At 42.1% G+C, this 255,829-nt stretch overlaps 8 protein-coding genes and 1 long non-coding RNA gene across 13 annotated transcripts in view; 5 read left to right on the top strand and 4 right to left on the bottom strand.

Annotated features, from left to right (window-relative positions):
- Positions 1-3,244: 3,244 nt before the first annotated feature.
- Positions 3,245-6,920, top strand: LOC143030663 (uncharacterized). The gene is made up of 3 exons (XR_012966924.1): positions 3,245-4,021; positions 5,327-5,471; positions 6,153-6,920. It is a non-coding gene; the product is annotated as an uncharacterized LOC143030663 (long non-coding RNA).
- A 10,307-nt stretch (positions 6,921-17,227) lies between these two features.
- Positions 17,228-33,263, bottom strand: LOC143031350 (LMBR1 domain-containing protein 2 homolog). The gene is made up of 11 exons (XM_076195057.1): positions 32,148-33,263; positions 31,521-31,834; positions 30,937-31,104; positions 30,008-30,218; positions 24,811-25,002; positions 23,871-24,048; positions 23,329-23,510; positions 21,946-22,185; positions 18,575-18,776; positions 18,389-18,485; positions 17,228-17,908 (listed from the first exon to the last, which is right to left on the bottom strand). The coding sequence occupies exons 1-11, from the start codon at positions 32,319-32,321 to the stop codon at positions 17,620-17,622; spliced, it is 2,247 nt and encodes a 748-aa protein (XP_076051172.1). The 5' UTR covers positions 32,322-33,263; the 3' UTR covers positions 17,228-17,619.
- Positions 33,264-33,271: 8 nt separating this feature from the next.
- On the bottom strand, positions 33,272-39,568 carry BBIP1 (BBSome interacting protein 1). The gene is made up of 2 exons (XM_076195058.1): positions 39,432-39,568; positions 33,272-33,786 (listed from the first exon to the last, which is right to left on the bottom strand). Exon 2 carries the CDS (start codon positions 33,717-33,719, stop codon positions 33,453-33,455), a length of 267 nt encoding a protein of 88 aa, XP_076051173.1. The 5' UTR covers positions 33,720-33,786; positions 39,432-39,568; the 3' UTR covers positions 33,272-33,452.
- Positions 39,569-39,795: 227 nt separating this feature from the next.
- LOC143031349 (ubiquitin carboxyl-terminal hydrolase 24-like) lies at positions 39,796-133,756 on the top strand. 2 transcript variants are annotated; one of them, XM_076195056.1, is made up of 49 exons: positions 39,796-39,868; positions 39,999-40,274; positions 49,891-50,044; positions 50,967-51,181; positions 52,167-52,262; positions 52,670-52,939; positions 54,737-54,892; positions 57,454-57,571; positions 58,048-58,259; positions 62,221-62,430; positions 62,836-62,970; positions 68,268-68,414; positions 71,267-71,398; positions 72,000-72,188; positions 72,472-72,666; positions 74,148-74,257; positions 74,537-74,717; positions 74,974-75,105; positions 75,583-75,729; positions 76,251-76,495; positions 77,584-77,690; positions 79,881-80,071; positions 82,651-82,835; positions 85,508-85,727; positions 90,348-90,516; positions 91,746-91,895; positions 93,470-93,627; positions 94,932-95,032; positions 96,571-96,812; positions 100,009-100,268; positions 100,865-101,025; positions 102,119-102,246; positions 102,840-102,975; positions 103,572-103,713; positions 104,349-104,468; positions 104,605-105,008; positions 106,431-106,573; positions 107,447-107,588; positions 109,518-109,600; positions 110,153-110,298; positions 112,062-112,324; positions 112,498-112,663; positions 114,632-114,806; positions 115,023-115,231; positions 116,109-116,174; positions 120,078-120,204; positions 120,602-120,717; positions 123,188-123,322; positions 123,803-133,756. In XM_076195056.1, exons 2-49 carry the CDS (start codon positions 40,059-40,061, stop codon positions 123,947-123,949), a joined length of 8,052 nt encoding a protein of 2,683 aa, XP_076051171.1. In that variant the 5' UTR covers positions 39,796-39,868; positions 39,999-40,058; the 3' UTR covers positions 123,950-133,756. The 2 variants fall into 2 exon arrangements, with proteins under 2 accessions (XP_076051171.1, XP_076051170.1); XM_076195055.1 differs by having other exon boundaries at positions 79,878-80,071.
- Positions 133,757-147,672: 13,916 nt separating this feature from the next.
- Positions 147,673-165,034, top strand: LOC143031348 (DNA repair protein RAD51 homolog 3-like). 3 transcript variants are annotated; one of them, XM_076195054.1, is made up of 9 exons: positions 147,673-147,687; positions 150,971-151,138; positions 153,683-153,804; positions 156,288-156,415; positions 158,800-158,906; positions 159,771-159,867; positions 160,547-160,748; positions 162,609-162,800; positions 164,342-165,034. In XM_076195054.1, exons 2-9 carry the CDS (start codon positions 151,003-151,005, stop codon positions 164,456-164,458), a joined length of 1,101 nt encoding a protein of 366 aa, XP_076051169.1. In that variant the 5' UTR covers positions 147,673-147,687; positions 150,971-151,002; the 3' UTR covers positions 164,459-165,034. The 3 variants fall into 3 exon arrangements, with proteins under 3 accessions (XP_076051169.1, XP_076051168.1, XP_076051167.1); XM_076195053.1 differs by lacking the exon at positions 147,673-147,687 and adding an exon at positions 147,690-147,734; XM_076195052.1 differs by lacking the exon at positions 147,673-147,687 and adding an exon at positions 147,747-147,850.
- A 21,307-nt stretch (positions 165,035-186,341) lies between these two features.
- LOC143031347 (splicing factor 3B subunit 5-like) lies at positions 186,342-191,915 on the top strand. The gene is made up of 3 exons (XM_076195051.1): positions 186,342-186,454; positions 190,021-190,112; positions 190,973-191,915. Exons 2-3 carry the CDS (start codon positions 190,049-190,051, stop codon positions 191,164-191,166), a joined length of 258 nt encoding a protein of 85 aa, XP_076051166.1. The 5' UTR covers positions 186,342-186,454; positions 190,021-190,048; the 3' UTR covers positions 191,167-191,915.
- A 9,685-nt stretch (positions 191,916-201,600) lies between these two features.
- LOC143031346 (uncharacterized) lies at positions 201,601-206,527 on the bottom strand. Its single transcript, XM_076195049.1, has 2 exons — positions 205,089-206,527; positions 201,601-203,756 (listed from the first exon to the last, which is right to left on the bottom strand). Exon 2 carries the CDS (start codon positions 203,643-203,645, stop codon positions 201,615-201,617), a length of 2,031 nt encoding a protein of 676 aa, XP_076051164.1. The 5' UTR covers positions 203,646-203,756; positions 205,089-206,527; the 3' UTR covers positions 201,601-201,614.
- Positions 206,528-234,937: 28,410 nt separating this feature from the next.
- On the bottom strand, positions 234,938-249,935 carry LOC143031345 (uncharacterized). The gene is made up of 2 exons (XM_076195048.1): positions 248,300-249,935; positions 234,938-238,893 (listed from the first exon to the last, which is right to left on the bottom strand). The coding sequence occupies exon 2, from the start codon at positions 238,293-238,295 to the stop codon at positions 237,102-237,104; it is 1,194 nt and encodes a 397-aa protein (XP_076051163.1). The 5' UTR covers positions 238,296-238,893; positions 248,300-249,935; the 3' UTR covers positions 234,938-237,101.
- Positions 249,936-250,614: 679 nt separating this feature from the next.
- Positions 250,615-255,829, top strand: part of LOC143031344 (uncharacterized) — a 5,625-nt gene continuing 410 nt past the window's right edge. The window contains exons 1-2 of one of the 2 annotated variants that reach the window (XM_076195047.1): positions 250,615-250,787; positions 253,856-255,829. The exon at positions 253,856-255,829 is cut by the window's right edge and continues 410 nt beyond it. In XM_076195047.1, coding sequence (XP_076051162.1) covers positions 253,993-255,234 — 1,242 coding nt within the window. In that variant the 5' untranslated portion in view covers positions 250,615-250,787; positions 253,856-253,992 and the 3' untranslated portion in view covers positions 255,235-255,829. Of the gene's footprint in view, positions 250,788-250,812; positions 251,267-253,855 lie in introns of those variants that run through there. The other variant, XM_076195046.1, reaches the window with a different exon arrangement.

Below are 255,829 nucleotides of genomic sequence, written 5' to 3'. Positions count from 1 at the left end.
CTTATGTTTTTAGTCAAAAAGCAGTTCTAGCAATGATGATGTAGACTTCAACAGCAGTAATAGTGATGCATGTCAACTGTTCAACCAGTGTGAATGAAATGATTTAGTGAGGGACTTGGGGCTTGCAAGGGAATCAGGAATCTGCAGCAGAGCTTTTAAGCTCCAGACTTAAATCCAAGAATCTTTTTTTGCTCCTGGTGCATCATTGTCTTGGTATCGTAACTGAGAGAAAAAAAAAGTGTCTCTTAAGTTGCTGAAGAAATTGGACTTGGTTTATGGTACAGACCCATCAGGACTAATAGGAAAGTTTGGCATAAGTGACAGCCCTGATGAATGGAGACAGTTGATTCTTCAAAGAGAAGTCTTCAAGCAGTTCTTGTACATAGTGGCAATGAATATTCTTCCATCCCCGTTGGACAGTGATCATGAGGGAGACGTATGAAATCGGTAAGAAATCGTACGTACATGGACGTAAGTAAACGTTAAACCCTGACACATTGTTCAAAAGACTTGGAAACTGCTGGTACGCCTTGGAATGGAATTCGTATCACATTCATAATTATGCTTCACAGTCGACAGAGACCATCAGAGGCATCAAGCGCAGTTTGCCTGTTAAGAGGCACGGCGGTAAAGGTGATAGAGCGAGACACTTCCAGAGCAGTGGCCAATTCATTCTTATCTAATAATGATGCTTTTTCAACAGAAGACGGTATCCGTTATATGATGAAAAGAAAATAAGAAATATCGTTTCTTTATTTTGAACAAACCGTGTACGTGGTAGATAAGTTTAAAATGGTAGACAGAAGAGGAGTCATATTACCAACTGTCTTACTGCGCCTCACTCCGACACTACAGCCACTCACAATCGCTTGTCAGATATTTGTTACCTTTAGGATAGCATTAGCGGTTGTTTGTCGTCACCTCTTCCCATATGATAATTATGTTAGATGAGTTCTGGTGTTCCATCCACAGTTTAGTGTGTGATTTCAGTAACAATAGAATATCAATGATTCTTGTCGGTGCAAATATAATTACTTTCAATCTTGTCACATCTTCAAGCATTATATGCTTATTCTACACCACGTATTTTAACGGGGGGGGGGGCGGAAGGTAGGGCGTAACTCTGTCACAACTACCAACTGTTTTTTTCACTCGTCTCCCGCGAACACCTAAAACCACCAACCGATACTTTTTTGAGTGACTGTGCGCTCAGATTCTATGTTGGTGCCATTTTCATGCAGAGTGCCAATTCAGTCCAATTTATTTGTCTCGATATTTTGTAAAGTTGATTTCTTGGGGGTTTGGCATCTATAGACTTGCGATTTGCAACATTCTGCCATTAGCAGCCGTTTTTCATTTTTCCAACAAATTAAGGTCAACATTATTTTTCGGTTGGCAAATATTCACTTTTTCTATTCCTTTGGGAACTATTTCTGTTTTGAGCAAACTGACTGACGTTTATTCTTTATCTAAGATTTTTAGCCTTGCTATGGATCAAAAGGTCTCAAATCTGTAGGTTCTACCAGTGTCTAACAGGCTTTCTAACCAGTAAGCAACTATTATTGGTTCGACTGTTCTGTTTGAAGCTCATATAAGATCTGATTTCTCTACCTGTGAGGTATCGTTGCATAGTTACAGCATCGATTCAGCGTGTCCTAACAACTTAGAAGAATATTTGCAGCGAGCTCTTGCAAGGGTGTAGGTGAAATAAAACAAAATTACAGCTATTTATCAATATAAAAAGTTGGTCTGCATGGTTTTGTGTATGGTGTGGGTGTGCAGTATATACTCGCCCATCAACGTATGGATGGCGCATGAGTATGTCATCTTGATTATGTTATGTTAAACAGTTACAAATGTCAACTACCTTAGGTCGTTACGTTAAGTCATTGAAGGTGACAGTCAGTACAGATACAAATTACTCAAATCACAATTACAATCAGATTTACTGTCTAGAAAGGCCTCATCTTAAAAAAAAATGCACAACAATTCTACTCTGCATTGTAATTATAAGCAAGTTACAAGGGTCATAATGCCTAAATAGAGTTAGTGGTATTCCCGCCAAATAATCCCGCCAAAATGTAGAGCTTTGGGTCTCACAGAAGTTACTTGTGCATATATTTTAACATTGCAGATACACAGTGAATATGATAATATTTCGTAATGTTTGGAATTTGCTTACTTTAGAAATCCGCACAACCCATCAAGAACGATTTGCTCCGTCCCACTGAAATGGTTTGTTAGCAAATGGCCACTAAATCTTAGCCGTTACAATTAATATGCGGTAATTGATACACCTTATTCGCACGTGACACAGCATTTGACATATTGCCCCTCGACGTCTTTACTAATGCAAGATAACATCCGGAAAGCAATTGTATCGTGCCCACTGGGCATTATGCGGAAGCAGGCAAATTGTAACGATCAATTGTCGACATTTTGGGGAAAAGGCCCGCGATATAGGTAGTAGTGGGTGGTGGAGGGGAAGACGGTGATTCGTCAAAGTCAAAACACGAGATCTTTTCGACCAATCAACATTGACCCCTTCGGCCCTCGCCCTCCTCCCTCCCTGCCCCGGGCCTCAAATCGGAGTCATTCCCAAGGAAGATAGCAATCAGCCTAGACATGAAGACCAAATAGAAGTAAAAATGATTGTGTACAAGGTACATTAACTTAAAAACGTGAAAGTGTATTTTGATTAGTTGACGTGAAATCTACATGCAATGTGAAAGTACGAACATCTTGGGAAATCCTCCACGAAATCTAAAGCATGACTCGGGAAACGGCGTCTCTCCGCATCGTACAAGGTAAGTCTGGAAAACACGTATACACGCATCGCACACATGATAAGGCCCGTATATTATAGGCACGTTACTTCCATTAAGTTTTAGCTTGACACGTGAATCTAAACCTCTATAGCCTAAACGGAGGCTGTCGAACCTTCTAGACTAGGCAGAGCAAGGCGATCGAGCCAAGAGGTCGCGGGAGGGGATTAACACAATTAAACTCCGATGACAAGATGTCTTGTCATTTGGTCAAATAAAACAAAATCATAAAACACCAAAATGTTTGATCAAACACCAGAAAAATATGACGTCAATCCTCGCTTCGCTCGCAGCGAAGCGAGGATTGACGTCATATTTTTCTGGTGTTTGATCAAACATTTTGGTGTTTTATGATTTTTTGTTTTTGACCAAATGACAAGACATCTTGTCATCGGAGTTTAATGGGTTGAGTTATACGGGCTTGACAGCGTAGGGCATCGTATGCTTAAAACCAAATCCAGGGCACGGTACCTCTGCCACTGCATAATAAACCTTATCCCCAGGGGGGAAAGAGGCGGTTTTATTATATGCAATGGCATGCAGTTCCCCGGGCCCAGGAATCGAGCATACGGTAGATACAGACGACGCGCTGCTGCATCACAAATTTACACTTCTAGGTACAATGAAGAGGACATAGACGAGGCCAAGCGATCCTGGGGTGAGTACTAGAGATTATCTAGTTCACGGTAAGTAATGATTTGTGTTGAAGCGTTACTAAGCGAATTATTTCGTGATGAAGCGTTAGTAAGACTTATTTCGTGACGTAGCCAGAATGGAGTTTTGACGCGTAATCTGTTTTCGGTTCCTAGACCTCCCCAATCCCTCGACACGGCCGTACCAAGTTGGGAAATAAGTTTTCGTGATTGATAACAAAGGGCATTTCTTCGAATTGCTCTCCCGTAAGCACTTTAACTCTACCATTCCCACTCGTTTTCGTTTTTTCCGAACGATTTCGGCTGGATTTGGAAGACTGCCTAGTCAACGCTTTTCAAAAGGTAAATATCTTGTTTAACTATTAGTTTGAAAATTTGGTTTGCAGTATACAAATCTTGGAAATGTTCCGTATATTAAATAAATCATATTTTTCAGATATCTTAATGTAACGAGAGGTATTGCAAGTTACCGTTGAATATTTTAAACGAGCGAGAGGAAATGGACAAGTATTCCTTAGAGACGGAACTTCTACAGGATTAAAGGTTAGTAACAAATCAAATTTACGTAATTGTCTAAAGTGCTGCACATACTAATTGTTCAAAATAAGTGTGCAGTGTCTTCAGAACTGCAATAGTTTATTAAATAGTGATCTTGGTGCATTGTTGTGAATAAGTTAAGGTTGCTTAACCCATGAGTTGGGATTTTTAAAAATCGGGTCTATGGGCCCTGTATTGGTCCAGTGGACAAGCCAATCAATCTCTGGTCCAGTGGACAAGCCAATCAATCTGTGGTCCAGTGGACAAGCCAATCAATCTGTGGTCCAGTGGACAAGCCAATCAATCTGTGGTCCGGTGGACAAGCCAATCAATCTGTGGTCCGGTGGACAAGCCAATCAATCTGTGGTCCGGTGGACAAACCAATCGATCTGTGGTCCAGTGGACAAACCAATCGATCTGTGGTCCAGTGGACAAACCAATCAATCTGTGGTCCAGTAGCGGCTGGTTGGTGAGAGGAGAAATGGTGAATGTGTAGAGAGGAAGGAATAGCTGGAGGAAGTCGTAGTTGGAGGGGGAGGAAGACTTGTGGTGGTGGTGGTGTGAAGGGGAGGAGGAGGAAGAGGAAGAGTTGTGGTGTGAAGAGGAGGAGGAAGATGATTTGTGGTGGTGTGAAGACGAGGAGGAGGAGGGGGAAATTGAGGTTGGGAGGAACAAATGGTTGATGGTCCAAGGAGGAATAGAAGGTAGTGGAGAGGTGTAGTTGTTTGAGGAAGAATGAGATTGTCAGTTGATCGGGATTGAGAGTTGGTAGAATCAACAGACGAGAGGTTGAGAGAGCGAGGTGGAGATGGAAAGGTATGGGGAAGATGATTTGGTTTGGGGGCGGAAATGGGAGATGGGGGGGGGGGGAAGAGGTGATGAACCAGTAGGTTGTACTGGGTGGGGGAGGTGGTATTTACACAAGTGTTTGTGTGAACAAGCACTTGCTATGTGGGTGGCTGGCGAGTTGTACTGCTGGTCAGATCCGCTGGGGATGGAGCCTTGGCAGTTGGAAGAGCTGATCAAGGACCAGTCTCGCCATGGGAAGGATCTTCGTCTTGAGAAGTGGGAGTGGTTTCTGGCCAACTTGAAGGAAATGGGCAAGATCTTTGCTCTTCAATCCAAGGTGAGTATTGAGATTTTGGTATTTCTGGAATTGGAAACGATTATATCATGGTGTGGTGGCCATAATACAAAGCTATAGACACTTGCCGTGTTCACTTGATTCAAGGCTGAAATTTCATTCGAGGTTCTTTTTGTCTTTAGGTAACGTTTGATGACAAATCTTGTTCATATTGCCCCCTTTTTCAGCCGCCTCGTGGGACTGCTGTTGGAAAGCACTGCCCTTCCATCGCCGAGGGCTACAGTCTCTTCTCTCCAGTCAACACTACCCTGCTTTGACCTCTCCTCTGGAATCTTCATACAATCAGGACAGGACACGTCAGCATTGAGCAAGGTAGGTCGGAAAATTAATACCTGTACTCCACGCATGCCAAGGCCCGTTGTGGAAGGCTTGTTTTTAGTTCTTGTGGATTCATTCTTTGCATTCACAGCAAAGTACCGGGTAATTAGAACGATGCTACATTTAGTGTGGTTCAAGGAGCCCATTCAGAATTTGGCATAATTATGCTGTGCCAAATCAACCTTAGCCCTTCTCATTACCCATCTATATATGATTTTCTGTATAGTAAAGGAAGCTGCGTAGAAAGGGTATCACTTGTTAGGACCATGATGAAATTGCTTCCTATCCCATCCCATCAAACCCCACCCCACCCCACCAGTCTCGTGTGACCCAAAGTAGACTTGGGGAAAAAGCAGTGTCGTTGAATTTATCTAAATTGCTGTAATCCTAAAGTGATACTCGTACAATTTACTATATACAGAATATAGAAGAGCAAAATGCATACATGGGAAATAACGGGTATGAGTTATGGCTGTTTGGTAGAGTGCTTGTTAAAACTTGCCACACCCTGAACACTACTTGTGGTGCACACTGTTGCTCTTTATCACCTTGAACTTGATCAAAAATTTAGATCGGAGATAACTTGATGTACCAATAGAACTACTGGCAATGAGGATCTTCAACCTTTTCTCCCAAGTATTTCTCGTAAAATTCAAAAACTGTCATCTCTTTCAGCCACGGGGGACTGCAGTTGACCAGCACGTCTTTTCACTTGACGGACCACTGAAATGAGTTCCTCGAGCCTCCACCTTGGACTGCGTAAACATTCAAGTCTTCTCTGCTGCCAACCTTTGCTTCTGAAGTTTCCCGTAAAAATGTTTAAAAGTCTTAGCACTAAATATAGTTGCCTGTGGGTTTTCACCGAAACCCAGGGCAGGACCACGCAGTGTCTGGCACTGGTCCTAGAGCATACTCCCAAAATGCAGTAGTTCTTAACCTGGGGATACGAGACATGATAGCCAGTGCGATGGTACTGCACATTTACCATGAGAAACTAAAATGTGCATTTCTTGTATCCTACTAATCTACATTTTTAATTTGATATAAACACCTTTGTTCAGTAATTAAATGTATCTAAAAATTTCTCAGCAAGGTTTGTATCACTAATTGTTTGCATTGCAGATAGTGGATGGGGGTGAAAGAATTTTTTTAGATCAAGGGGTACGGGCAGCACAGATTGAACCACAGCCATATAACCTCTGAACTAGTATTGGCTTGTAGCAATACAAGGAGAGTAGCCACTAGTTGGTGGCGCTCCTAAGCTGGAAAGTCGGAAGTTATTGGGATATGGAGCGAGCCTTTTTGTTATTGCACAGTAGGGAGTTGATGGTATCCAGGACTTCAGATAGATCTTGTTGGTCCAAAACAAGAATTTTGTAAGTGTAAATCAGAATAGGTGTAATAAAATTTATACTGTATTGTAATAAATATCTGTAAATTTGTTTTCCATTGTACCCCTACAAGACCTTGCAAACATTTGTGCTCTACGGGTGATGCACCAATGGATTTCATGAAGAGAAATCTTCACAGGCAAGAAAGCAATGAAATTGGGTTGTAACAAAGAGTTGAACCCCAATTAATTTCTTTGGTTACAAAACTTAGTTACATTTGGAGAATTTGATCCCTAGGTTGAATACAGAATATAAAAGAAAATATGGGGTAGTTTTAAAACCTGAGGTAGATTATGAAGACTTTCGGCTCTGCCTAAGGCATAGAAAACGGACGAATACCAAAAGTAAACTGCCACAGGAGACTGGTAGGGTTTCATTTTTACATACCAAACTTGTAGAAATTGACCAGGCAATAACTGGATCGGAGTAACCTGTACACCCCAAAAGATGCGAGAATGAAGACCAGATACTAAGGAAGAGGGTTTGAATATTGAAATAGGCCTAAATTAACTTTAATCCAAATGTTGGACCAGAAATTTGCTTCCCAAAATCTGATTGGACGCTACAACTGGCATGGCGTTCTTCAGGTCGTCATACATGAAAAAAAAAAAAAAATGCATGCATACCAAGGCCTTTTCCCCCTTACAAGGGGGGTAGCCAAAAAGAAAGGCATAAAATCATTCCCCTGAATACACAATACACCCCTCCACCCTCCCTCTTATCTTAGCACCTTCTGAATGACGGGTCATCCCTGCACCTTGTCCACTGCCCTGGGTCAGAAGCAGTGTCGCAAGACACAGCACATCCACAGCAAGGCCGCTTCATTAAATCAGCGACCCCTCTCCGTCCCCCCATTGCATAAAATGAGAGGACGGGGAGAAATCCCTTCGGGCTGCGTCAAATTTTGCTCGCATACTACCTCACCCCCCATCCACCCGCCCATTCCACCTCATGCAATCGCATCATCATCCATATAAAACCATTCTCCATTCACCCATGTCTTCTGCCCTCTCCCGTCCTTCCTCAACAGACATTCCCCTCTTCCCCAAAGCCCCCTTCACCCCATCCATCCACCTCATCCTAGGACGTCCCCTCATGTTCACTCCCTCCACACCTCTCACTAGTCTTTCTTCACTCATTCTTTCCATGTGTCCAAACCATCCTAATATTCTTTCATCAACCCTATCTCCCAGCTCCTTTTCCACCCGTTCTCCTCATTTCTCACTCTATCTAGCCTAGTAACCCCCACCATACTTCTCGGACACCTCATCTCAAACATTCAAACTCCTCTTGTTACATGTTTCTGCCCCATACAGTGCTGTCACAATCACTCCTTCATACAGTCTTCTCTTAGCATCCATTCCCAAATGTCTACTCCTCATTACACTCTTTAATCCACCAAGGCATTTACTCGCTTCTCTCAATCTACATTCTACCTCCACCTTTTCCTGCCACATTTGCACCCATGTACCAGTGAGCGCTGTAACTATCGGTCGTTATAAGAAACAACTTTATGGATGGGGACAACAGGTGGTCATGGAACTGCCTAACATAAGCCTTACGGTCTCTTGCAGCGGTTAGGTGTTCCCACACAATGGAGGACCTACCCCTGCCCTGATGTTAACGGATTTTTACGGGAATTTTATTTTCACTTGACACCCGTCCCATGGGACTATAATGCCCGTCGTTGGTCACGATTGCAAAAGCAGGAACAAACTTGTTGACAACCAAATCCATTTTTTTTAGGGCGGAATCAAAATCCCTTCAAAGCTCGTTTTGGTTTTATTTAGCTACACGGTGGTGTGCATACAGTAAATTAGTGTGCAATAGCTGCGTACAGTAGCTCACAAACGTCTCCCCTATTACGGGTGACGATCTTCGCCAAAAACAATACAACTGATGATTTTGTGAGGTTGGTACTCCTGTTTGGGATGCATGTCGTCTCGAAGCTCTCCTACGTAGGTCGTCCACAGCCATGCAATTAACCGCTATACTATAGACTATTTATCAAATGTCCTCACTTGTCTTGCCGTCTTGCACCAAATCCTATACATACCACTTTATTTGGGAAAAAAAATTGTTAGTGTTTACCTATTTCTATATCGAATGTATCACTTGTCTTACCGTCTTGCATCAAATCTTATACATACCACTTTATTAATAATAATAAAAAAAATGCTATCATTTGTCGGTGTTTACTGAAATTAATATTTTTAACAATTTCTATATTACAATGAAAAACACACGGGGGGGATCTATACCTTTGTAAGCTACTGTACGTAGCGTGATACCGATATTTAATTACCAAACAGTAATTCATACTGCTATGGTTTGTCAGTGTTACGACCCTGACGGCTGTGGCGGCGTGCATGTGCTCTGTCCGTCATGAGTACAAGGAGAAATTACGGGGAAGCGTTAACAATGTATACGTCATCCCCAGTTGCAGCTGTTAGCGTCATGGACTAGAAGGTATCCAAATGGGCTCGTGCACTGAACGGACCTGCCAACGCGTAGCAGATCTAGAGCGTTTATTTTGATATAGATGTGGAATGTGGAGGGCTAACAACGACTGCCATTTGGTGCCGTCCTGTTTATTACGATTTTCCTAACACGATTACTTGTTCTACAACATTCTTGGCCACATTGTGAATATGGGCTGAAAAAAAAATCGAATGTACTACAATTCCCTCCCCCTTTGCCTGGTAATGTCTTAAGTCCGCATTATAAAGATTTTACGTGAAAATACTGCTTGCATGCATACGGTTCTTCAAATACAGATGAATATTTCCATTTCTCGGACAAGATGTTGAAAGTTCGAGACGGCAGTCCAGGCGTGAATCTGGCAGACGTAAACACGCATCTGACGGGATATGTCGGTGACAAAATGGCCAACTTTGTTCTCAGTGTAGCTGATGTCCTGGTTACTTTTGAGGAATATTTGTACGTTGTTCTAGCGGCAAGATTACAATTATACGAATGTCAAAAAGTTCTACAAGATTGCATTTCTTTGCCAAGAAAATCTGACAATATGCCTTATCACAAGTTGGTAATATCCTTCTGCTTCGGAGTACCTAAACTTTCCAATACTTGATTCGTCGGTTGTGACGCTGACCACAAGGGGAGTGACAACTGCTGGCAAAGGCAACTGCTATACATGGAAGCCGATCATAAGGAAAGACTTTGGGAGGATAGAAAAAAATAGAGAGAGAACCTGCTATACATGAAAGCCGATCACAAGGAAAAATACTTTGGAAAAAAAAAAGCAATGAGAAGGAAATGTATTTGTGGGCACTCCAACAGGTCCATTTTTTTTTCGTCCAGATGTTTAAATTGTTGGCGGGCATATTGACATGTACGTACCGTAATTCCTGCATGACACGTGATTTGGGGTTTAACGTGTTACTCGTATCTGGAGTGGCTACTGAACTGGAAACAGCATTCACGGTTCCTGTGACGATTCTGATTGAACTTTCTTTCTCTAATACCATTTGCACACGTGCACTCTGATTGTAAAATAAGTCAAAAGGTCGTAATTTGAGAAAAACGGTACATCGCAAAATAAACCTCCAAAAATGACGGGAAAAAAACCTTAGTCGTACGGACTGGCACCAGATGGAAGATTGGTTCAGTGCACTCGGCCATTTTGCGTAACAAGACTACGCCACAGTTTCGCACCGTAAGTTACCCCGCTACGAGGAACGAGGGTCGATGTCGTCCTCGTGGCTTGAGAGTTTCTGGAGGAGGAGGAGGCCTATTTCCGAACGGCAGAGATGACCGGATACGTAGTACATCACGAACAGGTCAGTCCACGTTACGTTTGATCATGGCGAGTGTTGACGTATCCCAACTGACAGCCTGACGATCACCAACTCCCCATTCTCCTCCTCCTCCTCCTCCTCTTCTTTACGGGCGCTCTTCCTACGAATCCCTTCACGGCTCTACTTTTCCAGACTCGAGCACAAGACAGGTGACTTAGACTTTAGCTACGATACTACTCTACAATGTTCTCTTCTACTCTTGGCACCCTCTTCTGCCCCGCCCCCACAGAAGGGAGAACCACTTACGGGGAATCCACGTCGGGGAAATATTCACTACAGACGAGGCGGCAAGTGACACCGAAGAAATCGAATCTTCATCCCTCGGAGGGAGGGCTCGCCGGGCTATGGCCGTAATATATGATCACTATGGCATAATCGTGTACAGCCCGGGCATATGCGTTGACTTGGCCCTTTGATACGAGTAATACTATGGCACGCTAGTTGTAGACGTAGTACGTACGGTAGAGACCAGAGCATTAGGGGGGGGGGTAATTATACGATTGATAGCACACTACTGTTGGTACTTTGTTAGGGCAGGCCGCCGCCTTGTTTATCTGGAGAGTACAGTGGTACTCTTATAGCTGCCAGACGAACAGCCATATCACAAACTGTTCCTCCGTCTCACTATTAATGTCTTTAATGCAGATGCTTCTGTCTCTCGGGAAAGCTCAAATTGAGAAATCCCCAACATTTGGTAAAAAAGAAAAATCTAGGAAATACGCCACAATATTAGAGACGGAGCTTCTGGTATCCGAAACTTCCTAAATTCTGGATCTTTCCATTTCGAATATTCGAGATTTCTTACTCTTGTCTTGTCGTCACTACGTCATTCTATTCACATCACAAAACCAGGTCTGACGATGCACTTGTTCACGTTTTTCTTTTTTCCTTGTGTCGCATGATTCCCTTCACCTGGCTGTGAGGAAAGCCCTCCAACCGAAGAGGCAGGTCACTTGGTACGAACCCCTCTTCCTCCGCATATGGTGGGAACACACCAGTAATGACAACATAATATCACCGAATCAAATAACAGTATTAATACCAATAATAATATCAACATATATATACCAACAAAAATTCATGACAACTTGTACTGATATGAATACATGATAATATGTACTGATACATATATATCATCATAGTGCAGCAGGGGACTAGCTGCCCCTTAATTAATCCGAGGTGGGATGGGGATTTCAGGGGCCGTCGTTTATGTCGGCTGAAAGACGAGGATAATACGTGCGGCAATATACGTAAATGATGTCACAGGTATATGATCATGATAAATAGTATCAATGTGTAATAATAATACATACATATACCAGGGCTTTTTCCCCCCTTACACGGGGGGTAGCCAAAAAGAAAAAGGCATAGAAACCACTCCCCTCCACCCTCTTATCTTGGCACCTCCTGGATAATGGGTCATCCCTGCATCCTGTCCACTGCCCTGGGTCAGAAGCAGTGTCGCAAGACAGCACATCCACAGCAAGGCCGCTTCATAAATTCGGCGACCCCCCCCCCCTCTCCGTCCCCCCTTGCAGAAAAGACGGGGAGAAATCCCTTCGGGCTGCGTCAATATATTTCTCACACATACTCCCTCACCCCCCATCCCCCAACCCTTTCCACCTCATGGATCACATCATTCATACACGACCCTTCTCCATTCACCAGTCTTCTGTCCTCTCCCGTCCTTCATCCACAGACATTCCTCTCTTTTGTAATGCCCCTTTCACCCCATCATTCCATCTCGTCCTAGGACGCCCCCTCATATTCACTTCCACCTCTGCCTTCCACACCTCTTTTACTAATCTTTATTCACTTATTCTTTCCATGTGTCCAAACCATCCTAATACTCTTTCATCAACCCTATCTCCCAGCTCCCTTTCCACCCCTGTTCTCCTCCTCATTTCTCACTCTATCTAGTCTAGTAACCCCCATCAAACTTCTCACGACAGTTCATCTAAAACACATTCAAACTCCTCTCTTATGTTCCATGTTTCTGCCCCATACAGTGCTGTTGGCACAATCACTCCTTCATATAACCTCCTCTTAGCATCCATTCCCAAATGTCTATTTCTCGTTACACTTTTTAATCCACCAAGACATTTACTTGCTTCTCTCAATCTACATTCTACCTCCACCCCCCACTCCTCCCTTTCCTGCCACATTCGCACCCAAGTATCTAAAACTATCCACTTCCTCCAGTCTCTCACCCTTAATGCTCACTTCCAGCCTGCTGCCACTCTCTCCCCTTGTACATCTCATCACCTTACTTTTGCCCACATTTATCTTCAGCTTCCTTCTTTCACACACCTCAAATTCTGTCACTAACATTCTCAATCCCTCCTCTGATCCTGCTACAAGCAGTGTCGTCAGCAAACAACAACTGGCTCACCTCCCACTTTTCTCCATCTTCTTTAATCATCTCCAACCCCTGACCCACTACCCTTGCATTCACCTCTCGCACCACCCCATCCATGTATAGACTGAACAGCCAGGGCAACATAACACATCCCTAATGAAGTCCCACCTTTACCTCAAACCATTAACTCTCTCCATTTCTAATCCTAACACAAGATCTACTACTCTCGTAAAAACTCTTGACTGCTCTTAACAGCTTTCCTCCTATCCCATATATCTGCACTACCTCCCACAGTGCCTTCCTGTCTACCCTGTCATAAGCCTTTTCCAGATCCATAAAAGCCCAAAAAACATCCTTACCTTTTCCTATAGCTTTCTCACATATCTGTCTTATCACAAAAATCTGATCTAAATAACCCCTACCTGTCCTAAACCCACACTGTTCCTAACCAATTACTCCCCTCTATTCCTTTCCTAATCCTCTCAATCAAGACCCTCCCATAAGCCTTCCCAACTACACTTAACAAGCTGATCCTTCTGAAACTACTACACTCACACTTGTCCCCCTTTCCCTTGTAAAACAGAACTGTACAGGCACTCCTCCAGTCCTCCGGCACTCTACCCTCTCTGAAACAAACATTAAATAACCTCACCAGCCAGTCCACCATAACTATACCTCCTTTCTTCAGACATTCTGCATGGCATCCATCCAGACCAGGTGTCTTACCTGCTCTCATCATCTTAACAGCTGCTTTCACTTCATCCTTTCCTATTTCTCCTTCATTTTCCTCACTCATCACTCTCATTTATAATAATAATTATAATAATGATGATTGTTTATCTATCTATATACCATGGGCTTTTTCCCCCTTACAAGGAAGGTAGCCATTCCACTCCCTTCCCTCCCTCTCATCTTAGCTCCTCATGGATGATGGGTCATCCCTTTATCCTGCTCACTGTCCTACCAATGCAGCAAGACACAGTACATCCACAGCAAGGCCACTTCATTTAATTGGCAACTCCCCTTTCCCTCTCACACAGACAAAAGAGAAGACGGGGAGAAATCCCTTTGAGATGTGTCAAAATATCATTCACACACAACCAGTCCATCTCTTCCTTGCATCACAGTACCATCTATACATAGAATAAATATAGAATAATGATAATATCTTTTCTTTTTTTATCCAATCAGCCATTACCTCCAAAACAAGTAACAGATGATTGGGTACCACATATCTATATCTATATATATACATACATACATATATATATATATATATATATATACACATATATAGTGTGTATAATAATAATGCAGATCAAATCTCCTCGTGACATGGGCCACAAACCTGACTTGATCCAACCACTACATCCTCCTATGCCTCAAAATCAAATTAATCCTAAGGTGTGACTAGGAGTGAGGCTGAAAGCAGAGTACAGGATCCAACATATTCAACGTTAAATACGGGAACCAATATATTTACATACATATACCAAAGGCTTTTTCCCCCTTACAAGGGAGGCAGCCAAAAACAAAGGCACATAAACCACTCACCCATTCCATCCCTAAATACACTCCACTCCCCTCCACCCTCTTCCCTTCCTCTTATCTTGACACCTCCTGGATGACAGGTCATCCCTGCACCTTGCCCACTGCCCTGGGTCGGAAGCGGTGTCGCAAGACACAGCACATCCACAGCAAGGCCGCTTCATTAATTCAGCAACCCCCCTCTCCATCCCCTCATGCAGAAAAGGAGAAGACAGGGTGAAATCCCTTTGGGCTGTGTCAATTTATTTCTCATACATACTCCCTCACCCCCCATCCCCCACCCACTCCTCATCATGCATCACAGCATCATCCATACACAACCATTCTCCATTCACCCCTATCTTCCGTCCTCTCCCGTCCTTCCTCAGCAGACATTCCCCTCTTCCCCAAAGAAAACTGCCACCGAGTCTTTCCAGTATATTTAATGTTAAATATACTGGATCCCATACACTGGTTTTAGCCTCTTTCCTACGTTGCTGTTGCAGTCGTTATTGTTTTTTACTTAAGGTGTGACTAGTACATATATCGACTCCCACGAAAGCAACGTGGCCCGTCTCCCCACGTCCCAGCAAAGAGCAACACAATAACCGACTGAAACCGTTTGGAGACGACCTAAACAAATCTGTAAAGCTAGTTGGGGTTCAGGGACGGGATGTACTCATATGCACGCTTGCACCTGCGAAGACGTACAGTTTTCTGTACGGAGTTGTTGACTCCTGGAATAGCCCACATGGTGATATAGGTCGAGCTGCAACCATAAATAAATCTAAAACTAGGTATCGTAAACGGAGAATTAAAACGCTACACTCCATGAGCAAAGTTCCTTTTCCAGTATACTGTAACTTAAGTAACACACACACGGAAAATGATGAATCGAGTAGGCAGCCATGCAAGTCTATTCTTTGATGTAAAGATCATAGAATGAAACGTAAGGCAGATCGTAAATTGCTAAGGAAGACCTACATCAGGTGGAGGATGAAGTGCGTCGCAAATAAACGCTATATCTTCCAATTGGGCCAAAGCCAGAGCGAGATTGTCGGGTCGTTACGAAAATGGGGAGGTGGAAATAATCACAAAACTACGGGAAGGAAAGGATTTAGTTATTTTAATCGGAAGTGATGATGTATTGCTGGCAAATCATACAAATAGGACATGAATTGCTGATGACTATAAGAATAGCACTTCATTATTTGGATAGAAAAAATGTTATAAATAAATGAAATTCTGATTCATCCCAGACTGATATATACAACAGCTGTATGGTCACCACATGAAAGGATAACCATAAGAAAAATCGAATGCGAAGGGTGGCAACCTGAATGATCTGTAGTCTGACTGACGACGACATTTGGGGAGAGACTGGGAGAATTGGGAATATGCACTCTGGAGGAGTGAAGAAGGAGACGTACGACGGTGATGCTTATAACCGAGAAAGGAACAAAACGAAGACCTGTTAGTAACAGAGAAACGAACACTGTGAGGTCGTAACACAAATTAAGATAGACGCATCCAGTCAGAGGATTGGGAATCAACCCACAGGAAAGGTCGGCAGATCACGATTCCCGTTCGATATTCTTGCAATTTTCGGGTTATGCTTAAATTGATGTATGGAATTATGACCATACGTAGAGGCAAGAGAAATGGTGTTAACTACATCAATACAACTCAAATTCTAGCACACAGCATCGGCTGCCATATGTAATTTGCACCACACTACTCGCACTATAAAGTCACTGATGTATTAGTCGTCCTCTTTTACTCGGAGTAATAATAAATACAGAAAATGTGGTCAAACAAGTTCACAGAATCTGGGGGTAACTCGTGTACAACTACAAATGAAATATATATAATCAAGATGCTGATATCCTTGTGTACCCAGTGACACCTCATGATGCCTAAGTAGGCGTGATCATACCATAGCGGGAAACTGATGTACGAAGTTGTGTTAAATGGTGTTAAAGGCGATTACTGGACCAAGTGATCTTGTTTAACTATTCTAAGTTTCTTTATGAATGATGTTGAATTGTAATAGTAACTTAGGCAATAACGTGATTTAATTTATAAAAAATTCTTTTTATTACTCTTAAGAGATAAAAAGATGGATTGCTTAAAAGATGTCAGGAAGTGTGACTTTCCGCACAGACGTGTTGACATGCAGAATAACTTAGAAAAACAAATTCCCGAGGGCAAGAACAAATCAATCAAAAGCAAAGTCGGTTAAGTGGTCATATCACGCACCTTTCCTACATACGACAACTCTGTACACACACGATGGCGCAGCGGTAGCATTCACAACCGTCGCTACAGCAGTCCGAGTTCAAATCCCCCCAGGGCTGAAATAATTGCAGTACTGCTGTGCTGCAAGTCATTACTCCAACTCTCGTGGGTGGCAAGTTGGTGGTGTGTGTGCGTGTAAGGTCACAGCACCATCTATAAATCGGTCATATATCATGAGCTCTCTTCCAGGAGGGTAATAGCTGTCAATCACAAGTCCAACACGTGACCCATGACCATGATGAATCACACACACACAAACATGTATGCACATGGCAATCTGATATGACATCACTGATGATGATGATGACGAATTGTGTGTGTGTGTGTGCATGTATTTACCTATTTTTTACCTAATCGTTCCCTAATTATAGTATACAGGAAAGGAGCAAACGTTCGTTGGTTCCCATGGCCTACAATTAGAGAATAGGAGGAAACAGGACCCAACGAGTGTTGCTCCTTTCGCGTATATTACAATTACTACATATACTTCAAGGGCTTTCCCACCCCCCTCCCCCCTTACAAGGGAGGTAGCCAAAGTCAAAAGGCATGAATCCAACCCCACCCACACTATTCGTCAATGATGTCGTATCAGATTGCCAGACTTTCGGGAGAGAGAGAGAGAGAGAAATGACCGTTTCTTGGTGACACCATATGCATCAGAGTCCTCATGATGTCGTCCTTTCTCCACTGTGACGTTGCATCTTAAGACACAATACTGTTCCCGTGCTGCCGCACTGTCCCGTATATCCTTAGACATCGTCGAAGAGGCCTTTGTCCGGTTTCTGGGACCGCACTCGGGATCCCGCGGCGGCCCCTATATCCACCGAGACTTCGTCAGCTGCATTGAAGGACGACGTACTGAAGGCGGGGGTGGCCGGCGAAGTCCCTGTGGCAGCCGTGGTGGAGTAGTCTGCCACCTCGGGGCTGCCCGCTAGGAGCTCTAGCCGTGCCGAGGACGAGGCCGAGTGGGACTCCCCGCCACCGGAGGACGGCCGCCGTGACGGACGAACCAGCTCCTCTGCACGCTGCCGGGCTGACCTGGCGCGGAGAGAGGAAACGGAAATCAATCCCGAGGGTTATGAGGCGAGACAAAACTCGGAACTTTCGAGGAGGAGACGGGCCCCTGCAGAGAGATGCCGAACGAATCAGCCGCCACTGCAAGAACCCTTCAATGATTAAAATCCTACGGAAGGACCAATACGTACATACGCCAGAGGACTTTTATCATTTGTGAGCGGAAGTCAGGTGATTGAATCAAAGCACACACAAAGATGTGATGTATCTCCCCTTCCCGTAAGATATGAATGGATAAATACCCATTCCACTCCACTCCCCCCCACCACCACCCTTTCCCCCTTCTCATCCATGACAGGTCGTCCCCTTATCCCGCTCTCACTGCTCCGAGTCAGAAGCAATGTAGCACGACACAGTGCGTCCACAGCAAGGCCGCTTTAATTAATTGGTGACCCCCCTTCTCCATCCCCTGAATAATCAAATACGATAAATCAATGTAAATACCTGTAGAGAGTTGAGGCCGACTCCCCTCTGCCAAACCGTTGTGCGAACTCGTTTCTCCGAGCTGCCGAGTCCTCCAGACGTTGCCGCAGGCGACTTTCTGCAGAGGAAATGGGAAACACACAGTCGACATCTCTCTTTGGGTTGGATTAGGATCCCTATAGTAAACACAGTAGTCACGCGACTCACCTCGGTTAACGAGCGTCCTGCCCTCGTCAATGAGGTCCGTCGTCAGGTCGTCGTGACCGATGAACTGCTGAAACCCGAGGGCGGAGAGGAGCCGAGACCCGAGGCTGTAGTACGTGGCCAGGCACAGAGCCACGATCATCATCGGGAAGTAAATGTTGAAGCCGTCGCTGATGATGGAAATGACGTCCATGTGGCCCATGATCTACGTCGAGAGCCGGGCGGGGCGGGGCGGGTGGGGTCCACGGGGGAGAGAAACGGAGACGTGAATCAGGTCATGTGCCGAGGCAAGGCACGATCACCCCTTTACTCCTTACCTATTAACATGATTTGTAATTTCTCCTAACCGGCAGAGCTGGGTGCATTACTGCCGTTAGGGTAGTGCGTTACCGAAAAATCTATATATATGTAAACATATACACATTGTTTATACACATGATATTGTTTAACGTCACACACTCTCCACTTATCAGGAGTCTACGATGGTGCCCCTCACAGAGGGCTTTTGTAGTGTGGAATTTAATGAGCCATGCCCTTGGTTCAACTTCACCAGTGGCAGGACTCGAACCGCCCTCACCTCGAACTTCGCCGCAAGTAACGACGCCCTAACCCGCTCAGCATTGACGGAAATGCACCCCAGATTTCTCGGTAAATCACTACCTGTCCGGCGATAACATGCCCAGCTCTTCTAACCAGAACTCGTGTCTCTCATTCATCACAAAACTAACTTTGAGACTGCAAATCACATACTCTGATGATTTAAACCCATTCAACTCCGATGACAAGATGTCTTGTCATTTGGTCAAATAAAACAAAAAATCATAAAGCACCAAAATGTTTGATCAAACACCAGAAAAATAGGACGTCGGTCCTCGCTTCGCTCGCAGCGAAGCGAGGACTGACGTCCTATTTTTCTGGTGTTTGATCAAACATTTTGGTGTTTTATGATTTTTTGTTTTATTTGACCAAATGACAAGACATCTTGTCATCGGAGTTGAATGGGTTTAAACCCAGCTGGGCCGCTTCACATGGGCAAGTTCTACGTTTTGTGCATAATGTGCGGGCACTGGGTGTCTGGGCATACAAGAACCCCTCTAGTCACCACCCAGTGGGGAAATGAACCGTAACAACACAGAACCGCCGTAGAAATCGACACCACGTCAACCAGATGCCATTGCCCCTTGGGAGACGAACGGTGCTATTTGACTTTGCCCTGTATTCGGACAACAACGAACTGACTGACAGCAACCAAATGGGTCCCCAGCCTGAGATAAACCTTTTCAGAGGGGACCAAAACCAATGGGTCTACCAACTTTGAAAGATCGAAGCGAAAGAGGTGACATGATTACAATGTTCAGGTCACTAAAGGGGATAGATTACACAAGAGATCTCCTGATTAAAGATGGGAGGGCTCTAAGAGGTCACGGGAGCAAATTACGAAAGACCACATGATGTCGAAAGGATGTGAAGAAATATAGTTTTCCATATAGATGCATAAATACCTGGAATAGCTTAGAAAGTGTTATAGCCCAAATTCAAACAGTACACGAGTTCAAATCTAAATATGGTAATTGGAAATCAAGGATATAGATTAAGTTGGAACCGTACATGAATTTGAGTCTACATAGGATAAATAAACGTGAATAGGAGATGGGACCCAATGAGCATTGCTCCTTTTCCCGTACGCTACAATTACGTAAACACATGCGTTACCTATGATATGAAGAGAGACTGGCTACATTGAAGTTACCAACTTTGGAACAAAGAAGAGAGAGAGGCGACCTACTGACCATCTATAGAATCATAAAAAGCACAGAAATACTTGATAGAGAAGACTTACTAAATTGGGATAAGGGAAACACAAGCGGAGATGGAAAGAAACTCGAAAAAGATAGTTACAGAAGAGATCTGAAGAAGAACAGTTTTTGACACAGAGTGGTGGACACATGGAACAAACTGGATGAAACATTAGTGTGTGCAAAAACCATTCACGAATTTAAGAGCAAACTAGACACTGCAAGATACAAAGGCGGGACACCACGAGCATAGCTCCCCTTCCCTTTAGATATGACTAGGTACGGTATATACCATCAGACTTCTTCCCCCCTATTTGGGGGTGGGGGGTGGGGTGGGGTAGCCACCTGATGTACATGATTATCCCACTCCTATGAACCATCTATCCATCTCCCTCTCGTCTTAGCACCTTGTGGACAAGTCCACGGCCAGACTAAATGAAACGACTGATGGACCTGAACTCTCTCCACGAAGGCATTTTTTTTTTTTTAATTCTGGCTACAGCCTCCCCTGCCCCTCGCGGCTACATTACACATCCCTTTGGCAGTCACACTCATCCCCCTTTGTTACGGCTCCTGGTCAGGCGATCCTCTAGAACAGTGTTATCCAAACATTTTTGCCTGTTATACCCTTCATTACCTTCTACAGATCACATGAAGAATCATCACCCAAGACGTCGACAGGGTGGCAATTCTTCACGTGGGCCGTCCTGGGTTAACGATTCTTCGGTTGTACAAGTTGATGACAATAAGCATAACCGTCATTCAACCTAACCTAATCTTTATTCCACTGTTGATATTCAGCATACTGGGCTAACAGTTCTTCAGGTGGGATCTCATGGGGTGACGATTCTTTATGTGGTCGTTCTAGGGTGACAATTCTTCAGGTGACCCCCTTCTACTGTTACGTAGACCCCCCCCCCATCATGGCTGAATAAACTCCGTTTTATTTAAGGTAATGCAAATAATATATTAATTATGAAAAGACTGCACTGTAGGACTGTTGGTCACGTACCCAAGTTACGATCTACGCTGCGTACACCCCAGGGGTATGTGGACCCCAGTTTGGACAACACCGCCCTAGAATGTAGGCGTAACGAGGCACAACTACCTAGGGGAGGATACCACCATTGGCTTCCTGATTATACAGGAATACTTCACTATACAACCGAGTTGTGTTCCCGGCTGACTGGTCGCAATGCAAAAATTTGTGTATCGAGGTGGTTTTTACATGTACATACATAGGGGGGAGGGTTATGTTCATGGACCCTGTCAACCCCCTCCCCCCCCTCAATTTTTTTTTTTTTTTTTTGTGCCTCCTGAGGCTTTGACATATATGCACCCAACATTTGTTTTACCTACTTTGTAGCACTCGGTCGATTAGTGAGGTATTCCTGTATTTATTTTGTAGCTGTAGCCGAGTGACCCCCGTACTCTGTGAAGACTCGATTGCAATTTCCACGGCTACAAACATTCTGGGTGAACGAGAACGAGTCTAACAGCTGTGACTATATTTCACAACACGCGTATCGTGATGTGTCATCGTACATTGGGCGACTTAACGTGCGTGCGAGTACTCACCTGAGTGTAGTGAGTCTCCTCAGCATGTGCGTGGATGACGTGGGAATCCATGTGGATGAGTGAGAGGAAGTTGAGGCACATGGGCGGAGTGAGTCGGGAGAGCATCATGCCGGAGAAGATGAGCGAGTACTCGTCCGTCTGGTGGTGCGGTGCCAGGTAGTATAGGTTGAGCACTCGCACTTTGAAGAGCGTCCTGTAGGCGCACAGGGCCAGGTAGGCCATTGTCAGCGTTGACAAGACCTGCCAGTAGATAGGGGTGTTGGTTAAAAGCAAAGAGTTACAAAGGAATTTCTTGTATAATATCTGAACATATTCACTTTTTTTTTTCTTTTAAAGAAGAAAGTTGATGATAAATGTGGGTAAAAGTAAGGTGATGAGATGTACAAGGGGTGAAAGTGGCAGCACACTGGAACTGAGCATTAAGGGAGAGCAACTGGAGGAAGTGGATAGTTTTAGATACTTGGGTATGAATGTGGCAGGAAAAGGAAGAGTGAGGTGGAGGTAGAATGTAGATTGAGAGAAGCAAGTAAATGCCTTGGTGAATTAAAGTGTTATGAGAAATAGACATCTGGGAATAGATGCTAAGAGGAGGTTATATGAAGGAGTGATTGTGTCCACAACACTGTATGGGGCAGAAACATGGAACATAAGAGAGGAAGAGAGGAGTTTGAATGTGTTTGAGATGAGGTGTCTGAGAAGTATGATAGGGGTTACTGAGCTGGATAGAGTGAGAAATGAGGAGGTGAGGAGGAGAACAGGGGTGGAAAGGGAGCTGGGAGGTAGGGTTGATGAAAGAGTATTAGGATGGTTTGGACACATGGAAAGAATGAGAGAAGAAAGATTAGTAAAAGAGGTGTGGAAGGCAGAGATGGAAGGAGTGAACATGAGGGGATGACCAAGGATGAGATGGATGGATGGGGTAAAAGGGGCATTGGGAAAGAGGGGAATGTCTGTTGAGGAAGGATGAGAGAGGACAGAAGATAGGGGTGAATGGAGAATGGTTGTGTATGGGACATGGAAGGAAGCTCAAAAAGGACAGTTATAGAAGGGGCCTGAAAAAGAACAGCTTTCCCTACAGAGTGGTGGATGTATGGAACAAACTGGACTACACAACAGTGTGTACAAAAACAATACACAGATTTAAGAACAATTTAGACACTGCGAGATACAGGGATCGGACACCACGAGCATAGCTCCCCTTCCCTTAAGATACAACTAGGTAAAACTAGGTAAATCTGAGCAACTGTTGTTGTTATTCTCTGGATGACAATGAAAGTCCCACATTTGGGCACTACACGTAACAGCCCGATACCGTCCCAAGAGGATCTACGAGGGAGCCTCGTGACTGCCGCAGAAACTCGGGGTAACTGTTGCCGTAATTACCTCGATGGTCAGGTAGTCTTGGTTGTCCTTAGCAAGGTTGACCCAGATGGCGAAGAGCGAAAGAACCGGCTTCTGGTTGAAGAAGGTGAGCTCCGACCACACGACGGCCCCCGACAGAAGACCGCAGAGGAGTGCCAGACCCTGCATCAGGTAACCGCGAATTCGACACCTCCAGTACCACTCTGACAAGGTGTGCGGAAACATTTCTGAATGACTGTTTCTTTATATCAGTGATTCTTAACCTGGGGGTGGGGGTGGGGGCATGCCCCCTCACCCCCCTATAGTGATTTTCAGGGGGAAATGAGTCTCAGGAGGTAACAGTAAATGGACAATAATTTTTTTTTTTTTTAGTAAAATTTGTCTACAGATGCAAGAGGGGCATGGAAGAACAGACCAGTTCCTAGAGGGGACGTCATAGTAAAACGGTTAAGAACCACTAATTTATATGTTTCTTTTCGAATGCAGCTATCTCGTCTTTCTCCAGAATTTATAACAGAAATGACAAATAAATAATTATCGTTTGTTTTACGACAACCGCTTACCCACAACAGGCGTGTAGATCCGCTGTATGAGGTGGTGACGGCGATGGGGTACGGCATGCGTGAAGGAGGCCACGTTGGAGAGGCAATTACGATACGTGTCCTCCAGCTCCTCCACAGCCGGCACCAACATGGCCCACTGAGTCTCGACACGTCGGTGGTGTTGCAACGCTTTCAGCAACTGCAACGAAGACGAATGGTGAGGCGGGATGTCCGTGCTTCACATACATACAGGGTGCATATGGTAACTTTCGTTTTTTAGGGTCACACACACACACACATACACACAAAAAAAAAAGTCACAATTTAGTTGAAAATGCTTCATACGCATACATATACCAAAGCTTTTTTCTCCCTTACAAAGGGGGTAGCCAAAGGGCATAATTCCACTCCCACAGTAAATAAATAAAATAATAATAATTTCTTGCCCATTCCCCCTCCTCTCTCACCCTAACACTTTCTGGAAAGACGCAGAGTGCGGGGCGATCTAATAGAGGTGTTCAAGTGGATCAAAGGCTTTACCAAAGGTGACACAAACAAGGTCATCATATGAAGACAACAGGGCAGGACTCGCAGTAATGGATTTAAACTGGATAATTTTTGTTTTAAGAAGGAAATAGGCAAGAATTGGTTTACTAATAGGGTTGTCGACAAATGGAATAGACTTAGTAACCATGATGTAGTTAGCGAGCGCCGAAACTATTGGTTGTTTTAAGAAACGGTTAGACAACTTTATGGATGGGGATGACAAATGGTAATGGACATGGAACTGCCTAGTGTAGGGCCTTACGGTCTCTTCCAGTCTCCTTCATTCTTATGTTCTTCTATTATCAAAACACATACGATGCGACTGAGGGGGAACCTGACTATTCTCCTTCATTCTTAAGTTCTAATACTATCGTAACACATACGAGGCAGCTGCAGGGGGGACCTGACAAAGTACCTGTTTGTGAAGGCGAACCAGGGCCTTGACGGTGGGGAGGTCGCTTCCCGAGCGGGGCGAGTCCTCGGGCGTGTGGAGGTGGTGGTGTTGCGCCCTGTGGAGCAGCTCCGCAGGCACCTTGCTCTCCATCACGTCCAGGTGGGGCCGCAGGGCATGGCCAGGACCGACGCACTGGCCTATGGATCGGAGACTCTGAAAGATGAGAAATAATGGATGTTGATTAATGATATTCCCCCTTTTTGTATTTCTTTTCATTTAAACACACACACACATGTATATATATATATATATTTTTGTAAATATTCATATGTATATATACATTTGTAAATATATATATATATATACATTTGTAAATATATATATATATATATATATATGTATGTATATATATGTTGAGACATTGGGACAATTATGAGAAAGGTGGAAGTGGGAAACACAGGTCTTGATCCAATTATTCAGTTTATTCCTGACTGGTTTCCCTTCACAGTGGCTTCTTCATTCCTCCGAAGAAGCTACTATAAAGCCAAGCCAGTCAGGAATAAACTCAATCAGATCATGACCCATGCTTCCCCCTTCCACCTTTCTCATATTATTTATATTTATACTTATATATGTACATATACAGGAATACCTCACTATACAACTGAGTTGTGTTCCCAGCTGACTGGTCACAATGCGAAAATTCATAATATCAAGGTGGGTTTTACGTGTACGTAAATAGGGGGAGCGTTGTGTTCATGGACCCTGTCAACCCCCTCCCCCCCTCAATTATTTTTTTGCCTCCTGGGGCTTTGACATACATGCACCGAACATTTGTCTTACCTACTTTGTAGCATTCGGTCGTATAGTGAGGTATTCCGGTATATGTAAACATTTACGCAGACGGCTAAGTTTGTCAGCATGGGAAAGGAACCCTTCACAGCCTTTGCTAGTTGTCACTCTCCCTCCTCCCCATTTAATCCATTGTGCAAAAACGGCATCTTGCTTTAATATGTACCAATGTCCATTTCTCCCCTTTACAAGGGAGGTAGCCAAAGTCAAAAGGCATAATTCCACTCCCACACCCTTCCCTCTTGTCTTGGCTCCTACTGGATGACGGGTCATCCCTGCACCTGGCCCACTGCCCCGGGTCAGAAGCAATGCAGCAAGACACAGCACATCTATGGCAAGGCTGCTTCATTTAATTGGCAACCTCCGCCCCTCATGTTTTAATAATATTACATACATACATATACCAAAGGCTTTTTCCCCCTACATGGGGGGTAGCCAAAAAGAAAAAGGCACAGAAACCACTCCCACCCATTTCATTTCCCATATATTCCACTTCCCCGTCCCTTCTTATCTCAGCACCTCCTGGATGACGGGTCATCCCTGCATCCTGACCACTGCCCTCGGTCAGAAGCAGTGTCATAAGACAGCACATCCACAGCAAGGCTGCTTCATAAATTCGGCGACCCCCCCCCTTTCCATCCCCCCATGCAGAAAAGGAGAAGACGGGGAGAAATCCCTTCGGGCTGCGTCATATTTTTTCTCATACATACTTCCTCACCCCCATCCCTCACCCACTCCCCCTCATGCATCAGAGCATCATCTACACACAACCCCTCTCCATTCACCCCAATCTTCTGTCCTCTCTTGTCCTTCCTCTACAGACATTCCTCTCATTTTTACTGCCCCTTTCACCCCATCCATCCATCTCATCCTAGGATGCCCTCTCATATTCACTCCTTCCACACATCTTTTACTAATCTTTCTTCACTCATTCTTTCCATGTGTCCAAACCATCCTAATACTCTTTCATCAACCCTATCTCCCAGTTCCCCTTCAACCCCTGTTCTCCTCCTCACCTCATTTCTCACTCTATCTAGCCTAGTAACCCCTATCATACTTCTCAGACATTTCATCTCAAACACATTCAAACTCCTTCTCTCTTCCTCTCTCATGTTCCATGTTTCTGCCCCGTACAGTGCTGCTGGCACAATCACTCCTTTATATAACCTTCTCTTTGCATCCATTCCCAGATGTCTATTTCTCATTACACTTTTCAATCCACCAAGACATTTACTTGCTTCTCTCAATCTACATTCTACCTCCATCCCCACTCCTCCCTTTCCCAAGTATCTAAAACTATCCACTTCCTCCAGTCTTTCTCCATTTATGCTCACTTCCAGCCTGCTGTCACTCCTCTTGTATGTCTCATCACTTTACTTTTGCCCACATTTATCTTCAGCTTCCTTCTTTCACACACCTTCTCAAACTCTGTCACTAACTTCCTCAATCCCTCCTCTGATCCTGCTACAAGCACAGTGTCGTCAGCAAACAACAGCTGGCTCACCTCCCACTTTTCTCTATTTTCTTCAATCGTCTCCAACCCCTGACCCACTACCCTTGCATTCACCTCTCGCACCACCCCATCCATGTAAAGATTGAACAGCCAGGGCAACATAACACATCCCTGACGAAGTCCCACCTCAAACCATTCACTCTTTCTATTTCTAATCCTAACACAAGCTCTACTACTCTCGTAGCTTTCCTCTTATCCCATATATCTGCAGTACCTCCCACATTGCCTTCCTGTCTACCCTGTCATAAGCCTTTTCCAGATCCATAAAAGCCCAAAAAACATCCTTACCTTTTCCTATAGCTTTCTCACATAACTGTCTTACCACACAAATCTGATCTACACCCACACTGTTCCTCACCAATTACTCCCCTCTATTCCTCTCCTAATCCTCTCAATCAAGACCCTCCCATAAGCCTTCCCAACTACACTCAACAAGCTAATCCTTCTGAAACTACTACACTCACACTTGTCCCCCTTTACCTTGTAAAGTGGAACTATAAAGGCACTCCTCCAGTCCTCTGGCACTCTACCCTCTCTCCAGCAAACATTAAATAACCTCACCAGCCAGTCCACCATAACTGTACCTCCTTTCTTCAGACATTCTGCATGGCATCCATCCAGACCAGGTGCCTTACCTGCTCTCATCATCTTAACAGCTGCTTTCACTTCATCCTTCCCTATTTCTCCTCCATTTTCCTCACTCATCACTCTCATTTTCTTAGCGCTTCCTACTGCAACTACCTTTCCCTCCCTATCCTTCACATTTAGCAACTCCCTAAAATACTCTGCCCACCTTCCTCTCACTACCTTCTCTTCCATTATTATCTCTCCATCTGCACCTTTTACCTTTTCTTCTCTACTTGATTTGCCTCCTCTTTTAATTTCCTCCCAAAACATCTTTTTATTGCTTTCAAAATTTCCTGTTATACTCTTTCCCCATTTCACATCTGCTCTCCTCTTTGCTTCCTTTATCTTATGCTAACTTCCCTTCTCTTTACTTTGTACCTCTCATACGACTCCCTTGTCCTAAATTGTAGCCAATCTATGAATGCCTGCTTCTTCTCTTCTACACCCTTCTTTGCTTCCTCATCCAACCACTCACTACCCTTCCTTCTATTTCCTTCCGCCTTCCTTGTTCCACACACCATCTTTGCACACCTTATGACTCCCTCCTTGAACCATCCCCATTCCTCCTCCACTCCTAGTTCTACTCTATCCTTTACTCCCTCCCACTCCTCTTTCAGATTCTTCATATACTCATTTTCCTTTTTTCCTCATTTAAGCAGTTCATTCTAAGTACCTTCCTACCTTCTGCCCTTTTCCTCTTTCTCCACCTATTCTCCACTCTCAATTTACCTTCCACCAGGAAATGATCTGATATTCCCCCACTCTCTCCCCTTAGAACATGTACATCCTCAACTCTTCCTACCATACTCCTGATCACCACTATAGAGTCCATTAATGCTCTATCTGTCACACTTCCATCCACCACCCTCTCCCATGTGTACTTATGCTTGACTTTCTTCCTAAACACTGTATTTGCTATCATCAACTCTCAAGACATATCTCCACCGTCATTTCTCCAGTACGATTTTTACCTGGAACTACATACTTCCCAATCACTCCGTCTATTGGTTCATAATAATACATACATATCCCAAAGGCTTTTTCCCCCTTACACGGGGGGTAGTCAAAAAGAAAAAGCCATAGAAATCACTCCCACCCATTACATTTCCCATATATTCCACTCCCCTCCACCCTTCTGTCTTGGCACCTCCTGGACGACAGGTCATCCCTGCATCCTGTCCACTGCCCTGGGTCAGAAGCAGTGTCGCAAGACACAGCACACCCACAGCAAGGCCGCTTCATAAATTCGACGACCCCCCCTCTCTGTCCCCTCATGCAAGAAAGGAGATGGAGAGAAATCCCTTCGGGCTGCTTCAATTTTTTCTTCTCATACATACTTCCTCACCCCCCCATCCCCCACCCACTCCCCCTCATGTCTCACAGCCTCATCTATACACAACCCTTCTCCATTCACCCCTATCTTCTGTCCTCTCCCATCCTTCCTCTACATTCCTCTCTTTTGTAAAGCCCCTTTCACCCCATCCATCCATCTCATCCTAGGATGCCCCCTCCTATTCACTCCTTCCACACATCTTTTACTAGTCTTTCTTCACTCATTCTTTCCATGTGTCCAAACCATCCTAATACTCTTTTATCAACCCTATTTCCCAGCTCCCTTTCCACCCCTGTTCTCCTCCTCACCTCCTCATTTCTCACTCTATCTAGCCTAGTAACCCCTATCATACTTCTCACATTTCATCTCAAACACATTCAAACTCCTTCTCTCTTCCTCTTTCATGTTCCATGTTTCTGCCTCGTACAGTGCTTTTGGCACAATCACTCCTTCATATAACCTCCTCTTAGCATCCATTCCCAAATGTCTATTTCTCATTACACTACAAGCTATCAAATGATTTGAGAAATTATATGTGCATTGGCTTTCTAAGGAAGAAGAAGAAGGAGAAAAGAGAGAAGGAGAAAAGAGAGAAGAAAAGAGGAAAATAAGAAAGAGAAAAAGAAGAAAAGAGAAAACAAAGAAGAAAAGAGAAAATTTAGAAAAAATTTAGAAAAAATTTAGAAAAAATAATAAAAAATTGAGAGGGAAAAAGAAGAGAGGAAAAAAGAGAGAGAAAAAAAAAAAAAAAAGTTGGGGCCTTCAGAAGGTACAGCTAGAATTTGAGGACCTACATGAGAACGCTGAAGCAGGTAACCCACAACCCAGGTCAGACTGACGTGTTCCTTACCTGGCGGGGGTCGGTCAGGTGCATCGACTGACGCGTTCCTTACCTGGAGCAGGTCGTTCAGCCGTTCGTTGGCCTCGGCTCGCTCTTGGGCAAGCTTAGCCGCTCTAAAATAGGCATGGGAGAGGGCATGGAGGGGCGAGGCAGTAAACCAGATGGACTGGGGTACGTCCACAAGCCCGTAACCCAGTAGAAGGACCAACCAGAAGAGACCCCAGGTGTTGGACGCGCTCGCTGCAATCGCATGCGGTTTCAACCTGTGAAGAAGAGCCTCATAAGATTTCAAAGCACAGTCCGAGGTACGGAGTTCTTACGTGCCTAAGTGCCGTCCCTGGGCAAAGTTCCTAGTTTCCCTCCCCCTTCCCCTGTCACCACCATCCCTTACTGTCTATTATTGTAGCTATTGGCTTGTGAAATAATTAATAAATGGACTTTAAAAATGTTATTTAATGTAACTGTTGCAGAAAGGATACGGGAAAAGTATTTCATATTCTGTAGATTGTAAGGCAAAATTCGTATATCGCAGTAAAATATTCAGAGCTCCGTTGACCTTTTTCTTTATTATAATTATTCTGTCAGCCTTGTGGGCGGCATGTCCAGACCAGAACTGCCACCCCCCCTGTCCCTGTTGCAGAAAGGATACGGGAAAAGTATTTCATATTCTGTAGATTGTAAGGCAAAATTCGTATATCGCAGTAAAATATTCAGAGCTCCGTTGACCTTTTTCTTTATTATAATTATTCTGTCAGCCTTGTGGGCGGCATGTCCAGACCAGAACTGCCACCCCCCCCCCCCAGGGCATATGCACCCCTCCGCCCTGCCCCCATGCAAAGGCCCTGTTCGCATCTGGTCTTCTCTTTAACCGACATGGGGAACTCACACGTGGCTGCCGAGTACTGCACGTGCATTCGCAACCATCTCAGGTTCACGGATCCAACTTTACATAAATAGATAAATACACTTTCGGAAACCTACCCATCTAAGTCGATGTCCGGTCGCAGAGCAACGTAAAGCAGGATAATACCCACAATGAGTAAGTAGGATCCATAATAGATGGCGTTGTCAATGATGGCCGATTGCAGCTTGGCCGTCACTGTGAAGTCGCCTGCTTTGGTGTACGATTGCATGAGGGGCAGTACGAGCCTGCAAAATGGTTGAGAAATACAAAGAGGCATCAGTTCATGGACAAGTAGCTCCTAAATCTTTACGGTCATGTGACCCTTACGTGCTTTAGTTACGTCCCACGACTACCATACCTGTGGATAAACATGACTACGTAAATGAAACAGTCAAAAGACTACAACTTTAGTGGGTAAACATTAAGATAACTTCTACACAACATAGAGTAGCATGATGGCGGTCCAGATCTAAGTCATAAAATGTACCACTTACGGGGAGTTCCTTTGACTTAAAATTCTTCAACAAACGGCATAAAATCCACTCCCACCCATCCCATCCCCACATACTCCGCTCCCATTCATCCCTCTTATCTTGGTTCCAATATTCTAAAAATGTTAGGTTCGCCAATCTCGACACGATCCGTAGTTCCCGACACTTACCACGTCAGAACTTGCGAAGTCCAATAAACCACCCTCCAGAAGGTGAAGAAGACTCCGAAGGGGACCGCACTCCACGGTTCCTTGCACTGCACGGCAGGGGTGTCGGTGTTGGTGGTGTTGGGGTTAACATCGGGGGGTGCCGTAGCAGTGACCCCATTTGCGGGACCGACAGGAGGCGGCAGTCCGAAAGGTTCCCGGGGATCAAGAGGGTTTGTGTTGTTCCCGGGGGCGGCGAAGTAAGGCTGGGGCGGGTTGACGACGGGGTTGCTGTCTCTCGCAATCTTCGCCTTCTCCAGGCAGTTCTCGTACAGGCTCTGATGAAGGGAGAAAACGTAAGCAACACGCATTACCAACAACCCCCCCCCCCTGTATGCAATAAAAGTAGAGGAAGAGGGAAAGACAATAAAGATAGAAAAGAGAGAGAGCAAGAGAGGGGACAAAAGAGAGCAAAGGAGAGAGAGAGCAAGAGAGAGGAAGAAAGAGAGACCAAGAGAGAGGATGAGAGAGCGAAGGAGAGAAAGAGAGAGCAAAGGAAAGAGAGAACGAGAGGATGAGAGAGAGCAAAGGAGAGAATTAGAGGGCAAGAGAGAGAGAGAGAGAGATGACAAAACGAAAGAAGGAACTCACGTTGGAAACGTCTATGGGCAGAACAAAGACGATCAGCATGGAGAAGTACCAGGCGACCAAAACGGCTCCCGTGACCACCAAGTGGTGTCGATACCAGTTGCCATAGCGGTACAAGACCCCTGCGGCTATGAAGAAGGCCACTAACACCTCGACTGCGAGCGGACCGGCACCCATGACTACGGGCGTGAAGATGACGACTAGACACGATGCACAAAATTCACTCTGGTGGGCAGCACAGGTGATTTTTTTTTACCAAAAGATGGCGACAAATGGCTGTAGTGATGAGCACTTTCTTCTTATGTTCATATCTGGAGAAGAACAAGAACTGAAGCACCACAATGCGTTCTTTCACGCACCGTTCTACGTGGAAGCCGTGACTGAGTGATCCAGGGACAGAGACAAAACTGGTAATGTCGAGATATACACTAAATGCAGAGAACTGTCTTTACGTAAACCTAACAAGACACTCGTACACACTCGCTTGTCTACAAGTCTTCAAAATGACATACGGCAAAACTACTGGTGTATTTGGCGACTAGTACTGAGTAAACATGGCACACAGTCTAGGGGAGGACAAAACACCTCAGAATACAGCGAAGTCCTTGGGTTCCCCTTCGGCAGGCGGTTCCTCGCAACACGAAGTCAAACTTCGGAAAATGCAAAGTTTCGGGGAACAAAGACTTCGCGATCGCCACCTTGTGCTCCGTTATCACAAAGTCGCATCCTTTTCCACAAACGCACGTCACTGGTGTTCACTAAACACGGTGGTTGGCTCCTGGTCCCCGCAAGTCGCTCAAACAGTCGCACCACCTTGTACATTTGCTCCTTTTTTGTGTGGTCATATCTCAGATATCAAAGCACTTTTTGCGACTTGGTCCATTAGATCATCAGTCAACCGAAAGAGATACACACATCATAACTACAGTTCACTGACCACTCAGGAACCAGCACTTCATTTGTAACAAAATTACGGGGCGAGTCATTAACGAACTTGTGCACAAAGGGGTCAGGGGGCGAGTTTATGAATTGGACTCCGTGTTGCTGCTGCAACAGTTCATGTTCTACAAGCCGAGGGGGAAAGGAGTCTTTCGGAAAGAGATTCAGGGATCCATTTCAACCAATGTTGTTTGGGGTCCAATGGTACGAAGCTGGCAAGAAGCAACCCGGATGCACAAGACGTGCTCGATTTTCAACACCGTATACGGAGCAACACATGCAAACCCTCTGCCAAAGGCACATCTACGGAAATTCCATGGCAGAGGCTTCAGTCTGGCTATGGAATAGGATTTGGAATTGGGTGGACAATTAGAAGCGCCCTTCGGAAGAAGCGTTCAAGTCCTGCTGTTGTCGCAGCCGCTGTTCCTTGCTCTTCTCCTGGGCTGCCGCCTGCATGGCCTCGAGTTTCTCCAGAGTGACGGACTTGAGGGGCAGGAGCTTCGGGCGGCACAGCGCCAGCGGGGCACCGTCCTCCTGGTACAGGAGCCCCTTCCGCGGGAGAACCTCACGCACCCCAGTGCCCGACGACTTCTTCCCACCCGTGGCAGCGCTCTTGGGTTCGGCCACAAAGGGCATTGCGGGAGTGCCTCACTGAATCCTCCGTACGTACGAAAGCCTACACACCGACGGTTCAGCCGTGGTCCTGCAAAAGAAGAACAAGTTTGAATTTCAGGTACTCCGTCTCTCCTATAACATGACAGTGCACCAAAGATCAAAATGCAGGCTCCGATTGAAAAACCGTTCTCCGAATCCTCTGTATGTACGAAAGCCTACACAATGGTGGTTCAGTTGTGATCCTGCAAAAGAAGAACAAGTTTGAATTTCAGGTACTCCGTCTCTCCTATAACATGACGGTGCACCAAAGATCAAAATGCAGGCTCCGATTGAAAATCCGTTCTCCAATGCCAAAGATTCCACATTTCCCAAATGGCTCCTCAGCCTGACAAATCCATCTGTTAACATTTTTATTCAAAACCTCTAAAATTTGTCTCCAATATTGATGATGAAAGTGACTTTTGAAAATAAGCCTGACCATCATTAGTTCTACCTTCAATTTTCTACATTTCACACATTTTTTTGTACCAAATATTGGAGTTTTAAGAGATCTTGTATGGAGAGATATATCTGTACGACTCAAATTATCTCACACATTGGATGCCATATGTATGATGCATCACACTACTTGCATTATGAAACAAAGTCACTATTGTATTATGCATTCTCTTTTACTCTGAGTAATAATAAACACAGAAAACGTGATCAAACCAGTTCATAGAATCCCGGGGGTAACTCGTGTACAACTACAAATGAAATATATACAGGTAAACGTCGACTTACGATGGCCGCGACTTACGATTGTTCGACTTTACGATGACGACGACGACGACGACGACATGATAATTTAACCCCTTCCATACGGTGCCGCACACGTAGGCGTCATGAGGAGCAAGTGGATTCGCGACGGTGCCATATCGGCGTCTTGATTATATTTATTGTAGTCACCCCTGTGTTTTTACATTCTCTCAAATGTGCCCTAAATCCCATTCTCTGTGGTTTTCAAAATTCGCGGGTGAAAGAGAGAACGATCGATATAAGCGGTGACTATATTTTATGATGCGAGTATTATTACGTCACGTCGTACGGCTGGCATTGGCTGCTGCCCGCGAGATTTAAGTACCGTACTGAAAATACATATTATAGTGTTTGAATATGGTAAAAAGGATAAAAATAATTAAATAAACTACTGTACATGTTTAATAGCCTATATTCAGTATCTCTGGTGGTTAATATACAGGTAGGCTAGGTACAGTGACCACGGAACAGAGTGGGGATCGACTTACGATGAGATCGTCTTACGATGGCTCTATCGAAACCTAATGCCATCGTAAGTCGACGTTTACCTGTATAATCGAGATGCTGATGCTGGTACCCACTTGCACCTCAGGATGCCTACGTAGGCATCACTCACTCACTCCGCTGGATCTTGAACCTCATGTAGATTCTGGTCCGCCAACAGTAAGCCTCTCCATGCCCTTCGGTCCTGTGCTGCTTCCATCCAGGTTGCTTTATTCATTCCTCTTCTGTCAATCTCTGCATCCACACCATTCATCCATCTCATTCGAGGTCTCCCTCTGGGTCTTCTTCCAGGCATTCTACCCATCATAACTCGTTTTGGAATTCTATGGTCCTCCATACGCGCCACATGTCCAGCCCATCTCAATTTTGTTCTACTTATAACATGTCATTTTCTCTTGTTTAGTCATTTCTCTCAGCTCATTATTGCGTCGCCCTCTCCACCTATTCTCATTGTCATAAAAAACTGGTCCAGTAATTCGCCTCAATATTGTATTCTCAAACACCAGTAGTCTTTGTTCCATTTGTTAAGCTCCATGCCTCACTGGCATATAAAACTATAGGTTGTAGGATTGTACTGTAGATTCTTAATTTTGTATTTCTTGATATACTTTTTTTTTTTTTTTAATATTGGTACAAGGCTAAACTAACATCTGTTTGCTGAAGCGATTCTTATATTTATTTCGGTCCTCATCTCATTTTTATTTGTTACTGTTGCACCTAGATATCTGAAACTCTCTACCTCCTCTATTCTCTTGTCTTCGAAAAACACATCCTCTATGTTCCTCTCCTCTCTGCTCATACACATTAATTTGGTTTTATCAAAATCTATTTGCAGCCCAACTCTCTGTGCTGTCTTAGTGAGAAAATAACTAGGACAATGATAGATAGAGAGGATGGATGTAAAATGGACACATGCTGATGATGTGGATCTAATTGCCGAGAGTGGAGACGATTTGAAAGATCTAATCATGTAGGCATCATTGTAGTGAATTAGTTAAAGCCAACGTCCCTAAGTATTAGATCTGCGGTGTATGTGTACCCCACAAGCGTGCTTGTACGCAAGGTGCAAGTTGATGTATGGCAGAGTTGTGTGGTAGTTGATCTGACTCGATGCTTGGTAAACCCAAAAGGGTCAATAATCTAACATATGCTGATGATGTGGATCTAATTGTTGAGAGTAGAGACGATTTGAAAGATTTAATCACGTAGGCATCATTGTAGTGAATTAGTAAAAGCCAAAGTCCCTGAGTATTAGATCTGCGGTGTATGTGTACCCCACAAGCGTGCTTGTACGTAAGGTGCAAGTTGATGTATGGCAGAGTTGTGTGGTAGTTGATCTGACTCGATGCTTGGTAAACCCAAAAGGGTCACCGCAATTAGGTCGCATCTAGTCAGGCATCAGGTCAGTCTCTTGTATATATATTCCCTGCCCTGAGCAGGCAGGACAATTCAGTCAGTCAGTTTGACCACTGCATCGTGTAGGGCGTCACTAGGCCTTTGTGGTCGGTCGCCATTTGGGGACCATGCCATGTCCGTCCTTAAGCCGACACACATGTATCTTAACCAGAATAAATTACACAAGTTAAACTGCATATCACTCTCCCTATGTCACCATTGCCCCGAGTAACATACACCCATACGTTATAGATCCACTCGATCTAGGAATCAGACCGTGCCATGCACTGGCATGTGTAGCCTGTAACTGGCAGTTTACGTAGGATCTTGCACGAAAACTTGCTCATGTTTGTTTTGAATACGTCAACACTGCAGCCGTTTAGATTTCTTGCATCTTTCAGTTGACGGCTGAGCACACGAGCCCTACTGTTGACAATGTTGGTGAGTTTTTATGACAGGTGCCAAGGTTGGGAAACTTATTCTTTGATATTTACATCTAGTTTGTCGGTTATACTGGGGGCTGTGTAGCTTGCAAGGGATTCGGTTTGATACCTTTTGTACAAAAGTGGCAGTTGCTGACAACTCTATTGAAATAAACACCATGCGAGGACAAAGGCATACGACATTTTGCTTCTTATGTCTTTTTCAAGTACAGTACTTGAAAAAGACGTAACAAGCAAAACGATGTACTAACAAAGGCTCATGGTGTTTATTTTGATAGACAATACCTTTTATGATTTCCTGAGTAATGAGGTGGACAATGCGTCTCCCACTCTTCCTCCACTGGAAGTAGATTTTCAGTTTTCCCACAATCTGATGTATGAGGAACTTTAAAGTCAGATGCTCTATAGCAGTGTTTCTCAACCTTTTACCCTTGCGTAACCTTTAGAATAAATTGCATCTCAAGGAATCCCTGTGCGAAAAAAAACATATACCATATCTTTCTCATTTTATTTTCATCATAATATCAGCTTAGATAGGATGATGTCTATATTACATCATTACAATAACCAAAAATATGTCGCGCGTGTTTAATTATATTACGTCTATGAAATTAAATAAAAAATCAAAAGTGCATTAGCTTATGTCACTTGTTCTCGTGGAACCCTTAGGGACCTTTTGCGGAACCTTAGGGTTCCCTGGAACCCTAAGGTTGAAAAACACTGCTCTATAGACATAGACAATTTCCCAGAAGAGGCACAGCAGTCCATGTCTCTGGTTCTACTCCTAACTGCAGTAATCCAGCACTGTCTAGCAGAGCTGAGTGCATTACCGCTGGACAGGTAGTGCGTTACTGAAAAATATGCGTACACATACTGTGAATGTATATATATATATATATATATTTATACATACATACGTGGTCATGCGGACTGCTGTAAGGAAATTAAAATTGGTAAGGCATTCACAGAAATGCACCCCAGATTTTTTGACAATGCACTACCCATCCAGCAGTAACGCACTACCTTTCAAGTGGTAACATACCCAACTCTACTGCCTAGACAATCCAAGCTCTGTATAAGGTTCGTATGCACTCTTTATCCCTTACGAAGAACGTACAGAGTATCCAGACAGCGATTTGCTTGGCTTTCCTTAGCACAACTGCAATGTGGTACAAGAAATGAACATTATTACCTTACGTGATGCATGAGGGAACGGGGAGGGGGTTGAGGGAGAATGTGTGAATGATATTTTGATGTAGTCCAATGGGATTTTCTCCAGTCTTCTCTTTTTCTGCATGAGGGGATAGAGAGGGGGGAGGGTTGCCGATAAAATGAAGTGGCCTTGCTGTGGAAGTGCTGTGTCTTGCTACACTGCTTCTGACCCAGGGCAGTGGGCAAGATGCAGGGATGACCCCTCATTCAGGAGGAGCCAAGATAAGAGGGAGAGAGGGAGGGAGGGGTGAATGGGAGTGGAGTATGTGGGGGGTGGATTTTATGCCTTTGACTTTGGCTACCTCCCTTGTAAGGGGGAAAAAGCCATTGGTATATGTATCTACCTTCTGTAAAGTCAATAATCACCCCAATGCTGGCGTATAGAGTCCGACTGAAATTGCTAACAGAGATGATCTAGGTTGACTCTCGGAGATTGTAAATTGGCATTTCCTTTAATTTGACGCTTTCCATTTGTGTAGTGAATGTATCATCCTTTGTTCAACACTGAAGCGCCTCAAATCATTGTTCACAAATGTGCCGATGTATACACTCTTCAGGTTTTCCTCAGAATTTTTCCGTCTGTTATTGCCGAACATGACTGTTATGGTGTTTCAGACAACGGGAGATGCAAGTTCTTCCTTTACAGAAACCATGCTGCCCAGTGTTGCCGAGGGCATTTTCTTCCTGGCAGCCCTGTCCTGACTCTTGGCTTTCACACTTGCGGCAGTGATTGTATCAGATTTTTAGCTGCCAAATCAGCTCTCATTTGTTCTGGGTTCAATGCCACATATGAGGTGACTTGCCTGACAGACCGGCCTGGATTACTCTGGTCATTAACAGTGCTGTGGAAACTGCTTGACTTTACAAAATTTCTCCTTATTTCCTTTCCCCCCTCCCCACTGAATCAGACCTGTTAACTATCAAGCCTACGTGGAAAAAATTTGTTCAGTACATGTTCGCCCCATTGCCGATTATGACCTAGGCACATGTAATACTTGCACATTTGACAAAAACAAAACCACGTTTTTACGAGTTTATTAACTAAAACATGAAACGCCCCCCCACCCCCTCCAACCTCAAGCAGACGACGCACTCATCTTAGCGGTTTTGAACGCAGTTTACCTTGTCCTAGCCTTCCATCACCATATATTGATTACTCGGACTATTTGTTCGATATTACCTTGAACTGAGAGGGTATGGAACTCATAAATATAACAAATCAACCCTGACATCCATCGCGGCTTTTGCCAACGTCAGTAAACACCAGTTCAACAAACTCTTCCCTGTTCATCCCTACCTAATGTTATGAATGATAAAACATGGCATGTTTTACCACACTCATAGTATGCGTTACAAATATTGAAAGAGGTTTAAGTTTTACCTTATACTATTGGAAGAAACTCGTCTCTGACGGTTCTCATACTGATATAATTGTCACAACTCGACAGCTGTTATGATTGTTGGCTTTAACGATAGAGAAAGAATGCGAATGTCTAGCAAGTGACTTATAGAAATGACAGTCGTATAGTAGGCTTCTATAAAACTAATATACCAATACATTTGATTTAATAGTATTCAATTCTTTTTAGTGTTTTGAATGAAATTGTCGAAATACTAAATCAAATAATTTTATGTGTGTGCCAATTTATTTCTATCAGAAATAAATTATTATTTTTGAATAATCTTTGTTATATTTTTTGTACAAATTTTCTGAACAAATAATTTTTATATGACACTACGTTCTACTCAAAACTTCAATATGGCAGCTATCTCGATTTGTAAACATTGAGAGTTTGCCTGCGAAGTTGTCGTGTACAGGTATAGTGTAAGACAATTTATGAGAAACAGATGTCCAGCGGTCTTATTTAGAACGCTCTTACTTATTTCAGAGGTGTTTTTACTCAATTTTATGCATTTATGGTGGTGAATTACTGGTCACCTGTTGCAGAGTGTCCAGTCTGGGCGTGGGGTAGTGGATGCTGTGGAGGCGAGTTGTCGAGGTAGGGCTATGGAGCAGGAGGATGAAAACATTTCGCTTCTTCTCAACATGGGGTTTCCGGACGTGAGGGCCATCAAGAGGGCCCTGCGTATGGCAAATGGGGACCTCAATGAAGCTGTGCTCTACCTGACTGAGCAACCCCTCACGTCCTACAACACCGTGGATGATCTACGTGCAGTGGATATGGCAGATGCTTCAGGGTCGGCCCCGCCGTCCTACGAAGAGGTGAGAACTATTTTCGTTCGAATTCGAATGAGCTTGGAACTTGCAAATATTCGCCTTATTTATTCTCTGAGTTTGCCACCTTAAAATGAAAATATCCTCATTGTAAATGGAATTTTAAGTAAATGGCAGAAAGAGTTAAAAACTGGCATGCCAACCCTGAATTAAATCATTTAATAGAGTTAGAGAGTATGGCTGGACTGGGTTGTATGCTGTATTCAAATTTTTATTGATGTGAATATCTCATATTGTTCTCACCATACCAAGCATATAAATAAAATCCATGGTACAATTTAAATATTGTGATCTTGGAACTTTGGTAAATTACTGATATTACATAAATATGGAAATCTAAATTATAAAGTGCATTGCCCCAGTAATTCCAAACCTAATATAACCCAACCTAAACATAGCCATCCCATAGGAGACGTAGATCTTTCAAACACATAAAAGAAACGAAGGAAAAATTCTTTTGTGTGATGCTGAAATAGAACTGTAACTTCATTTTGCTCTTGTACTGGTCACACGTCGCATAAAAAATACGACGAAATGCAAGGTCTGTGTACACCTCGTAATAGAGAATGTGAGAAATCGAAGTTTTATAGCGTGATGAATGTGAATCTGGTATTGATTTCTACTACAAATCACTTGTTAATTTTTTGCCCCATCCATCCCCCCCCCCTGATGTTGGTATGAAAATGGTGAATTTTTGGTATGAAAATGGTGAATTTTTGTAGAAAAAGGGTATTTTTTTTTTAGTCTCGACCATGGGCTCAATATAGCCATAGAAAATTATTAATTTTGTAAATTAAAATGTATCAACGTAATATGCAATTTTGTGGGCAGAAATGAAAATAAAAGATGCCTTGCTACAAGCAAATATGCTAATGAACGAAGTCGATAGCATAGGACCGGGACGCCATCTTGTCGTCTGTCAATTGACAGCCTCGGTACTTCCGACAATACCTCGCCAGGTACAGTTTCTCGAAGGAATGTTATGGAGCAGAGATACATGCAGTCCTTCAAGCTGCAAGAACTTTGTATATCTCACAAGCTGAGAGAGTGGTTGAAAAGCCCGCCAACGTCTCTCATGACAACGAGGACGAGCTGGATTACATTTAATTTGCAGGTAATGATTTATTAAACACAGGCTAGGTTAGGTTAGTTTAGGTTAGACAAATTTATCATCCTTTCATTTCTTTGACGTCGGCATCTATAATAAAAGATATAGCGTACCATTTGTCCAACACGACTTCGTTACTTACAAAATGTGTTTTAGCACCTTTTTTGTTTTTTATTTCCGCTCACAAAATTGCATATTATGTTGATACATTATAATTTACAAAATTAATGATTAATTTTCTATTGCTATATTGCGCCCATGGTTGAAACTAAAAATCTACTGAAAAAAGACTCATTGGTAGAGTTAGTAATTCATTTTTACGAGAGCCCTTGCATGCCTAGGTGCCGCTTTTGGGCAAAGTTCTCAGTGATGCCCCCCTCCCCATCACCACTTCCCATCTCCACCATCCCTTACAGCCTGTTTTAGCTATTGGCTTGCAAAATAATTAAATGGATTTTTTAAAATGTTATTTAATGTCCCTGTTGTAGAAAGGATAAAGGGAAAATATTTCATATTCTGTTGATTCGAATGCAAAATTTGTGTATTATGGTAATATAGTCAGGGCTTCTTTGACCCCTTTTTTTTTATTATAATTATTTTGTCAGCCTTATGGGCGGCATGTCCAGACTAGAATTGCCGCCCCCCCCTAATTGTACTGCTCCTCCAGGGCATATAACCCCCCCCCCCCATATGAGGGCCCTGATTTTTACATTAAAGGGATGGAGGAGTGAATTTGTTGGCGTAACAATAAACTAAACTCTACTATGATATAGTACACTTGCCTTCCTCTTTGCTCTGCTGCCGTCATTGTTTAGTTGGACGACCAAGGGGAGTGCACGTACATAACGAACAGTACTTGTTTTTGATGTGGTCAACCAATTGATCAAATTGGTTTAATGTCATAAAATTGACTCTATCAGGAGGCTAGGATGGTGCCCCTCACAGAAGACTTTGTAACCTAGAATTTAATGAACCGTGCCCTTGGTTCAACTCCCTGGTGGCAGGGTTCGAACTGCTATCATCGCAGCCTCTGGCGCAAGTGGCAACGCCACAATCTGCTCAGTTAGCCAGTTGAATTTAGAGCACCGTTTCCCAACTCTGGGGTTGTGACCCTGCCAAGACATCTTGTATGGTTTTTTTTTTTTTTTTTTTTTTTTCAAAATTATATGAATTCGATACAGTAATCATAAATATTATTATTATTTTTTTTTCCAAAATTATTTGAATTTGATACAATAACCATATACATAACATGTATGCAAATAGATTAGTGGGGTCGTGGTCATATCACAAGGATCATACTGGGGTTGCCTGAAAAGAAAAGGTCGGGAAAGACTGATTTAGCGGCTCCTACCTTAGTTGTACTACTCCACTACTATCGCCGTCCTTAATGTCTTGTCATTTAGACACATCGGGTTAGTGCCGCTGATGGTGCTATCTCGTCAAGTGGCATTCTTGGAAAATATGGCGACTTCTTCTCGAAAGTTTCCACAGAGTACGTCCTCACTTCCCTGATTTTTTTTCGGGAGGGTCTTGACGTAAAAAAGTCTTGGTTTACCTCGATGGATGTGCTAGAATGTTACTTCCTTTTGTGTTTCCTTTTGGGCCTTTGCATCTTGCAGACATATGTTGTGGAGTGCAAGGGTGAGGCATAATGCTTTCCATGATTTTTATGTATGTATATATATATATGATTGACGAGGTAAACACCATATGAGGACGGAGCCTTTATTTGCACGACGTTTCGCTTATTACAGCTTTTTCAAGTACAAGTTGAGATACAAATGCTTGAGATTAAATAAGGGGAAAGGAGGGAATGGGGAGAGAAAAGGGGGGGGGAGGAAGACACATAGAAACAAGGAAAACCATCTTATGGACTGGAAGAATGCAGAGCTGCTGATACGGGAACCAGACAAAATCCGCAGGAAGTGTTTAGAAGCAGATCATTCAAGGAACGAACACTATTGAACAATACAGGGGCATGTTTAACATATCTCCTCACATTATTCCCCTAATACCCATGGCCAGCAAAATATTAAAGATTTAAACCACCCTTTGTGGACATTTCGCCCACGGACGTTTGGGCCAGCATTCTCATCCTTTCCCAGTGTCCAATCCCCCCCCCCCTTCTCCTCCTCCTCTTCCTTCCCCCCCCTTTTCTCTCCCCATTCCCTCCTTTCCCCTTATTTAATCTCAAGCATTTGTATCTCAACTTGTACTTGAAAAAGCTGTAATAAGCGAAACGTCATACAAATAAAGGCTCCGTCCTCATATGGTGTTTACCTCGTCAATCTTGTCGGCAAACTGTCACTTTTAAGCATATATATATATATATATATATATATATATACATGTATGTATATATATATATATATACACATATATATACATATATATATATAGATATAGATATATATATATATACATACATATATATATATATGTATATATATACATATACATATATATATATATATATATATATATACATATACATATATATATACACACAGACACACACACCAGAATACCTCACTATATGACTGAGTGCTACAAAGTAGGTAAAACAAATGTTGGGTGCATATATGTGAAATCCCCAGGAGGCAAAAAAAGAATTGAAGGGGGGGGGAGGGGTTGATAGGGTCCATGAACACAACCCTCCCTCCTATTTAGGTACACGTAAAACCTACCTCCATATACAAATTTTTGCACTGCGACCAGTCAGCTGGGAACAAACTCAGTTGTATAGTGAGGTATTCCTATACTTATATATAAAAAATATATATATATATGTGTGTGTGTGTGTGTGTGAAGATCTGGAGTCTGGGATCCATTTTGAAAGGGGGGAGAAGCGTAAACACCAGATTCAAAGTGGGAAGTTTAATGCCTGACGTTTCGGTCCTAGTCCTAGGACCATCTTCAGGGGTGTGAAAATATACAGTGTTTAAATGAGCTATTATACTGTATGTGGTTGGAATTGGGAGAGGTATTCCACACTGCCGAAGCAGTCCGGGTCCCCTCCTCTACCAGTCGCTACGAGTGCCGGACAATTGGACCACCTTACATGCCCAATTGTGCATACATTTAATTTACAAATAATACAATAAAATAAAAATAAAATACAATAAAGTAAAATACTGTACAATAAAATGTAATACAATAAAGTGAAATACAATACAGTAAAATGTAATAAATTAAAATAAAATGCCAATTGTGCAACACTTGAAAGTGCACACGCACTAGCACGTGAAGGAAGTAAACAAATGCAATAAAATACAATAAAATAATGCAATAACATGAAATAAAATGCCACTTGTGCGACCATTGAAAGTGCGTACGCACTTGCACGCAAAGGAAATAAATTAACACTTGGTCACCCACACTATGACTTTTGTTCACCTTGTCCTCTTTTGCTCACGTGGTTTGAAATGAGGCCACTTTATGTTGTGTTTTTAGCGCCCAGGTATACTGTATTGGGTTTAAGTCTATGCACCTGTTTACGCTAACTTCTTTGGTTGTCCATGCTTCTAAGAACAGTCTCCTTTTCTAGAAAAGGAGACTGGTCATTGATTCACATTTTGAGCAATCTTTCCATCTTATCCATTATTGGCTCACAGTGTTTTGTTAGCAATTTGCTCTGCAGATGCATTGCATTATCCCCAGCTTTTTTTTTATAGCCTCACAATTCTTCAACACCGTCCAGACTGTCCACTGGGCTAGGCCAAGTTTTGACTTATGGCAGACGTACCTTCTCCCTGCTCTTTCCTCTTCAAAATATCTAATTTTACCTCCAATGTCAGACTACTCCTCTCTCGCTTTGCCTTTTCAACTCCATCAGTGTCTGCAGAACGTTTTGTGGCCGTTATGGGTGCGTCACTGTGCGTCGTGATAATAATATCCGCAAAAAACACACTGTAATGATTTAATTTGTGTTCAAAGGGAAACACAAGAAGAGACTGATTGTTGTGGTGGCCCTACGGTAAGGTGTAAACAAAACACGAGCGGATACCATATCTGTGAATTTTTCTTACTGTAAATAGAATCGAGGGTAGTAGTTACCAAATACCATAACAGTGAATTTACTGGATAACAAATTACCATATAAGGAGGACTCGCTGTAAATATATATATATATATATATATACATACAGGTAGTCGTCGACTTACGACCGAGTTCGGTTCCGACAGACAGGTCGTAAGTCGATCTGGACGCAAGTCGGTCTATATATATATACAGTATATATTACCCTTATGTATATATATATATATATATATACATATACATTGTATATTATATTTAGCATACTGAAATAATCTTAGCATCTTTGAACTATGTTGTATAGTATTTTTAACCTTTTTATAATTTCATCTGATTTGGAGTGTATTTAGGGATGAAATGGGTGGGAGTGTTTTTATGCCTTTCCCTTTTTGGCTACCTCCCTTGAAAGGGGGAAAAAGCCTTGGTATATGTATGTATGTACAACAAACTAGGCATAATCAAAGTTTACTGTTACATTTTATATCGCAAAACATAAAAATACAAAATGCTGTACCGAACATTTTGTCATCGACAACAGACTAGGCATAAAAAAAAATACTGTTACATTTTATTAATTGCAAAACATAAAAATACAAAATGTAAGGGAAAATTAGGATTTTTTTTTTTTTTTCAAAACACATTCTTTTCGTTTATGTACTGTACTGAACATATTGTCATCGACAACAAACTAGCCTAGGCATAAAAAGTTTGTTATATTTTATTAATTGCAAAACATATAAAGATATAAAATGCAATGCAAAATTAGGAAACATTTTATTTCAAACAAACAAAATGAAAGAATATCTAGCTGGCTGGGATGCTGACGCTGCCGGCAGCCTGGCAAAACTATCGTACTCGCGTCTCGCGGCGTGCAGAGTAATTGTATTGCACTGCCAGGCATAACATTGCAATTCTGTTCCTCTATTAAATGTTTGATATTATTGCACCATCTCGTGGTCGTAAAGTCGATCAGTCGTAAGTCGCATAGGTCGTAAGTCGACGACTACCTGTATATGTATAGGAAGAGGAACAGAGAGAGTAATTGCTGAGGAACAGTGTGGATTTAGGACAGGTGGAGGTTGTGTAGATCAGATTTTTGTGGTAAGACAGATATGTGAGAAAGCTATAGGAAAGGGGAAGGATGTTTTTTGGGCCTTTATGGACCTGGAAAAGGCTTACAACAAGGTAGACAGAAAGGCACTGTGGGAGGTTTTGAGGATATACGGGATAGGAGGAAAGCTTCTAGGAGCTGTCAAGAGTTTTTATGAGAGTAGTAGAGCTTGTGTCAGGATTAGAAATGGAGAGAGTGGTTCGAGGTAAAGGTGGGACTTCGTCAAGGATGCGTTATGTCACCCTGGCTGTTCAACTTATACATGGATGGAGTAGTGCAAGAGGTAAATGCAAGGGATTGGAAATGGTTAAAGAAAATGGAGAAAAGTGGGAGGTGAGCCAGCTGTTGTTTGTGGACGACACTGCGCTTGTGGCAGGATTGGAGGAGGGATTGAGGAAGTTGGTGACAGAGTTTGGGAGAGTGTGATAGAAGAAAGCTGAAGATAAATGTGGGTAAAAGTAAGGTGATGAGATGTAAAAGGGGTGAAAGTGGCAGTAATCTGGAAGTGAGCATTAAGGGAGAGCAACTGGAGGAAGTGGATAGTTTTAGATACTTGGGTGCAAATGTGGCAGGAAAAGGTGGAGTGAAAGTGGAGGTAGAATGTGAATTGAGAGAAGCGAGTAAATGCCTTGGTGGATTAAAAAGTGTAATGAGGAATAGACATTTGGGAATGGATGCTAAGAGGAGACTATATGAAGGAGTGATTGTGCCAACAGCACTGTATGGGGCAGAAACATGGAACATAAGAGAGAAGGAGTTTGAATGTGTTTGAGATGAGGTGTCTGAGAAGTATGATGGGGGTTACTAGGCTGGATAGAGTGAAAAATGAGGAGGTGAGGAGAACAGGGGTTGGGAGATAGGGTTGATGAAAGAGTATTAGGATGGTTTGGACACATGGAAAGAATGAGTGAAGAAAGACTAGTAAAAGAGGTATGGAAGGCAGATGTGGAGGGAGTGAACATGAGGGGACGTCCTAGGATGAGGTGGATGGATGGGGTGAAGGGGGCTTTGGGGAAGAGGGGAATGTCTGTTGAGGAAGGACGGGAGAGGACAGAAGACAGGGGTGAATGGAGAATGGTTGTATATGGGTGATGTGATGCATGAGGTGGGATGGGGGGTGAGGTAGTATGTGTGAGCCAATTTTGACGCAGCCTGAAGGGATTTCTCCCCGTCTTCTCCTTTTATGCATGGGGGGATGGAGAGGGGGGGTCGCCGATTTAATGAAGTGGCCTTGCTGTGGATGTGCTGTGTCTTGCAACACTGCTTCTGACCCAGGGCAGTGGACAAGGTGCAGGGATGACCCATCATCCAGGAGGTGCTAAGATGAGATGGAGGGTGGAGGGGTGTGGAATGGGTGGGAATGATTTTATGCCTTTTCCTTTTTGGCTACCTCCCTTGTAAAGGGGAAAAAGCCTTGGTATATGTATGTATATATATATATATATATATATATATATATATATATATATTATTTAAATATGGGAAACAAACTATTGACATATGGGAGTGGGATGGGTGGTGTGTTTACTTAATTGTAGCATACAGGAAAGGAGCAGCGCTTGTTGTGTCTCATCATCTCCTCTTAAATCATATAGTACCATATACCTCGACTCAAATTCATGTACAGTTGTAACTTAATCTATATCCTTGATTTCCAGTCATCATATTTAGATTTGAACTCATGTATTGTTCTAGTTTGGGCTACATCACCTTCTTAGCTATTCCACATATTTGTACATCTATATGGAAAACTATTTCTTCACATCCTTTCAACATGTGGTCTTTCATTTACTTCCATGACCTCTTAAAGCTCTCCTATCTTTAATCAGGAGATTGCTTATATCAATGTACAATGTAATCTATTCCCTTTAGTGACCTGAACACTGTAATCATGTCACCTCTTTCTCTTCGATCTTTCAAAGTTGGTAGACTCATCGTTTTTGGTCTCTCCTCGTATGGTTTATCTGCCAGGCTGGGGACCAGTTTGGTTGCTGCCCTTTGTATTCTCTCAGTCTTACTTTATATCCTTCTCTCTGTGTGGGGACACATGTATTTACCTAGTTGTATCTTACAAGAAGGGGAGCTACGCTCATGGTATGCTGTCTCAGTATCTTGCCATATCTAATTTGCTCTTAACCTCTTCACTCCGGGGCACATCGCACGTCTGGCAGCATTAGCTGCCCGACGTGCGATGTTGCGTCATAATAATCGCATTATAAAAAATAAAGTCTGTGCTAAATCGTTCATTCTCTTTCACCCGTGTATTGTGATAACCATAGAAAATTGATGAAGCCAGTTTAGAGAGAATGGAAATTACGTAGGTACGACTACAATAAATATAATCAAGATGGCGACGTCGGCATCATCGAGTACCCACTGGCTCCTCATGCTGCCTACGTAGGTGTCACCATATGGAAGTGGTTAAAGTCTTGTATTGTTTTTAACACAAACTATTGTTTCATCTAGTATGTTCTATACATCCACTGCGCTGTTGGGAAAGCTGTTCTTCCTCAGGTCTCTTCTATAATTGACCTTTTTGAGTTTCTTTCTGTGTCCTCTTGTCTTTCTCTTATCCCAATTTAGTAAGTTGTCTCTATCAAGGATTTCTACACCTCTCATAATTCTGTAGATGATCAACAAGTCACCTCTTTCTCTTCTTTGTTCCAGAGTCAATGTGTGGTTCAGGTGGCTTCCTCCTGCACAAGGAGGAAGAAGCCTTTGGTAGATAGATAGATAGCTAAATAGATATTATCATATATTTGTCCCTCACCCCTATCGGGCCCAGTTGCTTCAGAGAATCCCAGTAGACGAGCTACTTCGTCTGTGTGATTTCCCTCGTGAAAGGGCTTCGTATATTCTCCAGCTCCTGGATATTCTGTGGCTATCTTGAATGTTTTGTTGATGTGTTGAAAAGTATCATCCTCATTGAGACACACTCCAAGACAGTTCACATGTTTTTTGGGTTTAATTTCCTGACTGCCCTCATACTTTATAAGGATATTGTCTATTTTGTGCAATAATGGGTACCCAGGGATGAATCTGGCTTGTGTCCTAACTGGCAACACGTCCTTGTCTTGTTGCCAAGGGTTTATATTTGGGGGCAGTTCTGTGCCAAATCAATTTAAAAAATGGCAACACACCTTGATGTGTAGATTGTAGCTGTCGTGAACAGCTTCAGCAAAAGGGGTCGGTCCTGCACCGAGCCAAAACAGGGTGCGTAAAAGTAGCCCCAGTTATTGCTCTCGGTTGTTGCACTTGACGTGTTATAGAACCATTTGTGTCAGAAACACGCGTTCCGCGCCAAGTCACAACCGCTGCTGACTCCGGGACGTCATCTTCATTACAGTGTGTCGGCGAAAGCGGAGGGGGGTTGGAGTTCCCTGCCACCCATTTGTACGAACTGGAGGGTCGTGTGTTCGTCGACTCGTGGTCCATCCCCTACAAGCGCCACGAGTCCCTCGGAAAGTGCCTGCACGCTGCGGCAACTCTTGCTGCTGAAGGTGAGTGTTGGGGTCTTTTGTTGCTTTTATTATAAAGGAAGAGCATGATGACAAGAGACCTTTTGGTCCATAACTAGGTCGGTTGCTGGAAAAATAATAAACATACAAATGAATAGATAATGATTAATAGTAAACAAGCAGAAAAATAATATGTTTGTATATTTATATATATATGTTCATATATATATATATATATACAGTATATATATTTACAAATATACATCATCATATTGAAGGGGTAAGTGACACTTTTTTTATATGATATTAATTTTAATAAATTGATTTCATACATACATATACCAAGGCTTTTTACTCCTTACAAGGGAGGTAGCCAAAAAGGAAAATGCATAAAATCATTCCCACCCATTCCATCCCTGAATACTCTCCACACCCCTCCACCCTCCCTCTCATCTTAGCACCTCCTGGATGACAGTCATCCCTACACCTTGTCCACTGCCCTGGGTCAGAAGCAGTGTCGCAAGACACAGCACATCCACAGCAAGGCCGCTTCATTAAATCGGCGACCCCCCCCTCTCTGTCCCCCCATGCATAAAAGGAGAAGATGGGGAGAAATCCCTTCGGGCTGAGTCAAATTTTGCTCACACATACTACCTCACCCCCCATCCCCCCACCCATTCCACCTCATGCATCACAACATCATCCATTCTCCATTCACCCCTGTCTTCTGTCCTTCCTCAACAGACATTCCCCTCTTCCCCAAAGCCCCCTTCACCCCATCCATCCACCTCATCCTAGGACGTCCCTTCATGTTCACTCCCTCCACATCTGCCTTCCATACCTCTTTTACTAGTTGATTTCATATCGATAAAATTTACATTGAAAACATCATGTCGCTGCTAATTTTGATAACTTGATTTCATATTGATAAGTTTTACGTTGAAAAATCGTCATGTCGCTGCAGGTCTGTGTGAGGTGGATGAGTCGTGCCAACGGTTTATGGAGCGCTGTCTTCCGGAATGTTTCCGGAAACTTCTGTCCAGTGGTGCCGTTCGCCGCTGGAGCCCCGAAGTCCAAGAAGGTGTCTTCACCATGCTGGACCTCTTGACGGCGCTGGTTCTCGCACGCCTCAAGCACCCGCCCATCCCTGAGAACCTTTTGAAGAACACCTATGCCTTGGTATTTATTATTATTTTTATTTTTTATTTTATTTATTTTTTATTATTTATTTATTTAATTATTATTATTATTATTATTATTTTTTTTTTGTAAGGGAATGTCTGTTGGGAGAGGACAGAAGACAGGTGAATGGAGAATGGTTATATATGGATGATGTGATGCATGGAAGGGAGTAGGTGGGGGATAGGGGTTGAGGGAGTGTGAGTGAGAAATAATTTGACGCAGCCCGAAGGGATTTCTCCCCATCTCCTTGTCTTCATGAGGGGACAGAGAGGGGGGGTCGCTGAATTAATGAAGCGGCCCTGCTGTGGATGTGCTGTGTCTTGGGACACTGCTTCTGACCCAGGGCAGAGGACAGGATGCGGGGATGACCCGTCATCCAGGAAGTTCCAAGATAAGAGGGAGGGAGGGAAGAGGGTGGAGGGGAGGGGAGGGGAGTATATCGGGGATGAAATGGGTGGTATATGTACGTGTGTTCATGCACTCGCATAGTTTTGAGTGAAATCAGGGGAGGTGCAGACATGTACGGCACAGTTGACGCAGTGTCATCGTCCACCACTTTCCGCATTCGAGGGAGCTACAGCCATTACATCTGTAGAGAATGCAAGGTGGGGAAGGTTTGTGAATGTCGATACTGTAGCGTATGTTTGCAACACCCTGGAATGAATGGCCCCAGACGACCACTACGTGTTTCTCGTTGTGTGTGGGTGTTTTGCTATGTAGTGTAGTGGGTGTGATGTGTTTGTGGTGGCTGCGGCAAGTGTTTGTGTGCCTCTCAATTCAAGGTGGTCCTTGACTTTGAGGACTTTTGTTTCATGGTGTAAATGGTCTGTAGGTGTTAAAACCCAGTTTCGGCTGTGGCATCCCTTGGGGAGACGGGACTGCTCAGACAAACAGTCTAGGGAACGACAACAACAACAACAACCGCTACGTGTGACCTGGAGTTATGTGCTTATGTGCTCACTTGCTCTGTTGAAATTCGCAGGCGCTGGATTCGAAATGCGAGTGGAACCAGAAGAACAAGCACCGCAGTCCAGAGTACAATGCAGAGGTCATCTATGCGTCCTGCAGCAGCCAGTTTGTAGGTGTACATGTTGATGGGTATATTCTCTCTCTCTCTCCCTCTCCCTCTTTTCTTTCTCCTTTCTCTCTCTTTCTCTGTCTCTCTTCCTCTTTTCTTTCTCCTTTCTCCTCTTCCTCTCTCTTCTCTCTCTCCTCTCTCTCTTATCCTCTCTCTTCTCTCTCTGTCTCTCTTCCTCTTTTCTTTCTCCTTTCTCCTCTCTCCTCTCTCTTCTCTCTCTCTCTCTCTCTCTCTCTCTCTCTCTCTCTCTCTCTCTCTCTCTCCTCTTTCTCCTCTCTCCTCCCTCTCTTCTTTCTCTTCTCTCTCTGATGCTCCATGTTATTCACACACAAAAAGAGTAAAACAGTGTTAAAGTAAGAACACTGATAAAGTATTAATGATTATAATACGTCTTTGTTAATCCCCAGGAACCGTACGGGTGGCTGGTTGACTTGATCAACACGTTCTGTAACCGTGGCGGTCTAGATCTCATTGCGGACCATTTCAAAGAGAAGGTGCCGGCGGGTAAAGAGGGGCTGCCGGTCCTTGATGCGGGACAGATGGATGCGTTACTGTACCCCTTGGGAATCTGTGGTTCCTTCCTTGTGGCGGAGAAAGTGCGACCCATTCTCCAGCCCGTGTTGCAGGTGGCCTTGGATTATGTGGCCAGCATCCACGACAACGACCTCAAAAGTCAGGTATTTACATAGTTGTTTCGTACAGGTAGGGGAGCTGTGTTTGTGGTGTCCTGTCTCTGTATCTAAATTGTTCTTAAATTCATGTATGGTTTTTGCACACACTATTGTTTCATCCAGTTTGTTCCATACATCCACCACTCTGTGAGGAAAGCTTTTCTTTTTTAGGTCTCTTCTGTACCTGTCCTTTTTGAGCTTCCTTCCATGTCCCCTTGTGTTTCTCCTAGTCCAGTTTAGTAAGTCATCTCTTCTCATGATTCTATAGTCAACAAGTCACCTCTTTCTCTTCTTTGTTCCAGAGTTGGTAATTCTAGTTTTAACAATCTCTCTTCATATGACATTTTTTATAGTGTTGGGGCCATCTTTGTAGTTGCTCTTTGGATTGTTTCAATTTTCCTTATATTTTTTCTGGTACTGGCTGACCATAATGTAGCTGCATACTCCAGTCTTGGCCTTATTAGTGTGACTAACATTTTCTTCACCATTTCTTTGTCCAAGTAGGTAAAGGCTACCTTTATTGATCTTAGCAAGTTGTAGGATTCTCCAACAATTTTGTTTATCTGCCTCTCAGGGGACATGTCCTTTGTGATGATTACTCCCAGATCTTTTTCAGGTCCCACTTTCTTTACTTCTTTTGCACCAAATCTATATTGTCCTGATATATATATATATATACAGGTAAACGTCGACTTACGATGGCCGCGACTTACGATTGTTCGACTTTACGATGACGACGACGACGATATGATAATTTAACCCCTTCCATACGGTGCCGCACACGTATGCGTCATGAGGAGCAAGTGGATTCGCGACGCTGCCATATCGGCGTCTTGATTATATTTATTGTAGTCGCCCCTGTGTTTTTACATTCTCTCAAATGATTCATTCTCTGTGGTTTTCAAAATTCGCGGGTGAAAGAGAGAACGATCGATATAAGCGGTGACTATATTTTATGATGCGAGTATTATTACGTCACGTCGTACGGCTGGCATTGGCTGCTGCCCGCGAGATTTAAGTCCCGTACTGAAAATACATATTATAGTGTTTGAATATGGTAAAAAGGATAAAAATGATTAAATAAACTACTGTACATGTTTAATAGGCTATATTCAGTATCTCTGGTGGTTAATATACAGGTAGGCTAGGTACAGTGACCACGGAACAGAGTGGGGATCGACTTACGATGAGATCGTCTTACGATGGCTCTATCGAAACCTAATGCCATCGTAAGTCGACGTTTACCTGTATATATATATATATATATATATATATATATATATATATATATTTTCCAATTTTCATTTTGCTACATTTTTTAATATAGAAGTCCAATTCCAACTTCTGACTCCACTCCCAAACCCTGTTCAGATCTCTCTGCAGTTAGTCACAGTCCGTTTCAATACTCACTTTCTTTAACATATTTGCGTCATCTGCAAAGAAGCTCATGTAACATTCCACACCCTCATCCATGTCATTTACATAAATAGCAAACATTATCTGAGCCAGTACTGATCCCTGTGGAACTCCACTAATCACCTCTTCCCAAGTAGAACTCTTATCTTGGAGCACTACTCTCATATTTTTCTTCCATGCAAGAAATCCTCCGTCCATTTCAGTAGTTTACCTTGTATCCCTCCAATGGTTTCCAGTTTTCTTAAGTCTTTGTGTGGTACTTTTGTGTGTTTGGATAAAGATATGCATATGCGTATATTTCTCTTAGAGGGTTGAAACAGTTTTATCACGACCCAGTTATTTCGTCATGCGATTCATTGCCACGCACGCCTTCACTCTTCCCCACAGCGGATAGGTTGCTGTTATGAGTTGCTGGAGTCGGTGCGTCTGCTGTGTGTACAAGTATGGCCAAGCCAGGTGGAGCGGACGAGGGAACTGAGGATGGACATGATCATTCGCATGCTGAAGACGCCGCACTTCTCAGCTCGTATGAACGCTCTGAAGGTACATACTGATTTGGGTCTCCCCTAAGATTTGGATGCTTTAGTCATGTGTTGCAGCTCTTTGTGTAAGCAGAACCGCAGTTTCTCACAGGTACATAGGGCTCTCCGATGTTCGAGTAGCAGGGCTGGGCGCAATACCACCGGACAGGTAATGAGTTACCAAAAAATCTGGGGTGTATTTCCATCAGTGCTTTAGTGATTTTAATTTCTTTATACACACATACACAGTAATGTGGACTGCTCTAAGGAAATTGAAGTCAGTAATACATTGACTGAAATGCACCCCAGATTTTTTGGTGATGCACTACCTGTCCGGCGGTAATGCGCCCAGCTCTGATATACATAATGTGTTGCACGTGACTGCCTCAGCATCCAAATATGTCACCAATTGACCTCTTCCCATTTGTAAGGGGTGTAGCCGGTTGCAGATAGCAAACTGGCGAATTTAGTTAATAATTAGATCTTTAAAATGTTCACTTCGGCAAAATACGTCAGTTTTTCCGTCTTCTGTGTGAAGGATCGGTGTTGCTCAGTTGACAAGCAGAGCTGAAGTCAGTGGTTCCGAACTGGTGTGCTGCGGCACCAAAGAGCGCCGTGAGATCAACTGAGGGTGCCACCAAAATTCAGGGTAAAAATAATTTTCCTATTACTCTCATCCATTTTTGTTCTTCATTAAAGCAGCATCAGTGTGAAGATGAGCATTTCCCTATTATCCAGGGACAAAATTTTGTTACACTGATGTTGAATCAACAAAATACTGACAAACTAGAATTTAGATTTTCTAATGTAAGGGTGCCGGGGACTTCTGAAAGGCTTGGCAAAGGTGCCTGCCTCATAAGAACATAAGAATGAAGGAGACTGCAAGAGACCATAAGGCCTATACTAGGCAGCTCTGAGCCTCGGGCCAGAAAAGGTTGGGAACCGCTGGCCTAAGTACCGCCCCGGGGCAAAGTTTTCAGCGACCTCTGTTGAACGTCTAGACCTCCTAGAAGACGTAGTCTACTTAAATCTCCTAGAGCACATCTACCCGTCTCTGCATATGCTATCAGATGCACAGAAATGCATCTCTGTGCACATCGAGAGTTGAGTTGAACTCGACCTCACATCAGCGAGAAGGTCCGGCACCAGCCATTGTCTCGGAGGAGACCTCACCGCAGCTGGACGCCAATATCGACACATCACCAGCCCAAGCAATTACCATTTACATCCAAATTACATATTCCTACAGGATATATCCATCCTGTCCAAACCTCGGACAAACTATAACATTGTACATATGTATATGCATATTGTATAATATTTAAAAACATTTCCTGACCTCTATTATTTGCTGAAACAGCACCTTGTAAATAGAAAATATTTCTTTGGCAACCAAGCCGTGAGCCCTGTATATAAACACCTCCTGTCACAAAACAGACGAAGACCAGAGAGAGAAAGCTCTGCCGTTTTTACTAGCCTCCAAACGCCACTCGAAACCTAAGCCATGTTACCACTCTTCTCAACCTTATTCATATGTTCGGACCTTAGATACAAGGCCAACACCTCCCCCCCCCTTCCCCCATCACCACTTCTCATCTCCACCATCTGTTACTGCCTATTATTACAGCTATTGGCTTGCGAGATAATTAAACAGATTTTTTTTTTTAATGTTATTTAATGTCCCTATTGCTCACTGGCTGAGCAGGTTAAGGCATCGTTACTTGCGGCGAAGGTCAAGATGATGTCGATTCAAACCCTGCCACCAGCGAAGTTGAGCCAAGGGCATGGTTCATTAAATTCCACGCTTCAAAGCCCTCTGTGAGGGGCACCGTCCTAGCCTCCCAATAGGGGCGAGTGTGTGACATTAAACCATTAAAAAAAAATGCAGAAAGGACAAGGAAAAAATATTTCATATTCTGACGATTCTAATGCAAAATTCGTGTATTATGGTAAAATATTCATGATTTTTTTTTTTTTTTTTTTTTTTTTAATATATATACAGACGCTCCTCAACTTGCGTTTTAGTTACGTTCCGAACGGCCGAACGTAAGTTGAAAATGAACGTAAGTTGTTACTGTACTATACATCCGTAAATTTTATTACCGTATCTTACAAAACACCCCTAAATCATTAATTATACACAACATTGTAAAATAATAACATTAATTTCAAATAGATTAAATTCAAGCAACATAAATTGAGATGGAGGAGGAGGAGGAGGCAAGGCACTTTCAGTCTGTCGTTTGTGCAATGTAAACAATGGACGCAGCGTCATGCGTAAGTATCGTTTGAACTACGGAGAGCGTGCTAAACTAAAAAATTCACTCAATTTTTTTTTTTACGGTCAGTTCAAACATAAAACGAATGAACGTAAGTAGAGGAGCGTCTGTATATATAATTACAGTATTTTGTCAGCCTTGTGAGCAGCATGTCCATACTAGAATTGCCGCCCCAGGGCATATGCACCTGCCACGTGAGTGCCCTGTTGATGAGCTCAGCTATTTTGTAATAATTCAAAATGTTCCTTGAGTTTACCATAGCAGGAAGTACGTTTTACTACGTAGTTCCTTGTTGTTTGCACAGGAACTGGGTCGCCTAGTGGAGGAGCGGACCGAAGGTCAGAGAGGAGGCAGCTCGCAGGAGGCGGACATCGTACAAGAGTGGATCATGTCTTCCAACATCCTGGCCCTGGCGCTTGAAGGTAACGTTCGGTCGGGGCTTGTGTGTGGGCGGATTGTCGGGCGAGAAGAATTTAACGAGAAGATGTAAATGTCTCTATGTTTAGAGCCGTAAATGGAATTTATTGTCACAAGTTCCTTGAGGGACATATAGGGGCGCAGTTTGTGGGGTATGTGGTGTTTATGTGTGAATGATATTTTGACGCAGCCCAAAGGGATTTCTCCCCGTCATCTCTTTTTCTATGTGTGTGGATGGAGAGGGGGGAGTGCTTACTCATGAAATGAATTGGCCTTGCCATGGATGTGCTCTGTCTTGCTGCATTGCACCTAGGGCGGTTGGCGAGATACAGGGATGACCCATCATCCATGAGGAGCTAAGATGAGAGGGGGAAAGGGTGGTACGTGGGAGTTGGTACGTACCTTTGACTAAGTTCTTGGTACATAGAAGAGTTCCTCCTGATGAAGACGGGTGGTAACCTTGCTCGGTTTGTTGTCTTAGGTAACCTGGACCAGGTGCAGTATACAGACCGTATGAAGGAGCTGGTGGAGTTCCTCGGCCCAAAGTTAGAGGAGGAGCAGCTGACACGTATGTGGCGACTGGCGGAGAAGGCCTCGCCGCACGTGGTGGACAACGTCCACCGTATCATGGCGGCGGCTGCTTCGCGCTTCAACCCTCACCAGTTCGCTCATCTCCTCAGTCTCATCAGCAAAGTACGATCTGCTTATTTTGATTTATTTATTAATTTTTTTATTTGTATATATTTATCTTTTATTATTTTATTTTATTATTATTTTTTGTTATTTTCTTATTTATTATTTTATTTTTCTTATTATTATTTTATTATTCATTATTTTATTTTTCTTATTTATTATTCTTTTATTATTTTATTTTATTATTATTTTTTTTTATTTTATTATTTATTATTTTTTTTTTCTTATTATTTTCTTATTACTTTTTATTATTATTATATTATTTATTATTTTCTTTTTCTTATTATTTTCTTATTATTTTTTATTATTTTATTATTTATTATTTTCTTTTTCATAGTTATTATTTTATATTATAATTATTTTTTATTATTATTTTGTTATTTATTATTCTATTTTTCTTATTATTTTATCCAGGAGGTGCCAAGATAAGAGGGACAGAGGAGGGTGGAGGGAAGTGGAATATATAGGAAATGGAATGGGTGGGAGTGGTTTCTATGCCTTTTTGGCTACCCCCCATGTAGGGGGAAAAAGCCTTTGGTATATGTATGTATGTATGTATTATTTTCTTGTTATTTTTTTTTTTTTTTTTTTTTATGACCCATCATCCAGGAGGTGCCAAGATAAGAGGGAGGGTGGAGGGGAGTGGAATATGTAGGGAATGGAATGGGTGGGAGTAGTTTCTATGCCATTTTCTTTTTGGCTACCCCCTGTGTAAGTGGGAAAAAGCCGTTGGTATATGTATTTTTTTTTATTATTTTATTTTTCTTATTATATAATATTTTATTTTTCTTACTAGGGTAGGAAATGGTCCAATTGAGGGAGTGGTTGGGAAATGTGGAGTCCCAGGAAAGAATTGTAGTGGAGAGTTGATGGTGGAAATGTGTCTAGAAAGAGAGTTGATGATAGCAAATACAGTGTTTCGGAAGACAGTCAAGCATAAGTACACATGGGAGAGGGTGGTGGATGGAAGGGTGGTAGATAGAGCGTTGATGGATTATGTAGTGGTAAATAGGACTGTGATAGCAAGAGTTAAGGATGTACATGTTCTAAGGGGAGAGGGTGGGGGAATATCAGATAATTTTTTGGTGGAAGGTAAGTTGAGAGTGGAGGATAGATGGAGAAAGAGGGAAGGGACAAAAGGTAGGGAGGTGCTTAGAGTGAACTTTTTAAATGAAAAGGAGAAGGAGTACAAGAAGCTGAAGGAGGAGTGGGAGGGAGTGAAGGATAGAGTGGAGCTAGGTGTGGAGGAGGAATGGGGATGGTTCAAGGAGGGAGTCACAGAGTGTGCAAGGATGGTCTGTGGAACAAGAAGGACAGGAGGAAATAGAAGGAAGGGTAGTGAATGGTGGGATGAGGAAACAAAGAAGGTTGTAGAAGAGAAGAAGCGAGCTTTCACAGACTGGTTACAAAATAGGACGAGGAAGTCATATGAGAGGTGCAAAGAAAAGAAAAGAGAAGTAAAGCAAAAGGTAAAGGAGGCAAAGAGGAGAGCAGATGTGAAATGGGGTAAGAGTATGACAGAAATTTTTGAAAGTAATAAAAAGATGTTTTGGAAAGAAATTAAGAGAGGAAGAGGAGGCAAATCAAGTAGAGAAGAAAAGGTAAAAGGTGCAGATGGAGAGATGATAATAGAAGAGAAGGCAGTAAGGGGAAGATGGGCAGAATATTTTAGGGAGTTGCTAAATGTGAAGGAGGATAGGGAGGGAAAGATAGTTGCAGTGGGAAATGCTAAGAAAATGACCGTGATGAGTGAGGAAAATGGAGGAGAAATAAGGAAGGATGAAGTGAAGGCAGTTGTTAAGATGATGAAAGCAGGTAAGGCACCTGGTCTGGATGGATGCCATGCAGAATGTCTAAAAAAAGGAGGTACAGTGATTGTGGACTGACTGGTGAGGTTATTTAATGTTTGCAGGAGAGAGGGTAGAGTGCCAGAGAACTGGAGGAGTGCCTGTATAGTTCCACTTTACAAGGGAAAAGGGGACAAGTGTGAATGTAGTAGTTTCAGAGGGATTAGCTTGTTAAGTGTAGTTGGGAAGGCTTATGGGAGGATCTTGATTGAGAGGATTAGGAGAGGAACAGAGGGAGTAATTGGTGAGGAACAGTGTGGTTTTAGGATGGGTAGGGGTTGTGTAGATCAGATCTTTGTGGTAAGACAAATATGTGAGAAAGCTATAGGAAAGGGGAAGGATGTTTTTTGGGCCTTTATGGATCTGGAAAAGGCTTACGATAGGGTAGACAGAAAGGCACTGTGGGAGGTTATGCTGATATACAGGATAGGAGGAAAGCTTCTAGAAGCTGTCAAGAGTTGTGTCAGGATTAGAAATGGAGAGAGTGAGTGGTTCGAGGTAAAGGTGGGACTTCGTCAAGGATGCGTTATGTCGTCCTGGCTGTTCAACTTATACATGGATGGGGTAAATGCAAGGGTAGTGGGTCAGGGATTGGAGATGATTAAAGAAAATGGAGAAAAGTGGGAGGTGAGCCAGCTGTTGTTTGCGGACGACACTGCACTTGTGGCAGGATCGGAGGAGGGACTGAGGAAGTTGGTGACAGAGTTTGGGAGAGTATGTGATAGAAGAACGCTAAAGATAAATGTGAGTAAAAGTAAGGTGATGAGATGTACAAGGGGTGAAAGTGGCAGTAGTCTGGAAGTGAGCATTAAGGGAGAGTAACCAGAGGAAGTGGATAGTTTTAGATACTTGGGTGCAAATGTGGCAGGAAAAGGTGGAGTGAAAGTGGAGGCAGAATGTAAATTGAGAGAAGCGAGTAAGTGCCTTGGTGGATTGAAGAGTGTAATGAGGAATAGACATTTGGGAATGGATGCTAAGAGGAAACTGTATGAAGGAGTGATTGTGCCAACAGCACTGTATGGCGCAGAAACATGGAACATAAGAGAGAAGGAGTTTGAATGTGTTTGAGATGAGGTGTCTGAGAAGTATGATGGGGGTTACTAGGCTAGATCGAGTGAGTAATGAGGAGGTGAGGAGAAGAATGGGGGTGGAAAGGGAGCTGGGAGATAGGGTTGATGAAAGAGTATTAGGATGGTTTGGACACATGGAAAGAATGAGTGAAGAAAGACTAGTAAAAGAGGTATGGAAGGCAGATGTGGAGGGAGTGAACATGAGGGGGCGTCCTAGGGTGAGGTGGATTGATGGGGTGAAGGGGGCTTTGGGGAAGAGGGTAATGTCTGTCGAGGAAGGACGGGAGAGGACAAAAGACAGGGGTGAATGGAGAATGGTTGTATATGGATGATGTTGTGATGCATGAGGTGGAATGGGTGGGGATGGGGGGTGAGGTAGTATGTGTGAGCAAAATTTGAAGCAGATCGAAGGGATTTCTCCCCGTCTTCTCCTTTTATGCATGAGGGGACGGAGAGGGGGGGTCGCCGATTTAATGAAGCGGCCTTGCTGTGGATGTGCTGTGTCTTGCGACACTGCTTCTGACCCAGGGCAGTGGACAAGGTGCAGGGATGACCCGTCATCCAGGAGGTGCTAAGATAAGAGGGAGGGTGGAGGGGTGTGGAGTGTATTCAGGGATGGAATGGGTGGGAATGATTTTATGCCTTTTTCTTTTTGGCTACCTCCCTAGTAAGGGGGAAAAAGCCTTGGTATATGTATGTATTTTCTAAAAAAAATTATTATTATTTCATTATTCTTTTTTTCTTATTATCTTAGTATTTATTATTTTATTTTTCTCCTTGCCATGCTATGGATTGGTTTTTTCTTCTTTTCTTCTTCATCTTCTCTTCCTCGTCCTCCTCTTCCTCTTCCTCTTCCTCCTCTTCTTCACCTTATTCTTCTTCCTCTTTATTTTTCATCTTCTCTTCTTATTTTTCATCTCTTTTTCTCTTCTTTTTTCCTCTAATTATTCTTGTTCAGATACGTATGTATTTCAAGGTAGGATACATGGAGAATGAAAAAAAAAAGGTATGAATTGATATTTAGATGTGGCTGTTCATCGACAGAGCTGGGAGTGTGGTAATGCACGTCTTCGAGAAAAACTCCTGTCATTTATTGGCCAGATCGGCCAGGACTCCCGCTTGGGGCGTACGGCTGAGAAGATGCTGGATCTGCTTTGGGACCTGGCCCGGGTGCCCGCATTGCCGCCACATCTTGTCCACCACGCTCTCGCGCAACACCTGAACATTCTCAATGAGGCTGCAACGAGAGAAGAGGTGAGTACGAACTGTCTTTATTTGCCGTTTTGCTGTTTTATTCTTCAGATTTCCTGTTTGTCTTCGAGGAGAGGACAGAAGGCGGGTGAGTGGAGAATGGTTGTGTATGGATGATGCTGTGATGCATGGAAAAGATAGGGGGGTGAGGGAGTATGTATGAATGATATTTTGACACAGCCCGAAGGGATTTCTCCCCTTCTTCTCCTTTTCTGCATGAGGGGATGGAGAAGGGGGTGGCCAATTTAATGAAGCGGCCTTGCTGTGTCTTGCTGCATTGCTTCTGACCCAGGGCGGTGGGTGAGATGCAGGGAGGAGCCTCGTAAGGGGGGGGGAGGGGAATGCTTTAGCTTCATAATGTGACGTATTCCGAGTAAGATCTGAGCCGCTCTGTTCTCTTCCCTCCAGCTGCGCAAGAGGTACATCGTCCGTTGCGTGGAGGACATCAAGAGGAGTCCGGCCGTCTATCTTCCGCTGAAGCAACTCCATGGTTTGGCTAAGGCCGTTACGAAGGGGAGCAGTGCATACTTCAAGGCCGACAAGGTAAAACATGGATGAGGTTGCGGTGTAATGAAACCAAGGGGATAACCAGGTCCTGTTGGGCAAGGGCCATGGCTTGCTGTGCTGCCCTCAACACAGTGTGGCAGGAAATAATGATGACCCTTACGGTGATATTCTTAAAAAATAGAATTCTTTATGTAAATCCATTGAAAGGAAAGATATATATAAGGAAACAATTTTTTTTCAAGAATACCACTGTAAGAGGCTACCCCCCATGTAAGGGGGGAAAAGCCTTTGGTATATGTATGTACCATTGTAAGATTCTTATGGTGGGATTCTTAAAATAGAAATTCTTTCCTTATATAAATCCTTGGAGAGGAAAATTTTTCTTACAAGGGGGATCAGACGCACTGATAAAAAATGTTAATAATTTTATATATATATATATATATATATATATATATTATATATATATATATATATATATATACATATATATATAAACTTCATTTTTTTTTTTTTTACAGTATAATCAAATTATTATCTTCCATATTCCTTGAGCATTTGAACGATGTATGTTGTCTCTTCATCCGTCAGTCTGTATGATGTTATTGATGACGTCATAAATGTTTTCCTATCTTAATACTTTACCTAGACTAACCTCCTTTTGCATGTAAAATCTCAAATACCATACAAACAGTGTGTGATTTCATTTTTTTTTCTAAAATCTTAATAGATCAAGATATACATAGGTCATAAAATGCATGACTTTGTGATGTCGCAACAATAGTGTTTTTTTCCTATAAGAATTCCCTCTAGTGGTATTATTTACCATTTTAATCATTTATTAAAACTTACATGAGAAAGGCGCAACATTCATGTGTTAGCATGGTAAGTTTGAAGAAAATTTGATTATTTTTCGAAATTTGGCAAATATTTGAAACCAAAAAATTTTTGTTTTGAGTAATCGAACTTCAAAGTTTTCAGTAAGATGTCTGAACTTTCTCGTACAACATACTTTGTTTTCGTATGTTATGACTGGAATTATTTTCTAATATAACATTCTAAAGATTTTTATGTAGAACTTATACTCAGTCTTTGTTTATAAAGATGTTTAAAATAGAAATAATCCTTTTTCACTTTAGTATCTGTTAAATGTTGCAATGGTGAGCCTTTTTTTCTCTCTCTCTCTCCTTCTTTTCTGTGCCTTTATTAGCTTTTATGGGTAAAAGCCTCACTGCTGGGGTGCCGTCACAGCGTCAAATCATTGATAAGGGTCATTTTTCAATCAGCAATGGCCACCTTCCCGTATCACCAAACAAGTGAGTGCCACCCATTGCAAAAGGCTCATTCCATCAAAGAGCAAAAATTTTTGCCTGAGTCTGTATGACAACTAAGAGCAAAAGATGCCAAATACCACTAGATTTTCACACACAAGACAACGGGAAATATCGAGAAAAAGACACGCAGAAAAAGGCTGTATTTCGCCACGTGTAGAGTTCATTCTTGCATGTGACAAATACTCTCATTGTCCCTTTAAACCTACTTAGCACATGTTAGCAATTGCCAATGGCTAAAATTAACTTTCCTATGCATTTTTTAATAGTGTAGGAATATAAATCCATGCAAAATGAAATTTTCAATTTTTTTGAAAAAAAATTGGCTTTCCAGAGCGTTTGATCCCCCTTAAGGGGGTACGTGACACCTGGGGGGGATTTGGTCAAGATATGGCATTTTTCAAAACTGTGTTCAAAATGTTCGTATACCATTTAGAAATAAATCCCAACAAATAATTTTCCAGCCGTGCGCAATTTAAAGGTCTTGGTGAGGTTTAAAGGGACAGAGTTAAAGGCGCAACCCACACTAGACAGAGGCGTGCCATTTAGGACCTTCAGGCGCATCGAATAACGTTGAAATTTTATTGAATTTACGCTCGCCCAGTGCTTCATTGGCCAGTATGATGGTGGAGGGGAAGGGAGGAAGGTGGAGGGAGAAGTTTTGCCAACTTTGAGCGAAGCTAAGCATCAGTTACCGGGTAGCTCTGAAAGGAAAAGTGCGCATGTCTCATGAGCTCTCATTGCAATCTATTACTTTAGCTAGTACATATTACTCTTTAGTACAGTCATCATGGGTAGCAAAAAGAACAAAAGAACATCCACAATGACAAAAAACAGCAGTTAAAGATGGCAAGCAGTCAAAGACGACTAGCCAAGACCTCACCACCTCTCACTCCACCACCGCCCTCACCTGCACCTCTGTGATAGTGACAGAGGTAAAGGACAACATTAGACTAAACAATTCAAAGAGGAAGATTAAATCCAAAGAAGAAAGCAAGAGGAAAAAGATCAAGGCTATACAGGAAGAAGAGAGAAGAAGGGACATCATATGATGCTGGAGGGGGTGCCCTACCAACATAGATTGGTGAGGGGAATCTGATGAGGAAAGAGAAGGCGCTCACTGCTGGAAAATAAACCTCTTTCCAATGATTTAGATACCCTGAAGACCCCCAGCAGTGAGGTTTCATATGAAGAAACCGCCAAAGGTGCAAAAAAGCAAATTATATGATGGTGTCGTCTGTGCGTCGTCATTACTGTGATATACTTATACTTTAGTTTTTCAGTATTTAAAGTACTTATAATTAAAATATGTTGATGATTTTTACTGTACTTACTCATTATATAATAAGAATTAAGCCATGAAAAAATCAGTCAAATTGGTGAAACTATAAGCAAGGTACAGATATATCTATACAGGTAAACGTCGACTTACGATGGCCGCGACTTACGATTGTTCGACTTTACGATGACGACGACGATATGATCATTTAACCCCTTCCATACGGTGCCGCACACGTAGGCGTTATGAGGAGCAAGTGGATTCGCGACGCTGCCATATCGGCGTCTTGATTATATTTATTGTAGTCGCCCCTGTGTTTTTACATTCTCTCAAATGATTCATTCTCTGTGGTTTTCAAAATTCGCGGGTGAAAGAGAGAACGATCGATATAAGCGGTGACTATATTTTATGATGCGAGTATTATTACGTCACGTCGTACGGCTGGCATTGGCTGCTGCCCGCGAGATTTAAGTACCGTACTGAAAATACATATTATAGTGTTTGAATATGGTAAAAAGGATAAAAATAATTAAATGAACTACTGTACATGTTTAATAGGCTATATTCAGTATCTCTGGTGGTTAATATACAGGTAGGCTAGGTACAGTGACCACGGAACAGAGTGGGGATCGACTTACGATGAGATCGTCTTACGATGGCTTTATCGAAACCTAATGCCATCGTAAGTCGACGTTTACCTGTATTTCAAGTTGCCATATCTCCGTTCGATATTTTTAAACTTTTTTTTATCATAAAAAATCTAAAATACATCAGATTTAGATGAAACTTACAGGGAATATTACTTTTAGTAACTGCTAGTGCCGATCCTTCGAATATTTTGAATAGGATGAAAGAGTTCGGAGTAATAATGGAAACAAGACCAAAAAAAAATTATTTTTCATGATTTTTGCCGGACATTAAAATTGAAATGCCTGTATGCAAAAGTATAAAGGAAATTGTTCAATTACTCAATGACCGGCCCTAGGTGTGCCTACTGACTAATCATAGCCAAAATATAAAACAAATTGGTCCACGTATTATGGTGCTGTGCACTTTTAAATGTCGCTACTGGTATACGTACATGTGTAAATATGTACATGTGTACATACATCATTCTGTTTCACCTAAAATGTAGGCAACATGGATACCTATTTACCTGAGAAGTTTCAGCTCTTTACTCTAAATAGTTTAGAAAATGACCTCCAGGTGTCGCGTACCCCCTTAAGAATATCACTGTAAGAATCTTAGTGGTATCCTTAAAATAAAATCTTTCCTTATATAAATCTTATATGAATCCTTCGAAGGGAAAGATTTATATAAGGAAAGATTATTTTTAAGAATATCACTAAGAATCGTACAGTGGTATCCTTAAAGAAAAATATTACCTTATATAAATCATATATAAATCCTTGGAGAGGAAAGATTTTTTTTAAGAATATCACTAAGAATCTTACAGTGGTATCCTTAGAATAAAATCTTTCCTTATATAAATTTTATATAAATCCTTCAAAGGGAAAGATTTATATAAGAAAAGAATTTTTTTAAGAATACCACTGTAAGAATCTTATGGTGTTATTCTTAAAAAAAAAAAAATCCTTATTTATATCTTATATAGATCTTTGGAAGGGAAAGATTTATATGGTGGTATTCTTAAGAAAATTCTTTCCTTATGTAAATCCTTGGAAGGGAAATATTTATATTAGGAAATAATTTTTTAAGAATACCGCCATAAGAATCTTATGGTGGTATTCTTAAATAAGATTTCATATGTAAATCCTTGGAAGGGGAAGATTTATATAAGGAAAGAATTTTTGTAAGAATACCACTGTAAGAATCTTACGGTGGGATTCATAAAAAAATTCTTTCCTATATAAAGCTTATATAAATCATTGAAAGGGAAAGATTTATAAAAGGAAAGAATTTTTGATAAAAATACCACTAAGAACCGTACAGTGGTATTCTTAAAATTCTTTCCATCTATAAATCTTTCCCTTCCAAGGATTTATATATAAGGAAAGAATTTTTTTAAGGGTACCACCATAAGAATCTTATGGTTGTATTCTTAAAAAAAATTCTTTCTTTATATAAAAATTTTTCCCTTCCAAGGATTTATATAAGAATACCACTGTAAGTTCGGTACATGCTGAGTTAGAGGAGCATTTGATGGGAGGTCATTGCATAAGAAGTGGGTGTGTACTTTGATGTAAGAGGGTAACAGTGTTTCGTACATAAATAGATTGTATGTTTCAGCATTTGTGCCTTTGTTTTTTGGCTACCTCCCTTGTAAGGGGGGAAAAGCCCTTGGTATATGTATGTTTCAGCATAGTATTTTACATACATATACCAAGGTTTCCCCCTTACAAGGCAGGTAGCCAAAAAGAAAAAGGCATAAAACCATTCCCACCCATTCCATCCCTAAATACACTCCACCCGCCTCCACCCTCCACCCTCCCTCTTATCTTAGCACCTCCTGGATAGTATTTTAGATTAGCTTAACTTCTCTCACTGAATACTGATGAGTTTGTTAATACAGAAGGATCAGTGGGGGACTTTTAATGAGTTATTGTCGTAGTGTAAATGTTTATGATTATTTGATATTGTTTTTGATGTTTCTTTGTCATTGATCAATACACATTCTCTCCATGGACGGCACAGTCGTACGCACGTCTGCTTTTCCCTGATGTCTTTGTTGACCGTCTCATTCTTTCCCTTTCTTGCATCAGGCAACGTTGTCGGACTTGAATCGTACCCACGACTTGGTCAAGCTGGTGACGACCAGCCTGGCGCGTTGCCACGCCCTCGCCACCCAGGTCCACTCATGCCCGCCTTCCCCCGCAACTCTCATCGATGGCAAGTACACGCACGATGACGTAAGTAGAGGTTGCTGCTCGACTTTGAAATGAGATAAAGAAGCCTTTGCAGCCTGCTTTGTAGATCGTCCTTTCACAGATTCATCTGAGTATACAAATTGATTGTCCTAGTCACCGTAGTAGTCGTGCTTCTTGACAGCAACATGCAGAGCTGGGTGCATTCCTCGGTACGTCCGTCGGTGTCCTGACTGACACGTATATAGTCAGGACTCCGAGGGACGCACTGAGGAACGTGCCCAGCTCTGGTAATACAGTTGCCTGTGTTTGAGAACAGGGTATGACCAGAGCCCTCACGTGCCCAACTGCCGCCCTGTGGCAAAGATCTCACTGACGCTTCCACCAATCGCCACTTCCTGTTTCCACCATCCCTTGCTGCCTAATATAGGTATTAGCCTGTGAAATAATTAAACAGGTTCTAAAAATGCTGATTAATGTTCCTATTGCAGAAAGGAAAAATATTTCATATTCTGTCGATTCTAATGCAGAATTTGTATATTGCGGTAAAATATTCAGGGCTCCTATGATCTTTTTTTTTCTTTTATAATTATTTTGTCAGCCTTGTGGGCAACATGTCCAGACTAGAATTGCTGCCCCCTGAATGTCCCACCCCAGGGAATACACCCCCCCCACCCCCACGCCCCTTCTGAGGGCTCTGCGTAGGACATCAGAGGAAACTCCGCCATTCTCACAGGCTTCTGCCTGATCCACCCGTGACATGTTGTGCTCATGTAGATGTATACAAGACTGAATTGGCCGTGTAGAGTGGGCATTCGTCGTTGGTTGTTTTGGTGAAGCTGTGTTGGTATATTTTTGGTGCAACGATTTTCAACCTTTTCTGTCATGCAGCACAATGAGCCCAGGAATGACCAAGGCGCACTGTTGGATAAAGATAGATTTAATCAGCGAAATGGGAATAAATGTCTCGGGAAGAACATGGCCTCTCTCTGGCTTTACGTATGATAGCATGGGTCCCAAAAGCTCCTTGAGGGGTGGACTTCATGTTGTTCTTGTTGTTGAACTAGATTTTTTTTTTTTTTTTATTCATATATATATTTCCTTTTTTATTTTATTTATAGATAGAGTGAGAAATGAGGAGGTGAGGAGGAGAACAAGGGTGGAAAGGGAGTTGGGAGATAGGGTTGATGAAAGAGTATTGGGATGGTTTGGACACATGGAAAGAATGAGTGAAGAAAGGCTAGTAAAAAAGGTATGGAAGGCAGATGTGGAGGGAGTGAACATGAGGGGACGTCCTAGGATGGGGTAAAAGGGGCTTTGGGGAAGAGGGGAATGTCTGTTGAGGAAGGACGGGAGAGGACAGAAGACGGGTGAATGGAGAATGGTTTTATACGGATGATGTGATGCATGAAGTGGAATGGTTGGGGGGATGGGGGGTGAGGTAGTATGTGTGAGCAAAATTTGACGCAGCCCAAAGGGATTTCTCCCTGTCTTCTCCTTTTATGCATGGGGGGACGGAGAGGGGGGGTCCCCGATTTAATGAAGCAGCCTTGCTGTGGATGTGCTGTGTCTTGCGACACTGCTTCTTACCCAGGGCAGTGGACAAGGTGCAGGGATGACCTGTCATCCAGGAGGTGCCAAGATGAGAGGGAGGGTGGAGGGGTGTGGAGTGTATTCAGGGATGGAATGGGTGGGAATGATTTTATGCCTTTTTCTTTTTGGCTACTTCCCTAGTAAGGGGGAAAAAGCCTTGGTATATGTATGATGTGATGCATGAAGTGGAATGGTTGGGGGGATGGGGGGTGAGGTAGTATGTGTGAGCAAAATTTGACGCAGCCCAAAGGGATTTCTCCCTGTCTTCTCCTTTTATGCATGGGGGGACGGAGAGGGGGGGTCCCCGATTTAATGAAGCAGCCTTGCTGTAGATGTGCTGTGTCTTGCGACACTGCTTCTTACCCAGGGCAGTGGACAAGGTGCAGGGATGACCTGTCATCCAGGAGGTGCCAAGATGAGAGGGAGGGTGGAGGGGTGTGGAGTGTATTCAGGGATGGAATGGGTGGGAATGATTTTATGCCTTTTTCTTTTTGGCTACTTCCCTAGTAAGGGGGAAAAAGCCTTGGTATATGTATGTATGTATTTATTTAATTGATTTATTATATCTTTATTTTATTTTTATTTATCTTTTTTATTTTTTCCTTCTTATTCAAGTATAAGAACAATATCATATGGCCTTGTTGTGGATGTACTGTGTCTTGCTGCATTGCTTCTGATGCTGGGCGATGGGTGTGATGCAGGGATGACCCGTCATCCATGAGGAGCTAAGATGGGAGGGAGTCAGGAGGTGGTGAATGAGAGCGGAATGGGTCGGGATGAAATGGGTGGGAGGGGACATATATATTTCGACTGGCTACCTCCATAGTTAAGGAGGAAAAAAACATTTTCGGTATAAATACATCACCAAGCGTAGTTTCAAGAGGGCTCTTGGGCTGCAGCCGGATAAAAAAGAAGTAAATGCACGTAATCAGGATGTCGTACCTCATATAAACATTAACCACTTCAGTACGATGCATCACACTACTTGCATTATAAAATATAAAGTCACTGCTGTATTACTCGTTCTCTCTTCCTCCTAGTAACATTAAACACAAAACGTGATCAAACCAATTCACAGAATCAGGTGGGGTAACTCACATACAACTGCGAAAAAAATATATATACAGTATATAATCGAGACGCCGACGCCGGCATCCTCACATACCCACTCATGACGCCTACATGGGCATCGTCGTACTGAAGTGGTTAAGAAAAAGTTGACACGAACACAGTTCCTTGGACGGCACCGCCTAACCGAGACTTTTTTTTTTTTTCTTTTTTTTTCTCTCTCCCTCGGTTTGCAGTACCTGAGGGCCCACCTGGACTTCCTGCAGTTCCTCCTGAAGGAGGGGGACATGTTCCTGGCCTGGGCGCGCTGCAAGGACCTTTGGGAGACGCTGGTGGCCAACCCAAATGCATCACACCACGATAACAAGGTTTGGTATATGCACTGTTTCATGCTGCTCCCCCTTCTTTCTCTCTCTCTCCCTCTCCCTCCCTCCCTCCCTCCCTCCCTCCCCCTCTCCCCATTCCCTCTCTCCCTCTCCTCTTTCCTCTTTCTCTCCTCTTTCTCTCCCTTTCTCTTTCTCCATCTTTCTTCCTCTCTCTCTCTTTCTCTCCTCTTTCTCTCTCTCTCTCTCTCTCTCTCTCTCTCTCTCTCTCTCTCTCTCTCCTCTTTCTATCCCTTTCTCTCTCTCTCTCCCCTTCCCTTTCTCTCTTTCTCCATCTCTCTTCCTCTCTCTCTCACTCTCCTCTCCTCCTCCCTTTCTCTCCTCTCCCCCTCCCTTTCTCTCCTCTCCCCCTCCCTTTCTCTCTCTCTCTCTCTCTCTCTCTCTCTCTCTCTTTCTCTCCTCTCCCCCTCCCTTTCTCTCTCTCTCTCTTTCTACCTCTCACTTTCTCCCTCTCTGTCTCCCTCCCTTCCCCCCTCTCTATCTCTCTCTCTCTCTCTCTTTCTCACACATCTTTCTTCCTTCCTTCCTTCCTTCTTCTGTGTGTCTGTTTCGGAACTCCTGGTAATAATCACATGCAACTCCGCAGACCTGCTTCCGCTGGTTCAGCTCCTGCATCTCTGACTTGGAAGGGAACACCCAACGGGACCTCTTCTGCGAGAAGCTCCTGCGTCTGGAACCCGTCACCCTCACACCAGAGGCCCTCGAGTGCTTCACGCAGTTCTTCCACGCCGTCAACCTCAACGATCGTAAACTGCACCGGCAGGGTGGCAACATCGTACGTATTAATGCTCTTCTTTTGGGTGGGTCCTGGGAAACTGACCAAGTCCCAAAGAACTATTGTTAAGTGGATTTCAGGTGAATTGAAAATGTGGCTTACGTAGATGCTTCGCATGAGTGTCATGTTTTTTTTTTTTTTTTTTTTTTTATTCGCCCCCCTGAGTCTTCAAGATTTAGTCAAAATGTGTTCGGCTCAAGGATGTTCCTTGCACTGAACAAATGTCTGTGCCCTCTTGAACTGGTGTCGTATAATTTACGAATAACTTCCCCTTCGTCACCAGGTCGTGGAGAAGGTCGATCCTCTGGGACTCGACTTCCTGTGGCGCATTGTACTGGAGTGCAGCGACGAGACCTTGGCGGAGGAAGCAATGAAGAGCGTCCTGGCGATGACTTTCCACGCCCTCAATCCTCGGCTCCGCAAAGAACCGGCCTCCATCCACGGCAGGTTCATTCAGGACTGCTACAGAAAGTTAGAGGTGGGTCTCTTATTTTTTAACCACTTTGGTATGAATGCTGCATCCGAACAGAGGCAGATGGACTACCGAGGAAGTGATGGAAGGAGGAGTAGAGGACAGACAACCAGTAGGGAGACCCAGGTAGAGATGGATGGAGAGGGTGAAGCCAGGAGAGGAAGGGAAAGAATCGGCAGAGGATATAGAACCATCTGGAGAGGCATAGTGAAAGCGGTGAAAGGCTGTCCAGCCTGACAACCAACATAATTGTAGTTGTAGTAGTAGTAGGTATGACGACGCCTACATAGGCGTCATGAGGTTCGAGTAGGTGCACAAGGATGCTGGCATTGATCGGTGTCCTGATTATGTATATATTTTTTGTAGTTGTACACGAGTTCTGGATTCTATGAACTGGTTTGATCACGTTTTCTGTGTTTATTATTACATACATATACCAAAGGATCTTTCCTTCCCTAACAAGAGAGGTAGCCAAAAAACAAATGCATAAAATCCACTCTCACCCATTCTATCCCTATCACACTCCAGAGTAAACGAGAACAAGTAATACAGCAGTGACTTCATATTTTATAATGCAAGTAGAGTGATGCATTGTACATATGGCATCCAATGCTGCATTTGAGAATTTGAGTCATACTGAAACGGTTAAGAGTACGAGTAATAATAAACACAGAAAACGTGATCAAACCAGTTCATAGAATTCGGGGGTAACTCATGTACAGCTAAGTAAAAATTAGATAAGACACCGACGCCAACATTCTCGTGTATCCACTTGTGTCTTATGATGCCTACGTAGGCATCATTGTACTGAAGTGGTTAAAAAACTCAATGTAATGAAGAAAAACAATTATTCATACAAGGAATTTCTCCCCATCTGTAATGTCACTGCATGAGAGGATTGTTGCAAATTGGGAGAAGCCGCCTTGCTGCGGATGTGCTGTGTCTTACTGCATTGCTTCTAATGCAGGATGATGGGTGAGGTGCAGGGATGACCAGTCATCCAGGAGGAACCAAGAAAAGAGTGAGTGAGGGGTGGTGAATGGGAGTGGAATCATGCCTTTTGACTTTGTGATGTAAGAGGTGGAATGGATGGAGGGTGAGGGAGCATGTGTGAGAAAAATTTGACGCAGCCCAATGGAATTTCTCCCCGTCTTCTCCTTTTCTGCATGAGGGGATGGAGAGGGGGGGTCACCAATTTAATGAAGCGGCCTTGCTGTGTCTTGCGACACTGCTTCTGACCCAGGGCAGTGGGCAGGATGCAGGGTTGACCTGTCATCCAGGAGGAGCCAAGATAAGAGGGTGGAGGGGAGTGGAGTGTAATAGGGATGGAATGGGTGGGAGTGGAATTATGCCTTTTGATTGTGGCTACCTCCCTGGAAAGGGGGAAAAACCTTTGGTAAATGCATGTATATATATGTGCATTGGTCATATTGATCCAGAGTTCTCTTGTACTGGTTCGTTATTCCCACGCTTCCCTTGTGTTGCAGAAATCTCTGGTCGGAGTGGACAAGACTGCCCTTAGCTCTGTCCTGACAGCTGCCACCACCACACTTACCGCTCCCTCCGTCTCAGCAGCTCCAGCTCCAAACCCCTCCAGGTAACACGCAGCAGCCTGTGCTCTCCTCCATAACATCATCGTCCCAACCCTCTCTGCACTCGATGAAACTATTTCTCTATTGTCACGGTCTCTTGTGTATTTATCCCCCCCAAAACCCGCTTTTTATTATACTCGGACACTTGCTTATTTGATTGAAGAATTGAAAATGAATTCCTACGCCTTTTCTTCCACTCACTGCCACACGACTTCCTCCAGACACTTAACTTTTACGTTTACGTTTAATCTGACGATAAAATTATTCCTGTCCTACAATTGCAGAGGAGCGTGCTTGCAGCACATTCGACGGGTGCTGGTGTTGGCCGAGCGCTATGTCTGGTCGATTGAGGAGCTCCACGATGCAGTGCGCGTGCTGTTGCCTCATGCAGCATCCTTTACGGGAATACCCACCGCTCTCCGCGTCACTTGCGAAGGGGCGGCCAAGAACGTCTTCGTGCTTCAGGTGAGAAGTGCTGGACAAAGCAAGACGAGTTTTCTCACAAGCGACCCGCGGGCTGAAAAGTCATCTGTCGGAGTTTTAGTTTGTAATTGGTTTTCTTGTGAAGTTTTAGTTCGTAATCGGTTTTCTGGTGAAGTTTTTAGTTTGTAATCATCTTTTTTGTGGAGTTTATAGTAATCAGATTTCTTGCGAAGTTTTTACTTCATAATTGGTTTTCTTGTGAAATTTTAGTTCGTAATCGGTTTTCTTGTTGTTGCAGTGCCACAGTAATGAGACCCTCCTGTCCGTGAGGTCCAAGATCGCCACAGCCGTCGGGTGTCCCGTCGAGCACGTTCAGCTGGTGCTGCCGGAATCGGCGAACAGCAGCGTCAGCAGCAACAGTACTCAGCTGGTTAGTGTACATTCTGTTTACGGGTGGACACAGACAGTTGACTTCAGAAAATCCATTGTAGCATTATCCTCTTGAATGTGACAATGCCTACATAGGCATCGTGAGCCACTAGTGGGTGTACAATGATGCCAGTGTCGGCGTCACGATTATATTCATTTTATAGTCATAGCCGAGTGCCCCCCGTATTCTGTGAATAGACTTGATAACATTTTCTGTGATGTTATTTATTCAGGGTGAAAGAACAAATATAAAAGCGGTAACTTGACATCTTATTATGCATGCATTGTGATGCATTGTTGTACATCAAGCAACCTGATGTGCGTGCGAATAGTTGACTTGCATCGAAAAGGTTTAGAAGCCAAGATTGTGGCTGGGGAGAAAGGCACAACGGACTGTGATTCAGAGGGGGTCGACAGGGGGCACCCGTCAAAGAGGTAGACGTCTGCAGTGTTTGATTGACATCCTCTTCTGTTGCAGGACAACCGGTTATTACATCAGCTTCAGCTGAGCACCAGTGAGGAGCGTAGCAAAGATGGAGAGGGCGATGGGGCTGCAGACGAGGCGGAGGACCAGAAATACTTGGCGGCAAAGATCACCTCGGGTGGGGCCGCCCATCTCAAGGAGGTAAGAGTCGGAGGAATTTCTCTTTTGGATTGCTGTGGATGGCAGATAGGCTTAATCATAGAGTGAGGGCACAAACATACATATATCAGGGGCTTTTCCCCCTTTACAAAGGAGGTAGCCAAAGTCAAAAGGCATAAATCTACCCCCACCCATATCTTCCCCCACTTACTCCACTCCCATCCACCCTCTTCCTTCCCTCTCATCTTGGCTCCTCCTGGATGACAGGTCATCCCTGCATCTCACCCATGGCCCAGGATTAGAAGCAATGTACATATACCAAAGGCTTTTTCCCCCTCACAAGGGAGGTAGCCAAAGTCAAAAGGAATAAAATCCACTCCCACCCATTCCATCCCCCAACATACTCCACTCCCATTCACCACCCCTCCCTCCCTCCCTGCATCTCACTTACAAACCGTAACGAAAATAAAGATTTCCTGATGTCGAGGGTTGGTGGTGGTCCTGCAGAAAGGGCGGGTGATGGAGAGAATTGTTGACAGCAAGAGAACGTTCTGCCTCGGCAGGTAAACAACTGGGACGAATTGCCCGGCCTCGGGAGTTACTGTGACGTTGCTAGCGGGCCCTCACCATCTTCGTGCAGCAGCAGTGAAGCCACAGGCGCAGTGTCGTCGTCAGGAGGGGCTGGCATGAGCGAGGGACGACAGCAGTACAAGTTGGAGCAGGAAAAGCAGTTACCGGGAGTTGTCATGGCTGCGGGGCGAGACGTCTTCAACTTGTTGTACCATCTGGCACAGCTGGACGACACAAGGTAGGTCGTGCGAACTGACACTTTCCCCTTCTGTTCGCTTTTGCATGTGACCACAACTACTTAACTACGTACACACACACATATACCAAGGGCTTTTTCCCCCCTTACAAGGGAGGTAGCCAAAAAACAAAGGCATCAAATCCACTCTCACCCATTCCATCCCCACATACTCCACTCCCTTCTACCCTCCCTCTTATCTTGGCACCTCGTGCCCATCTTCCCCTTACTGCCTTCTCCTCCATTATCATCTCTCCATCTGCACCTTTTACCTTTTCTTCTCTACTTGATTCGCCTCCTCTTCCTCTCTTAATTTTTTTTTCCAAAACATCTTTTTATAACTTTCAAAATTTTCTGTCATACTCTTACCCCATTTTACATCTGCTCTCCTCTTTGCCTCCTTTACCTTTTTCTTTACTTCTCTTTCCTTTTCTTTGTACGTCTCATATGACTCCCTCGTCCTATTTTGTAACCAATCTGTGAAAGCTCGCTTCTTCTCTACTACAACCTTCTTCATTTCCTCATCCCACCATTCACTACCCTTCCTTCTATTTCCTCCTGTCCTTCTTGTTCCACACACCATCTTTGCACACTTTGTGACTCCCTCCTTGAACCATCCCCATTCCTCCTCCACACCTACCTCTACTTTATCCTTCACTCCCTCCCACTCCTCCTTCAGCTTCTTCTCATACTCCTTCTCATATATATATATATGTATATATATATATATATATATATATATATATGTATATATATATATATATGTATATATATATATATATATATATATACATGTATATATATATATATATGTATATATAATATATATATATATATATATATATATATGTTAATCTTTTTTCAACCACATTAACTTTTTACTTTTAATTCCATGTCATCACGAACGAGACTGACAATGCGAGTTGGACCAAGGGCATGGTTCATTAGATTCCACACTACAAAGTCCTCTGTAAGAGGCACCATCCCAGCCTCCTGATGGGGGAGTTTGGAACATTAAACTGAATCAGTCGTGGCCATCTTGTGAAGCGGTTAGCTGCTATTTGGTTTTATCGTGTTCCTTCGCCTTTCAGGGTCACGGAAGCCGTACGACGACTGCTCTACCTGATACCCTCGAATCCAAGCGTGGCGGACAAGTTTGATTCTATCTGCACCTCCTCAGCGTCCAAGGACCCTCACGGTAATCAAGAGCAATGTGCAAAACCGTACTTAATCATTGTAATGTTTCATAATTTAATACCCTCTAAGTCAGTGGATCTTAATCTTTATCATCCTATGACCCCCCCAAAAACTCTTCAGGGTATTAGCGTAACCCCTGTGATAAATTTTGAAAATGCGAATCTTGTGAAAAGGCAAGATAAAACATTGGTCGTGGTTGATACGTTTACTGTAGCAGGCCACTGCACTTGCAACCAGTGCTGTACTATCAAACTGGTCAAAGCCCTGAAGTGTCTAATTCAAACGTACGAAGATATATCTTTCCCCCGAATCCTTTGTGACCCCCTAAGAAACCCCCGACAACCCCAAAGGTTAAGATCTGCTGCTCTAAGTTGTGGTATTATTATTATTATTATTATCATTATTATTGTTATTATTATGATTTTTATTTTATTTATTTGTGGATGGGGTAAAAGGGGCTGTGGGGAAGAGGGGAATGTCTGTTGAGGAAGGACGGGAGAGGACAGAAGACAGGTGAATGGAGAATGGTTCTATATGGATGATATTGTGATGCATGAGGTGGAATGGGTGGGGGGGATGGGGGGTGAGGAAGTATATGTGAATGATATTTTGACGCAGCCCGAAGGGATTTCTCCCCGTCTTCTCCTTTTCTGCATGAGGGGGCAGAGAGGGGGGGGGGGTGTTTGCCAAATTAATGAAGCGGCCTTGCTGTGGATGTGCTGTGTCTTGCAACACCGCTTCTGACCCAGGGCAGTGGACAAGATGCAGGGATGACCTGTCATCCAGGAGGTGCCAAGATAAGGGGGAGGGTAGAGGGGAGTGGAGTGTATTTAGGGATGGAATAGATGGGAGTGGTTTTTATGCCTTTTTCTTTTTGGCTACCTCCCTTATAAGGGAGAAAAAACCTTTGGCATATGTATGTATTATAATTTTTATTCATTTTTTTATTTATCTATATACTGAAGGGGTTCTTCCCACTGCACAAGGGAGAAGGCCAGCCGAGGTACCCACCCGTTTGTCTTCCCCTTCATTACGGTTCTTTACGGGTCGGAAGGAATGGTTTACCCCTCTGTTTTGCTTAACCACTTCAGAACAACTCAAAATCTCACTCGCAGCATTGACTTGCCATATGTACTTTATATCACACTACTCACATTATAAAATATAAAGTCACTGCTGTATTACTCGTTCTTGTTTATTCTGAGTAATAATAAACACACAAAACGCTATCAAACCAGTTCACATAATCCAGGGTTAACTTGTGTACAACTACAAAAAATATATATATATAATCATGACGCCGGCTGCAGCATCCTCGAGTATCCACTAGCGCCCCATGATGCCTACGTAGGCATCATCATACCAAGTAGTGCCTTGGTGCACCCCAGAGGGTATGGAAACCGATTCTTTGGGGTACAGACGCTCCTCAACTTACGTTTTAGTTACATTCCGAATGGCCGAACGTAACGTGAAAATGAATGTAAGTTGTTACTGTACGTTCCAGTAATGTATGACCGTTCATACTGTACTATACATCCATAAATTCTATTACCGTATCTTATAAAACACCCCTAAATCATTAATTATAAACATAACATTGTAAAATGATAACATTAATTTCAAATAAATTAAATTCAAGCAACATAAAGTGAGATGGTGGAGGAGGAGGCAATGCACATTCAGTCTGTCGTTTGTGCCATGTAAATAATGGACGCAGCGTCATGCGTAAGTATAGTTTGAAAGTCTCGTACTACGGAGAGCGTGCTAAACTCAGAAATTCACTCAATTTTTTTTTATTTTACAATTTTTTTTTTTACCGTCAGTTCAAACGTAAAATCGAAAAAAACGTAAAACGAATGAATGTAAGTAGAGGAGCGTCTGTATTCATAAAAGGCATCGTGAAGAAATATTTTGTGTAAGAATTATACTTTAGTACTTTATTGACTGAAAATGGGAAAAAAAACTCCCTAGAATTCTAGTGTTTTTATAGTCATCCTGCTTGTCTTTTTTTTTTTTTTCAAATTAAAATTCAAAATTTGGGAGTTGTAAGCTAATATCAGAGAGGAGGTATCAGGTTGACAACTGGGAGTCGAACTTTTAGGTTTATCAGGGCCAGACAACTTTAAGAACCATACTAGAGGTATTGGGCTGACACTTGGAGTGGTTGACAGTTCGTTTATTCCACCAGCAGGACGAATGTCGACATCCCCCTCCAAGCGAGGAGGGCTCGCTGCAGCGGCCGCAGGAGCTTCTAGCAGTGCGGGAGGAGCCTCGGGCAGTGCCTCGGAGCAGGCGCAGACCCAGGGGCGGCAAGTACTGAAGTCGTTGCTGGACCTCAGTTCGCCTGGGATGACTCCGTTCCGCCTCTTGTACAACCTCGAGGTAAGTTTCTCTCCTTTTTTTCTCCTCCTCCTGCCCCCCCCCCAACTCGCTCTCTTTCTCTTCTCTTCTTCGTTTTCTTCTTCTTCTTTTTGTCTCCTTTGTCTTCCTTCTTCTTCCTCTTCCTTTTCCATCTTCCAACTCCTTCCTACAGATGCACTTACTCTCTCTCTCTCATTCTCTCTCTCTCTCTCTCTCTCTCTCTCTCTCTCTCTTTCTCTCGCTTTTCATTCCATTTCTCTCTTCTTCATAGTTTGGAGGAAATGTGGGTGTTTGGCTCACCTGTAAAATCTTCTTGAAATATGAAGGATCTAGAATACATACATACATATACCAACGCTTTTTCACCCTTTCAAGGGAGATATCCAAAAAGAAAAAGTCATAAAATCATTCCCACCCATTCCATCCCTAAATACACTCCACTCCCCACCACCCTCCCTCTTATCTTAGCACCTCCTGAATGGACGGGTCATCCCTGCACCTTGTCCACTGCCCTGGGTCAGAGGCAGTGTCGCAAGTCACAGCACATCCACAGCAAGGCCTTCATTAAATTGGCGACCACACTTTTTAATCCACCAAGGCATTTACTCGCTTCTCTTAATCTACATTCTACCTCCACCTCCACTCCACCTTTTCCAGCCATATTTGCACCCAAGTATCTAAAACTATCCACTTCCTCCAGTCACTCTCCCTTAATGCCCACCTCCAGTCTGCCACCACCCTCACCCCTTGCACATCCCATCACCCCACCCCCACCCACATTTACCCCCAGCCCTATTTATTTATATTTATATATATATATATATATATATATATATATATATATATATATATATATATATATATATATGTATATATATATTTTTTTATATATATATATATATATATATGTATATATATATATATGTATATATATATATTTATATATATATATATATATATATATATATATATGTATATATAACTATATGTATATATATATATATATATATACATACTAAGTGTCTGGAAAAGAAAGGGGAAAATACTGGTGTCATGCATAACCCATTTTGTCCCTTAACATCAAATGCTCTAAGAACCATATTCCCATACCAAGGGGGTGTGGCATTTGCCCCTTTCTATTCAGCATGTGTGAAAAATAGATTGATGCAGCCCAAAGGGATTTCTCCCCATTTTCTCCATTTGCACATAAAGGGATGGAGAGAGAGGGGGGAGGTTGCTGATTTAATGAGGCGGCCTTGCTGTGGATGTGCTGTGTTTTGCAGCACTGCTTCTGACCCAGGGTAGTGGACAAGGTGCAGGGATGACCCGTCATCCAGGAGAAGCTATCCCCCTTGTATGGGGAAAAAAAGCCTTTGTTATGTGTATTCTAGACACCTCAGATATTTTCACAAGTTTGTAGGAGGTATATATTTGCACTTTTCAGTACATTTGATATATGGGGATTTCTCGATTTATGCGAGGGATTTCCTGAATGGATCGCGTAATGTAAAAATTGCGTAAAGTGAACAGTTAAGTCTTATAATTGCTTAACTGACTTTTTGTCATGTTATTCTAAATAACCCATGTAATGTTAAAAAATGACTAGGTTTTTTTTTTTACCTCATGTTGTTCCAAAATCACATTAAAAAAACACATAAATTGAGAAATCCCTGTATATGATATAATCAGGACCTGAATAGAATCACCAGTGACGGTGATGTCGATCAAATAATTCCGACTGTCGTCCCCAGATTTGAACCGAGGCTCGTGAATCACAAAGCCATTGCCCTACCAACTGAGCTAGCAAGCCTAAAAATTCTCTAACCTGGAAGTTAATCTACTCCCAAGGAACCAAGTTGACTGCAAACTCCCGTCTGTACTTAATTTTAAAGAGAACCGAGGCTGACTTGTAGCTTGTGGTTAAGCTGGTATGTTTCCTTGACGGACTTATTGTTGGCGTCATACCTGAATAGAATTGACATCGCTGTCACTGGTGATTCTAGTCAGGTATGACAACGACAATAAGTCCGTCAAGGAAACGCACCAGCTTAACCCATTAAACTCCGATGACAATATTCTTGTCATTTGGTCAAATAAAACAAAAAATCATAAAACACCAAAATGTTTGATCAAACACCAGAAAAATATGACGTCAGTCCTCGCTTCGTGAAGCGAGGACTGACGTCATATTTTTCTGGTGTTTGATCAAACATTTTGGTGTTTTATGATTTTTTGTTTTATTTGACCAAATGACAAGAATATTGTCATCGGAGTTTAATGGGTTAACCACGAGCTACAAGTTGGCCTTGGTTCTCTGTAAAATTACTTACGGAATGCAGTTAGCAGTTGATTTAGTTCCTCGGGAGTAGATTAACTTCCAGGTTAGAGAATTTTTAGGCTCGCTAGCTCAGTTGGTAGGGTGATGGCTTTGTGATTCCCGTGCCTCGGTTCGAATCCAGGGACGACAGTCGGAATTATTTGATATAATATGGAGTTTACCGTAACTTTGTCTTCAACCTACTGCCTCAGCTCTGTCATACTTTCCATCGAGCCCTCACTTTCTTGATCCTGCCCGTCTCCTTACCCTCTGACCTTTGCAGGTGCTGTCGGGGAAGCTGGTGCCCGTGGGCGTCGAGGGGCAGATGGTAGGCGGTTTCTGTGAGAGCTTCCTCAGGTGCGGCGGTTTGGGCCTCATCACCGCTCTCTTGCAGCGGGACGCATTCCCCGTAGACCTCCATTACCAGATTCGTCAGAACATCTACCTCATTGCCCTGCAGTTGCTCAAGTGAGTGCATTCTGCTCGGTTGCCGTTTTAAACGTTTGCTGCATGGTAGACGATAAAATGCGCAACTGCCATGGGACCAGTTGTGGGTATTTGCCAGTGGTGATTTTGTAAGATTAACCACTTCGGTACGAGTCAAATTCTTGTGCGCAGCATCGGCTGCCATATGTACGATGCATCACACTACTTGCAATATAAAACATAAAGTCACTGCCGTATTAGTTATTTTTTTTAGTCGGAGTAATAATAAACACTGACAATGTGATCAAACCAGTTCACAGAATCCGGTGGTGACTCGTGTACGACTACAAAAAAATACGTATAATCAAGACGCCAAAGCCGTGGGCATCATTATACCGAAGTGGTTAACGATGTAGATGTTCATTTCTGTATTACTTGTCTTACAAGCTCATCAACACCCTCATCCTCACCCATCCTAAGGTGCTCCAATGGGCTGGCACTTTTTCCCTGGACTGGGCCCAAAATCTCTACCAATGTCAGCTGTAGTCTCCGCCTCGTATGGCATCGTTTCCTAAGTGTTTCCAGTATGTGACCCCTTCCAGTTGTACCAAACCTACCATAACCCCGCACATCTGAAATCTGAAAACGTACTACAGACGCTCCTCAACTTACGTTAAAGTTATGTTCCGAACGGCCGAACGTAACGTGAAAATAAACGTAAGTTATTACTGTACGTTCCAGTAATGTATGACCGTTCATACTGTACTATACATCCATAAATTCTATTAACGTATCTTATAAGAATATTAGGATGGTTTGGACACATGGAAAGAATGAGTGAAGAAAGACTAGTAAAAGAGGTATGGAAGGCAGATGTGGAGGGAGTGAACATGAGGGGACGTCCTAGGATGAGGTGGATGGATGGGGTGAAGGGGCCTTTGGAGAAGAGGGGAATGTCTGTATAGGAAGGAAGGGAGAGGACGGAAGACAGAGGTGAGTGAAGAATGGTTGTATATGGATGATGTTGTGATTGCATGAGGAGGAATGGGCTGGGGGTGGGGGGTGGGGTAGTATGTGTGAGTAAATTTTGACCCAGCCCGAAGGGATTTCTCCCCGTCCTCTCCTTATATGCAAGGGGGGACGGAGAGGGGGGGTCGCCGATTAAATGAAGCGGCCTTGCTGTGGATGTGCTGTGTCTTGCAACACTGCTTCTGACCCAGGGCAGTGGACAAGGTGCAGGGATGACCCATCATCCAGGAGGTGCTCAGATGAGAGGGAGGGTGGGAGGGGTGTGGAGTGTATTTAGGGATGAAATGGGTGGGAGTGTTTTTATGCCTTTCCCTTTTTACTACCTCCCTTGAAAGGGGGAAAAAGCCTTGGTATATGTATGTATGTAATTTCAAATAAATTAAATTCAAACAACATAAAGTGAGATGGTAGAGGAGAAGGAGGAGGGGGAGGAGGAGGCAAGGCACGTTCAGTCTGTCATTTGTGCCATGTAAACAATGGACGCAGTGTCATGCATATCATTTGAATGTCTCGTACTACGGAGAGTGCACTAAACTCAAAAAATCACTCAAAATTTTTTTTACAATTTTTTTTTTACAGTCAGTTCTAACATAAAATAAAAAAAGTAAAACGAATGAACGTAAGTAGAGGAGCGTCTGTATTTTTAACGTCACAGATACATTATTTGAAATTTCAAAAGATCAATTGCAGCAGAGTAATAACGTCTTTTTGTAATTGTTTATTAATGCTTATGTTTATTAACAAGGATTGACTTAATCATGTATTATAATGAGAAGGATATTTATGCTTTTTTGATACAATCAAATCAATATGCGGGTCTGTGTGGCTGGATGTATGTACGGTTGGACCCTCCGTGACCCCCCCCCCCCCAAAAAAAATGGCCCTTTTGGGGATGTTGTGGTATACATGTAAGCACCATATAATTGTGAATATTATGTGTATATGTATTGTTAGATTGGGAGATATGTGTTTTTCCCCTTACATAAATGTATTAAAGTTGTTGTATATTATTATCATTGTGTATTTTGTTTGTATTTATGAATAAGCATGTCGTAAGAACCAAATGTTCTCGTTCATTCAAGTTTTCCCGCCTAAGCTTGGTGTTGGCCAGTTCCTATTACGCCACCCTAATTCCCGATTGTCATTATTTCCCAATTGTAATAAAAAATCCTGTTTAAAAAAAAAACTTGTTGTCGAATAATTTTTGGTTGATGTGAGGTTTTGGGTGATTTGTATGTCAGCTGTACCTGTGTCCAAAAAGTTTATTTTGTGTTGGCCCGCCAGTGATTCGTTTTGTGTAGCATTGCGTGGTGTACGTGTACGTATAGCAAGTGATGCCTGGGGGTAGTTTTTATTTTGGCCGAATTATATCGATAGCAACATCAACGGAACAGCTTGCATGTGTTTATTTACCAGGGATTCAGCCTAGACCTGCGACCCCCCTGACCCCCACCGGGGGCTCTGCCCCTGGACCCCTGGCCAATGTAGAATTTTTTTTTTCTCTCTCTCTCTCTCTCTCTCTCTCTCTCTCTCTCTCTCTCTCTCTCTCTCTCTCTCTCTCTCTCTCTCTCTCTCTCTCTCTCTCTCTCTCTCTCTCTCTCTCTCTCTCTCTCTCTCTCTCTCTCTCTCTCTCATGCCGGCCCCATGGTAACCAGTAAGACCTTTCAGAATGTGTTTTATTCTAGGTTTGTTATGATGGGCGGCAGCGGGACCGGCGGCGTCAGCTCTCGTCCGCAGGATCCGCCCCTCGGCCTTCAGTCGCAGGCGTCTCAGCCCCCGGGCCAGATAAAGCTGACTCCGCCCAAGCGCTCCACGCTGGATGCATCCGTGCAGTCCGTCCACTCCACGATTCTGTCGGCCATCCAGGCCTCACTGGCCCCGCCCTTGGTCAACAGGGCAATGCAGGTACGTGGCCCCCCTCCTCCTCCTCTCTGTCCTCCTCCTCCACTTCTCTGTCCTCCTCCTCCTCCTCATCTCTGTTCTCTCTCCTCCTTCTCCTCCACCTCCTCTCTGTTCTCCTCTCTGTCCTCCTCCTCTTCCTCCTCCATCTCCTCTCTGTCCTCCTCCTCTTCCTCCTCCATCTCCTCTCTGTCCTCCTCCTCTTCCTCCTCCATCTCCTCTCTGTCCTCCTCCTCCTCCTTCACCTCTCTGTCCTCCTCCTTCTCCTCCACCTCCTCTCTGTCCTCCTCCTTCTCCTCTTCTCTGTCCACCATGTCAGTCTCCTCCTTCTCCTCCTCCTCCTCCTCTCTGTCCACCTCATCAATCTCCTCCTCCTCCTCCTCTCTGTCCCCCTCATCAATCTCCTCCTCCTCCTCCTCCTCTCTGTCCACCTCATCAATCTCCTCCTCCTCTCTCTCCACCTCATCAATCTCCTCCTCCTCTCTGTCCACCTCATTAATCTCCTCCTCCTCTCTGTCCACCTCATCAATCTCCTCCTCCTCCTCTTCCTCCTCTCTGTCCACCTCATCAATTGCCACCTCCTCTTCTTCTTGCTCCTCCCCCTCCTCCTCTTCTCTGTCCACCACGTTAATCTCCTCCTCCTTCTCCTCCTCCTCCATCTCCATCTCCGTCTTTGATTCCACCGCTCTGGTGCGATCCTGTTCCTGAAGGTGGAAGGAAGCCCTTTTGTTTTTGCTCGACCTCGTCCTCCACTCTCTCTGTCACCTTCCCGGCTGCCCTGTGCCCCCTTTGTCATCCTCTTCTGCATCCCCTGTCGTGCCCTCGTCTCTTCTCCGTATTATACGGGAAGGGGAGCTATGCTCGTACTGATCTCGCAGGGTCTAGTTTGTTCTTAAACTCTTGTATGCGTGTTTGCACACACTATTTTTTTTGTCCAAGTTTCTTCCAGACCTTCACCGCTGTATGGAATTTTTTTTTTTTTTTTTCCCCTCTATAATTATCCTTTTTGAGTTACTTTTCACATCCTCTTCTTGTTTTCCTTTTATCCCGTCTGTCGCCTTCATTTAGGGCACTGTAGCCGAATGGAGGATAACGACATCACAGGTAGTTCTTGGGAATTGCAGTGTGGACGCCTAAAATATTCAGAAAAGAAAGCTCCAAAATTGAGATTTCCAGGTCACTGAATTGGTTTACTAATAGGGCAGTCAACGAATAGAATAGATGTAGTAACCATGTACGTAGTGAGTGCTGAAACTATCGGTTGTTTTAAGGAATGTTTAGACGAATTTATGGATGGGGATGACAGGTGGTCATGGACATGGAACCGCCTAGTGTAGGCCTTATGGTATCTTGCAGTCTCCTTCATTCTTATGTTCTTAAACTTAACCACTTCAGTATGGGACTTAAATCTCGCGGGCAGCAGCCAATGCCAGCCGTATGACGTAATGTAATAATATTCGCATCATAAAATATAGTCGCCGCTTATATCGATCGTTCTCTCTTTCACCTGCGAATTTTGAAAACCACAGAGAATGGGATTCAGTGCGCATTTGGGAGAATGTAAAAACACAGGGGCGACTACAATAAATATAATCAAGACGCCGATATGGCAGCGTCGCGAATCCACTTGCTCCTCATGACGCCTACGTGTGCGGCACCGTATGGAAGGGGTTAAGGTAACAGTTATTATCAGGCTGTGTTTAAGGTACATTTGCTCAGTAAACATGTATGTAGTGAGTGCTGAAACTGTCGGTTGTTTAAGAAACGGTCAGACAACTTTATGGACAGGGAAGGCAGGTGGTCATGGACATGGAACTGCCTAGTCTCTTGCAGACTCCCATATTCAAAAAAGGTGACAAAAAGAAGCCAAATAACTATAGGCCTATAAGTTTGACTTCAATCGTAGGAAAAATAATGGAAACTATCATCAGAGATGCTATCGAACATCATTTAGAAAGTAACCGTATAATAAATGATAGCCAGCATGGTTTCAGACGGAAACGTTCTTGCGTGACTAACTTACTCGAATTCTACAATACAGTTATCTCGAATTATGACAAAAGAAACAATATAGATTTAATATATCTAGACTTTGCAAAAGCTTTTGATACTGTCCCTCACGAAAGACTACTTACTAAATTAGCTTTACACGGAATAAGTGGTAGCCTATTAGGTTGGACTAGTAATTGGTTGAATGATCGAAAACAGAGAGTTGTTTTAAATGGAAAAACTTCTAGATGGAAAAATCTTACAAGTGGAGTTCCTCAGGGTTCCGTTCTTGGACCACTTCTATTCATAGTATATATAAATGATATAGACCATGGACTAAAATCTACTGTTTCCAAATTTGCTGATGATACAAAACTGCGGAATGGCAAATGATCACTTAAACCAGTTAGATATTCAAGAAGATTTAGATAAATTATAGCAATGGTCTGAAAAGTGGCAAATGAGATTTAACACAAGTAAATGCAAGGTAATGCACATAGGTAAAAATAATAGTAAGTACGATTACAAGTTATTTGGAAATTCGTTAACAAAAGTGGATAGTGAAAAAAATCTTGGCGTAATTATCAGTAACGACCTCAAATCATCCAAGCAGTGTATTTCAGCCTCTGAGAAAGCAAATAAGATTCTAGGACTGATTGCACGATCTTTTGATTTCAAAAGTCCATCACTCATTAACAAGCTATATAAATCGTTAGTTCGTCCACATTTGGAATATGCTGTTTCCGTATGGTCATCGAATCTCATTAAAGACATTGACAGACTGGAAAAAGTACAATGGCGAGCTATAAAACTGATTCCAAATATCAAAAATAAATCATACGAAAATCGCCTAAAACATATGAATCTGTTTTCACTAAAAAGTGTACTCAGAGGTGACTTGATACAGGTCTTTAAGATTCTAAAGGGAATTGACAACATCAAAAGTGACCAAATTTTCACATTGAATGAGAATCAGACAAGAAACAATGGTCTCAAACTGTCCGGAAATAGATTCAATTTGGAAGTAGGTAGAAACAACTTTGCCAGCTGTGTAGTTAATGAATGGAATAAACTTCCTGCACAGGTAGTGCAATGTAGTTCAGTTCGAAGCTTTAAGAATCATTCAGATAAACACCTAAGCTAGATACTGTAATGATTATAATTTATTTTATATTGTTTGTTTTTGCTTTCTGCTTGTGGCGGGATCGGAGGAGGGATTGAGGAAGTTGGTGGCAGAGTTTGGGAGAGCATGTGATAGAAGAAAGCTAAAGATAAATGTGGGTGAAAGTAAGGTGATGAGATGTGCGGGGGGTGAGGGTGGCGGTAGACTGGAGGTGAGCATTAAGGGAGAGCGACTGGAGGAAGTGGATAGTTTTGGATACTTGGGTGCAGATGTGGCGGGAGGGGGTGGAGTGGGGGTGGAGGTGGAATGTGGATTGAGAGAAGCGAGTAAATGCCTTGGTGGATTAAAGAGTAATGAGGAATAGACATTTGGGAATGGATGCTAAGAGGAGACTGTATGAAGGAGTGATTGTGCCAACAGCACTGTATGGGGCGGAAACATGGAACATAAGAGAGGAAGAGAGAAGGAGTTTGAATGTGTTTGAGATGAGGTGTCTGAGAAGTATGATGGGGGTTGCTAGGCTAGATAGAGTGAGAAATGAGGAGGTGAGGAGGAGAACAGGGGTGGAAAAGGAGCTGGGAGATAGGGTTGATGAAGGAATATTGGGATGGTTTGGACACATGGAGGAAATGAGTGAAGAAAGACTAGTAAAAGAGGTGTGGAAGGCAGATGTGGAGGGAGTGAACATGAGGGAACGTCCTATGATGAGGTGGATGGATGGGGTGAAGGGGGCTTTGGGGAAGAGGGGAGTGTCTGTTGAGGAAGGACGGGAGAGGACAGAAGACGGGTGAATGGAGAATGGTTGTATATGGATGATGTTGTGATTGCATGAGGTGGAATGGGCGGGTGGGATGGGGGGTGAGGTAGTATGTGTGAGCAAAATTTGATGCAGCCCGAAGGGATTTCTCCCCGTCCTCTCCTTTTATGCAATGGGGGGATGGAGAGGGGGGGTCACCGATTTAATGAAGCGGCCTTGCTGTGCATGTGCTGTGTCTTGCGACACTGCTTCTGACCCAGGGCAGTGGACAAGGTGCAGGGATGATCCGTCATCCAGGAGGTGCTCAGATAAGAGGGAGGGTGGAGGGTCGTGGAGTGTGTTCAGGGATGGAATGGGTGGAAATGATTTTATGCCTTTCCCTTTTTGGCTACCTCCCTTGTAAGGGGGAAAAAGCCTTGGTATATGTATGTATGTATGTATGTATGTTTTTGTTTTGTTATCATTTGTCTGTGATTTTCATTTATTATTAGTTATATGTCAATTTATTATTATTTACTATTTACCTGTTTGTTTATTATTTAACTATACCTATGCATTTATTTATGTATTTTATTTGTTTACATTATTATAGTTCTTATTTATTATTTTATTATTATTATGATTTTTTTTTTGCATCCGACCTAGATATGGACCAAAAGGTCTCCTGTCGGCATGCTCCACCTTTGTAATCCTTTGTAACTTGAAGTAACAATTATCAGGTCTTGTTTAAGGTACATTTGCTCCTTCGTACCCATAGCTACTGAGCGAGAACGAGTGGAGCGAGCTGGTGAGCAGTTTGATGGTCCTCGCTTGGGCTGCAGCCGCAGGCAAACTCTTCCTTGTGTCGTCGACACTTTCCAAGGATACCAATACGGAGCTTCCCACATCAGAAGGGGGGAAGTCCTCTTCACGGCAGAGCAGTACAGGTATTTACGTACGTAGTTGTATCTTACGGGAAGGGGAGCTATGCTCGTGCTGTCCCGTCTCTGTATCTCGCAATGTCTTAATTTGCTCTTAAATTCGTGTATGGCTTTTGCACACACTATTGTTTCCTCGGCAATGGCGAGGGCGAAGGAGGAGGAGGAGTGCTGGTGGAATGGATACCAAGAACATTTGAAGGGAACTAAATCTCGGAAAAGGTGGAAGGAAGACACATGTGGTGTTGGTTTAGAACTTAATTCCCTTTGCCACCAGTGGGCCAGAGGCAGGGATGACCCGTCATCCAGGAGGAGCCAAGATAAGAGGGACGGAGGGAGGGAGGTAGGGTGGATGGGAGTGGAGTATGTGGGGATGGAATGGTTGGTTGTGGATTTTATGCCTTTGTGTTTTGGCTACCTCCCTCGTAAGGGGAAAAAACGTAACCCCTGCCTTTCCCCTACCTCTCCTTAACCCTACATTCCCTTACCCCTACCTCCCCCTACCTTTCCCCTACCTACCCCTACCTTTCCCCCACCTCCCCCTACCTTTAGCCTTCCTTCCGTTACCTTTCCCCTACCTCCCCCTACCTTTCCCTACCTCCCTATACCTTTCCCCTACCTCCCTATACCTTTCCCCTACCTCCCTTTTTCCCTACCTCCCCTTACCTTTCCCCTACCTCCCCTTACCTTTCCCCTACCTCCCCTTACCTTTCCCCTACCTCCCCTTACCTTTCCCCTACGTCCCCTTAACCTTCCCTCCCGTACCTTTCCCCTACCTCCCCTTTACCCTACTTCCCCATATCTCTCCCCTACCTTTCCCCTACTTTTCCCCTACCTCCCCCTACCTTTCCCCCCACCTCACCCTACTTTTCTTCTCCCTCCCCCTACCTTTCCCCTACCTCCCCTTACCCTTACCTCCTCTTAACCCTCCCCCCCTACCTTTCCCCTACCTCCCCCTTCCTTTCACCTACCTACCCCTTCCTTTCACCTACCTACCCCTACCTTTCTCCTACTTCTCCCTACCCTTCCCCTACCTTTCCCCTACCTCCCCTAAACCCTACCTTTCCCCAAACTCCTCTTAACCTTACCTTTCCCCTACCAGTACGCTCGTTCCTTTGAGAAAGTCCGTAGACGAAACATCAGGAGTAAACGCTTCGCTCCCAGTCCGTGTTTCCTTTGATGTGTTTATGCAACCTCTGAAAGGATCGAGGAATTCTCTGACGCCTTTGTGCCCGCAGGCAGTGTGCAGAGCCTCACCGGAGAGGTCGAGGGGCTGCAGTGCGGACTCTGCGTTCAGCAGGCGATGATCCCCGCCATCGATGCCCTCGTAGCCCAGCAGTCCCTCCAGTTGATGGTTGCTTGCATCAGGATGCGACCTAATCTCATCGGTAAGTATTTAATTTTTATTGTTATTTATTTATTTACTTGTTTATTTATTTATTTTTCCTAATCTCATTGGTAAGTCTTTATTTTATATTTATTTATTTTTTCCTTCTTTTATTTTTATTTTATATATGAAGGAGTGATTGTGCCAACAGCACTGTATGGGTCAGAAAAATGGAACATAAGAGAAAAAGAGTTTAAGTGTGTTTGAGATGAAATGTCTGAGAAGTATGGTAGGGGTTACTAGGCTGGATAGAGTGAGAAATGAGGAGGTGAGGAGGAGAACGGGGGTGGAAAGGGAGTTTGGGGTTAGGGTGGATGGGAGAATATTGGGATGGTTTGGAGACATGGAAAGAATGAGTGAAGAAAGATTAGTAAAAGAGGTGTGGAAGGCAGAGGTGGAAGGAGTGAACATGAGGGGGCAACCTAGGATGAGATGGATGGATGGGGTGAAAGGGCCATTGGGAAAGAGGGGAATGTCGGTTGAGGAAGGAAGGGAGAAGACAAGATAGGAGTGAATGGGGAATGGTTGTGTATGGATGATGCTGTGATGCATGGAAGGGAGTGGATGGGGGATGAGGAATGAGAGAGTATGTATGAGAAATAAATTGATGCAACATGAAGGGATTTCTACCCGTCTTCTCTTTTCTGCATGAGGGGACAGAGAGGGGGCGGTCGCCAAATTAATAAAGCGGCATTGTTGTGGATGTGCTGTGTCTTGCAACACTGCTTCTGACCCAAGGAGGGTAATGGGCGAGATGCAGGGATGACCTGTCATTCAGGAGGTGCCAAGATAAGAGGGAGGGTGGGAAGAGGGTAGAGGGGAGTGGAGTATGTTAGGGATGGAATGGGTGGGAGTGGTTTCTTTGCCTTCGTTAGGGAGAAAAAGCCTTGGGTATGTGTATGTTTGTATGAGTGAATTGTGGACCCAAAAGAGATCATTGGCAGGCAGTGGAATTAATTGATTGGCACTTATTTCCAGAGCTGGGCATGTTACCCCTGGACAGGTAGTACAATACCATCAGTGCTTTACTGAAACATCTGGGGTGCATTTCTGTCAATGCATTATCAGTTTTAATTTCCTTAGAGTGGTCTGCATTACTGCATATGTGTATATGTGAGAAATCCCTTTGTGCTGCGTCAATTTATTTCTCACATATACTCCCTCACCCCCCCATCCCCCACCCACTCCCCTTCCATACATCACAACATCATCCATACACAACCATTCTCCATTCACCCCTATCTTATGTCCTCTCCTGTCCTTCCTCAACAGACATTCCTCGCTTTCCCTCCCCTCCCCCGAAAAAATGCACTATATTGGTAGATACGCATTATAACTAACAACAATTTTTAATCTTCTTTAGAAGGAAATAGGCAAGAATTGGTTTACTAATAGGGTGGTCAGCGAATGGAATAGACTTAGGAACCATGTAGTGAGCGCTGAAACTCAGTTGTTTTAAGAAACGGTTAGACAACTTTATGGATGGGGATGACAGGTGGTCATGGAACTGCCTAGTATAGGCCTTATGGTCTCTTGCAGTCTCCTTCATTCTTGTGTTCTTATGTTCTCTTGCAGAGCGGTGGTATGCGATGGGAGGCGTGCGGGAGTTCCTGGTGGAGGTGTTGGTGGGTTGCAGCAGCCGTGCAGTCAGAGAACAGGCCTGCCAGCAGTTCACTGCCCTGACCACGCTGTCCACCCCAGCACCCACCCACCCAAGTACCTTTCTGACGCAGGTAAGGGGCCATCAGGAAGTTTGACCTCGTTTACTTTTTTTTTTTTTTTTTTTTTTTTTTTTTTTTTTCCTTTTTCCTTTTTCCTTTTTCATCTCTTCTCTCATTTTCTCTCTTTATCTTTTTCTCTTTATCATTTTCTTTCTCATTTTCTTTTTCTCTTTCTTCCCTGTCCCCCTGTGTGTGTGTGTGTGTGTCTCTCTCTCTCTTCTGTTCCCCTGTTCCCGTCTCTCTCTCTCTTTCTATTTCTCTCTCTCTCTATCTCTCTCTATTTCTCTCTCTCCCATACATTGTTATTGACAATTGTTGCTTACTATATTCCGTCCTTCAATTAATCAGTGACCCCAAAGGGTTGATTCCTTTCCTTGCTTCCCCTGACATTCCCTTGTTTTTCCATGTTGCTCAAGACGGTTTTCCACTATTTTATTTATGGATGCCAAGAGACTACCTCCCTTTTAAGGGGGAAAAAGTCTTGGTATATGTATGTATGTATGTATGTATGTATGTAAAAGGAGATTGTAGGATTGTGCCGACAGCACTGTATGGGGCCAGATCATTGAACATAAGAGACAAACAGTTTAAATGTGTTTGAGATGAAATGACTGAGAAGTATGGTAGGTGTTACTAGGCTAGATAGAGTGAGAAATGAGGAGGTGAGGAGGAGAACAGGGGTGGAAAGGGAGTTGGGAGATAGGGTGGATGAAAGAGTGTTGGGATGGTTTAGACACATGGAAAGAATGAGTGAAGAAAGATTAGTAAAAGAGGTATGGAAGGCAGAGGTGGAAGGAGTGAATATGAGGGGTCGACCTAGGATGAGATGGATGGATGGGGTGAAAGGGGAATGTCTGTTGAGGAAGGATGGGAAAGGACAGAAGATAGAGGTGAATGGAGAATGGTTGTGTATGGATGATGTTGTAAAGCATGAGGGGGAGTGGATGGGGGATGGGGGGTGAGGGAGTGTGTGTGAAGCAGCTCGAAGGGATTTCTCCCAGTCTTCTCAAATTCTGCATGATGGGATGGAGGGTGGGAGGGCTGCTGATTAAATGAAGTGGCTTTGCTGTGGATGTGCTGTGTCTTGCGACACTGCAGTGGGTGAGATTCAGGGATGACCCGTCATCCAGGAAGAGTCAAGAAAAGAGGGAGGGAGGGAGGGAGAGAGGGGTCGTGAACGGGAGCAGAGTATGTAGGGGATGAAATGGGTGGGAGGGGAGTTATGCCTTTGGCTTCCTCCCTTGTAAGGGGGGAAAAAGCCATTGGTATATGTATGTATTCTTTATTGTTCCGTATTACGTTTCTTCAACCCGTAGGTGCTCCTGAAGGCTCCGCTACCTCTGTGGGTGAGTTCGAGTAGTACACGAGGTGCTACGCAACGGCTCCTGCAGCAGTGTGAGCAGTACTTCAGTCTCAGGTTCGTAAACGGAGCTTTCGTCAAGTGCGTCACCGAAATAGTCAGGAATAGGAAACCCTCGGTTAGTGCAGGAGCCCCAGAACGACGATGTTTTACACTAATTCAACGAACTTGTCAGCTGTGGGAGTCGTCTCATCCACGTTGCCTCCGTAAGATGAATCTGGGATACTTCAGAGGACGTAGCGCAAAAGCTTGAAAATGACGTATCTGCTGTGTTTGAGGTGTAAGACATTGTAATATTTTTTCACGGCAAACGACTTTTCGTAATGACGGACCAGCCTTCTCCTCCATCAGTACATCAGCTTGAGGGTTAACTTCAGTATGAGTCAAATTCTTGTGGGCAGCATTACCTGTCTGACGTACGATGATGCATCACAATACTCGCATTATAAATATAAAGTTGCAGCCATATTACTCGTTCTCTCTGAATGTTAACAACCACAGAAAACAAGATCAAACCAGTTCACATAATCTAGGGTAACTCGTGTATGATGACAAAAAATATATAAGTAAGATGCAAAAGCTGGCATCCACAAGACCCACCCACGCCTCATGACATTTACGTAGGCCTCATCGTAATGGAGTGGTTATCCCACAACCCCCCCCCCCCCTGGGGGGGGGGGCAAACTCCATCACCCCCAAAATGATGGTACTCTAAGCCACTCAGCCGGAGCGTATATACTCTATTTCATCCATTATCCATTTGTTTTAAGAAACGGTTAGACAACTTAATGGGATGACAGGTGGTAATAGACATGGAACTTCCTAGTATAGGCCATAGGGTCTCTTGCAGCCTCCTTCATTCTTATGCGGTGCAAACGTGTAGATTTTTGCACTGTGTCTGGTGTTGGCAGTGATGTGATATGCATTTATTTATTTACTGATTATTTATCAAAATAAATCCATCTATCTACCAAGGGCATTTTCCCCCTTACCAGGGAGGTAGCCAAACCCAGAAGGCATGTATACCCCCTCCCATCCGCCCCCCTTTCTGCACTCTCTTCTTAACGCCCAATGGAATTGTCATCCATGTGGAGCTAAGACAAGAGGGAAGACGGGACGGTGGGTGGGAGTGGATTATGCCTTCCAACTTTGGCTACCTCCCAGGTAAGGGGGAAAAAAGCCCTTGGTATATAGAACTGTGTCTTGCTGCACTGCTTCTGACCCAGGGCAGTGGGCGATATGCAGGGATGACCCATCATCCAGGAGGAGCCAAGATAAGACGGAGGAAAGGAGGGGTGGATGGAGGTGGATTTTATGCCTTTGTTTTTTGGCTACCTCCCTTGTAAGGTGCATGCTCGCTGGCTGAGCGGGTTAGGGGGGTTGTTACCTGTGGCAAAGGTCTAGATGGTGACGATTTGAATCCTGCTTGGGGCAAGTTGAACTAAGGTCACGGTTCATTAAATTCCACGCTACAAAGTCCACCCTGAAGGGCACCGTCCTAGCCTCCTGTTAGGGGGGAGTTTGTGATGATATATGTATATATTATTATTATTTTATCTATTTATTTTTTTATTTTTTTATTTTTTTATCGGCAGGTGTAAGCTGTTGACAGGCCTGAGTGCAGGTGAGCAGGAAACCTTGGGCGTAAATGCGGCGCAGATGCTCGAGGACGAGGTGTGCTGGCTCAGCAACTTCACGTCAACGCGAGAGGCAGCACGCGAACGTCCTGAATCAGGCATCGCTGCCCTCCGACAGGCAGACAACATCCTCTTGGCCGGGCATCTGCGGCTGATTACGGCGCTTCTCTCCTGCTGGGGCGTTGATGCAGCCGAATGCGGTGAGTGTGGGCGGTGCACTGTACGTCAAAGAGGTTGACAAGTACAACATGAGGGTTTGAAGAAAATTAGTTCAGATGGTTAAATAATTGCTCCCTCAAGTTATGCCAACTGGGAACACCAAGACACCCAGTGGCTGGCAGTGCTCATTATTATGATAATTTTTTTTATATATATATATGTACATATGTGTATATATATATATATATATATATATATATATATATATATATATATATATATATATATATATATATATATATGTGTGTATATATATATATATATATATGTATATATTTATATATATATATATATATATATGCATATATATATGCATATGTATATATATATATATATATATACACATATATATATATGTGTATATATATGTATATATATAAATATATATATATATATATATATATATATATATATACATCTACACTGAATGGTTCCCAGTGATCAATTGATATCTTTATTCAACCACAAACAACTTTTAATTCCATGCCATCGCAATGAGACTGAAGAATCGCTCGATGGAGACATTTTTGTTGGAAATTGAAACGTGGACGAGCCGAGGATTCGAACCCAGCTAACCCGTAACAAAGTTACAGTGACTTAAACCAATGCGCTATCTCTCTTGATAGTGCATTGGTTTAAGTCACTGTAACTTTGTTACGGGTTAGCTGGGTTCGAATCCTCGGCTCGTCCACATTTCAATTTCCAACAAAAATGTCTCCATCGAGCGAATCTTCAGTCTCGATTGCGATGGCATGGAATTAAAAGTTGTTTGTGGTTGAATATATATATATATATATATATATATATATATATATATATATATATATATATATATATATATATATGTATACACATACATACATACATATACCAAGGCTTTTTCCCCCTTACAAGGGAGGTAGCCAAAAAGAAAAAGGCATAAAATCATTCCCACCCATTCCATCTCTAAATACACTCCACTCCCCTCCACCTTCCCTTTCTTCTATGCTCCTCTCACTACCAAGCCCATATGCACTTACAAAAACCCACATCTCCTTTCCCAGTTTCACCTTCATCCACATTAACCTTGAAGAAACCTCCTTCCACTCCACTACATGCTTACCAATCTCTTCACTTACTAGTATAGCCACCCCTTCTCTCCCTTGCCCTCTCTTCACTCCTGAGAACTTCCCAATTACACTCCCAAACTCACACTTGCCCTTCCCTCTCAATTTAGTTTCACTCAAGGCCAACACATCTATCTTTCTTCTCACAAACATACTACCTATCTCTTCCCTTTTATTCTCATCAGTGCCACATCCATGCACATCAAAAGACCCAAACCTTAGGGTTCTGGTTAGAAAACTCCCAGACCCTCTTATGCCTTTACCTTTTTCGTTTAGGAATGTCCCCTGTGGGGCTACAGGGAGAAGGATGCCTGGTCCCAATCCCTGTCCCTTTTTTTCTCACCCTTATGATCTAAGTGGAAATAGTTGGTGGCAGTATTCTTTTGCTCTCACCACAGGGTAGGTAGGGAAAAAAGGAAATGAATATTCAGAGAAATTGTACAGGACAGTAACAAGGGGTTGGGGGACAGCATAATGGAGGGACAGTAGTAGTATAAGTGTGTCATTATTTCGCTATGAACAGAGTTTTCTTCTATCACAGACAAAATGATGTGTGGCTCTGGTCCATAGGGGCACCCCATATAGGTCCTAAAGTTTCAACTGCATGCTACTTTGCCACAATAACATGCAGCCAATACCCCCATTATATATATATATATATATATATATATATATATATATATATATATATATATATATAATTATTTTGTCAGTCTTGTGGTTGGCATGTCGGGACTAGAATTGCCGCCTCCCCCTCCCCCTTAATGTGCCACCCCAGGGCATGTGCACCCCTGTCCCCCCCACATGAGGGTCCTGTACCAGAGAGATGAACGAAATAGTCAGAGCTGGGTGCATTACCTTTTGACAGGTAATGTGCTACCAAAAAATCTGGGGTGCATTTCTGTCAATGCATTACTGATTTTAATTTCTTTAGAGTGGTCCATGTTACTGCATGTGTGTATATGTATGTACACATATGCAGTGTGTGTGCACAGATTTTTCGGTAACACACTACCTGTCGAGTGGTAACGCATCCAGCTCTGGAAATAGCCTGGTGAAATGAGGTCCTCGCTGTCACCTTTCGGCGTGAAAAGATAAGTCGAGTGAGAATCCGACAAGAAACAATGGTCTCAAAATGTCCGGAAATAGATTTAATTTGGAAGTGGGTAGAAACAACTTTGCCAGCTGTGTAGTTAATGAATGGAATAAACTTCCTGCAGAAGCAGTGCAATGTAGTTCAGTTCGAAGCTTTAAAAATCATTTAGATAAACACCTAAGCAAAATGCTGTAATGACTATCATTTATTTTATATTATTTGTTTATTTGTTTTGTTATCATTTGTCAGTGTGCTTATTATTGCAGACGCTCCTCTACTTACGTTCATTCGTTTTACGTTTTTTTCGATTTTATGTTTGAACTGATTGTAAAAAAAAAATTGTAAAAAAAAATTTTTTGAGTGAATTTTTTAGTTTAGCGCGCTCTCCGTAGTTCAAACGATACTTACGCACGACGCTGCGTCCATTGTTTACATTGCACAAACGACAGACTGAAAGTGCCTTGCCTCCTCCTCCTCCTCCTCCTCACCTCCTCCTCCACCATTTCAATTTATGTTGCTTGAATTTAATTTATTTGAAATTAATGTTATTATTTTACAATGTTATGTGTATAATAATGATTTAGGGGTGTTTTGTAAGATACGGTAATAGAATTTACGGATGTATAGTACAGTAACAACTTACGTTCATTTTCAACTTACGTTCGGCCGTTCGGAACGTAACTAAAACGTAAGTTGAGGAGTGTCTGTATTTGCTTGATTCTCATTTATTACTAGTTATATGTCAATTTGTCATTATTTACTATTTACCTGTTTGTTTATTATTTAACTATACCTATGCATTTATTTATGTAGTTTGTTATTTACATTATTAGTTTTTATTTATTCATTTATTTATTTATCATTATTATGATTTTTTACATCTGACCTAGATGTGGACCAAAAGGTCTCCTGTCGGCATGCTCTGCCTTTGTAATCCTTTGTGATGTGGGAAGAACTCGTTCATCTTCTTTCCAGGCCAGGCGATCATCACCCAGCTGCTACACGAGTACCTGTTTCCCGCCTCCAAGTTGGTGCTGGAGTCGGCCCCAAACCAGGAGTACTACTCCGCCAGCAGAAACTACTCGGCCAAGTGCACTGGTCGTGCGTCGCGCCTGGCCGCCTATGAGCTCCTAGTACAGCTGGCGACACATTCCCTGAGGAACCTGCAGCACATTGCGTCGGCCCTCATTACGCTCCACCATCGTGTGGATCCACATGCCGCACGCGACTTTGAGGTAGTGTGTTTGTTGTTGTTATTATTATTATTATTATTATTATTATTATTATTATTATTATTATTATTATTATTATTATTATTATTATTATTATTATTATTATTTTTTTTTTTTTTTTTTTTTTTTTTTTTTTTTTTTTTTTTTATGTCCCCTGTGGGGCTACAAGGAGAAGGATACCTAGTCCCAATTCCCGTCCCTTTCTTCTCGCCTCTTAAGATCCAAGTGGAATTACTTGGTGGCAGTATTCTGCTTCTGACCCAGGGCAGTGGACAAGGTGCAGGGATGACCCGTCATCCAGGAGGTGCTAAGATGAGAGGGAGGGTAGAGGGGTGTGGAGTGTATTCAGGGATGGAATGGGTAGGAATGATTTTATGCCTTTTCCTTTTTGGCTACCTCCCTTGTAAGGGGGAAAAAGCCTTGGTATATGTATGTATGTATGTATTATTATTATGGGTGGAAAGGGAGCCAGCCAATAAGGTTCGTCAATTAATAATACTGTGATGCTTTGGAAAGAATAATTGAAAAAAAGACTGAGCCTTGTGGTACGTAGACGGACCTTAATTCTTTATAACTTTTGTCATGTCTTTCCTCTCCAGCACTCTCCTGCTGTAGACGGGCGTGGGTCGAGTGGGTATGTCGGACTCAAGAACGGCGGGGCCACATGCTACATGAACTCCGTCCTGCAACAGCTCTTTCTCGTACCAGGGATCCGAGAGGACATCTTGGCCGTCAGCGCCAACGACCCTGATGAGGAAAGGTGAGGTCTCGTAGTCTATGCATAACAATGCCTCGTTTGATTTTGCTAATCTCTGTACGTAGATGACGGCAGGTGTTCCTGCTGGCTCGTGACTCCTACGATGTAGAGGTTCTTCCTCGCAGAAGGGACCCTTCACGGGTACCCGCTCATGGCAGTCTTGCTAGAGTAGCGTTTCCCGAACTTTAACAGTACGTGACCCCGTTCAGTCGTACCAAACGTACCGTGACCCCCCACCTTTATCATAAGCCCTCTGAAAGTGTACCAGTTTTTTATGTCACTGATACGTTTTCTTCAAATTTAAAAGATTAATCACAGCAGAGAGCAATCATTTTTTTTTTTATTAATGTTTATTAGAAAAGATTAATTTAATTATATATTTTAATGAGAGGGATGCGTTTACTTTTTTCACACGAGCAAATCAATACATGGGTCTGTGTAGCTGAATGTACGTACGGTTAGACCCTCCGTGACCCACAGTTCGGGAACCTCTGTGCTAGAGGGACGTCAAAGATGATCATCTCCCTGACCCCCTTTCGCCTCCAGCTGGAAGATCAGGACGCTCGGTCTACGGACTGAGCCCAAGAGCTCTTGGTCAATCCAGACCTCTCCCGCAGGAGACCCGCGACTTCCAGGTTACCAGCAATGACCGCTGGAATGGTCATCACTTCTTGAAAAGGAGACGATGTAGTCGGTGTAAGACGATGATGTGTTTGTCGTCTTCTGCTGGATGGTCGCCTCCGTGGCCCTGATGATGGTTCACGGGAGGGACAAGATTAGTGAAGTGTGCCACAAACATTAAGGACGGCTTGTGTCTGATGATAAAAGATAATAAATAGATAAATAAATAAAAATAAGTGAATAAAGAAAATAAAATAAATGATAATAGAAATGAAAAAATGAATAAATGAAATAAAATTAATAATTGAAAAAATAAATAGAAATAGATAAAATAAGTCAATAAAAATAAATAAATAAAAATAGATATAATGAATAGTAATGATAATAATAAAAGATAAAAGGTAAATAAAATAAATTAAAATAATATATATATTTTTTTCTTCTTTTTATTTTTTGGGGTGACATGGGCATGCAGCCTCTTCTACCAGCTACAGACTGTCTTTGGCCACCTCCTGGAGTCGCAGCTGCAGTACTATGTGCCGGACAAGTTCTGGAAGTGCTTCCGCATGGATGGGCAGCCGGTCAATGTCAGAGAACAGCAAGGTAGGGCTTTCTCTATCACACACACTCTCTCTTATCTCTCTCTCTCTCTCTGTCATTTTCTCTCTTTTTCATTTTCTCTCTCACACTGTTATTCTCTTTCTCTGTCATTCTCTCATTCCCTCTCTCTGTCATTCTCTCTCATTCTCACTCTCATTCCCCCCCTCTCTCTCTCTCTCTCTCTCTCTCTCTCTCTCTCTCTCTCTCTGTCAATCTCTCATTCTCTTTCACTCTCATTCCCTCTCTCTCTCTCTCTCTCTCTCTCTCTCTCTCTCTCTCTTTCTGTCTCCATCTGTTTGTGAAGTAGGAATGACATAGTGATTTTCAATGACCTGACGGCCCAGTGACACTCTACAGACATTCTCCTGGACTTTGCCAGACAGCATTTTTTATTTTATTTATTTATTTATTTTTATTATTATTATTATTATTATAAGGTGATATGGGACAGGGCCACGTCCTAGGGTCCTCCCTCCGTGGACCAGGCCATATGACCTTACGGGACCATGTGGCCAGGAAAAGATCTTGAAAGACGGTCACTGGGTTGTCCATCCCAAGGCACAGTTCCGTTTTAAAATTGTATTCCGTTCACCCAGATGCCTTCGAGTTCTACACGCGGTTGACGGAGCAGATTGACGACTGTCTGAAGCGCCAGAAGTTGGAGGACGTGTTCGCGCGACGGTTTCAGGGCGTCTACTCCGTCCAAAGGATCTGCCAGGATTGTCCGCACCGGTAAGAGGCGACAGTGTTTGAGGCTTTCCGCTCGCTGGTGGAGGCTCCGCAGAAGGGCCGAGCACAACTTGAGTCAAGGGAAAAGTGCCTCTTGACTCAAGCAGTGTGGCGGGTACAACCATCACAGGGTTCGGTGCCTTGGGGGGAGATTACGAGAGGCATGCACGTATCTCTGAGATGCAAGTTGACAATACAAACGAGTCATTCGTGACTGAATCGTGTGCGTTGTAAACGACGTAAACAAAACCGCTTGCTCCAGTTCCACAGAAAAGGCTGGCCACTGTAGTATGTGTGAACATACATACATATACCAAGGCTTTTTCCCCCTTACAAGGGAGGTAGCCAAAAAGGAAAAGACATAAAATCATTCCCACCCATTCCATCCCTGAATACACTCCACACCCCTCCACCCTCCCTCTTATCTTAGCATCTCCTGGATGACGGGTCATCCTTGCACCTTGTCCACTGCCCTGGGTCAGAAGCAGTGTCGCAAGACACAGCATATCCACAGCAAGGCCACTTCATTAAATCGGGAACCACCCCTCAGTGAATGAATCCAATTTTATGTCTGATTAAACGGACGTCTCTCTTTACAGATACGAGCGAGAGGAACCCTTCCTGGCGCTAAACCTGACTGTGACCAAGTGCAACGACCTTCAGGACTCATTGGACCAGTTCGTCAAGGGCGAGATGCTGGAGGGGGACAATGCGTACTTCTGTGAGCGCTGTTCGCAGAAGGTGGGTGTCCCTCGGTGACTCGGACCGAAGTTCTTCGCCTATGGCAGGTTCTCCACTTGCTCTACGGGTGGAGGTGGTGGCGGAATGAAGGCCTTTGTTGTGCTACCCTCCGTCTAATCTTTAATTTTTTTTTTTTTTTCTGCTCTTCTAATTCTTCTTCTTCTGCTCTTCTTCTAATTTTTCTTCTTCTTCTAATTCTTCTTCTACTACTACTTCTAATTCTTCTTCTTCTATTACTACTTCTAATTCTTCTTCTACTTCTTCTTCTGCTCTTCTTCTGTTCTTCTTCAGTTCGCCTTCTGATCTTCTGTTCTTCTTCTTTGGTGCCTTTCCCAACTTTCCAACGTAACTCAACTCAAATTCAGGTACAGTTCTGAATTGATCCATATCTGTTTTTCTCACCTCTTACGACCCAATTGGGAATACTTGGTGGCAGTATTCTTTTCCCCCCACCACAGGGAAGGGAAAACAAGGAAACAAAATTCAGAGAAATGGTACAGGACAGCAACAAGGGGTTGGGGGACAGCATAACGGAGGGACAGTAGTAGTATGATAAAAGTTTCAGCATTTCTCTGTGAGCAGTCCTCCTGTATGTATTAATGAAAAAAATATATATACGTCGAATATTTTTGCAGCGGTCGGCACTGGTACGAACCTGCATCAAAAACCTGCCTCCCGTCCTGGTCATTCAGCTGAAGCGGTTCGGATACGACTGGGAAGCGTCGAGAGCCCTGAAATTTGATGACTACTTCAAGGTGAGGGATTTGGCTTACGCACTGCGGGTCCTCGGAGGTTCATCCTGACTGACGGGAGGACCAAGTTCTTGAAGTTGACATGGGTTCTTCACAGGTACAGCTCCTGACCCGTTAGTCCTTTATTTCTTCATTTCAGTTCCCTTGGGTAGTCGACATGGGAGCGTACACGGCAGAGGGCATCGCGGAGAGAGAAGCCAGCGGAAGCAGCATGGGCGAGCGGAGCACCAGCAGCAGTGGAAGCAGTGTTGGGAATGAACGGGCATCTGTAAGCCCCAGTGGGGACAGCAGCTGCAGTTCGCCAGAACGGTTAAGAGAGGATGACCACATGATGGGCACATCGTCATCGTCTCCGTTGGCGTCGTCGTCGCCCCCCACGACGTCGTCGTTCCGGGGTCCTAAGGCGGCACTTCTTGCTACTCCGCCAAAATTGCACACGAAATTACGGCGCAGCAGTAGTGCTCCATACCAGCTTGTAGGCGTTATCGTCCACAGTGGCCAGGCCAATGCGGGGCACTATTACGCATATATCAAAGATCGGAGGTGAGCCATACAGTAGTCATCGTTTGTTGTTATTCTTGTACACACATACATATATATATATATATATATATATATATATATATATACATACACATACCAAAGGCTTTTTCCCCCTTACAAGGGAGGTAGCAAAAGAACAAAGGCATATAATCCACTCCCACCCATTCCATCCCCACATACTCCACTCCGTCCCTCCCTCCCTCCCTCTCATCTTGGCTCCTCCTGGATGACGGGTCACCCCTGCATCTTGCCCACTGCCCTCCCTGGGTCAGAAGCAGTGTCGCAAGATACAGCACATCCACAGCAAGGCTGCTTCATTAAATACTTCATTATTCTTATAACTTATTATAAATGAAGCAGCCTTGCTGTGGATGTGCTATGTCTTGCTGCATTGCTTCTGATACAAGGCAGTGGGTGAGATGCAGGGATGACCTGTCATCCAGGAGGAGTCAAGATAAGAGGAGGGGTAGTGAATGGGAGTGGAATTATGCCTTTTGACTGTGGCTACCTCCTTTATAAGGTGAGAAAAAAGCCCTTGGTATATATAGTCTGAAGGGAAGGAAGGACGACCAGAAAGACAGAGGGAAGGAATGATTTTTTGGAGGAGAAAAAAGCTGTGGTGGAGAGAGATACACAAAGGAGGAGGAACACCAAATGACACTCCGAGTCTTGCAGGTTCTTCTTATTGAGTGTTATTTTGATTGATCTGACCCAGGGCGGTGGGCAGGGTGCAGGGATGACCCATCATCCAGGAGGTGCTCAGATGAGAGGGAGGGTGGGAGGGGTGTGGAGTGTATGTAGGGATGAAATGGGTGGGAGTGTTTTTATGCCTTTCCCTTTTTGGCTACCTCCCTTGTAAGGGGGAAAAAGCCTTGGTATATGTATGTATGTATTTTGATTGTTACAACAACTCAGTATTGATGAGTCAATAAAGACGTCACGGAATCAATCACTGCTTTATTGGATAACTGCATACACACCATTCTCTCGATAACAACTGACTCCTAACTGCTGCACGTCCCTTCACTGGGCATGCCATATTTTTCTACGGTTACCATTTGCTCAATTAGTCTCATTTATTCCCTTTCACACAGAAAACAATGGACACTCAATAAGTTACTTTAGGATAGATTACAAAAATATCCTATTTCACATTCTTTCCACTTTCACATTACAGTGATTGAAATGATAATTAAATAAGTAAACAGGAAATGATAATATACGACCTCTCATGGAAACTTCGAGAACAGTTACACATACGAACATACATACTTCCAATTACGCATTACTTTTGGAATTCCTAAATGAATACAATTTACTATAACTACACAATGGACATACAATATTTTGGTAGTTGTATGGAAGTTGTCTGTAAGCCAATTAACCAGTTTACACTCATTTTGCCGTCGTTTTCCGTTTCAGGGGAGACGAACTTACGAACCCGAACAAGGACAAATGGTTCAAGTTTAACGACACTAGCGTCGATCCCGTGGTCATGACGGACGCCCTGCTGGAGCAGGAATGCTTTGGGGGAGCGTACACTGCCAAGGTGTCCTACGATGCCTGTAAGTCACGATTGTCGGTTCTTCAGTTATAAGGATTACAATGGGAGAAGCATGCCAACAGGGGACCTTTTGGTCCATAACTAGGTCGGATGTGAAAAAAAAACAAAAAAATAAATAGAAATAATAATAAATAAAATAGATAAATAGGTAAAGTTAAATAATAAACTGGGAAATAGGAAATAATTGTTAATGTACAGATAATTAATAAATGATACAGTTTAACGTCACTCCCCCCCTCCCCCCCTCATTGGGAGGCTAGGACAGTGCTCCTCACAGAGGACTTTGTAGCTTGGAATTTAACTGTGCCCTTGGTTCAACTTCACCAATGGCAGGGTTTGAACCGCCATCCCCTCGACCATCGCTGCAAGTAACGGCACCCTAACCTGCTCAGCCAGCGAGCTTTGTTAATAATAAACAAATAAACAATAAGCGAGCAAAGCCCTTATTATACCTAAGTTTTGAAGGGATGGTGGTTTGAATCCTGTCACTGGTGAAGTTGAACTGAGGGCATGGTTAATTAAATTCCACACTAGAAAGTCCTTTGTGAGGGGCACCGCCCTAGCCACCCAATAGGGGGGAGTTTGTGATGTTAAACCATGTCATCATCAAATTCCGCCCCGAGGTGGATATTTGGAACAGATTGGACGAGGCAACAGTGTGTGCAAAAACTATTCAAGAACAAACTTGATGTTGGAAGATACAAAGTCACTACGAGCATAGCTCCCTTCCCATATATAATAATACGACAGGGTGGGAGACAAGTTAGGGAAGTGGGCGGCCTCGGCCAGAATTGGACGAAGAAAAATGACTGACTAGGAAGGGGTCCATTTTCCCTTTCATCTCTCCCGAGTCTCAAGATCTTTTTTGCCACAGCTAATCCATTACCGGAGGACCGACTGCGCTACTGGAATGCGTACATGTTGCTCTACGACTGTGTGGAGGAACCCGGACAAGCCCCAAGAACACCGAAGACTCCGAGAACCAGCGCTCGGACGTTCAGGGCCTCAACCAGCTGGTAGGTGTGTTTGCTTAAGTATCATGAACTCGGTAACTGGTAAACAGATGAGGCGACGATGCATCCTGATGGGTGGGAGGTTCTCCGCCTTGTCGTATATATTGCGAGGGAGATTGCCATATGGTCAGACCAGTGGTTCTCGACCTTTTCTTGGCCGTGCCCCCACCTAATCGCCTTTAAAATCCTGACGTCCTTGTGTGGTGATATTATACAATTCTTATCATTTGAAAAATAAGCTCCCCTTCAGCTAAAAAAAAAAAACATAAAACCTTGGTTTAAAACCACTTCAAAAGAACAAGGTACCAATGAAAATTAAAAAAAAAAAAATAGATAAATAAAAAAAAAAAAAAAAAGAATTGACCCAAACTTCCTCAGTTGCCCTTGATTGCTCCCGTTAGAAAATCGTATTGTGTGCCTGAAAATCTGAATTGCCCATGTTGAGAACCACCGAGTTATCTGGCAGCAAAAGTAATTGAATTCTGGCCGTAGGACTCTGCTGGGGAAGAGGCCTTGCATTGCCTTTGACCCGACGAGCAGTGTGGTGGAGAACAGGGAAGACCCGTCAACCACACGATGCCAAGATAGGAGGGATCTTTGAATGGGTTTTATTACGAGGAGGAAAGGGCCTTTGGACAGAGATGGGTGGTCGCCGATTTAACGAAGCAGCCTTGCTGTGGACATGCTTTGTCTTGCTGCATTGCTTCTGACCCAGGGCAGTGGGCGAGATGGAGGGATGACCCATTGTCATCCAGGAGGTGCCAAGATGAGAGGGGAGGGCAGTGGAGTATGTTGGAGATGGAATGGTGGGAGTGGATTTTATGCCTTTGTTTTTTGACTACCTCGCTTGTACATACATATACCAAAGGCTTTTTCCCCCTACACGGGGGGTAGCCAAAAAGAAAAAATCATAGAAACCACTCCCACCCATTCCATTTCCTATATATTCCACTCCCCTCCACCCTCCTCCCTCCCTCTTATCTTGGCACCTCCTGGATGACGGGTCATCCCTGCACCCTGTCCACTGCCCTGGGTCAGAAGCAGTGTCGCAAGACACAGCACATCCACAGCAAGGCCGCTTCATAAATTCGGCGAGCCCCCCCTCTCTGTCCCCTCATGCAGGAAAGGAGAAGACAGGGAGAAATCCCTTCGGGCTGTGGCAAATTTTTTCTCATACATACTTCCTCACTCCCCATCCCCCACCCACTCCCCCTCCCTTGTAAGGGAAAAAAAGCCTTTGGTATATGTATCAAAAGTAGAATGGGGATTGCTGATTAAGTGAAATGACCTTGCTGTGGATGCTCCTGACCCCTCATGGCAGGTGGTGGATGCAGGGATGACCCGTCATCCATAAAGAGATGAGATTAAAGTGGGGGGGGGGGGGGAGTGTGTGCCTTCTTCAGCTTGCCTACCTCCTCCCTTGTAAGGGGGAGGAAACCGTTGGTATATAGACAGATGTATCAAAAAGGTCTTCTTTCCTGTATGGGTCAAGTCGAATTGTGCAACCGCCCGTATGAACCAACTCGATATGTTTCCCTTCTGAGCACGAATCGTGGAACCTGTAAAGGGGAGGTGTATATTATGAAAAATGTATAATGTTGTCAGTCATTACTTGCTAGAGTTCATACATTTAGTCCTAACATGAATATAATACATGTCCAAGTGGACATGTAAACATTAAAATGAATAATTATTACTACTACAATGTCTGGTATCATGTGTTGATCGTTGGAGTCTAAACAACAGCATGACTGGCTGGTAATCCGGAGATAATTGCTCTTTGACCCTGCCTGACCTGATAGGTGAGGTCCTGAGCAGGGTCAGTACCACTAACTTCTTGATCTATGTGCAAATGGATGATGCATTAGTGCTAGCTAACATGCCTGCACGTACAACATGTTTTTAAAGTCGTTTAACTCGTTTTATCCACAGCACACCTCGCAAGAGCTCGTCCTTGGGTGGTAGTCGTCCAGCGAGGAACTCGCTTTGTCAACTGAACGAGCTGCTGCAACATGGTAATGTTTTTACATAATTTAGTGGATACACACACATGTATTTTCTTACTTTACTAGAACTTTATTATGGAATTCCCCAAATGTTATGTGTAAAATGCCACACGATATATCTTCCTCCTGTCTCTTGTCCCTTCCCCCCTTTCTCCCCTCTTACCCCCCTACCCTCTCCACCTCTTCTCTTCTCCTCCCCTCTCCCCTCCTCCACCCCTTTCCTCTCCTCCTCCCCCTCCCCTTCCCCCACCTCTTCTCTCCTTCCCTTCCTCTCCCCTCCTCCTCCTCCTCCTTCTCCTCCCCTCTCCCCTCCACCACCCCTTTCCTCTCCTCCCCCTCCTACCTCCCCTTTCCCCTTCCCTTTTCCCCTTTCCCTTCCCTCTTGTCACCTTCTCTCTCCCCATCTCTATTTCTCCCTCGCACATTCTTCCGTTACCCCCCCCCTCCCCTGTGTTCATTCTTGCTACCTCAGTCGGTGTTTACCGTCCAGGGTGGTTGGTATCTCAGCAAGCAAGCAAGGGTGCGTTCAAAATAATTCTTAGTTCCTCTATTCTGTTGCAGGGGAGCGGTTCGGAATGTTCCGTCAGGATATGCCCCCAGCCATCTTGAACACAATCACCCACGACAACTTGACCTTCCTCAAGAACCGCGACGTCTACTCGCCCGACTACTTCGGCTTCGTCAACCAACTGTGCAGTGCCAACTTGGTGAGTACGTTGCGTTCTGTCCGAGCGCTATCAAGATCGGAGAGATTCGTCTCCCTGCAGACCGTCTTCCAAACGTGTTGTCAACACCCTCGGAAACCGAAAGTACGACGCTTGGCGTATGGAACAAGCCTGTCTGTTTCCCTCTGTTGACTTTGACCATATTATTCCCGTTTTTTCAAGTGAGGAGAGCTGACGACTGGTGATGGAGAAATAGCCCAACACTAGTGCAACACAGACAACAGTTTAATGCAGCGTTTCTCAACCTTTTTACCCTTGCATAACCTTTAAGATAAATTGCATGTCTCAAAGAACCCCTGCACAAAAAAAAACAAAAACACGTATACCATATCTTTCTCATTTTATTTTCATTGTAATAATAGGTTAGATAGGATGATGTCTATATTACAATAACCAAGAACATGCCGTGCTTGTTTGATTATATTACGTATATGAAATTAAATAAAAAACCAAAAGTGCATTAGCTTATCTCACTTGTTCTCGCGGAACCCTTAAGGACCTTTTGCGGAACCTTAGGGTTCCGGGGAACCCTAAGGTTGACAAAGGCTGCTCTAATGTTTCTTCAGATCAATCAGTCAGTTGGTCAATCTCCGTTTCTCTCTCTTCTAGGAGACCATTTCTGCATGGCAGCTGGTCATAGCCTCCTGTTCAGCAATTAATAATCAATAAAAAGTGTCCACACAAACATCAGCTTATATCCACAACAAAGATATGTCGTAGCACATTTGTAAAATAATACTGATGACCCACTTTCGGAGAAGAATAAGCGAAGATATAGAGATCTGTATATTTCGTGCAGATATGAGTTACAAAGTACAGAACAATGTGTATTTATAGTAAAGCAGTGAGGTAGCAAGAGGGGATGGGGCTCAGGTCAACAAGCCCGGCACGCATGCTCGCATCTTGGTGGCTCAGGTCACATGACCGGCGTTGCATGGGCCTTGGTGATTTTTGTCCACCGCTAATGTAATACATAAAACAAACACACAAACTGTGCGCATTTGCTTAAATGATTAGATGGTGACTCGCACGGGTGTGCCGCACAAACTTTTAAACTGAGAAGGCAAAATTTGTACACAAGCAAATTTCTGCGCGCACATGCGGCAGAAAATTAGAGGGAACGTTGGAAGTGACGGGGATGAAAAGTTAAAAAAAAAAAAAATGGGCAGGATCTGTCGTCCGTTCCTCGGCCCTCAATTCATCTTGTACTGTTGTCTGTAGATTATGAAACAAAAGTGTAGTATTAGGTGCTTTGTGTCTTCAGTAGTGATTAATGCATCTTGAGCCTTTAGTGCCTGTTGCCAAGCCTTTTTTCTTCTTCTTCTTCTTCCTCTTCTAAGTTGTCTTCTAATTATTATTATTCTTCTCATTCCTCTTCTAAGTCTTCTTCTTCCTTTTCCAAGTCTTCTTCTAATTCTTCTTCATCTTCTTTTTCTTCTTCTTATTCTTACTCCTCTTCTAAGTCTTCTTCTTCTTCTTCCTTTTCTAAGTCTTCTTCTAATTCTTCTTCATCTTCTAATTCTTCTTCATCTTCTAAGTCCTCTTCTAATTCTTCTTCTTCTTTGTCTTTTTTTCTTCTTCTTCATCTTCTAATTCTTCTTCATATTCTAAGTCTTCTAATTCTTCTTCTTCATCTTCTAGGTCTTCTAATTCTTCTTCTTCTTATTTGTCTTCTTTTTCTTCTTCCTCCTCTAATTCTTCTTCTTCTACTTCTTGCCTGTATTCTCAGTAATCCTCTGTTACAGGAGAACATTAAACAAGAGCAGTATGAGGAACGATGCACGGAGTCTCTGGCACTGGGTCTCAATTTCCTCCTCAACACCTTCCTCCGGACAAAGTCCCGCGAGGAGTCGGAAGTGGTGGAGTGGGGCGACCTCCTGCACCGCCTCCTACGGGCCTCGGCCAAGGCGTCGGCTTGGGCGAGAGTCTTCTTGGCCGGGGAAGGGTCCATCCACGTCCAGCCCCTCCTTCTTGAGTGCCCCAACAAGATGGTCAGAACCCACTTCAGGTAAGTTGATTGATGGGGGTGCTCTCTCTCTCTCTCTCTCTCTCTAAATGCACCCATAAAATTCATTCACAAGTTCTGTTCCCCTCACAGGAAAAAAAAATATATACAGTATATGAATGTTCTGTGTACACCCCATATGCCCACATGTTCATCTTTTATCTGTCTGTGCGTAGCCTATTGCTGCAGAGAGTGCTGCAGAGCGAGCTGGCCCACACGGGGAGCGTGGCCTCGAATGAGGCCCTCATTCGTGTCATCCTGGCTCTCCTGCCGTCCCACGTCCCAGCGGCTCTCAAGACCTCTCAGCAGTACTTCCTTCTCCTGCAGCATTACTGTAGTCAGGTAAGTGTGTGTGTGGAGGCATTTCAATGTGTGCGTGGATGCGTTCAATGTGTGTGCGGATGCATTCAGTGTGTGCATGGATGCACTCGCTGTGGCCGTGGACGTGTTCAATGTGTGCGTGGATGCGTTCAATGTGTGTGTGGATGAGTTCAGTGTCTGTCCAGATGCATTCAATGTGTGCGCAGATGTGTTCAATGTATGTGTGGACACATTCAATGTGTGCACAGACACATTCAATGTGTGCACAGACACATTCAATGTGTGTGTGAGTTTACTCAATGTGAGCGGATGCATTCCTCTCCGTGAGTGCCTCACACACATTGGCTCGTTCCTTTTGGGTTGGTTTGCCACACAGGATGAAGTTCTCAGTGCATCCCATTTAATTGACGCCGGTGTGTCATGTGGGACATTCCAAATTACGTGGTGTGCACATGCTTAGATGGGAAGGGTAGAGAACGGATTTGGTATCTGTGGTGCATAAACACTTTGACATCCCCCCCTGATCGTTCCAAGTGCACAGTCTGCTGCCACTTTCACCCCTTGTACATCTCATCACCTTACTTTTACCCACATTTATTTTCAACTTCCTTCTTTCACACACTCTGATCCTGCTACAAGTGCAGTGTCGTCCACAAACAACAACTGGCTCACCTCCCACTTTTGTAAATTTTCTTTAAACATCTCCAATCCCCACTTCACATCTGCTCTCCTCTTTGCCTCCTTTACCTTTTGCTTTACTTCTCTTTTCTTTTCTTTTCTTTGTACCTTTGTACAAGGGGTGAAAGTGGCAGTAGTCTGGAAGTGAGCAATAAGGGAGAGTGACTGGAGGAAGTGGATAGTTTTAGATAGTACTTGGGTGCAAATGTGGCAGGAAAAGGTGGAGTGAAGGTGGAGGTAGAATGTGGATTGAGAGAAGCGAGTAAATGCCTTGGTGGATTGAAGAGTGTAATGAAGAATAGACATTTGGGAATGGATGCTAAGAGGAGACTGTATGAAGGAGTGATTGTGCCAACAGCACTGTATGGGGCAGAAACATGGAACATAAGAGAGGAAGAGAGAAGGAGTTTGAATGTGTTTGAGATGAGGTGTCTGAGAAATATGATGGGGGTTACTAGGCTAGATAGAGTGAGAAATGAGGAGGTGAGGAGGAGAACAGGGGTGGAAAGGGAGTTGGGAGATAGGGTTGATGAAAGAGTATTAGGATGGTTTGGACACATGGAAAGAATGAGTGAAGAAAGACTAGTAAAAGAGGTATGGAAGGCAGATGTGGAGGGAGTGAACATGAGGGGACGTCCTAGGATGAGGTGGATGGATGGGGTGAAGGGGGCTTTGGAGAAGAGGGGAATGTCTGTTGAGGAAGGACGGGAGAGGACAGAAGATAGGGGTGAATGGAGAATGGTTGTATATGGGTGATGTTGTGATGCATGACGTGGAATGGGTGGGGGGATGGGGGGTGAGGGAGTATGTGTGAGCAAAATTTGATGCAGCCCAAAGGGATTTCTCCCCGTCTTCTCCTTTTATGTAATGGGGGGACGGAGAGGGGGGTCGCCGATTTAATGAAGCAGCCTTGCTATGGATGTGCTGTGTCTTGCTACACTGCTTGTGACCCAGGGCAGTGGACAAGGTGCAGGGATGACCCGTCATCCAGGAGGTGCTAAGATAAGAGGGAGGGTGGAGGGGTGTGGAGTGTGTTCAGGGATAGAATGGGTGGGAATGATTTTATGCCTTTTCCTTTTTGGCTACCTCCCTTGTAAGGGGGAAAAAGCCTTGGTGTATATATGTTTTTTTTTTTTTTCTCCTTTCCCCAAAGGAGAAGAGCCTCTTGGTATTTACTGCAAGACCCAGGTCCTCCAGAAATCTGGTTTTATCTACTCTCGCAGATAATAAATTAGGCATTTTCTCCCAACTTTCATATTTCATAATCTAAAATCGTGTTAGCCTTGACTTTGTATCGTCTTCCACCGTCAGGGTGAGTCGCAGTGTCGACAGGTGCTGGCCGCAGAAGGACTGGAAGTCCTAGTCCAGTTCCTCCTTGGCCCAAAGGAGCTCGACAAGCGACGCTGGACTTCCGTACAGGCACAGGACTTTGCCCCACTGCACTCAGCCATCGCCACGCTCATCGACAGCACCAGGCCATACCAAGGTGGGGTGCCCCTCGGGGTTGGCCGGAACGGTCCATGCTACTTTGGACACTGGTTTCCAGGGTTTTGATTGCATTTGTCATCAAGTCATACGATTGATGTTAGATTCTCTGAATGACCAAAGTGACAATCAGTGCAGGAATATCTGATGTTTCTTAAAGTCTGCACGGAAATTGACATAGGATGTGACCAAATTTAATTGTGATCTTGGCATGCAGAGACACGAGTGGAGGATGACGGGAGCGAGCGGATGATCCCAGATTGCGTGCGCTCGCTGCTCTACGGCAAGGACCAGGCACGTTGGCTGTGCGAAGTCGTCCTGGCCTACAGGGAGGTCACGGGTCCATTGCCGCAGTTGACCGAGCTGCTCATGAAAGTGGCCAAGGGCAATCGTGCCTTCACGACGGCGCTCATCACCGCCATTATGGTGAGTATGAACCAAGATTGCTTCTGACCGAGGGCGGCAGTGGACGGAGGACGGGATGCAGGGCCGACCCCCAAGAGGAGCTAAGATTAGTGGGAGGAAAGGGAGTGGAGTGGGAGTGTGTACATGCACTTCGACTTGGCAACCTCCCTTGTAAGGGGGAGAAAGCCCTTAGCATGTATGTAGATAGATGAACCAGTCTTTTGGGCGTTCTCTTTACGTCATGGGACTAGTGATGATGGGTATCAGCTCGTGGTGTTCCCGCAAGATGGAGTTGCGATCTTGAGGGATTGATGCCCAGTCTCTGGACTGGGCCCTCTGTCAGCTGTAATTCTTACGCCTTTTCACACGTGTAAGGCAACACATTAAGAGAATAGGGCAGGACTCACAGCAATGGGTTTAAATTGGACAAATCTGGGTTTAAGAATTGGTTTAAGAGGAGGTGTGAGTGGGTAGTACATGAGGATGCCAGCATCGGCATCTTGATTATATATATTTTTTGTAGTTGCACATGAGTTACCCCCAGATTCTGTGAACTGGTTTGATCACGTTTTCCGTGTTTATTATTACTCAGAGTAAAAGAGAAGGAGTAATACGGCAGCAGTGACTTTATATTTTATAGTGAGTTAGCACATGCGAGAATTGGACTCCTACTGAAGTGATTAATGTCACAAACTCCCCCGATCAGGAGCTAAGACAGTGCCCCTCACAGAGGACCTTGTAGTATGGAATTTAATGAACCATGCCCTTGGTTCAACTTCGCCGGTGGCAGGGTTTAAACCGCCATCCCCTCAACCTTCACCCATTTTTCTAAAGCGCAACAAAAATTGTAGACTTAGTGTATTGTGATTTTCTGACAACGTTGCATTTTCTTTTGCAGAATCAGTATGCTTCCTCACCCTCCAACATGCTCAAGGACCTCACTCAGCTCCTTCTTGACATTCTTGTAAGTACTTCTTAATTTATTATTATTATTATTATCATTTTTTTTTTTTTTTTTGGGGGGGGGGGGGGGGGTTTGAGGTAGTATGTGTGAGCAAAAATTGACGCAGCCCGAAGGGATCTCCCCGTCCTCTCCTTTTATGCAATGGGGGGACGCAGAGGGGGGGTTGCCGATTTAATGAAGCGGCCTTGCTGTGGATGTGCTGTGTCTTGCAACACTGCTTCTGACCCAGGCCAGTGGACAGGGTGCAGGGATGACCTGTCATCCAGGAGGTGCTCAGATAAGAGGGAGGGTGGAGGGGTGTGGAGTGTATTCAGTGATGGAATGGGAGGAAATGATTTTATGCCTTTTCCTTTTTGGCTACCTCCCTTGTAAGGGGGAAAAAGCATTGGTATATGTATGTATTATTATTAGGAAAAAAAAAAATTAATGAAGTGATCTTGCTGTGGATGTGCTGTGTCTTGCTACGTTGCTTCTTCTGACCCAGGGCAGTGGACGAGATGTAGGGATAACCTTTCATCCAGGAAGAGCTAAGAAAAGAGGGAGGAGGGAAGAGGGCGGTGAAGGGGAGTGGAATGGGTGGGAGTGGAATTATGCCTTTTAATTTTGCTACCTCCTTTGTGAGGGGCAAAGGCCCTTGGTATACTTACCAATTTGTATCTTATGGTGGGAAGGGGAGTGTTGAGTGTCGTTTAAGACTCAACATAGGTTTGGTAATGAAAGATATTAGAGTTCCAGGTCACAGTTTATTGGATCACTGAATATGTACACACCTCTCACTCGAAACCTCTCACTCGGGTAACCCACTGCTCACAACTGACTGCCTTGCACATCACTCTGCGTGTCCCTTCTACGGGGCATATTTCTATGGTTACCATTTTCTCAATTTGTTTCATTTATTCCCTTTCATACAGAAAACAATGGACACTCAAAATAATACGTTAAATTGGTATGAATTACAAGGATAATCTATTTTACATTCATTCCACTTTTACATTACAATCATTGAAATGATAAGTAAACAGAAATGATAACTTACGATTCCTTCCTGGAACTTGGAGAACAAGTTGACATACACACACACACACACACACTTCCAATTACGCATTACTTGCATCTCCTACATGTATACAAAATGCTAATTTGTATATACAATAGGAGCTACGCTCGTGGTGTCCCGTCTCCATCTCGTCACCTTGTCTAATTTGCTCTTAAATTCTTGTATTGTTTTAGCACACACTAATGTTTCATCTAGTTTGTTCCATACTTCCACCACTCTGTGGGGAAAGCTGTTCTTTTTTTTTCAGGTCTCTTCTGTAACTGTCCTTTTTGAGTTTCCTTCCATGTCCTCTCAAGTTTCTCTTATCCCAGTCTAGAAAGTGGTCTCTGGCCCTGCCGTAGAAGCACTGTGTCGTTGTCTTTGGCCCGAATGGTGTGGTGGCAGGAGACAGGGATGACATGGGGTGGCTGAAAGAGTATTGGACGAGAGCCGGTCAGGTGTAGGCTTTTGCTTAGCCATCCCGTTTCTATAAAAAGGGTGGGAAAAGGCATTTTGGTATCTATGATGTGCATGTATTTATTTTTTCAAATCCTAATACAGTCAACTCTCAATTAACACAAAGTTTACATTCCTGGAGATGTGTTAATCAAAATTGCGTTAGTTAAACATATTTTTCCCATTGGAAATAATGGTAATAGGGGGGGATTATGTTCCTGGACACTGGGAAAGTTTTGTCAGTTTTGGGATTTTGTTACTCTAAACTTGAACAAATGCATTATTAATACATTTGTAGGTTACAGAAACAACAAAAACACACATTCTTTGTATTTGTAGTGCACATTTTTTCTACGTGTGCACAAGAACAAAATTAGTTTATTATTAATTGTGGGTTGGTGACACCGTTTTCTTTTTTGTTTTGGTGTAGAACAGAAAACGAGAGTGTTGAGTGTTGTTTTGAATGTAACACTCAACATTGGTGAGCAATAAAGAAAATTAAGTTCCTTGTCACTGTTTATTGGATCACTGCGTATACACCGCTTCCACACTCACAACTGACTCACATGTCCCGTCACTGGGCATACTGATTTCTATGGTTACTTACCATTTGCTCAATTAGTTTCATTTATTCCCTTTCACACAGAAAACAACGGACACTCAAAATAATAAGTTAATATAGAATACTTATCAAGGATAATCTTTTTCACATTCATTTCACTTTCACATTACACTCATTGAAATGATAAGTAAACAGGAAATGATAATATATGACTTCTTCACAGAAACTTTTAGAACAAATTACACACATACAAACACACACACTTCCAATTATGCAGCACTTTTTTGCAATTTCTAAATGGATACCTAAAGTGGTATAACTACCATATACATGTACAGTAAGAGAATCTAACTAAATTATTCTTTTCTCTGTAACAATTTTTCAATCTTTTATGACTTATAATCATGGTCAGTACATTTAGAAATTAGTTTACCATTAATTGTGGGTTGGTGACACCATTTTCTTTTTTGTTTTTTTGTGTAGAACAGAAAACGAGAGTTTACAATCTCTAAATTATTCATTTCTCTGTAACAATTTTTCAAGCTTTTATGCTTATAATCACGGTCCATACATTTAAAAATTAGTGTACCATTAGTTGTGGGTTGGTGACACCGTTTTCTTTTTTGTTTTGGTGTAGAAACTGAGATCAAAACAGAGCACGGGAGAGTGACCGCATGGGGGCCCTCTCTCTCAGTGCTCTTACCGCCAAATTCAAATTGTATTAAATCGATATTGTCGTGTTATTTAAAAAAAAATCCTTAAAAATTAACTCATGTTAAAGAAAATGCTATAGTTAAACTCGAGTTAATTGAGAGTTGACTTTATATGAAAAAATAATGTGTTACACATTTAACACGTTTTATATAATGAGGTTTGGAAAAACATATACAGTGTATAAAAACATATACATTGTATAAAAATATATACACATGCATTATATTTAAAAAGGCACATATACAGTATATATAACAAGAATACATGTACACTATGTAAAAAATATGCATACATCATATATAAGAAAATACACATGCAATATCTTAACCCTTATTGCCCGGAGCACATATGTAAACAAAGCATTTGCTATGCGTTCATAAAAACAATGGATACAATGGCCCATACACTCACATTTTAATTTTATTTACAAATGTACTTGTTATTAAACATAATATGGATGATTATACATCAAAATAAAGCTTAGAGTCTGTATTTTCTTTTGATGAAAAGGAAACTAAGAAAAATTAATATGGATAATGAAAAAAAAATATTAGAATCAGAAAGTTGAAAGACAATTTCATCTTCACCACTAAAACACGCAGACGCCATGACTTTTGCAATGAGGCCGTCTTATATTTGCCTATTTCAAAGGTATTACGCACTGTATAACAATATCTATTATAAGTATTGTTCCTCAGATACTTATCTATTTTTCTATAACAATTTTTTTTCTGATTACGGCACTAATCACAAGAAAAAAAATGGGCAAAATATGTAAACGTTTCCGACGCACTTTGATCAGGAAAGCGAATGTGCCGCTACTGCTGATAAGATTCAATTTATAAGCCACCCTGTGATTGGTTGGCTGGACCACCTCGTGGAAATGATAGGCCAATGGTTGGTCTAGATACATCAAGTCTCGGCTCAGTGTAAACAAAGACGAATATCTTTAAGAACCGCGAAATTTAAACGGAGCCGAAATATCGTCATTAGGACTCTGTCGAACAAACCGATATCTCGGCTCTGTGTCCGATATGGGTTAAAAAATACACATACATTATATATAGAAAAATATATGTATACACATACAGTATATAAAACAATAATGCATTACTTCTGTTTATCTTTATTGCAGAATTTACGCGATGAACTTCAAGAGTTCCGAACACGGATCATCGTAGACGGTATGGAGGGGACGAAGGGGGGAGAGGCGGCGGAGACCTGTGGCGGCGGCAGCACCCCGGCTTTCTCGGGTCTTCTTGGTGGGTCCGCAGAAGGATTTGTCCTTTTTATCGTCATTTTCGGTTTGTTTGTGGAGGCACAGCTGCTGCTGCACTCGGGCAGACACCCGTTGCATCATCTCAGCCAGCGGCCCTCCCTACTTGACTGCCAAAGTTTCATGACGTATTTACTTTTGGGAGCGGAGGGAGGGAGGGAGGGAAAGGGGTGGATGGGAGCGGAGTATGTAGGGGATGGAAGGGGGGGGAGTGGTTTCTACGCCTTTGTCTTTTTTGGCTACCTCCTGTGTAAGGGGGAAAAAAGCCTCTGGTATATGTATGTATGTATTTATTATTATATTATAATTTTTATTTATCATTATATACGTATCTGTGCACCGGTTATCGGAGATACTCATCGTCGACGATTCTCTTTGGACAGACCTCATTCGGCTCAACAAGGATACGGACGGGCGGAGGGCGTACCAGTGCATCAAGTTGGTTGTGAGCATGGCTCTCCGCTCGCCCATTGCACGGGACTTTTTGACGTCGACACAGGCAAGAGAACTTCAGTCTTTGATCCCCCCCCTCTCTCTCTCTCTCTCTCTCTTCCCCATTCTTCCCCTCTTTCACCCCCGTCTCTCTGTAATTACTGGTATAATTCTGTTTACTGTTCCCTTCTATGGTTTTGTATTTCTTCTTTCTCTCTCAACCTTCTTTCCATCCCTTTTCTTAAGTGAGTATGTCTTTCACCATATTTTGCCATAGAAAGTAAGTAATGTTTCTCGATGGGGTGAATTAAACTGAGGTAAAATGTTTCTTCTTTTCTTCCCTAATAATAATATTACGCTTGGGTCGTCAATTGACACCAACTGGGACTCCCCGCCTGGGATCCTCAATCCAATCCCTAAGCCACCTCTGCACCAACGTCATGACTTTCTTGTTCCAATGATCTTTACTGTTATAACTAAGTGCCTCCCCCAAGGAGGTGACTTTTCTCCCGTGAACCAATAAATTTGTTTCCTCCACATTTCTCCAATCAGAAAGACTGTTACAATGTCTTAAGCAATACTGCTTACGCAAGCAATCTCGATATCAATGTAGAAATGGCTTAGTTTACATATTGTCACATCAGCATTAAAATCTGGTCACTAGCTGTTGTTTATAAACTTTTTAGACAAGGAGCGAGATTATGCAACTCCGCGGCTATTGTTTAACAAACATTCTACACATATAAATGAAATTCTCACCACCTACCCCTCTATCTACCTTACTTGTCTACCTTCACTTGAATCAGTAATAGTAAATAGATTCAGAGAACACATCAAAAGACCTAATTCAATTCGCGATACACGGCATGGTTTCTCCAAGGGTAAGTCATGTGTGACTCATCTTCTATCCTTTTACACTAAAGTATATAAGGCATCAGATAACAATGATAATTACAATGTTATTTACCTTGACTTTAGCAAAGCGTTCGACAAGGTGCCACACCAGAGACTACTAAATAAAATCAAAGCCCATGGCATAGGAGGAAAAGTGTTAGAATGGATTAGAGCTTGGATTAGTAACAGAAAACACTGGGTCACCATAAATGGAGTAAAATCTAGGTGGGGCAGTGTTACTAGCGGGGTCCCCCAGGGCTTGGTTTTGGGTCCCTTGTTGTTCATTATGTACATGAACGACTTAGACAATGGGATAAATAGTGATGTTAGTAAGTTTGCGGACGACACTAAGATAGGATGCCAGATTAGGTCAGGAGATGAGGCAGAAATTCTGCAGGATTATCTTAACAAATTGTTAACATGGTCGGTGAAATGGCAAAGGAACTTCAATATCTCTAAATGTAGCATGTTAAACGTAGGGCTACACAACCCCGAAAATAGATACAGTTTAGATAATACGCTTTTAGAGAAAACTTGAGTGCGAGAGAGTCTTGGGAGTTCTAGTGAGTCCGGACCTTAAAACCAGGAATAAAGTTAACAGAGCATTAGGTTTCATTGCTAGGACGGTAATGAATAGAAGTGCAGAGGGAATTATCAAACTCTATCTAGCGATAGTTAGACCCATCCTTGACTATGCAGTACAGTTTTGGTCTCCGTAGTACAGAATGGACATCAATTCACTAGAATCAGTACAGAGAAGAATGACCAAAATTATACTTGGACTCAGAAATTTGCCTTACGAGGAAGGAGAGGCTTAGGCACCTTAACTTACTCTCTCTGGAAAGATGCAGAGTGTGGGGTGATCTAATAGAAGTGTTCAAGTGGATCAAAGGCTTTAACAAGGGTGCAAGCAAGGTCATCATATTAAAACAACAGGGCAGGACTCGCAGTAATTATTTTAAACTGGACAAATTTAGATTTAAGAAATAGGCAAAAATTGGTTTACTAATAGGGTGATCAACGAATGGAATAGGCTTAGTAACCATGTAGTGAGCGCTGAAACTATCAGTTGTTTTAAGAAACGATTAGACATTTTTATGGATGGGGATGACAGGTGGTGATGGATAAGGAGCTGCCTAGTGTAGGCCTTAGGGTATCTTGTAGTCTCCTTCATTCTTATGTTCTTATGTTATCTACCAGCCTCTTACCCCTCTGTCTCTCTCTCTCTCTCTCTTCCCCCTCTGTCTCTCCCTCCTTCCCCTCCCTCCCTTCCTCCCTCCATCTCTCTTTCTCTCTTTTTCTTGCTTTCATTTGGGAGGAGGAGGGTGGCAAAGTCCCTGCATCCCCCGCCACTCGTCAAAATCCACTCACCGCCCATCTCATCTCTGCACCTTTTGATCTACTGCATTGCTCGTAACCTGAGCAGCGCGGCAAACAGGGCCACTATTTATTTATGCCTAAGGTGCCGAGATGGGAGGAGCAACCGTACGGGTGTTTGATGACGTAGATGCTCGCTTCGACTTGGCCACCCCGTTTTAATAGAAGAGACCCTTGGTGAATACATTGAATTTCCTCCCTCCATGCAACTACGGATGATTAACTTTGCAACAAAGCTGTTCATACCCTCTCCTATTCTCGTGCAGTCGCGGTGGCAATGGTCTGTGGCTTGGCTGCGCGGTAGCATGGACAACCACCAAGGAGGGGGCGATGCTGCCTCATCCTCCTTGAGCAACGAGGACTCCAACACCAAGAACTTCCAAAGGACAACGAGTGCGCAGGTGCGTGCAGGCAGCAGAGCCGTATTTACTTGGTATATCAAGTGGAGAAATAATTTGATGCAGCCTGAAGGGATTTCTCCCCGTTTTTTCCATTTCTGCATGAGGGGACGGATGGGAGGGGGGGGGGCCGATTTAATGAAGCGGCCTTGCCGTGGACGTGCTGTGTCTTGCGACGCTGCTCCTGACCCAGAGAGGGCAGTGGGCGAGATGCAGGGATGATCCATCATCCGGGAGGTGCCAAGATAAGAGGGAGGGGAGTGGAGTAGGTAGGGGATGGAATGGGTGGGAGTGGATTTTGTGCCTTTTGACTTAGGCTACCTCTGTTGTAAGGGAGAAAAAGCCGTTGGAATATGTATATTAAGCGCAGTAGTATATGGGATGATGGTGTTATGCAAGGAAGGGAGGGTAGGGGGGCACTTGTATGCAAATGATGTTTTGATGTAACCCCAAGGTCTGATTCGTCGCTTCTTAACATTTCAGTTCACCCTGGAGGAAGCGACGGCCCTCCTGAATGACTTCGATCCTACGGAAATGGAGGTTGATGGGGACGAGCTGGCGGACATCAAGGAAAACACGGCCGAGCACGACATTGGATCGTCGCACGACCTGGAAGACATTGACCCGTAGTCCGGACCCGTCGCACGGGAAGGAAGACGTAACGAGAGAACGAACCGAGGAACAAGGAGAGCAGAACACCGACCGGGACGAGTGATGCAAGAGAGAGAGGAGGAGGAACAAGGCGGGAATGTAGAGGAACATGGTAAGGAAAGCGTTGGAGGGAAGAAGGTGAAAGACACGAACGAGGCACCACGAAAAAGGAGCACGGCAAGCGGAGAAGAGGAAGCGAGGTCACAGCAGAGGAAAACGACGAATCAACCAACCAAGAGGAGGATTCGTGTGGTCAAGTTTTCGGGCTTTCCGTCTGTACGAGGCTTAGGAGTTATGAAAACAGCCGACCGAAGGTCTTCGAGCTGCCGCCGCCCACCCATGGGCAGGCAGTAAGGAACGGCAACAAAATTACGAACCAAATGAGCTTGATGCTGTGGTGCCAAAACTCTTCGGGGTTCCTACCCGTTGGAGGAGGTTGAGGAACGATCGTCCACGTGATGGTGGTCGGCCCTCTTCCTTCGCGAGAGTGCCGTGCCCTCAGAGGATCGTTTCATCCGGGCCGAGAGAAGACCTGCGAAGAAATACGTCGCTGTGCCAGGAGGAGGGCGAGGTGGTTGTGTCAACCCCCGTCGTGGTGGTCGTGTCTGCTCGCCAGCGTAGCAGTGGTAGGTAAACCCTGGCCCGTCACACCACCGAGACCGGACCGTTGGTCGTCAGAGACGAGATCGTTCGTGCCCTTGAACGAGGTTGGCTCTCTGAGAATGGGAGACGGAATTTAACGTCTGATGTACGTCACTACCTTCCTTGAGGGTGATCAGAGGTCGTCGTAATTCGTGGCCCGGAGATCGACCCCGCCGGTCACGTCATTGGTAATTGCCAGTAAAGTACGGGTAGTTAGCTGTATTTGCCGTGCGTGGCGGCGTAGCATGGGTTGCCAGCAGGAGCAGGCAAGCGTTGCCTCCTGAAACCCACTCCTTTCCGCCAGTCCAGTCCAGTATGGACTTCTCAGCCCACAGGCGCTTATGTTGTTGGAGGTGCAGCGGCTTGTATGGGGATGCGGGTGGCTGGAATGGTGCTATTCTTAAATCGTTGTTACTACATTTTTAATTTGTGCCCCAAAACATTTTGCACATCATGGGGCTACTGTCCTGGTGGCCCTGCCCATGCTACGCCGCGCTGCCACATATTCGGAAAGCTCCGATATTGAGGAATTTAAAAAATTTGGAAAGCCTCAGCATTTGGAAGGAAAAAGTCTGAAAATGTGGGGAAAGAGCACTTCTTTGTGATATTCCGATGATACATTTCTGAAACTTATTATTTTTGTTCCTAATGTCGAGGGTTTCTGAAATTCGGAGATTCTGATTGGATGGAGCTGATGTAGTTCGTAACAGTTTTGATCTCGCAGCCAGATAAAAAAAAAATATATATAGATAAAATATAATGGCATCAGCCAAGACGTGGCAGTTGGCCACGCTGAATCCTGTGTGTTGTGTTGCGTTAAAAGACACCCGCAGGTTGGATTAGGCAACCGCCGCGTGATGTGCTCATTGCTGGATGGGTCAGACTGAAGAAGAAGAACAACAAGTCGAGACCTACTTTTGGTGTACAGACAGAAGATGTACAGAAATGTTACAGCGGTAGATTAGGTTTGGAAATCTCGCTCATAATCGGGACAGTTAAGGGATTGGGTGGCGCACTTGTTGCTGGACAGGTCGAACTGAAGAAGCCAAGACGACCTGCTTTCGGCGTATTGTTGGGAGACGTAATGTTGTTTTGTTTACATAGGCTTAGGAACTTTGCTCAGATATTTGTTGTAAATAAGAAAGTTTTACTAACGAATTTTATCATTTAGCAAGAATGTAGTGAGATAAAGTGAAAGACTGAATGGATCAGCTCAAGCATCAAAACATTTTTGCACTGTGCAGAAAATAAGCGAGCTCTATGGCCTTGCGACCTTTCTCCGAGTGGATGCTGCCCACCCGCCCATTGACGTTGGGGTTTTTCGCAGGCTTTGCATTGTTCCTCTGGAATCCCAAATGTCACGAGAACCTCTTTATTGTACTCAAATTCTCCAGTGGGTGTTGCCGCTCTTGCCCTGGCTGTTCGTCTTTAGGTGCTCTTGGACAAGGTTGGTGGGTACTACCAGTGCTATTGCAAGAGTTATACACACACACATGCACACACTTGGTGTAAAATACAACTAGGTAAATACACACACATGCACAGGTATGGAAGTCCTTGATAGAGATGACTTACTAAACTGGGATAAGAGAAACACAAGAGGACATGGAAGGAAGCTCAAAAAGGACAGTTACAGAAGAGACCTGAAAAAGAACAGCTTTCCCCCACAGAGTGGTGGATGTATGGAACAAACTGGATGAAATAATAGTGTGTGCAAAAACAGTACAGGAATTTAAAAGCAAATTAGACACTGCGAGATACAGAAACAAGACACCATGAGCGTAACTCCCCTTCCCATAAGATACAACTGGGTAAATACATACGTGTGTGTTTCGAAGTATGGAGGACATAAGGGGCAGGGTGGTGAGATATACACAGAAAACTGTTGAAGGTTTTTATTCCCTTATGATTGGTGATAAAGCCAAAATCTTTTGGAATAAAAACTGCACTTACCTCAACACCCTACCACTGGGGGAAAAAACATATATATATGTTGAAAGGGAGAAGCGTAAACACCAGACTCAAAGTGGGAAGTTTAATGCCCGACGTTTCGGTCCTCCTAGTCCCAGGACCGTCTTCAGGACTAGGAGGACTGAAACGTCGGGCATTAAACTTCCCACTTTGAGTCTGGTGTTTATGCTTCTCCCCTTTCAACATGGATCCTGGACTCCAGATCTTTGCATATATGCAGGAGTAACCAACAGGAAAGATGCAACTAATGAAGCGGTGCTTTTATGTAGTTACGTCCTCTGTGCTAACCCTGAAGATATAAATATATGAAAGTGCTCTGCTTCATTAGTGTATTTTACCTGCGGGTTATCCCTGCATTTGTGAACACTTCATTAGCATATTCCATGTATGTGTATATATATGTGTGTGTGTGTGTGTATATATGTACAAGCAAGAACCTTGAGGAACAGATGACATCGACAGTTGTTGAGGCCCTTGACGAAACTGTGATTGATCAAGTCTCTGCTTCATCTGGACGGACAGCCAGCCAGCAGCACACGGCAGCAGCTCCACCCACTGCTTGCAGGTGTGCGTCACACCTTTGTACAATGCTGTGGAGATCCGCTTGCCACTTTGGGAACAAGTTCATCTTGTATGAATAAGACGTGTGCGTGTGAGCATGCACACATTTAGTGTACATATGTATAAATGTATGTATATCTTCTTGTGTTGAGTACACATCATTCACCTGCATCCAGGTCGTTGGGGGCTCGAGAACCCGTGCGGCTGGCTACCCCAAGCAGAGCAGGGGCAGTCGCAGTCGTGAATATGGGTGCAGGCAGGCGCCTTGTAGAACCACTCGCATTTTTTTTTAAGAAAAAAGAAAAGAAAGAAAACGTAGTTTTTTATATTAATAAGGGTTATTGTTGGATTGGAGAGTTGAGCAAGTGAGATTCAGATGCGACCCGAAGAAGGGAGGGAGGAACGTGGTGGCTGGCTGACTCGGACCTCTTGCCAGGGACTCACTCACTCGTGGCTCCCAGGTAACTGCCGGATTGGCCCGTAAGTCGCGCACAGGAGAGATGTTGTGTTGTTGGCATCTTGCGGCAACACTGCTTCTGACTGAGGGAGGGCAGTGGGCGAGATGCAGGGATGACCGACCCGTTGTCATCCAGGAGGACCCAAGATAAGAGGGAGGTAGGGACGGGGGTGGATGGGAGTGGAGTATATGGGGGATGGAATGGGTGTGAGTGGATCTTATGCCTTTGTTTTTTGGCTACTTCCCTTGTAAGGGGGAAAACACCTTTGGTATATGTATGAGGGGGTGAATGGGAGTGGAGTTTGGGTCTTTGTCTTTTAGGCTACTTCCCTTGTAAGGGGGGAAAAAGCCTTGTAAGGTGTGTTATGTACTCATTGTCGCCTCCGCCGCTTATTTTTGCCCCGGCCACTTGTCCAGCCTCTTGCCTTTACCTCTGTGTCATCGCTGACGTAATGAGTGGGTTAACCCGAAGGTAACGGAAAGTATATGGCAGTGATGGCCAACAACACAGCAGAGGAATCGCCACGTGAGGGCGAAGCCTTTGTACAACATTTTGCTCGTTCACATCTGTCTTGCATGGTTTTTCAGCTGAAATGTATAGCAGGTAATAGCCAATAATGATGATAATGATTGTTGCCTCAGATTTCACTGAAATCCCACTGGTTGATGGTGGTCCTCCCTTCGATCTCTTTGGGAATACGTATTTGACCGTCGTCTGTGTTTTACTCGTCTGGTACTTTCTGTGTTGCCAGTTTATAGTAGAACGAGTGAGTGAGCCATTGTCGGTTCAACTTTTCCGAAAAGGTGAAGAAAATGAAGTTGATAAAGAGATCATGCTGGGTCCAGAGATGGAGGAGTGTCAGTCAGCCCCATTGCGGGTCTTGGTGGGTTTTGACGATAGGTGGGTGGGTGGGTGGCAGGGGGGAGCCGATTCTCATGCACCTTGCAGGACCTCCAATTGAGCCAATGAAAACGTAAGAAGAAGACAACGACCACTGCCTTCGGGTTAATAGAGGAACATTTTTTTAAGCAACTTTTATAAGGAAGATTTCTTATTACTGAATAAGATCGCCTTGCAGCACCTCTAGTAGATATCCAGATCATTGCCATCAATCACCTCCAGCTTTAACAAAGCACGTGTTCCTGTAATTACGACACAGATCCCCACGCACGGGCCAACAGCACTTGACTCCCCGATCGTACGTCACGAGTGAATTGTGAAGGAAATCTGGGGATTGTGATCATGTGTGAGCGCCCGTCACCTTCCCCCCCCCCCTTCCTCCTCCCTGCCCTATCTCACAATGGACAAAAAATCGTGTGGCAGAGTAGTGAACTTGCAAAGATTAGCCGTGCATAGTGAATGCAAAGTGATATGTGCCAAAACAATGCCGAAGCCAGCGGCACTGTAAACGGTACGGTTGTAAATCCTGTTTTTGAAGTTGTTGACTATTAAAACAAATCTATCCATGTAGATAGATTTAAAAAAAAAAAAAAAAAAATCCTGCTCCCTGTGGAAGCGTTTTCCAGCCGGTTGCAAAAGACACCGTTAGATTTAACGTCACTTTCCAGTTAATTCTTTCTCCTGTATTGTTCAATTAGGTCTTGTGTAGTGTTGTGTTTTTGTTATTTGAAGGCTGATTATATGATTTCAGTCTTTGAAGGATTATTCCCAGAGTTAAGTTGCACTGTCGCTCGGTGCTCTGTGGTCAGTGCGATTTGAACCATTGCTCACGAATGTGAATGTGCTCTTGCTCCCTCCAGATAGTGTTATTATAATAATAATAATGATAATTGTTGTCGCAAGTTTTCCTGACCGGAAGCCCGCAACCCCGTAGCGATTGGCAAGCGTCCTCGAGCCCTTCCACATCTCTCACTGGGAAGGAACTTTGGTGTGTGTTGTAGTAGTGTGAGACCGTTTCTGTGTCGCCAACCAACTTGCGGCAGCAGAAGGAGGGGGAGCGTTTGCTGCTGGTTGGCAGGTCTCCTTATGCGAAAAGGCGGAGGAATTAGGTACCGTCGAAATTTCTAGAGAGAAATGTTGGGCCGCTAGAGACTCCAGTGTTGGACAGGTTTCCGAAGACCTGCAGAAGGGAGGGAGGGAGGCGAGTCTTTCAAACTCTTCCATCTTGCTTGCTTGCAGGTAGGACGACCACACAGCAGGCAGTGCCTGTCCATTGGTCCCTGGCATCATTGCTCTCAGCACAAGGTCATAAAATCATAAATCATGAAATTTGTCAGTTCATGGAAAATGTCATATGATATACTACTGAGATATAGAATAGTGTTACTTTTGCATCCCACTACTTGTAAGAATTTAACGTTTTGAAAAAACGAAGAAGAATAAAAACTAAATTTGCAATTGTAGTAATTGATTGTGTAATTGATTTTTCATTTCTTATATGGAGATGTCATTTCCAAACAGCATCATGTCCCAGAGGATCAAACACACACATTTACAAGTCTTAAAAAGTTGTAATATTTTCAGGCCCAAAGTAAGAAAATTCTATAATTGAAAATTTGTAGTAGACATTTGATTACCTGTGGGATAGACCCTAAACTGAGTTCTGCTCAATTCGTGGATCCTCATTCAGCCTCAGTCCTCAAGAACTGGATGAAATGAGGTTTGGCGTGGCAAAGGGTTCAAGGGTTAAGGCATTATCAGCCTGATCAGCGCAGACAGGAGGAGCTGTTCGTCAACGTCAAAGGGCCTTCTCCTAGTCCCTGACAACACAGACACCAAACAACTCTATGGAAACAATACCTCTTGGCATAAACCCAGGAGGAAAAAAAAAAAGTTTCCAAGATGCACAACAAAGGAAGCCTCACTGGTACAGAACTGGGCTGGCTGGAAACACCATATGCCTCAAAAAGCACAAAATGTAATCTTACACCATCCTACATTTAATACAGCACAAGCAGCAATACAATTCTGGTAAATTGTGTTGTACACAATTTCACATACCTGTGTCCAATCTATTGAAGCAAAAACCGTTCCACCAATTGACTGCAGCATCAGACTCCCCTCATTATCTTTGACATAAGCAAAACAGAATATTTAAGAACAGCACACTGTAAACTGAGTTTTGTAATTGAAGCTTTGAACGCAGTCTACTTCCAAATAATTCAGAGGAAAGCCTGGCCTTGAATCTTGCCTTGGGCTAAACTAATAGTAAAAGAAGACTGTAACAGTTCAATTTGCAAAGAAACTTGAGATTTGTATTTTCATTAGATTAATTTTAGAATAAAAACAAAATGAAAGACCACAGCAGCACTCTAACCAGTTACTACTCTATTGGATTTCTTGGAGGAGGCCTTAAGCTGGGAGGAAGTTTGCCATGGGCACTCACTGAGTTTGCCTGTACTTCGTCCAAGGAAGAATTTTTTTATTGCTCTCTGTACTGGGCAGGCAGTGTAGGATCAAATGATGGTGATCTGTGTCTGGGGTGTGATTATTGCAGCTGGGATGTATGGTGCTCATTTCCAGGCCAGTTATTCTTACATTTGATGTGCTGCTGCTGCTGCTACGTGACTCAAGATTAGGGGTCAAGTGTCATTCTTGTGTGTCCTGGAATGATTTTGTTTTATTTTTTATTTGTTATTGTTATTTATTATGATTATTTTTTATGAGGGTACCTGATTTAAGACCAGGTTTGCTGGTCTGAGAGTAATGTTTGTTTTGTTAACTAGGTGTGCAGTAGTCAGTTTAAAGACAATGACCAGAACATAGTGAATATCTATATGAAAAGAAAATGTAAAATTATTGATATCAAATGCATTTTGAACAGAGGCTGTGGGTTATGCAGTGTCTTCATATTTTAGACTTTAATACATTGCCAATACCAATGCAATTTGTTTATCTCATTAGAGAAATTAGTGACCAGTGGCAGGTACCTGCTTGTGGTCTGTCAAGATGGATGGCATAGCTGCCCGTTTCCAAAATCTGTTAGTCCCTTTGCTTCCATCAGGAGGCGTAAGTGTTAGGGGTTGTCGCTCAGTCTCTGAATGGGGTCCAGTATATCTCTCGCTATCGACTGTATTTGTTACAACTTTTCACACACACACATGGAGAACTGACACCCAGAAGCTGCTCCCCATGTACTACTTTGAGCCGGTGGCACAGGAACAGGACAACACGAAAAACGGACTAAAATTTCTTTTTAGAGAGATCCTTAGGAAGGTAGCATCTGAGTTGTGGATTTTCCACTCGGTGAAACTCAAAAACATTGGTTATTGTTATTACTATTATTATTACGGTTACTAAATTAATTTAATTTTGATGAAACTGTTAATTTAAGATTACTTAATCTCAGGTTCAGCTTAAAAAAGTAGGTCATATTCAGCAGCTGTTGCAACAATTGGAAGACATACATCAAAGAATCTTGCTCACACATTGCTTATATGATGAAGTATCTTCATTGTATACTGCAGACCCAAACTTTGTGATTATTTTGAATAGAAGAAATAAAATAAATGGAAATAAATATCATTACACAATATGTGGAAGTTGAAGGGTATTTTAGTTCAAAAGAAAGAAACAATGATAATATATGACTTAAAAAAAAAATCATTGTGAAAAAATGTGATTTTAAGAAATATTTATGGCTGTTTTAAAACAAGTTATTGTAATAGAAAAAGTGATAGTTTTAGCTGAATGACTATGATGGTTTGAAATGAGAAAATATTTTAGGACAGAAAAAAAATTGTCCAAGAATAAATCCAACAAGAGTATTTAAGAGTTTGATTGTTACAGGCCTTGTTACCATGTTACCTTTGCTTTAAACACTCAACCTGAACATTGGACGTTATAGAAATGATTTCATCTTCTTGCTCTCTTCACAGATCTTTAGTGAGCAAGTGATTGGGCCCAACATTTCATAAACTAGTTGTCAGAGATCTGAACTTGTCCATCATTGAGGTTAGCCAGCACTGACGATTTCATATACCTCATTGACCATCTACAGAATTATGAAAGGCATGGAGGTCCTTGATAGAGAAGACTTACTAAATTGGGATAAAAGAAACACAAGAGGACATGGAAGGAAGCTTAAAAAGGACAATTATAGAAGAAACCAGAAAAAACAGCTTTCTCCACAGAGTGCTGGGTGGATGTATGGAACATACTAGATGAAACAGTGGTGTGTGCAAAAACAATACAAGAATTTAAGAGCAGCAAACTAGATATGGAGAGATACAAAGACAGGACACCACAAGATTAGCTCCCCTTCCCATAAAATACATCTAGGTAAATACCTGACAATTAAGCTGATAAATAGTTTTGTGTTAATGAAGCAGACTGAACCTCCTCCTCCTTGTGGAGGTAAGGTTGTTGCCATGGGAGGTGGCTGTTGCCGATTACCTGGTATACCATGATTATATTCTTCAAAGCCCAAACCTAAAATTTTTAATGTGTTGCCAGGATGATAATCTTGCATTTTAGTTTTATTCTCAACCTCTAGTTTTTACAGTTATTTTTCTAGTATACATGTGTGGGCTGCTGCGTGTGCATGCAACCTTGGGTATGCTTGTATGTGGCTGTGGGTATACCTTTGAGTGCACCAAAATACCTCGGGTATACTTGGAAGCAAGCTGTGGGCGTGCGTACTACAAGACTCGCTGCTTCATCTCTTGAAGGTTCAGTGAGCGTATGGTCAGTTGCCTTCTGTGACTTCCTGCCTGCCTGCCTGCCTGCCGAGTGTACAATAGGTGATTGTCAGAGGTGGGTGCGTTACCGCCAGACAGGACAGGACAGGCAGTGTGTTACCGAAAAACCTGGAGTGTATTTCCATCAATGCGTTATCAATTTTAATTTCCTTAGAGCGGTCTGCATTATATATATACACATACTCAGTAACACAGACTACTCTAAGGAAATTAAAATTGGTAACGCATTGACAGAAATGCACCCCAGGTTTTTCAGTAACGCACTACCTGTCCAGCAGCAGCAGCAAGGCGCCCAGTTCTGGTGGTTGTTATACCCCTACCTACCTACCTACCTACCCCAGTGGTGTATGAGAGGGCAATAGGAACCCATATATGTACTGAAATGTGCAGGATCATACCCTCCTGTCCTTCCTCCTACTACTGTATGGTAGGTGAGCATGGGAGTGTGAGTGTAAAGATTTGAATTGTTAAATATTTGGCACATATATACTGTATGTCATTTTGTTTCATTCCATCCTTTGTATTGTAAGTCATTTTCCTACTCCTGCTGCCTCTGTTTCTCTCTTCTAACCAGCAGTATTACATAGCATGATTCTGTCCACAAAATGGAGTGTGCAGAGTAATAATCAGCTTGAGTTTCCCTGACAGGGAACCCAGTGCCAGCCAGCCAGCAGGGCTGGTGCTTGGGAAACAAGGCCCAATTAGAAAACAGATAGTAGGGCCTCTACAAAAGTTCGAAATTGGTGTTTTATTTACTTGTAGTATGCCAGTCTTAGCCAAAAAGCATTAAATGTTTGATATACCAGATACTGAAAGACAACAAAGTCCATTACAGTGTTCTCTCCTCAAGGACTGGGCTCAAATGGAGCCCCCCCCCCCCCACCCTTCCTTGAGGTGCGGGGCCCCAGATAGGCTTAAAACTGCCGGCCCTGGGTGCGGTGCCTGCAGTAACCTTGTTCAAGTCGCTCAGAACAACAAGCATGTCTCACGATAAGAGGCACTAGTCAAGTATGGCATCAATCAACCTTGGCAGAGAACTTCTCTTCAAGTTCAAATGACTTGGGACAAAAATGAATACTGATATGTTCTTCAACCTTACCAGTATCATGTACACATCAATTCAACCTACCTCTATGATGGATGGCAGATTAAATGATTAGCTATCCCTACAGCTGCCCACCCCCAACCCTTTCCCAGGGGAAGTAAGCCTAACTGCTGTTAACAGACTAGCCTCACTGCTGTGAACAGGCTAGTAGCTAGCACATGTAACCCTCATTACTGATCTTGCTGGTCCAACTCACCTCAGAGAGGACCACTGTGGCCATTGTAAATTAATTCAACTGTACTGATAGTATGGTTGGTCATTCTGGTAGGTAGGAAGTTCCAGACACTTGGAGATCCCACCAGGAGTTCATCACATGCCTCCTCATTGGATGTGCTTGTGTGGTGTACATGTACTACCCCACAAGCATGCATGCTTGTGCATAAGGTGCAAGTGTATGCATAGTAGAGTTGTGTAGGTAGTTGATCTGACTCAATGCTCGGAAAGGCCAGAAAGGGTCACCGCAATTAGGTCGCGTCTGGTCAGCTGTCAGGTCGGTCCCTTTTTATATATACTGCCTGCCTGCCCCCTCTGGGCAGGTGTTGAGTGTTATTTTGAATATAATAACTCAACATTGGTTGGTGGGCAATAAAGTTATCAAGTTCCTTGTCACTGGTTTATTAGATCACTGTGTACACACCTCTCACTCGATAACAACTGAACTCACTGGGCATGCTAATTTACTAGTTGCCATTTATTCAATTAGTTTCATTTATTCCCTTTCACATAGAGTAGAGCTAGGTGTGGAGGAGGAATGGGGATGGTTCAAGGAGGGAGTCACAAAGTGTGCAAAGATGGTGTGTGGAACAAGAAGGACGGGAGGAAATAGAAGGAAGGGTAGTGAATGGTGGGATGAAACAAAGAAGAAGCGAGCTTTCACAGATTGGTTACAAAATAGGACGAGGGAGTCATACGAGAGGTACAAAGAAAAAAGAAGTAATGCAAAAGGTGTAAAGGAGGCAAAGAGGAGAGCAAATGTGAAATGGGATAATAGTATGACAATTTTGAAAGTAATAAAAAGATGTTTTGGAAAGAAATTAAGAGAGGAGGAGGAGGCAAATCAAGTAGAGAAGAAAAGGTAAAAGGGGAAGATGGGGAGGTGATAATGGAAGAGAAGGCAGTAAGGGGAAGATGGGCAGAATATTTTAGGGAGTTGCTAAATGTGAAGGAGGATAGGGAGGGAAAGGTAGCTGCAGTGGGAAATGTTAAGAAAATGGAGGAGAAATAAGGAAGGATGAAGTGAAGGCAGTTGTTAAGATGATGAAAGCAGGTAAGGCACCTGGTCTGAATGGATGCCATGCAGAATGTCTAAAAAAAGGGAGGTACAGTGATGGTTGACTGGCTGGTGAGGTTAATGTTTGCTGGAGAGAGGGTAGGGTGCCGGAGGAGTGCCTGTATAGTTCCACTTTACAAGGAAAAAGGGGACAAGTGTGAATGTAGTAGTTTCAGAGGGATTGGCTTGTTAAGTGTAGTTGGGAAGGCTTATGGGAGGATCTTGATTGAGAGGATTAGGAGAGAAACAGAGGGAGTAATTGGTGAGGAACAGTGTGGATTTAGGACAGGTAGAGGTTGTGTAGATCAGATCTTTGTGGTAAGACAGATATGTGAGAAATCTATAGGAAAGGGGAAGGATGTTTTTTGGACCTTTATGGACCTGGATAAAAGCTTACGACAGGGTAGACAGAAAGGCACTGTGGGAAGTTTTGCGGATATACGGGATAGGAGGAAAGCTAGGAGCTGTCAAAAGTTTTTATGAGAGTAGTAGAGCTTGTGTCAGGATTAGAAATGGAGAGAGTGAGTGGTTCGAGGTAAAGGTGGGACTTCGTCAAGGATGCGTTATGTCGCCCTGGCTGTTCAACTTATACATGGATGGGGTGGTGCGAGAGGTAAATGCAAGGGTAGTGGGCCAGGGATTGGAGATGGTTAAAGAAAAGTGGGAGGTGAGCCAGTTGTTGTTTGCGGACGACACTGCGCTTGTGGCAGGATCGGAGGAATTGAGGAAGTTGGTGACAGAGTTTGGGAGAGTATGTGATAGAAGAAAACTGAAGATAAATGTGGGTAAAAGTAAGGTGATGAGATGTACAAGGGGTGAAAGTGGCAGTAGACTGGAAGTGAGCATTGAGGGAGAGCGACTGGAGGAAGTGGATAGTTTTAGATACTTAGGTGCAAATGTGGCAGGAAAAGGTGGAGGTAGAATGTAGATTGAGAGAAGCGAGTAAATGCCTTGGTGGATTGAAGAGTGTAATGAGGAATAGACATTTGGGAATGGATGCTAAGAGGAAACTGTATGAACGAGTGATTGTGCCAACAGCACTGTATGGGGCAGAAACATGGAACATAAGAGAGGAAGAGAGAAGGAGTTTGAATGTGTTTGAGATGAGGTGTCTGAGAAGTATGATAGGGGTATCTAGGCTAGATAGAGTGAGAAATGGGGACTGGGGTGGAAAGGGGGTTGGGAGATAGGGTTGATGAAAGAGTATTAGGATGGTTTGGACATGGAAAGAATGAGTGAGGAAAGACTAGTAAAAGAGGTATGGCGGAGGAGGAGGAGGACAGGGGTGGAAAGGGGGTTGGGAGATAGGGTTGATGAAAGAGTATTAGGATGGTTTGGACACATGGAAAGAATGAGTGAAGAAAGACTAGTAAAAGAGGTATGGAAGGCAGATGTGGAGGGAGTGAACATGAAGGGTCGTCCTAGGATGAGGTGGATGGATGGGGTAAGGGGGGCTTTGGGGAAGAGGGGAATGTCTGTTAAGGAAGGACGGGAGAAGGCAGAAGACAGGGGTGAATGGAGAATGGTTGTATATGGATGATGTTGTGATGCATGAGGTGGAATGGGTGGGGGGATGGGGGGTGAGGTAGTATGTGTGAGCAAATTTTGACGCAGCCCGAAGGGATTTCTCCCCGTCTTCTCCTTTATGCATGGGGGGTCGCCGATTTAATGAAGCGGCCTTGCTGTGGATGTGCTGTGTCTTGCGACACTGTTTCTGACCCAGGGCAGTGGACAAGGTGCAGGGATGACCCGTCATCCAGGAGGTGCTAAGATGAGAGGGAGAGTGTGTGGAGTGTATTTAGGGATGGAATGTTTTTATGCCTTTTCCTTTTTGGCTACCTCCCTTGTAAGAGGGGAAAAGCCTTGGTATGTGTATGTATGTACATAGAAAACGACGGACACTCAATAATAAGTTCATATAGAATAATTTACAAGCATAACCTATTTCACATTCATTCCACTTTCACATTACGATAATTGAAATGTTAATGAAATAAGTAAACAGGAAATGATGATATACGACTTCTTCACGGAAACTTCGAGAACAAATTACACTGGGTAACAATTTTTTTTTTTAAATCGTCCAGGGTTTTCCAGCGGAATTAGACTAATTGTGATGCTCCGAGTCCGAAAATGCCCTTGGTTTTTCTCAATCAGGTCAGGATTGTTCGCTACAGACATTTAAGAAAAAAACTATTTTTCGTCCAAAAACCCAATTTCTGCGGATCATAAAAATTCGGTTTTTCCGTTTTCCTGGGGAAATAAAAGTCAACGTATCCAAATTCATTCATTTTTTATATACTCGATTACATTTGATAAGCTTAATACATGTACATGAGCGTTACGTGACACAAAAGTTCGGAGTTCACGGCGTAAATCGCCGTTTCCTCGAATTCCGTGTGTGAGCAGCTGCTGGGTTGTCTCTCTTCAGCGACCAGCAGTAGTCCGCGAGCATGACTGCGTCCCACCTCCCCTGGTACCTCTCCTCCATTTGACGCATGTCCTGATGGAACCTTTCTCCCTGCTCGTCGCTGACCGCACCAAGGTTTTCAGGAAACTTCTCCATGTGTGAGAACAGGAAATGCATCTTTATACTCGTCAAACACCCGAGGTTTTGGAAGTTCTTTACCATGCTGTTGATGAGTGTGGCGTGGTTTGCTGCCTTGTTCCCCAGGAAGTTGTTCACCACCTGCACAAACGACCTCCAGGCGGCGCACTCTAGTGTGTTCATGGAGTTTTCGAACTCTGTGTCCTTGATAAGCTGCCGTATCTGTGGGCCATCGAAAATGCCGGCCTTCAGCTTCTCAATGGTCACTCCAGGGAAGGCTCGCCACAGGTAGTTGAAGCACCTCCCATCCTTGTCCAGAGCGCGCGTGAACTGTTTCATTAACCCAAGCTTGATGTGAAGCGGTGGGAACAAAATCTTTTCCCGGTCAACAAGAGGTTCGTTTACGATGTTGCTCGCCCCAGGTACTAACTGCTCTCGCGCCGGCCACTCTTTCTTCACATAGTGCTGGGCTCTGTCTCGACTGTCCCACTTACATATAAAGCATGGGTACTTTGTGTACCCGGACTGCTGACCAAGTAGAAAGTTCACCATCTTAAGGTCGACGCAGATGAGCCACTGGTGCTGCTCATATTGGATTTTGTCGAGCACGTACTTGACTGCTTCATATTTCTCTTTGAGAGTTGTGGAGTGCGCAAGAGGAATTGAGGCGAACTCGTTCCCGTTGTGGATGAGCACACTCTTCAAAGAGCGCTTGCTACTGTCTATGAAGAGTCGCCAATCTCTCGGATCATATTGAGGAGCGCCGAGTTTAACAAGAAGACCGGCGACATCTCGGCAGTACACGAGGTCTTCCTCCTGGCAGAAGTAGCCCATGTAGTCCTGATGCCTTCTACGAAAGAACGTGATACGCGCGTCCTCGCCCAGTACATTTTTCTCTTTGAGTCTGGAGGCCAACAACTCGGCGGAAGTCTTCGACAAGCTGAGATCCCGAACCAGATCATTAAGCTCACATTGTGAAAAGGGCTGCGGACCATCTTGTGTTTCATACTCTCCTTCTGTATCTCCTCCCTCATATGCAGTGGTGGCCTCGTCGTCGCTGTCAGGAAGCTCTCTGCACGCTGGTACAGGAAGTTCTTCGCAGTGAGCAACTGGACGGCGGGCAGATGGAAGGTCGGGGTACTGGAGGCTGCTCCGATTCTTCCGGTTGATGCCAGTAGTATTGATGGCGCAGAAGTAACAATCCGATTCATGGTCAGACGGCTCCCTCCAAACCATCGGAATCCCAAACTTCAGTGAAGTTTTCGTGCCCTTCGTCCACCGCCGGAGGTATTCCACGCACGTCATGCACACCGTGTGCGGTGCCCAGGACTTATCTTGGTCACCCAGCTTGACTTGAAAGTAAGCCTGGTATGCGCGCTTCACAAAGCTTGTGATGCTCTTCCTGTGCATTGACAGCGTGTATTCTCCGCAAATGTAGCAGAAAATGTCAGGATTATTCCCGCATGACCGTCGCGCCGAAGCCATATCAATACCCTGAAAAGAAAGAAATAAGTCAATTAGTCAATTTCAAACAGAAACACACCAGAAGCAACCATTTATATATGAATAATTCGCTATATTCTTCAAGAAAAATAGGATTGAACTCAAAACCCTTCAAATTATCATATGTATAGCTCGTCAGGTAGGCCTATGGTTGTATCTCAAAAAGTTGACCTGATTGAGCAAAACCAATGTGATATTCGGACTCAGAACACCAAAATTAGTCTAAATCAGCTGAGAAACCCCTGACGATTTTTTGGCTGTTACCCAGTGTTATAGATGCATACGAACATACATCCAATTACGCATTACTTTTGTAATTCCTAAATGAATACATAATATTCTACAACTACACAAACTATATACAATACAGGCCATTCAGATCCAAGAATTCAGTCAACCAGTCTGACCGCTGCACTTGTAGCGCGTCACTAGGCTTTCGCGGTCGGTCGGTCGGTCCCCCACTTGGGGACCACGCCACGTCCGTCCTTAGGCCGACGGACACGTGTCTAAACTAGAATAAACTACACAAGCCAAACCGCGCATCACTCTCCCTACGTCACCATCACCCGAGTAACATACGCCAGTATGTTACACTTGTGCCTTGACAGGGGTAATCTACATGGTCTATGCTAGGGGGGTCCAGCCGATACTTCGCTCTGAGGCCCACAACAACCATGCAACATTCATTCCCTCTCGAATAAAAAACTCCTAGCCCGACAGACACTAACATTCACATACACAAACATCACAATACTTATCACACTACACTACACTTTTTATTAATATTTTTCATTAATTACTATAGACCTAGTATAGACATAAATTTCCTGGACATCAAATTCTCATTTTTGAAAAGAATCTTTGCCTGCCTCGGGTCTCCATAAGGGTATTGTACCGCCTTGCAAGATTTCTCTTGGGGATCCTGGCCATCTACACCAGAAGTGCTGTTTTTCTATGTTGTATAAATATCAAGATTTGTTCCCCCGTTGCCCCCTACCCACCACGGAGCCTAGCAAAGGCGGAAGGGTGGCTACTAGTCATTGGGTTTACAACACAAGAGTCCCAGGGTAGTGTTGACCCAGGCAGTGGCTGCTTGACTCATGGTTAGGGTGACCAGACGCCCCGCATTATACGGGATCGTCCCGTAGTAAGCATTTGTCCCGTATCGACCCTCCACGGGGCACGTTTTATCCCGTATTTCCAAGGTTTTAAAAACTTTGTATGATTTTTTTTTTATATATATATATTTTTTAACAATTTTACAGGTATATTTTTGAAAGCAACAATATCCGAGCGTTTCTGGCAACACGGGACACCCCTCAAAAGAAAAGAAAAGAAAAAGTACAAGGCAATGAAGCAGATCCTGGTGCTGCGAGCTTGTTTTGTGCACTCCACATAGCCGGTACACGCTGTCCATATACCTCTCCAATTTAGGTGTCCCGTATTCCTGTTCTCAAAATCTGGTCACAAAGGATTACAAAGGAGGAGCATGCCGACAGGAGACCTTTTGGTCCATAACTAGGTTGGATGCGAAAAAATATAAAAATTATAAATATATAAATAATAAATAAAATAGATAAATGCATAGGTATAGTTAAATAATAAACAAACGGGTAAAGAGTAAATAGTACCCTGCTCAAGGATTCCCTGGTTCGAGTAGGGCAGCTGTATGAATCAAGGGAGGTCACCTTTCCTGGCCCAAAGAAGCATGTTGCAAGCCAAAAGCGATTGCATCAGTATAACTTCAGCACTTAGACATGCCTCTGTTGTGTTCTAGTATGGATCGACAAACAAGGAAGAAATCAAACTCCTGACTACACAGTAATCTCATCTCTCTTAATCACCGAACAAGATGAGTATATGGCGAGCCTGAAATACGGAGCTCGAGGTCCTCTATGAATGATAGGAGAGAGAACGTCTTGGAGCTGAAGGTGAGTTGTTGCTGCGACGGCCGGTGAGGCTCTTTTTGTCGTCGACTTGCTAGGGCAGACCACCGGCTCGCGCGGGATCGGTTTTTGTGTGAGGGGAAGAATGTCTAAGAAAATGAAAAGATAGTAGTATATAAAAGAAGGCTATTGCCAAAAAGCTTTTTTTCGTGAGCGATTGGGTGCGGTTGATGGTGCCGGCTCGGGAGAAATGGGCAGGGAATTTGGACGGCGGCGCCGACGCCTGGGATTGAAATCACCAAAAGTTGAGGAAATGGTTTTGACCTCGGTTGGCAAGAGGCCGCCCTTTTAAACCCCAAGTCTCCCGCCCAAACCTCCAAAGCCACGACGCCGCGTAATAAATATCCCTAATCGCCCTGTGGCAAAAGCCCGGCTCTTTCATACACTACTATCATCTTTTCATTTTCCTACACACTTCCCCTCCCACAAAAACCGATCCCGCGCAAGCGGGTGGTCTTACCTAGCAAATCGCATATCGTAGTTCTCTCCCGAGTTCTCTCTCTCCCGGGCTCAACTCCAAGCAGCAGCTCTCTCTCTCTCTCTCTCCAGCAAGACGCCTCGGGAGGGACCATTTCGCCCTAGCAAGACGCCTCAATTGGGACCATTTCCATCCAGCAATTAAGTCGCCTCATTCCCTTCTGTGTCCCTTCGATCGCCCACAGCCACGACGCGACGCGACGCTTGATTGATGAGGCCCTCGACCACTCCGGACCTTCTCCCTCTACGAGACCTCGTCCGTGACCTCCGCGGAGCCTATTAACCCATTAAACTCCGATGACAAGATTCTTGTCATTTGGTCAAATAAAACAAAAAATCATAAAACACCAAAATGTTTGATCAAACAGCACCAGAAAAATATGACGTCGTCAGTCCTCCTCGCTTCGCTTGCGAGCGAAGCGAGGAGGACTGACGACGTCATATTTTTCTGGTGCTGTTTGATCAAACATTTTGGTGTTTTATGATTTTTTGTTTTATTTGACCAAATGACAAGAATCTTGTCATCGGAGTTTAATGGGTTAACCATTAAATCTTAGGGTTAGTGATATTGTGAGTCTCATTCCCCTGGCTTGTCCATACCGAAACAAACCAGTACAATGGAAACATTTTGTTCCAGTGTTCTTATTATGTTCTATTGTTCTTACAGTAAGTAAACTGAATCCGAGACATGTTTTTTTTTGTTTTTTTGTATTACCTCTATTGGTAAGGTTAACAAAGGCATTCGGACCACCTTATCAATTGGAGGGGATGATTTGACCCGTTCATACTACAATTCTGTCAGGCTCAGTGTTTATCTAACCCAATTTTTGAACAAATGTGCAATGGCCTCTTATTCCTCCCTGTCTGTTGTCTAAACGGGAGCCTCGAGAAAATAACAGTTATGAGCATTCTACATTAAACCAGATGTAGCACGTCTTTATAAACGTTTTAAAACACAAAGGATTACAAAGGCGGAGCATGCCGACAGGAGACCTTTTGATCCATATCTAGGTCGGATGCAAAAAAAAAAAATCATATTAATAATAAATAAAAACTATAGTAATGTAAATAACAAATAAAATACATAAATAAATGCATAGGTATAGTTGAATAACAAACAAACAGGTAAATAGTAAATGATAATAAATTGACATATAACTAATAATAAATGGAAATCAGACAGACAAATTATGACAAAACAAAAACAAATAATATAAGATAAATTATAATCATTACAGCATCTTACTTAGGTATTTATCTAAATGATTCTTAAAGCTTCGAACTGAACTACATTGCACTACCTGTGCAGGAAGGTTATTCCATTCATTAACTACACGGTTGGCAAAGTTGTTTCTACCTACTTCCAAATTGAATCTATTTCCGGACAGTTTGAGACCATTGTTTCTTGTCTGATTCTCATTCAATGTGAAAATTTGGTCACTTTTGATGTTGTCAATTCCCTTTAAAATCTTAAAGACCTGTATCAAGTCACCTCTGAGTCTACGCTTTTTTAGGGAAAACAGATTCATGTGCTTAAGTCGATTTTCGTACGATTTATTTTTGACATTTGGAATCAGTTTTGTGGCTCGCCGTTGTACTTTTTCCAGTCTGTCAATGTCTTTAATGAAATTCGGTGACCATACGGAAACAGCATATTCCAAATGTGGACGAACTAACGATTTATATAGCTTGTTAATGAGTGATGGACTTTTGAAATCAAAAGATCGCGCAATCAATCCCAGAATCTTATTTGCTTTCTCAGAGGCTGAAATACACTGCTTGGATGATTTGAGGTCGTTACTGATAATTACGCCGAGATCTTTTTCACTATCCACTTTTGTTAACGAATTTCCAAATAACTTGTAATCGTACTTACTGTTATTTTTACCTATGTGCATTACCTTGCATTTACTTGTGTTAAATTTCATTAGCCACTTTTCAGACCATTGCTGTAATTGATCTAAATCTTCTTGAATATCTAATTGGTTTGAGTGATCATTTGCCACTCCGCACAGTTTTGTATCATCAGCAAATTTGGAAACAGTAGATTTTAGTCCATGGTCTATATCATTTATATATACTATGAATAGAAGTGGCCCAAGAACGGAACCCTGAGGAACTCCACTTGCAACATTTTTCCATCCAGAAGTTTTTTCCATTTAAAACAACTCTCTGTTTTCGACCTTTCAACCAATTACTAGTCCAACCTAATAGGCTACCACTTATTCCATGCAAAGCTAATTTAGTAAGTAGTCTTTCGTGTGGGACGGTATCAAAAGCTTTTGCAAAGTCTAGATATATTAAATCTATATTGTTTCTTTTGTCATAATTCGAGATAACTGTGTTGTAGAATTCGAGTAAGTTAGTCACGCAAGACCGTTTCCGTCTGAAACCATGCTGGCTATCATTTATCAAACGGTTACTTTCTAAATGATATTCGATAACATCTGTGATGATAGTTTCCATTATTTTTCCTACGATTGAAGTCAAACTTATAGGCCTATAGTTATTTGGTTTCTTTTTGTCACCTTTTTTGAATATGGGAGTAACGTTAGCTAGCTTCCATTCTCTTGGGACATCTCCGGATATGATGGATTTTTTGAAAATAATTTCTAATGGAACTACAATCTCATTTTTCATTTCCTTTAAGATTCTTGGATGCCAACCGTCAGGCCCTGGTGTTTTATTAACTTTGAGTTTGTCTATACACCTTTTAATTTTTTCTTTTGTTATATTTACCGTAGTGAATAAGTTTACCCCAGACTTTTCACAGGTTTCAGTTTGGAATTCACCTCGAGGTGTTTCGTTTACGAATACCGAACTAAAATAATTGTTTAAGATATTACACATTCCTTCATTTGAATATTCAAGTTGACCGTCAGCAGATAATAGTGGACCAATGTGATTCCTAACAACCTTTTTATCTCTAATGTAACTATAGAATTCTTTGGGATTCTCTTTGGATTTATCAGCAATGTTCATTTCGTATTGTCGTTTTCTTTTTCTTATTGTCTTTTTTAAATCTCTCTGTATTGATACATAACTTTCATAGTCATTAGATGCACCCGATCACTTATATTTCTTATAAGCCTGTCTCTTTTTAGCAATACTTTTTTCAGTTTCTTTGTCGAGCCACTTTGGGCGAGCCTGATTTGGGGGACGTCTGTCCTTAAAAGGAATGTAAGTTTGAATCATCTTAGTGAGCGTATTTTGAAATATTTCCCACATCTGATCTACAGGCCTTTCGTTTAATTTTGCCTCCCAATCTGTAAGCTGAAGCTCCTGACGTAGTCCTATGAACTGAGCTTTACTGAAATCGGGTATTTTAGAAGCACAAGTATCTATTCTAAAATTGTTTAGGAGTTTGAATCTGACTAAGTTGTGATCGCTATTTGCAACAGATTCACCGACTTCTACATCAGTTACCATGCTTTCGCGTCTAGTGATCAATAAATCGAGTAAGTTTCCATATCTTGTGGGCTCTTTTACATGCTGAATTAAGTAATTGTCACCAAGAAAATCAATTGTCACCAAGAAAATCAATCAAGCGACTACCTATATGGCCATGTTCAAGGGTCATCCAATCAATGTCAGTAAAATTGAAATCACCCATTATCAATAAATCCCGGTTGCAGAAACTAGACATTTCTTGAAATAACAGTTTGTCGTCTGCTAATGATAATGTCTTTGGCCTATATATTACACCTATATTCATTTTTTGTCCATTTGTTTGGGTTAACTCAACCCACAAACTGTCATATGCATCCTGTTTCACTTTCTCTAAAACACAAGCATGAACATTGTTTTTAACGTACAATAGAACACCCCCACCTTTCTTGTGGTTTCTATCCTGATGAAAGTGTTTAAATCCCGCAATATTAAATTCAGCTTCGAACTCTGTACCATTTAACCATGTCTCAGTTATTCCTATCATATCGAGATTTTCGCTTTTGACATACGCCTGTATTTCTTGAAATTTGTTCCTAATACTACGAGCATTAAAGTACATACTTTTAAGAAACTCGTGATTATTTCTTTTTGACACATTTTGAGTTTCAATATCATGTCTTATATTATCATTTTGTTTTTTATTTATGCCTTGCTCTATATTATTATTATTTGGTCCTTCATTGACATTCAATGCCTCATTAACATTTCTCCTATCAAAATTAACATTTCCCCCATCACGGACATCTGGTCGATTACGGTCATCCGATCTATTTTGTACATTTTGTCCCCCTACGTCACCGAGATTCACGCCGGCCTCCCGTCGTTCAGTGACATTATGTCCGGCATCCTTTTCTAAAATTATATTTTGTCCTCCAGTGACATTATATCCTACCGTGATATTTTTTCCTCCACTATGATTACATCCCATCGTGATCTTTTGTCTTCCACTGTCATTACATCCTATCTTGATATGTTGGCCTTCATTGACATTCTGTCCGGTATCTCTTCCTAAAATTATATTTTGTCCTTCACTGACATTACATCCTACCGTGATATTTTCTCCTCCATTATCATTACATCCTATCGTGATATTTTGTTCTCCACTATCATTATTTCCCATCGTGATCTTTTGTCCTCACTTTGAGTTCCACCATGTCATCCTGGTCGCGTGTACCTTGGCTTATTTGAAGTCCCATCAGTTTATTACAATGCTTGGCTATCTGGTGTCTGACAAACCCTAATACTTCTGTTCCATTGTTGTAGCTTTTCAGACTTAGTAAGTGGAGTAATTGTGCCGTTCTTATACTAATTGGCGCACTAATTTGTTGAATCTTTCATAGGTAATTATTTGCTGATTGTTCAAGTTTTTCCAAGATAATATGTTACCTGAGGTTATATATGACCTCCCAGATAAATATACACCTGGTGCAAGCTTTTGAAAAAAAAATGCTCTTTGATTTTACCATGCCAGCAGGTAAGTGTTGTATACTTAAGGTTTGTTTCTCATTGGTTTCCACGAGTAGTCGAGGAATACGAAACGTCGCCTTTGATGTCGTTGCTTCACGTTGCCGCCATCATCAATACATCCTAGCTGTGGCCGAAGCCGTCGCCTTTGCTTGGAATATTGGTATAGGTAACATTCACTGCTGGGAATCGGAGAAAAATGCGGGTTTCGAGCACACAAATAAAAGACTATCTCGCTTTCCATTACGCCACCAGCGCACACCATCATACAAGACTCATATATAAATATTAAAGAATCAGTCAAGAAAGGATTAATCCTTGATGATTCTGGAGGCTTCCCGCAGTCAAATGAAATAATTTGATGACAGCTAGCTGAAACATAGGAGTAGAACATGGATGCTAGACAGTAACGAACGGTGCAAAATGTTCAGACTTTTCAGTAGCTGAACTAGAAATTAGTTCGGTTATAATTTTTTGTATCTTATTTCCCTGTTCATGGGAGGGTAAGGGCAGTTATGGTTTACCATGGCTATATTAAGAAATGTATTTAATCAACGATTATGAAGTACTTCACTTTCATAACGTGATAATCTAGTATGTCATTCATTTCAGAGTTCGATATGGCCGTGTGATTGATTACAAAAACATAACATTATTCGAGGGTAGTTTGATTTGTTTTAGTTTGGTAAATGGGAAGAAAAGTTTAGGGGTTTGTATTTTGGGTTTCATTCTCCAATAAAGCAGTGATGAACACGTTTCCTATTGACCGTCTGCACAAGAAATTTCAATGCAAGAAGGGAAAAAATTCCGATCTGTGTATATTAAGTCAGTGTATTGTATTCAGTTAATATGATATTTACAGTGGGGGTAAACTAAACTTAAAACTTCTTTGTAGTAATCCTCCGGTATTGGGCCCTGCATTAATATGTATAAAACAATTTATGCTACTTAGACCAAATTCTGTGAAGTGCATTTTCTTAGCAAAGGATAGGATAGGTGAATGTAGGGGTATATAAATTCCAACAGGAATTTGTATATTTTATTCTCTTGCTGAATATTAAAACATAAAAAATGTAATTGTTGTCCTGTTTGTTATTACTATTGTCATTATGATTAGCATTAGTTTTATTTATAGTAGTTACAGCAGTAGTTTCTTGGCTCCTCCAAGCATCTACCATCTTGTAGTTTTATAGTTTATATAAAAAATAATTTAATTTGACTTGTTCAGGTCTACCAAAATCATAAAAATGGTACTTTGCAGAACCAAACACATGTAATACAGATCTCAGAGAAAATTTGAGTAAATCTCTAATCTCAATTGTTTTATTTCCATATAAACTGAATATTTACATTAACACAAGTTAAAGACTCGGCACTAATTATATCCATGATTAGTTATTGCTGCTTAACTCAGAATTTCAGCATCCAGAGCTTTAAAACATGTAGAGATTTTTTTATGTTCAGTACCTGGTCATTTTTGTTTTAGATGCTTAATACACATAGTAGAGGGTGAAGAACAACTAATTTCATGATTTTTGGATCAGATACTACAAACTCTGTGATGATCCTTACAGTTATTCTCTATATAGTTGTACCTTTGACAGTAGAAACATGATATCCATCACGCATGACATACCTTCCCTAATGAAATGCAACTTTGTCCTCGTTATCGTGAATCACTTTTCAAACATCAGTTGCACACTTGGATACATAGTGGGCAGTCCGCCCTGCCACTTGTCTTTTTAGTACAAACTTACGCTTATTCCTAACATCAGAGACAGATTACAAGCATAAGTTTTTCGCAATCTTTGACTCCAATACGTCATCAGTTTTAACATTACACATCATGATTTTTGGCTCAAGTTTGCCTAATTTTTTTTTTTTTTTTTTTTTTTTTAAGACACCTTGGCCATAGTTTTGAACCTCTGATGTTTTCGTTCATAAGATTATCAACATTACCACCTTAGGAGAACGTGGTGTCAACAATAGGTACATCCTTCAATGCTTCAGCTATCTCCTCTTGTCACTGATCTTGCTGAACTTGTTAATGACTTTAATTATCAATAAATTCTTCTCCTTCACTTTATCTGTACAGGAAGTTTTATTGTGAGTACCTAGATGAGGAATGCTTTTAATGGCTCCCTGCAAAACATCCACTTTTTTGAGAGATAATCCAATCTATGTGCAATTATTTGATCTGGAATGGTGTTCACTTCATCGCTTGACTTGCTTGCCTACTTTAGCGTCTCAGCCTTGGCCCTCTTTTTTTTTTTTCCCTTTGCTTGCCTTCTGTATTCCTGGTTTGTGCCTCTCACAGAACCACAAATACCCTTAGTCTTTTTCTCCTTCTAGCACTTTGTAGAACTTGTCACTCCAGTTTCCATACTTGTCTATGAATAGCTGCCCACTCTTTTTCTTTCTTTTTTCTTTGCTTGCCTTCCGTATTCCTGGTTTGCGCCTCGCACAGAACCACAAGTACCCTTAGTCTTCTTCCTCTTCTTCTTGTCACTCAGGTTTCCATACTTGTCTATGAATAGCTGCCCACTACTTTATGTAAAACTATAGCATCTTCCCTCACTAACCAATTAACACTGTGTTTATCATGAATAGGAAAGGAGCCATAATACTGTGTTAAATGAATTTGAGTGGATAATCCCATAAAACAATCTGAAATTGAAAGTTCATTGAGTACTAACAACAGGTACCTGTTTGTGGGGGTCCTGCCAACGAACTTTACCATTTCCTCACAAATTAAACAGTTGTCACGGAAAAAGCCCCTCCTCCTCCTCCTCCTCCTCCTCCTCCTCCTCCTCCTCCTCCTCCTCCTCCTCCTCCTCCTCCTTTGCCAACTCTTTCATCTCTAAGAAGTGAGATATAAAATGCTGAACTCTGTACCACTTGGGGTATAACTTCATTGACACTCTTATACATACATACATATACCAAAGGCTTTTCCCCCCCTTACATGGGAGGTAGCCAAAAGACAAAGGCATAGAAACCACTCCCACCCATTCCATCCCCTACATACTCCGCTCCCCTCCACCCTCTTCCCTCCCTCTTATCTTAGCATCTCCTGGATGATGGGTCACCCCTGCATCTTCTCCACTGCCCTGGGTCAGAAGCAGTGTCGCAAGACACAGCACATCCACAGCAAGGCTGCTTCATTAAATCGGTTACTGCCCCTCATGCAGAAAAGGAGATGGGGGAGAAATCCCCTCAGGCTGCATCAATTCATTTCTCGCACATACTCCCTCACCCCCCATCCCCCACCCCACTCCCCCTCATGCATCACAGCATCATCCATACACAACCATTCTCTTATAGACCAGATTAATGCAGTATTATTCTCATAGAATACTGATTAATTTAACTCCAATTACCTCTCCTTTCTGCTGCATTCCTTCAATTCTGACACTCTCTAGGTCAGGAACTCTGCAGTGTATTCAGCTGTAACAATTATAGGCTGGTCTTAATGTTGTGTTGCCCTTGCCAATAGAGGTACAAGTATTGCAGTAATACAAAATACATGTCCTGGATTCAGGCTGCTTGTAAGTGTATGAGCGTGTGCATTCAGGCAAGAGCATAATGGGGGCTGTGAGACGTGACCTCACCGAAAGATTCAGCAAACCAGCTCCTCTGAAAATGACAATACTGCGATGGGAACATTTTGTTCCAGGGTTCTTATTTTGTTCTATTGTTCTTACAGTAAATAAACTGAACCCAGGTCATGTATTTTGTATTACTGTAATACTTGTACCTCTATTGGTAGGGGTAACAAGACATTTGGACCACCCTGTACATCACTGTAGTTCTTCAGACAAGGCCAGGCATTGGTAGAGATGATTTGTTTACGTAGGTGGAGGGAAGTGTTTATGTATGGCCAGGACAGCTAGGGGAAGTGGCAGTCCGTTAAGGTATGCTGAAATACTCATTCTGTTCCCACAGAGAATTCTTGCGCGCATCAACAAACGACAAGCATGGACCCACCTACCCTTGGTCGAACTCTGCTGAGTGGGACTGGCCTTGCAGCAACAGTTGTACGGAAATTACTGGATGCAGACTTTGTGTACAATGATGACCTGCAGGGCATGCAACCTGTGGCACTTAGTCAAGGTATTTATTTTCTTCTCATTGCAAAGTATATATTTACCTAACTGCATTTACCTAACTATATTACACGAGATGAAACTTGTGTGGATAGTGTACCTACCATGAATGTGAGAGGCGGCTTGGGTACAATGATGCTTATGTAGGTGTCATGAGGTTTGAGCGGGTAGGATACATGAGGATGCTGGTGTCAGCGTTTCGATGATTATGTATTAATTTTTTATTTTTTGTAGTTGTACATGAGTTACCCCAGGATCCTGTGAACTGGTTTGATCACGTTTTCTGTGGTTGTTATTACTCAGAGTAATAGAGAACAAGTAATACAGCAGCAGAGACTTTATATTTCATAATGCAGGTAGTGTGATGCATCGTACATATGACAGCCGATGCTGCGCGTGAGAAATTGAGTCATGCTGAAGTAGTCAATCCTTCGTGGCTCTCCAGTACCTCCCTATGGTGGCAAACATCAGGGTTGCAGTAGTGGATTTCAGCACTTCTGGCACTGACTGAGTCAGTATAATTAAGCTAATGAAGCATTGGTTTCAGCCTCATTTCTTCACTCCCAACAGCCGCAGCCATTCTGACATGAGAACCCTTCACGTGCACATTGGATTCACCAAGCTGGATAATGTTTGCTATTATTTGTTTGTTTATTATCATTATTTGCTTGATTTTCACTTATTATTAGTTATCTGTTAATTTATCATTATTTACTATTTACCTGTTTGTGTATTATTTAACCATGCCTATGCATTTATTTATTCATTATTATTTATATTATAACTTTTATTTATTTTTCTTTTATTTATCATTATAGTAATTTTTTTTCCACATCCGACCTAGTTATGGACCAAAAGGTGTCCTGTCGGCATGCTCCTCCTTTGTAATCCTTTGTATGTGCTGAGTAATAGAAGCTGCACAAGGAGAAGGGCTATACTCGTGAGGGTACGTCCTTGCACTTCTGTCGGTCCAGCTTAGTTTTGGTTTTGCCCGTGTTACCTGGCATGCATTGTTTCTTGGTCCACATTGTTCCACAAATTGGTGCATCTGTATGGAGAGCCTGCCGTAGCTTGGTTGGTAGAACGCAGGTCTGGTAACTGCGTGGGGATTCAGCGTCTGTTCTAATCCTGGCTGGCCGTGACATGGAGATTAGGAGAAACGACACCCGACCGCTGCTCACCTTGGACCTGAGGTGACATTACTGTCTTACGACCTGTTTCCGACCACCATCAAGCGATCGGTCGGTGACACAAAACCTATGCAAGGAATTGAAATGGAAAAAGATAATGTGGTTGATAAGATGAAAATCTATGCACTGAGGACTATTCAGTGTGTGTTGTAATATAGCTACCTATCTATTGATCTATCTATTTATCTATCTTATTACCGATTACCAGTGACTTCCAAAGACTTCCTGCAACTGTCCGCCGGTGGTTGGAAACAGGTCATAAGCTTGGCGTGACGGGGCCCTTAGTTTCCTCTGTGTAATGTCTCTGCAGTGGTATACTGAGAACACCATGTCTCCTGCGTTCATGTAGGAACAGTTCCGGACCACCGGCAAGATTGAGGTCTGAGAGGGGACCAGCCCCACAGACAAAAAAAAAAAAAATAAAATAAAAAATAAATAAATAAAATAAGATAATAATAATAAAGACATACATACATATACCAAGGCTTTTTCCCCCTTACAAGGGAGGTAGCCAAAAAGGGAAAGGCATAAAATCATTTCCACCTATTCCATCCTTGAATACACTCCACACCCCTCCACCCTCCCTCCTATCTGAGCACCTCCTGGATGACGGGACATCCCTGCACCTTGTCCACTGCCCTGAGTCAGAAGCAGTGTCACAAGACACAGTGCATCCACAGCAAGGCTGCTTCATTAAATCGGCGACCCCCCCCCTCTCCGTCTCCCCATTGCATAAAAGGAGAGGACGGAGAGAAATCCCTTTGGGCTGCGTCAAATTTTGCTCACACATACTACCTCACCCCCCATCCCCCTGCCCATTCCACCTCATGCAATCACAACATCATCCATATACAACCATTCTCCATTCACCCCTGTCTTCTGTCCTCTCCCGTCCTTCCTCAACAGACATTCCCCTCTTCCCCAAAGCCCCTTCACCCCATCCATCCACCTCATCCTAGGACGTCCCCTCATGTTCACTCCCTCCACATCTGCCTTCCATACCTCTTTTACTAGTCTTTCTTCACTCATTCTTTCCATGTGTCCAAACCATCCTAATATTCTTTCATCAACCCTATCTCCCAGCTCCTTTTCCACCCCTGTTCTCCTCCTTACCTCCTCATTTTCTTTATTAAAAAAATAAATAAATAAAGAAAGTAAAAATAAAAAGTAAATAAATAAAATGAAATAGAATAAAAATGTAGAGCCGTATTTTTAAATATCTTGTGAAACACCTTGTTTTTTCAATTTCTTTCCATGTTCTGTGGTTTTTCTTCTGCCCCACACAAAGAGGCTTTCTTTGTCAATGATGTCCACTTCTTTCATTGTTCTGAACACTGCCACATCAAAATTCTTTATCGCAGCTACGGGGCTGAGTTTACGAGAGAGTGCGGAGGTGATACGTCTCGTTGAAGCGACTTCCGCTGCATCCGCCACTTCCCAGCAGAGTCACTTACAGCCAGTTACCGTCCTGCAGATGGTTCAGGTGAGCCATAAAAGAAGAAAAAGGTATATATTGTAGGACAAACAGCTATTGAGATCCCCCCTTCTCTCTCTCTCTCTCTCTTTGTCTCTATGTGTCTCTCTCCCTCCCTCTCTATTTTCCCTGCCTCTCTTTCTCTCCCCTACTCTCCCTCCATAACCAAAAGATATATATTGTAGGAGAAACAGCTATGAAGAACTCCCCCCCTTCTCTATCTCTCTCTCCCTCCCTCTCTATCTCCCCACCCCTCTCTCTCTCTCTCTCTCTCTCTCTCTCTCTCTCTCTCTCTCTCTCTCTCTCTCTCTCTCTCTCTCTCTCTCCCCCCCACTCTCCCTCTTTCTCTCCCCCTTCCACCCCCTCTCTGCCTCCGATAGTATTAGCCTTTCCCTAGTTTGAGGAGAAAAGCCATGCAGGTTCCACAGCGTTCATGGTAGCAATCAGAGCTCCGTAGCAGACTTGGAATTTGAAAATGTAGAGACTTGGAGTTTGAGGAAGCTCAAAAGAAAGAATCTGAAGACATTTAAGAAGAACTGTTTGAGAAGCACCGTGGGTTTGTGAGGATGGAGAGTGAGGAATATGGAGGTAATTAATGCTGCTGCAGTGAGTGGGTGTGTGTGGAGAGGAGCTGGGATGGTTTGGGACATACGAAAAGAATGAGTCAGGAGGAAAGACGACCAGAAGAAGAACGGGAAGTGGAAGTGGGTGGATGGATGGAGCTTGAAAGGAGGACCAAGATTGAGGGGGCGGCGGATCACACGAAGAATCGTTGTCACCCCAGACTTTGACAGGGTGACAATTGTTCACGTGGGCTATCCTCCTAGGGTGACAATGTAGTGTTATGTTACTACAGTTGGTGAAGGTATTTGTCAGTGAGAGAATGGATAGGCTTAAGTACACTATAATTCTCTTGGCACTTGTTTATTTGAAATAAAATGCGAGTACAGTATAGCTGGTTTAAGCCGATGTCTTCTCGGCGAAACAATTCTTCATGCAAGAAGGGTATAATGCACATTTAGGAGCACTGCGAATAATTTGGTGTACAAATTACAATTCTGATGTTACAGAATAATACAGTACTGCTAATATTTATAGACATTTACATATTGATATGTGGAACATAAAAGTTTTAATAATGTTATATTTCCATAATACTAGTTTCAGCAGGGTGACAATTATTAATACAGAAATTAATTATGGTGCCCGCATTTCTACAGAAAACAATTTCTTGAAGGTGTGACCTTGCTGCAGCAATTCTTCGTGTGGGCCTTCCTAGGTTTACTATTCTTTGGTTGTATAAGTTGATGACAATAATCATAACCCTCATTCAACCTAACCTAATCTTTATTCCACTGTTGATATTCGATGCACTGGGGTGACAATTCTTTAGGTGGGATCTCATGGGGTGACAATTCTTCAGGTGGGATCTCATAGGGTTATGATTCTTCATGTGGGTGTTCTGGGGTGGCAATTCTTCATGTGATTTGAATGAGGTCGATGGATGGGATGAAGTGGGCATTGAATGCAGGAGGAATGTCTTTTGAACAAGGAAGAGAGTAAGTTTGTAAATGGATTATGAAATGACAACATAAAGCGGTGTTCTTGTCAGCTCTGTAAATTTTGTGAGTGGACGAGGGGTGGGCAATAGTTGCCAATAAGTAACGAAGTAATGGGACATTGTTTGGGTTTTTGAGCGGGTCTAGGTTTAGTGTATATTTTGACTTGGTCTATTTATATGTGTCAAGAGCTTTTTCCCCTTATAAGGGAGGTAGCCAAATCAAAGGCAACACACCTGCTCCCAACCATACCACTCCCACATACCACCCTTTCCCCCCTCTCGTCTTAGCTCCTCGTGGACAAATGGTCATCCCTGTCTCCAGCCTGCTGCCTTGGTCAGAAGCAGTGCAGTAAGATAGGGAGAAACCCTTTGGGCTGCATCAAAGTGTCATCCATGCACTTAGCCATGACTTGGCCGCCCTCCTTAAAAGTGGGAAAAAGTTTTATGGTATGTTGGTACTGTATTTGTATCAAGGGCATTTGTAGACCGTGTCTTTTTATTATGTATACACACATACATATATATATATATATATATATATATATATATATATATATAAGCATGAGAAACCACCAGGAAAAATAAACTAATGAAGCAGAGTGCTTTTGTATAATTACATCTTCAGTGCTAATATAAATTCCTTCTTTGTATTAGCACTGAAGATGTAATTATATGAAAGCGCTCTCCTTCGTTAGCTTATTTTTCCTGGTGGTTTCTCATGCATTTGTGAACACACGTTCTTAGTGCTTTTATTGCATATATATATATATATATATATATATATATATATATATATATATACAGTATATATATGTATATATTTATATATATATATATATATATATATATATATATATATATATATATATATACAGTATATATGTATATATTTATATATATTCTTGTATTTTTCCTGATGGTTAAAATGAAGGCTGAGCGAGAGGTCAGTAGTGTGGTGACCTTTAGTCGAGCACTGGATGAGGTACTGGGCGGAGGCGTTTCTCTTCGGACGCTGACAGAGTTGGCTGGCTGCCCTGGCATTGGCAAAACACAACTGTGGTGAGTGTCGTGCTTTTGTTCAGCTGACAGAAACCCGTTGAGTGATCGCGAGTCCCAAACCTGAGACTTGTCACAACTTTGGGGTTGTGACACACCGACTATTTATGACCAATTTTCCGACTATTTTTAAACCATAGTTACCAAACACTTTTGTTCAAGGACCTAGCCGATATAGTAGGTTTCACATTTTGTCTCTTCGTCTCCTATCAGTTGTCGTTTCATCTACTCTGTGGAATTACCGGAATTCTGAAAGCCTTTAGCAGCTGCTTCTTGTTTTTTTACTCACCTTTATCCTTATTGATTGTTGCACCAATTTGGCCATCAGTTGTGGAGTCTTAACGAGTTTAAAGAGTTACCTATTCATAGGAAGTTTTCCCGCCCCTTTTGTTATCGGTGCCCATCTATTTCGAGGTCCAGAGACATCATGAATGTTTCAGTGATTGAGCTTGAAATATAACAACCTCGCAAATTTATTGTTTCGCCATGTAGTCATAACAATATCATTATGTTTAAGATTAGTATTTCAACCAAGCGTTACCTTGCAAATTTGTATCAACGATTCAAACTCACCATCCCTGCGGACTTGCTACTTCTCATATAGGTTAAGGAATTAGGCTAGTTAGGATTTATAATCCTCTCTTGTCTCTAGTGATTGTCTCAAAGGGACTATTAGAGACGATTGAACTCCTGCATACACATTACACTCCATACCCTTCGGAAGCAATGATTGTACGACGTCGAGCCCGCATCCCACGTTGGGTATCAGCAGTTATGTAAGAGTCCTCAAAGGGTGAAGTGCACATCCCACGCACTAGGATGAGAAACGTGTTCCAACCACATGGACGGTTATCAAATCTTTCCACCTCATTCCCGACTCGTGTGATCATTAACTTTACATCACTCAAAACAATTTCATAATCAAAGTGACGTTTCTGATCTATGAGGAATGGATTCATGCAGTGTTAAAACCTCCCATCAGCTTTAAGGTTTCACCAAAGAAGGCAGAAATGACACCTCCATTCCACAAACTATAAGTGTATCACACATCAGCAACTGCTGATGTGGGAGGTTTTAACCCCTTCACTCCAGGCCAAAATCCCGCGGGCAGCATTAGCTGCCAGACGTGAGATGTTGCGTCATAATACTCACATTATAAAATATAAAGTCACTGCTGTATTAATCATTTTCTCTTTCACCCGTGAATTTTGATAACCGTAGAAAATATGATGAAGCCAGTTTACAGAGTATGGGGGTCATGCAGGTACAACTACATTAAATATAATCAAGACGCCATTGTCGGCATCCTTGCGTACCCACTTGCTCCTCATGACGCCTACGTAGGCGTCACCGTATGGAAGGGGTTAACACCGCACAAATCCATTCCTCATAGATCAGGAACGTCACTTTGATTACGAAATTCTTTCGAGTAATGTAAAGTTAATGATCACACGAGTCAGGAATGAGGTGGAAAGTTTAAAAGTCCATCATCTGTTAGAGCCGAAACCAAGGAGTGCAGAATGTATAGAGAAACTCTCAGAAACCCAGAGGTAGTTTTGTAAATCTTAGTTTGGAGTCAAGTGCGCAGGGCTAGCTAGGTAGATCCAGCAAGTTATAGGAATTCAATGAGCCACATTTCATTTGAGTTATGTGCTCTTGTTTAATGCCACATTACTTACATTCAAGTTGTGAAATTACTTGCTCTCAAATTGTGCTCATTGTGGAATTTAATGAGCCACATTTCATTTGAGTTATGTGCTCATGTTTAATACCACATTACTTACATTCAAGTTGTGAAATTACTTGCTCTCAAATTGTGCTCATTGTGGAATTCATACTATTGAAATAATTTCTTCAAGTTTATTTGATTAGCCTAGGGTTGTGGTTTACAACATGAGTTGGTTCTTTCTATTATATCCCTTTTTCAAGTTTGAAATATAGACACGCCACTCACAGGGGAGCGAGCGTGGTCCCGGTCGGTGACTCGAATCTCCTGGACCTTGGCTACCACTGCAACTTTCCCCCATCGCCCATTCCTCAAGGCATGAGGTTTCTCATAAGCCCCACATCTACAACTTCTCCTTTCCACTGTCCAGGGATTTGTGACAAGACTAATAAGATTGTCTGGCATTCGTCAAAGCTCTGGTTATTTTATGCTTTAGAATCGGGAATATTAACATTATAGTATAAGTACTATTGAGATTATTCATAAGAAGTGAATACTTCTCCAATTTATTATTATTATTATTATTTTTTTTTTCCCATTAGAATCAGTCTAAAGGAAATTAAAGTCTGTAACACATTAATGGCAATGCATTGACAGTAAACCACTACCTGTCCAGCGGTAATGTGCCCAGCATTGCTTATGATTAGCATTTTTTATGTAGTTTGCAGCTGTGTGTGTCTGTGCAGATCCCCGTTAGTGCTGGAGGGGTCGATGGGGAGGCTGTGTACATCGACACTGAGGGCAGTTTCACCGTGGGGCGACTGAAAGGTGAGGGTGAGATTATGCTGAGAGGAACCTCTCTACAGTCTGTTTTTATTCAGCCGTAGTATTAGTACATACGTACATACCTATACCAAAGACCTTTTCCCGCATATAAGGGGGATACTAAAAAAAACAAAGGCATAAAAACCACTCCCACCCATTCCATCCCCTACATACTCCACTCCCATCCACCCTCCTCCCTCCGTCCCTCTTATCTTGGCTCCTCCAGGATGATGGGTCATCCCTACATCTTGCCCACTGACAATGATACCAGTAGCTTTTTCTCCTTTACAAGGGAGGTAGCCAAAAAACAAAGGCATAAAATCCATTCTACCCATTCTATCCCCTACATACTCCATCCCCATCCGCCCTCTTCCCTCCCTCCCTCTTATCTTGGCTCCTCCTGGATGACGGGTCATCCCTGCATCTTGTCCATTGCCCTAGGTCAGAAGTAGTGTCGCAAGACATTGCACATCCACAGCTAGGCCGCTTCATTAATTTGGCGACCCCACCCCCTCTCCGTCCCCTCATGCAGAAATGGAGAAGACAGGGGAGAAATCCCTTCAGGCTATATATAGGGTTAGAGGGTGCTGGAATAAGACCAAAGATATGGCTATACTTGTAGTGACATACTGTGTAAGTGTGGGGGTTTTGTCTTGCCAGACAGAATTTTTTTAGAAAGAACCATCACTTGACCACTCATTATCAAATCCCATCAGTACCCTCACCTCCATCTGGAGGTGCAACCCTGGGGGGCTGGCACTTTTTTTGAGGTGACCTAGAAATAGACTCATTCTAAAAGATATGGCTCAAAGAGCAATCCAACAGAGATCCTTGCTCTCAAGGCAACGATTGGTGTTCTCTTCACAGATATGGCCAGCAGTGCCTCCGAACATGTGAAGGTATTCGCCAAGGACGCGGACCAGTTCACCGCGGAGGACATCTTGAAGAGAGTCCATTACTTCCGGTAAGATGATGAACCCTTCCCTGTAAAGAGGCTGCCCCAGAGAGAGATGTACAGCAGAGCTGGGAAAAAAAAAAAAATAATAATAATAATAATTCTGGGGCGCAGAGGTGCATTTCTGTCGATGCATATTATATATATATATATATATGCATATCCAATGTATATATGTATACATATAGGTTTTTCAGTAACGGACAAACAATCCGACAGTAACGCACTACCTATCCAACGGTAACATGCCCAGCTCTGATGTATAGGCTACCCTGGAGGGAGGTAGCCAAAACGAAAGGACAGGTTCCTAGCCAACTTGCTTTGTGGGTGATAACTGATTAGATAAAAAAATATATAAATGCATGCATATACCAAGAGCTTTTTACCACCCTTACAAGGGAATTAGTCAAGGTCAAAGGCATAAATCCTCTCCCACTTATTCCATCCCCATATACTCCATTCCCACTCACTATCCCTCAGCTTCCTCCCTCTTTTTTTGGCTGCTCCTGGATGATGGAAAAAAAAAAATAATAATTTAATGAAGTGGTGGTCAGGTTTGTTCACTATCTCTCCTTTTTTTTTTTCCCCTCGTGGATGATGAATTTTTTTTTTAATAATAATGAACATTTAATGAAGTGGTGGTCAGGTTTGCAAGAGGATGTTAACAAATTCTTTGACCTGTTGGCAGGTGTCACAGTTGTATTGAGGTTCTTGCCACCATCCACCACCTGCCACGTTTCCTGCAGCTGCACACCAAAGTCCGGCTGATAATCATTGATTCGGTGGCTTTCCATTTCCGGTACAACTTTCCAGATCCAGTGGCACGTACGGGTATCCTTTGCCGGATGACGCAGGACCTTGTTCAGCTTGCCGTTAAGCACGATCTTGCCGTAAGTCTGGAATGTATTTATTTGACTCAGTGACCTCATTCCTTGGAATGAGTGGTGTGTTTAGATGAGGCATTGCAGAACACAGTGATATAGTGATGCACAAAGCAAAGTCTTGTTTCCTTGGGTTAGGCTTTCATTCTATTATCTATAGATTAACAATTGTGCTGATTTATTCATATAGATTAGGGTGTACTTTGCTGCTAAATTTTATTTACTGTACTGTGTTATTATAGTTGGTCACCTGCATAGTAATTGTTCTAATTTATTCATATAGATATGGGTGTACTTTACTGCTAATTTATATTACTACGCTGGGTTATTATAGTCGGTCATCTGCATATGATATGTAGCAGGATCAGAGGAGGGATTAAGGAAGCTAGTGACGGAGTTTGGGAAGGTGTGCGAAAGGAGGAAGTTGAAGATAAATGTGGGTAAAAGTAAGGCGATGAGATGAACAAGGTGAGAATGTGGCAGCAAATTGGAAATATTAAGGGAGAGTGACTGGAGGAAGTAGATAGTTTTAGATACTTGGGTGCAAATGTGGCAGGAAAGGGAGGAGTGGAGGTAGAATGTAGATTGAGAGAAGAGAGTAAATGCCTTGGTGGATTAAAAAGTATAATGAGAAATGGACATCTAGGAATGGATGCTAAGAGAACATTGCATGAAGGAGTGAAAGTGTTGACGGCAATGTATGGGGCAGAAACATGGAACATTAGAGAGGAAGAGTTAAATGTGTTTGAGATGAAATGTCTGAGAAGTATGGTAGGAGTTACTAGACTGGATAGAATAAGAAATGATGAGGTGAGGAGGAGAGTGGGGGTGGCAAAGGAGTTTGGTGATAGGGTTGATGAAAGAATATTGGGATAGTTTGGACACATGGAAGAATATTGGGGGTCACTGATTAAATGAAGCGGCCTTGCTGTGGATGTGCTGTATCTTGCTGTATTGCCTCTGACCCAGGGTAGTGGGTAAGATGCAGGGATGACCCATCATCCAAGAGGATCAAAGAAAAGAGGGAGGGGTGGTGAGTGGTAGTGGAGTATATGGGGATGAAATGGGTGGGAGTGGATTTATGCCTTTGGCTTTGGCTGCCTCCATTGTAAGGGGGGAAAAGCCCCCGGTATATGTATGTATATGAGAGATTGGGTGGTGGAAATAAAGATGATCTAGGAATTGATTTACTCTAATATTACAACCAACTTGGTCTTCTTCATAGAGTTATCTAGATAACTCCAAAGAAGACCAAGTTGGTCATGTCATTAGATTAAATAAATTCATAGACCATCTTTGTTTTACTCCCACCCACCACCCAATCTCTCATTTGTCCTTTCTTCTCTCTCTCTCTCTCTCTCTCTCTCTCTCTCTCTCTCTCTCTCTCTCTCTCTCTCTCTCTATATATATCTATATATATATATATATATATATATATATATATATATATATATATATATATATATATATATATATATATATATATAACTTTTTCATTTTATGAGGTCAGATTAAATATTTGTAATCCTCACTCCAATTTCCTCCCTTTAGCCTCTCCAAAAGAATCTGTTCTATGACAGATAAGCACCTCATTAGTATAACTGAGTTTGGTCCACCATCCAGCATTGAAACAGTACCAGTGTAAAAGAGGACTGGCCACAGAGTCAAGTTCCTGTGGATGCAGTCACCACACAGAAGCTCTCATCCTGCACTGCCCCATTCTTTCCCAACCCAGACAACAACACAAAATCTCTTGAATTGTGGGCCGCCAATTTTTGGGTAACAGATTGATTTACTAATCTAGTTTCCTCTTTTGTTTCCCTGCCAACACCTTTGTGGGCAAATGCATACACTGCTTTGCCACAACAGGTTGTGTTGACAAATCAGATGACGACAAGATTTGACGACGAAGGTGGAGGGATGCCACAGTTGGTGCCAGCCCTGGGGGAGACGTGGGGACATTGCCCCACCGTACGTCTTGTGCTGCACTGGCACCACAAGCGGCGGGCAGCACAGCTCCTGAAGGCCCCGCATAGGCCCAATGCTACTGCCTTCTTCCAGGTACTCCGAGTGTATTCAATAACTGGAGGAAGTGGGAAGTTGGGGTCACATGTGGCAAGGAATGGAGGAGTGGAGGTGAACAAAGGAGGAGGAGGCAAACAAAAGTCTTGGGGTGAATGAATGAAAAGTCTTAAGAGAAATAGGTATATGGGCATGAATGCAAAGAAAAGGTTGTATGAGAAAGTGGTTTTGTCTCTAACACTGTATGGAGTACATACTTGAAATTGGAAGAAGGCAGAGAAGAAGAGCCTAAACTTGTTTGAGATTTATGGCAGGTGTCAGGAAGATGGATAGAGTGACAAGTGTAGAATTGAGGCAGAGAGTAGGAGGAGGAGTAGAGATAGCTCCAAAGAGTGTGGAAAGTAGAGGTAGAGGATTGGAGGGAAGGTGAGAGGAAGACCAAAAATGAGGTGGATGGACTGTGGACGCAGGAGGAATGTCTGTTGAACAAGGAAGAGTGCAAAATAGTGAATGTAGAGCAGTTGTAGATGGGTGCGTGTGTGCGTGCGTGTGCCTAGAGGCCTTTTAACCCAGCACTCACCAACTGCCACTTGTGCAGATGTTTGGGCTCAGGAGGACATAAACCCACTTTAGAAACTGGTGGTGTTTTATGTCCCCCCGGGGGGGTCAGTTCTCAAAGTGGGTCGGGTCTGTCCTGGGCCCAATTGTCCACACAAGTGGATTAAGAGACCTAGGTGTAAATGATGTGGCGGCCCCAAGGGATGTTCTTGTTTACTCTGTAAATTTTGAGTGGATGAATGAATGAATGGGGATTGCCAGGTAACGACACACACCAAAAGCCTCATGAGGAGACAGGTGACCAAGGCCAAGTACACATCCACATTGTACACAAAACCCATTTGATTATCCTCCTCGTCTGACCACCTCTTGGATGGATAAAGGGTCATCACCGTCCCCCATCACACTGCTCAGGTTACTGCCAATGCAGCAAAGCACAGTTGTTCCACAGTAGGACCTGAAAGTTTGACCTGGTTTACCCCTCCAAATAGCAATGATAATTATGGTTTCAAGTTTCACTGACTGGAAACGTGCAGGTCCTGTGCAACGTTCCCTCTAATTTTTTGCTGTGTGTGTGTGTGTGTGTGTGCAGAAATTTGCTCATGTGCAAACTTTGCCTACTCTGAAAAGTACATGTGCAGTGCACCCATGCAAGTCACCATCTGATCATCTAAGCAAATATGCAATGGGAACACTACAGTTAGAAAACAAAAAAAAACAATTATTGGTTTGACGGTTGGCAAGTAACCATATCTTTAGAGGATTTATAAGTTGATGAGTGGCTGGCTGGCTGGCAGACAGTGCTTCCATTCCTTCCTCCAGTCTCCTTGTCACTGACTTGCTGTATTAGGAAGGAAGCAGTCACCGAGTGTCAACTCTCAGTGTGGGAGAGAGGAAGTGGGTGTTATACAGTTGAACTTGATGGAAAGAGGTCCCAGGCCCAGTTTCCGTAAAATTCAAGAAGGAAGCACTGGCAGGATGACGACATGATGCCTTCTCTTATGTTTCTTTTCCCATTTCAGATTACCCATTCAGGCATCCGAGATCTGCCAGATGGTTCAGCTTCACAGGAGGTACAGCAACAGGAAAAGAAGGAAGAGCCATCTGGCACCAAGAAGAGGAAGCTGGAAGATCAATAGAACTTTTTGGTGGCATAATTTGAAATATCCTTATATCTTATGAATGGGGAGTTTATTGGGACTTGTCATATTTTTGTTTGGGTGAACTCTGAGGGCACTAATGACAAAAGAAGGAAGAGCCATCTGGCACCAAGAAGAGGAAGCTGGAAGATCAGTAGAACTTTTTGGCGGCATAATTTGAAATATCCTTATATCCTATGAATGGGGAGTTTATTGGGACTTGTCATGTTTTTGTCATGGGTGAACACAGAGGGCAGTGATGACAAAGCCTCCAGCCCCACAGACTCCTCTTTGATCATACTGTCAGGAGGTCTCCACCCCCAGACAGACCTGTTCTTTCTTGTAAAAAAGGGGGAAATCAATTGGGACAGGGCCTGCCTGCCTGCCAGGAGGTCCTGCTGTGTAAGTACCACTCAGAGGAGCCACGCTGACCCTCTCCAGAACTAAGGGGTCTGGAGCCTGTGACTGCTTGCAAGAGGGGACGAAGCCTTTTGTTTCTGAGGGCAAGTACTCCAGAACCAGTCATGTGTAGACCTACAGTGTGCATTAACTTTGGGAATAACAGCCTAGAAAGGACCATGTGTTTGATTGACCTTCTGAAAACATACAAATTTTGAGTGTTACTTTGAATTGGTTGGTGATCAATAAAGAAGATATCAAGTTCCTTGTCACTTCTGGTTTATTGGGTCACTGCGTACACACCGCTCACTCGATAACAACTGACTCACTGCATGTCCCTTCACTGGGCGGGTAACCTATTTCACATTCGTTCCACTTTCACATGACTAATTAAATAAGTAAACAGAAAATGATAATACTGTACACGACTTCTTCACGGAAACTTCGAGAACAATTACACATGCATACAAACATACATGCTTCCAATTATGTATTACTTTTGTAATTCCTAAATGAATACATAATTTGCTATAACTACACAAATGATAGACAATACAAAGCAAGTCACCACATCTCTAAAGGATGTGAAGAAATACAGTTTTCCATATGCGGAATAACTTGTGGAAGGTGGAGAGACTCTAATGCAGTCATGGCGATAACACTATATATAGGTCCTGGAGCTGCAACGTCTACGTCGTGGGACCACCCCGCAACCCCAAGAGTTGGGGGCCAATCAGCAGCAACCACCCCTGGCCATCAGCTCTACGCAGATGGCACCGATCCCCAAGGAGGAACTACGCCTACCTGGGGGAGTACCACAATCCTTTTTTTCCAACACACAATGTTACGTTTTTTCTGCACTGAGGGGTCATTTTCCGGCGATCACCCCTCTTCTTCTACTTTTAGCCGGAGATGTAGAGAGCAATCCTGGGCCCACCACAAAATACACATGCCCAACATGCTCTAAACCCATTACTTCGAGCAGACAGACAAGGGGCTCAGTTCAGTGCAATATGTGCAAAAACTGGGCCCACCTCACTTGTACAACACTTGCTGACACAAACCAATACACAAACACTTGGACATGTTCTACCTGCCCTCCAGTAATCCCAATCCCACCTCCCCAACCACAGCCAACACCCTTACCCACTCCCAATTTCCCTTTGCCCTTACCCCCGATTAGTACTCCCCTTCCTTTGTCCCCGATCTCTCCTTTCCCCCCCTCTGACCCAGATCCTACACCTTCCCCACTACCACCCCAACCTCAACCCCAAACGGCAACATACAACACATACAAAACACACAACATCAACATATTACAACACAACATTGACGGTATTAACACTAAAAAACATGAACTTGAACACTTTCTTAAACAACACAACATACACATTGCAATTTTACAAGAAACAAAATTAAGACACTCACACAAAACACCATAATTTCATAATTACACCACCATCAGACAAGACCGGACTGACGGCAATGGCGGTGGACTCATCACCCTGATCCACCATTCCATCTGTTTTGTGGACACAAGTGCCACAACCAAAATTCTCCTCCCTACCACAGATAACACAACAGAAACCCAATCCATTCGTATCCGCACAGGCAACAATTCAACACTAACAATAGTTAACATGTACATTCCCCCCCAATCATCCCCCACAGTTCCAAACACCTTCAGACCTCAACTCAGCCAACTAACCTCAATCCCCAACCTGATCATGGGTGGTGACTTCAACGCCAAGTCGTCTGCCTGGTTTGTCGACAACCCTGACACAGACAGAGGGCTTGATATACAGACTCAATTCGACTCATTGACTATCATGAACAACATGCATAATCATACACATATCCCATACCAAGCCCTCTACACTCCCTCCTCTCCTGATATCACCTTTTGCTCCCCCTGCCTAACCCCAACAACATCATGGAGAGTGGTCGGAGCCCTTGGCTCTGACCACCTTCCAATCATCATCACCACCAAAACAAGATGCACCCCAGCTGGCCACAGACACACTTACACCAATTACAAGAGAGCTAACTGGGAAGCCTTTACTGAAGAGACAGAACAACATTTTGAAACACTTAACAGTACACCAATCACAAACATAAACAATGCTGTGCATGCTTTTAATACAATCATACAAAACGCAGACAAGAGATACATCCCTAGAGGCAACAGAAAATCACACAACCCCAACTTCACACCAGAAATCCAAGACCTCATCAGACAACGTGACACACTTAAACACGATACCCCCACACCTATCCCTCAAAACATAGCAGACCAAATACAAACACTAAACACTGTGATTGCCAATAAAATACATGAACAAAAAACACAAAATTGGCAAAACTTTATCAATACACTTGATCACAAAACAAACACCAGCAAATTGTACAAAACACTCAACAGCATCACACTATCCAACACTAACACTACACGCTCTCACGCAGCAATAATCACAACAACAGATAATCTACCCTCAAACAGACAACAAGCAAACGCACTCATACGTCATTTTGCACAGACGAGCCATCTTACATCTCACCCTGACGACCGACGCACCATTCGACGTAAGAAAGACTTCCCCACAGACTCAGACTATACACCCTTCATAGACAGTCAGACAAAACTCATAATGCATAATCTCAAGCACTCATCTGCCTGTGGCCCTGATAACATAAGCAACATCCACCTAAAACACATTGGACCACAAGGTATACACGCACTCACAAACATTGCAAACTACAGCTATTCACACAACACTATACCCGACATCTGGAAGCATGGTAAAATAATCACCATTCCAAAACCGAACAAAGACCCAACAATCCCAACATCGCACCGCCCAATCACACTTCTCTGCACCCCCTCTAAAGTCATTGAACGCCTAATACTTAAACTTGTCACACCATATATTCCCCTTGCTGACTCACAACACGGCTTTAGGCCACTACACTCCACAAACACTCTTCTGACAAACCTCACACAAAGAATTTTTGATGGCATCAATTCAGATAGGCCCCACCACAGAACACTTCTTATAACATTGGACATTAGTAAAGCTTTTGATGCTATCCCCCGCCACAACCTAACAAATAAAATATATAACACAGACATGCACAATAACACCAAAAGATGGCTGGCCAATTATCTGGCAGGCAGGAATGCTCATGTGTCATATAATGGCCAATCATCGCACATCAGAAACATTAAGAACGGAGTACCACAGGGCTCAGTTCTATCCCCCACATTATTTAATCTATACATGCATGACTTACCCACGCCAGACACCTCAGAAATACAAATCTCTTCCTACGCAGACGACATAACAATCACATGCACACATTGTAACACAGACAAAGCTGCAGAAATAATCCAGCCTTACCTTGACACACTCAACACATGGTTCATCACAAACAGACTCAAAATAGCTCCAACCAAATCTACAGCAACACTTCTCACCAACTGGACAAAAGAACACAAATACATACCTCATCTCTACATCAACAACACTCTAATACCACACACAAACACACCGAAAATTCTTGGTGTAACATACGATACATCCATGTCTTTCAAACAACACCTCACAAACATAAAAAACAAATGCACACCTAGACTTAACGCACTTAAGTCAATCACAGGAACAACATTTGGACAAAACAAAGAAACTAATATAACAATATACAAACAATGCATACGCTCAGTGATGAATTATGCGAGTCCTGCATGGGCTCCTAATCTCAGTGAGACACACCACAACACCCTTCAAATCATACAAAACAAAGCCCTAAAAACAATTACAGGCTGCACAAATACATCACCTACAGACCATTTACACCATGAAACAAAAGTCCTCAAAGTCAAGGACCACCTCGACATGAGAGGCACACAAACACTTGCTGCAGCCACCACAAACACATCACACCCGCTACACTACATAGCAGAACACCCACACACACCAAGAAACATTAAAACTACACCCAAAGACCTTTATTATGCACAGATACTCTCTTCTCTTCCTCCACAACCACCAAATACCAGCCTCCGGAAACATATTCATAATCATATCACTCACCGCTCCATTAACACACTGAAAGACAACACACTGCTGCATGCCAGACCCCCTGATATCCACCCTTCTGAATCCTCTCTCCCACGAAAGGACAGAGTCCACTTGGCCAGACTGCGATGCGGTCACCACCCAGCACTTCTAAGCTATCAGAAGAGGCTGGACGACCGTGTTGTGAACAGCTGCCCAGGATGTAACACTTCACCCCATACCATACAACACATAATGGAAGACTGCATTATACACAATCATGCACGCAAACAACACAACATACACTCAATAAAGGATTTGTGGGAAAACCCAGTTTCGGCTGTGGCCTTCCTTGGGGAGACGGGACTGCTCGGACAGACAGTCTAGGGAACGACAACAACAACAACAACAACACTATATATATATTGCTCTACGAACTGCTTAGAAATGAGAATGTCACTGTTATAATAGAGTTAGATCTAATAAATATATTTTATATAAAAAATTATGTTTGCTCTTTCCTCAATTGCTGCTAAATGATATGAAAATGTTCAACCACTCTTAAAAAATGAAGCAATAGCGAGAAGATTGAATATTGTCCTCCTTAATTTCTTATGAATCCTAAGCAGATTAACGTGTCAGAGAAGCGGATGTGTAACACCCCAAGGGCGAGGCGGTGGGTGGCGCCCCTCCTAATTTGGGCGGCCTTTTCACCCCGTATTCACTTTTGTCCCTCTGGCGCCCGTCCTGTTGGCCTGAGTAGTTTCCAAGTTGACTCCACAGCAGCCCTGGCCTGGCCACCCTTGACCTGTGGGTGAGATGGTGGGTAAATTGAAGCAGGTGACCAAAATTACCCAAAATCGAAAAGAATCCGAAGTTGACTGATTTGTCCCAAACTTACCCCACAGGTAGACAGTTGGCCACGAGGCAGACAGACAGACGTGAGCAGCATGGGCACAAGGTCGTGCAGGTGGCACCCGCCCCTCCAAATTGGAGCCTTTTCTCCGATTTATTACTTTCCTGCCTGTGGTGGCCTTCTACTTGTGTATTACATTGTGGATTAATTTGAGTGACCAAAATGAAAATGTTATCATTTGTCTTTTTGTTTATTATTATTTGCTTGATTCTCATTTATTATTTACCCGTCTGGGGTATTGGCTGCTTGTTATTGTGGCAAAGTAGCATGCAGTTGATACTTTAGGGTCTATATGGGGCGCCCCTACGGACCAGAGCTACACATCATTTTGTCTATGATAGAGGAAAACTGTTCATAGAGAAATGATGACACTATTATTCTACGTCTGTCCCTCCGTTATGCTGTCTCCCAACTCCTTGCTGCTGTCCTATACCATTTCTCTGAGTATTCATTTTCTGTGGTGGGGGAAAAGAATACTGCCACCAAGTATTTCCACTTGGATCGTAAGAGGTGAGAAGAAAGGGATGGGGATTGGGACTAGGCATCCTTCTCCTTGTAGCTCCACAGGGGACATTCCTAAATGAAAAAGTAAAGGGATAAGAGGGTCTGGGAGTTTTCAGACCAGCACCCTAAGGTTTGGGTCTTTTAATGTGCGTGGATGTGGTACAGATGAGAGTAAAAGGGAAGAGATAGGTAGTATGTTTGTGAGAAGAAGGATGGATGTGTTGGCTTTGAGTGAAACTAAGTTGAAAGGGAAGGGTGAGTGTAAGTTTGGGAGGTTATCAGGAGTAAAGAGAGGGCAAGGGAGGGAAGGGGTGGCTATTCTAGTAAGTGAAGAGTTAGGTAAACGTGTAGTGGAGTGGAAGGAGGTTTCCTCAAGGATAATGTGGATGAAGGTGAAACTGGAAAAGGAGATGTGGGTCTTTGTAAGTGCATATGGGCCTGACAGTGAGAAGAGTGTAGAGGAAAGGGAGGCCTTTTGGATAGATTTAAATGAGTGCATAGAGGGTTTAGGGAGAAATGTCAATGTAATAGTACTGGGAGACCTTAATGCTAGTGTAGGAAATGGTCCAATTGATGGAGTGGTTGGGAAATGTGGAGTTCCAGGAAAGAATTGTAGTGGAGAATTGATGGTGGAAATGTGTCTAGAAAGAGAGTTGATGATAGCAAATACAGTGTTTTGGAAGAGAGTCAAGCATAAGTACACATGGGAGAGGGTGGTGAATGGAAGGGTGGTAGATAGAGCGTTGATGGATTATGAAGTGGTAAATAGGATTATGATAGGAAGAGTTAAGGATGTACATGTGCTAAGGGGAGAAGGTGGTGGAATATCAGATCATTTTTTGGTGGAAGGTAAGTTGAGAGTGGAGGATAGATGAAGAAAGAGGAAAGGTACAAAATGTAGGGAGGTGCTTAGAGTGAACTCTTTAAATGAAAAGGAGAAGGAGCACAAGTAGAAGCTGAAGGAGGAGTGGGAGGGAGTGAAGGATAGAGTAGAGCTAGGTGTGGAGGAGGAATGGGGAGTGTTCAAGGAGGGAGTCACAAAGTGTGCAAGGATGGTGTGTGGAACAAGAAGGACAGGAGAAAATAGAAGGAAGGGTAGTGAATGGTGGGATGAGGAAACAAAGAAGGTTGTAGAAAAGAAGCGAGCTTTCACAAATTGGTTACAAAATAGGACGAGGGAGTCATATGAGAGGTACAAAGAAAAGAAAAGAGAAGTAAAGCAAAAGGTAAAGGAGGCAAAGAGGAGAGCAGATGTGAAATGGGGTAAGAGTATGACAGAAAATTTTGAAAGTAATAAAAAGATGTTTTGGAAAGAAATTAAGAGAGGAAGAGGAGGCGAATCAAGTAGAGAAGAAAAGGTAAAAGGTGCAGATGGAGAGATGATAATGGAAGAGAAGGCAGTAAGGGGAAAATGGGCTGAATATTTTAGGGAGTTGCTAAATGTGAAGGAGAATAGGGAGGGAAAGATAGCTGCAGTGGGAAATGCGAAGAAAATGAGAGTGATGAATGAGGAAAATGGAGGAGAAATAAGGAAGGATGAAGTGAAGGCAGTTGTTAAGATGATGAAAGCAGGTAAGGCACCTGGTCTGGATGGATGCCATGCAGAATGTCTAAAAAAAGGAGGTACAGTGATGGTGGACTGGCTGGTGAGGTTATTTAATGTTTGCTGGAGAGAGGGTAGAGTGCCTGTATAGTTCCACTTTACAAGGGAAAAGGGGACAAGTGCGAATGTAGTAGTTTCAGAGGGATTAGCTTGTTAAGTGTAGTTGGGAAGGCTTATGGGAGGATCTTGATTAGGAGAGGAACAGAGGGAGTAATTGGTGAGGATCAGTGTGGATTTAGGACGGGTAGAAGTTGTGTAGATCAGATCTTTGTGGTAAGACAGATATGTGAGAAAGCTATAGGAAAGGTGAAAGGAATTTTTTTTTTGGCTTTTATGGATCTGGAAAAGCCTTACGATAGGGTAGACAGAAAGGCACTGTGGGAGGTTATGCAGATATATGGGATAGGAGGAAAGTTGCCAGGAGCTGTCAAGAGTTTTTATTAGAGTAGTAGAGCTTGTGTCAGGATTAGAAATGGAGAGAGTGAGTGGTTCGAGGTAAAAGTGGGACTTCGTCAAGGATGCGTTATGTTGCCCTGGCTGTTCAACTTATACATGGATGGGGTAGTGCGAGAGGTAAATGCAAGGGTAGTGGGTCAGGGATTGGAGATGGTTAAAGAAAATGGAGAAAAGTGGGAGGTGAGCCAGTTGTTGTTCGCGGACGACACTGCGCTTGTGGCAGGATCGGAGGGAATGAGGAAGTTGGTGACAGAGTTTGGGAGAGTATGTGATGGAAGAAAGCTAAAGATAAATGTGGGTAAAAGTAAGGTGATGAGATGTACAAGGGGTGAAAGTGGCAGTAGACTGGAAGTGAGCATTAAGGGAGAGTGACTGGAGGAAGTGGATAGTTTTAGATACTTGGGTGCAAATGTGGCAGGAAAAGATGGAGTGAAGGTGGAGGTAGAATGTAGATTGAGAGAAGCGAGTAAATGCCTTGGTGGATTGAAGAGTGTAATGAGGAATAGACATTGGGAATGGATGCTAAGAGGAGACTGTATGAAGGAGTGGTTGTGCCAACAGCACTGTATGGGGCAGAAACATGGAACATAAGAGAGGAAGAGAGAAGGAGTTTGAATGTGTTTGAGATGAGGTGTCTGAGAAGTATGATGGGGATTACTAGGCTAGATAAAGTGAGAAATGAGGAGGTGAGGAGGAGAACGGGGGTGGAAAGGGAGTTGGGAGAGAGGGTTGATGAAAGAGTATTAGGATGGTTTGGACACATGGAAAGAATGAGTGAAGAAAGACTAGTAAAAGAGGTATGGAAGGCAGATGTGGAGGGAGTGAACATGAGGGGACGTCCTAGGATGAGGTGGATGGATGAGGTGAAGGGGGTTTTGGGGAAGAGGGGAATGTTTGTTGAGGAAGGACGGGAGAGGACAGAAGACAGGGGTGAATGGAGAATGGTTGTATATGGAAGATGTTGTGATGCATGAGGTGGAATGGGCGGGGGGATGGGGGATGAGGTAGTATGTGTGAGCGAAATTTGACGCAGCCCGAAGGGATTTCTCCCCGTCCTCTCCTTTTATGCAATGGGGGGTCGCCGATTTAATGAAGCGGTCTTGCTGTGTCTTGCGACACTGCTTCTGACCCAGGACAATGGACAAGGTGCAGGGATGACCCGTCATCCAGGAGGTGCTAAGATGGGAGGGAGGGTGGAGGGGTGTGGAGTGTATTCAGGGATGGAATGGGTGGGAATGGTTTTATGCCTTTTCCTTTTTGGCTACCTCCCTTGTAAGGGGGAAAAAGCCTTGGTATATGTATGTATGTCATTTATTATTAGTTATATGTCGATTTATCACTATTTACTACTACTCACCTGTTTGTCTATTATTTTAACTAAATCTATGCATTTATGTATTTTATTTATCATTTACATTACTATAGTTTTTATTTATTAATTTCTTTGTCATTATTATGTTTTTTTTCGCATCCGACCTAGATATGGACCAAAAGGTCTCCTGTCGGCATGCTCCGCCTTTGTAATCCTTTGTAACTGAAAGAATTCTGAAAAAAAAAAAAAAAAAAAAAAATCGACAGCCCACCGATTCGCCCCAAGCTTTCCCCAAGTGGGAGTGTGAATGACGCATTGACTAAAGTTTAATATGCAATACATGTTCCCCGTAGTTAATTGAAAATTTGAATTTCAATGTTTTTCATGGTTGTTATTGAAGAGTTTTATTATAACTGTTAATTTTATATTCGACTGACGGAACTGATAAGTGATTTTATCAATTTAGTTACCCCTTTCATTTCAAATTAATATACATTTGACTAGCTATGAATAATAATAATGACTTAAAATATATAGAACTTTATCAGGAAATGTACTTTATACTATCGTATGGATTTGACTCTGAATAGTACTGCATTGCAGCAGATATGGATTAGGCAACCTGAGGTCGGGTACTCGTCGCATTTGGCCAACTACCACCAGCCATCTAGTGGCGACTGTGCAAAGCAACAACAGCAAGGGAGGCGGTAACGGCCACACGCTTCCCAAGTCGCGACCTTATACTCAATTAATATCCTTAATAAGCACTCAGTGGTAAGAACCCCCCTTTGCACACGACTGTCAGTCAATTTTCCTTCAGTGTCTTATTCCTCTTCCACAAATTTCTATCGCGACAGCGGCTGGCCTGACCGAGGCGATCAATTATCCATTCCTTGTTGTGGCGCCAGATGTTGCCACAGGTGTGACGTGGATAGCATAATAAAGCCCACACAGGACTCCAGGAAGCGGCCGTATACACGTACTCCATGGTTCAGTGGATGGCACCATTGCTGCTGTGTTAGCATAAGATCTGGGCACGATTGGAGTCGCAAGTGATGTTTGCAAATTTCATGTGAAAGAGCGTCGTGGAAATACAACCTCCTGACAAAATTTATGGTGGCCTTGTTTCGTGAGACTGCAGCTTGATCTAGTATCTCAGTATGGACACTAGTCCCTTGATGATGGGTAAAGTGGCATTTAAGCTGCCTTCTCTTATATTTCAATTAAAACTTCTACAATTAGAAGACCCTGTATATAAACTCTACATTTATTGTGTCAGAGCTGCTCGACGCTGACCTGCGAGATTTGAAGGGGCTCTCATTTGAGAATGAAAAATAAACAATATATATATATATTGTCCCGAAATCCCTGGAGAGTGGAAGGAGGAGGTAGTGGTTGTGGGGGCGTGAGAATTCTCCTACCTTGGGGGAATTGGCGAAGGGGGGTGGATAGCTGCAGTGGGAGCCAATTAAGGTCCAGGAGATTCGAGTCACCGGCCGGGACCACACACGCACCCTTCAATGCGGGCGTGTATTTCTCAAAAGGGAGGGTGGAGGGCAACTCATGAAGTAGATCACAATCCTAGGCTAATCAAATAAAACATGCTACAATGCTTTTTGTTGACATTATTCTCACAATAAGGGTAACTGACATGCAATTTGAATCTTTAAGAGGTCCACTTATGTATTCTACCTGGCTAGCCCTTCGCGCTTTAAGTCCTAACTAGTACATAACGAAATACCTCGATGCCTCGGGCATCTCTCCGTGGCTTCCCCTCGTTGTGGAGACGTCTTCAAATGGGCGTTGGTCCGTCTTTGAGGCGGCGGGAAACCTGGCTGTCCTCATTGTTGGCCCACGTGGCGGGATACGTTCCGAAGACTTCCTTTGCAGGTCTCGGCCCACTCTATAAAATTCAGTTCTCGTCACACGGCGGGGGGTTGGGCGTACACTCTAAACACGGTTTGTGTTTACTAGAGGCGAAACTCGTCGCAACACCGTTCAAGCCCGTTCCCACAGGGGTCGGGGCGTCACTCGTATCACTGTCCTCAATTCAATAGGGCCTAACGGTGATTAAACGGGTTGTATTGAGGTGTAAAATCCTCGATAGCCACCCTATGGGAGGGTGGGGCACATTTGGTCTTCCGAGAGCACGTGAGGCCCACCTCATCCTGTGTGAACCCGAGCATAACTGCCTGATGCCCGGCGCTCTTAGGGAATGCAGTGCAACGTTTATGTGAGAGTTGAATAATTTTTAGTAGTCTTTTTGAGGTAGTCACTAGTCACGAGAGAGGACGATATGATCCTAACTAGCCTAAACAATAAATGGCAAGCGCGCAGGTGTGTGTGTGTGTGTATTCACTTGGTCTTTGGATCACGTGTTGGACTCGTGATCGACAGCTATTTCCCTCAGCGCTGCGATACTGATATTATTTCAGCCCCGGGCGAGGATCGAACCCGGACCTCCGTAGTGGCAGGCCAGAGCTCTAACCACAGCGCCATGAGAGGTGTGTATGTGTGTGTGTGTGAAACCGTTATGAAACCTATTCAAACGGTAACGCTTGGGTGAAATACACCAATTCTAATCATAAAGAGGCAAATTACAACTGCAACATGGACAAACAATAAAACTGCGAGGTAGAGGTACTCTTGTAGGCATATGTTGAGACACCTTGAACGAAAAGGAGAGGGGGGGATTCCTGAGTAAAATAGAAGATTCTTAAACTCGTTAAGGCACTGCAATTGACTGCCAACTTGGCACAACAGTTAATGGAGATAAGGAGAAGGAAAAATATCAGGTAGTTGCTAGAGGCCTTAAGAGTTCCGGCAATTCCATGGAGTAGAGGAAATTGATAGCCGAAAAGGGCTGAAAGAAGACGAAAAATTGTGAAGCCTGTGGTGTCGGCGAGTCCCTTGAGCGAAAGTAACTGGTCTGAAAGCAGTCGCAAGAAGATGGGAAGAAATAATAGGCCGTGTGTCACAACCCAATGTTGTGACATATATATATATATATATATATATATATATATATATATGTATATTATATATATATATATATATATATATATATATATATATATATATATATATATATATATATATATATTATATATCAAGGACTACTACTATACAGGACATGCACACCCAGATTCCTGGCTCCGCTAGCGGAGGCCATTGGTTTCTTTGTAACCTAACACTTTATATTGGACAAATATATCAAAACTAGAAACCTAACATTGTATATAGGACAAATATATCTACTATTGACTTATTCAATGCAGTATAAGTTAATATAGATTTTATAGTTAATTAAGAAATTATTTTTAAGGCACTGTTATGCTTTGCAATACCAATTTTAGCCGGACTTAACATGTATTATTGTATGAGGTTAGAGGACACTAAGGAACCCAAGTTGCTGTTGTTTTACATTTTACAAAATGTATTATAGTTAAACCTTTGTGATTGCAAACAAACATTCACACAAATAAACAGCCATAGAAGCAAAAGCTTACCAGACTGCAGCGATTAATCAGCGAGCCAGGCCTTCTTTACAGAGGTCTAGAAAAGGACTGCATTCTTCTGCTGGTCTTTCTCTAGGTTGTGGAGTCCATTCAGAGGAACATTTGCCAGACGACGGAACATCTTGGGACAGTCAATGTCAATCCCACTGAAGCTGGCCAGTGTCGACAAGATCTCCATCAGTCTTTTCTGGCATCAGGAACGGTGACGGGCTTCCTTGATGAAACACAGTCCACATCTAACAAAATCAAAAGTGCACACATGTGGAGTTGTCAGGGAACCTCTGGACACTGTCTCGATAAAGTCCTTAACGTCACTGGTCACAAGAGGTTCCTCGGCGCTGAAGACCACATCGTCCGCGCACTTCGTTTCAAGCCACCCCGCCACATAGGCCGCACTGCACTCTTCATTCTAGGTCAATTGCAGCCCCCAAGCAGGTATGTTTCTTCGACACAGGGTGGACATCGATGGACTGGAGGTTTACGGCAGCATATCTCGTGAGCCGCTGCTTGCATGCGGAGAACACATCCCCAGTGGTCATGAAAGAGTTTGCACCAGTTGGTTGATGGTAGACTGAGAACTCCCCCTCAAGCCAGTCACTCTGGATCTCACGCAGCAGGACACAATGGAAGTCAGCGTTTCTGAACAAGTAGCGGCAAACGGCAGTCAGTCCCTGCATAGTCTGCACTAGTTCATTCTTGGTGTCATGAGTGAAACACTTTATTCGATTTACTCCATGTCCTGAAGAAGCCTCTTGGAAAATCAATAGGAAAGTCTGCAGGCTGGTTGACTGGGGATCCTGAACAGCTCGATATGGATCGTTCATGCGCTGATCTTGCCCCTTCCCAGATACATTCACTAAATTCCACCAGTTGAGGATGATTTGGATGAACTTAGCAGTGTCATGACATCCTCTGAGCTTCAATGAAGCCACAACCTTTTCATTGAAGACCTTCAAGACATGCTGCACATTTTGTAGTTGAAGTCGTGAGGGGTTGACAGCAAATTTAGTGAGGGGAGTAGTCTTCAGAATAGTGCCTTTCTCTGACTCGTACAGTTCCTTGACGTCAGCAAATTATGCTGTTGTTTTATTGTCAAGACTGATCTTCTGGCACTTCTCACTGATCCAGTTGTTGCGGATGCACTTCAGAAGATGCACTGTGTCAAAAATGAGAAACTAGACACGATCTTTGTCAAGAGGATGCTTGGCTGTGGCACGGCAATCACCCGGAAAATCAAACAGCTTACAGTGCTGCTGGTTTATCTTGTGGTTGTCTGTGATAAACCCGATGACACGCCCACCTGCCCTCTCAACAGCTGCTGCCGCCTCCTTCACACGCTCAAGCTGGTATGCTGCTGTGAGCTTGTGGACGGGTGTCACAGAAATTATAATACTAGGTCCTCTGTGCAGCGACTTCATCATAATACATAGCATAGAAGTGGCCTTGGAGTCTGGCTTGTTCACTGCCATGTCACTCAGAAGCCCACCAGAAAAATGCAACAGTTGACCGAATCTATACTTCATCTATCAAGACATTCTTCCGCTGCAGCGTCTTTACTTTGGCAAATGTTTCCTTCACCACCTGACCCTTGTCAATAGATGAAGTGATGTATTGCAGCTTGCGTTTGCTTGGCAGCACAAAAAAAGTCTCTGAGCTGTTCATAACTACACTTGGGGTATGATTCAAGAGCAAAACAATAATCATTCATGGAAAACTCACAAATGAAAAATCTGTCAGAATCAACAACAAATTTATTACGTGGTGGTAGCACATCAAGCCACCTCTGTCTTTCATAACGGTCTTTTGGCAGTCGAAACATTAGGCACCTGTTATCCTTGTTATAATTATCGTTGCAGTTCACAACACCACACTTATTCAGCATTTTGAATACACAAAATCAGCAAGGAAGAACCTATGAAGAACCAAACAAACAAACAAACAAAATCAGCAAGAACCTACGTAAACAAACACTATCTACTTCTAAATGTAGCCACGCGCGAAAGACGCAGCGACACAACCTTACACCTCCACTGCTCGTAGTTACCGTTCGAATTGGTTCTAACGGTTTCATCCCTCCTCCCCTGCGCGCCTGCCATTTATTGTTTAAGCTAGTTTAATTAGACTAGTTAGGATCATATCTTCCTCTCTCATGATTAGTGACCACCTCCAAGGACTACTGGAAACATTCCACATAAACATTGCACTGCGCTCCCTTCAGAACTAGTGATTTGAAATTCGGAGTACCGGCAACAGCGTATGCCATACAGTGTATAGGCGGACTGTTGACCCGTCAGTGCCTTACCATCAGTTCGGCTTGGATTCACACAGAGTGAGGTGGGACACACGTGTCCTCGGAAGATCCAAATATGCCTCATTCTCTCGTAGAGTGGCCATCGCGAATTCCACTCGTTAATACGAACTGTTTAATCACCGTCAATCATGCACGGCTGATTAATCATAAGTGACTAGTGCCCGGAGAACTCGTGAATTAGTAGCATTGCCACCGCATCCAGTGCCACCTCGACCAGGAACGTGTTTGATCGGTGCGGCGACGAGTTTCGCCTTCAGTGGCTACAAAACTTAACCCATTAAACTCCGATGACAAGATGTCTTGTCATTTGGTCAAATAAAACAAAAAATCATAAAACACCAAAATGTTTGATCCAACAGCACCAGAAAAATATGACGTCGTCAGTCCTCCTCGCTTCGCTCGCGAGCGAGCGAAGCGAGGAGGACTGATGACGTCATATTTTTCTGGTGCTGTTGGATCAAACATTTTGGTGTTTTATGATTTTTTGTTTTATTTGACCAAATGACAAGACATCTTGTCATCGGAGTTTAATGGGTTAATCAGTGTGCAGAATCGCCATTAGTGTGTGCAGAATCGTCTTTCGGGACATCCTGACCAGAAAGGAACTTTAGCCAGTGTGGAAAAAAAAATGGAAAACGCCTACGGAATCGAACCCACGTCCCGCCACGAGGTGCCACACAACGAGGACAACTCTTGTCTCCCGCCGCTCTCAACAGCAAAGTTATCCTTCAATAGCAGCAGCCGCATCCTGCCGGAAAGAGGGACCCGCACCTATTCGAAGACATCCCCGCAACCAGCAGAAGTCACTAAGAGATGGGAGCAAGTATCGATATATTGGTGAAGTATTAGTTAGACGTTAAAAAGGGCGCGCGGGGTTAGCTAGGTAGAATACATAAGTGACAATTGATTATCTCTCAGGTGAAGCTTTTAAGGATTTGAGTTGTATGTCAATAATATTTGATTGTAAAAATAATCTTGACCATTAAAACTCACAATAGGATTATCTGTTTGATTAGCCTAGGATTGTGTTCTACTGAATGAGTCCCCCTCCCCTTTGAGTTATAGACACGCCCACATTGAAGGGTCCGTGTGTGGTCCCGGTCGGTGCCTCAAATCTCCTGGACCTTGGCTTCCCACTGCAGCTATCCATCCCCCTTCGTCAATTCCCCCTAGGTAGGAGTATTTCCCACGCCCCCACAACCACCAACTCCTCCTTCCACTCTCCAGGGATTTTGTGACACACACACACACACACACACACACACACACACACACACACACACACACACACACACACACACACACACACACACACACACACACACACACACACACACAGAAAGAATCCAAAGAGCAGGTACAAAAATGGCACCTGCACTTACAAACCTATCATACGAGGAGAGATTGGCTAAACTGGTGTTACCGACACTGGAGCAAAGAAGAGAGAGAGGTGACCTATTGACCATCTACAGAATCATGAAAGGCACAGAGATACTTGATAGAGAAGACTTACTTAACTGGGACAAGAGGAACACAAGAGGACGTGAAAAAAAAAAAAAAAACATAGCTATAGAAGAGAACTGAAGAAAAATATTTTTCCACAGAGTTTTGGACACTTGGAACAAACTGGATAATGAAATAGTATACGCAAAAACCATTCATGAGTTTAAAAGCAAACTAGACACTGCGAGATACAATGGCGGGATACCACGAGCATAGCTCCCCTTCCGGCAAAATACAACTAGGTAAATACACACACACACACACACACACACACACACACACACACACACACACACACACACACACACACTTTCAACGAACGGACGGCTTGAAGAACGTTCTGAAGAAAAGTGCAGATTGTGGATCCCAACGCAAAGAGAAGTGCCTTTTTGTATTTGCAGGGTGGGGGGAAATTGCTCGTGGGGTAGTGGGAAAGTAAGGAAAGAGGAGAGGGGGAGGGATTGCTGGGGAAATGGAAGGTAATGAGGAGGTGGAGGAATTGGCCCTGACGGGCCGCCGAAAGGTGGACAAGCGACCGCAAGACGAGCTGGAGGATGACGACATGTCTAATAGGAATGTGAAGATTAGAGGTATAGATAGGAGCAATACAGTAGAAAGTGATGAGAATATTTTCAAGGGATTTAAAGAGGGTGGGGGGGACACAACCCCCCCCCCCCCCCCGACTGACAAGACTAGAAGAGAAGGTCGATAAGATGAACGAGGACTTGGAGCGTAGGTTCGGTAATGTTGACAGTATGATACGAAGAATTGAAAAATTGGAAGAACTAGAGAGGGCGAACAAAAACTTAACTAAGGAAATTGAAGAATTAAAACAACAGTTAAAAGAAGTAAAAGATGAGAATAAAGTCTTAAAAGAGAATAATATGGAGAACAAGGAGGGTTGGAAAAAAATTCATGAAAATAGCAAGGTTGCATTCACTGACATAATCAGACAGCAAATGAATGAACAAACTGAAAACTCAGTTATTAAAGTGATAAGACAGAAGGAGAATATTGTAAGAGACTTAGCAGACAAAAAGAAATGTATAATTATATTAGGAATGGAAGAGAAACATAACCCAGATAGAACCACAAGAATCAAAGAGGAAAATGAAAAAGTAAGAAATTTACTAGAATTAGTTCAGGAAGATGATCCAGAAATAATGAAACAAATCGAAGAGAAATTCAGGCTAGGGAAATATAGTACAGACAAGACCAGACCAATCAAGATTAAATTCAGGTCACAAACTACGGCTGAGAATATCTTATCCAAAACAGGGAAACTAGCAACAAGTGAACAATATAAAAAGGTATGGATAAAAAGGGAAATGAATAAAGAGGAAAGAGAGGAAGAAAAACAGAAATGACTTGAAGCAAAGGAAAAAAACGAGATAAGAACGGAGTCAGAAAAAGAGAGATTCTATTGGAGAGTAGTGAATATGAAACTGAAGAAAGTCGACATACAAGAGAAAAACAAAAGGGAAACAGAGAACACAATGGAAGTGGCAGAAAACTAAGAGTGTCTTACACAAATATAGATGGATTAATAACAGGATTGAATGAACTGAATGATTACTTGAAAGAAAAAGAACCAGACATAATGGGAATTGTAGAAACAAAATTAAAAGGTCCACTACCACCCAACAGTGTAGGACATGATGCATATAATTATTGGATTAGAAACAGAGTGAAAAAGGAAGGGGGTGGAGTTATGTTCCTAACTAAGAAGGATATAAACGTGAAGGGTGTCACATATGGAAAGAATACAGTAGAAATGATAATGATGGAAGTAGAAGACAGAGATAAGAAGAACAGAAAGTTTGTGATAAATTATGTGCCCCCAAAAACAACCTCATGGGAAGAGAGTGAACATAAAAGTATGTTAGAGGACACAAAGATAACATTAAACAAGATAATGGAAGAGGGAGGAAAAATAGTTATGATGGGCGACTTTAATTGCAAAGAAATCTGCTGGGAAGAAATGACAGTAAAGGGTGGAGACGGCTCATGGGGTAACGCTCTACTCGAGATGGTTACTGACCATACAATGACACAATGGATACAGGAGAACACTAGGTATAGAAATGAAGAAGAGCCATCGAAACTAGACCTAGTAATTACATCCGAACCTAGAATAGTGGACAAAATTGAATATAAAACACCAATAAGTAAAAGTGACCACATACTGATTGAACTGGAACTTAATGAAGAAAAATATATGAAAAGAAATGAACAATACAGAAAAGGAAGAATGATGTATGAAAAAACAAACTTTGATAAAATAAGAGAATTCTTTCAAAAGGAAAACTGGGAAGAAATATACAAAGAAGAAACAACAGTAGAAGAGAAATGGAATATTTTGACAAAAATTTACAAAAAAGGAGTGGAAAAGTATGTCCCAAGACAAAAACAAGAAAAAGAATATGTAAAATGCTGGTACAACAAAAGCTGTAGGGAGTTAAAAGACAATAGAGACAAAGCCTGGACCAGATGGAAAAAAGACAGAAGACCTGAAAAATGGAAAATATATACCTGCTATAGAAATGAATATGTACAAATGTGCAGAGAAGAAAGGAGAAAATATGAAAAAGATATCATAGAAAAGTGTAAAGATCAACCGAAACTATTCTACAGATTTGTAAACAATAAACTGAAAAACAAACAAGACTTGGAGAAATTAAGACAGGAGGGAGTTGAATACACTGAGGAAATGGAAATGGCGGAAATTATGAACAAACATTTTAAATCAGTGTTTACAAGGGAGAACATACAACCTGAAGAGAACGAATGGAAAGAGAAAGTCCCCCCTATGGAAGAAATAAAAGTAACAAAGAATGAAATATTAACACACTTGAGTAATCTTGATGTCAGAAAATCGCATGGACCAGATGAAATAGCAAACTGGATACTAAAAGAATGCAGGAATGAACTGGCAGACAAAATACATAGCATACTAAATAGTTCCTTGAAAGAAGGAAAAGTTCCAGAAGATTGGAAAAAAGCAAACATAGTACCTATATACAAAGGAGGAAATAAAGAACCTACCAACTATAGACCAGTCTCTCTAACAAGTACAATAGCAAAACTTTGTGAAAGAATTATCAAAAGTAGATGGGTAAAATATTTAGAAAAAAACAAAGTGTTAAATCCAAGGCAATTTGGATTCAGACAAGGACGATCATGCGTCACCAATTTAATATGTTTCTATTCAAGACTAATAGATATAATACAGGAAAGAGATGGATGGGCAGACTGTGCATTTTTAGATCTAAAGAAAGCTTTTGACAAAGTACCACATAAGAAGTTGCTTAAGAAATTAGAAACTGAAGGAGGAATACAGGGCAAGCTACTAAATTGGATGGAGGACTTTTTGCAAGAAAGAAAAATGAGAGTAGTGATAAGAAACCAGCACTCAAAATGGGATGAAGTAATAAGCGGTGTTCCGCAGGGAACAGTTCTGGCCCCAATAATGTTTGCTATATATATTAATGATATGGATGAAGGAATAGAAAGCTATATGAGCTTCTTTGCAGATGATGCAAAACTACTGAAAAGAGTGAAAACTGAAGAGGATTGTGAATCACTACAGAGAGATCTAAATAAAGTACAAGAATGGAGTAGGAAATGGGAGATGGAGTTCAATACAAAAAAGTGTAGTATAATGGAATTTGGAAAAAGCAAAAACAGAATAACAGGAGCATATAAATTGGGAGAAGAAGGAATAAAAAAAGTAGAAAATGAGAAGGACCTGGGAGTCATTGTTATGAATAATATGTCACCTGAGAAACATATAAATAAGATTTTCGGAGAAACTTATAATCTAATAAGAACGATTAAAGTTGCATTTACATACCTGGATGAAGAAATGGTGAAGAAAATCCTAATCACCCTGATAAGACCAAGATTGGAATATGCAGCAACGATATGGTCACCAAGTACAAAAAAATGTATAAAAAAAACTTGAAAGAATACAAAGAGCAATTACAAAACTGGCACCAACACTCTCAAAGCTATCATATGAAGAGAGACTAGAAAAACTTGAACTACAGACACTAGAGCAAAGAAGAGAGAGAGGAGATTTGATAGCTATTTACAGAATCATGAAAGGCATAGAAATTACTGATAGAGAGAATCTGATAAAATGGGATGACAGAAATACAAGAGGACACGGAAAGAAAATAAAAAAAGACAGCTATAGAAGAGATTTGAAAAAGAACAGCTTTCCTCACAGAGTAATAGACAGTTGGAACAAGTTAGATGAGAAAGTGGTGTGTGCAAAAACAATACTTGAATTTAAAAATAGTTTAGATAAAATGAGATATGAAGACGGGACCTCACGAGCATAGCTCCCCTTCCCGTAAAATACAACTAGGTAAATACAACTAGGTAAATACACACACACAAGTTAGATGAGAAAGTGGTGTGTGCAAAAACAATACTTGAATTTAAAAATAGTTTAGATAAAATTAGATATGAAGACGGGACACCACGAGCATAGCTCCCCTTCCCGTAAAATACAACTAGGTAAATACACACACATACACACACACGCACACACACACACACACACACACACACACACATACACACACAAGTTAGATGAGAAAGTGGTGTGTGCAAAAACAATACTTGAATTTAAAAATAGTTTAGATAAAATGAGATATGAAGACGGGACACCACGAGCATAGCTCCCCTTCCCGTAAAATACAACTAGGTAAATACACACACACACACACACACGGCTCGGTGGCGGATTAGTAAAGCACTGGCCTCACAAGCCAGAGAACCGGGGTTCGATTCCCCGGTCGGGCGGAGATAAGTTGGGTTTGTCTCCTTTCACGTGTAGCCCCTGTTCACCTAGTAGCGAGTAGGTACGGGACGTTAGTCAAGGAGTTGTGACCTTGCTGTCCCGGTGTGTGGTGTGTGAGTAGTCTCAGACCTACCCAGAGATCGGCTAATAAGGTGCTTTGAGCTCACTGCCGTAGGGTGGTGTCTGGCTGTCTCGACAGAGACTGCAGCAGATCCGAGGTGAATACACACACACACACACGTATGTGTATATATATATATATATATATATATATATATATATATATATATATATATATATATATGCGATATTCCTCAATTCTGAATAAAAATCGTCAAGATTGAAGTGCAAACCTCGTCCCGATGGAAATCATAAAAATTGACACAAGGATCACTATTCAGGTATTGCAGAATGCAAACTATGGGTTCTTTTACAAAACAATCGTATATTTTAGATTCTATTTCTATATTTTTTTCATATCAAGTACCACCATAATCATATAAGTAAATATATATGTATATAATTGATTACATACAGCACCTGCCTGCGTATGATAAATGTAAACAAACTAGTGTGATTCCACGCGTGACTACCAGAAATATTTCTTTAGTAAGTATTTATGAGCTTGGTTATAAGTTTTTCGCGATTAGTCGAAAAACGCAGAAATATGTATATTCGAATATATTCATAGTGTTCTCGTGTAGGGTATGTATGGGTACAGTGTCGATTTTTGTTTAGTGTCCATCGACCAAAATTGAAAATCCAAATTATCAAATAACCGTTATTATAGTGGTGTGGCGGAGCATTTTACTAGTTTAATTGGCAAAAACTGAACTTAATTAGTGGAGAAGGCATAACAAAAAATGGAGTTAACAGATCATTCCTCTTGCTATAATAGATGTAATTTTCGACGTGCGGTGTTTTTAGGTCGGTCCTTTATTATCACAGCAAGACGATTATAGAGCCTTTGTCCTGATTGGGTGAGGTCTGCTTCAGCCACAAATGTTATTGCGGTTGTGGTTTTATGTGGGGAATTTGCAAGAAATATAAGCAATACCATAGCTTGGTGGTGATGTTGGATCAGTGTCTTTGTTAGGTACGGGCACAATTTTCAATTTCTTTTAACCCTTAAATTATTGTTGCATATGAAAGACAACTTTATTAGAAACAAAATGCTTTTAAAATTTTTGAAATAGCTTAAAAAATAAGGGAGATACGATTTTTTGGTAAAGAAATACACATTAAGTCTAAACTAGATCCAATTTTATTAAAATTAGTAACGCTTAGGTTTTATGGATCAACAAATCACATGAGTATGTCAAAAACAATGTGAGACATCTCCATCATACCATATTTGCCTTGTGTTGTAAATTTTCAGATTATCATCAATAAAATGCAAACCACTAGCCCAATTGACATGCAAGTTGCCATGTGAAGGATTTATGGGTCAATAAATCACCTGAGCATGTCAACATCATTGCAGGACCTTCCTATACCATTCTTACTAACATCTATCATGTTGCCATGGCAACTGTTGTCAATTAAGAAATAATAAAATCCAAACCACTGGCCCAATTGACATGCAACTTGGCATGTGAAGGTTTTATGGGTCAACAAATCACCTTGCTGGGCCTTCTTCTTATACCATTCTTACTAACACCTATCATGTTGCCATGGCAACTGTTGTCAATTTAGAAATAATCTATAAAATCCGAACTGCTGACCCAATTGACATGCAACTTGGCATGTGAAGGTTTTATGGGTTAACAAATCACCTGAGCATGTCATTGACATTGCAGGACCTTCTTCTTATACCATTCTTACTAACACCTATCATGTTGCCATGGCAACTGTTGTCAATTTAGAAATAATCTATAAAATCCAAACCGCTGGCCCAATTGACATGCAACTTGGCATGTGAAGGTTTTATGGGTCAACAAATCACCTTGCAGGGCCTTCTTCTTATACCATTCTTACTAACACCTATCATGTTGCCATGGCAACTGTTGTCAATTTAGAAATAATCTATAAAATACAAACCGCTGGCCCAATTAACATGCAACTTGGCATGTGAAGGTTTTATGGGCCAATAAATCACCTGAGCATGTCATTGACATTGCAGGACCTTCTTCTTATACCATTCTTACTAACACCTATCATGTTGCCATGGCAACTGTTGTCAATTTAGAAATAATCTATAAAACCCAAACCGCTGGCCCAATTGACATGCAGCTTGGCATGTGAAGGTTTTATGGGTCAACAAATCACTTGAGCATGTCATTAACATTGCAGGACCTTCTTCTTATACCATTCTTACTAACACCTATCATGTTGCCATGGCAACTGTTGTCAATTAAGAAATAATCAATAAAATCCAAACCACTGGCTCAATTGACATGCAACTTGGTATGTGCAGGTTTTATGGGTTAACAAATCATCTGAGCATGTCATTAACATTGCAGGACCTTCTTCATATACCATTCTTACTAACACCTATCATGTTGCCATGGCAACTGTTTTCAATTTAGAAATAATCAATAAAATCCAAACCGCTGGCCCAATTGACATGCAACTTGGCATGTGAAGGTTTTATCATAAAGCCCGATTCTTCATAAGCAAACAAATTTTCACAGATTCAAACGCAAATTTGGTTATCAACCTCAGCAAATTAGTTTTCGGAGTAAGAATATTAAGGTAAGGCATCAATAGAATATTATGTTAATGTAAGAAAGTTATTTTTTAACCTATTTTCTCCCGGTTATGAGCAGCTCAAGATTGATGGGTATTACACACTTGGTGATTTGTTGACCCAAAAACCTTCACATGCCTAGTTGCATGTCAATTGGGCCAGTGGTTTGGATTTCATTGATTATTTCTAAATTGACAACAGTTGCCATGGCAACATGATAGGTGTTAGTAAGAATGGTATAAGAAGAAGGTCCTGCAATGTTAATGACATGCTCGGGTGATTTATTGACCCATAAAATTTATGGGTCAATAAATCACCTGAGCATGTCATTAACATTGCAGGACCTTCTTATACCATTCTTACTAACACATATCATGTTGTCATGGCAACTGTTGTCAATTTAGAAATAATCAATAAAATCCAAACCACTGGCCCAATTGACATGCAACTTGGTTGATTGATTGATTTATGGAATTTTTGGCTTGAAGGCCAAACACCAGAGCTGGTAGGCCATTCAGCACACATGCAACTTGGCATGTGAAGATTTTTGGGTCAACAAATCACCAAGTGTATATTACCCAATGATCTTGAGCTGCTCATATACGGGAGAAAATAGGTTAGAAAACAATATTCTTACATTAAAATATTATATTATTGATGTCTTACCTTAATGTTTTCACTCAGAAAACTAATTTGCAGAGGTTGATAACCAAATTTGCATTTGAATCTGTGAATATTTATTTGCTTTTGAAGAATCGGGCATACACTCGAACAACAAGATAATTTGAATATCCTGCGCATACACTGAATGCTCAAAGCAGTCAAACTAAGCCAAACAAAATCCAATGGGTCGCAAAATATGGCGTTGTAAACAGTACCAGCGTGATTGTAGCGCCGCGTTTGTTTTCGCGCGTATCTTTGTCAATGAAAGGTGTTAAAGTTTGGGAATTTTAGCCAATATATGGCAAAGCATAACCTACGTAGTTTAATTACTAATTATTAGAGATTTTCTAGCATGATAGCTGTGCACTAAAAATAGTTTGTCATACTCTGCAGTACAGTAATTGGGCATGTTAAATTCTGCATAAGGTCACAGCATTACCCATAGATCGGTCGTACATGAGCTCTCTTTTGGGAGGGAAATAGCTGTCGATCACAAGTTCAACACATGATCCACGACAATGGTGAAAATATTGCATGATTAGATGTATGTAGTTAAAGGTGGTGCTGCTGTACCTTTAGCACGTGTGGTTTATGCTGGGGGGGAATGACCCAAGTGCTGCTGATTAACCCAAATACTCATGAACATCAACAACAAATTACACTGCAATCCGAGTTTGTCTCCATGCATAAGGGGATGATAGACGAAGTATGAACATATTGCTTTTAGGTGAAGGAATTTCCTGAGTGTATACATGTGTCATTAGTACAGAACTCGTATGTTATGTTATTTTTATTTTGTTTAATTTGATTTGATTTATTCCAGGTGAACACAAGTTAAAGTTTAATAGATAATGGGTGACCGCTACAACATTCACTCGCAGCTAGAGCATCTACAGTCAAAGTACATTGGTACAGGTGAGTGGAAGGGATTATTGATATGTTCACTTAGGCACAGGTTAGTGGAAATGTGATTGTAAGTATATATTGTAGGGCATCAGAAATCACTTATACTGCTGTACACCAGTTGATGTCCAGACGGAAAAAGTAATATCATTAGTATTTGTGAAGTTAATTTGCTTAAATACTATAGTTCTTTGTGAACTTGGGTGGTCATAATTGCTAGCATTCAAAATATATCTGATGTATGTAGGTGCTCTAAGATTGCAGAAATATCAAATTCTGGGAGAGGCTTAATGAAATTATATTTCTTCAATTTGCCTAACATTTATGCTGATACATTGGCCAGAATTGTGAGGCTGTGCAACATTATTTATCATTGGTTATTTTTTTGTATAAAACCCTTGGTAGGGTAATGCATACCTGCAATCTAATGTACATATACAGTACATTAACCATGGACACACAATAATAGAAGTACAGGAAATAGGACACTATGTTTTGGCAAGGTAAAAAAGACACATACACATGTACACACACACACAAAAACTAGATGTTGCGAGATACAAAGACGGGTCACTACGAGCATAGCTCCCCTTCCTTCATAATACAACTTGGCAGATACTCACATGCAATACATGAGCTCAAATCTAAATATGATAATTGGAAATCAAAGATATAGATTAAGTTGGAACTCTACATGAATTTGCATGTATGTTTGTTGGAAAATTAGAGAATAGGAGACAGGACCTAATGAGCAGTGCTCCTTTCCTGTATACCACAATTAGGTACACACACAAAAAAAATTACTACAAGACAAAGTAAAACATGTGTATTGCATCTTCAGAGTGACTTTCAAATTTTGACTTTCCTTCTAGGCCATGCAGACACTACACAGTTTGAGTGGTGTGTCAACCAACAGAGAGACACCTGTGCCTCCTACATGGGCCACTTTGACCTCCTCAACCTCATCTCCATTGGGGAGAATGAGACCAAAGCCAGAGTGCGCTTCAACATGATGGAGAAGACCGTGCAGCCATGCGGGCCCCCTCCAGAAAAGAATGAAGATTAAAGTGCACAATTTTTTTCCCAATCACATTTAGTCATGGAAGACTACCAATACTGTGGAGAGAGAGAGAGAGAAAGAGAGAGAGAGAAAGGATGAGGTAAACAGGTGTTCTGCTTGATTAAAAGTATGATATTCTGGATCATTGGTTCTCAGAATTTGTATCACTATGCCCTACCACCCCACTTTGCCCGACGCAGTCATTTAGTCATAATAGAAGGGAAAACTGATACATAGGTGTTTCTGCTAAATTGATCAATTCCATATATATATTCACAAAATTTTGTGCTCTTCCCTGGATCAAATTGTGATACATCAGCACCAGGGTCCTCAGGTAAGACAGGTGGTATATCAGTGAGTGGACACTTGCTTAGAGCTCCAAAGTTGAGTATTGGAAGGTAGAGATGAGCCATTAAGGGGTACAGTGGTGTTTACAGATCGCATGTGTAATGTTGATCCTTTACCCCTTAACCTCCTGGAGATGAACTAATTTTAACTTTGACTAAATCACTGAGCATTTATTGACTACTTGACCTCTGCATATGTCCACCCCTTTGAATGCTCATTGAACCTGAAGAGCCTCCACCCCACCCAATTGAGAACCAGTGGTCTAGCATGCTTCTCATCCTCCATGTAACGCATTTTTGTGTAAACATTTGGCCTGTAAGGGTCAAGCTGGTTCTTAGAGTAATTCATTGAAGAATGATGTTGGAGAAGGGAGGGCCTTTTTTGAATAATAAAGATGATTCTCTTTTCATGTGGTTTAATCAATCCTTTGCATGTGGAGCACAACAGGAGAGCAGAAGAGTAAGTAGCCCATGACTAGCAAATGAAAATAAGTAGAACCACTGGATCAATCTATATATTGAGAGCTTTTTCCCCCTTATAAGGGAGGTAGCCAGGTCAGAGGCACGTACCTATTCCCAACCATCTCAGCTCCTGTATGATAGGTCAACCCTGTATGCACCAACTGCCCTCGGTCAAATGCACTACAGCAAGACACAGTACATCCACAGCAAGGCTGCTCCACTTAATCAGTGAACCCCCCTCTCCATCACCATATGTAGAAAAAAAGACAGAAATCCCTTCAGGCTGTGTCAAAATATTGTTCACGTGTATGCACCCCCTACCCTTCCATCCCTCCTTTGCATAACAATATCATCCAAACACAGATATTCTCCACTCATCCCTATCTCCTGCCTTCTCCCTTTTGTGCTCAACAGACATTCCCCTCTTACTCAATGCCCCCTTCACTCCATCTCGTCCTCAGTTGCCCCCTCAGGCGCACTCACTGGATCAACAACACAACATACACATTGCAATTCTACAAGAAACAAAATTAAGACACTCGCACAAAACACCATCATTTCATAATTACACCACCATCAGACAAGACCGGACTGACGGCAATGGCGGTGGACTCGTCACCCTGATCCACCATTCCATCTGTTTTGTGGACACAAGTGCCACAACCAAAATTCTCCTCCCTACCACAGATAACACAACAGAAACCCAATCCATTCGTATCCGCACAGGCAACAATTCAACACTAACAATAGTTAACATGTACATTCCCCCCCAATCATCCCCCACAGTTCCAAACACCTTCAGACCTCAGCTCAGCCAACTAACCTCAATCCCCAACCTGATCATGGGTGGTGACTTCAACGCCAAGTCGTCTGCCTGGTTTGTCGACAACCCCGACACAGACAGAGGGCTTGAGATACAGACTCAACTCGACTCATTGACTATCATGAACAACACGCATAATCATACACATATCCCATACCAAGCCCTCTACACTCCCTCCTCTCCTGATATCACCTTTTGCTCCCCCTGCCTAACCCCAACAACATCATGGAGAGTGGTCGGAGCCCTTGGCTCTGACCACCTTCCAATCATCATCACCACCAAAACAAGATGCACCCCAGCTGGCCACAGACACACTTACACCAATTACAAGAGAGCTAACTGGGAAGCCTTTAATGAAGAGACAGAACAACATTTTGAAACACTTAACAGTACACCAATCACAAACATAAACAATGCTGTGCACGCTTTTAATACAATCATACAAAACGCAGACAAGAGATACATCCCTAGAGGCAACAGAAAATCACACAACCCCAACTTCACACCAGAAATCCAAGGCCTCATCAGACAACGTGACACACTTAAACACGATACCCCCACACCTATCCCTCAAAACATAGCAGACCAAATACAAACACTAAACACTGTGATTGCCAATAAAATACATGAACAAAAAACACAAAATTGGCAAAACTTTATCAATACACTTGATCACAAAACAAACACCAGCAAATTGTACAAAACACTCAACAGCATCACACTATCCAACACTAACACTACACGCTCTCACGCAGCAATAATCACAACAACAGATAATCTACCCTCAAACAGACAACAAGCAAACGCACTCATACGTCATTTTGCACAGACGAGCCATCTTACATCTCACCCTGACGACCGACGCACCATTCGACGTAAGAAAGACTTTCCCACAGACTCAGACTATACACCCTTCATAGACAGTCAGACAAAACTCATAATGCATAGTCTCAAGCACTCATCTGCCTGTGGCCCTGATAACATAAGCAACATCCACCTAAAACACATTGGACCACAAGGTATACACGCACTCACAAACATTGCAAACTACAGCTATTCACACAACACTATACCCGACATCTGGAAGCATGGTAAAATAATCACCATCCCAAAACCGAACAAAGACCCAACAATCCCATCATCGCACCGCCCAATCACACTTCTCTGCACCCCCTCTAAAGTCATTGAACGCCTAATACTTAAACTTGTCACACCATATATTCCCCTTGCTGACTCACAACACGGTTTTAGGCCACTACACTCCACAAACACTCTTCTGACAAACCTCACACAAAGAATTTTTGATGGCATCAATTCAGATAGGCCCCACCACAGAACACTTCTTATAACATTGGACATTAGTAAAGCTTTTGATGCTATCCCCCGCCACAACCTAACAAATAAAATATATAACACAGACATGCACAATAACACCAAAAGATGGCTGGCCAATTATCTGGCAGGCAGGAATGCTCATGTGTCATATAATGGCCAATCATCGCACATCAGAAACATTAAGAACGGAGTACCGCAGGGCTCAGTTCTATCCCCCACATTATTTAATCTATACATGCATGACTTACCCACGCCAGACACCTCAGAAATACAAATCTCTTCTTACGCAGACGACATTACAATCACATGCACACATCGTAACACAGACAAAGCTGCAGAAATAATCCAGCCTTACCTTGACACACTCAACACATGGTTCATCACAAACAGACTCAAAATAGCTCCAACCAAATCTACAGCAACACTTCTCACCAACTGGACAAAAGAACACAAATACATACCTCATCTCTACATCAACAACACTCTAATACCACACACAAACACACCGAAAATTCTTGGTGTAACATACGATACATCCATGTCTTTCAAACAACACCTCACAAACATAAAAAACAAATGCACACCTAGACTTAACGCACTTAAGTCAATCACTGGAACAACATTTGGACAAAACAAAGAAACTAATATAACAATATACAAACAATGTATACGCTCAGTGATGAATTATGCGAGTCCTGCATGGGCTCCTAATCTCAGTGAGACACACCACAACACCCTTCAAATCATACAAAACAAAGCCCTAAAAACAATTACAGGCTGCACAAATACATCACCTACAGACCATTTACACCATGAAACAAAAGTCCTCAAAGTCAAGGAACACCTCGACATGAGAGGCACACAAACACTTGCTGCAGCCACCACAAACACATCACACCCGTTACACTACATAGCAGAACACCCACACACACCAAGAAACATTAAAACTACACCCAAAGACCTTTATTACACAAAGATACTCTCTTCTCTTCCTCCACAACCACCAAATACCAGCCTCCGGAAACATATTCATAATCATATCACTCACCGCTCCATTAACACACTGAAAGACAACACACTGCTGCATGCCAGACCCCCTGATATCCACCCTTCTGAATCCTCTCTCCCACGTAAGGACAGAGTCCACTTGGCCAGACTGCGATGCGGTCACCACCCAGCACTTCTAAGCTACCAGAGGAGGCTGGACGACCGTGTTGTGAACAGCTGCCCAGGATGTAACACTTCACCCCATACCATACAACACATAATGGAAGACTGCATTATACACAATCATGCACGCAAACAACACAACATACACTCTATAAAGGATTTGTGGGAAAACCCAGTCTCGGCTGTGGCCTTCCTTGGGGAGACGGGACTGCTCGGACAGACAGTCTAGGGAACGACAACAACAACAACAATAGGTGGCATTGCAGGTAATTTATTAAAATGGATGGAAGACTTCCTGACTTTGAGAAAAATGAGGGTAGTAATTAGAGACAAATACTCGAAATGGGAAGAAATAAGTGGTGTTCCACAAGGGTCAGTACCGGCTCCAATCATGTTTGCCATATACGTAAATGACATGGACGAAGGAGTTGAATGTTATATGAATTTCTTCGCAGGTGATGCTAAAATATTAAAATATCAGCAAGAAGCTGGCTGAGCGGGTTAGGGCGTCATTACTTGCGGTGAAGGCGGTTCGAATCTTGCCACCAGCGAAGTTGAACCAAGGGCATGGTTCACTTATTTCCATGCTACAAAGCCCTCTGTGAGAGGCACCGTCCTAGCCTCCTGATAGAGGGGAGTGTGTGATGTTAAACCATTAAAAAATGAATAAATAAAAATCAACAAATGAGGACTGTGACTCATTACAATCAGACCTGGACACAATCTGGAAATGGACTCAAAAGTGGGAAGTGAACTTTAACCCCTTCCATATGATGATGCTTACGTAGGCGTCATGAGGAGCAAGTTGGTATGCGAGGATGCCGACATTGGCGTTTTGATTATATTTATCGCAGTTGTACCTGCGTGACCCCCATACTCTGTAAACTGGCTTCATCATATTTTCTATGGTTATCAAAATTCACAGGTAAAGAAAATGATTAATACAGTGGTGACTTTATTTTCTATAATGCGAGTTTTATGACGCAACATTGCACGTCTGGCAGCTAATGCTGCCCGCAAGATTTTGGCTTGGAGTGAAGGGGTTAATATCAAGAAATGTAGCATAATGGAGTTTTGTAAAAGCAAAAACAGAATTTGAAAAAAATGACAAAATTGGTGAAAATGAAATAGGTTTCTTCTGGTTTATTTGGGAGATCCTGATCTGATCAGATACAATCTTGGTCTGGCAGCTCCAAAGTCAACTTTGGAGGTGCCAGATCTTCCTAGCTAAATGAAATAATTACAAAAACTGGGCGTGTCCTACGAGAAAGTGCCCAATAGAAAAATTGCAGTAGGGTGGTACTCTTGTGATGCCAGCCTGTAGAACGTTGGTCGTCGCGTTGACCTCTGACCCTGACTTGAGCGAGACTTCATGTTGTTTAGGATGTTCTGGCAGATGTATGGGGGTGAAAGTCACTTCGTGACCTCCGAGCTCAGCTGAGGGTCAGAGAGGCCTTGTGTAATGAAAGGCCTTGTTGTCTCTTCATGATGGAGAGATGGTGGAGGGAAAGAAATCATCTGCCGCCTCGTGGAGGGAAAGAAATCATCTGCCGCCTCATGGAGGGAAAGAAATCATCTGCCGCCTCACAAGTGGCATTTGAATACTTGGATGAAGAAATGATAAAAAAAAATATTAGTCACTGATTAGACCAAAACTGGAATATACAGCGACACTCTGGACACCCAGTACTGAAAAGAATATAAGGAAACTAGAAAGAATACAGAGTACAACAACAAAGTTGGCACCAGCTCTTTCCAAATTAACATACAAATAAAGATTAACAAAATTAGAACTAACAACACTAGAGCAAAAAAGAGAAAGGTGATCTACTATATATAGAATCATGAAAGGAATGGAAATCCTTGACGGAAAAGATTGACTAAAAAATGACAATGGAAAAACAAGAGGTCATGAAAAGAAACTCAAAAAGGATAACTATAGAATAGATAGGAAAAAGAATAGCTTCCCACACAGAATGCTGGATATATGTAATAACTTAGATGAAAAAACAGTGTGTGCAAATGCTATTCATGAGTTCAAGAATAAACTTGATGCTGAAAGATACAAAGACGGGTCACCACGAGCATAGCTACCTTCCCGTATAATACAACAACAAGTAGGTAAATCTATTTCACTGATTCTCTTATTTCAAGAAGCATGGGACCCTTGAGGCATTTCATGGTTTGCACAGCTGGTACCTGCTCAGACCTTAACCTTGACCCACCAAAAACCTATGAGAATAATTACTGTTGTCTGTACTGTATTAATGCCTGGCAGTAAAATAACATGTCCTGTGTCATGTCTGGTAGATACATCTAAGGCATGTTTTGTTTTAGGTTGATTCTGTTATAGAAGAAAGAGCAACTTTTCAAGCTCTCACATCTATTCTTCAATCTCCTCATCACTTTTAGTATACCACCATATGTGTTCCAGCTCTATTTTTAAATTGAAATGCAAGTTAGTATGTGAATTTTGGTCTCTTTTCCAACAACCAGTCCTTTGTCCATATTGATCTTTTCTTTTTCCTTAATGCCACAACTAAACAAATAGCAATTAATATGTCTTGGTTGAGAGGCATCTTTGGTTAACTGCACCAGTCACACTGAGGTTGAATCATTTGGTTTGACCTTCTGATACCTCTTCAAACCCTTTGACAAACTGGATTTGTCAAATTGTTTGAGCATGTAGTATATGGATTATTCATATATTGTGCAGCACCAACAAAAAATTCATAACTGGGTGCACAGAGATAACAAAACATTAGACATTATGAAGATTTGTAAAATGTGCAATTTACTTAAGTCTGTAGCCTATAATGAATATAATTATAAGCAACTGTATATTTTATCAAGATACAGATTAATGAAAGGTGCATGGTTTATTTTGTGCATATATCATATAGACCCTAATAAGATGTAGTGAATGTAATGTTTTTCATATTACATTAATGCATACATACATATACCAAAGGCTTTTTCCTCCTACATGAGGGTAGCCAAAAAGAAAAAGGCATAGAAACCGCTCCCACCCATTCCATTTCCTATATATTCCACTCCCCTCAACCCTCCTCCCTCCCTATCATCTTGGCACCTCCTGGATGACAGGTCATCCCTGCATCCTGTCCACTGCCCTGGGTCAGAAGCAGTGTCGCAAGACACAGCACATCCACAGCAAGGCTGCTTCATACATTCGGTGACCCCCCCTCTCCATCCCCCCATGCAGAAAAGGAGAAGACGGGGAGAAATCCCTTCGGGCTGCGTCAATTTTTTTTTTCTCATACATACTGTCTCACGCCCATCTGCACATACAATGAATAAAATATTTTTTATCACTATTGTGTATATTCACGAAATAAGCATTTTTTGTCTGCAAGGTAATGAATAGACAAATAATGAACATCACTTTATTGTTAAAACACAAGGATTCATAATATGTACATGTTATTGGTCTGCATTCATAATGAATACAAGGCAGATAATGTATATAATTTTCATATATCAAAAGTGTTAACACATCAAAGGTTTCAACATGTGAAAATTGTCAACTCTCAGAGATTAACTACTTCATACCTCAGCTGCATATATGTTAAATTTAAGTGTTAAATCATACATAAAAGGTGTCAATCATAAATTTAACAGCTGTCAAGTAAGAACTGCTAGACTGATTTTATTTTACTAAGGTAATGAAAACATACATATACCAACAGCTTTTGGGATTGTTACTATTCTTCAGTATTGGCTTGAGGGGAGTAAATTTATTTTGTGCATTTAGAATTAAATCTGTTAGGTTACTATACATTTCATCCAAATCGCTGACCGGGCTCTTGACCCTGGTGCACCCGCCAATGACCTGACCCAAGGGGTGCGCATATCACCCCCCTGTGACCCAACTGCTGACTGGTCTTTAATCTATACATGCATGACATACCCACACCAGAAACCTCAGAAATACAAATCTCTTCCTACGCAGACGACATAACAATCACATGCACACATCGTAACACAAAGCTGCAGAAATAATCCAGCCATACCTTGATACACTCAACACATGGTTCATACAGACTCAAAATAGCTCCAACCAAATCTACAGCAACACTTCTCACCAACTGGACAAAAGAACACAAATACATACCTCATCTCTACATCAACAACACTCTAATACCAAACACAAACACAACGAAAATTCTTGGTGTAACATAACGATACATCCATGTCTTTCAAACAACACATCACAAACAAAAAACAAATGCACACCTAGACTTTACACACTTAAGTCAATCACTGGAACAATATTTGGACAAGACAAAGAAACTAATACAACAATATACAAACAATGCATACGCTCAGTGATGAATTATGCGAGTCCTGCATGGGCTCCTAATCTCAGTGAGACACACCACAACACCCTTGAAATCATACAAAACAAAGCCCTAAAAACAATTACAGGCTGCACAAATACAACACCTACAGACCATTTACACCATGAAACAAAAGTCCTCAAAGTCAAGGACCACCTCGACATGAGAGGCAAACAAACACTTGCCACAGCCACCACAGACACATCACACCCGCTACACTACATAGCAGAACACCCACACACACCAAGAAACATTAAAACAACACCCAAAGACCTGTATCACACACAGATACTCTCTTCTCTTCCTCCACAACCACCAAATACCAGCCTCCGGAAACATATTCATAATCGTATCACTCACCGCTCCATTAACACACTGAAAGACAACACACTGCTGCATGCCAGACCCCCTGATATCCACCCTACTGAATCCTCTCTCCCACGAAAGGACAGAGTCCACCTGGCCAGACTGCGGTGCGGCCACCACCCACTTCTAAGCTACCAAAAGAGGCTGGATGACCGCATTGTGAACAGCTGCCCAGGATGTAACACTTCACCCCATACCATACAACACATAATGGAAGACTGCATTATACACAATCATGCACTCAAACAACACAACATACACTCTATAAAGGATTTGTGGGAAAACCCAGTTTCGGCAGTGGCATTCCTTGGGGAGACGGGACTGCTCGGACAGACAGTCTAGGGAACGACAACAACAACTGCTGACTGCACCAATGACATCTGGACTGACCATATACCTGACCCCATCACACCACCCTGGGTTGGTCCTGTAAGTGATCAAATGTCTTATATATCTTCTGATTAAAATTGGCTCTCCTGAAGTCTGGTGAATGTTATTCGTACTTTTTAATTCTTCCCAAATAATATTAAATATTGTTTCTTGTTAGATGGTCATCATTAGTTAAAAGTAAGTCCAGAGTATTCTCTCCCCTCATAGGATTGGTAATCATTTGTTTTAGGAAATTATCCTACACTTCACCCAAGAAAATTTTCGCTTCCTGATCTACTAAAATTTCCCAGTCATATGTTTCTATAATCAAAATCTCCCATTATTACAATGTTTTTGTAGTGGGATGCCCTGCAAATTTCATGAATCAGGGGATCAATCTGCTCAAGGCTGAGGTTAGATCTATATAGGACGCCAATAATAAGCTTCATATTCTTCCCTATAATCTCCAAATAGATTCTGTACCATCCTCTTCCATAATCAAATTGTTGATAATACAGTTTATGGTATTTTTAACGAAAAGTGCTACTCCTCCCCCACTCCTGTCCTTGTGAAAAAACTCATATCCTTCTATCTCGATTTTCAGAAGGAAATGCCTATCAGCCATATTGATCCAGGATTCTGTAACAGCTATATCAAATCTCTCTACGCATACTTTACCTCGCAGTATATAAATTTATTCATTACACTTCTGTTTGTGTAGTAAACTTTTAGTTTATCCTCCCTCCATCTGATTTGGTGTTTTCACACTCCCTCTCTGAGCTGTTTCTATTGCCTAAACTATATTCCGATACTTCCCCCTGACTTCCACATAATCTACTTGAGAAAACACTGCAGGATGTCTACTTCTCGTTCAAGGGATTCAGCAAGGAGCTGAAATCCTCTGGGCATCACACAGGTAACACTGGACAGGCTTCTTTCCAGAGTGGGTGTCCATGTGATGTGTGAGATTTCTCTTTTTTGAGAAAGTGGCATCACACATCATATTAGAATGGCTTTTTTCCCCCCTGTGTGGGTATCCATGTGACCTGCGAGATTACCCCTTTTGTGATAAAGCTACATCACACAGGTCGCATTGGAAAGGTTTTTTCCCTCTGTGGGTAAGCATGTGAGATTTCAGATGACCATTCTGTGAGAAACCTGCATCATACAGGCCACACTGAAATTGTTAGATTACCCTTTAGTGAGAAAGCAGCATTGCGCAGGTCACACAGGCTTCTTTTCAGAGTGGGTATACAAGTGACATGTGAGACCTTTCTTTCGTGAGAAAGCAGCATCACACAGGTCACACTGGAAAGGCTTCTCTCCAGTGTGGGTCATCATGTGATGTTTGAGATTACTCTTTTGTGAGAAAGCAGCATCACACAGGTCACACTGGAAAGGCTTCTCTCCAGTGTGGGTCATCATGTGAGGTTTGAGATAACTCTTTTGTGAGAAAGCGGCATTGCACAAGTTACATTGGAAAGGTTTTTCTCCTGTGTGGGTAAGCATGTGAGATTTGAGATCACTCTTTTGAAAGAAAGTGGCATCACACAGGTCACACTGGAAAGGCTTCTCTCCAGTGTGGGTCCTTAAATGACGTTTGAGATTACTCTTTACTGAGAAAGCTGCATTGCACAGGTCACACTTGAAAGGCTTTTCTCCAATGTGGTTCATCATGTGATCTTTGAGATGACTCTTTCTTGAGAAAGCTGCATCGCACAGGTTACACTGGAAAGGTTTTTCTCCTGTGTGGGTACGCATGTGAGGTTTGAGATCACTCTTTTGTGAGAAAGTCGCATCACACAGTTCACACTGGAAAGGCTTCTCTCCAGTGTGGATCATCATGTGACGTATAAGATGATTCTTTTGTGAGAAAGCGGCATCACACAGATCACAATGCAAAGGCTTCTCTCCAGTGTGAGCCATCATGTGACGTTTGAGATTACTCTTTTTTGGGAAAGCAGCATCGCATAGGTTACACTGGAAAGGCTTTTCTCCAGTGTGGGTAAGCATGTGAGATTTGAGAGCACTCTTCCTTGAGAAAGCGGTATCACACAGGCCACACTGGAAAGGTTTTTCTCCAGTGTGGGTCATAATGTGAAGTTTGAAATTACCCTTTCGTGAGAAAGCAGCATCACACAGGTCACACTGGAAAGGCTTTTCTCCAGTGTGGGTCATCATGTGAGATTTGAGACTACTCTTTGCTGAGAAAAATGCTTCACACAGGTTACATTGGAATTTTTTTTCTCCTGAGTGGGTAAGCACATGAGATTTGAGATCAGTCTGTTGTGAGAAAGCTGCATCACACAGGTCACACTTGAAAGGCTTTTCTCCAGTGTGTGTCATCATGTGATGTTTGAAATTACTCTGTCGTGAGAAAATGGCATCACACAAGTCACACTGGAAAAGCTTCTCTATGGTGTGGGTCACTGTGTGACGTTTGAGGTTGCTTTTTTTTGAGAAAGCAGCATCACACAGGTCACACTGGAAAGGCTTTTCTCCTGTGTGGGTAAGCATGTGAGATTTCAGATCACTCTTTTGTGAGAAAGCTGCATTGCACAGGTTATACTGGAAAGGCTTCTCTCCAGTGTGGATCATCATGTGAGGTTTGAGTTTACTCTCACTTGGAAAAGAAGCATCACACAGATCACACTGGAAAGGCTTCTTTCCAGAGTGGGAATACATGTGACCTTTGAGGAGACTCCTCTTTTCTGAGAGAACAGCAGTGCATAGGTTATGCTGGAAAGACTTTTCTTCTATGTGGGTAAGCATGTGACATTTCAGATGACTGTTTTGTGAGAAACCTGCATTGCAAAGGCCACACTGAAAATGTTTCTTTCCAGTGTGAGTCACCTCATGATGTTTGAGACTACTCTTCCGTGAGAAAAAGGCATCACACAAGTCACATTTGAAAGTCTTCTCTCCAGAGTGGGTGTACAAGTGACGTGTGAGACTACTCTTTTGTGAGAATGCTGCATGGCACAGGTTACACTGGAAAGGCTTTTCTCCTGTGTGGGTAAGCACATGACATTTGAGATGACCCTTTTGTGAGAAAGTGGCATCACACAGGTCACACTGGAAAGGCTTCTCTCTAGTGTGGGTCAACATATGTAGTTTAAGACTACTCTTTGCTGAGAAAGTTGTATTGCACAGGTTACACTGGAAAGGCTTTTCTCCTGAATGGGTAAGCTCGTGACATTTAAGATGAATCTTCTTTAAGACAGCTACATTGCACAGGGCTGCAGTGTGGGTCATTATGTAAGAGAGCTGTGCTGCAGAAGTCACACCAGATTACCTTTATTGTATGATGGATGAATGGAATCTAGGAACAGCTCTTCCGAAGAAATGTTGATAGTTACTCTCGTCCTGAAAAAAAGTCTAATTATAAAATCAACCTCAAACTCTTTGGAATCGTGTAATAACAGGAATGCAGACTATTCATTCACAAATAATTTGATACACAAATACCTTTGTATTTAATCAATCCAATGCCCTTAGTCTCTCTTGTTGAAGACCCTAAACAGACCCTATGTACATATCATCTCTTGACATAGAATAAGTAAAAGCATTAACAGATATGGTGCTCTATGGTACACTCTGTTTTTTTCATGACATATGCACTGCAAAACACCTAATAGCTACTGATGCATGCATAGTCACGCCACCACGACCAGCCTGACTCCAATTTCAATATAATTCCATTCCATGTTTGGGCTCAGAAGACCCAAATCTAAACACGACCTACACAAGGAAGGTTCTTAGTATGATGTTTCACTTGTTACAGCTTTTTCAAGTACACAGTCGAAATACACATAACTGAGTTTAAATAAAAGGAACAGAGGGAGGGAGGGAGGAAGCGTGGGTATCAAAAGGAAGAAAATAAGAAGGGTGAGTAATTGTCTACTGAGGGTGGTCAACATCCTTGAGAGGAAAAAGGGGATTTTAGAGGACAAATAGTGTGGTGCCAATGGTGTTTAATTGGCATATACTTTAGATTAATTATTGAGTGGGCTGTTATTATTGAGTGTTGTAAAGTTATCTATTGTGTCCCACTATTGGCATTCAAGAAATGTGATGTTATAACTGATAAATATTATTATAATTCAATTAATGAATGGAAGGGTGAGATGTTTATAACACCTCTGTAAAATAGTATTTAATCAAGTGCACCTCCTGTGAGAAAAATCAAATATATCTACAGCGAATATGGTATTAAATCCAAATATTTAGTAGAAACTGCTGCCACCACCCAGATCTAACCTATGACATAGTAGCAGTATCCAGGTTAGGTAATGAAAGGATATTTCAGGTTTTCAATTCATTATCAAATTGTAGCAAAAATAGTATTTAGAAGATATTAGTAGATCTTATTCAATAATCATTAAATTGTAGCAAAAATAGTATAAAGAAAATATATGTAGATCTTATTCAGTAATTATTAAACTAGTAAAAATAGCCTAAAGAAAATATATGTAGATCTTATTCAATAATTACTAAATTGTAGCAAAAACAGTATAAAGAAAATATATGTAGATCTTATTCAATACTTATTAAATTGTAGGAAAAATAGTACTGTATAAGGAAAATATATGTAGACCTTATTCAATAATTATAGTAACTCAGCAAAAATATTTGTAGGTTTTATTCAATAATCATAGTAACTTAACTGATTTAGGATTAATACCCTGAACTACATACCTGTTCTGGATGATAATGAAATGATAGTATTCAAGGTAGCTTATGATGCAGTTATGGAGATATGTAATTCAATACTTAATGGTGTTCTAAGGAGGCCATGGGCATGGGTTCTTATGATCCAGCCTTCTGGCCACTATCCAAGTGTCTATTTCACCAACTTTCTATCAAACCTAACCTCAGATTTTCTATATACTTAGTAGAGAACATTTTCGGACAAAATTCCACTTAATGATTTCGAAACAACTTCACCCAATTCATAAGAGATTCCTTCAATCACATACTTAGCAACAGGTGTCTCTGTGTGTTTATATGAGCTTTGATTACATTCCCTCAATCAGTTTTCTCTCTGTTAAGGGAGATAGGTGGGGCTCAAGTCTCATCCTAGACTGCTTATACTAATGTCTATTATATTCAATGAATATTCATTAATTTCAGTTATTGTCATGTATTTCCATTATGTTTATGGGATGCATTGACATACCTATTAGGGGAGATAGGTGGGGCTCGAGTCTGAGTAGCTGTGCACAAGAAACAGAAACTGGTTGGCGAACATGTTTATGTATAAAACTATTGACTCTCCCTTCGTGGAGTAACTCAAGACTTCACCATCTCGCTTCTCAAGTTAACCCCTAGCTATCACAACTCCCCTAAACTATTCCTGTACTGGAATCCTGAACTGGATGTTAGGAATTTTTCTCATTCTCTTAAATCTAATGGTCCTAGTCTATGTTTACTTCTGAACGCGTCCTAATGACGTCATGGATGGGTGGAGCTACAGTTTACCCATAATGCTTTGCTATCTCGCTCATAGAATATCCTAGAAAGATGTTATTAAATGAGGATCATATTCATTTAAAATGTCTGGCCTTACAATGGGGATAGATAAAAATTTTGTTGGCAATGGGTATTGAGGAATTTGGTGGGGTGAGATATTGAATATGGCTCTATTTTGTTCAACTGTGTTGGTTCCATGTACAGTATAGTGGATGCTTCCAAACATTTTCTATGGATCTTGTCGGGTTCATGTATCAGAAATTCTACATTCTCCCAGTCCATCAGGTGGTTGCTACTGTTCCTGTGTGCAACACATAGTGACATCATGGCAGACATTGTATCTGTGTTCTCGAATCCTGGTTTTTAGACAACATGATGTTTCCCCCAATGTAGGATTTTTCATATACCAAGCACGGAATCCAATAAAAACTGGCTTTATTGTCCAGCATTTTGCTGATGTTTTTCTTGTCTTCATGATGTTTTCAACTGTTCTACTGGTCTGGTACATTACTTCCAAATTGGTGGTTTTTAAAATACAAGTCAGGTTGGTGGTGACACTGCTGGTTGGTAACACGAGACATTTGGCTGGCCTGCCCTGCTGCCTACCGCCTTCCAGAAACTTAATGGCTTGCTTTCTACATTTATCTAAAAGTAAATCTGGAAATTTTATTTTTAAAAAGGTCTCCCTGATATACCAGCACTCTTCTTCTAAGTAATCTTCATCGCATAATCTGAGTGGCCCAAGGAAGAAACCTATCACTACTCCTTTCTTGACCCTGATGTCATGGTGGGTGGGTGGGAGTAGAAATGAATTAAATAATTTTTGTTAGTGGGTTTTCTGCTGTATACTTTAAATTCCAGCTGGTTACCATGTTTTGAGATGTGTGTGTCCAAGAAGGGAAGGGAATTGTTAATTTCTCCTAGGGAAAATTGAATAGTGGGCTCTACCTCATTCAATACACCAATAAAACACCTGCTATGATGTCACCACCAATGCATGTGTTGCAAACAGAAACAGTAGCAACCACCTGATGGACTGGGAAAAAGCAGAACATCTGATAATTGAGCCCAATATCTCACCCCACCTAATTCCCTTAATACCCATTGCCAACAAAATTTTGAGCTGTCTTTAGTTGTCCTCTAAAATCACCCTTTTTCTGTTGACCACCCTCAGTAGACAACTGCTCACCCTTCTTATTTTCTTCTTCCTTTTGTTCCTTGGTTGTGAGCTAATGTCCTTCATCCAGCCAATTGCCCCATCCTATCCTCAACCTTTCTTGTTCCCAGAAATTTGGTCCACCTTCTCCTTAACTTTTCCTAGTATTCAGTGACACCCTCTCCCTACTTCCTTCCTCCCTCCCCCTGTTCCTCTTCTTATTTAATCTCAGTCATGTGTATTACAACTATGCAATTCAAAAAGCTGTAACAAGTGAAATGTCGTACATTATGATAAAGGCTCCATCCTCACATGGTGTTTATTTCGATAGACTTGACTGCAACAACCACTTTCATACATAATAAATCAAATTGATCTAATAAATTGTAAAGCACTATACATATTTTTTATTGTCACTGTTAGCAAAATACTTGTTCAACTGATAGGTAAAAATTATTGGAAATACTGTACCTACTAAAAAAAATATTGACAATCAAATGTGCAATTCCAGTAATTGTGGAGACACTGCTTTAACATTTTCAACTCACAGGTCGTTGAAACACAGAAGCAATTTAAACATGTCCTCAATCATCTTCCAGGATGCCTGGGACATTGCCCTAGCTGGTTGTGACACTTGTAAATGCTGGCAAAATATTTTTGTATATTTCTCTTTCTGGAATCTTTATTTGATATTAACATCATATCAGGTTAAAAGGTGTCTCTACCTGTCAAGATTAACTAATGTAGAGTTCAATGTTATGTGAACTTTAGTCTCATTTAAGTGTTTCCCATATTACTACTTCTGAAATGGACACTTCCCATATAAGCAATCTACACAAGAACATAATATAGGGCATACATACCAATGGGCCCTTTCCCAGTGAAGGGTGGTGGTGGTGGTAGCAAAGTCAAAGCATACAACTACCTTTCACCCATCCCATACCCTTCCATTGTTCCTCCTATCTTAGCTCCCTGGGTCATACAGTACTCATCACAAATCTAAAGCTATTGCTAGAACAACTTGCCCTCTACTTTTGAATACTTCTAAAGATTCGGGTATTATTTCCACAGTGGTCCATCATATGCCTCATTTGTACTATTCTAGATCAAATCACCTACTTTGTTATACCAATATTTTTTTAATCTAATACTTTTTGCAAATGTAGTAATGGGCTTGAATCCCACAGTTCCCTCTGATTCCCAGTAGTGACTGTTCCTACAGCCCAGGCACATACAACAAGGTGATGGCTATGGCCACAGTGATACACCTTCTGGCATTGGCTCCTCACTTTTCTTCTTTGTAAAATTTTTGTAGAGGTCCACCACCCCTCCTCAATCAAGGATGTCAGACGACAATGCTCTATAGTGTATTTATCTAATTATAGTATACAAGAAAGGGGCAACACTCACTGGGTCCTGTTTCCTACTCTCCAATTTATCACACCTAGCCTCAATTTCATAAACAGTCCTAGTTTATTCTATATATTTTCCAATTATATCTAGATTTGAATTCATCTATAGCTCCAGCTTGGGCTACATCACCTTGCAAGCTATTCGAAGTATTTATGCATCTATCTGGAAAACTTTATTTCTTCACATCCTTTGGACATGGGGTCTTCCTTAATTTGTTCTCATGAGTTCCTAAAGTCCTCCCATCCTTAATCAAGAGATCTCTTCTGTCAATGCAATCTATCCCCTATAATGATCTGAATAATGTAATCATATCTCTTCTTTGATTTTTTCAAAGTTGGCACACCCAGTGCTTTTAGTCTTTCCTCATATTGTGTACCAGCCTTGCTGGGGACCAGTTTGGTCGCTGCCCTTTGCATTCTCTCAATCTTACTTTATATCCTTCTTTCTGTGTGGGGACCATAGTACTACTGATGTATATTCCAGTCTTGGACAGATCAAGGTTTCAATGGGTTTTTCATCATCTCTTCATCCATGTGGTGAAAAGCAGCAGTCTGTATGTCTCTCCCACAATCCTGCTGAATTGTCTGTCAGGTGATAGGTTGTCTTTTGTCAATGCTCCTGAATCTTTCTCCTCTTTATCTTGCGTGTAATGGGTTCACTTCCCAAGGAACAGTTTCAAGATGGTCTTTTGCAGCTATTACCCATAACCAGTATTTTTTTTTTTTTTTTTTTTTTTTTTTTGAAATTCAGTTCCCTCTCTTGACTCCATGGAAAACTAGTGTCTAAGTCTTTTTCCAATAATCAACGGTCCTTGTTTTTCACTCTTCTCATGATTTTTACATGTTGGCATAGCTTGTTGTACCTTCCCTCATGTCATTGACAAGAAACATTATGGATGAAAGCAGTGCTGAACCTCGTGAAACTCTGCACATTACTGCTCTCCATATAGAAATGCTATCCTTTACTACTGTCCTCATAAATATATTTTATCCATTTGAGTAGTTTGTCTCTCCATCCTCCAACACACTCTAATTTCCGCATAAGTCAATTGTGAGGTACTTTATCAAAAGCTTTCTCTCAGTTGAGGTACACACAGTCCACCTGCCCTTCTCTTAGGGACACCATCCATTCTCAAATAAAAGCTTAAAAAGTTTGATGCATATGACCTTCCAGATCTGAAGCCAAATTGTCTGTCTGAATGCTCATCTCTTCTAGATATCTGGTCCATTGATCTTTCACAATCCTTTTACATAATTGCACTATTGTGTTGGTCAGTGCTACCAGCTTATAATCTAGTGGTGTCTCCTTACTTCCATCTTGGTGAACTGGAACTGCACTTGCTCTTTTCCAACCAAGTGACCACTATGTCTTCTTCTGGTAAACATACAACTGTGAATCTTGTCTGCCAATTGTTCCTTACATACAGTTTGTATGATTTGATTTTTGTATACATTTTTGTGTTTGAGTATACATAATACAGTTTGAGATCCTATCAGGTCCTGAAGCTTTTATCACATCCAATGATCCCAAAATATTTAACATTTTTCTCAATTCTACATTTATATCTTCTAAATCTTAATTTTTGCTCCCTTTGCTTTCCTCCAAAAAATGGTTCTCCTTTGTGAAGACCAATTGGGAACTTTCATTCATTACTTCTGCCTGAGTTGAGGCCTCTTCCAAAACCTCATGGCCCACCCACCATTAATTAACTTGGTGATTACTTCCCCACATCTCAATTGATTATTTTTGCATTTACCTATTACATCCCTTTCAAAATTACATTCTCCCTACCTGCAGATTCTTGTATAGTCATTTCTACTTTGTTTTCAAGCTTCTTTTGTGTTATTGCTTCTTTTCTTCCTCCATGTTCCCCAAACCATTTCCCTGGTTATTTCTACAACAGTCTCACACCCCTTTTTAAACCAGTCCTATTTCTCCTTCCACTAATCTTTGGCACATGTTTGTTCACTCACCAGTTGTAAATGTCAAGAAAGATTTCCCATTTACTCCTTTTTCCTGTGATAACTCATGAATTTCTACAAAGATTTTTTCAACCCTTAATTAATGATCTGCCTCCCCAAAATTGAGTCTCCTTTGCCTGTGTGATTCATTTCTTGTCTCTGTTTCCTCATTTTCAATTGAAATTACATAACTACATAGTCATTTTTTCCTACGAGTCAAAGGTAGTTCAAGGAGCTGATGATATCTGGCTCTTTGGCTAGTAGTAGATCTAATTTTGTGGGAATGTCATCTACTCCTACCCTAGTCACTTCCTTCATCCACTCGGTCATTGTGTTCTCCATTGCTGTACTTAACAGGAATCTGCCTTGCCACTTGCTTCCCATTCCTCCCAGTTTATTTAAATACAATTTAATCCCCAATAATAACTGAATTGCTCCTTAATAGTTATCTGTAGAAGAGATGTGTCCCATACAATTTCTTGATATTCACCTTCATTCCAAGCTCTTGTCTTGGGGATGGGGGATGCATATGGTACCATGAAGTCTCTTCTATTCTGCCCTTTAGTTCTAATATTCAGGTGCATTGCTGCTACGGCCTTGCAGTCAGTCAGTCACTCACTCACTCACTCACATTGGCTTCTTCCACCTTTATGTCACTTTTCACAACCACCACAATGACCCCCCCTCCAATTATTCTATCGTCTTTGTCTCCATGTGTCTCTACTGTTTCCCAACTGTAGATCAAAGTTTTTTGGGAGTTTGGTCCCCACTAAGCACAAAATATCAGGCTTATTTATCCTCAAGTGTTATTTCTCTCCAACCTGGCCAACAGACTGCTCCTGCATGACATCAGGGGTCATGTGATTTATGTTTATGCAGCCATATTGGAGGACAAACCAAAAGCGAGAAGAAAGGGCGATTATTGTTGTCATGGTTAGCTTTAACCAGTCATAGGCTGTTCACACAGAGTGGAGCATAGTGAAAAGAAATCTTTCTACAGGATTCCCTCTGTTTTAACCATCCAGGGAGAAAAATGTAAGGAACTTAGTGCCCAGGCCCAGGGGGAATGGATTGTAGCCCTGTGAAGAGGTAGAAAGAATGATATTGCCTGCTGTGATAATCTGGCAAAATACTAAAATTTAAGGGAAAACCATTCTGCCATTTTTTTTTATTTAATTTCCTGTTCCTTATGATCTTTTAATGCAATTTACAATTTTATAACAGTTGATGGTCATGCTATATTTTGCAGGGTATTATACAATAGAGGGCATTGTCCAAGATAACCTATGCAACTTGTTCTTCTTTGGATTTTTTTTTGTGTCTTCTTTCACTAGTACACAGATGGGGCACTGGACATACACACCCCTACCTCTTCATTGCTAGATTTTGGTTGGGTTAGGTCCTACAATGTACAGCACAAAAGGTGAGTGAATACAAGGGCCAGCACCTACTCTAACAAGGTATGCAACTGCTCTAGATTGCTGCAGAATTACAGTTTAGAATATGTGTTTAGGGATACTACATATCTCAAAGACTTATATTCTTTGCAAATTCTAATTTTTTGGCAGACATGCACTGGTATCCCTCAGGCATCTCCACTCCACCTCAAATGGATTTTGGTTTGCATTTGAGGTAATTTGTTAGAGGTGGTTTTGTATTAAAGTTTCACTAGAACGATATTTCATTAGCAAAACAGTAAAAGTGGATGCAATGAGTGACAAAATGGTCTCTTAATATGATCTAACTTAGAAAGGACTGGGACTTGCTAATCAGTTCCCATGAAGAACTATTACTACTGCCAATAATGTATTTACCTAACTGTAGGTAAATTATTTGTCCCTGGATGGAGTAGCAAGAAAGATGCTTACAAGTTGCGGAAAGAATGTATTTCTACCAGAGTAGAGGGTTTATTTAGGTTGGGTATGAGTTGGATTGGTAATTGATTTAATTATGTACTCTCATGGAACTACTCTGAACCAGGCTTAATGCTTCACCAGAAAAAGGATACTCATATAATCAAATAAAACTGTCCCTTATTGGATACAAAAACCCTAATAAATTCATACTCTTTGACAAAACATATAAACAAAGCATCCAAGACTGTGCTGCCTGTTCTAACCTGAGAATACCATTTGAGGACCTGCACTTCTTCGGGAAAAGTGCCGGCATACGAGTACACACTGCCAAAGTGTTTAATCGAACAGTTGAATAATTTTAAATTCAGATAAACAGCCTCCTCCCAGTCAATATATGGATCACCAACTGGCATCTTGCCGTGGTCCTTATGGCAAATTGCTATCTTTATTGGAGAAAATATATCTGTTGATATTTAAATATATCAGTTTTAGTCTTCGTTATGATTCATGTTTTTTTTCCGATTCATGTCACTTAACACAAAATCCAATCCAACAACAATGAATCTTCGTTACCTGATATTTTAGAATAAATTTTGATCCTTTTTAATGGCTTCTTAGGTATAATAAACTGGAAATCATCATCACTAAAACTTTCTTGCTCATGGTTTTTCACCCAATATGGCGGCGTATTGATATTCCATTACGTTACTTACAGCGGTCTGTAGCAGTCTACATTAGGATTGAATAATTTATGTTTCCTATGAATCTTATATTTACTTCTGCCGGTAATAATTTTTTTTTTTTAGTTTTCCATGAATAAAGTTATACAACTAAGATTTCTGACATCCTTTAAAGGCTATAAATTACTATCAGCTGCGTGAGGTTCGGTTCGATAGTATACACTACATACATATACCAAAGGCTTTTTCCCCCTACACGGGGGGTAGACAAAAAGAAATTAACCAATAGACGGAGTGACTGGGAAGTATGGAGTTCCAGGTAAAAATCGTAGTGGAGACATGATGGTGATGTGTCTTGAGAGTTGATGATAGCAAATACAGTGTTTAGGAAGAAAGTCAAGCATAAGTACACATGGGAGAGGGTGGTGATGGAAGGGTGGCAGATAGAGCGTTAATGGACTATATAGTGGTGACCAGGAGTATGGTAGGAAGAGTTAAGGATGTACATGTTCTAAGGGGAGAGAGTGGGGGAATATCAGATAATTTTCTGGTGGAAGGTAAATTGAGAATGGAGAAAGAGGATAAGGGCAGAAGGTAGGGAGGTACTTAGAATGAACTTCTTAAACGAGGAAAAAGGAGAGTGAGTATAAGAAGAAGCTGAAAGATGTGGTACAGATGAGAGTAGAAGGGAAGAGATAGGCAGTATGTTTATGAGAAGAAAGATGGATGTACTGGCTTTGAGTAAAACTAAAATGAAAGGAAAGGGCAACTGTGAGTTTGGGAGTGTAGCTGGGAGGTACTCAGGAGTGAAGAGGGGACGAGGGAGAGAAGGGGTGGCTATACTAGTAAGTGAAGAGAAAAGTAAGCGGGTAGTGGAATGGAAGGAAGTGTCATCATGGTTGATGTGGATGAAGGTGAAGCTGGGAAAGGAGTTGCGGGTTTTTGTAAGTGCGTATGGGCCTGGTAGTGAGAAGAGCGTAGAGGAAAGGGAAGCTTTTTGGGTAGATATAAATGAGCGCATAGAGGGATTAAGGAGAAATGTCAATGTAGTTGTATTAGGAGACCTAAATGCTAGAGTAGGAAATTAACCAATTGACGGAGTGATTGGGAAGTATGGAGTTCCAGGCAAAAACTGTAGTGGAGAATTGATGGTGGAGATGTGTCTTGAAAGAGTTGATGATAGCAAATACAGTGTTTAAGAAGTCAAGCATAAGTACTCATGGGAGAGGGTGGTGGATGGAAGGGTGGCAAATAGAGCGTTAATGGACTATATAGTGGTGACCAGGAGTATGGTAGGAAGAGTTAAGGATATACATGTTCTAAGGGGAGAGAGTGGGGGAATATCAGATAATTTCCTGGAGAAAGGTAAATTGAGAGTGGAGAATAGGTGGAGAAAGAGGAAAAGGGCAGAACGTAGGGAGGTACTAAGAGTGAACTGCTTAAATGAAGAAAAAAAGAGAATGAGTATAAGAAGAAGTTGAGAGAGGAGTGGGAAGAAGTAAAGGATAGAGTAGAACTAGGAGTGGAGGAGGAATGGGGATGGTTCAAGGAGGGAGTCATAAGGTGTGCAAAGATGGTGTGTGGAACAAGGAGGGTGGGAGGAAATAGAAGGAAGGGTAGTGAGTGGTTGGATGAGGAAGCAAAGAAGGGTGTAGAAGAGAAGAAGCAGGCATTCATAGATTGGCTACAAATATAAATCAAAACAATGGATTTTTTTTTTACGGTAAACCTTTGGCAATTTTAATATTAAACAAAGTAACAAGCAATTTACGCAAATTGTGTTTACACCAGTTTCATGTTCGTTTCTCCCCGCAAGCTCAGGTTATATAAGGAGTCAGATGTTTGTCTACTATGCTATTTCTGAAGAAGACCTGGTGGGCGAAATGTTAAATACATTGGATCCCATACTCTGCGTTTGGCCTCTCTCCTACAGTTGTATACCACACTGTTTTCAGTTGCTTAGTTGTTAATATGGTATGGTAGGTTAAAGAAAGAAAATACTTATTATAGAGTATTCTTATTAGTAAACTCATAATAGGCATCTGCTAGACGTGGTCGAAAGTATGTAAATATCCTTCATCCTTAATTGATTTACCAAACTCTTACACAAATGCCTTAGCTGCATGCGCATCACTGCTAGGAGCCTCACCTTTCGACAACATGTGGTGAACCTGGTAACGCTCTCGAAGGCGACGAAACCACCCAGCACTCGCTATGAATTCATGTGAAGCGTGTTCTTCACCTGCACGTTCTTTCAACATGCGAAATTAACTTGTAGCCTTACTTTGCACTGCTTGCAACATCACTTTCACATTTCTTTGCCTAACATCTTCCTACCACGTGTATAGCAACTTTTCCATCTCTGCCATAATTGTCGCACGCGATGCCGGGCTGCCACAGCTACCTTACGCGCTGTGCTGCCAGACATATACAGTAAACTCATAGTAGGCATCTGCTAGACGTGGTCGTAAGTATGGGTGGTCGTAACTCGCGTACGTTGTAACTCGGATAGTGACTGTATTTACAAAATTCAATTGATCAAATTATATAAAGATAATGTGTATATGTATAAGTCGTGTTTACTTTCTTCCATTATGTAAGCTTATATCTATGTATTTACCTAGTTGTATTTCATGGGACGAGAGTTATGCTTATAGTAGCCTGTTCTCGCATCTCTCCGCATCCAGTTCATTCTTGAAATCTTGTATAGTTTTGGCACTCACTGTTTCTCCATTTAGTTTGTTCCAGACATCAATCACTCTATGTGGGAAGCTATTCTTTTTCAAATCTCTTCTGTAACAGTCCTTCTTTAGCTTCTTTTGTTTCCTCTTGTTTCTCTTCTGTCCCATTTTAATAAGTTGTCTCTATCGAGAATTTCCATCCCTTTCATAATTCTGTAAATGGTTAACAAATCACCTCTTTCTCTTCTCTGTTCCAGTGTTGATATAAGTAATTTCCCCAATCTTTGTTCGTATGTCAAATTTGATAGTGTAGGTGCCATTTTTATCGCTGCTCTTTGGATTCTTTCTAATTTTCCTATGTTCTTTTTTTGTGTGCTAGGTGCCCATAGTGTTGCAGCATACTCTAGGTCTTATTAGTGTAACCACCATTTTCATGTAGTCGAAGGCCACTTTCATTGATCTTAATAAGTTAAAAGTCTCTCCAACTAATTAATGTTAATAGGCAGGGACACCTAAACTGAGTAACCAGTCCTCTCCAGCAAGCTGCCTCGGGACCAGTTCGCTCCAGCAAGCCGCCAGCAAGTCGTCTCATTCCCTCCTGTGGCTCTTCGCCCACAGCCACGACGCTCGATGAGGCCTTCACTCCGGACCTTCTCCCAACGAGACTGCGTCCGTTCCCTCCGAGCATATTAACCATTAAACCTTAGTTTTAGTGTTATTGTGAGTCTCATTTTTCCTGGCTTGTCCATACCGAACCAAACGCACGACGTCACGACGCATGCGCAAAGGCAACAAAGCCGAAGACGACCAACAATTAATTCTTTCAAAATTAATTCTTTCTCTTTTCTCTTTTTTCTTTAATACTTAATTTTGTGTTTTATCTTTTTGATCTATTAATGTATTTCTTCGTTATTTTTTTTTATCTAGCAGTCTCTGCCCATGACGTCACGACACATGCGCAAAAGACAACAAACACGAAGACGACCAACGATATAATTCTTTCAATATTAATTCTTTCTCCTTTCTCTCTTTCCTTTGTTATTTAATTTTATGTTTTATCTTTTTGATCTATTACTGCATTTCTTTTTGATCTATTAATATATTTCTTCGTTATTTTTTTTTTTATCTAGCAGTCTTTGCCCATGACGTCACGGCGCATGCGCAAAAGACAACAAAGCCGACGACGACCAACAATTAACCTAAAATTCAAAATTAGCTCTTTTTCCTTTCTCTGTTTTCTTTATTATTTAATTTTCTGTTTTATCTTTTTGATCTATTACTGCATTTCTTTAATATATATATATTTTATCTAGCAGTCTCTGCCAATGACGTCACGACGCATGCGCAAAAAAAAAAAAACCCGAAGACAGCCAACAATTATTTTTTTTTCAAAATTAATTCTTTCTCATTTCTCTCTTTTCTTTATTATTTAATTTAATGTTTCATCTTTTTGATCTATTAATATATTTCTTCGTTATTTATTTTTTTATCTAGCAGTCTCTGCCCATGACGTCACGGCGCATGCGCAAAAGACGACGACGACCAACGACCGACGACGACCAACAGTTAACCTAAAATTCAAAATTAATTCTTTCTACTGTCTTTGTTTTCTTTGTTATTTAATTTTATGTTTTATTTTTTTGATTTATTAATATATTTCTTCGTTATTTTTTTTTTATCTAGCAGTCTCTACCCGTGACGTCACGACGCATGCGCAAAAGACAACAAAGCATAAGACGACCAACGATTAACCTAAAATTCACAGTTAATTCTTTCTCCTTTCTCCCTTTTCTTTGTTATTTAAATCTTTGAATTATCTTTTTGATTTATTAATGCATTTCTTTATTATTTTTTTTTATCTAGCAGTCTCTGCCCATGACGTCATGACGCATGCGCAAAAGAAAAGAAAGCCGAAGACGACCAACGATTAACTTAAAATTCAAAATTAATTCTTTTTACTTTCTCTCTTTCCATTATTGTTTAATTCTATGTTTTATCGTTTCGATCTATTAACTTATTTCTTCGTTATTTTTTTTATCTAGCAGTCTCTGCCCATGACGTCACGACGCATGCGCAAAAGACAACAAAGCATAAGACGACCAACGATTAACCTAAAATTCAAAATTAATTGTTTTTCCTCTCTTTGTTTTCTTTGTTATTTAATTCTATGAATTATCTTTTTGATCTATTACTGCATTTCTTTAATATATTTTTTTTATCTAGCAGTCACTGTCCATGACGTCACGACGCTTGCGCAAAAGAGAACAAACCCGAAGACGACCAACACTTAATTCTTTCAAAATTAATTCTTTCTCTTTTCTCTCTTTTCTTTATTTTTTTTTTAATCTTTTTGATTTATTAATGTATTTCTTCGTTATTTATATTTTTATCTAGCAGTCTGCCCATGACGTCACGACGCATGCGCAAAAGACAACAAAGCCGACGACGACAAACTATTAACCTAAAATTCAAAATTAATTCTCTCTCCTTTCTCTCTTTTCTTTGCTATTTAATTCTATGAATTATCTTTTTGATTTATTAATGCATTTCTTTATTATTATTTTTATTATCTAGCAGTCTCTGCCCATGACGTCACAACGCATGCGCAAAAGACAGCAAACCCGAAGACGACCAACGATTAATCTAAAATTCAAAATTAATACTTTCTCCTGTCTCTGTTTTCTTTGTTAGTTAATTGTTTGAATTATCTTTTTGTTGTATTAATGTATTTCTTCATTATTTTTTTTTATCTATCAGTCTCTGTCCATGACGTCACGGCGCATGCGCAAAAGAGAACAAACCTAAAGACGACCAACGATTAACCTAAAATTCAAAAGTAATTCTTTCTCCTCTCGCTGTTTTCTTTGTTATTTATTTTTTTGTTTAATCTTTTTGATTTATTAATGTATTTCTTCGTTATTTATTTTTTTTATCTAGCAGTCTCTGCCCATGGCGTCACGACGCATGCGCAAAAGACAACAAAGCACAAGACGACAAACGATTAACCTAAAATTCAAAATTAATTCTTTTACTGTCTTTGTTTTCTTTGTTATTTAATTCTATGAATTATCCTTTTTATCTATTACTACATTTCTTTATTATTATTTTTTTATCTAGCAGTCTCTGCCCATGACGTCACGACGCATGCGCAAAAGACAGCAAACCCAAAGACGACCAACAATTATTTATTTCAAAATTAATACTTTCTCCTTTCTCTCTTTCTTTATTATTTAATTCTATGTTTTATCTTTTTGATCTATTAAAGTATTTCTTCGTTATTTATATTTTTATCTAGCAGTCTCTGCCCATGATGTCACGACACATGCTCAAAAGACAACAAAGCCGAAGACGACCAACGATTAATCTAAAATTCAAAATTATTTTTTTTCCTGTCTATTTTCTTTGACATTTAATTTTCTGTTTTATCTTTTTGATCAATTAATGCATTTCTTTAATATATATATTTTTTTGTATAGTAGTCGCTGCCCATGACGTCACGACACATGCACAAAAGACAACAAAACCGAAGACAACCAACAATTATTTCTTTCAAAATTAATTCTTTCTCCTTTCTCTCTTTCCTTTGTTATTTAATTTTATGTTTTATCATTTTGATCTATTAATGTTCGGTATTTATTTTTTTATCTATCAGTCTCTGCCCATGACGTCATAGCGCATGCGCAAAAGACAACAAAACCGAAGACGAGCATCAATTAACCTAAAATTCAAAATTAATTCTTTCTATTGTCTCTGGTTTCTTTTTTTTATTTAATTTTATGTGTTTTATCTTTTTTGTTGTATTAATGTATTTCTTCGTTATTTTTTTTATCTAGCAGTCTCTACTCATGACGTCACGACGCATGCGCAAAAGAAAAGAAAGCCGAAGACGACCAACGATTAACTTAAAATTCAAAACTCATTCTTTTTCTTTTATTTTTTCTTTTGTTATTTAATTGTGTGAATTACCTTTTTGATTTATTAATGCATTTCTTTATTATTATTATTATTTTTTATCTAGCAGTCTCTGTCCATGACGTCATGACGCATGCGCAAAAGACAACAAAACCGACGACGACCATTATTTAATCTAAAATTCAAAACTAATTCTTTTTTCTGTCTCGGTTTTCTTTGTTATTTAATTTCATGTCTTATGTTTTTTGTTGTATTAATGTATTTCTTTATTATCTATTTTTTTATCTAGCAGTCTCTGCCCATGACGTCATGGCGCATGTGCAAAAGAGAACAAAGCCGACGACGACCAACGATAACCTAAAATTCAAATTTAATTCTTTTTTCTGTCTTTGTTTTCTTTGTTATTTAATTGTATCAATTATCGTTTTGATCTATTAATGCATTTCTTTATTATTTTTTTTTATCTAGCAGTCTCTGCCCATGACGTCATGACGCATGCGCTAAAGACAGCAAACGCAAAGACGACCAACGATTAATTCTTTCAAAATTAATTCTTTTTCCTTTCTTTATTTACTTTGTTATTTAATTTAATGATTTATCTTTTTGATCTATTAAAGTATTTCTTCGTTATTTATATTTTTATCTAGCAGTCTCTGCCCATGACGTCACGACGCATGCGCAAAAGACAACAAAACCGAAGTCGACCAACGATTAACTTAAAATTCAAAATTAATGCTTTTTCCTGTCCTCGTTGTCTTTGTTATTTAATTTTATGTTTATCTTTTTGATCTATTAATGCATTTCTTTATTATTTATATTTTTATCTAGCAGTCTCTGCCCATGACGTCACGGCGCATGCGCAAAAGACAACAAAGCCGACGACGACCAACGGTTAACCAAAAATTCAAAATTAATTCTTTCCTCTTTCTTTGTTTTCTTCATTATTTAATTTTTTGTTTTCTCTTTTTGATCTATTAATGTATTTCTTTATTATTCATTTTTTATCTAGCAGTCTCTGCTCATGACGTCACGACGCATGCGCAAAAGACAGCATACCTAAAGACGACCAACAATTATTTCTTTCAAAATTAATAGTTTTTCCTTTCTCTCTTTTCTTTGTTATTTAATTTTATGTTTTATCTTTTTGATCTATTAAAGTATTTCTTCGTTATTTATATTTTTATCTAGCAGTCTCTGCCCATGACGTCACGGCGCATACGCAAAAGACAACAAAGCCGACGACGACCAACGGTTAACCTAAAATTCAAAATTAATTCTTTTCCCTTTCTCCGTTTTCTTCATTATTTAATTTTTTGTTTTATCTTTTTGATCTATTAATGTATTTCTTTATTATTATTTTTGTTTATCTAGCAGTCTCTGCTCATGACGTCACGACGCATGCGCAAAAGACAACAAACCTGAAGACGACCAACGATTAATTCTTTCAAAATTAATTCTTTTTTCTTTCTCTCTTTTCTTTGTTATTTAATTTTATGTTTTATCTTTTTGATCTATTAATGTATTTCTTTGTTATTTCTTTTTTTATCTAGCAGTCTCTGCCCATGACGTCACGACGCATGCGCCAAAGACATTAAAGCCGACGACGACCAACGGTTAACCTAAAATTCAAAATGAATTCCTTCCCCTTTCTCCGTTTTCTTCATTATTTAATTTTTTGTTTTATGTTTTTAATATATTAATGTATTTCTTTATTATTTTTGTTTATCTAGCAGTCTCTGCTCATGACGTCACGACGCATGCGCAAAAGACAGGAAACCCGAAGACGACCAACAATTATTTCTTTCAAAATTAATAGTTTTTCCTTTCTCTCTTTTCTTTGTTATTTAATTTTATGTTTTATCTTTTTGATCTATTAAAGTATTTCTTCGTTATTTATATTTTTATCTAGCAGTCTCTGCCCATGACGTCACGGCGCATGCGCAAAAGACAACAAAGCCGACGACGACCAACGGTTAACCTAAAATTCAAAATTAATTCTTTCCCCTTTCTTCGTTTTCTTCATTATTTAATTTTTGTTTTATCTTTTTGATCTATTAATGTATTTCTTTATTATTCATTTTTTATCTAGCAGTCTCTGCTCATGACGTCACGACGCATGCGCAAAAGAGAACAAACCTGAAGACGACCAACGATTAATTCTTTCAAAATTAATAGTTTTTCCTTTCTCTCTTTTCTTTGTTATTTAATTTTGTGTTTTATCTTTTTGATCTATTAATGTATTTCTTTGTTATTTCTTTTTTTATCTACCAGTCTCTACGCATGACGTCACGGCGCATGCGCAAAAGACAACAAACCGGAATTCTCTCTCCTTCTATTCTTTCTCTCTTTTCGTTGTTATTTATTGTTATGTTTTTTTGTCTATCAATTTGTTTCTTCGTTATTCAATTTTCTTTTTTATATATTTTTTATCTACCAATCTCTGCCCATGACGTCATGGCGTATGCGCAAAAGACAACAAACCCGAAAATGACCAACGACTGATTCTTTCAAAATTTATTCTTTCTCCTTTCTCTCCTTTGTTATTTAATTTTATGTTTTATCTTTTTGATCTATTAATGTATTTCTTTGTTATCTATTTTTTTTTTTATCTACCGATCTCTGCCCATAACGTTGTGGTGACGTGCCGCTGGTCAGCCAATCAGGAACTTGGAAAGCTCCCCACGTTCCCGCCAGCCTCCTTTTAAAGGTCGGCGTTTCGCCGAGATGAGTATCATCAGTCATCACACTCGGATCAGCACAGCGTTCTCGGCGGACGTTACATCGTGGAAATCCTCCGCGAGCCATCGTGAGTGCATCATGGCGGCCATGGAAGAACCCCCGAGTAAAAAAACATTTTTTCCGCCAGCGAAGAAGATGAAAAACCTAGACTCCAGGGCACCCTCCACCGCAGTAAGCGCCTATGAGGAGCTGCCCCTGACGCAAGGTCACAAACATACTGGGATCTACCGCAAAGTATGGAAGAAGAATCCTCCCCACCTATGGAACACCACCCACAGCCGGACGGCCCAATAGCCGACCAGCCCCCTACCCTCCCCTCAGCTACGGACGCTACCAGCAACGTCGACGAAGAGGGGAGAGAACCGGCACGTCATTCGTACGCGACCATCACTGCTTCCTCTGGACAGGGAGAATGGCGTGTTGTCAACAACCATCGTCAACGTCCCCAGAAGTACCACCTCGACTCGGGCCCCACAAAATATCCGGTCCTCATCAAGCCTACCGAGGACCCTTCCCAATTCCTCAAGCTGGGATCCTGGCGACAGGCATAGCTTGTAAAGGATGCAGTAGGACCTGTTGACGGCATCCGCCGAACACCATCCGAAGAATGGCTTATAAGCTGTACATCGGAGAAGCAGCAGGGCCAGCTCCTACGGACGGCGACCCTGAAATCAGCCCGGCAGCCACCCATGAAGATCACGACCAGAATACCCAGAACCATCGTCGTGGGAGTTGTGAAAGGTGTCCCCATAGATGGCGATGCAGAGAAGCTTCTCAAGGCAGACTTGGAAGCCCAGGAACTACCCGTAGATACAGTCCAGCGTCTCACTACAGGAGATGGCGTTGCAACCGGGTCAGTGAGAGTAGCCTTCCAAATGAACATCCTCCCCTCCACAGTGAAACTTGGGTACACCCTTCACCAGGTGGTTCCCTATGTCGCCCCCGTACCTACATGCACCAGGTGCCAGCTACTGGGGCATACCAGGAAGGATTGTCGACGCAAGGCTCCCCGGTGTGCTCGATGTGGTAAGGGTCACGCCACGCAAGACTGTAAGGAAAGTCAACTATTCTGCGTCAACTGCTGTGGCAAACACTCCGCAGCGTACCCCAACTGTCCGGAGGTAGCCATCCGGAAAATAGCGCATGAAGTGAAAAACCAGCGCAATACCCCCTTCGCAGAGGCTCTGGTCATCGCCAGGGAACGTTGGGAATCCTACTTAAAGGATGAATGGGCGAAAGAGAGAGACTTCGTTGCTCCCCCCAAGGAACCCAAAACCCCCGAAAAAGGAGGCAAATCTAAGCCTTCCCACCCCAACCCCCGACTCCTTGGACGTTGCATCTCCCACCGAAGTCGGCACTTCTAGCGTCACACCTTGCGGCTCAAAAAAAAAAAAAAAAAAAAAAAAAAAAAAAAAAAAAAAAGGGTTAAATAATTAATTCGTGGCGAATTTCATTGTCCTGCCGTTGTTCCGAACTAAAACCACTACAGTGTAAATTACTACGAACTTCTACAGCTGGGTGAGGTTCGGTTCGATAGGATTCACTACCTCCTGGACCTATTAATTTGGGAGTCAATGGTTCCTTAGGCAAGACAGTGCCTTAATTTAATTTTGAGTACTCCTGGCCCTCCGTCTGGGGGTATTGGTTCCCGTCTGGGCCGTCTGGGGTATTGGCTGCATGTTATTGTGGCAAAGTAGCATGCAATTGATACTTTAGGGTCTATATGGGGCGCCCCTACGGACCAGAGTCATACATAATTTTGTCTGTGATAGAGAAAAACTCTGTATATAGAGAAATTATGACACTTTTATACTACGACTGTCCCTCCGTTATGGTGTCCCCCAACCCCTTGTTACTGTCCTGTACCATTTCTCTGAATATTCATTTCCTTTTTTCGCCTACCTACCCTGTGGTGGGGAAAATGAATATTGCCACCAAGTATTTCCACTTGAATCGTAAAAGGCGACAAAAAACGGGACGGGGGTTGGGATTAAGAGTCCCAAAAAGGGACATTCCTAAAAAAGAAAGTAAAGGCAAAGAGGGTCTGGGAGCTTTCCAACCAGTACCCTAAGATTTGGGTCTTTTAATGTGCGTGGATGTGGTACAGATGAGAGTAGAAGGGAAGAGATAGGCAGTATGTTTGTGAGAAGAAAGATGGATGTACTGGCTTTGAGTAAAACTAAAATGAAAGGAAAGGGCAACTGTGAGTTTGGGAGTGTAGCTGGGAGGTACTCAGGAGTGAAGAGGGGACGAGGGAGAGAAGGGGTGGCTATACTAGTAAGTGAAGAGAAAAGTAAGCGGGTAGTGGAATGGAAGGAAGTGTCATCATGGTTGATGTGGATGAAGGTGAAGCTAGGAAAGGAGTTGCGGGTTTTTGTAAGTGCGTATGCGCCTGGTAGTGAGAAGAGCGTAGAGGAAAGGGAAGCTTTTTGGGTAGATATAAATGAGAGCATAGAGGGATTAAGGAGAAATGTCAATGTAGTTGTATTGGGAGACCTAAATGCTAGAGTAGGAAATTAACCAATTGACGGAGTGATTGGGAAGTATGGAGTTCCAGGCAAAAACCGTAGTGGAGAATTGATGGTGGAGATGTGTCTTGAAAGAGTTGATGATAGCAAATACAGTGTTTAAGAAGAAAGTCAAGCATAAGTACTCATGGGAGAGGGTGGTGGATGGAAGGGTGGCAGATAGAGCGTTAATGGACTATATAGTGGTGACCAGGAGTATGGTAGGAAGAGTTAAGGATATACATGTTCTAAGGGGAGAGAGTGGGGGAATATCAGATAATTTCCTGGAGGAAGGTAAATTGAGAGTGGAGAATAGGTGGAGAAAGAGGAAAAGGGCAGAACGTAGGGAGGTACTAAGAGTGAACTGCTTAAATGAAGAAAAAAAGAGAATGAGTATAAGAAGAAGTTGAGAGAGGAGTGGGAGGAAGTAAAGGATAGAGTAGAACAAGGAGTGGAGGAGGAGTGGGGATAGTTCAAGGAGGGAGTCATAAGGTGTGCAAAGATGGTGTGTGGAACAAGGAGGGCGGGAGTAAATAGAAAGAAGGGTAGTGAGTGGTGGGATGAGGAAGCAAAGAAGGGTGTAGAAGAGAAGAAACAGGTATTCATAGATTGGCTACAAATTAGGACGAGGGAATCGTATGAGAGGTACAAAGTAAAGAGAAAGGAAGTTAAGCATAATATAAAGGAAGCAAAGAGGAGAGCAGATGTCAAATGGGGAAAGAGTATGACAGACAATTTTGAAAGTAATAAAAGGATGTTTTGGAAGGAAGTTAAAAGAGGAAGAGAAGGCGAATCAAGTAGAGAAGAAAAGGTAAAAGGTGCAGATGGAGAGATGATAATGGAAGAGAAGGCAGTGAGAGGAAGGTGGGCAGAGTATTTTAGGTAGTGGTAGTTGCAGCAGGAAGCGCTAAGAAAATGAGAGTGATGAGTGAGGAAAATGGAGGAGAAATAGGGAAGGATGAAGTGAAAGCAGTTGTTAAGATGATGAGAGCAGGTAAGGCACCTGGGTTGGATGGATGCCATGTAGAATGTCTGAAGAAAGGAGGTACAGTTATGATGGACTGGCTGGTGAGGTTATTTAATGTTTGTTTCAGAGAGGGTAGAGTGCCGGAGGACTGGAGGAGTGCCTGTATAGTTCCGCTTTACAAAGGAAAGGGGACAAGTATGAGTGTAGTAGTTTCAGAGGGATCAGCTTGATGAGTGTAGTTGGGAAGGCTTATGGGAGTGTCTTGATTGAGAGGATTAGGAGAGGAACAGAGGGAGTAATTGGTGAGGAACAGTGTGGTTTTAGGACAGGTAGGGGATGTGTAGATCAGATCTTTGTGGTAAGACAGATGTGTGAGAAAGCTAAGGATGTTTTTTAGGCTTTTATGGATCTGGAAAAGGCTTACGGCAGGGTAGACAGAAAGGCACTGTGGGAGGTACTGCAGATATATGGGATAGGAGGAAAGCTGTTAAGAGCAGTCAAGAGTTTTTATGAGAGTAGTAGAGCTTGCGTTAGGATTAGAAATGGAGAGAGTGAATGGTTTGAGGTAAAGGTGGGACTTCGTCAGGGGTGTGTTATGTCGCCCTGGCTGTTCAATCTTTACATGGATGGGGTGGTGCGAGAGGTAAATGCAAGGGTAGTGGGTCAGGGGTTGGAGATGGTTACAGAAAATAGAGAAAAGTGGGAGGTGAGCCAGTTGTTGTTTGCTGACGATACTGCGCTTGTAGCAGGATCAGAGGAGGGATTGAGGAAGTAGTGACAGAGTTTGAGAAGGTGTGTGAAAGAAGTAAGCTGAAGATAAATGTGGGCAAAAGTAAGGTGATGAGATGTACAAGAGGAGAGAGTGACAGGCTGGAAGTGAGCATTAAGGGTGAGAAACTGGAGGAAGTGGATAGTTTAAGATACTTGGTTGCGAATGTGGCAGGAAAGGGAGGAGTGGGGTGGAGGTCGAATGTAGATTGAGAGAAGCGAGTAAATGCCTTGGTGGATTAAAAAGTGTAATGAGAAATAGACATCTGGGAATGGATGCTAAGAGGAGGTTATATGAAGGAGTGATTGTGCCAACAGCAATGTACGCGGCAGAAACATGGAACATGAGAGAGGAAGAGAGAAGGAATTTGAATGTGTTCGAGATGAAATGTCTGAGAAGTATGATAGGGGTTACTAGGCTAGATAGAGTGAAAAATGAGGAGGTGAGGAGGAGAACAGGGGTGGAAAGGGAGCTGGGAGATAGGGTGGATGAAAGAGTATTAGGATGGTTTGGACACATGGAAAGAATGAGTGAGGAAAGATTAGTAAAAGAAGTGTGGAAGGCGGAGGTGGAAGGAGTGAATATGCGGGGGCGTCCTAGGATGAGATGGATGGATAGGGTGGAAGGGGCTTTACAAAAGAGAGGAATGTCTGTAGAGGAAGGACGGGAGAGGACAGAAGATAGGGGTGAATGGAGAAGGGTTGTCTATAGATGATGCTGTGATGCATGAGGGGGAGTGGGTGGGGGGATGGGGGGTGAGGAAGTATGTATGAAAAAAAAAAAAAAACACAGGCCGAAGGGATTTCTCCCCGTCTTCTCCTTTCCTGCATGAGGGGACGGAGAGGGGGGGGGGGGTCGCCGATTTAATGAAGCGGCCTTGCTGTGGATGTGCTGTGTCTTGCGACACTGCTTCTGACCCAGGGCAGTGGACAGGATGCAGGGATGACCCGTCATCCAGGAGGTGCTAAGATAGGAGGGAGGGAGGATGGTGGAGGGGAGTGAAATATATAGGAAATGAAATGGGTGGGAGTGGTTTCTATGCCTTTTTCTTTTTGGCTACCCCCCGTGTAAGGGGGAAAAGGCCTTTGGTATATGTATGTACTCCTGGCCAAATTATATATAAAACCCTGTAGCACGAGAACATAGTTTCGTACCTATGGTTCCTGCATACCTAGCAGATGATGATGATAATTGAAAAACCTGTTGTTTGTGAAATTGGCAGTGCCCATGCCACGCACAAACATACATATATGTTAAGTTAGATTTTTATTCATTGTATCAGTGGAAAAATAGAATATGAAAAATAATGATAGTTACAGAATATATTATTGCAAACGTTTCTGTTGTTAACAGTTATGATAAATATTGCCTAATATTCGTCGTGCACAACAAATAAAAATTATTCATTGCATGCCTAATGGATTCTTTATATGTGCGCCCACATAAATTTATTAAAGCTGCACATTCTATGAATATTCATGTGCATGCCTAATGGATTCGTTATTTGTTTGCCCATATTATGAATTCATGGTTGGTGTTGCACATTTTATGAATATTCGTAATCCTTGCAGTGTCTTCCCTAGTCTCCTCTATCTCTGGTGACACAGTCGCCTTATATAAAGGGGAATATGCCTGCCTAAGCATGTTTGATTTAGGTTGTCACACAGGGGATGTGTTTGTGGTAATAATATATGTGTTAGTTGCATTGTAATGGGTTTAGTAATATTATTTGTGGGTGTGGCTAGACATGGTGTATATATTGGAGTTACAATAATGTAGCTTGGTAGGTAAAGGAAAAGTTAATAAACTGTCTGGTGAATTTAAGTACTTGTGTCGGTTCATTGTTATCATGTGTTGCATTATCTGAATTAGATGGAAATATGTAAGTCATCAAGATTGGAGGTATTGCCAATGGCTAGTACCTTCTTGTATGTCTGCAGATCATGTGTCTGGTGTATGACACATCACAATGGTTAGTAATGGTATATGGGTACACTTATCACAGAAGTAAACTGCCCCACATCCAGTGAACACACAGGAGGCACTGAACATATACTGTCTTATTCAGACAACACAATCCTTAATAGACTTAGAGGCCAGTCTGGTGACTTGCTGGTTATATGGGAAGTGTGGGTCTTCTACAAGAGAGACTTGAGGAGAATGGATTGATTGATCTATAGCCCTTCTGAAATCCTTCCTTCACCATCTGTATTGCCCCATCTCCACATTGTCCTTAAAATGCTAGCTATTGCTGTGAAATATTAAACGTCTTATGTTTTGTTTTAACAGCTGAGGGGAGTTTGAAAGGTCAAATTTAGTGTCACAAAAATTTCTAGGGCCTCCATTCTTGAAGGGTTGCAGTTAAAGATGTTTACTATTACTGGCATATAGGGGGCTAGATATGGTATTTCTGTTGGCATAGACCTTTGACTTTGAGAGACCCAAAGATACAATGTCACCCTGTTTAGGAGGATCATAATTTAAAAATTGATTGCAAAAATATGTTTGCTGTTATCAGTGCAGAAATTGCATATAGCACCAGATTACCTTGATAGTGCAATTTTATACCAGGCTACATTGAAATAACTGCTTCTGTCCATGGGTTATTGTGCCTGGTACCACTTGTACTATGGAAATATCTAGAGGGAAAAATTATTTTGTTCCTTGTTAATCTCAGGTGAAAGAAGATTTGCAGCATTGGATGCACCCAGTGGGAAAGGAATATCCATGAATGGAAACAAGACCAAAATTAGACAGGAGTTGCAACCTTTATAATATAGAAAATTGAAGCCTGTGTTTTGGCTCAACATTTGATATGAGAAGTACAGATGCAGCCTTGCTTGTTTTGATCTCATTCAAATGTTTATGATATAATTCAAAGATGAAGCTATGAGTAATTTCTTTTCTCAGACTAATATTAGCATGAGTAGGGAAACACAGACTGACATTGGTGAGACACCCTACTCGGTCTAGTAATTTGAAGATCCATATTCGGATTCACGCAGGTGAAAGACCTCTTAAGTGTATCCTTTGTCCAGCTTCATTTGCTTCTTATCACAATAGTCTGAAAACACATCTTTGGATTCACACAGATGAAAAGCCTCATAAATGTGATCAGTGCAAAGCTTTAATTTTCTGAGAGATCACAACTAAAACTCCATATCCACACACACACAGGTGAGGGACCATTTCAATGTACTTTCTGTAAGGTTTCATTTTCTTGATCAGGTAAGCTAAGAGGTTATATACGGACACACATGGGTGAAAAGTATGAATGTAGTCTTTGTGAAGCTTCTGTTTCTGGTGCCCTCAAGATCCATATCCAGACTCATACTGGTGAGGAACCATATACAGTAACTACCTTTTGTGATTTTTTTTTTTTTTTTGGGGGGGGGGTGCTCAATTGAAGATTCATACTCAGACCCACACAGGGAAGAAACCTCATGTGTCTGCAAAGTTTCTTTTTCTACTTTTTTGCTCCTCTTGGAAGGAAGGAAGGAAGGCACATGCGAACTCACACAAGTGAAAAAACATACAAATGTACATTTTGTGGAGAATCATTCTCTGATTTGGGTCGTCTGAAAAGCCATTATATGTCAAGACATTTATCTCCACCTGTCGTTAGATCACATGAGCAGGAAAAAGAAGTTGATAGACAATCTGTCGAGTATGAATCCAAATTCAGGTGACATTGCAGGGTTTACAAAACTTGAAATGATAGAAATCAAAGCAGAGGAGCATGAGTTTAACCAAAATTGGTGACTTTTATTGCTATAGAGACTGATATGCTTGAAGTATTACAAAGGAGTGTGAAATAAGTGATCTGGTCATTCAGATAGTGTTCTACTGATTACATTTAAATTGATGGACTAAATGTAAAATCATTGCAGAGAGAATTTAAAGTTGTATCAGTTTTTGAGAGGGGAAATTGGAACCTTATTTCAGATAGCATAGTTGATGCTAGAATATATTTCAAAAGGTATTTGTATCTCATTTGGATAACAATAAGACCTAATCTATCCATATAGTTACTACCTTTGAATATGACCATTGGAGGCCATTACTGGTGCCACAGATCTTTTACAAGATAAACCTGGGACAATGAAACAGTGGGTTGATGGCCAGCCATTGTTACCTCTTGTTTCACTTGGAACCCATAGTGGCAGGCACTATCCCTTTGGCCCTCCTATACATACTTATCTGGGAAGAACCTTTAGAATGTCTGTTTTGTATGTGATTTTTTTTTTATAGTAGGAGAGGAGCAGTTGCCAGTTAGTGGTTATGTGAAAAGGTGGGTGATATACAGTTTGGAAAAAAATATATATATATAGGTCTTGGGCTATAGACCAAGTATCACATTCTGCTGCTGATAAGCCATATGTTGAACCAGTGTCTCTGTCAATGAAAGATGTGAAAGTTTGGGAATTTTAGCCAATATTTGGCAAAGCATAACCTAAGTAGCTTAATGAATTAGTACTTAATGAATGTAATATTTTTCATATTACATTAATGAAATGTACATAATTTTTTGGTTTGCACATACAGTATAATGAATAAAGATTTTTTTTTCATAATTTTATTAAATTGTGCATATTCACAAAACATGCATTTTTTTTGTCTGTAAAAGTAATGAATAAACAAATAATGAACATTTATCACTTTATTGTTAAAACACAAGGATTCAGTCATGTACATATTATTGGTCTGCACTCATAATGAATAAAAGACAGATAAAATATATTATAAGGTGTTACTAATCCCTTGCTTAATTAAGATCATAGGTGTTAACTCATCAAAGATTTCAACACATGAAAAGTGTCAATATTCTTAGAGATTATTTCACTCCTCAGCTGCATAGGTGTTAATCTTAAGTGTTAAATCATACATAAAAGGCATCAATCATATATTTAACAGCTGTTAAGTAAGAACTGCTAGACTGATTTTACTTTACTAAAGTGTTGAAAACATAAACACATATACCAACAGCTTTTTCCCCCTTACAAGGGAGGTAGCCAAAGTAAAAGGCATATATCCACTCCCACCCAATTCATCCCCACATACTTCACTCGCATTCACCACCCTTCCCTCTCTCCCCCTTTTCTTGGCTCTTCCTAGATGACGGGTCATCCCTTCATCTCGCCCACTGCCCTCCTTGGGTCAGAGGCAGTGTAGCAAGACAGCACATTCACAGCAAAGCCACTTTATTTAATTGGCAATACACCCCCTTTCCTTCCCCCCATGCAGAAAGAGAGAAGACAGGGAGAAATCCCTTTGGGCTGTGTCAAAATATCATCCATACATACTCCCTCACTTCCCCCATCACCCACTTCCTTCCATGCATCACAGCATCATCCATACACTCACCCCTGTCTTCTCCCTTCCTTCCTCAAAAGACATTCCGATCTTTCCCCAATGTCCCTTTTATCCCATCCATCTCATCCTTGGTTGCTACTTCATGTTCAATCCTTTCACACCTCTTCACTTGTTCTTTCCATGTGTCCAAACCATCCCAATACCCATATCATAATATGTTTGCTTCTCATGTTAAGGTGATCCTTGACTTTGAGGACTTTAGTTTCATGGTGTAAATGGTGCTGTATTTGTAGAGTGTGAAATTGTCTTCAGGGCTTTGTTTTGTATGGTCTAAAGGGTGTTGTGGTGTGTCTCAGTGAGATTGGGGCCCCATGCAGGGCTTTTATAATTCATCACGGAGCATATGCATTGTTTGTATACAGTAGTATTAGTTTGTTTTGTCCATATGTTGTTCCTGCACTTTGTAGTTGAGTCGAGGTGTGTATTCAATCCTTATGTTGGTAACATGTTGTTTGAATGTTATGCCAAGAATCTTGAGTGTATGTGTGTGTAGTATGAGTGTTGTTGACATAGAGGGAATGTATGTATTTGTGTTCCACTGTCCAAATGGTGAGAAGTGTGGCTGTAGATTTGGTCGGGGGTATTTTAAGTCTATTTGTAATGAACCAAATATTGAGTGTATTGAGGTGTGGTTGCACTATTTCTGCAGCTTTGTCTATGTTACAATGTATGCATGTAATTGTTATGTCATCTGCATAAGAAGAGATAGTTGCTGTGATAGTTCCCTTAGCAGCTGACTGGCTTGGGTGAGTTGCATGGTTTCCATACATCTCCACAAGACATGGTAATTGTATGCAGAGGTTGGAGCCTTCGAGAACCCTCTTATATAGAATTTTTCATGAGCTATAAATGTCCTGCTGTACACTACATATTTTTGGTGTCATGGGTAGAATTAGAGCTCATCCCCACCCTTTCATAATCTTGTAGCACTCCAGAGTGCTGGGGGGGGGGGGAGAACTGGAAGCACTTTATTTTTACGTTTTGGGTAAAATTTTGGTGGTTGTAGTGCTGTTTCTCTCATCAACTATTCTTTCTAGTTACATGGCATTGACAAAGTACATAAATCCACTATGATAGTATATACATGCATAATAATTATGGGTATGGCATGTATCTTTCACAATAGGCATGGAAAACATGAATTATTTTTTTTTAGTTACATGACATTCATACACATACTGCATACATATACTAAAGGCTTTTTCTCCCTTACATGGGAGGTAGCAAATAACAAAGGCATAGAAACCACTTCCACCTATTCTATCCCCTACATATTCCACTCCCCTCTACCCTCTTCTCTCCCTCTCATCTTGGCACTTCCTGGATGATGGGTCATCCCTGCATCTTGTTCACTCTTGTCATGCCAAAGTAAAAGCATGACATTCATGAGGTACAATAATCCAGTAAGATGGTGTATATATATATATTTGTATAATTATGTGGGTATGGCCTATATTTTTCACAATATGCATGGAAAACATGAGAGGGAAAGAATATGCTCAATCTACCACCTTACCCTGTCAACTTGCTTACTGTAGGCCTATACGTTTCCCTGATCTCATGCTGACAGTGATCATGGATGCAGATATATTCAACTGTGAGTACTTTTCATACTCTTCCTTCATGTTATCTTAGGAGGGAGAAAAAACAAAACAAAAAAACAGCATGTATCTAAGATCTACATTGGGCTGACATTGTATGGGTTAAGGAATGTAGGGAACAACTAGTAGACAAGATTCAGTCTTCTTATTACATGTTCATTGAAAGAAGGCATTGTGCCACTTGATTAGAAAAAGGCAAATGTGGTGTCAATTCACAAAGGTGTGAATAAGGAGACACCACTAAATTATAGGCTGATATCATTGACTAGCACAAAAGTGAAATTATGTGAAAGATTGATGGACCAAATATCTTCAAGAGATGAACATTCTGACAGTCAGTTTGGCTTCAGGTTTGGAAGGGCATGTGTGTCGAACCTTTCAAGCATATATTTGAGAGTGACTGATGTGCTCCAAGGGAGGGGTGGGTGGTCTGTGTTTACCTCAACCTAGAGAAGTCATCTGATAAAGTATCCCACAGTCGACTTATGTGGAAATTGGAGTATGTTGGAGGACTGAGAGGCAAATTACTAGATTGGATGAAAGATTTTTGAAGGAAGGATACATGAGGATGATAGTAAAGGATAATATGTCCAAATGGAGAGCAGTAATGAGTGGAGTTCCACAAGGCTCAGTGGATCACTCTTTTGTGTGAGTTGCTGCACGTCACTGGTCAGAGTGCTTCAGAGGCTTTTCTATGGTGTGGGGGGTCACCACGTGATATTTGATGGGATCCTTTGGTGAGAAAGCTGCACAGGTGCACAGGTGCATGTGGGGTCACACTCTTTGTTAAGGTTTCTCTCCAGTGTGAATCATCATATGATTCTTTTGGATGATGACTCTCTCTCATGAGAAAAGGGCGTGATTCACGCCCTTTTCTCATGAGAGAGAGTCATCATCCAAAAGAATCATATGATGATTCACACTGGAGAGAAACCTTAACAAAGAGTGTGACCCCACGTGCACCTGTGCACCTGTGCAGCACACTGGAAAGCCTTCTCTCCAGAGTGGGTGTCCATGTGATGTGTGAGAAAGGGGGCATCACACAGGTCATACTAGAAATGCTTTTTTTCCCTGTGTGGCTGTTCATGTGACCTGTGAAATTACCCCTTTTGTCATACAGCTGCACTGCACAGGTCACATTGGAAAGGCTTTTTTCCTGTGTGGGTAAGCATGTGAGATTTGAGATCACTCTTTCGTGAGAAAGCAGCATCACACAGGTCACATTGGAAAGGTTCTTCAGTGTGGATCATCATGTGATGTGTGAGACCATTCTTTTGTGAGAAAGAGGCATCACAAATGTTACAAAGGAGAAGCTTGATAACAGGAGACCTTTTGGTCCATAACTAGGTTAAAAAAAAAAAAAAAATATATATATATATATATATATATATACACACACACACACATATACATACATACATATATATATATATATATATATATATGCACTAAATGAATAAACAATTAAATCTATATCATAAATAATAAATCAATCAATAGGTAAAGTTAAATAAAAAACAAACAGGTAAATAGTAAAAAACAAATGAATAATACAATACCAAAGACTTTTCCCCCCCTACAAGGGAGGTAGCCAAAAAATAAACAAAGGCATAGAAACCACTCCCACCCATTCCATCCCCTACATACTCCACTCCCCTCTTTCCTCCCTCTTATCTTGGGACTTCCTGGATGATGGGTCATCCCTGAATCTTGTCCACTGCCCTGGGTCAGAAGCAGTGTTGCAAGACACAGCACATCCACAGCAAAGTTGCTTCATTAAATCGGCGACACCCTCCTCTCCGTCCCCTCATGCAGAAAAGGAGATGGGGAGAAATCCCTTCAAGCTGTGTCAATTTATTTCTCATACATACTCCCTCGCCACACGATCCCTCACCCACTCCCACTCATGCATCACAGTGTCATCCATACACAGCCACTCTCCATTCACCCCTATCTTCTGTCCTCTCCCATCCTTTCTCAACAGACATTCCTCTCTTTCCCAATGCCCCTTTTACCTTGTCCATCCATCTTATCCTAGGTTGACTTCTTTTGTTCACTCCTTCCACACCTCTTTTACTAATCTTTCTTCATTCGTTCTTTCCATGTGTCCAAACCATCCCAATACTCTTTCATCCACCTTATCTCCCAACTCCCTTTCCACCCCTGTTCTCCTCACCTCATTTCTCACTCTATCCAGCCTAGTAACCCCCATCATACTTCTGAGGCACCTCATCTCAAACACATTTAAACTCCTCCTCTCTTATGTTCCATGTTTCTGCCCCGTTCAGTGCTGTTGGCACAATCACTCCTTCATATAATCTCCTCTTAGCATCCATTCCCAAATGTCTATTTCTCATTGCACTTTTTAATCCACCAAGGCATTTACTTGCTTCTCTCAATCTACATTCTACCTCCACCCCCACTCCTCCCTTTCCTGCCACATTCAAAGGACTACAAAGGCGGAGCATGCCGACAGGAGACCTTTTGGTCCATATCTAGGTCGGATGCAAAAAAATCATAATAATGATAAATAAATAAATGAAAAAATAAAAATATAATATAACTACTATCAAGTTACCAACACAATACAGTATATCAATTTTCTTTAAGCTTTACATTTCCACTCCCCTTTTGTGGAGGGTAGCCTCTACACATTCTTGGCAAATGTGAAGGTCAGTAGTGAACACTTCAGGTGTAGGGGAGGCCGGAACCAATGCCCTTGTCACGCCTGTACTACCCGACTTGGGTCACCTCCGTTGGTATCAGCACCAAAGAACCTCAGCAACCCAGCCTCACTCATTGCATCACACTTCACCGTAGCACCCAAGTATCTAAAACTATCCACTTCCTCCAGTCTCTCTCCTTAATACTCACTTCCAGTATGCTACCACTCTCTCCCCTTGTTCATCTTATCTCCTTACCTTTACCAACATTTATCTTAAACTTCTTTCTTTCATACACCTTCCCAAACTCTGTCACTAACTTCCTCAATCCTTCCTCTGATCCTCCTACAAGTGTAGTGTCATCAGCAAACAACAACTAGTTTATCTCCCACTTTCCTCCATTTTCTTTAACCATCTCCAATCCCTGACCCACTACAGCCAGGGTAACATAGTGCATCCTTGATGAAGTCCCACCTTTACCTCAATTCACTCACTCTCTCCATTTCTAATCCTAACACAAGCTCTACTACTCTCATAAAAACTCTTGACTGCTCTTAACAGCTTTCCTCCTATCCCATATATCTGCAATACCTCTCCCATTGCCTTCCTATCTACCCTGCCATAAGGCTTTTCCAGATCCATAAAAGTAAAAAAAAACATCCTTACCTTTTCCTATAGCTTTCTCATATATCTCTTACCACAAAAATCTGATCTATGGAACCCCTACCTGTCCTCAAACCACACTGTTCCTCACCAATTACTCCCTCTGTTCCTCTCCTAATCCTCTCAATCAAGGCCCTTCCATAAGCCTTCCCAACTACACTTAAAACACTTATCCTTCTGAAACTACTACACTCACGATTGTTTCCTTCTCCCTTGTAAATAATAAATGATAATCAAGGAAATAATAATAAACAGACAAATAATAACTAACAAATAAATATCAAATAAATGGCACACATTACAGCATCTTGCTTAGGTGTTTATCTACACGAATCTTAAAGCTTTGAATTGAACTACATTGCACTGCCTCTGCAGGAAGTTTATTCCATTCATTAACTACACGATTGGCAAATTTGTTTATACCCACTTCCAAATTAAATCTATTTCCTGAGAGTTTGAGATCATTATTTCTTGTGTGGATCGTCATGTGACGTGTGAGATGATTCTTTTTTGAGAAAGCAGCATCACACAGGTCACACTGGAATGGCTTCTCTCCAGTGTGGTTCATCATGTGACATCGGAGATGACTCTTTTGTGAGAAAGTGGCATCACACAGATCACAATGCAAAGGCTTCTCTCCAGTGTGGGTCATCATGTGAAGTTTGAGACTACCCTTTCTTGAGAAAGCTGCATCACACAGGTTACACTGGAAAGGCTTTTCTCCTGTGTGGGTCGGCATGTGAGATTTGAGATCACTCTTTTGTGAGAAAGTTACATCACACAGGTCACACTGGAAAGGCTTCTCTCCAGTGTGGATCATTAAATGACGTTTGAGATGACTCTTTTGTGAGAAAGCTGCATCGCACAGGTCACACTTGAAAGGCTTTTCTCCAGTGTGGGTCATCATGTGAGGTTTGAGATTACACTTTCTTGAGAAAACTGCATCACACAGGTTACACTGGAAAGGCTTTTCTCCTGTGTGGGTATGCATGTGAGATTTGAGATCACTTTTTCTTGAGAAAGCTACATCACACAGGCCACACTGGAAAGGCTTCTCTCCAGTGTGAATCACCATGTGACGTGTGAGACGATTCTTTTGTGAGAAAGCAGCATCACACAGGTCACACTGCATAGGCTTCTCTCCAGTGTGGGTCATCATGTGAGGTTTGAGACTACTCTTTGCTGAGAAAGCTGCATCACACAGGTTACACTGGAAAGGCTTTTCTCCTGTGTGGGTACGCATGTGAGATTTGAGATCACTATTTTGTGAGAAAGTGGCATCACATAGGTCACATTGGAAAGGCTTCTCTCTAGTGTGGATCATCATGTGACGTGTGAGACGATTCTTTTTTGAGAAAGCAGCATCACACAGGTCACACTGGAAAGGATTGTCTCCAGTGTGATTCATCATGTGACATCGGAGATGATTCTTTTGTGAAAAAGTGGTATCACACAGATCACACTGGAAAGGCTTCTCTTCAGTGTGGGTCATGTGACATTTGAGTTTACTTTTGAAAAAGCAGAATCACACAGGTCACACTGGAAAGGCTTCTCTCCACTGTGGGTATACATGTGACCTTTGTGACTCCTCTTTTCTGAGAAAACAGTAGCGCACAGGTTATGCTGGAAATACTTTTCTACTGTGTGGGTGAGCATGTGAGGTTTCAGAATAATACTCTTTGCTGAGAAAGCTGCATTGCATAAGTTACACTGGAAAGGCTTTCCTCCTGTATGGGTAAGCACATGACATTTGAGATGACACTTTACTGAGAAATAGGTATCACACAGGTCACACTGGAAAGGCTTCTCTCCAGTGTGGGTCAACATATGAAGTTTACAACTACTCTTTGCTGAGAAAGTTGTATCACACAGGCTACATTGGAAAGGTTTTTCTCCTGAATGAGCTCATGACATTTAAGATGACTCTTGAGAAAGTTGCATTGCACAGGTCACACTACAAAGGCTCTCCAGTGTGGGTCATCATGTAGGAGCTGTGTGGCAGATGTCACACCAGATTCTCTTTGTTGTATGATGGATATATGGAATCTAGGAGCAGCTCTTCCAGAGAAATGTTGATAGTTACTCTCGTCCTGAAAAAAAATCTAATAAGATCAACTATTATCTCTTTGGAATCATGTAATAACAGAGGTGCAGACCATTCACAAATAATTAAAAGGTTCACTACCACCTAATACTGTGGGACATGGTGTATATAATCATTGGATAATAAATAGAAGGGAGAAGCAGGGTGGAGGAGTCATGTTTTTGACTAAAAAAGGCTTAAATGTGACAAAGATAACAGAAGGAAATAATAATGTGGAATCTATTATGATAAACGTTGAAAATAGTGACATGAAAAGTAGAAAATTTGTAGTGATATATGTGCCTCCCAAAAACATTCTTGGACTGAGAGTGACCGTTCCAAAATGTTTGAAGACACAAAGTACGCATTAAGTGAATTACTAAAAGGAGGAAACATAGTAATCATGGGTGACTTTAACTCCAAAAAAATATGTTGGGAAGAGATGACAGTGAAAGGTGGAGAGGACCTTTGGGGAAATATACTACTGGATATGACCATTGAATATACAATGACTCAGTAGGTAAAGGAAAATACCAGATATAGAAACAATGAAGAACTGTTGAGACTAGACTTAATATTTATGTCAGAGCCTAACATTGAGGATAAAATGGAATACAAGACACCAATTGGGAAGAGTGACCACATATTAATAGAGTTTGAACTAAAAGATGAAATTGATTTAGGAAGAAATGAGAGGCACAGAAAAGGAAGACTAATGTACAACAAATCCAATTTTCAGAAACAAGGAAAATTCTTTCAAAAAGTGAAATGGGAAAACTTCTCTAATGAACAAAGATGGAGGAGAAATGGAATATATCAAAAGAAATTTATAAGGAAGGAATAGATAACTACATACCAAAGCAGAAGCAGAAAAGGGTGTACATTAGGTGCTAGTACAACAAAAAATGTAGTGAGGCAAAAGATACATACATACATATACCAAGGCTTTTTCCCCCTTACAAGGGGGGTAGCCAAAAAGAAAAAGGCATAAAATCATTTCCACCCATTCCATCCCTGAATACACTCCACACCCCTCCACCCTCCCTCTTATCTTAGCACCTCCTGAATGACGGGTCATCCCTGCAGCTTGTCCACTGCCCTGGGTCAGAAGCAGTGTCCCAGGACACAGCACATCCACAGCAAGGCTGCTTCATTAAATCAGCGACCCCTCCTCTCAGTCCCCCCATTGCATAAAATGAGAGGATGGGGAGAAATCCCTTTGGGCTGTGTCAAATTTTGCTCACACATACTACCTCACCCCCAATCCCCCTGCTCATTCCACCTCATGCAATCACAACATCATCCATATACAACCATTCTCCATTCACCCGTCTTCTGTCCTCTCCCGTCCTTCCTCAACCGACATTCCCCTCTTCCCCAAAGCCCCCTTCACCCCATCCATCCACCTCATCCTAGGACATCCCCTCATGTTCACTCCCTCCACATCTGCCTTCCACACCTCTTTTACTAGTCTTTCTTCACTCATTCTTTCCATGTGTCCAAACCATCCTAATATTCTTTCATCAACCCTATCTCCCAGCTCCTTTTCCACCCCCGTTCTCCTCCTCACCTCCTCATTTCTCACTCTATCCAGCCTAGTAACCCCCATCATACTTCTCAGACACCTCATCTCAAACACATTCAAACTCCTTCTCTCTTCTTCTCTTATGCTCCATGTTTCTGCCCCATACAGTGCTGTTGACACAATCACTCCTTCATACAGTCTCCTCTTCGCATCCATTCCCAAATGTCTAGTCCTCATTACACTCTTTAATCCACCAAGGCATTTACTCGCTTCTCTCAATCTACATTCTACCTCCACCTTCACTCCACCTTTTCCTGCCACATTTGCGCCCAAGTATCTGAAACTATCCACTTCCTCCAGTCGCTCTCCCTTAATGCTCACTTCCAGTCTACTGCCACTTTCACCCCTTGTACATCTCATACCTTACTCTTACCCACATTTATCTTCAGCTTTCTTCTATCACATACTCTCCCAAACTCTGCCACCAACTTCCTCAATCCCTCCTCCGATCCTGCCACAAGCGCAGTGTCGTCCGCAAACAACAACTGGCTCACCTCCCACTTTTCTCTATTTTCTTTAACCATCTCCAATCTCTGACCCTTGCATTTACCTCTCGCACCACCTCATCCATGTATAAGTTGAACAGCCAGGGTGACATAACGCATCCTTGACGAAGTCCCACCTTTACCTAAAACCACTCACTCTCTCCATTTCTAATCATGACACAAGCTCTACTACATACATACATACATATACCAAGGCTTTTTCCCCCTTTCAAGGGAGGTAGCCAAAAAGGGAAAGGCATAAAAACACTCCCACCCATTTCATCCCTAAATACACTCCACACCCCTCCCACCCTTCCTCTCATCTGAGCACCTCCTGGATGACGGGTCATCCCTGCACCCTGCCCACCGCCCTGGGTCAGAAGCAGTGTCGCAAGACACAGCACATCCACAGCAAGGCCGCTTCATTTAATCGGCGACCCCCCCTCTCCGTCCCCCTTTGCATATAAGGCGAGGACGGGGAGAAATCCCTTCGGGCTGCGTCAAAATTTACTCACACATACTACCCCACCCCCCACCCCCCCGCCCATTCCTCCTCATGCAGTCAAAACATCATCCATATACAACCATTCTCCACTCACCTCTGTCTTCCGTCCTCTCCCTTCCTTCCTCAACAGACATTCCCCTCTTCCCCAAAGCCCCCTTCACCCCATCCATCCACCTCATCCTAGGACGTCCCCTCATGTTCACTCCCTCCACATCTGCCTTCCATACCTCTTTTACTAGTCTTTCTTCACTCATTCTTTCCATGTGTCCAAACCATCCTAATATTCTTTCATCAACCCTATCTCCCAAATCCTTTTTCACCCCTGTTCTCCTCCTCACCTCCTCATTTCTCACTCTATCTAGCCTAGTAACCCCCACCATACTTCTCAGACACCTCATCTCAAACACATTCAAACTCCTTCTCTCTTCTTCTCTTATGTTCCACGTTTCTGCCCCATACAATGCTGTTGGCACAATCACTCCTTCATACAGTCTCCTCTTCGCATCCATTCCCAAATGTCTATTTCTCATTACACTCTTTAAACCACCAAGGCATTTACTCGCTTCTCTCAATCTACATTCTACCTCCACCTTCACTCCACCTTTTCCTGCTACACTTGCACCCAAGTATCTAAAACTATCCACTTCCTCCAGTCGCTCTCCCTTAATGTTCACTTCCAGTCTACTGCCACTTTCACCCCTTGTACATCTCATCACCTTACTTTTACCCACATTTATCTTTAGCTTTCTTCTATCACATACTCTCCCAAACTCTGCCACCAGCTTCCTCAATCCCTCCTCTGACCCTGCCACAAGCGCAGTGTCGTCTGCAAACAACAGCTGGCTCACCTCCCACTTTTCTCCATTTTCTTTAACCATCTCCAATCCCTGACTCACTACCCTAGCATTCACCTCTCGCACCACCCCATCCATGTATAAGTTGAACAGCCAGGGCGACATAACACATCCTTGACGAAGTCCCACCTTTACTTCAAACCACTCACTCTCTCCATTTCCAATCCTAACACATGCTCTACTACTCACATAAAAACTCTTGACAGCTCCCAAAAGCTTTCCTCCTATCCCATAAATCTGCATAACCTCCCACAGTGCCTTTCTGTCTACCCTATCATAAGCCTTTTCCAGATCCATAAAAGCCCAAAAAACATCCTTCCCCTTTCCTATAGCTTTCTCACATATCTGTCTTACCACAAAGATCTGATCTACACAACCTCTGCCCGTCCTAAATCCACACTGTTCCTCACCAATTACTCCTTCTGTTCCTCTCCTAATCCTCTCAATTAAGATTCTCCCATAAGCCTTCCCTACTACACTCAACAGGCTAATCCCTCTGAAATTACTACATTCACACTTGTCCCCTTTTCCCTTGTAAAGAGGAACTAAACAGGCACTACTCCAGTCCTCCGGTACTCTACCCTCTCTCCAGCAAACATTAAATAATCTCACCAACCAGTCCACCATCACTGAACCTCCCTTTTTCAGACATTCTGCATGACATCCATCCAGACCAGGTGCCTTACCTGCTTTCATCATCTTTACAACTGCCTTCACCTCATCCTTCCTTATTTCTCCTCCATTCTCCTCACTCATCACTCTCATTTTCTTCGTATTTCCCACTGCAGCTATCTTTCCCTCCCTATCCTCCTTCACATTTAGCAACTCCCTAAAATATTCTGCCCATCTTCCCCTCACTGCCATCTCTTCCATTATCAACTCTCCATCTGTACCTTTTACCTTTTCTTCCCTACTTGATTCACCTCCTCTTCCTCTCTTAATTTCTTTCCAAAACATCTTTTTATTACTTTCAAAATTTTCTGTCATACTCCTACCCCATTTCACATCTGCTCTCCTCTTTGCCTCCTTTACCTTTTGCTTTACTTCTCTTTTCTTTTCTTTGTACGTCTCATATGACTCCCCCGTCCTCTTTTGTAACCAATCTGTGAATGCTCGCTTCTTCTCTTCTACAACCTTCTTTGTTTCCTGACCCACTACTTTGTGGGAGGGAGTAAAGGATGGAGCAGAGATGGGTGTGGAGGAGGAATGGGGATGGTTCAAGGAGGGAGTCTTAAAGTGTGCAAGGATGGTGTGTGGAACAAGAAGGACAGGGGGAAATAGAAGAAAGGGTAGTGAATGGTGGGATGAGGAACAAGCTCTACTACTCTCATAAAAACTCTTGACAGCTCCCAGTAGCTTTCCTCCTATCCCGTATATCTGCATAACCTCCCACAGTGCCTTTCTGTCTACCCTATCATAAGCCTTTTCCAGATCCATAAAAGCCCAAAAAACATCCTTCCCCTTTCCTATAGCTTTCTCACATATTTGTCTTACCACAAAGATCTGATCTACACAACCTCTACCTGTCCTAAATCCACACTGTTCCTCACCAATTACTCCTTCTGTTCCTTTCCTAATCCTCTCAATCAAGATCCTCCCATAAGCCTTCCCAACTACACTTAACAAGCTAATCCCTCTGAAACTACTACATTCACACTTGTTCCCTTTTCCCTTGTAAAGAGGAACTATACAGGCACTCCTCCAGTCCTCCGGCACTCTACCCTCTCTCCAGCAAACATTAAATAATCTCACCAGCCAATCCACCATCATTGTACCTCCCTTTTTCAGACATTCTGCATGGCATCCATCCAGACCAGGTGCCTTACCTGCTTTCATCATCTTAACAACTGCCTTCACCTCATCCTTCCTTATTTCTCCTCCATTCTCCTCACTCATCACTCTCATTTTCTTCGCATTTCCCTCTGCAGCTATCTTTCCCTCCCTATCCTCCTTCACATTTAGCAACTCCCTAAAATATTCTGCCCATCTTCCCCTTACTGCCTTCCCTTCCATTATCATCTCTCCATCTGCACCTTTTACCTTTTCTTCTCTACTTGATTCGCCTCCTCTTCCTCTCTTAATTTATTTCCAAAACATCTTTTTATTACTTTTTTTTTTTAACCCTAAATAATCTGCCTCCCCAAAATTGAGTCTCCCATGCCTGTGTGATTCATTCCTTGGTTATATTTCATCTCCAACTGAAATTATATAATTAGATAATAATTTTTTCCTGAGTCAGAGGTAGTTCAAGGAGCTGATGATATCTGGCTCTTTGGCAAGTAGCAGATCCAACTTTGTGGGAATGCCATCTCCTCTTACCCATGTCACTTCCTTCAGCCACTTGGTCATTGTGTTCTCCATTGCTGTACTTAACAGGAATCTTCCTTCCCACTTGCTTCCCATTCCTCCCAGTTTAATTCAATGCAATTAAATCTCCAATAATAACTGAATTGCTACTTAATTCAATAGTTATCTGTAGAAGAGATGTGTCCCATACAATTACTTGATATTCACCTTCATTCCAAGCTCTTGTCTTGGTGTGGGGGTTGCATATGGTACCATGAAGTTTCTTCTATTCTGCCCTTTAGTTCTAATATTCAGGTGCATTGCTGCTACGGCCTTGCAGTCACTCACTCACTCACATTGGCTTCTTCCACCTTTATGTCACTTTTCACAACCACCACAATGACCCCCCCTCCAATTATTCTATCGTCTTTGTCTCCATATGTCTCTACTGTTTCCCAACTGTAGATCAAAGTTTTTTGGGAGTTTGGTCCCTACTAAGCACAAAATATCATGCTTACTTATCCTCAAGTGTAATTTCTCTCCAACCTGGCCAACAGACTGCCCCTGCATGACATCAGGGGTCATGTGATTTATGCTTATGACACCATATTTGAGGACAAACTAAGAGTGAGAAGAGAGGGCAATTAGATTGTTGGAGAATTGTAATCATGGTCAACTTTAACCAGTCATAGGCTGCTCAAACAGAGTGGAGCATATTGAAAAGAAATCTTTCAACAGGATTCCCTCTGTTTTAACTATCCAGGGAGAAAAATGTAAGAAACTCAGTGCCCAGACCCATGGGGAATGGATTGCAGCCCTGTAAAGAGGTGGAAAGAATGAAATTGCATGCTGTGATAATCTGGCAAAATACTAAAATTTAAGGGAAAACCATTCTGCCATTTTTTTTTTTTTTATTCAATTTCCTATGTTCCATATGATCTTTTATTGCAATTTACAATTTTACAAAAGTTGATTGTCATGCTATATTTTGCAGGGTATTATAAAATAAAGGGCATCATCCAAGATAAACTATGCAACTGGTCTTACTTTGGATTTTTTTTTTTTCTCTCACTAGTACACAGATGGGGCACTGGACATACACACCCCTACCTCTTCATTGCTAGATTTTGGTTGGGTTAGGTCCTACAATGTACAGCACAAAGTGAGAGACAAGGGCCAGCACCTACTCTAAGAAGGTAGATTAACAAGGTATGCAACTGCTCTAGATTGCTGCAGAATTACAATTTAGAATATGTGTTTAGGGATACTACATATCTCAAAGACTTATATTCTTTGCAAATTCTAATTTTTTGGCAGACATGCACTGGTATCCCTCAGGCATCTCCACTCCACCTCAAATGCATTTTGGCTTGCATTTGAGGTAATTTGTTAGAGGTGGTTTTGTATTAAAGTTTCACTAGAATGATATTTCAAAAGCAAAACAGTAAAATGCATGCAATGCATGACAAAATGGTCTATTAATATGATCTAACTTAGAAAGGACTCGGACTTGCTAATCAGTTCCCATGAAGAACTATTACAACTGCCAGTAATGTATTTACCTAACTGTAGGTAAATTGTGTGTCCCTGGATGAAAGGAGTAGCAAGAAAGATGCTTACAAGTGGCGGAAAGAATGTATTTCTACCAGAATAGAGGGTTTATTTAGGTTGGGTATGAGTTGGATTGGTAATTGATTTAATTATGTACTCTCATGGAACTACTCTGAACCAGGCTTAATGCTTCACCAGAAAAAGGACACATAATTAAAAAAAACTGCCCCTTGATGGATAGAAAAACTTATTAAATTCATACTCCTTGACAAAGACTAAAACATATACACAAAGCAGCAAAGACTGTGGTGCCTGTTCTAACCTGCGAGTGCCGTTTGAAGACCTGCACTTCTTCAGGACTAGTACTAGTATACGAGTACACACTGCCAAGGTGTGCAATCAAACTGGTGAATAATTCATATGAACATTCTCCTCTCTGTCAATATATGGATCGCCAACTGGCAGCTTGCAGTTGTCCCCACGGAAAACTATTATCTGTTTAGGAGAAAATATGCCTATTGTCTATTGATATTTAAACATATCAAAGTTTTAGTCTTCCAAGACTCATGCTTTGTTTTTTATGATTCATGTCACTTAAACACAAAATCCAATCCAGCAAAAATGAAGCTTCATTACCTGATATTTTGAAATAAACTTTGATCCTTTTAATAGCCTCTTATGTATGATAAACAGAAAATCATTAGCATCAGTAAAACTTACCCAATATGGCGGCGTATTTATATTCCATTACGGCGTATTCTATTCCATTATGTTAATCACAGCGGTTTAGCAATATACATTAGGAGAGAATATTTTATGTTTCCTATGAACATCATATTTACTTCTTACGGTAATCACTTGTTTTTGTTTCATTTTCCATTAATAAAGTTAAACAACCAAGATCTCTGGCATCCTTAAAGGCCGCTACAGTACAAAGCCACTATTTAAGGAATACGTTTCTTAGTGTACTATATTCTTGGTAAGTTATTTTTGTTGTGAAGGATGCGGGTTACATTAGTACCATACATTGTTAGGGACTGGAATCTTTCAAATACATGCAATTGGATGTCTCACAAGAGAAACAGTTACCTGAAAAAAAAAATTGTATGTATATTGGAAGATTCCAAAAATAGTAGTCTTATGTTGTCTATGATTTACGAGCAAGATTGCCATGGACACGTAAATTTTCACAAAAGAAATAATTTTAATCCATTCTAAGTGACTGTTTTGACTGAATAACCGCAACTCAACTAGCTACTCCCACCATCCACATTATTTTAATAGTTGATAGAACCGTGGGGGGGCGGGCGGTTGGAGTCTAACCTAAGAATAGTTAGGGCTAGGTTATGCTCGGTTGACTAGATTGTTTATTTTACTCCATGATAGATATAAACATTTTATAGTTTATTCACCAGTCCTATGTGTGTGTGTGTGTGGTGGGGTGAAGGTGGGGCACGGGTGTTTCCTGACAAGTGGAAACCAAGCGATTTGCTGTAGAAAACATAGGGGATTTGCAAGAATCACACAAACATTGATTTCTGACATCCTTGATTATTGGGTGGGTATAGACCTCTGCGAATCCACTCATGTAGCTTCTTTTATCTCTACATTTTTCTTTACCAGTGTTTATTTTTCCAGTTTCTGCACTCATTCAGAATTTTTTATATTTATTCAATCATCCATTATCTTCCTTTAAGCTTGTTTGGTACGAGTTGTTTGTTCTCTTACCATGTTGCATTTTGGATGATGTCTTCGTGTATATGCATATTTTCATAATACTCCGAATATATGAGCAAGTAATATACTTTATATCAGAATGTTTTAGAAATCGCGACATTGACCATAACCCACAAAACTAAATCTTATGTTGGTTTATGAGTAAGATTGCTATGGGCACAAATATCCTTGTAACAGTAAATTTTTAGAAGTGCACACCTAAGCAACATAGCAATAGAAAGTTAATTATTAATTTTGTAAATAATAATGCATCAATGTGATATATGATTTTCTTGGCAGAAATCAATAACAAAAAAGTTGCTAAAGCCAATTTATTAACGAATGAAGTTAAGGCAGTTGAATGATATGCTATGTTTTGATAGATGCTGGGGTCGAAGAAATGAAAGGATAATAAATTTGTCTGTTCTAACCTGGAAGGGTAAATTCGCTCGCTGCGTTTGGCGCTTGCAAACTCCGAGGTACAGGAATGGTGTCGTGTGATGAACCGATCTCCTGGAGGAGTCCCTCTGCCTTCTTGAAGATGTCCTGGAAGCTGGTCAGTGCACCTTCCCGGGTCTTGTTTAGATGTGTCACCACATCACCAATCGTAGCGTACGCTGAGACTAGATCGACCATGGGGACTGAAGGGCTCGGCTTGGCTCCACAGTGTGAGCTAGCACAGACTCAGCGACGGCGAGACCAATCAGATGAATTTAATTAAACAAATGCCAAACACAGCACAATTCCGCCTAAATACAGCACACATGCTGTCAGTTTATTTAACCCCCGGACCTGGCAAAACAGAAAGTATTAAAATCGATTAAATGACATCCTTACAATGATTCATGGAAGAACAATTTTTTTTTTTTGGGGGGGGCTTCAGCCCCTCCCCCCTGGATCCGCGCCTGGTGGGATTCCACAACTTCTCAAGTTTACTGTTCCTTATTGTAGTTGTAAGTTGCTTCTTTATGATTAGAATTAGTGTATTACATTTAAGAGTTACCGTTCGAATTAGTCTAACGGTTTCACACAGCCCCTGCGCGCTTGCCATTGATTGTTTAGGCTAGTTTTAATTAGACTAGTTAGGATCATATCTTCCACTCTCGTGAATAGTGTCTACCCTCAAAGAACAATTAGAACTGTTTCAACTTCCACATAAACATTGCCCTGCGCTCCCTTCAAAACTAGTGATTGGAAACGAAGAAGTATCGGCACCGGTGTATGCCATACAGTATGGGCGGGCAGTTGACCCCTGGAGTGCCTGTCCGGCAGTTGAGCTTGGGTTCACAGAGAGTGAGGTGGGACACGTGCCCTCGGAAGGTCCAAATGTGCATCATTCTCTAGTAGAGTGGTCACTGCGAATTCCACTCATTGATACAAACTGTTTAATCACTGTCAATCGGACACGGCTGATTAATTATATTACAAGTGACTAGTGCCCGGAGAATTCGTGAATACCAGTGCCACGACATTCAGTGCCCCGTTACCAGGAACATGTCGGCGAAGAGTGTTGCCTTCAGTGATTACCCAACTTAACTGGTCTGCAGTATCGCAGCAAGAGGGATGCAGAATCGCCCCTTTCGGGACATCCTGACCGGAAAGGAACTGGCAAAATTACAGAGAGACGCCAGCATCACCGACCTCAATTCCCGCCCTGAGGTGTCACCCACGAGGTCGGTCAGCTCCCGCCGAGCTCAAAGACAAAGGCCTTCCCACCCCAGAAGCGGACCCGCGCCTATTTGAAGACACCCCCGCATCCAGCAGAAGACGCTAGGAGAAGTCAACTTAGTGGTTAAGTATTAGATGTTATAGACTAGCGCAGGGGATTAGATAGGATACATAAGTGAAATTAGGTTATCTGTTAAAATATCCTACTAAGTATCGAGTAGCATGGTTATAATGTTTGATTGTAGAAATAATCTTAATAATTAAAACTCACAATAGGATGATCTGTTTGATTAGCCTAGGACGGTCTACTTAATGAGTTGTCCCCCTCTTTGACTTATGTACATGCGCGCCTAGAAGGGAGCGCGCGTGGTCCCGGTCGGTGGCTCAAATCTCCTGGACTTCGGCTTCCCACTGCAGCTATCCATCCCCCTTCATCTCACCTAAGGTAGGTATTTCCCACGCCCCCACAACCTCCACCTCCTTCCACTGTCCAGGGATTTTGTGACAGTAAGGGGACACTAAAGTAGTGGCGTGTTACCCCACCATACCCCTTTAACCCTAGCCAAAATAATATATATATATATATATATATATATATATATATATATATATATATATATATATATATATATATATATATATATATATATACATATATATATATATATATATATATATATATATATATATATATATATATATATATATATATATATATATGGAAATTAAATATAGTTATTCAAGTGCCTGGGGGGGAGTAATAAGCGGAAAAATTAAGAAACAAACCAAATGGAAATACATAGGTAAAATATACCAATCCTAATCATAAAGTACAAGAATGCAAATGTAATATGGTGAACTAGTAAAACTGAGAAGTTGAGACATTTCAATCTTAACATTATAGCATCTGTGATGACTTCGATCATGAACATACGAAGACATCTTGGGATACAGGGAGGGGAAACATTCCTAAGTAAATAGGAGATACTTAAACTCGATAGGGCACTGTAACTAATTAGTGATAAACTCGGGCAACAGTCGCTGGAAAGAAGGGAAAGGGAAAATATTAAGAAGTAGTTACTAGAGGCCTTAAGACTTCCAGCGGTTCCATTTAGCGAAAGAAAAGTAATAGCCGAAGGGTCTGAAAAGAGATGACAGAAAATGGGAAGTAAAAGGCAGTGTGTCATAACGCAAAGTTGTGACAATTTTTCATTATCAACCTCTTCTTTCCTTGGATTTGGTTGGGTGGAGGTTAGTAGAGTATTTTTGGATGTTGTGTCTTGTGATTGAACCTGGTCTGCGTCTGTAGGTCGATATATTTCCGTCGTGATTTGACACATTTTTAATCAGCTTCTGATACCTCCTTTATGTTTTCAATAATGTTATTTTGTGTTTCCTGTTCTTTTGAGATGCACACTTGTATGCCTTTTAGGAGTTCATTATAGTTTTCTTGTATTTGTCTCTATGTCCATAGGTAGATGTGTGTATCCTGTTTGTTTACATTCCTTTTGGCGGCCGCCACTTCGTCTTCCTCGAAACGAAAGCGAAAATCCAATTTAAGAAAGTCGCTTGCTAATTTCTCAATTTCTTTTTTTCACTACGCAGGTCCATTTCGCATAAATTGAATACAAATAAAGTGCCTTATAGTACAGATTTGAAATAATCTTTGAGCCGAGACATTTGTGAGATCCACTAGTGGAATAGAATTTGGTAGTACAACAGTCATGCAGGTAATAAGTAAGCGTTGTTATGGGTACACGTCAAGCGTGTACATGCATTTATTGTGTGGTAGAGGTCATGCATTGTTAGGGACTGGAATACTTCAAATACCTGCAATTGAATGTCTCATAAGAGAAACAATTACGTGAAAAAATGTATATACTTTATATTGGAAGGTTCCAGAAATAGTAGTCTTATGTTGTCTTTATGATTTACAAGCAAGATTGCCATGGACACAAGTAAATTTTCACGAAAAAATAATTGTAATACATTCTAAGTGACTGGTTGAATAACCGCAACTCAACTAGCTACTCCCACCATGCACATTACTTTAATAGTTGATAGAACTTTGTGTGGGTGGGTTGGAGTCTAACCTAACCTAGCAATAGGTAGGAATGGGTTATGGTTGGTTGACTAGATTGATTTTTGCTCTAAGATGATAGATACATTTTATAGTTTATTCACCAGTCCTATGTCTGTGTTAGGGGGAGGGGGGCGTAGGCGGGGCGAAGATGTTCCCTGACAAATGGAAACCAATTGATTTTCTGTAGAAAAAGATAGGGGATTTACAAGAATCACACATTGATTTCTGGCATCCTTAACCCATTCAACTCCGATGACAAGATGTCTTGTCATTTGGTCAAATAAAACAAAAAATCATAATAAAACAACAAAATGTTTGATGATCAAACAGCACCAGAAAAATATGACGTCGTCAGTCCTCCTCCTCGAGGAGGAGGACTGACGACGTCATATTTTTCTGGTGCTGTTTGATCATCAAACATTTTGTTGTTTTATTATGATTTTTTGTTTTATTTGACCAAATGACAAGACATCTTGTCATCGGAGTTGAATGGGTTAATTATTGGGTGGGTAGAGACCTCTGCGAATCCACTCTTGTGGTTTCTTATATCTCTACATTTTTTTTCTGTACCAGTCTGGTTTTTTTTCGGTTTCTGCACTCATTCGTCATTGTTATATTTGTTCAATAGTCCATTTTCTTCTATAAGCTTGTCTGGTATGAGTTGTTTGTTCTCTTACCTTGTTGCATTTTGAATAATATCTTTGTGTATTTGTATATTTCTGTAATACTCCTAATATATGAGCAAGTAATGTACTTTATATCGGATGGTTCTAGAAATAGCGACATCGACCATAACATACAAAACTAAATCTTATGTTGGTTTATGAACAAGATTGCTATAGGTACAAATATCCTTGCAAATAACGGTCAATCTCTTAGAAGTCCGCACATACGCGACAGCAATAGAAAGTCGATTATTAATTTTGTAATTTATAATACATCAACATAATATGTGATTTTCTTGGCGGAAATCAACAAGAAAATGTTGCTAAAGCCGATTTATCAACGAACGAAGTCACGGTTGTTGAATGATACGCCATATCTTGATAGATGCCAAAGTCGAAGAAATGAAAGGATGATAAATTCATCTATTCTAACCTAACCTAACCTGTATTTAGTCATTCGGAACCTCAAATTAGATCATCTGGGTCACCGTTGTCTTCATGGATACTAACGGCCTGATTATTGTACCTCGGGCAATTAACAGACGACAGTAGAACCCCGTGTTTTCTAAAAAAATTCCAAGGATACCCTATTGTCTTTGTAACAGCGTTTATTAACGTCACCTGGAGTTGGAGAACACCCTGTCCACAACGTGAATGCCATCGTCTAATTGGCAGTGACTGGACTGGGCAGACGATAACAAAGCGTCTGGACTGTATCCAAGAGGCTTCGTTCATTAGTACCTTTGCTTGCTTATAGTAAGGTTTTTTGTTATTTCTGCCAAGAAGATCACACAATACGTTCATTTATTATAATTCAGAAAACTAACATTGAATTTTCTAATGCAATATTGCTTAGGTGCGCACAACTAAAAAAATATCCAAATAACACTCGGTTGAAGTGGCTGTTTTCACTGAATAACTAACAACCTATTCCAACCGTGCCCTTTGTTTTAGTATTTGATGGAAAGGATGGTGTGAATCTAACCTAACCTAGGTGTAGGTAGAAAGGATAGATTGAGTTTACCTCTCATAAAAAGATGTCAAAAAATCAACATTTTAGAAGTTTATTTATAGGCTTTTAGTGGCATTTCTATCTAATGATGCTTGTTTTCCTGCCAACCCTGAGGTTACAATTAATTTCATGTATCTCTCAGCCGTTAAATTATGACATCCATGACCGGTGTGTGTTTATTGTGGTCCTCTGATAAATTTGAGAAAGATTTTTTATTTCCAACTATGCTATTGCATCTTACATTATACACTGGTCTCTTTCTCATATCCTCTATCTCTTTTCAGTATCTATTAATCAACTTTTGCCTTATTATTTCACAATTTATTGTGTCCAAGTCTGTTTCTCTTTTCTTTTTTTCCGGCGTAACTCCATCACTTTTAGAACTTGACCAACCTTCAATTTTTTTTTCTTTTTTAAGTGTCTTCTTTAATACGAGTTGTCTGTTCCCTTCCCTTACTGTATTTTGGGTAATGCCCCACTATATTTTTATACACCCCTGTTACTCTTTGCATATACTCTCAACAAGTTGATGTTGAACTCATTATATATTTCCTTTCAGGACAAGGGTAAATATATCAAATAATATCAGAAGTTTCATAGAAATGGTATCCGATGGTTTCATATATATGTCATATGATAAAGAGAATCTGGTGTGGTGTCTGCGTCACACCTATCTAACGAGTCATTTAATATAGCATGATGACCCACACTGGAGATAAACCTTTTCAATGTGATCTGTGCGATACAGGTTTCTCAGGAAACACTGCTCTCAAGCAGCACATAATGACCCACACTGGAGAGAAGCCCTTTAAGTGTGACTTGTGTGATGCAGCTTTCACACGAAAGAATTATGTCAAGCGACACATAATGACCCATACTGGAGAGAAGCCTTTCAAGTGTGACCTGTGTGATGCAGCTTTCCCAGGAAAGAATGCTCTCAAGCAGCACATGGTGACCCACACTGGAGAGAAGCCCTTTAAGTGTGACTTGTGTGATGCAGCTTTCACACGAAAGAATTATGTCAAGCGACACATAATGACCCATACTGGAGAGAAGCCTTTCAAGTGTGACCTATGTGATGCAGCTTTCACAGGAAAGAGTGATCTCAAACATCACATAATGGCCCACACTGGAGAGAAGCCCTTTAAGTGTGACTTGTGTGATGCAGCTTTCACACGAAAGAATGATGTCAAACGACACATAATGACCCATACTGGAGAGAAGCCTTTCAAGTGTGACCTGTGCGATGCAGCTTTCACAGGAAAGAGTCATCTCAAACGACACGTGATGACCCACACTGGAGAAAAACCTTTCCAATGTGACCTATGTGATGCAGCTTTCTCAGAAAAGAGTGCTCTCACATATCATGCAGTGATCCACACTGGGGAAAAGCCTTTCCAATGTGACCTTTGTAATGCAGCTTTTTCACAAAAGAGTCGTCTCAACTATCACACGATGACCCACGCTGGAGAGAACCCTTTCCAATGTGGACTGTGTGATACAGGTTTCTCGGGAAAGGGTGCTCTCAAACAACACATAATGACACACACTGGAGAGAAACCTTTTAAGTGTGACCTATGTGATGCAGTTTTCTCACAAAAGGTTGACCTCAAACGACACGTGATGACCCACACTGGAGAGAAGCCTTTCAAATGTGACCTGTGTGATTCGGCTTTCTCACGAAAGAGGGATCTCAAACGACACATGATAACCCACACCAGAGAAAAAACCTATAAATGTGACCTGTGTGCTGCGGCTTTCTCAAGAAAAAATCATCTCAAACGACACATGGAGACCCACACTGGACAGAAGCCCTTCAAATGTGACCTGTGTGATGAGGCTTTCTCACGAAAAAGTAATCTAAAAAAACACATGATGACCCACACTAGAGGAAGAGGAGAAGGAGAGAACCAATGGTCAATTGACACACTGAGCTAGAAGTTAACGGAAGCTATCGGAGATGGGACACATCCTAACCGGTCATATCACTACATTATCACCTCCACGAGTTCGTTCTGCATCTAATTGTCTGAGTGGGCTTGAAGTGGTAACGTTGGCCAACGGAATGGGTAGGGGCGGCAAGCCTCTACTACACGAGAGCCAGAACGAAGAACAGCAAATTCCCCCAATTGCTTCACCTCATCGTTCGGCCCTTTGCAGGAATCCTCCCACCCCACCCCCCATCAAGTATTAAGTATTGCCGGTACTAAATCAAGGTATGATAATTATTCGCGGCTGGAAGAGCCTTTGGAGAAATGACTCTTATATATTTATGTCTGCCAGTGTGTAACTGTGTGACTAAGTGTATGACCATGTGTGTAACTAAATGTGCGACAAAAAATAGTATTCTATAACAAGTTGTGATCATTCTGAATTAAGTGCCATGTTGGAGAAGAGTTAAAGTGCCCAATTACTGTCGTTGCCACTTGTGAGGTTCTGCTGTCCTGAGCAGTCAAGTAACTCCAGATAATTAAACTCGTTATTCATAAAATGATTTATCATATGTGTGCGTGTGTATGATATTAATTTATGT

This window comes from Oratosquilla oratoria, chromosome 12 (genome assembly GCF_046742065.1).
Source record: "Oratosquilla oratoria isolate Oo_2021 chromosome 12, ASM4674206v1, whole genome shotgun sequence".
NCBI classification, from domain to species: domain Eukaryota; kingdom Metazoa; phylum Arthropoda; class Malacostraca; order Stomatopoda; family Squillidae; genus Oratosquilla; species Oratosquilla oratoria.
The sequence above is the reverse complement of the archived record's forward strand: the minus strand, read 5'-3'. Positions and strand labels throughout refer to the sequence as shown.

Bases quoted from the DNA above. Each gene is read 5' to 3' on its own strand.
- LOC143031350 (XM_076195057.1), bottom strand. From the start codon at position 32,321: ATGGGTGCCGGTCCGCTCGCAGTCGAGGTGTTAGTGGCCTTCTTCATA. The intron at 22,186-23,328 runs GTAATTACGGCA...ATCTACTGGCAG, and splicing joins AAGACTACCTGACCATCGAG to GTCTTGTCAACGCTGACAAT. The intron at 18,486-18,574 runs GTGAGTCGCGTG...TTTCCTCTGCAG, and splicing joins CAGGACGCTCGTTAACCGAG to AAAGTCGCCTGCGGCAACGT.
- BBIP1 (XM_076195058.1), bottom strand. From the start codon at position 33,719: ATGCCCTTTGTGGCCGAACCCAAGAGCGCTGCCACGGGTGGGAAGAAG.
- LOC143031349 (XM_076195055.1), top strand. From the start codon at position 40,059: ATGGAGCAGGAGGATGAAAACATTTCGCTTCTTCTCAACATGGGGTTT. The intron at 82,836-85,507 runs GTGAGTGCATTC...GTTTTATTCTAG, and splicing joins ATTGCCCTGCAGTTGCTCAA to GTTTGTTATGATGGGCGGCA. The intron at 90,517-91,745 runs GTATTTACGTAC...TTGTGCCCGCAG, and splicing joins TTCACGGCAGAGCAGTACAG to GCAGTGTGCAGAGCCTCACC.
- LOC143031348 (XM_076195052.1), top strand. From the start codon at position 147,772: ATGAACACGTTTCCTATTGACCGTCTGCACAAGAAATTTCAATGCAAG. The intron at 160,749-162,608 runs GTAAGTCTGGAA...TTGCCACAACAG, and splicing joins CCGTTAAGCACGATCTTGCC to GTTGTGTTGACAAATCAGAT. The intron at 162,801-164,341 runs GTACTCCGAGTG...TTCCCATTTCAG, and splicing joins ATGCTACTGCCTTCTTCCAG to ATTACCCATTCAGGCATCCG.
- LOC143031347 (XM_076195051.1), top strand. From the start codon at position 190,049: ATGGGTGACCGCTACAACATTCACTCGCAGCTAGAGCATCTACAGTCA. The intron at 190,113-190,972 runs GTGAGTGGAAGG...CTTTCCTTCTAG, and splicing joins GTCAAAGTACATTGGTACAG to GCCATGCAGACACTACACAG.
- LOC143031346 (XM_076195049.1), bottom strand. From the start codon at position 203,645: ATGACCCACACTGCAGCCCTGTGCAATGTAGCTGTCTTAAAGAAGATT.
- LOC143031345 (XM_076195048.1), bottom strand. From the start codon at position 238,295: ATGACCCACACTGAAGAGAAGCCTTTCCAGTGTGATCTGTGTGATACC.